The sequence below is a fragment of the Aplidium turbinatum genome, chromosome 1 (genome assembly GCF_918807975.1).
Source record: "Aplidium turbinatum chromosome 1, kaAplTurb1.1, whole genome shotgun sequence".
Classification (NCBI taxonomy): Eukaryota; Metazoa; Chordata; class Ascidiacea; order Aplousobranchia; family Polyclinidae; genus Aplidium; species Aplidium turbinatum.
This window is the reverse complement of record NC_137472.1, coordinates 50897981-51163846: the sequence shown is the minus strand read 5'-3', so window position 1 is coordinate 51163846 and position 265866 is coordinate 50897981. Positions and strand designations below refer to the sequence as shown.

Sequence of the window (265866 nt, the reverse complement as noted above, 5' to 3'; positions counted from 1 at the left end):
ATTGTGACCAGCTGCTTGCCCCTATTCTACTGACATAGCTAAAAAGATAATTTCAGTGGAGCAAAAGCACAACTGTTGAGGAGCAATCATTTTATTATTTGAAATAAAGTTTTTGTTTAAAAGTATAGCAATTGAATGCAGCCAAACACTCATGAAACGTTATTCAACGTGTAACACAATGTCATTAAAACTTTATAATAGTATTAAAAGCATACTTTTGGGGAGCACAAGCCACAATTTTAAGGGGTTAGTGCTCCTACAAGCCTCTCTGTGGTTACGTCCCAACCCTACTCAAAAAGGCTCTTCATTAACCTTTTAAATTTACAAAATGAAGTGTCCTTTTTAAATCATCTGCTAGGTGCCACTAAAGGGAAAGCTAATCTTATGATACATTCGGTAGCTCAAGCGCACCACTCGGCGTCGCAGCAGAGTTGCATAGTCTTGCAGTTTTTTTGTATATAAAGTCTGGCTCTTATCTAACTTAAAAAAGTAATGTAAGCCGCTACGTAAAAAATAGCGTGTAGATGCGAGGCTTTATAGCGGTTCAAACTATAAACATTTCAAAAATAAGAGGCTGCTTTCTAGGCTACTTGGAAATTTAAGTATAGCCTATTTGGCATCGATGCGAAATTCTTTTTTGTGTTGTTTTATTTTGACAACAGTAAACTCTTCTTCGTTGTAAATTCTAAACGAAGCAAAACTTTTGTCTATCATTCAGGCTTGTAAGTGTTCAGCAGGGAATTCAACAATGTACAGAGAAGCACAGCTTTCTCTATTCTCTGAGAGCAGGGTGCTTCATGTAAAACTGTTGCCAAATTTTCTGCACATTTCCACACAAAATTTTAATTACATAGCTCAAAACTCAGCCAATGCTTTCTAGTTAAGGCAAGATAAAAATTTGCAAGAAATAAAAATCACAAGTTAATCTAAAGTGATCTGTTGTCAACGCATCAGTCAGGAGTAGGTTAAGCCTATATGAAAAAAGTAGCTTATCCAAGATGGTAGGCTACTGCTATTTTGCATTCATCAAATGCTGGCATTTGCACAACAATCTAACCTCTTAGTGTAATTTATTAAGAATCGATTTCGCTATAGCAATAGCATCTTATCCAAGGAATGATGCTGATAAAAATGTTAATCAATTATTCTTGTCCAAATAACAACTTGAAAAGAAATCACTCACGTAATAAACATTACACTCACAACTTGACTTATCCAGTAATGTTACCCATAAACTGATGGTGTTACACAACCGTATCTTATTTGGAAAACATTTTTTTGCTTTGTTTTGAAAACGTTAAAATTCAAAACACTGATGTTGCACAGGTGAGTTGAAAAATTAAAGATGTAAGCGTTTTGGGAGTGTTTTTTTTTGCAAATTTTGGAACTAATTGAACAAGTATTGATTTAATTTTGAGCAAGTCAAGAGTGCGTTTGTGCTGAAAAATTACCTGGCAACTCTTATATTTAACTTATCTTAGTCACAAAGTAATTTTTCACCTCGTACTTCTAGAAATCCTTGGTGTTCAGTTCAAAACGATTTAGTAATAGTTTATTTTGTTGCGAAAAAAATTCTTTCAAACCGTGCTTTAGAGCATTTTAAAGTAGTATAACATCATAAAGGCTAATGTAGAAAACTATCTTGACACATCACATGCACCAAAAAATAAAGAAATAAAAAAAAACATTCTTGCGTGAAAAGGCAAGTTTTAAATGCGTCAAACGTAGTGTTGTTGTGATGACTCCTTCAATTAAAACACTTTTTAAAATATTGCCAGGAAAGAGCCTGCAAATCGTCTTCAATCGACGTTTAACTGACCCATGTTAATGAGTAACACAATTGGGAATAAGCTTCGGTGCAGCATCGTGTGTTGAAAATTTAATTTATAACAAACGTAAAGCATAAATAAAAGCAAGTAAGTGAATAAATGATGATTTGAGCTTTGACAATTCGATTTATTCCATGTTCGATGAATTTTACTAAGTGGCACAAAAGACCAATTCATAAATCGACCTTCATATTTTTTGAAAGGATCTTCTTTTTTCTGGTAAAAAGTGGATCATATGAAGCAGCTAGAAGCACTAACAAAATAAATGGAAAAGCTATTTTATTTTAGGAAAAATGATCGATTTGTGTTTTTTCTTGCATTTTAGTGATTTTATTTGTCACTTTTGTTACAAAGGCCGCTTAGGTTGCTGCAGAATAACAAAATATCTTTTCAATACCACATACGTTGACTGAGCAAAACCGAACACATATTTTGGCTCTTTTTTATTTAACTTCATCTGATATTGATGGTAGTTTTTGCTGGGAACAGTTTTTCCATTTATGATTTTCCTAATCTTAGTCATAAACTAGCGCATAAGCCACAACAGTACCATTTGAACCGGAAATTTACAGAACGTGTTAACTTTAATGCTTACTGCAGTAGCCAAAATCAAAACAAAAATGCTTGGAGGAAAATTTGGTTTCTTCTTACACAATATAGTTTTTCTATTGGACAGTTCGTGAGTGAATAGAGAAACAGACAAAATGTCATTGCGTAAAATGCGATTTTGATCAGAAATACAAAATAATTAATTGAAAAATATGCAAAAGCAATAAATCGGTAATACCTGAAAAGACATTAAACATTATAACCTTAATTTAATCTGCAAAAAAACCTCAGAATTACAAAGGGCTACCTCTATCGGATACCACAAAAGCCTCAATTAAGACGTTCAAATGGAAATCAGGCACATTTATAACAATATTTTTGACGCCACAGTGAAGCAAAATGCAATAAAATTAATGTTATCTATAGAAATCAAATTAAGTTTGTTATTGTAAAGTACTTGAGTTTAAATTTGTTGCAATCTTTTCATCGAGACAAAGGCTACAATTATTGCGGCCACCTCTACTGTAAGGCCAAGCATAACTATACAGCATATAAGCAAATACAGTATAACATAGCTGAACTTGTAGGTAAATGTCGTCATCGCAACAAATTTAAACTCAAGTGCTTCAAAATAACATAATTTTAATTTGATTTCTAAAGGTTACCTTAATTTTTCTTCACTATGACGTCACAAATATTGTCATTAACGTGCTTGGTATCCCTTTGGACGTCTCAATTGAAGCTTTTGTAGTGGGGGTAGCCCTTTGCAACTTTGATATTTTTTTAACAGATTCAATTAAGGTTTTTTATAATGTTAATATCTTTTCAGGTATTATCGATTTATCGTTTTTGTATATTTTTCAGGATTTTCTGATGATCCCCCTTTTAGGGTGAAACAGACTGTAGACTCTGTAGAGGTTTTAAAAAGTAATAATTATATTTGGTGTCACTTGCTCTGCTTGGCTTTTTGCTTGGCATTGAGCACTTTTTGTAGCATTAAGAGTATTTACAGTTTAATAAGTAAGTGAATATACTGTATGTGTTGCAGTAATAAGCTGTATAGGCACATGCAGAGTGTAGCTAACTGCTCTTGGCTGATGCTGAGCTGATGCTGATGGCACATGCAGAGTGCGCATTATATTGTCTTCAAACGCCGGAAGCATACGTGTGTAGCCTACGTTTTGTCTATGACTTACAGTGACGATCGGTGAGGGAAAGCAAGGAAAGCAGTGCTTACCTGAGCGAAAACTATGCAAAATATAATGACTGAATTCTAGGTTTAACTTATTATTTTTATCACGTCTATTTTAACTTGAAAATTACTGTATTCGTGACTAGAATTACTCGTAACGCTTGTGAGTAGTCTAAGTCCTCACCAAACCGCATGTCTTGCCTATAAATGCCAATTAACGCAAACGCTCCCGTCAGAAACAACCACTGAGGCTCCAGGGAAGCAACTATCAAAGTTGCTTTCCAGCTGCGTCACCAGCTGCTTAGCCAATCAGATGTGTTATGGTTATGGTATGGTTAGTCTTGCTTTCCCAGTGACGTCAATGCGTACATTCGCCAGACTAACTCGTCAGAATGATCTCTCGTCACGGTACACAGCACAGCATCATAATGCCGAAAAGATTGTTGCTGTTTTTTGATGTCTCCTCTCCATGTACTTTAGCCTACTAGCTTTCATAGTCATGCCCTTGCCCTTTTTACAGCGTTGATATAACGTTACTTCGCCAATGAACGTTCAGGTGCGGATGCAATATTTCGTTCGTTAAGCTTCTATACGCAGGAGGCAAACTTATCCAGCTTTTTGTACAAATTGCTTGCGGTTGTAATGTTTAGGCCTAAGTGTTAGTCTTTGTAGTGTAGGCCTAACTGCATATCTGAGCATGAACATTCATGACGAATTAAATATTTAGACAACTATTATTCCATGTCTAACACTGGATTTTGGTCCTGCAACGTTAAAATTAAGATTGTTCATGACTTCTAAACATTAAATGGATGTATGATCACGACATAGGCGAAGCAAAATTTGACAGATTTTTATTTTTGATTTGTTTTGGAAATGCTCTCAGAGCGGACCAAATTGGAAGTGTTTTTCAAAAATTTCTGCGGGAGGCCCCCCAGACCCCCCGCTGGAAGTGTTGCCTTCGGCAACACGCCTTCCGGCTTCGCCCGACGGTTACGCCCTTCGTGCCTACTACCTTGCTGCAGCATATTTCCAAGTTGCTTTCCCAACGGTTTAAGCTACTGAACGTCACTGATGACTTACTAACCTATCTTACAAACGGCTAAGTGTGTTTGCTTGGAGCTCGTTGTTGACTTACAGACCCACATATTATAAGTAGCCTATTTCAGCTGATGATGTCATGACACGAATTCAAAACTTTTGGTAAAATGTTACAAAACAGTTGTTTCCTTTGTTTGTGACGTCATCGTCAAGAAAAGATAGCTAGCTTTATACTGCATCAGTTTTTATCTACCCATTGAGTTTTTGCTTGGATCCACAATTAGCCTGTATTATTATTCAAGTGCATTGTTTTAAGAAAACAGTACATGTTTATTTGGCTTTATTAAAGTTCCTACTTCCTGATTAGCTTTCCAAAAAACAATAACTAGGGATGGTAAAACAATAAACCTAATTATGAGATTATGCGTTTTCAGTGAAAAATGTTTTAGTTGCATTCAATGCATCGATTCGACAGACCGATGTAAGGTGGAACAACAGAGTAGGAGTCAAACGCAAAATGTCTAGATTTTGTAACGCTCCAAAATGTTTTTTGATTTGCCTAGACTCAGTGAGATACTTAAAAGGATATTTTGGGCCCGGTACCATTGAGAATCTGGGACCCCAAGTTAAGACAGTACTGAGAAAAACGCGCTACTGTCTATCCAAATACTGAAAGGCGTGTTTTTTTAAGTTCTCAGGCTCCTTGGAAAATTTAGGGGTCCCCAAAATCATTTCGGGCCCAGGTCCAAAAGTATTTCTTAAACCCCTTGTCAAAGCTACTGTCTACTCTTAAAAATTGGTTTTATTGTTTTGGCTACGATTAACAGTATGTTTGTTGCATATTTGTCAGGCCTATAAAGCACAGAAAATAACCTAGCATGATTGATTTTTCATCTGAACAGTTGAACCTAATTGAAGACAACAAACTTAACTGTTTTGCGCCCAAAGATTTCCGGCTGTTTGATTAGCGGTTCCGCAAGGCTCGATTTCGAACACAAATTTATAGAACTTGAAAACTTCTATAATTCCAACTTTTTGTCTTCAACAACTTAGATATTTCTCATCTAAAAACATTTAAAGAAATCAATAAATTTGAAGATATTCTGCTGCAAGCAAAGTTTTTGACAAGCATAATTTTAAAATGATGCTGAGCGCAAAAAAGTTAAAAATGAGTGCAATATTAACCAGTTAAAAAAGATCATATTCGTCCAGACACGAAAATGTTTTAAGGCTTCTAGTGTCAAGAAATCATGTAGATACATGGCCTACTAGTTTTAGTAGGCCATGGTAGATACCAGAAAGCACTTTCTGGGTTATTCCAATATATTGTATGGCAAAGGCTTAGGAATACCAAACGGATTCTTCTCCACATGAATGAAGTTAGCAATATGACGTAACAGTGTCTGATCATGTGACCGAAAAAAAAGTCTTTAATTGTGAGTTGAGTCACTGCATATTTTTGAAAAACTTTTTTTCAAGATATTGCTGTAGCATGCAATCATCTTCTGTTTTTGACGTACAGGAAAGTTGATTGAAAATGTAACAAATCCATATATGATCAGTGAAGGATTGAAATGAAGTATTGGCATGGATTTTGAACTAATGTTGATTTCCATATAGCTTCGCCTGTTTTAGATACAGTGCATATAAATACACCAGATATTAAAAAAATAAATAATTTATTCATGAAATTTATTGAAACAAAGAAATACTTCCTGATTGAAAGTAAAACCACAGAGTGTTTCTTTTTTCTTTGTATGCAGTCCAGGGTTATACAAAATAAGAAAACATTTTGATGGTGTTATACAGTACAGGAAGAATAAAAGGATGACAATGTTCAAGTGCATGTCTAAGAATTTTATTCAAGGTTTTGTCAGGCGAAAACTGGGTGCATGTGCTATCGACAATTTTTTCTTGAGAAACACAATCTACACTACACCATAGTAGATCTCAAGCTTTATGTACTATTGCCCCTCGTACAGAAATTAATACATTATCAAAATATTTAAAGTTACAAACACATTTATTATAAATAGCCTACATTAAAAATGCAGATCAGGGGCGTCCAACTCGTGGCCACATGTGGCCCGCGAGAAGGTTCTGAGTGGCCCACGTGATATTTTTCGAAATGACATATATTATATAATCAACTCAATCGCCAACGTAATTTATGGCGAACTTACATTCCGATAAATTGGCATTTATTGTTTGCTTTCTTTCTCTATTACTCTATAATCCCTAGTGCATGGGGTGCGCAACTGTTCAAGTTAATTTTATTGTATCACAATGCACATTGTTACGCATCACATTTTCCACATTGTTACGTCCACCCATTTCCACACAATAGTACTGGTGCTTCAAGAGTCAGTCAATCAGCAATATTTCTTGCTTTTAGCGAGAGAAGTTCAAAACTTTCTATTGCTGGAATTTTACAAAAAAAATTGTTTCTTAAGAAAACGATCAGAGGATTCATGGATTGGCAGTTTTCGTGACATCATTATTCGGCAGCACTTACTTTTGCAAGCAAGTTTTTCGTGGATGAACCTAGGGAAAGCCGGACAATACATTACGGGATGCGCAACTCCGCTGTTCCGGTAACATCGGAAGGGTCAATTGCCAATTTGACATTTTTTACGCTTTGCTGCTGGCTTGCTTTCAACTAAAAACCTTAAACCACTTTTAAACCAACTTCACTCTTCTTATATAACCCATAAAATGTACAAAAACATTTCTAAGATTAGAATTTGGGTGTGATGGTTTTAATTAGAAATTATCAGACAGTCATTTTTAAGATTACAAATTAGCAGTCCTAAATACTCAAGTGGCCGCGCAACCATTCGTAAACTACATGTGGCCCTTTGGCCAAAAAGGTTGGACACCCCTGATGTAGACTAATCATAGTAATGGAGGTTTCTTGAATGAGATGGATAAGCTGGGTCATCTTCAAACAAGCTTTTTAATATTTGAAAACACTTTAGACAGGCACAATCGTAAATCTTTGCTTTATTTCCATTTTTTGTTTAAGCCTCTAGTCTAGACACCAATTTTATTAATAAAATAATTTTCCCTTAGATCCACCACAGTCTCTAGTATTATAGAAACTGTGGATCCACCTCAGGAGTTTTCACCCCCCCTCCACCCTTCTACTGTATTTATATTGCTCACTTTGAGAATCACTGATACACACGACACTTGGCTTGCATCCACAAAACAATTACTTTGCAAATCATCTGGCCTAACGATACCTGTGTCGCAAAGAAAGGCGTTTTAGTTGAAGAATATCAGTATCGTAGCTTACCTATTATGTCACAGTACATTACCCAACCACGTAATTTGGCTAGCTATAGATAATACTGAACCGACATGACAAAGAATTGTTGTTACCCTATATTGAAAGTTATGTATCGTAAAGACAGAAGTTTGGCAACGAATTAGACAAGGAAAAGAATTGGCTTGAGAGGTCTTGAAATTTCTGCAGTAATTTACTCACATAGGCTACACCTAGATTCTTTTCGTGTTGTCAAGATTTTGTAGTTATTTTAGTACCGGTGATTATCAATGTAAAATAACTTTTAAAACAAGAAGCTGTTGCGTTTTAGAAAAGCTGATATGAGAGCGTTGCTTATCAGCTTACTGACACTTTTGAGACGACAACAGGGTCTGTCGTTGACAGCCGTCCATAAATACCCCCAGATGCCAGTGATTATTGCGCATGTATAAATTAGAAAAACTGCTAGGTAAGCTTTAGTAGAGAAAAATCTTACTTAGGCTAACTAGTCTACAATTAAATTGACTTATTCTAATATTAATAGAAGTTGCCTATGAGGTATCATATGCCTGTCACACTGCATGGAAAAGTAGTGACATTTCAGACGGATGTGTGTACTGTAGTGTAGTCGATGATGTGTAGTCTCGTGACATCTCAGACAAAAGTCGTTAGACTACACAACAATATACAGGGTGGGCCAAAAGTAGGCTTACAGTTATAATGTCAAAAAAAGTTTAATAACTGTAAGCCTACTTTTGGCCCACCCTGTATAATACGTATAATCATTTGACAACAAATCCTTCTTTGATACTAAAAAATATTTTCATTTAACTTTAAGTTTAAGTCAAACCTCGCTTCTCAAACCTCTACAAGAATCTAGTTTTAATTTGATGAGTTTGGTCAAATATAAAGTATAGACTGCGTCTCGAACAAAAACCATTATTGAACCTAAAATACATAAAAAGAGATCAAAACAATGCAGGTTATGAAAATATTCTGGAGACCAGCCCCAGAGGTTCGCTATCAAACTATTTGCTTCTGCGTATCTCAACTTTTGCATTAACCTATTCATGTTTGCTTCGTCGAAACTTGGTGCTCCCCTAAACACGTTTATTGTAGATTTGCTACTGTAGGCTGTGTCTGTGTGATGATTAGCCAGTAACGAAACCAAAGCAATTTCGCTTTGTCATCAGCTTGATAAGAAAACGAAACCTTAAAATGTTTAGAAAGTAACTATAGCGTGAACATCACAGTTTAGCGCCTGAGCTCCGGACGGCTTCACAGACTGCTTCACCCTATCTTCACAGAGCTTTTTCTAGGCCTGTGGAATGTGGATGGTCTAGCGTCATTTTTGAATGTTTAGTAATCGCTAGAGCTTAAATGTCGAGGAAAAAATGTAAAAAAAAAACAATACAATTATTGTTTTGGTATGATTTTGGTTAGTTTTAAACTATTATTAAAAGAACTAAGTTTTGTATTGCTTAAAGAAAATAATTTTTTGAAACTTTTGCAGCCTATGGTAAGCTAACAACTTATAAGGGCAGAGTGAAAAGCAATAGCCCATTGAAATGTCAGAAGAAAAAAAAGCGGTCACTGATGCAAAACAATTCTGATTGTACATACAGTTAGCTTAGCGTAGGCTACTTAGAATATTTGTTTTGGGACCTCATTCGGTCTATTGTATCACCATCATAGCCAGTAGCTGATCCAGGAGACACTTGGTCACGTACCCCCCCGAAATTTTTTAAAAAAACAAGCAATTTTTTTCGTTTTTGAACAAATTTCTCGCTCACCTAAAAATATTTATCAACCAAACGCACGGTAGAGCAAGTACGTCTTCAGCAGTGCATGTAAGATATAGACATTTTTGTGGCCTTCCAAAAGCTACAATTTGGGTAGAGAGGTTGCTTATTTTAATCACAAACAAACATCCCTGAGCAACACCACAACGCATTGCGAACTGTAACTGGATGCCTGCGCCCAACTCCAACAGAGTATTTACCAATCCTCGCAGGCATCCAACCTGCTGAGCTTCGCCGAAAGGGAGCCCTTATACACCTGGCTCGCCGGGCGGGGGATCCTAACCACTTGCTTCATGCAAAACTCAACATCCCACCTCAGGAATCTCCCCGGCAATTAAAGTCAAGACACCCCTTTGTGCCAGCTGCTGTTGAATTACTACATCCATTCAGCGATCATGCCATCAGCGCAGCACACTTCATGGAAGACAATTGGAATACAGCGTGGTGTGCCACCGACACGAAACTACATCGTTTTATACCTCACCCGGTGGCGCGCCCCCCTGGTATGGAACTGCCTCGGCCGACTTGTGTCAAGCTCAACAGAATCCGAACCGGAGTCGGTCGCTTCCATTCCAACATGCACAAGTGGGGTTTGGCTCCCTCGCCGGCCTGCGAATGCGGCGCGGAGGAACAAACTGCTGACCATGTCGTTCTCGAATGTCCGATCTATAAGGCACCAAATGGAACGCATGGTATAGCAACGCTGGACGAAGCTACACTCACCTGGCTCTCCATCACCTGCCCTGAAATTTGATTTGATCTAGTCTCAAACGAAAGAAGAAGAAGACCACAGCGTTTAACATTACAACAAACAAAAATAAATTAAAATAGCAAACAGTTTCGACTACTTATATAATTCTTTTCAAGCATTTAATTAAAAAAAACATTTTACTCTGCTATTTAAAAACGCAATACTTTCTTTCGTATAACAGTTTCAATGAGAGAGTGCAGACTCGACAACCTTCTACGCCTTCAGGGCTACGGTCCTTCACCCTTTCTCATTGGATGCACACTGTACGTTTTGTTTTATGTACCTTCCAAAGAAAAAAGAAATGACCATGTAGGATTGTAGGCTATGAGAAATAATAGAGAAACATACAATCTATAACAACAACCAATATATGGTTTAATCCAGTGCTTCTCAACCGGGGGTCCGCGAAGCGATTTCAGGGGTCTGTGAAAGTCAGCGTATAGATTATTGGTATTTGATCCTGTGTTCCTGTGCTCATAACATAACTTCGTCAATGTTATCAATTGTCATAAGTGAGTCGCGAGTTCAACAAATTTTTCTAAGTGTGTCGCTTCGAAACTTATGAAACATTTGATTCCTTTGGGGGACGCGATATATCAAAATTTCAGATAAAATATTTTTAGGGATCCGCGTCCGCTTCGAAGGAAACAAAAACGATCCGCCATGACAAAAAGGTTGAAAACCACTGGTTTAATCTATGCATTGCGAAACTGCTATGATTACGCAGCACAAGGGGTCAAATATGTGATAGAGGAAAAATTAAGTTCAGAGGGGAAGTGTCCAAACAGATTGAAGCAAAACACGTGACAATTTAATCAAAGACCGTTAAGAGTTAGGAGGCTCTGCTGGCAAATAATTAAGCCTTGGGTTCATAGTCATCACCATGTGCAGGTCTCACAGCCGGCTGTCAATTGCTTCCATACGTCAAGTTTTTCTGTTAATGTTTTTTCTTCTCCGGTGCTTGACATGGTAACCCACTGTTTTATATCATCTTCCTATTTTCGTCTCCTTCCCCTGCACTTCTTTTCTTCCACCATACCTTCAATAACCAATTGGTGTAACTGTCCTGCCGATCCTTTCAAAATATGTTGGAAGTCCTGCTGGTTGGAAGATTTAATAATTAGTGAGGCGTGAATCTTGATGTCGAACTCTGTCTTTGATTAAACTGTCACGTGTTTTCCTTCATGTATTGTGCTTTGTTTTGTGCAATTATCTGGTGTTGTGCTTCCGTCCATCTTGCGCAATCTGTTTGGACACTTTCTGTCTGAACTTAATTTTTCCTCTGTCAAATGCTTGACCCGTTGTGCTGCGCAATCAGTTTGTATGTGAGGATAGCAGTTTCTCAATGCATAAATGAGACCATAGGCTATATTTGCTGTTGTTCTATTGTATGTTTTCCTCATATTTCTTGTACATGTGAAATTGTTTTTCTTTTAGAGCAGGGGTCACCAAACTTTTTTCTCTGAGGGCCGGATTGCTGCGAGATTAACAGCTGCGGGCCGGATGCAAATTGCGAAAAAATATACAACTATTTAGAATCTCCATTGACTTGAATTTAGCACAATAAATAACAACGTCAGCGGTGGAATAGTAAAGTTGTGATGAAAATCGACAGGTTGCTAGAAAAGTTATCCCCTGCTGTGATAAACTAGGCTACAGGCCATCTTGCTCTTGAAAAAACATTACATTTTTCCAAATTTGACCTAGGCTGTCCCCATTTGTGGTGGCCTAATGATAAAAACAGAAAAAAAATCATTAGAAGGTTGCATGTAGCTCAACAGCAACCACTCCTTTACAAAAAGTTTGGTAAATTTTTCCGTAACAATTGTAGTGCAGCTGTTATTTCCGCAACACGTGGCGGGCGGATGAAGTCAGTTCGCGGGCCGGTTACGGCCCGCGGGCGGTAGTTTGATGACCCCTGTTTTAGAGGTTTGAAAAGGACCATATAAATAGTCAAAAACGTTTGCTATTTTAATTTATTTTTGTTTGTTAAATGTTGTGGTGTTGCTCAGGTATGTTAGTTTATAGTTCCAAAAACTAAGAAGCTAATGACTTTCACTATCCCGAACTAAGCTACCACACACGTTGTCCAATCCACTAGGAGTAAGATAAAAATTAAATTAACTTATAATTCAGTGTTAATAGAGATCCGAGGTAAAATGTGTATACTATATAAAAGTCGGGGACACCTATGACAGATGTTCAAAATTGCAATAGGATACAAAACTATAGGCTACTAAGTTGCGTCTAAAAATAAATCAATAAAAACGCTTTGTGTTAATAAAAAAAATCGAAACTTCATTTTCTACAACTTTATCTTCTGCATAAATCTAATTTTAGATTCATAAAGCTGATCAAATACAAAGTGAAAAACACAGTATAGCCTATTGGGCCACAAAATATACAAAAGCGACCAAAACAAGGTAGATATTCCTGAGGGTAAGCCTTCCAAACTCCTACCAGATTATCTGTTTTTGCAGCTCGAAATTGTTTTACGGTGATCAATGGTCATATCACTTAAACTTTCTGGATCTGATACCGATCAAGATAATGGCAAAACAAACAGCGTGGTCGTGTCAGTGTCAACAGTGTAGCTGCAGCATTTCTTCAGATGGTCCAATTTCTACGTCATAAAGCATTGGACGTGCTCATTGTTTTTCTTTGTTGGTTTTAACGATTTTATTGAGTGTGCAATGGGATGATGCGTTGAAGTTGCCCAATTGCGGATAAAGTAAAGTTTCGTGCCGTGCATGGAGTAAAATAAGGCGTTGAGAGATAAAGATGTGCAGGCTAGCAAATTAAATTATTTTTTGTAGTTGAAAAAATTAACAGAAATGTCAAATTAGTTACTCAGATGCAAAAGTATGAGTTGAGATCCGGACAAATTGGGTGTGTGGAGTGTTTGAAATCAAAGATTTTTGACCGTTAGTGAAGTTGGAAGTCGATATAGACTAAAGTTTGGGAATTTTTTATCTAACTTTACAGACCTGTGTGTAGTTTCAAGCCTATAGGGTTAAAGTTGAAATGATTTTGGAGATTTTACAGTCCTGGTTGGGTTATAAAAAGGAACAAATGCTGGAGCTGAATATTTTTTCTTTAGATATCCCAACGAATCTCCAAACAAGCCTGAAATGTTTAATTTAAATGCTTCGCAGTATTGTCCGCAGTATTGTCTTTTCGGTTTTACATGTTTCTGTTGCAGTGAAGGACGCTTTTAAGAATAAATGCCATTGTATCCACGTCAATATTGGAAGAAGCAAATGCTGAATTCTTGTTTTTGACTTACAAGATGGTACAATAAGCTAACGTCACCCACTTTCCTTTACTCACAGCACGCCTTGAAAGACGCATTTCTTTCCGCTATCAGCGGGTTGGTAAATGACAACTTGTATGAACAAAGTTAATAAAACTACCCGGAAATATCGCGCAGTTTCTGTTGACTACAAGAATTTTTTCTGCTTTGTGCGAGATGTTGTAAATTGTAACCGCAGTTAGCAGAAATGCTTTTAAAAAATAAACTTAGTTAGATAATGTATCTACTGTTGGGCTTTAATGCTTTTTTAAGCAGCTTCAATCGAGTAATTTTAATTTTAGCATAAGACTTAATTACTATATTTGTATTAGAAATTTTACTAATATTTTGAACAAGGATTAAAGCAAAAAAAAATTTGAAAAAGTTTTCAGTTTTGAATGTATTTGCAGCCAAGTTTGAAAGGTGAAGATTTGAAATGGTTTTAAAGGTAATTTGATAATTTTTGAGCACTTCGACAAGATAGCTCAGCCCACAACTATCATAATATTATTGACGGACTTACATAAAACTGTTAAATATAATTAATAAACAAATTTTGACGAAGGCATACAAATCTTTAAACTAGATATTATCCTGGTTTATGTTTACAATTTCATCAAGAGAATGTATTTTGAGGTCAGACAAGCTGTAGCTTCAGTTTACAATCTTAGACATTCCAGTAAAAATAAACAATATCAATTTGTCATTTAAATCTTGAAAACTTTGAATTTTTTTTAAGTTGAGAAAATTTGAATTTTAAGAAGTTTAGAAATTTGAAAATTGCATTCTGCCTCTTATTTCTTGCATTTTGAATCCATTTTGACTGGCTGTTTTTGTCCTAGCCCAGTGGTTCCCAACCTGGGAGTAAATTACCCCCGGGAGGTAATTTGCCTGTTTTCGGGGGGTAACGAGACCCGATTTAAAAACAGCGAAGCAAGTGAAGGTAGTGATGTTTATAAAAGCGAAGGAATTGAACAACCGTCTTTTGAAGAAACTGTGCAAGAAGATTGGAGAAAGATACAAAGCATTACTGTACCACACAGAAGTACGATGGCTGTCTCGTGGCAAAGTGATAACCCGCCTGGTCAAACTTCGTGAGGCTGTCCATGTTTTTCTGATAGAAAAGAAGTCCGACTTGGCTGAATACTTCTCTAACCAACAGTGGATTTCTCAGCTGTGCTATCTGGCTGATATCTTTGGTGAATTGAACAAAGGCAATCTTTTAATTCAAGGCAAGAATATAAGAGAATATAAGTGTGATCGACACCAAAGTAGTTGTAGCAGCATTTATCGTAAAGGTTAAATTGTGGAACAAGCGAGTTGGAAGAGGCACAGTGGCGCAGTTTCAAACGCTTGACATGTACCTCGAAGTCAATGGACTTGAGTTGACAGCGGCGTTGAAGGAGGACATAGCTGACCACTTAGGCCAGCTAGCCAAGAAGATGGACAACTACTTTCCGAATTTGAACACGGCTAGTCTCCAATGGAGCACTAAGCCCTTCACATGTGATGACAGCCAGGTGGATGATGACGACTTTTTGACCAAAGAAGAATTTGGCACTCTCCGAATGAACGAAGTGTTGAAACTTGATTTCAAGGGGAAAGGTAGGAACCCTTCTGGTTTAGCAGACTCCAGGACGCACCAACATTAATTAGCAACACGTGCATTAAATATCCTGACATCTTTTTCAACCACGCATTGCTGTAAACAAGGATTTTCAACTGTCTCTTAGCAATAAAGACAAAGAAGCGCAATCGCCTGGATGTTAAAAGCGACACAAGAATCGCCCTCAGTTTCACAAAGCCCAGGATCACAAAGCTGGCGGCTGAAGTCCAGGCCCAACCTTCGCATTGAATGTTTACCACGCATTTTTATCTTGTATTCAATATTGTATTACATTTTGATTGTCATAGTTAGCCCTTTGAAATACATAGCAATAAACACTTTTGTTTTTGAAAATTGATCGTGGGGGTAATTCGCTCACTTCAGGGTGGAGATTAGGGTAACAGCCAAAAAAAGGTTGGGAACCACTGTCCTAGCCCATTGACAATTTTTTTCCTTTTATTCAGTTTTTTATTCTTAAGACATTTCAGTTATTTCTTAGCACAATTTTTTATAAAAATCTAACCTTTTTATTGGTGGGGTAATTACGTTTAGCTAGCATTTGAATGTTAAAATCAAACCTGTTCTCATTGTACTTTTCGATCATCCACAAAAACAACCATTTAATCTGAAGAATGAAACGTTGAAGCAATTCAACTTAATTATTTTTTTCTAAAATTTCACTGCACTAAATAGAGAATTAATTTTTAATCTGTTGGCCCATGTCCACTCTCCAGGAGCGCCTGAAGCAGGGGGGCGGATGCCCTCTTGCTCTCATTTTTTCTGCAGATGGAGGGGCAGGGGGGCAATGGTGCAATTTTAAAGTCATGTAAGCTACTGCACATTTTGCAATATAACAATTTCTGTTATTCGCTTTTAGCCTAATTATAATCTTTCATTTTTGCCTCAAAATAATATTTACGGCACAAAATTTTGCAACACAGTACAGGCCTTAAAACTAGTTTTTTTTCGGTTGCTATCGTGGCTTACCGGGAGCTCTTTTTCGGCGGCCGAATCTTCGTGCTTGGAGGCCAACATACAAAATGAAAATAACGATAGCACAAGTAAATAGAATTAAACTTGCAACAATGCTAAAGTGATCACTAAGCGTTGTTGAAGTCTGGGCCTGGGTGACGTCCTACAATAGAATCGTTGCACCACGCAATAACTGCTTTATCGGGATTGTAATCCAGTACTGCGGGACCATCTAACGACACTTGCACGAGTGTCTCTAATGTGGCTGATTTTAAAGAAGTTCGCCACTCCCCTAGAATTCTTTTTAGCAACGAAAAACAACGTTTGACATGACACGGTGACGGCAAGGTAATAAAATAAGTATTTCAATGATGTGAAGGACATTACTAAAAGAAGCATAATTTTTGCAAAACATGATCAAAAAATGTTTTCCCTTTGGGTGTCAATTAACCTAGTTCTCCTTTTTAACAACGATTCAATGTCCGACATCGAATCGACATAAAAACGACAATATTGCCAGCCGATGTAAATTAGCACTTCGGATTAACACATTGTTCAAATAAACGTCAGGAATTATACAGTAGTTGGTGATCGCAGCAAACAGTGGCGATTATGACGCGCTGACCTAATTTTGCGTCACTTTTTGATGCTACATATTTTCGACAGTTAATCCACGATCATTCTATTGCGAAATTAAATAATTGGCTAGAAGAGACCGGCGGCCAAACTTGGCCGATTGAAAAGGTAGCACCGGCGGTCATTCAAACACTACTTAGCGCCATGGCCGCAGGCTGCTTTAAGGCTTGACAGTAGGTTACATCATTATAACATAGCATGATGCCCTTCTTTGTATACCGGACACTTGTAGGCTATCATTACTCAATACATAGTGAGCTGATAGATTAGTATTATCGCTATATCTTATTTTAAAACTTGAAAAAAATTGGCCTTTTAGTAAACAAAAGTGCCTTTTTTTCGTAATCTTGCCCCCCCCCAGTCAAAAATCGTTCCGGCGCCCCTGCCCATGTCTACAGTGAATAATGCCTTTTTGGGCATATCACTACAGAGAAATCAATTCTTATAATATACACTAAGAGGTTAGATTGTTGTGCAAATGCCAGCACTTGATGAATGCAAAATAGCAGTACCAAAATATAAAAATAGTTATAAAGTCATGTGATTGTCACTGTTTGTGGAGGTAGATATGCTTGAGAAGTTGCTGAATTTTTATTTTCAAATGTTGACTTGTGTAAGTCAGTTTGTATCCTTTGTGGATTTTTTTCTTACATCATGGGCCTATCCGAGAGTTGTTTGCAAAAAAAAAAAAAAACCTTCAACAATTTAGAATCAGCACTGGATAATTTGTGTAAAAATATATGTTGTCAACATGATTTCTTTTTTTTTACAAGAAAGCACTATGCAAGAATCCTCATGCATAATTTCCTGAAAATGGAATATTTGGCTACAGCAGTAACTTTAAATACTGAAAAGTTTGGGTGTTCATCAAAACAATTATCGTTTCTAGCACTAGTTGCAACGTTCATCTGATGAAAGTGAAAGTAAAAGCAACAACAAACAGGTTGATTTGTTGTTTCACTGACGTTTCGCGCATCACGACAATGCGCATCCTCAGAGCGAATACCATACAAAATGAAATTTACAAAGATATATACTGCAGTGCGGTTATTATTTAGTCTGTTCATCAAAATTTCATCAAAACAATGTAATGTACTCAACCGGAACGATGGGAATCTATTACCGTAAGCTTATAAATCTTTATCGTCTTGATACGCAGACCTCATGCCTGTTTGAACACAGTTGGAAATGTTATTGTAGTTTAATTTCGTCTCAAATTTCTGTAGGTCGTCACTGCTTCGAATTCATATTTAATGCTGGAAGTTTTTATGTAATTTAACGTGGAAAGTAACCACTTACACATCATCGGCAAATCTTTAAAATAATGTGTGTTTCGTTTTTTCTTGCCTTCAACCGCACTGCAGTATATGACTTTACAAATTTTATTTTGTATGTTATTCGCTCAGAGGATGCGCATTGTCATGGTGCGCGAAACGTCAGTGAAGCAATACATCAACCTGTTTGTCGTTGCTTTTACTTCCACTTTCATGAGATGAACGTTGCAACTGGTGCAAAAACGTAGCAGTAACTTTAACAGTTGAAAGCTACTTTTTTTGTGTTTATGTATAGCTAGCACTTAAATTTTTGCAATGTCTATACAAATGTCAGTTATTATTTGGAAGTCCATTTAAACACTCGAATGTCAAAACGTGGCTGGAAAAAAAGTTGGCTGAAGTTATATAAAGATGTTTCATTTACTCGGTTGGCTGAAGTTTACAACAATGTGTCGCAAGAATCTCAGTTGAAAATCAGGTTATTTGCACAGAACACAATGTGTCATAATCATGTCTATGACAAATCGCTTGTCTCTAACACGCATTTACAGTACGTGGCACGCTGTGAAATGTCATTGGCTTGCAATCAAAATGGAGCATGTTTCATTCCCATTATGTTTAAAATTTACACCAAGTGTGTCCATAGTATGGTAGACATGGGCCATATTTTGCTATTTATCACTCAGCCAGTCAAGTTCGTAAATCGTGAGAAGCTAACCAGAAAATACTTTCAGTTATTCTCATTGAGTTTCGGCTAAAGCTATGCCATTGCAGTGTGAGTTAACCCATTAAAAAAGCTCGGATAGAAACAACAGACAGAATTTTTTGTCAATTTTTTTACCATTCAACTTATTTATAACAGTCACTAAGCTTAAGGAAGATAAAGTTTTCACACTAAGCCTTGGTACAAAAATGAGTGGGTAGCCAGTTCTTTTCTCTCCGCTCCTTTCCTCCAGCAACTACGCCCACACAATTTATTTTACCCTGGGCAGAGCGATGTGAGCGATGTTTGCAGTATGTGTTTAGAATCAGCTTAATATGAGTGTCCACCAGACTTGCATGATAGGAAAGTCAATACCTCATCAGCAGCTGCGCCACCTCACGGCTCCACACGTAGCAATCACATCTCATGTAATGAATGCAGCTGTAATTTTTATCTTACATTTTGATATATCGTTGTACACGTTTAGTGACTGACAAACATACGAAGTTTAGATAGAAAAAATGTTAATCAGTCAGCAGTGGCCGTGATTCTAAGCATGTAGGCTAGTTTCGTTATTTACGGCACATTATTTAAAATCGCTTGAGCCTAGGCTACAGGTTACATTTTTCTAGGTCTCGCATTTTAATCTCAAAAGCATGATAAAGCAGATAATAAGCGTATTTTTTTTAAAAACTTTATTCATTTTATTGCAGTTGAATTACCTTTTCTCAAAGATGTAAAAATGACAATAACCGAACTTATAAAACAGACAAAATTTTAGAAAGCCATTGTTCAAAAAGGATTTTAAATTTCATACTGTACGTCATTTCCAATTGTAAGAAATTTCTTTTTCCACTTTTCTTCCAAACGTGATACCACTCATGGCATGGCCGTGGCTGACATCCGCTTTATTAATTGGGCTTTACGCGACATGCCTACTGCGTAAAAGAAAGTGGGCATTATTGTTGCCTACGTAGCCTACTTTGTTTTGATTGCGCAAGGAAATTTTGTTTGGGTTGCACCGAATTTGTTGGAGGTAATGCATTGTGCGAACAAGTATAACCAATTACTACACAATTCAACGTTCAATTGCACAAATTATTAAAATTGCACAACGTCTACAGCAGACCTTAAATCAATGCAATACCGGTACGCGATTGGTTTGCTGTCTGGGGCCGTCTGAATGTCGCAGTAAAGTAATTAATCACAAACAACTCAAACTAGCAGTTTAGTCCAATAGGTAACAACTATTTCCAAGCGCAGTTTGCTACCAGAGACACTAAATTGGCTTTGCATTCTATGTAACAATATATGGTGCGTAAAACTGATGGCTCACATGGTGTCACTGTATCTGGGTGTTGAAAATCTTAGCTTTGCCTCTGACGAATGTGCGTTGCCAGTTCAATTCGGAGTTGCCAATTCATTCAAGAAAGGAAGTGCATTAGTTAGATGTGGTAAACTTCAGAAGCCGTGAATTTGCAAAATTTTTACAAAAACGAATTAAGAGCAAACGTGAGATTAGGCTCTTTAAAAAACAGAAATGGACTACGGGTATTTATAACCAAACTGCATAGCTATTTGCAGAGCTTTGTACTAATAGCCATGGAGTCACACTGGGATGGAATTTAAAATAGCCTACGTAGCTTATCCTTAGTCGAAAGTGTATGTTTAAAGCTTGGGGAATAAGAGATTAGGTCCACAACTAATTCTTATGGTTATACAATACAAAATAATTTGTTAAAATGAGCTTTTATAAACGTTAAAATATAATTTTACAAAACAATTGACACTAAAAGTAGACTAAATAAAATACTTTCTAGCTATAATACAAAATCAGTTTAGTAAAAATTACATAAAGGCTCATAAGTTATAAGTTACATAATATTCTTGCTTTTTCGATAGAAAGAGAAGTTTTATGAAATACTTTGCTTTTCGCCCTCGTATGTCTAAATTCTATGCAATCTGAGACAAGACCTCTAACACCAAATCCGCTTTTACTTAAATTCTATAAACAACATGAATTTGATCTGCTTTTGATCAATAATAACACAAACCCTGAGCTTCTGGTTGAAACTGAACAGATTTTAACCAAACTAAAAATGGAAAAAGAAAGTGACATTTAAGCTACAACCATGCAAATAGTGCAGTGTGAGCACCATCGTGCTCTCACATTTACAGGTGTGCCTGTATTTTTGTGACTGCTCCTAAAATGTTTTGCAAGTATATCAAACTATAGGCCTATTCATAAGTAGGGCGTGGAAGAATTAAGTTTGGACAGCAAATTTTTTCAGAGTAGCGGGGATCAAAAATTTTGATTCCATTATTTTAGCCAAAGTATGCTTTTTCCACAAGGAATAGGAAATATGACAAAAATACTGTAATTTGCGTTGGATTTTGCCAATCATAACCAACATTGTTTCCACAGTCTATTCGGGTACGATATCGCCTTAGACTTCATAACAATTCAAAGTCTATGGTATTTTACTAAAAAAATATAAGACCTACTTCGCACATGCCAAACCTTTTTCGGCTCAACGACCATACTTTACACTGGGCGTCCCACAACATACAGTAGTCTAACATTCAACACACACAATTATCGAGTTTTTATTTCCATCTATCAATGCTCAATGCGTGGTGGAAACATCGTGTGCTTGTTGCTTCGACGAAACGTTGAAGAAGGATGAGAATTTTTCGGTTGTGAACTCAAAGGTTAGAAAGGAGGAAGTGCCGTGTATAATTCAAACATAACTTTCTCATTATCTAAGCTTTTCTTGTAACTTTTCAACGTTCTTTCACCTTTCATAACGTTTTATATATTTACCAAAAGTGCATAAAATCAGCCATTAGAAGTTCTCTGTCAAACCGATAATACGCCTAATCAATACTGTTAGACTGACTAAAAATAGGTAGGCTCCTAGACGGTGGTGGGCCCCGGCCGGAGATTGGTTAACACGCCTTGTTGGATATCGAGCTTCTGTAGCAGTATTACTATTCTTTTTAAATAGCAAACATGCTCTGAGAAACCAAAAACTGAGTGGGCACTTGAAATAGTGTTGTTCGTTTCGGCCGGACAATACGATACCGTTAACAGTTAATACGGGAATGTATGCCCACAATGTTTCATAAAATTAAATATCTTGAAATAACTAGGCTATAACCTGAGTGGTGACTTAATAAAATTATTAAATTTTCTTTCCATTCAACTGTACCAATGTACCAATGCACAAAAGCCAACATGCAATGAAACCATTTTGTTTAACCTTTAATCGCTCGGCTCTTGCATGGTTACTTCACTTGAAATCGTTATATAGAATAAGATCTCTAGGTTATACGTACTGTTGCAGGTGAATCCTATCATGATTAAAATACATGAATGGTAGACTATGTTGCAAGCATACCAAACAATTGTTGTTGAAATTTAAGGAAGCGCTACTACAATATGTACAGCACAGCCTATATTCATGCCTCTGCTTTATGGAGATCACTTGCTGGGTAGATTGTAGACTCTGTTCACTTGTGTTTGTTAGAACTTTCAAAATATAATAGTTATGATTGAGGCAGATTATAAGGTTTTAACGTTTGAGTAGCTGAAACCAGAAAGAGAAAACTCAAAAAACTCAGCAACTTTATTAAGAAACGTTTTTTTTCTTTTTTTTCTAATTTAAGTTTCAATTCAACAAATAGAAAGATACTATAGCATTCGCTAAACACAGGTCTTAAAACAAGTAGAACAATAATATTAGCAACTTGTACCAAGATTGAAGACCAAAGAAAAACATTGTCGACAAAGAAAAACATACCTAAAGCAACTAAAACATTGACAAATTTAGACACACCACACTTTTGGTGGCAGGTTGAATAAAAACGACTGAAAAAGTTATTGTGTATTGACTTTTATGCTTCAATCAGGCAATTTGTCTTGGGAAAAATGAAACAAGATTGCCAGTTATCAAATCAGAAAAACCTTAATTTCATGCACTTTGTCAATTTTGTCTTTTGACTAACAGTGTTGCTTGCAATTATTACAGTAAGTACGCTAAGCTAAACCACACACAAATTTTCCACAAAAAGCTATTTGTTTAATAAAAGTTTTGTTAACTTCTTTCCATTGCAATAGAAAAGAAGCTACAGAAATGCCACATTAGAAGCCATGAGAAAAGTTAGAAACATCAAAAATTTACAAAAATATGTTTTATTACAATTGTTTTTAAAGAAAATGAGCTTTCAGTTAGCAGTAAATGGCTCACATTGTTAAGTCTGTAGGTTTAGTGCAATTACATGCCAAACCGGATATTACTTGCAAGTTTAAAAATGACGCAATTGTGGAAAAAAAATTTTGCCTCATGATAAAGTAGTACGGCTTCAATGAATTGAGAAATGCAAAACACCAAGCTTTCTCCACGACTTCTTTCACCGACACCACTTGCAACTTTTTATTATGCCATGATGATGAGTCAGGTAACGAAATCGAGCGGGCATTTTGGTCATTTCTTTGGTCATCCCTGTTCCCATCACACGGGCCAAACCTGCTGAATTGGATTTTTATAATTTTTTTTCTACTTGACATAATGTATTTTCAATAGAATTACCTGTTTGATATCACGAAATCTTGCTATACAGTTATTATTGGACAAAAACAAAGTACAGTAGATCTGATTTATCAAGGTTTGACTGTAGATTGTAAAAATCGTGTCAACAAGAAAAATTTCTTGTGCAACAAACATGATTACGTTGTAATATGCTGCAACAGAGTTTCTTAATCGAAGTTTTTTTAACTAATATTTTTAAAAAAATTATCAATTCTTTGATTTAACATCGCCTCGGACGAATTTGTTTTACACTTCCTCGTCCATTTACAAAAAAAAGAGAGATATTTAAGATTTAATACTAAGCAGTTGTACACAAAGGGAATAGGCTACATATACTTTTGAAAGTTTTTTGGAGAAAAATTTGCTACTTAAAACACTTAAAAAAGAACAAAAACCCTATTGCACCTACTGATTGAACTATGGATGGGAGTGGATCAGGATCACCTTTTGGTGGAGTTGATTTCGAATTCCCTGGTGAAGCTGGAAGCGGTGGAAAAGTCGGCGATGAAGAAGGTAAATTATGAACTATCATCAAAATTTATCAAAGAAAGTAATAAGTATTATTTTTTACCACAGTTGCAAGCACACAAGTCTATCTGTAGACTTGTTAAAGCTATTTTAAGAAGGCTTAATTAGTTATATTCTGTAGAACTAAGCTAATTTGTTTTCAGACAGTCACAGTTTTGTAGTTTGTTTATCGACTTTTAAGATCCACTGCTAGCTTTTACCAACGCTAAAGGAGGTTTTCCGGAAGGCAGTTGCAAAACAATGCATGTAAAGCAGCATATTCCTGTTTTGTAGCAACACTTTTTGATTAATTCAATTTCGGTTCAATTGAATTTACTTTTTCTTTGTGCTAAAGCAGAAACAACGACATTGTGGAAATAAAATACAGTAACAGAACTAACCAAAGGATAAAGTGGCAAAATGTTAATGGTTTAAGACGTGCCTGCAAAGATCTACTCTCATTCTTCGGTACGTGTATCGATGAATGAATATGAAAAGCACGGTCACTAAACCTAATTGGTTGTTTGTTCTTAATGTTCAGAAGGCTTATCGACAATTTCCATTGTTCAAATTGTGTTCTTTCTTCTGATTTGCATCTTTGGGTTGCTGGCTAATCTCGTGGTGATGTTCATAGTTCTGGTGCTGCAAGAATTCAAAAAATCTGTGACACACTGGTAAATATCAGAACCCTATTTACTGTGTTATGAACAGCAGGCTATAGGCTAATATCTACTTTTAGTATGCTTATAGTAGCCAATAAACTGAAGTAGCCTACACACATAATACAATATAATAGCCTACATGCTGATTTTGAAATCATCCTAAACAATTCAATTAAGTTCTTATCAGTCATATGTCTATGGTGTTCCAGAATAACTTCTCTCCCAAATAATAACAAATGCTGTACTTTATAACGTCTAGTAAAGTACAAAAACATTTCTCTGCTAACTTAACTGTTTGGGCATGGGCAATTAGGCCATGTTGATTTCTTTCTTATAGTGTTTTAACTGTTGTTTAAGCGTTGCTCGAACGGGCGTCGGTTCGCCACTACTCCAGAGCACGCGATATGTCTTGATCAGACACTTAATGGGATGCTGAAGTAATGGAATCAGCGCGCTCGATGACTATATGTCCCTTCTCTGGGTCATGTAGTTCTTGTGTTGCTTTGTAATCGCTGTGCACTACATTTTGTCGCAATGGACACAATTTAAACGTAGCTTGATTAATTATTATTGTTAGACTACTAGGCCTACATCGTTTTAAATATTTGTGTAGATGTGTTTTCATGTCTTTAACCCTTAGAAGGTTAGACTCCTGGAATCTTGCTCAGTTTGGGGGGGGGGGGGCTATCGATTCTTCTTATGCTTTAAGAGTGATATCTCTGTTATTTTTTAATGCACGGTTTCAACATTTGAGATTCACTTTGTAAAATTATTCACACTGAGCATATCCGAAAATTAAAACTATTTGAATTTTAGAACTGCTGTAGTTGAAATGTTGAGGTGACGTATGACGTTTGGATTATTTGGTATTTTTTGGTAGAGTAATGAAGAACATGCATTGCAATGTTGTAATTAAATTTTTTTTACATAATCTCAATTTGAATCATTTGATTAACGAGGCCAAATTAATTACTTTCATCCCGATGGTGGGAAAATTTTGAACAATAGAATATGAAATATTTCAGAGGATGTGCTGAGAAATGCCTTATATCTCTCAATTTATCATCTTTATTCGCTCAAATTTCAGCTCAATAGAGGTGAATAAAAGTTAGGAAAAGTCAAGAAATCTCGTAGTCGTAGCCTCAGTGGTTTTCGAGATACAACTGTTGATACAATAAAGTTGAATTGACAGCCCCCCTCCCCCCAACCTTCAAAGAGTTAACAACTGAAAATATCAGGCTCATGATTACAAGCAGAGACACATCAGATCTCATACGAAAGAAGAAAAGCTTTTAATATAAATAGTCCAACATATAGATAAGCACTTGCCATTGCAAAGAAAGAAACAAAACTGAAAACCAATGATAATTTCATTCCCAGCTAATATCAATTTCAGGAATGACTTTTAAGAATAGCTCACCGTTCATGCCCATCTTTAAATGCAACATTATAGCAACAAGAACAAGTTGAAACTTATTTTTCAATCTCAGTGATTTGGTCTGGGTTAGTGGCTCAAAACTTTTTTTTGTAGACAGCACAGACAGGATTAAGTTTCATCAGGCTTTATTAGTTTTATGTTAAAAATTACTGCAATATCACTATACTAGTATATTTTATCACATTCTTTGCAGAGTTTAGTGGGGCAATAGAACCTGCCTTAATCTAGCTTTTCTTAAATGCTATAAAAGCCGTAGTTCACTAATATTTGGGCCATGATGACATGGCAGCCTGTAGCCCAATGTTTACAGTACTTTTTGAAATATCATATTGTGAATTTATATTGTATCAAAAATCATATTACAAAATATCATATTGTAAATTGAAGGAACATAATGATGATGATGATTGTAAATTCAATTTGTTTTGCTGTCAAGGTATGTGTTGCAACTTGCGATAGCAGATTCTGTTTTCCTTCTTACACTTCCATTCCAAGTGTCTGAGGAATTAAATGATTCTTGGATATATCCAGTGTGGATGTGCAAAGCAAAAGATTCCATACTCTTCATCAACTACTATGCCTCGATTATGTTTCTTATGGTGGGTAATTGGAAAATTTAAAACTAATCTTTCAGGGCAAACTGGTTTAGCCGTACCGTACATAGAAGACTACTGCAGATTTACTTTCATTACATCCATGCAGTTTAAACAAAGGATAGCCTACAGATCTTGGAGATTGACATGCCCGTGTTAAACTTTTATTTGAAACCTCCACTTCTTTGCTCTTTTCTTTTCCCTTTCTTTTTTGAACATTAATTGACTTTTATTTATGTAAAATGTAAATTTTAGTTTTTTGGACTAATTGTGCTGATATTGATTGACTATAATTTTTTTGTTTCGATCCAGTTGTGCTGAAGAGTCCCATTGGACGAAAACCGGCTCCACAACATAAACTATAACTTTTATTGAAATACTGTTGTGAATGTTAGCCTAGACAAATGTTTTGAAGGTTTAGACTGCAGAAAAAAAACTATTAGTTTGTTTTTCTTGGTGATTGCTTTTGTATTAGGTAAATGGCTCATTCGAGGAAGTGTCTTAGTACCACATCGCATTTTCCAGTTAGTTTTTTTTCCACTTTTTAATCCTTGACAGTTTATCAAAAACAAAATCAGCTTTCCGTTCTTTTGTCTCATCATTTCCAATGATATACTATCACCGGATTTCTATGTGAATCACACATTCAAACTACTCCATGGGAAGAAGATTTCAAGTTACGTGTCATTTTTGGTGACTTTGTGAGTCTGAATTCATTTTATTTGCATTAAAAAACATCGGTTTGTTTTGATTTCAGGTCATGAGCATCGATCGCTACATTGCTGTTTGTCACAGCTTTTCGGACAGGTTGCAGAAACTGAGAAAGCAAAACAGTGCGTTTATCATCACAGTTTGTGTGTGGATTGTTGCCATTCTTCTTGCAATTCCTGTCATGATATACAGTTCAACCGTTGGAACAGATCCGAATTGTCGGTGTTCGTAAGTTAACTTTCAATTTTTCATGTTTTTTGTTTGGTTGAATTATATCGTGAAACACAAAGTCCCAGACGGTATCTATTCTGAGATGCGTTGCTCAAGCGCACACTTCGAGAGTCGAACCAGCGCGGCGTGATCTTGAGCCGGGCGCGTAACCACTGAGCTAACGGGGCGGATATAAGTTGTTTTTTGGGATAAACTAATAATGAAAAATCCAGCTGATTGTTTGACTGTTGCGACATTTGTAACAACGAAACTAAAAAATATGTTCTTTGCACTGTAATCAGATTGACTGCTATCAAAAGACTACGAGTAAAGAAACAAAATGGAAAAGTTGCAAAATAGGTCACAGCTGAAACATAGTAACATTTCTATAAAAAAAATTTGGGAAACCAGAATTTCAAAGAAGCAAAAATTTCAAACAAAATAAACAATGTAAATATTGAAATAAAACAAAATTAAAAGGTAACCAGTGGATGTCGGGAGCTTGCTCCCAGACATTTGGGCAACTTTTACTTTGTTCTGATTGCTTTTTGCGTATTTTGTGCTGTAATAGCCTATTCTGCCTTTTCGTTGAAGATTTCCACCTTTTGTTTGACTAAATCCATCCAATTAAAAACTAGATTTTTTGTAAAAGTTGAAGTCACAAGGTTCGGCTTAAAATCAAATTAGGTTTTAAATCTTTTTTTTTTTATTTCAAAAAAATTTTAATTTTATTTTTGACAAAGTTTTACCTTGTTTTATAATGTATTGTACAGCATCACACAGTTTTTCAGAAAAGTTTTAGCTTTAATTATCCGTCTGCTGTGTCCCCACCTTACTACATAATATGGGAAAGCGGGGCAAAACGGACCTCCCTTTTCGAAAATGAAAAATGATAGCACCACCAATCCACCATGCCTTTACTAAATCGTCATAAACGACAAGAAAATGTTTTTGTGAAAACACGAAACCGATTCCATTTTGAACAAAGCAATGAGGAAAGATAATGTATTTTAGAGGATGTTGATGTAAGAAAGCCTAGTGAAAGTCAGTGTTGCCTGCAAAAATTGAAATGAAAATTGAATTTTTTGTTTGCTAAATTAATTTTAGAAACATAATTCTTGATTAATCACAAACAGTTGGAGTTTTTTGGCTAAACAATTTTTTTCAAAAGTGTTTTATGCGAAGCATAGTGCAAGGGCAAAACAGACCCCCAAGTAGGGCAAAACATTTCTCTAAAAAAACAGACGAAAACGGAAGCATTCTTCTAAATTCTCTTCTACAAAAAAATAAGATAAAGCTTTGGTAAAGAGTTTGCTTTGTTGAACCGTGGAAAAATAAAAAAAAGTAACTTCAGCGGGTTTAACATGATGAATTACATACACAAACATAACATAATTAAAAATAAACTCTAACGTTTTCGACACGTACGTATGCCCTCATCAGGAATTGCATATCTGCAATAGACATAAAATGAAAATTTTAAGGTAAACTGTATACTGTAACTGTATACTAACGACACTCCAGACTGAAAAGCACAAACTGAACGAGTGACATAGGAATGATTACACGTAAATTAAATGGTGAAAAACAGATCACATGAGGTGTAAACTACAGGCATTTGACAAACAAATTAGAACACACACAAGATTAACGATGAGCCACAGACGAATAACTGCCGGTTAAGAGACGGATTATTACGTTTGATTCTTAAGGCTTCCATGATCTTAGTCTGAAATTCATATCTACCTCGAGAGATCATGTTAAACCCGCTGAAGTTACTTTGTTTTATTTCTCTATGGTTCAAAAAAAATAAGACTCGACTATAAAAAGTTTTGAAAAGCTTTCCAGTAAAATCTGTTGTTGAGAGATTAACAAAAAGGTTAAAACTTAAGAAATTTTGGAGGAAAGTTTTTTTTTTTCCGAAAAATCTAAAGCAGCTGTTGTTGGTAATTCTTCAACTAAGGGGTTTTGCTTACTTTGTGGAGATCTCTACCAAGATCACACTATAAAAAAAGAAGATTGGATTCAGTGCAACAAACGTAAAAACTGATTTCACTGGAAATTTTTTCTGACTGCGCTGGGCTTTTTCATACGACTTGTGTGTAGAGAGCAAGTTTGAACGAGACTTTGCGGTAATTATTTATGATTTATTTTCGTATGTGTTTGCCCCTTTTGCGGTCCGTTCTGCCCCATGCAAAAAATTATCATTTTTACGAAAAAAAATACTACTTTCGGCTGTGTTTTTTAGCACAAGCATAACCTATCAGCAGGCCTTTTAATTGCCAACTAGCCGATCAAAAAATGCTTTGCAACAATCAAGAAAAACGATTTCTCCCTTTAAGGGTCCGTTTTGCCCGCCTTCCCCAACGTACACAAAGCACATTTCACCTCAAACTTTTATTTATAGAGGAAAAAGTTAATTTCTCTGTTAACGAGTTAGGCGAGCAATGTGTTTCGTTTTATAACTTTGTATCAGAGTATTTTCATAGTTTTTAATGGGCACAAAAATGTACTGCTCCTTATGTAGGCTGGGCCTAGGCTACTGTTGAAAGCAAAGGATTCAGGGAGGCACGTGATCTCGTGCTCCTTTGCATTACATCACCTATTTCTGAAACATACATCATTGCAAAAAATGAATCAAAACCTTCCATCATACACAAAGTACAATATCACATAATTTACAATGTTGCTCGGTTAGACATGGGTTCTTTCTTCGGTTGTAGGTGAAATTGTTAAATTAACGAGGTTTTTGCGTGCTTTTTAAATCTAAACAAATGATCTTTTTGATTGTTCACTTGTGTGTTGCAATAAAAATAAAGAAAAGCGATTTTGCACTTTTTAACTGTAGGCTACTCTCCATTTAACGTTACTTTAAACTTACGGAAGTAAAATCTTCTATATTCCACAAAAGCAGAAACAGGGGAAAGCCGTGTATTATGAACCCCCTAACAATAAACGTTCCTAATTTCACAACTTCATTGAAAATATGGACAATATTTACAGAACAGCAAGCTAACATCCTTACCTATTCCCCATCAATACATTAGTATGTGATATTTTGCAATAAAAAAGTTATTTCAATTTTATTAATTTACCAAAAGAGTTCATATTACACAACCCTCTGTGTAATATGAACTCCTGTGATGTGTAATATGAACCACTTTGAATCTTTGCTGAATAGAGGTGGATTGACTACACAAAACTGCACTAAAGCAAGCCACATTACATGTGCAGCATAACAAAATTTATTACCATAAGGTTTTCAAATAATTTACACCAATTTTAGTAAACATGCACTACTTTTTTAATGTAAGCATTAAATTCACAAAAAGATAAGCAACATTTAATCGAATGACGTGCACTGCATTGAGAATGCTGGTAAAATTGAAGTCTGAACCCCAGTTTACAGAACCCACAACCACTCCAGTTTACAGAACCCCAGTTTACAAAGATTCATTACACCATCATAAAGCACTTAGTTATATGAACCTGGGTTCATATTACACATTCAGCTAGGGTTCATGTCACACACTTGTGGTGATTCCAGTTAAAATGCTGATAAACAACTAAATAATGCATTTTTTAAACAAAACTTGTTGTGATTTCCATCATCAAGTTTATTTGAGGGTATATTAATCAAAAAATTACAAGTCCATTGATACACTGATAAAAAAAACAACAATTTCTCCATCTGCAAAATAATATCACACAAGCTTTAAACCTTCATACCCCCAAAACTTCAGCAACACGCCAACTTTCAACAAGAACATTTCCGGTCGAATGACCAGCAAACTTACTTAATTCAAGCTGTTAAAAGTCAAACATTGTTATTGCCACGGTTTCTGAAAACAACAGGGGGTTCATAATACACAGCAGTTCATATTACACGGCTTTTCCCTAATTTCTTAGAAAAAATGGTATTTATTCCTTTCAAGTTACACTTACTGTATTTAAAACTACCTTGAAAAAATGAACAGAAACTCTGATCCAGGAAGGTACGGTTTAATGGGCATTTTAGGTAGCAAATATACTTAGATTGTTGTTCACTATTACGACTAGGAGTTGTTCTTAGAAACATAAAGTAAGAAAAGAAAGTGTAGAAGCAGAAAAGAGCGTTCTTCCTGGCTGTCAGCACAAGGCTGAGTACTCACTAATTTTGATTTTCAGGACCGTGTTTCCTGAAGTTCGAAATGTTACCGCAGAATGCATAGCAGAAGATCTTCGTCAAGATGAATGTGACGAAATTGATCCAACCATAACTTGCCAGTATGTGCAAAAAGTTTCTTTTGTGGTTTACTTTAATCTACGGGTTTTCTCAAACACTGTCTTATGAAAAATGATAGAGCTTCATTTTATCAAGCTGATATGGATTTTTGACTTCCATAGGCTACCGTTTATTCAATTTGACCAAGTGTTACTACTATTTGCATCTCATTAGTGTTACTACCATTACATTTTTATGACAACACTAATTTGTTTCCGGGTTGTGGTTATTTCATACGAAGACAACGATTTCAATACGAACAAAATAAAATTCTAAATGTGATCATAACGTACTGGCCAAATAGCCATTTTTTGAAAAAGATCATTTTTTATTTATATTTTTTAAACTAAAGTCTGCACAAACTGATAGTTATTAAATGCTCATGAAGTGATAACAGCTGTAATCATATCATGAGATATAAACAAAAAAGGAACAGAATAAACGAAAAAATGCTCTTTTCTCACAAATGGCTGATATTGGCCAGCAGTACTGCATATTATAGCCTACATTTAAAATATGCGCATTTACACAAATGTCATAAAATAGCATTATTGACTTGGGAAGCGGAGATGGCAGTGGGAGTGGTACTGGTGGAGGATTCGAGAATTATGATTTGGAGAACTTTCAAGAACTACTGGAACAAGAGCGAGCAAACCAAAATCTTACTGTGAATAGAGGGAATGCATCACTGGGAAATGAGTCATTCAATTTACAAGACACTCTAGCACCTGAATGTCATTACTTCAACCAACCTTATGGGTGGAAGGCCTTTCTAATTTTCAACTTTTGCGTGATGTTTCTTCTGCCATTTATTGTAAGTTCTATTATAATTAACTTTTCTTTTGTGAAAGAGCAAGCATTTGCATTCGATTGCATAGTTTATGGAGAAAAAATAACTTACCTAATTTAACATCTTAAATAAATGTAAATTCAAAGCATGTAATCTATAATGGTTGATTTTTTTTTACATTTATTTAAGATGTTTGTGTAATGTAAATGCAGGGACAAAATAAATTGCTAGTCTTTGCAATTCCTATCAAAATATGATTGCTTTATCTATAAATTTAATCTTTATCGAAAAAACAAACAATAGTGAAAATATCAAAAGCATGTATTGTACACAATGCTACACTCGTAGCAATACTGATGACTGCTGTATAAGAGAGCATCAAGAATACAATAGATATGTTTAGCTCAACAACGTAGAGTTCAAGTTAATCTTACTGCAATAAGTGTATTTCGGCAAGATATTTATTGATGTCTTCTGCAAGTCTTACACAAGTAGATAAACAATATCTGGTGAATAAAAAAATAATCAGCAACCCTAACAAGAAGTATAAAAAATGATATAAACGCAGTGTTGAACCACTAATCAACTTTAGTCTGCAAACATCCTAATGAAATACAATAAATTACATCTTGAACAATTAGGGCAGTGGTTCCTATAACGTGGTGCCGCGAACTATTCTTCACATTCATTTTTTATCTGTCTTCAATTTTTCCAAAACAAAAAGCAAACAAATTATTCCGCTGAGTACCCAGCACTTCGAATCTGTAGTAGAAAAAAAAAAATTAGAATCATTTTCTAACGTTGTGAACAAAAAATTATGCGTGGGTAAAAGATCCATTTTTTTCTTCGGACTCTCATCTGATTTTGAATCTTAACGAGGGAAGAAAATTGGCAGCAGTGGCCGAGTGGTTAGCGCGTTGGGCTCGCAGTCGAGAGCCTGCATGTTCTACTCCAGCCACCCGTACTTGCAGTTGTTTCTCTGGGCAAGAAACTTTACGATAATTGCCTCTACCCAGTGGAGTAATGGGTAGTACCAAATTTAAGTCATAAGTAGAGTAGACAATCGGAAACAGTCATTGCCGTCGGCTGCAGCGTGGGTCAGGTGTACGTCGGAAGGCGTACACCGATGCATAGCGCTCAAGTCTGCTTTCCCGCAATGCAGGGTAAAGATATGAAAAACAAACCACTTAATTAGGGTGATAATTGCTGTAATAAGGCAGGCCACAGACAGTAGTGCAGTCTGCAGATTGGTATTCACAGAATTATCTAAAATTGACTACCACAAACAAAAACTTTTCCAGGTGATGTGCGTGTGTTATGGCTTAATATTGAATCGACTTTCCGCTACTAAGATGAAGATGGCAAATCCAAATTCAGACAAAGCAAAAGCCCGCGCAGATATGGAACGCAGACGAATCACGATCATGTGCGCTGCCTTAGTGTTCACATTCGCTGCTTGTTGGTGCCCTTTCCATGCTATTCACCTTGCAAAGATTGATGGAATTACAACGGCAAATGTAAGTGAATGTTAGTTATAAATAAAACGCAAGAATCTTTGACATACAGCCGTTTCAAAGTGCAAGCTTTGGAATATAAGTCAATGTTCTATAAAAAGGTATACTGAATTTATTTTGTGGTGATATGACTCATAGTCAGTTTAGGTTTGGGATTTAAAGTTAACTTTTTTTAATTTTGTTATTTATTTTATTGTAATATCTTGCGATGTCCTAAAAACAAAATAACTATTTTTATTGCACTCAGATGAACAATATTGTATATATTTCAGAAATTTAGGCTTTTATTACTGCAGTTAAATTTCTTATTTAGGAAAATTGTAGTACAATTCACAAACATTAAAATTTTGAGCTGTAAAACTTAAATATTAGGCTATGTAATTGTAAATAACGAGAAATCAGATGATTCCTGTTCAGATTTTTGCTTTGAATAATTCAGTTAGGTTTAAAAATTCTGACTTTATAAGCATCGACCAGCAATCTTATATGAATAATATCTATCAATTTGTGTGATTTTTCAAATTCAGGTTAATAAGTTCCACCACAATAATTTGATATTTCACATGTCTCAGACCTGAAAATGCTTTCTAGTGCTACAACGTAATCTGTACAGATAGTAGCCTACCTGAAATACAAAATCTGTTTACATCTATCTATGTAGACAGATAATCGATAACAGCTTTATAAGACTGAATTGCATAATTCAAAAAATAATACATAAAATAAAATAGCTACATAACTTCAAACGTTTTCGGCAAAACTTTATGCCCTCGTCAGATGATCAGATGATGAGGTATTTTGTTTAGGAAAATTATGTTTCTTTATCACCTAAACCTAACCCTAACAATTTTGGGAGCCTAATGCTCTATTTTCATCAAGTCAAGGGTGAATTAGTTAAATAAGAATTTAAAATTGAGTACAATGATATCCAGCGTGCGACTGTAACTGTACAGTCGCACGTTTCGCTGCTCACGCCAAATCTAGTTTTGAAAGCTCTGACAAAAGCGGGCGCGGAATGCTGATCAGACCGCAATGGGCCAAATTTTATTGAAAATCGTTTTATGGTAGCAAGTTAAACACAAAGAACGTGTACAATCGCCAAGTCAGGTTTTTCCTTTACTGTCTCTTTAAGGTTTGTATTTTTCAATATTGAACTTTTTTATTTCGTTATTTATTTTATTGTGATATCCAGCGATGTCCTAAAAACACAATAACTATTTTTATTGCACTAAGATGTACAATATTGTATATATTTCAGAAATTTAGGCTTTTGATATTGTAGTTAAATTTCTTATTTAGGAAAATTGTAGTACAATTCACAAACATTGAAATTTTGAGCTGTAAAAGATAGATATTATGTAACTGTACATAACAAGAAATCAGATCAGTGCCGGTCTTTGGGGTGTGCAAACCGTGCGATCGCACAGGGCCCGCAAATTAGGGGCCCGCAATTTACTCAGATAATGCAGTAATTTTTGTCCTTTCTAATGGAAAAATTCAACAAAAGAATTAGCAACAAGAAAACATAGAGACACAACCTATTTCGTACCCTGAACATTTTGTACCCTGAAAAGATCGAGAGAAAAAAAACAACAGAGCAGAAGTCGCTGATCGGAGTTGCCGCAAACAATTCAAAATTTCTCTCGATCTTTTCAGGGGACGAAATAGGTTGAAATTCGATTTTATTGACAGCGGACAGCACCATTTTACAGTAATATTCATACCCAAATTTTTGTTAAACATACTCTCAGAATGCCCCAAATTCAAAGTAATTGTTCAAACTTTTCTGAGGGAGGTCCCCCCAGACCCCCCGCCGCTGCGTGTTGCCTTTGGCAAACACACCATCAGGCAACGCCCGCCGACCGTCAAACAACACCCTTCCCTTTCAAAATACCTAGCTACGCTATTGAATTGGATCATTGTCATTGGGGCCCGCAAAGCATATTCCGCACAGGGCTCGAAATACCCCAAGACCGGCACTGATCAGATGAGTTCTGTTCAGCTTTTTGCTTTGAATAATTCAATTAGGTTTAAAAATTCTGACTTTATATTAAAGTATCCACCAGCAAGCTTATCTGAGTAATATCTATAAATTTGTTTAATTTTTCAAATTCAGGTTAATAAGTTCCACCACAATAATTTGATATTTCACATGTCTCAGACCTGAAAATGCTTCCTAGTGCTACAACGTAATCTGTACAGATAGTAGCCTACATGAAATACAAAAGTTGTTTACATCTATTTTTGTAACTTATTTACAACACTCCTTTGTACTTCAGCTTATGATTCTTAAATTTCATGTTGAGTACAAATGTTAGTTTCGTTGGTTTTCCATTTTTATTCTCGGACTGACAAAAGCCTTTGATGCTGTAGGTTATTCCTGGTAGCTTTGCATACTGGTAGTGGTAGAGGCTTTTGGCGCAGGGCCAGTCACCGAGATTGGCGGAGTGAAGTTTCCAATGGTTGAAATGTTATTGCCGGAGAATCATGCCATCCACTAAGGGCCGCTGCATGGAAAGCTGAATGAAGGGCACACCACGAGAGCCGAAGCAGCGCCGCTTGATCTGGAGTCGAGCGCTTAATTACTAACGTGTTGGTAAGGCAGTGGTCATGAGCCGGAGAGAAGCACACTTTACAAATGACATTTGTAAAGTAATTTGAAAAGGCTTAAAAACAAAACGGTTGGAACATCTGGTCAATTCGAGTATTATTAACTAAAAAGTTCAAGAGAGGAAATTAAATACAAATTGAGCAAGCGTTTCAAAAACTAAACTTTTTACATTTTTGCATCATTTCATTTTATCTACATTGTTTTCATTTTTCATTTAACAGCGCTGAAATGTAATTTTTAAAACTTTGGTGAATGTGAGTTAAGAACTGCATTTCAGGCTCTTTAATCCTTGTTTTGATTAAATTGAAAGAACTTTTTTACACTATGCCAAAATCAAATGTACTTTTTATTGTAGCTACGTCACACTTTAAAAAAAGTCGAGGTTTTGCTGTCTTAGATCTTAATATGCTTTTTATAAATATTAGAATATACGCATAATTTTTTGCACATAACGGATGCAACAGGCACGAAGTATGACGCCATAACAAATAAAGTAAAAAGTTTAATTTATTCTGAATTAGTGCACGACTTAGTTTCCATAGTTTGTATAGACTTGTTTAATGGATCGGCTACTTTTGTAGGGCCAAGGAAATCCATGCCTAATTGCAACTGTTGTTGGGACTCTCTTGGCATATTTGAACTCAGCATTGAATCCTTACTTGTACACGTGCCTGGGGACAGGGTTTGGCCGAAGGTTAAAGTAAGTTATTTGCATTCAGGTGTAATGATGGATCCAAGGAAATGATTGAGGAGATATAATAAAATACGAAAGAGTAACTTTATTCACGGTGCATTTGCAAGTTCGGATTAATGCTGACCTACACATTATTCCGTGTTGTTGAAACCGCCCCTCTTAAAACGACTCGCTGAATCCACCCCTGTTAAAGTAGATGTCATTTTGATTGTGTGTGAAAGCTTTACTTGTATAGCTACTTAATTTATGATCGTAAACGTCAAGTTTGGGCTAGCAAACAGAAAGTGGAGTTAAATAGATCAGTCAGGGTAAAAACAGCGCTCATGAAGCACATGATCTTAAAAACTTGCACACGACAGTTGGCAAAAAGTACTATAATTAAACCACAGCATTACGATATTCCTGTGAAAACCTCAAAGTGACAATTCTAACATTAACATCTGTTTCCACTTTTTGTGCTCAAGTTAAAAAAAAAACAAAAAAAATACTTAAGCAAAACAAATTATTTTTCAGTCTATTGCAGAAGAAACGGTTTTAATATGAATAAATTCTTTTAACAACATTTTGACTTCAGGTCACTGAAGTCTGCTCCAGTCATGAAGCCCGTGATGGCAATGTCGATTATGAAAAAGAAAAGCAAAAAGCCAAAGACGACTGAAGAAAGAACCCATGATATCAAATCGTCAGAAGAAACTGGGAGATCATCTAACGACCATCAGCTTTCTAGCACACAAAATCAATCTACAATGGTCACAAAAGCAATTGTATCAAAAGTCAGCGAAAGTTCGTGATGAGTTTCAGCGTCTAACATGGAAGAGCCATTCAGCATCTAGCTGCTCCTTAGGAAATCACAGTATGAAAGAATTGTGGTCCGACATATTGTGAAATAAAATGTTTTATTATTCCAAAACATTAGCCACGTTTACAATAAACTGTATGTTTTTATGATAAGCTGCTGTTTAGAAGTTGAATAACGTAAAACTTAATGCCCTTGTTTATCATTTCTCAAAAACGTTATTTTGCTTAAGTGCTTGTAGGTTGGTCTAATGTTGCGTTTCCTCTTGATCATACAAATGAAACCTTGTTTCCTATCTTCTTCCATCTTTCTTTGTTGATGTACAAAAATTTATTTTCCTTATTTACTTTAAAAGAGTTTATCAATTTCACAGCCGTGCCACAAATTAGGAAAAACATTTTAAAAAAGAGTTTTGAAATTACAATTGCTTTGTGAAATTGCAATGAGGCCGCATTATGTTGCAATTATTTTGCGTTTTTTTAACAGTTGGTTTTTATCAAAAAGCTAAATGTCTACAGATGTTGGAACAATATACTTTACATAGCCTACATACGCATGCACTGAGAGAAGCTGTTTAAATATCATAGTGTTTCATTTTCTTGCTGTTTTCACCCTAACCTCCCATATCTGACACCCGATATATGACGTTTACCATCAATCGATTCAAACGCAACAGACTACGGCTGTCATAAATCCAGCCCAATCATATATCTGAACATCATCAAAGTCATATAACTTGGATATAGAACCCACCTCCAAGGTTACATCTGTAAATTCATCGTTGAGGTTCAGTTTTAAATCTACTCCTTACGGTTAGATGTTTTAAGTTGCATCCTGGAACAAATTTCATCATATCAAAAAGGTAAGCTCAATAAAGTTGAAAAGATAATGCAGCGGCGTTTATGATCATTCACTGACATTCTATCCCTGCCGTATTCATCAGGCAAAAGTTTTCATCCTCCTAACTGCTGGTGAGGCTAAATTTATCTAAAGGTTAAACGAGAGTGAAAAAATGTTGCAAATCAATGATATGGAGCAATACACTTCTATCAACAGTTGAACCTTTCTCGTTTGTCTGGTTTTTCCTTGAATTGTATCAGAAACTGTAAATATTGTGTTGTGCTGTACATAAATAAAAAAAATTGATGCTTTTCAACACCGAGTTTGACAGACTAAAGTTTCCGATTGTTGAAGTATTATTGTCTGTGGATTTTTCCATTCACTAAGTGTGCAGCTGAATGGAAGCATGCCCTTTATATGTTGCCCAAGTGCACACACGAGAATCGATCCAGCGGTGCTGGATCTTGAAGTCAGGCGCTCAACCAACTGAGCTATTGGAGCAAACGCTTGATTTATCCCATTTTGTCACTAATATAGTAAGTTGAGTTTGAGACAATACCCCTGCTGCACTCTGTGCAATCGAGGCAAAAATATTTGATACCGACTCCGTAAATATTTCCAATTTAATTTCGACTCAAACTGCACTACAGCGCTGCAGATGATCGTGATGTTGAACCAAAAATAACCACCTCTAAGTTTTTTGAAAACCTACTCAAACTCAAAAAACGCAAAAATATCTCTCGACTTTAACTTCACAGCTGTGATTTACACTGCGCTTATGCAAGATATTTTTGTTTTCATGTTCTCACAAGTGGGCATCAGTACTTTTAAAGTATTCGGCACTGGTACTCGGTACTTGCCTTCAAAGTCGATACCGGTAATCGTAACTTATTTTAAAATGTACTGAATTACTTTAGCGGTCGCTCAGCACCGGCAGAGGTAGCTCGGTACTCGTAATTTTGGAATTTTGGAAAAAGGAAAAATTTCAAGTGTTGCAAATAAGGAAATGTTTTTTTGCAGTTGATTACGATTAAACCACTGCAATGGCGATCGGACTCGTGTTAGTTGTACAGTACTTCACTCTCTCTCACTAGTTTCACGCGATCTCACTGTTTTGAAACACATGAATGCAACGTTTCGATTGTGTGAACTACTTGTTCAAATAGTACGCCCATTGTAAGAAGCTACATTTTGATTGATTAAATCTTTATCATCGGACTGGGAAAGCTTCTTGTAGAGCTTAATCCTGATAGTTTCGCATACTTGTAGAGGCTTTGAATCACTTACGCAGGCCCGGTCACCGAGATTGATAGAGTAAAGTTTCCGATTGTTGAAGTCTTGTTGCCGGGGAACTATTCCATCCATTATATGCCGCTGAATGGAGAGCAGTCCTTAACGTGCGTTGCTCAAGCGCACACACCGAGAGTCGAACCAGCGCGGTTTTGATCTTGAAGCTTCTTCACTTACGTAACCAAGTGAGCTGTCGGAGCAGTCCGGATTAAAATGGCTTTTTCAAGAGGATTAAAATGGCTTTTTTGAGGGGATTAAAATGGCTTTTTTGGGAGGATTAAAATGGCTTTTTCGAGAGGATTAAAATGGCTTTTTCGAGAGGATTAAAATGGCTTTTTCGAGAGGATTCAAACGGCTTTTTCGAGAGGATTAAAATGGCTTTTTCGAGAAGATTAAAATGGCTTGTTTTATGAGCAGATCACTGTATGTTGCTGCATGGGGCACAGCTGTACTTGAAATCACGTGTTATCTCAAAATGGAACCTGTGGTCTCGTGAAAACTTTGATTTCTTTTTGTTGTCTATTTGTAATTGTTTAGATTATGGATCATTAGCGGCACGTAGTGGATTGAACATCAGTTCAACAACAAGCGTAAACCACTTTCGATAACTGAGCCTGCCTCATTATTTTTGTTTGGATGCAAAACAAAACGTACATAAAACAGAAACGCACATTGTGCATCCAATGAAAGAGTGTGAAAGACCGTAGCCCTAAAAAGGCGTAGAGGTCGTCGAGTCTGCACTCTCTCATTCAAATCCTTCAAAACTTCATTTCTCAACTTCTCTTCATTTCACACATTTTATAACTTTGTTGATTCACTTCATTTCAGTGGCGGATCCGGTGGGGGCAAATGGAGCAAACCTTCCCTAAAACACTGCTTAGGCGCTGAGCTTATTAGTTATTTCCTTGTAAAAGCACAAGCATTTCAAAATGTTTGTTTGACAATCTGCTGCGTTTGAGATACATAATGTCCTTACCAAGTGAAGTGTTAGGAGGTAGGTTATTAGTTATCACTTATCAGTGGCTAGTTAATTTACGTTGCTTTTTTCTGACGCCGACCCGCCGTCTGTAATAGCTGGTGGGTCGTTTTTGACTTTTTTTCGAAATTCAAAAACGGCTAGTCATAAAAAGTGGCACATGCATAAAAAAGTTACGTTTGCAAAATTTCATCAGTTTGGGGGTGCATCTTCTGCCCCCGCAGGGGGGTCAAACTTTCAATTTTTCGATAAAAAGGGGAAATTTCACTTTCCGTTTTAACATAATTTTTTTATAATTTTTCTTCTGGCTAGTTATAAATTGTAAGTGGGTTGTACCCAGAACTTTCCTATGTAAAGGCATGTTCGAAGCTTAAGGTTTACTGCCCCCGCATCGACGACCAAAATGCTGAATTTTCACCAATTTGAGATGCAATTTTGTCATTGCTCAATAAACAAACTTGTTGCAAAAGGGCGAGATGGTGCTAACGCAGTACGCTCATTTATGTTCTGTCCACTAACTTTGCAGGATGATACGAATTGACAAACTATAAGGCGTAGTCTTGCTTAAATTAAAAGCAATAATACGCTTGATCAGTTACAGCTATAAAACTCAACCTATAATTTACTTCAGAATTAAATCAATATGATCTGCAGGTTCCGTCAATGGAATGTATTGTACAGTTTCGACGTGAATTGTTATCATGATTTTGTTTACACAAATTTATCATTGACAAAAAAAAAAAATTAAACATTCACTTGATAGGCTACTACAAGAACCACATACAGGAGTAAACTTGATTTCACAGCAATGTAACGATAAAAAAGAACTTGTGTTAACAAAAAAACGAAATCGTGTCAATATACAACAAACAACATGGGCTTTAACCAGTTCACCAGATTATTGTTCAAACTTAGTTCTGGTTTAAGTCTAATGAATCGTACAATCTTGTTTCGACTGGAAACGAGGATTTTTTTTCCTTGTAGGCTACCCATCTCTTTCAATGCTGTCCACCACATGTGATGAGGCATCTGTTACGAGTTTAATGGCTCTCTTAGCGGCTTGTGTGTGGCATGGAAACATAGGAAACAACTGTTGTGGAGGCATCTTAGTTTTGATGTGCTGTTCTATCACACTGCTTGTCAACACCACGCATCACTGGAGGTTCCGTAACTAGAATATTTTTCCAGTCTATCCTCTCAAAGTAGCGTTCGGAACTGAACTGCAATATTGGCAGGGTGAATTTTCGCTGACAAGTGCTGTGAGATGATAATATTCTTGAATTGAAAATTCTTCTCCATCCTCGTTCCCTTAGATACTCTTCGGTATCACATATCATTGCAATCAAAATGTTTTCAGGGTGGGCATAAAAAGCATTTCTCTGTAGTAGCCTACTTTGTTGACGATATTGTGAACTTTATTCGATAGCTTCTGAGCAGAGTGTAAAATTTTAAAGAAATGTTTTGGGCCATTAGTGAAATTGCTTTCGTTTTTAATGGCAAACCATACTGGAATGTAAACATTCATAATGTTGCCCACAAGTTCCACCAATACAACTGACGGTTCGTTAGATGCAACATATACATAAACGTAGAATTCTATTGGCTGTGGTCAACCATCTTGAGTGGTTCATCATACCTGGACTCCTGCAGTAGCCTACATACGAAATGAATTGATATTTCTCCACTTTTCACTGCTCTGTGCATGTACAGAAGATATTTTTGGTTAGTGCTGAGATCATTTTCATCAATTTAAATCTATGGTGCCGGAACTGCTTTATATTTTACAACATTTAATTGTGTGACAGTAGTTAGCTTCTTTCCAATGGGCCCAGTGAAGCTATCAGATCCGCTAGTAGCCTATTGCCACCCAGTTCTTTTATAAGATGCCTGAGAGGCAAATCGTTACCGTGGAGTAGGCATATTAACCATTGAAGTGGCTTTAGGGAATGATCTTCCAGGAGCTTTATCACGCCGCCTTTTTGACCTATATTTACTGCGGTTCCATCGCATCCAATTGCTATTACATTATAGTAGCTAATTTTATTGGATACAAGATATTCAAGAATCCCGGTAGCCATTGACACACTGGATCCGTTGGCTGCAGTAAAATGACCAATGAAATGAGATCTTGGCTCCTCAAGTAAAATAATGTGCTCTTCAACTGCGAAACGTTTTCGAAGTTGCCCAGCAATTTCATCTTGTTGGATGGCTTGATCTTTTCGGCAATCAAAATATATGCTTTGCAAATTTAGGCACATGATATTTTCCATTTGAACTTTAGGCTAAACCTCAGTTTTTTTCTCACTCGTCTCACTTTGCTTTTATCTATAACAGATTGAGATTCGCTATCCGTTACAACTCCTGCATTTTGTAGAAGTGATGAAACAATAAGTGCTGCAGACCTATCTGAAATACCACTACGAGGAAAATACTACTAAACTGGAAGTAGCTTTGCTTTTTCTGGAGTTTTTCGAGGCAAAACTGGGCTGATAATCATAATCTCCGCAGCGTTCGTTATTGGATGACAAAGTTTCTGAGCTTGAATAAGAAGTTAAAGGTGTCTTAACCAAAGCGCTACTTGTGTCTGCTCCTGGGTCTTCACGTAAAGAATGGAATCGTTCTGATCTTGCGACTCTCCTCTGAAAACGTTTTAAATTAGATTTTGTGGCCGATTTAACAAGTTTATCAATCACCATTATGCGGGTTGTTCTTTGATCAAGAAGGAACTGTTGTTCCGTTACAGGGACACGATTTTCCTGCGGGCAAGTAGATTGCTGAAAATTGGAACACATACAAGAACCGATATTAAATAATTTTTGCTTGCAGATTCTTTCATTTGCTCCAAATTTTGCTGAAATTTAGGGTCACCTCTAGACTTTGACTTCAAAAAGGTTATTCGTTTTTTATTTGTAACTCTTTATCACAAAACATATGGGCAGTGAAAGAGTTTGGACAGAACATAAATGAGCGTACTGCGTTAACACCATATCGCCCTTTTGCAACAAGTTTGTTTATTGAGCAATGACAAAATTGCATCTCAAATTGGTGAAAATTCAGCATTTTGGTCGTCGATGCGGGGGCAGTAAACCTTAAGCTTCGAACATGCCTTTACATAGGAAAGTTCTGGGTACAACCCACTTACAATTTATAACTAGCCAGAAGAAAAATTATAAAAAAATTATGTTAAAACGGAAAGTGAAATTTCCCCTTTTTATCGAAAAATTGAAAGTTTGACCCCTCTGCGGGGGCAGAAGATGCACCCCCAAACTGATGAAATTTTGCAAACGTAACTTTTTTATGCATGTGCCACTTTTTATGACTAGCCGTTTTTAAATTTCGAAAAAAAGTCAAAAACGACCCAGCCTAGTCTGTAACTGTAACAACATAAAAGACAAACTAGTAGCCGCTGGAAAACCTATTTCGAGCTTGGCTGCCCGCTACTACGCTATAGGGTAGCACATTGCTACCTAAAGGTAGTGGTCATGGGTAGCATTGTTGCTCATATGTTTTTTAACTAATTGTTGCGTATCCATCCATTGTTTTGCTTAATCGTTACGAAAGGATTGTTACGTTATGAAAAGTTACAAAAAATTTGCAGCAATATTGATAATCAAGATGCTAATTAAAAAGTGCCATCTTAGATTATATCGGAGAGCCAGATGAAACCATCAAAAAGCCATAACCTATATATGGCTTGCGAGCCATTGATATGACCTCTGGGATAGACTATCAACTGCAGCTGGCATAGACAAAGGTTCTTTATCGTTAGTGCGCCATTCTTGTGTATTCGACTTCTGACGAAATTGGTTTTTGAGACTGTTTCAATGTAGGAAAGACGATTTCGTCTTTTCTCGACTCAGATCAATCCAGGAGACGATAAACAAACTTGAAACTACATAATTGGATAGGTGAACAGCTGCCACAGAAAAAGATTGTTCATTGCTATCAGTCGGAAAGTCAAAACGTCAAACAAATTTAACTTTCATTGTGAAACTAGATTTTCCATGAAAATGAAAAATGACGCATAGCGCGTGACGCTTAAAATCGGCAAAAAAGTTGACGGCGCTATCACTTCCGTCAACTAATTTACTAAAAAATAAACTGAGGGGCTAGCCTCAGAGTTAAAAAAAAAATTGACGGCGTCAACGTACAACACTGCTTATGAGGAATGCAAGTAAGGGTGGAGCACGAATGTCTATTGCTTGGTGTGTTGGTGCAAACGATAATTTTGAAGATTATGATAGTTTCAAGCAGATATTAATTTGCTTCATCAATTATTTTCCTTAAGAATTTTTGCTACTAAACGTACAATTGAAGAAGGCGACCAATGCCATAGCGAGACCACCCTGTTATGACGGCCCTTTCAGTGCTGTTCAGAATATTTTTATATGGTGATACTGCACTTTGCATTGTGTTTCGAGACTTCTGTAACCTGACCACTCTTGTTTTCAGTCCGTGACCAATAAATATTGTGTCCAAAACTGCAAATATAACTCATGAAAGCGACTATTTTTGCTGAATAACTTACACGACTTTCTCATTAACATATTTGGCAATCCCACACACAAACGCACACACACACACACCCAAACAGGCGCGGATCTAGGAGTTTTTTTCGGGGGGGGGGGGGCAGAAAATTTAAAAATCAATCAAAACGAAAGAAAAAGATACAACAGATATGAACAATGATAGCCTACTACGACATATAGGCTACGATATGCTATAACATATACATTAAAGCAGCCATTTTCATCAATGGAGGGCCGGGCCCCCTGGCCCCCATAAATCTGCGCCTGCACGCACAATGAAGCACAAGACAGTGTAACCTTGCGCTTTTACCAAGAATTTGTGCTTGTTTTTTTTTTCTTTTTAGTCAACGTTGTTGGGCTTGTTTGTTTTTTTGGGTTTGCGTTGTTGATATTGTTTTCTTTCTTTTTTTACAACTCTAGCTTATTTATAATTTATGGTTTGTTTTTGAAACTAAAATTAAGATTTTGTTGTTGTGTTGAATATTTTTCCTTTTCCTTTTTTCTCGTTTCTAAGATATTAGTTGCGTGCCAGCACGTTACTGCACAAGCCTATGCCTCCACTGTTGCCAAGAAGAGAATTCTGTTGAAAAACTGAAGATTTTTGAGGTTAAAAGTCCTGGTTGATTTATTTTGACACAGTAAAGAACCCCTTATTTTTGGAAGTCACTTGTAACTTTGTAGAATTGTAAAGTTGAGTTGCATATTTTGGCTTGTTTTTTTTTTAGTCTTATTTACCTGTTTAGAAACATGACAATACTGGTACATAGCCTAACTTACAGTTTGCTTTTAAGGTGCATGTCCAACAGCTACATACATGATCTTCAGAAAATAAAATAGTCGAGATGTGAGGATTTGTAGGTCAATAGATCACAATCGAACGATAATGGAAGTCATCATACTTGAATTTCACCCTTGTTTGGAATCATCAGTGGTGCACACCTGTTTTGTCATAAGCAAAACTACAGCAGTTTTTTTTTTCTACTGTCATGCGGATATCAACATCCTTAAGTATGAAGCAGTTGTTGCAAGTAACCTTGTAACCAATCCTGAAGAGGTATCGCATCAATGTTATTACAAAACATTATCCGGCTCAGTTCTGTTAAAATATCATAAACATATCACAAACGTGATCAAGAAATGCCACTTTATTGACACACTCCTAGGAATAAAAAGTATTAAAAACTTCTGCAGCTTTACAAGCTATTTTCCCTTTGTTTTTGCAATGACAAAGCTTAAGTAGATTTTCTGACGCATATCAGTTTATGGAACGGGATGCCTAACATTGCGATAATTAAACGTTTTAGAGATCTTTGTGCGTAGCTTTATTATTAATAGCATGCGAGTGACAATGTTCATTGTTCAGGCTAAAGAATGGACTTTAAAACAAACTGTTGCCAGAAATTTTCCGAGAAAGGGAAAAGCATTTGAAGTCAACTGTCAGACAATTAAAAGCGAGGAAAAGCCACTTAGTTGCTCTGATGTTATATAACACAAAATTCTGCTTTTGTATGTAGCCTATCTTGATATGTTTGCAGTCTACATGAAAGACTGTTGCAAAAGTTTGGGTAGAAAATAACTGAATTATAAATTAAATTTTTTTCTTGTTAAAAGAAATGTTTTTACAAAATTGGATCAGCTTGAAAAAAGTTAGAGACTAAAATGTTTTTGTGTACAGTAATACAGAACAGACCATTTTACCCTAGCATTAAAACGAAAAAAAGAACATGACCTTATTTGTTCTGGAGCAGAGAGTCAAGTCAATTCATTTTGTTTAAATAACGACAAGAGGGCTTGGAGAACTACCCTATAACAATACTAAACCACATAGTAAGCACAACAACAAAACAGGGTTGGGCATTATAGGTTTATATATAACATAACATATTAACAAATAATTTTAACAATCGAACGTTTTCGGCCTAACCGAAGCCCTCGTCATAAATCTGAAAATATCTGTAACAAATGCAATAAATTTTAACTTTTTAAACGTAACCAGTTAGTTGACTAAACAACGAAAAATACGCAGTGATTGAATACCAGCACAGAAAGAAAAACAACAATTTAGAAAACAGAGCAACAAGCAAAAAAACAAATTAAACTACATTAGGGTACGCACATCACTGTGCACTTGAACCAGACGTGTACGCCCCACTCCGACTGAAATCTGCAACTCCAAATCCACTTCTGTTACAAAAATATTTTAGGAATATTGACTCCAAACTCCAATCCGAATGCAAACGCAAAATGTGAACCACAATCTAGATTTTTACGGGTTATTACGTATAGCCTTTATACCTTTTTTGCCCAATGTCATGAAAAAAGTATACTTTTGGATGAAAAATTACTGCTTAGAAAATAAACCACAGAAGTAGCCTATACAAAAATAGCAACTGCACCAAGTACGACCTAAATATTTGTAGGCCATATTAAAAGTATCTACTGGCAAAAAATCAGACTCCAGCTCCAACCGGTCTACTGTTTTAGCCAATAATTTCATACTTCGCTTTTAAATACTCCAAAACTCCGGCTCCTGTACACATCTGATTTGACCCACCGCACGGAATAGCATGATACATCTACTGTACTATACTGTAGATCAGGGTTACTCAACTGGCGGACCGCGGTCCGAATCCGGACCCTCTGGGTGTTGAAGGTGGACCTCGGGCTTCAGGAAGAATAACCTCATTGCCACATGTTAGGGCCTCTTTAAACAGATTTCCATTAAGGAAAAACAATTTTTTTTTATCCAAGGAGCTGAGGGCTTCGCCCCCAGACCTCCCAATGCTTTGCCGTCTTCTCTGATGTGCGATCCACACAGCTACACTACAAAGAAACACAATACATTTTTCCCTTTTTTATTTCTTTGTTTGTGTCAGACAAAAATCCAAGATGTGTTACATACTACCTGAAAAGTGTTTCGGTGCTAGTAGGCTACTGGTTGTTTAATTTTCGTGGTTGCATATGAAATATTCACCGGACCGCAAAAATATTCAAGTTGTCAAAATGGACCTGTGCTAACATTAGTTGAGTAGCTCTGCTGTAGATTCAAATGACGAGATTTTTAAATTGCCGGGGATTGAGCGCATGTGTTGACGATTTTCATCACTGTTTCATGACGTAGTCAAAATACAATATATTTGTAACAATTTGCTCTTTGTGGATTTTTCAGTAAATCAGAGAATCAGCCCAATTCGACTTTTCGTCCGCTTTTTTCTCAGTGTTTACGCACGGGTGTAGCCTACGTAGGATTTTGTTGCATGAGTGTGGTATTAGAGGATGTTCATAATATCTTTTTAAGTGATAATTTAAAAAAAGGTAAAAAGATAAATTTTTGTAAGTTATAGCCTATTTGCTAATTTTCACATTCCGGAGTCACCGTACTACGTGAAATGATTTAATGATCTGTTGTTTTGTATTGTATATACATTGCTTGCGTTTAATAATTGAACGTTTTGTTAAATTGAACAGTAATTGTTGAGATTTAATACTGTAATAAGATAAATAAACCAATACTTCAACTCTGTCGAATCAACTTTTTTAATTATGGATAATAATTTCGGTTCGGGATTCCGTTTTGATGAACTTAATGACTCTCACTTTGAAGAAGGTAAATCTATATCATTGAATGTTGTAAGTATGTATTGAACCAAAAAAGCCTAAACTAGATTTGTTAACTACATTTACAGCATTTACATGTGTAAACTTGTTCTACAGATATTAAAATATTAAATCATATATAGAACACTATTTCTACAGACTACAGATTTTGAGCACTACATAGGCATACGCCGTTACATGAGGCATAATTTGCGTATGCAGCTATTGAAAGCAATATCGCTATACATTGTTCAATGTAAACGCGTTGCTTATGAAAGCTGCCCTTCTGCTTAAGTAGCCCATATCTCCACCGGAAGTGGCTAAACCTCTTCAGAAGAAAAAGCATGCTTCAGTCTTGGTACAACCATAACACTACAATTATTAGGATTAAACTATACCTATATTAGTTCAAAAGAAAATTAGATTTTAAACGTAAACCAAAAAAAGACTTTAAACAGTTTTTCACTTTTGCTTGCCTTACAATTTGTGTAGAAAACAAGTTGCCGGTAAATTAATTTGTTTCGTCACGTTCGGTGTGCTTCCTCTTGGCTGTTCTACTTTTAAGCTACACTAACAACTTTTACCGAACGATAAAGAAGAGTTTACCGGACACATGAATAACCTGCTTTCGTTTATGGAATTATCTCCATGGCTAATCTGTCGAGAGATAATTTTTGAAAGAAACTGGATACATATAGGCTAGTCTACGTTATCACTCCAGTTTTTTCAAACAGGCTATGCAACTGAATGTTTGTGTTTAATCTTCAGAAGGCTTATCAACAATTTCTATTGTTCGGATTGTGTTTTTTCTTCTGATTTTGAGCTTTGGATTCCTAGCTAATCTTTTTGTAATTATTACTGTTCTGGTGCTGCAAGAGTTCAAAGAATCGGTGACTCATTGGTAAATATTGCTAGTGTATAGTGTGAAGTTGACTTATCATGGAAATTTAGTACGTTGATATAAATACCGAATAGTTTATGAAAACTCTAGCTTTTATTGTAGGAAATCTGGACAGATTCATAATAAAATAACAACGCAACCCCAAGCTCAACAAACAATTATTATTCTGTGGAGGGCATTTTTTCTCTTGAACTTATATTAAATTACTTTTGTTTCAGATTTTATAGTTGTTTCCTCAGATTTTCTTAATATTGTTACCGCACGCTATCTCGCAATCTTTCCTTGCGACTACAGTCTACACTCTACAGTACAGTAACTTTGTAACAGAATGTTATCACTTTTGGTATCTATTTCTTCAGTTTTTGTTTGTACTTAGCTTTATTGCATATTGTAGCCTAATTATTTCTCAGTCATTTATTATTATTATTATTCACAGTTATTAGTGTTTGTGTAGATGTATTTGGTTATTTCCTGGCGAGGTCAAAGAGTTTTGCAAAAAAAAACGTTTGGATTTAATCCTCTTCTTTTATTCTTCTTTTTCTTCTTCTTCTTTTTCTTTTTCTTTTTTGTGTACCATACCTGTTCCAGGCTTTAGGCGTTCATGTGTAGTTCTTTCCATTTGTCCCGATATTTTTTTCTGTATTTCTGTATTTTTTTCTGTATTATTTCTGTATTATTATTATTATTATTTCTATTATTATTATTATTATTATTATTATTATTATTATTATTATTATTATTATTATTATTATTATTATTATTATTATTATTATTATTATTATTATTATTATTATTATTATTATTATTATTATTATTATTATTATTATTATTATTATTATTATTATTATTATTATTATTATTTATTATTATTATTATTTCTTTTTTTCTGTATTATTTTATTTCTGATTTTTTTCTGTATTAAAATGTTTCGTGATTAAAACGTGACGATAATTCTTGAGGTTATTGAGGAAAGAAAGCTGTTTTCCACGAGCTGGTTTTCGTTTGATTTTTCCACTAAAGCAATGTGTTCTAAATTTCCTTCCTCATGACATGGCCAAAAAAGCTTGTCTGTTATGTTACTCTGCTATTAACCCGCTTAAGTTGTTTTCTGTCACCTGTCTATGGCATTCCAGAATTACTTCTCTGCCAAACAATGCTATTCTGTCTGCAACAAGAGAGAATTATTCATCAGTCAAAGCTAACAAAAAAATTAAAAACGTTGGAAAAAAGGTTACAAAATTATGTCTGGATGTTCGCTTTTTTGAATCTTGCGTTGAACTTGAAATCTGTCCAGATTTGCTTAAATTCAACCTCCAAGTTTAAGCGCCAACATGGAAGCCCTACCAGAGGTGATATTTACAGTTTGATCAACACGTTAAAAATGGAATTTAAAATAGGTTTGCATTGTCGGTATTCCTTCGTTTGCGCATTGAAAATCCTTCTGCTAGAATTTTTTTTAAGGTACGTATTGCAAGTTGCTATAGCTGATTCCCTGTTCATTCTTACACTTCCATTTGAAGTCACCGAAGAAATGAACGATGGTTGGATTTTTTCAATGGGAATGTGCAGAGCAAAAAATGTAATACTCTTTGTTAATTACAATGCCTCGATTTTGTTTCTTACGGTAAGTAGGCCACCGCCAAAGCAGGTCTGTAATAAGCTTTTCTGGTTAAATAACTTCTACATATCAGAACGTTTTTTTCAGAGTTGTTGTCCAACGTTTCTTTCGTAATGTATGGCGATAGATGAGCAAAATCATTGGTTTTAGTGCAAGATCAGATCAACCAAATAATGTGATCTTAAAGATCAAGATCGTAATCTTGAATATCAAGATCACTATCAAGATCACTTTTTGTGTTGGCTACTTCAAACAAAAAGCAGTTCTTGATCAATGAGGTTGCAAAAAATCATATTTTACTCATAAGCAACTTGGTTAAAGGTAGTTGCTATTGCTAACTTTTACTTTTAACTACTCGAGCGCTCGCCTAAGAATTGTAGTAAGTTAGTAACTGTTGCCATTACCAATTGTTGTCGTAGTTTGAGTGGGATTGCAACGCGAACACAACACCGCCGTATTATAAATAACCCAAGCCTCAAATTTCATGAACAAAAAAACAGCAAAAACAATAGTTAACAAGCAAGATAGCTAAGGGCCGTTAAGAAGATGAATTGAGCCGGTACCAATGAGATCCATTGGCCCGCAGGATCAATACACTGTGGTTTCTTAAAGTTTCCGGGCCCATGGAAAGGGGTGTCCGACAAATTGTTCGTAAGCAATTGTTCGTAAAGCAATTGTTCGTAAGCAATTGTTCGTAAAACAATTGTTCGTAAGCAATTGTTCGTAAGCAATTGTTCGTAAAACAATTGTTCGTAAAATTAATTCTTCGAAAACAATTTTTCCTCAAGCATTTTTTCGTGCATGCAGTTAAAATTTGATGTATACGAAGAAATGCTTTACGAAGAATTGTTTTACGGATTTCATTTTACGAAAAACAGTTTACGAACAATTGCTTTACGAACAATTGCTTACGAACAATTGCATACGAACAATTTGCCTATAACCATGGAAAGGTTACAGGCCCCTAATGTCATGCCGAGTCCAGAAGTACCCTTTGCACCTCATATTAAGGCTGTACACTGAGTGTAGGCTATAGCCCCTATTATTAACAATAATTTCAACCTGTCAAGGCCAATTAAAACAATCATTTTTAAAATTTGGTTCGGCCGTTTAGGCCGGCATCACTGCACCCTGTTTTTGCTAACCCCCTTCTGAGACCATGATGAGACCTGAAACGACCATGATGAGACCTGAAACTAAAGATCAAGCAATTATTTCTTTACTGTTGCAAATTAAGTAGGCCTATTAAAATAAAGCTAGCAAGGCTTTGTATGCAAATTGGTGTCGATGTAAGCTTACTGTAATGTAAAATACTGAAAAATCAAATGTTTTCAGTTAGTTTTAAGCTTTCCATTTTTTTAAAAACAACACTATTGAACACCATTTTCTACCAGATTTTTAAATGGTTCAGTTTCTAAGCTTTTATTCTTGTTACTAAGTAGTTTTAACTTTCATTAGTTTATGTCAAAATTTATTGCACCCTTTACCCATCTAGCAATCTTACTACCGCTGAGCGCAAAAAAATTTACATCTTATCCTAGACAATTACACTAATATTTAAAAATTGATTTGAGTGACCACTTATAGTCCGTTTTTGTTACTCCCATGTCACCAGCAACCTCCGATCCTTGTAGTGTAGTTGTGTCAAAGTGCACTTATAGTCTTGTTGAACTGCTAAAATTTACTTGATGGATGATCTGTCCATATATTTCTTGACTTTTGTACCAGTACATTGTTGGAAATCGTGGCAGAACATCAAGTTAAGATTTAATCTTACAGCTTTTGCTTTTAATATTATGTAACCATTCATTGAGAATAGAAATTTTATGCGTGTTGATATCGGAGTTAGCTTTATTTGTTCGTTTTAAGTATTTTTGAATTTTTCTTTCTTTTTCACATGTGTTAGCCGAAGGTGCTATACCATTATAGCGAAATTGACTCTAAATAAATTACGTTGTGAAGTTAGATTGTTGTACAAATGCCAGCATTTGATAAAAGCAAAATAGCAGTAGCCCACCACCTAAACAGCTCTTGGTCTGATTGATTTGCTGCAATAAGCCATTTTACATGACCAAAGTCGACTAGATTCCAGTTGTTTAACATTGCTACTATAAACCGTGGAAACATATATAGCATCTAAGATTAGGTGAAAGAAAGCAAATATGTTTTAGAATTTACAAAACAGAAAGTGAAAAAAATTGAATCACTTCCTAACACAGGCCTACGTCACCATAACTGTATACGTATAGTAACGTAGATTTATTTTTATTGATTACAATCTCTATTGCTAACATGGAAGGCCTTTTCAATTTTGAAATGTCAACACTGACCAAACTAGATTGAGACTTTAAATCAACTTTAGACACATATATCATGTAGCAGTGACTTGATGTTAGTAGTTGCGACTAATTAGACTATTTAGCAAAGTACGAGTTCTGAAAGAATGCCTCTATTTAGTAAGTTGATTTAAAATTCAAAGTAATCTTGAACTTGTTGATTTTCAAGATCAAAATCACACAAAAAAGTGGTTTTAGATCAAGATCTCCAAAATAAAACTGATCTTGGACATGAAGAATACGCTCATCTCTGTGTATGGTAAGAGGAAATGATAGATTGCGGTTATGGCGAAACCATATGTTGAGTTTGAGAGACAAAAGCCGTAAAATCTACCAATCACCAATTTTTTTATTCGAATGTTAGAGGCAGGGCTTCCCAAACTGGGGTCGCGACCCCCCAAAGGGTCACGTAACGAACTACAGGAGTCGCAGAAAGTAGGCTATACCTATTCGCACAAGGTACTGCATATTAACACTTCTGTGCGAGATGCTGTGACAGTTATTAACTTTATTAAGAGTCGCGCACTCAATAGGCTGCACGTATTTTTGAAAGTTCATGAGGTGAAATGGAATCGGAGTTAAAAACTCTTTTACTGCATCGTGAAGTGAGGTGGCTTTCAAAAATCAAAGCTTTAAATGGCTAGTCAATTCACGTTGAGAACTGAAATCGTGACTTTTTCAACAGAATAAAATTCAGTCTTGGTCCATCATTTTCGCATCTAGATTTTGGAATTATGCCAAATGTCAGATTTGCTTGAAAAACTAAACGAATTTAATTTGTTCCTCCCAAGAGAAAACACCAATATTTTGCATTGAAATCTAAAATTGATGCGTTCATCAAAAAATTGAACATCTGGAAACCAAAATTTCAAAATGATTTGTCTAAAATGTTCTCACTTCGCGTACCGTTCCAGCCTAAGCAACATCGAAACCTCCTTGAGACCTGCAATTGCTTTGTGGCAGAAAGCAGTCACACCCATCACACTGAATAAATGTGTTTGCTTTTTGTTTTGTTTCCAGTAGGTTACCCGTAAGCTTCGTTGTGATGGTCAGTAGTAAACAAAAAATAAAAACAAACCGAACTGAGTGCCGGTAAATTGTTTTTGGTTTTCGTTTGATCTAAGTTTTTCAATATATATCACAAACGTATATTTCGCATTGTTCATCATTTTAATAGGCTAGTAAGGGGTCGCAAAAATTTTTAGGAGATTAAAAGGGGTCACGAGCAAAAAAGTTTGGGAAGCCCTGTTGTAGCCTATTGCAAGCGGAGAGTCAGATTTGCGTATTTTGCTTCAGGCATGATTCCCAACTACACTAATAGGCATAGCGGATCTTTAAAAAAAAAACGAAACGTGGCAGCATAAGATTTTACAAATTAAAGTTCTAAGAGATTGGACAAGGTCTAAGTCGACATCCAAACAAGGAAATATTTCAAAAATGAGTCTGGAAAAAAACTGACAAACTTTTTTTTGTTGCATTTTGTGGCCCTATCATGCTTTTTTGTGACTTGCACACTTTCTATTTGGCCATAATCATTAAGTCGAAGTTGAATAATGAATATGTACAGACATTTGGATTAAGAATTCGGTTTGAACGTTAGTTGAAAACTATTTGATTGATTACGGTAGAACATTTTAATGAATATTTTTTGACAAAGTTCTGAGTAATTTTATGTTAATTCGGAAGCGTGGGCATAATTCAAATGAATTGAAACATGGCATGTCTGTTTATGTTTCTCGACAGCCGATTGTAGGAAGAATTTACAACGATAGACAACGTGTTTCGTTTATGAGGCTGGGCTATTTTTTTTTCCTTGATCAATCGGCTGCCGAGAAACATATAGTTGATTGGATGGTCTAGTTGGCTAACGTGGAAGCTACACCGTTATGGTTAGCGCATCGCAATTGCTCGCTGTACTAGTGAGTGCTCACTGCTCAGCCTTGTGCTGATAGCCAGGAAGATCGCTCTCTTCTTCACAATGCCTGTTCATTGTTGCATGTGTAATTTGTTTGGAAAACTTCAAATATTTCCGAGTGCTATTCTCCACTATGACTTTGCAACACAATGAGCACAAACATTTTGTCCGCGCTTTTCACAATATTTTCGTCGCGGTACAATCTTCCCTACTCGTGATACCCCTCCCCCCCCCCCCTTCCAATGTTGAAATACTGGAACACTGGAGTTTGCTATTTGATTGATGATAACAATGTAATTTTGATAATTTGATAATGATTATGACAATTTGACAATGATAATTTGATTGCTACAATGGAGTTTGTTAATTTGATTGACAAATAAATTTGTTAAGTGAACAACGCTATTACTTCAGAATATTGCATTTTTTCTCAGTAGTTTTTGAGAGGGGTAAGGCCAAGTTTTTTCTTTCATCTGATGCAAATTTAAAACATTTTTGCCATTATGACCCGAGTTAGGTTTAAAGTATTACCATACAACGAGCAAATCAAACGAGACATGCTTGCTAAAAAACTAAAATTGCATGTTTTTTCTTGACTTTTGTGGAAACACGTAACCAAGTGCACCCTGGAACAGCTCTTGTTCTTGGACCATTGCATTTGTTTAAAAAATATACAATAGCCCATGTCGGAATAAACGTTTTCTTGATGTCAAAATTCAAATATTGATTCCAAAATTTAAAATTCCAAAAGTTTTCTAATGTCATGAAAACCTTCCTTTTAGAAAGCTGTTTGTATGTTTAGGTTGGAATAATAGCACACACTGTGGTGTTTGCACACATATTTTGCTGTGCTTGTAAAGTTTAATAGCTAAACTAAACTACTATTAAATTAAAATTTGGTATATCGCTGAAAAGTATTTGTTTATGCCAGTTTGGACAAACAAACATTTATGTATTCCAGGTCATGAGCATCGATCGCTACATTGCTGTTTGTCACAGCTTTTCAGACAGGTTTCAAAAACTGAGAAAGCAAAACAGTGCGTTTATCATCACAGTTTGTGTGTGGATTTTTGGTACACTTATATCTATTCCTATCATGTTGTACACAGTAGTCATCGGGACTGAACCAAACTGCCTCTGTTCGTAAGTTCAAACTTTATTTTCAAAATTAAATACAATCGCAAATTAGGCCTACTTCGCAGTTTTAAATAGCTAGCTTTGATATTCGGTTTAGTCTTATTGCAAAAAACAAATCAGTTTTGCTTTTGCTGCTTCTGCTTCAGGCAAGTGAGTCTGATCGTGCTTTATTTTCCACCAAAATCCTTGCTTTTATTTACCTTTTTTTCATCAATCCAATTATATCACCTTCTCAAATGTATCTATGATATTTTTCATTAAACTTTGTACTCAACGAAAAATGCACATCTTTTAAAACAAGATTTTTGAGTGAAAACAATGCCCCATACGCAACCACGCAAATACAAATAGGTGTTTAAATTTCTTGCTTAGTTTACCACCAGTTTTTCTTTTTATGCTTTTGTCTCTTTGAAGCTCATCTTTGTAACGTTCATATTTTTCTTCGAATGTTTAGAGTCCAGAGGTGACGAACCTGCGGCCCGTCAAAGAATTTTGTACGGCCCGCAAAACAATTTGACAATCGCTCATGCATTAAAGACAAAATACATCTCAAAGCTGTTTCATGCCTTCACTGGTACCGTACACCTTTCCTTTGCTGTTACACCAGCTTTCATATCTGTTTGGTTGGTTTTGAATTTTTATTCTAGAACTGACAACGCCTTGATAGGTTCCTGGTGGTTTTGCATCAAACTTTGCTTTAGAAATAATGTTTTTGCTTGACTTGCAAGCAAACAAAGTTCGATGTTCAACAAACTGTTGCCTAGATATCATGTTAGGCTTCTCTGAATAAAAATTTGTTTCGATCAAGTTAGTCTAATGCAGTGGTTTCCAAAGTTGGGTCGCCTGATAATTTTTTTGGGTCGCTTGTTTTTCAGGCATATTGTATCTTGGGCGAAAAAATAACAATGAACAAATTTAAAACGTGAAGAGATCGATCACAAAACTGGAAAATATAAACACAAGTCATGATGCGTTTCATGTCGAGACATCGGAAAGCTTTGTAGCATGATCGTAGTGCAAGAAGTTTTAACAATTTTCGCTTTTATATTGTTATTATTAAATGTAAACCCAACAAAAAAATTTCTGTCTCAAACATAAATTAAAATTACGGGGTATATTGTAACGTGCATTATATGTCACGAACGCTATGTCGGACAAACTATGACAAAGTTTTCCATACGTTGAGCCACACATAGTCTGGTGTGGTAAAACGCATTAAAAACAAAGCCCCAAGTGCTGTATGGACTTACTGCTTTCTCCACAGAGAGGCCTTTGCTGCAAAAAAGCAGTATCAAGAGCTGCACGAAGTGTTGAAGGATGTGAAGTGTGTAAACTTCATCAAAACAAGTCCACTAAATCGGCATTTGTTTTCCTTCTTGTGAATTCTGATTATTAAGCATTGCTGTTCCACACAGAAGTGCGATAGTTGTCACGAGGTCGTGTCCTGAAGCGAGTTTGTAATTTGCGAGAGGAGATTGCTATCTTCCTGAGGCAACAGAACTGTGTGAGATTAGCCGAGAAGTTTTTGCAAGAAGATTTCAAGGCAAAAGTTGCTTACCTTGCCGATATATTTGACTCTCTGAATTCTCTAAATTTATATATGCAAGGCAACGGTTTTACGGTGATTGATCGCGCCCCAAAAGTTTCTGCTTAACACAAAAAACTCATTGTCACCAGAGATGAGTACGATATCGTTCCTTAGCTAACGCAATATATTTGTGGCAAGGAAGTTGATTTTAAGCAAACCATAATTGGACACCTGGAACAGTTTGCCAAAAAGTTTTTGCATTACTATGGAGAATCTCTAACACTTAATAACTAAAATGATTGAATAATTGATCCATTTGTTGGAAAAAATCTGCCTTAACTTTCCATCCATATTGCAGAACAATGTATGGACATAACGACAGATGTAGCAAACTGTATTTCTTTGCGTCCTACAAAGACAAATACCCCAAAGATTCTGCAAACATCCACTTTTGGGCTTCCCTGTACAAAGTGTATCCCACAGTTTCACAATTAGTGATTCAAAAACAGATTCCATTTGCAACAACTTGGCTTTGTGAGATTGGATTTCGCGCCATGTGCATATTGAAAACTGAACAGCGAAACCGGCTAGAAGTTAAAGCCGACATGTGCTATGCCTAAGCAAAATAACGCCTCGATTTCAACAACTCACTGACAGCAAGCCAGCACAGCTATCTCATTAGTGATTTGATAAACATATTATTTTCGGAAAAAGTTACTGCTTTTGTAGTGTTGTTTGTTTGCAACACATCTTGTATGGCTTTTAAAATATTACGACAATTTGCTTGGGTCGCAAGATTTTACCGAACTGAACTTTTTTTTTTAAATGGATCGATTTAAAAACGAGTTGGAAACCACTGGTCTATAGGTCACGATTAAAAAGTTGTGTGGCCCGATAACTCATGTGTAATTGACAAAGTGGCCCGCAACCGCAAAAAGGTTCGTCACCCCTGGGGCCTAAGCAATTCTTGATCTGGTTGATTTGCTGCATAAACTACTTTACATGACCAATGTCGGCTATAGACAATGCAGGGGTCCGCAAATACTTGTTGGCGCGACCCAAAAAACAATTGTTCGAAATCTTGGCGACCCAAACCTTTCAGAAGCATATAATTTTCCGCAAAATCTTTTGCAATTTAATATCAATTCCAATACGGTCGTCCCCGCTTATTAAACCCACATTGGGACCAAACAATTTTGGGCTTATTAAGCGGGGGACAATTTTCTACCACTCCTATACCTTCAGTAATTCCGAAATGAACCAAAATTGGGCTTAATAAGTGGGTGGACCTATTAACCGTGCGCTTCGTCGTCGTCGTCGTGTAAGCCTCTAAACAAGAGGGTCTATTCTTTTAGCACCCCAGTCTCACGATGTTATGGGACTACACTGGAAGGTTACTAGACAGCAGCCGCCAGCCAGCCTTTGATTTCATGATCTATGACGCGTAGACCTTCCACTCCGTTAAGTCGCTTGAAGATGATACTGTCATTGATGATGTGGTCTGCGGTTTGTTCCTCGGCACCAAATTTACAGGAGGAGGAGGCCATTCCCCATCGATGCATGGTTGAGCGGAAAAGTCCGACGCCCGTATGAAGGTTGAGGCGCACCCATGGCAGTTTTTGTAGTGTCTGGCCGGTGGGGTATGTGTCGGCGTCAGAGATGAACGAGTGGAGTCTGGTGGTACTTGACTTTCGTTCAGAATTCCATTTATAGTCCGCCCAAGTAGTTGCAGAGATGTCTTGTTCATCAGCTTCGTTGATCAGAAGTTGAGCGGCTGACACGAATGGGTGTCTTTATTTCAGTCGACGGGGGTGCTTGTTTAGGGGAGCAGAGATCTTGTAGTGGAGAAGATGGTTAGGCTCCAGTGCCCGTCGGCCGAGAGACAGAGTGGCTTTTTCGTGACGAAGCTCAGGAGGTTGGATGCCAGCAAGAATGAGAAAATTGTCCAATGGTGTGGGACGCAGGCATCCGGTCACTGTACGCAGGGCTCTGTTTATGGCAGTGTCGATGTTGTGGCAGTGAGCACTGCAGCACCAAACAGGTGCACTCTGCACAGTACTCTGCTGAAGAGTGGACAAGGGCTAAAGCTGCTATACCCATTACCCAGCGTCAGCTCTCGCCCTCCAGCTAGAGCCTGCCAGGCGCGTGAGTAGCGCAGCGCGGATGTCAGTTTCTTGCGCAGTGACACCAAATGGTGGTGGTATGTAAGCGATCTGTCTGGTGTCATCACAAGATATTTTGGTTCGGGCAGAAGGACAGAGGTTTTCCATTGTTCTGAACATGTAGCTCACGATCAGCTTCCCAATTGTGTAGGTGGAAAGCTGCTGCCACAGTTTTGGTTTCGCTGAGTTTCAGCCGCCTGCTCTGGAGATAAGCTGAGAGAGTTGTCATGTCCTGGCTCAAGGTGTCTTCTAGGCTTTATAACCGTGGGCTTAATAAGCAGGGACTACTGCAGCCTACTACAATCGAAAGTATAAATTTTCTTGTACAAAATTGTCCGAAACTCAGCACATCAAAGATTATATGATTGTATTTATTTTTGCCATATAAGTTATATTTATAGTAAGTTTAAACCGTTTTGCAACCCACAGTGGATGATCTCGCGACCCAGACCCACTATTTGCGGATCCCTGGACTATAGAGTCTAGTTTTTTTAGCACCGCCATTCTAAACATTTGAAACATCGAAAAACGGGTCAAAGAAAGTAAACATTGTTTTAGAATTCACAAAACAGAATTTTAAACAAAGTTGAATCATTTTTGATCATTCGTCAACATAAACTGTATAGGCTACCGAACTTGACTTTTTCATTATTATGACCAATACAGAAAACTTTTTTAATTTTAAAATGGCAACACTGACCAAATCAGATTGAAAGTTCAAATCGGCTTTTGTTGGAAACATATCATAGTAACAGTGGCTTAACGTTAATAGTTGCCACTAATTATTTTGTATAGTGCGAGTTCTAAAATAATGCCTCTATCTAGTACGTAAACCTCAATTTTAAAGTTATTGTGATGTTCTTGTTCTTCAAAATACTACTAAAAAAGTGATCTTAGATCAAAATCATCCAAATAAAAGTCATTTTCAAGATCAATATCACACCCACCTCTGATTGTACCATCACCTTTATATGCTTACATTTTGTAGCCCACCTCCACAGAGTAAAACTAGATCACCGCAGTTATAATTCACCGTAACTCTATTCAACATGATAAAATTTTGCAATATGTGACACAAGGTTTTGATTCCAAGTTATTAAACTTTGCCACCCTATTTGCTTTTTAGGGGTGTGTTTCCTCGAATACAGAACTTTACTACAGAATGCCTGGAACTTGAATTATCCCAAGAAGATTGTATTGAAATGTCAACTAAAACTTGCTTGTATGTGGCCTAGAGGAAATTTGTGTTTGTTTGCTTTCCAAATATACTTTTTGCTTGCTTGAAAAAATGATTTGATTTCTAATATGTTTTACCAAGATTAAATATAACTGAAAAATGAAGGTGAAATTCATATGACGTTTACTGAATTTTGTTCTAAAAAAAGACTTAAGAAATAAGTTTTAATCACTTTTTCTTTATGAGTAACCTATACTGTATATTTCTGAGAATCTAAACAGAAAGTCAACAAAAATGTAAAAAAAAATTGTAACACGCAAATATGAACAATTGTTATTAAAATGCGGTAGCTTGGAATTGCTACGCTGAATTTCGATAAGGACTGGTTTTATATCTTTTATTGTACACCTAGTCGCAGGGGCGTTGACAGGGGGGTCTAGGTGAAACTATTGGACCCGGGCCCGGAATATTTAAGGGGCCTGGATTAAAAAAAAACCCGCGACTTCAAATATTATCAAGATCTTAATATCAGAAGTTAAAACACCCATTTCAGCCGCCAGATGGCAAAGTACCGGGCCCATTTCAGCTTTCTGGTGGTAAAATAGCCACTTCAGCCGCCAAACAGTAAAATAAGAATTTAGTTTAGTCTAGTATAGTGATTTCCCTAACCACGAATATTACCCGAAACACGAATTTCAAAATAAACAGGCTAATATTTGTTCAAACTCAAAAACTGAAATGGCACAGGTAAGAAGATTGCTATCCCTATTTCTGCACAAAAAATTAGACTAAAACCGCTTTTCAGATTGCAACAATCAGCAAATGTTTGACCTAGGCCCAAACACCTTTACCAAATCAAATTGAAAACTTTCTTACTGTCTGCACTAACTTTGCTGTAAATTCTCTTCTGGTGAGCCTAGAATAACCAGTGAAACATCAATGGAATCGGAAACTAATACTCTAGCCATGGGACAAATGGGCCATGGGACATAGCGCCATGGGACAAATAAAAGTTCAAAAAAGCAACCGCTAGATAGAGATAGTAAGTTTTGCGGTGCAAGAAATTTTAAGATTGTGCAAGATTTGTTAAATGACCATGCTTAAACGACATCAATAAAAGTTTGTACACAACCTTTATATTCATAACATTGTCGATGAAGGGGGGTCCGAAAATAAATTGGTACCGGGCCCGAGAAATCCTGTCAACGGCCCTGCCTAGTCATGTGCTATGACTATAGGGAACTTTGTTCCGAAAGCTAGTGCAATTCACTATTATCACAGCGAACTCGCAGCATCAGGCTAAAACAAGTTGATAGTATCGACATTATGAAGTAAACAACGATCATACTGCTAAAATCGAAACTCAATCTATTGGATGTTGTTATAGTTGATGGGATGGTCTAATGGCTAGCGTGAAAGCTATACAGTTATGTTTAGCGAATCGCAATTGTTCTCTGTCCTGTAGGCTACTATAGCGAGTACTCAGCCTTGTGGTGATAGATATCATTTACTTTTTATTCAGATTGATCAAGTGTTTCAATAATTTTACTTACAAACGATCTTCTGTTACAAAAAAGTTTTTTCATGAATTTTCGATTATTATATTATCTCTTCAAAGCATGCTAAATTACAGCAACTTGAATGATTTTGGATCTGACTTTGGAAGTGGCATGGAAGGAAGCTGGGAAGAGTTAAACGTTACGGAACTTTTAAAGCAACTCGATAATGAAGTCCCAGCGAATCAAACCTTCACAATAAATGACAATGTTGAAACTTTATCCGAGGAAATCACTTTTATTGCACCTGAATGCCATTACTTCGACCGACCTTCTGGGTGGACAGCATTTCTGGTTTTCAATTTTTCCGCATTGTTTCTTCTGCCGTTCTTGGTAAGCTCAACTATATAGTTGCAATTATACTTCGTTGATATTTGTTCTTGAGCACGCAATTAACATTTGCGGTTTGTCGTTTTTACCGTCTTCTACTGTAGAATCTAGACCACCATCATGATATGGCTATGTCCAGTGGACACAATTATGTTTTACTTTGATGATTAGAAAGAAAACTGAAATACTGATATGGAAGTTTTGGTTTCACTTTTGATCCGAAACTTACCTTATTAGTTGGCAAGTAACTTGAAAAAGTAGTAGCCTAACCGTTGCAGCCTGGACTATACCATGTCATAAAAAAGTGATTTACTGTGCCTTTTCACAAACAAAAATTTCCAGGTGATGTGTGTGTGTTATGGACTGATCCTGGTTCGACTTTCCGCCACTAAGATGAAGCTGGCAAATCCAAACTCAGACAAAGCAAAAACTCGGGCAGATATGGAACGCAGACGCATCACGATCATGTGCGCTGCCTTAGTGTTCACCTTCGCTGCTTGTTGGTGCCCTTTCCATGCTGTTCACCTTGCGAAGATTGATGGGATTCCTACACAAAATGTAAGTGGATATAAATGACGAGATGCGGACTACATATAAAGCCAAGTCACGTTACTGGATTCAACATATTCAACTCAAAAATTATTTTCATACTTGTTGAAGTCTTTTTTTTCAGGAATGTTCGGAGTTAAGTGATAAATCCAGCAATGTTACTTCGATTTATATATTTATGGATTCAGAGCACTAATTTGATGTTGCGTTTTTGGTTTACTGTGGCACTTTCTTATTGCCTTTCTGCTGTATTATCTCTAAATAAACATAAAGTCAAAGTGTTTTTTAACAGGAAGAAAACGTGATGTTGTTGTAAATAAAATAAAAACGTTATTTTGTATTAATTCATGACGTAATATCTTAGAGTTGATATGAACTTGTTAAACACATAGGCTACTTTTTATTTTACACCAGGGAAATTCGTGCGTGACTGCTACTGTTGTTACCAACATCTTGATTTATCTAAACTCAGCTCTAAATCCTTATTTGTACACTTTCTTCGGAACAGGATTTTTGAGAAAGATGAAGTGAGTTTTTTTTAACTAAAGTTTTTGCTATTTTAACTGTGTACGAAATTTTTACGCCTTAAAATGCAAGCGTGACTTGCGAACAATCAGTTTAATATATAATTGTCATAACGTGAGAATGCTAAGAGAAGCGTTGTACAGGCCTTACACAAGGCCTGCACAACTGAAAAATGTCTTGGGACTCATCAACCACAAAGAAATTTCAGAGGGCAGCATGAGAAATATTTTCACTTAAAACTACCAGTTATAATGCAATTATTAGGTTACCGGTATGGATCGTTATATTTGCGTATTAACATTTTTAGCTCAGCAGAAGTGTATGAAAACTTAAACCATACGGTAATAGCCAATGTGACACATTGCATCGCCTTCCGGATACAATTGAGTGTGTTCTAATCTAGATATATATTGGAAGTGAATAATTTCATCCAACGAACAACGTTGTGTATTTTTGTTCATATTCATAATTTGATTGAAAATTTTTGGTAAATGATGTAAGTATTGCAGAAGATACTCGGACTTTTTTTTCAAAACTAAACGAGATTTTCAGGTGTTTATCGCTGTTCAAAACTGTTGTATAAGCTAGCGGGGTGATTAAAAAATTCCAAACAGTAGCATTATAAAATTCCTAAAAGCAGTTTCTAACATCTAACTGTATAAGTGTTGAATACGTTGAATTTGCCTGAAGATGCAAGCATCAATAGCTACCCTACTCATGAGAATTACACAAACAATGTGACCTCGAATACAGAAATGACTAGAATACTGACACGGAAAACTGCTCATAAAAGGCCATGGTTTCTGAAAAGAAAAAAAGGAGATCAATAAATTTAAAAATTACGATTTGGTTCCATAATCCTACCGTGTTTTTTTAACATCTACACTGAACTAACTATAATTAATACATAGCACGATATTTAATTTTTGAAACCAAAAATGGACAACTAACGTTTTTAACATTAACGTTTTTACATGAAAAACCCCTAGCCTATCTGTTATAGTCGTCATTTTATTTACGTTGAATATATGTAACTCGTGACCAGCGTCACTACATAATCACAGTTCAGCGTTTTCTGGTACAGACGTTGGAATTGATTACTACCGCACTGCGCGTGTAATCAATTAAGCGTTCTGTACCACGTTCCTCAGTTGATTGTTTTGCGTTTCTTTCTTACTATATATTGCGTTGATTTCATACACTGAATCAGTAAGTAACAAGAGGTAAATGGTTTTCTCACTTGGTTGGCTATCGCTACAATTATTATTGTTTATTTTATATTAAACGTCTGGAAATACAACAGACATTTAACTGGCGTCGCCGGCAGGATCTTTGCAGAATTTCTACAGGATTTTAGAAGCATGGAGAAACTGATCGAAGTCCTGCAACAACAAATTGCCAACCAAGAACGCCAGACAAGAAGAACGTCACCGAGAACAAGAACAACGTCACCAAGAACAAGAACAACGTCATCAAGATCAAATTGCCAACCAAGAAAAGCGCCACCTTGAACAACTACGAGAAATACGAGCCCAAACTTCAAGACCACAACCAACAACAATACAACAACAGGTATCTTTACCTAAGTTCGTAACGTTCGATGCCACCACTGAACTGTGGGCAGACTATTGGAAGAGGTTTAACACCTTTGTAGCAGCACATTCAGTCGCACAAGACAAAATGCCGCACGTTTTTCTCACCAATCAATCACCTACAATCTACAAAATGTTAACAAATTTGGCTGCGCAGGAAACAAACCCAAAAGAAGTCAACGATCTCACCATGACGGAAATTACAAATTACATGGCTCAACAATTCGACCCAAAACGCTTCATCGTGAGGGAGCGATTCCGTTTCTGGAGCGAAATGAAGCGCAAGCCCAGTGAAACAGCTCAAGAACTAGCCATCCGCATACGCCAGGCAGCTGCCACCTGTGACTTCTCGTCCATTTCAAATCCATTGGACGAAGCTTTACGTACTCGTTTTATTTGTTCAATAGGTAACGAGGCGGTGGAGGTTGCATCAGAAACCGAAGAGGCAGCCAAGGTGGCCAAAGAAACTGTTTACGGCACTCCACCAGTACCAGTTGCGAAAGTAAGGACCATCAGCAAACCTCCAAAAACTAGGCAACTTACAGGTACTTTCTTTTCTTCTAAAAATAAAGAATGCTATCGCTGTGGTAATTCCAACCACAACGCCAATGACTGTAGGTTTAAGAAAGCCACTTGCCATTTCTGCAATATTACGGGACACTTACAGAGTGTTTGTCGAAAGAAAGCTAGACAGTTCAAACCTTCTAAGGTAAATTGTATCGAGGAAATTAACATGCTTTCTAGTTCTTGCAGAAAACCTCGAAATTCAAAGTTGGAAGTACCAATCTCCATTAATTCGGTAACCACACACTTAGAACTGGACACTGCTACAAATGGGAATTTCCTTTCCAACGACGTCTGGACTCGGGTAGGCGCACCTCAATTGCAAGCACCAGTGTCGCAGTTCCAATCTGCTACCAAGCATCTAGTACCAATCACGGGTTCTTTCACGGCCCAGGTAACTTGTCCTTCCACGGGAAGGTCAGATAATATTCCTTTTGTAGTCACGACAGTCAAAGGACTGAACTTGCTAGGTCGTGATGCAATTTCGTCTTTAGGAATTTCTATCGATAAATTCCTTCTGTCTAACTATTCTACTTTACAGAGTATCCAGTCATACGACAAGCCTGATAAGAGTCTGGAGAAAGCATGCTCCCTCTTATGTGACGAGTTCAAAGATGTTTTTAAGCCTGAACTCGGGTGCTTACGATATTATGAACTAGACATAGATTTTAAGTCTGGTGCTAAACCTGTTTTTCTCAAACCTAGGCCTGTACCTTTCGCGCTAAAGGAGGACTTAGCACAAGCCTATAATTCGGGCATTGCACGTGGTGTATGGACACCAGTTCAGTTTTGCGATTGGGGCACACCGGTTGTTCCAGTCCGTAAGCCTTCAAACTCTTCAGAAGCGAAGGCCAAGTTACGCATATGTGGCGATTATTCAGTCACGGTGAACCCTTCCCTGGAGACCCATCGTCACCCGTTACCCTTACCAGAAGACTTAATGCAAAAGTTGGGTGGTGGGTACGGTTTCAGCAAGATAGACTTGGCTGATGCCTACAATCAGATTCGACTTGGTCCTGACAGTCGAAAACGACTCGCATTAAGCACTCACCGTGGCGTACTTTTACAAAATGTTTTACCTTTTGGCATATCTTCTGCTCCAGGTTATTTTCAGAAGATCATGGACGACCTTACAGCCGACCTTCCAGGGGTTGCAGTCTACCTAGACGACATTCTTGTCAGTGGCACTACTGCTGAGGAGCATCTCCAGAATCTTAGACGGCTCCTCGATCGACTTCATTCAAAAGGCCTGAGGTGTAGCATGGCCACCTGGAGATGCGGCCTGATTTGTCACATTTTGCAGATTTTGATTACAGCTACTGCTGGTGCTTGACTGACATGTTTTGAGATGTTCTTACTTTTTGCGGTTTCCTAATGACATAAAACTTTTTTGTTGCCTTGGGGGAAGCAGTAGCAAATGAGAAAAAGTAAGTTGAAAAAGGCAAAATCAGACTGTTATTGAAAATTAACAGTCTGACTAAAATCTTCAAATTCAATTTTTCTTTGTTTTTCAACATGTGAAGATGTTAAAACCTATTGTGTCATCTGGGGAAAAAAATAATAAAAGCTTAAAAATCTAATTTCTAGAAAAATTTATTTGAACGTTAGCCCAAAGTTAGAAAAACCTGGAAATTTCTGCAAAATGTGACAAATCAGGCCGTATCTTTAGGTGGCCATGGGTGTAGGAAAGACAAGTGTAAGTTTGCACAACCTCAGGTAGAGTATCTCGGACACATTTTGTCCAGGCAGGGCATCTCCAAAGGTCCCAAGGTAAACGCCGTACTGGAGATGTCTGCCCCCACTGACGTATCTTCTCTTCGTTCGTTTTTAGGTTCCTTACAATTTTATTCGAAGTTTCTACCGTTGAACGCTTCTACTGTAGCAGAACCCCTATACCATCTCACGAAAAAGGACATTCCTTGGAGATGGGGAAAGCAAGAGGAAAACTCTTTTGCTCAGCTGAAGCATCATCTATCTACTGATGAGGTTCTTACACATTTCAATGCGTCACTTCCGGTAGGTATCGCATGTGATGCTTCTAGTGTGGGCATTGGTGCTACTTTGTTTCACCGTTACCCAGATGGCACAGAACGGCCTATAGCAAACGTTTCAAAAGTATTAACAGCCTCTCAGAAAAACTATAGTCAAATTCAGAAAGAGGCTTTGTCGATAATTTTTGCGCTAAAGAAATTCTATCAATATCTTTTTGGTAGATCATTCATTTTGGTCACAGATCATAAACCATTGCTTAGTCTTTTTGGCCCGACCAAATCGACACCTTCTTTGGCAGCAAATCGTTTGGCTCGTTGGGCACTCTTTTTGTCGCAATTTACATACACTATTGAGTACAGGAAGACAAAGGATCATCAAAACGCTGATGCTTTGAGTCGCTTACCAGCAGGAAGGGATAAAGTCTTCGATGAAGAGGAAAGTGCGGATGACATTGATATCGTCTGCGCTATCGATGCTTTGGATTTGCAGGTCCAGACCCCAAATGCCGCCTCACTGCGTAAAGAATCTTCTAAAGATCCTATCATTTCCACGGTAATGCGTTTCATTCATGAAGGATGGCCGGCCAAGTCTTCTCCACAAGACCCGGTCGAACCGTTCCGTAAGTACGCAGACTCTCTTTCTACTTGTTACGGATGTCTACTTTACGGTTCCAGAGTGGTCATCCCTTCCAAACTTCGTCCTTCCGTCCTTCAGTTGCTTCATGAAGGACATTTCGGCATTGAGAAAATGAAGCAGTTGGCAAGGACGTCCGTCTACTGGCCAAACATCGATCGAGACATCGCGGAACTTTGTCACAAGTGCAGTACCTGTGGCGAATATCAACCGCAATCTAAAACCCAGGTCCAATCATGGACGGCTCCAGAAGCACCGTGGAGTCGCTTACACATAGATCATGCGGTAGAATTCATGGGTTACCATTGGTTACTCAGCATTGATGCTTTTTCTAAATACCCTTGTATTCATGCTACTACTTCCTTATCTTCAACAGCTACCATCAACCTGCTAGAAGAAGATTTTGCTCATTTCGGCTATCCCCATACTGTAGTTACCGATAATGCTACTACTTTTAAATCCACAGAATTCCAAACTTTCTGTAAGGAGAGGGGTATGGTACACATCACGGGTGCCCCTTACCATCCGGAAACCAATGGAGCGGCGGAGCGCCTCGTACGTACGTTCAAGCAAGCACTTCGCAAATCTTCCCTGCCCCCGAAACAAGCAGTCTTGGAATTCCTACAGCAGTATCGACGCACGCCCACTCCGAGTGGCTACTCTCCAAGCCAATTACTCAACAATCGTCAGATTCGAACCAAGATCGACACGCTTCTCCCCACACCGTCTCAAGTGGTACCCCGACAAAACCCTCACAACACGGACGCCTCTGAAGTTACAAAACGACATTTCAAACCGGGAGATCCCTGTTACGCGCTATCATTCACTCCACGACGGAGCCAGGATCCTCGTTGGGTTCCAGCCGAGGTGATTAAGCGACAGGGTAGCCGAATCTTCCTGGTACGTCTGCTGCCACATGGTCCGACGTGGAGGCGCCATATGGACCAACTGCAACCTCGCTATGCATCATCGGAGGACCAGGAGCCGGGAGAAACTCCTGCACCAACAGTCGACTCCTCCGCTGTCTCCACCTCAGCTCGAACGGATTCGGACGACACACCGACTGTACCGGAATTCGGGCCACACAACCCACGAAGGTCCAGCCGTCGCCGCAGACCTCCGGCCCGTTTCGAACTTTGAGAGTTATTGTTTAATTCGGTGTCTTGTTCATATTTTTCTTTGTGTATAAAAATTATCGGGGGAGGTGTTATAGTCGTCATTTTATTTACGTTGAATATATGTAACTCGTGACCAGCGTCACTACATAATCACAGTTCAGCGTTTTCTGGTACAGACGTTGGAATTGATTACTACCGCACTGCGCGTGTAATCAATTGAGCGTTCTGTACCACGTTCCTCAGTTGATTGCTTTGCGTTTCTTTCTTACTATATATTGCGTTGATTTCATACACTGAATCAGTAAGTAACAAGAGGTAAATGGTTTTCCCACTTGGTTGGCTATCGCTACAATTATTATTGTTTATTTTATATTAAACGTCTGGAAATACAACACTATCTATCAACAAAGATTTTAATATATATTTTTAAAATTTTAATGCAGATCACTGAAGACAGCTTTACTCATAAGGCCTCTAATGAGAATGTCCATCATAAAGAACAAAAAACAAAAACCAACACAAGAATCAGGTCAAGAAACCAAAGCTTCAAACGAAACTAAACGAATTTGTAAAGAGAATCAAATCACAACTCGACAAAATCAATCTGCAATGGTCACAACAGCAATTGTATCAAGAATTAACGAAAGCTCATAATGGGTTTCAGTGCTGAACATGGAAGAGCCATTCATCATCCAGCTGTGACTCAAGAAACCTCAACCTGAAAGAATTGTAGTCCAACATATTGTGAAAGAAAGTTTTATGATTCTAAAACTTCATGAATTTTTCATATTATCGATAAACTGCAATAGTTTGTGTTTTTTGAAATTAACACAATCTAAATCTACCGTAGATGAATAACACCATGTACTGTATGTACAAGTCAAATGCTTATTCGGTCTTTAAGGCGTAATATATTATTTTCAATGCTGGAACATAATCTTGCATTTTCACTAATTTAACAAAAAAAACTGCCGGTAGATGGCGTCGTGTCGATGTTTCTGCCGATGGATGTCGACATTGCTATGCAAAGTTGGGAGTAAAGCAGAGGAGATGTCTTGATTTCAACTCCACTAAAATGGTCCGGCTAAACAACACGTGGGGATTTTTTTATTTGCTAGCTTCGGATAAGCAACGTTGAATAAATGTCACATATCATGTCTTTTATCCTCTTGTCCCCTGCGTCTTACATCGTGATTCCATCGAGATAACCTCGTAATCCGTTTTTTTCTGGAGGACTGACTCCCCTGGGTGGTCAGGGACCCCGTTGATGCAAGAAAACTTTGGAACTAAAAAAAACACGAGGTTATATGGACAAGCCACAACACGCCGGAAAGTGGACGCAAAAGAATGGTTTGCTTGTTACTGTTTACTCAACCCAAATCTTTAACTACCGGGCATTCACCTAGGTATGGTACGACAAAAAATGATTTTGTTAAATTTCAATTTCATTCGTTTATAACTATTCAAACATCATCATTCTCCTTCTAACTTGACCTTGCAAACGTCATTCAGTTGAAACTGGCTGCATATTGTATGTGCAAACTTTAAAAACTACGTTTTGCTGCTGCCAACCACAACAAGATTGCATAACTGTCTGTTGAAAGTGTATCCCACAAATATCGAAAAAGAAACGTCAAAACAACATATAGCCAAGGCCACACAACAAGTTTCTATGTGCTGAATTTGTAAAAAAATATGTTGACTCTACACCAGTGCTGTATTCGAGAGTATACGGCGGTATACGCAGTATACTCTCTGCTTTTTCGAGCAACTATAGTATGTCCTCTGGTTTTCCAAAAATAAATAATTTTATACCTCTTGTCCAATTTTGATGTTGATAATTTTATGTTATGGTAGAATAAAGATATTTACGTGGGTTCTAGTTCGCTATCATCATCGTAATTTATGGTGGTCAGCATGTAAACTGTTGAAATTAAGGAGAAAAACAGAAATCGTCTTGAGACATACGTGAAGCGTTTCAAAGCAAGTAATCATAAAAAATAGGAGATGAGAGATAAGTTGTGCTAAATGTTAATTTAATAACATTGAATTGCATAATTCAAAATTAATACAGAAATGAAATAGATACATAATTTCGAACGTTTTCGAACATAATTTCGAACGTTATTTCATTTCTGTATTAATTTTGAATTATGCAATTCAATGTTATTAAGTTGTTATCGATTGTCTGTCTATGGTTTTTAAAAAGTACCTCTCTACCAAAGCTATACTAAATGTTAATTCTTAGCAATTTATTTTAAGCAATTCTCTTTTTGATGCTGTATAAACACATTTGCATCTCAGCTACTTGTTTCAGTGATCAACTATCACACTATGGACATATTTTGTAGCCTAAGGGTGGTTAGTCAATAGTTAGGTTAACACGAAACAAAGTGGCTACTAATATGATTTCGTAGTTGCTTTACTGGCAGAAGAAGTCGTTGTTTGGCAGGCCTACATAATTGTAAGCGCTACCAGCATGTTGCCTATTGCAACACTACAGAGTAGTTTCTTATAGCTCACACATCAGTGGAACAACAGAATGCAATACACAATATTGCCGCTACAGATGAAAATTAAGCTTGTAAATGGTTGTACAGCTAAAATGTTACTGTATTGTTAGCCTACTATTTTCTACGTTGTTGCTGCGTAAGTCTACTTGTGAAACACTTCTAGTCTATTTCTCTATTTGCACTTGGCCTAGTGAACTGCATTCTCACCAGTGAAGTTTTGAGAAAAGTACTTTTCAATTATATTGTTGTGCTCGCTTTGCCTGTGATTGATTGGACAATGCAAAATACGTTACCGATGGCAGTTCATTTTGACTACGTGAGAGAGTGAAAGCTTGTACATCATCTTTGCTATGATTTTTGCGTGCACGGACATTTTGCCGAAAGGACATTTTGCCGAAAGACATTTTGCCGATGGACAAATTGCCGAAAGGACTAAGGTTGTGAACGATAGACTAAAACACACTGTGGAGAATATCGATACATATAACACAAAAAGAAGTTTCGGCAAAATGTCCATTCAGCAAAATGTCTTTCGGCAAAATGTCCTTTCGGCAAAATGTCTTTCGGCAAAATGTCCGGGTACCGTAATGTCACTCTGTTCCGCGTCAAGCTGCCAATAGGCCCAATACTATGCTTCTATTTCAGCAGCATATTAAAAATTTGGAAGAAACATTCACCTTGTGAAGTGCCAAGTGCTAACTCAATATTCGAATCGTCTTTTTCTAACATAGTTTAGTTATGACTTGCATTTCCTGCAGCAACAGTAGGCCTATTAACCATTTTCCGAAGAGCTGTGTTTTTTTTTAAATTGAATTTGAATCTGACGTCATATACTACAGGAGTGCAATTAGGTAAACGATATAAAAATTTCCGAAAATACTTTTTCTGATTCGTCACTAGAAGAATATTAGCAGCTCAGTAGGCTAGTCCATTTCATACCAGTTGTCAACCTCAGTCAGACCATCAGTGCTCGTCACACTCAGCTACGTAATGAGAAGTATCGTGCAAACCTGCAAGTAGGTTTATTGGATTTCTTTCTAAACGTTTTTTTCACCGTAGGTTAAATATTGTTCATAGCCTGTTTACTACAGCTTTAAAAGCACAAAAAAATGAGAAAACGATAGCCAGTTATTTAGACCAAAAATACTGAAACTGATAAGTAAACTGAAAAGAAACATTTGGTGAGCAAAGTTATAGGCTATGCTACTACTACCAATCTACGATTAAAACTTAGCAGCTTGCCAAAGTGATTATATTGGGCATTGAAGAAAATTTAGGTCACCTTTTGATCTCATAAAAAAAAAAGAAGTCAAAGTGTTTATTTTAAATCCATCCAAAAATCGGTACCCGGACATTTTGCCGAAAGGACATTTTGCCGAAAGACATTTTGCCGAAAGGACATTTTGCCGAAAGACATTTTGCTGAATGGACATTTTGCCGAAACTCCTTTTTGTGTTATATGTATCGATATTCTCCACAGTGTGTTTTAGTCTATCGTTCACAACCTTAGTCCTTTCGGCAATTTGTCCATCGGCAAAATGTCTTTCGGCAAAATGTCCTTTCGGCAAAATGTCTTTCGGCAAAATGTCCTTTCTGCAAAATGTCCGTGCACGGACATTACAGAACTCCCATTACTTTACTGTTGGAAAGCGTTCACTACAGAACATCTTGAAAGTGCTTGAATGTGAATGTGCTTGCTGGTAGCCTTGAATGTGCTGGCGCCTTTTTGTTGATGAGTGATGACTTTATGCGTAAACACAGTACCATAGGTACATTGTACAACTACTGAACAGTCCACTGTTGAAAATTTGACAATTTTATCGCTTTTATGTAAGCTACCCTCAGGAAAGTTGCAGGAAACGTGATCTATGCCTTTACATGATCTTTGGACTGAAGTCAAGTAGAGCTTTGTCGATCAGTTAATTTTGAATTGTGGTATCACATGCGTATTTTTACGTGAGGTTAGGAACTTGGATAATAATTAGTCTGAAGTAAACACTTGAGATACCAAGTCTTTGTAGTTAGCATGAAAAATCTCGTTTCGCAGTCGTAGGCCAACTAGCAGTGTAGCATCAAAATATGTAAATCAAATTCTAATGTAAACATGTTGCCATTCAAGTACATTTCATCGGAAAAATATAAAGTTCATACCACCACAACCAAATAATACAATAAATTTTTATTTTATTTCACAGCAACGAAAGCAGTCAAAATTAAAACCATTTAGAGTTTGAGGTAGCAAAAAAAATTAGGCATTTTAGTGGTAAAAACTCAAAAGTTTAGTTTTGGGTTAGAGAGATAAATAAAACAATCAAGAAAATTTCAGGAGCAACGGGCTATTCTTAGCCAACAAATCAGTCCGCAGACATTGAATCATTGAAGAAAAGGAGAGATTTTCTAATTATTGTTAGTTGTTAATTTACAAAACAGAAGAATATGATATTCAAGCTGTTGTTGGTTTTGAAACATGAAAACTTTGTGAAAACAGCAACTTAGCTTTATCCAGACTCCAAAGGAATTTTACATCATAAGATTATTGAACGATATCGCTTTAACAATGGTTAGTAGCAAAAATTGGTTTTGATTTGCAACGTTCCAAAAATTGTGTTTCCCAGTATAGGTGAATCGAAATTCTTTACCAAGAAATTTCCATTTGAGATAAAACAAAACCAAAGTTACGGAACTTTGCATTTAAACGAAACGAAGTTTTATTTCAAACCGATTTTCAATTGTGTAATTAGTAGCTTTTTTTAACAAATACTGTACTGTAGGCTGCTTCAGTGTTTACGCTTTGACCGCAAAGATTGTCCATAAAAATAATTAAACCGAAGCAAAATCGATTTGATTCTTTGGTTTTGCTTTGTTTTGAACAAACTTTCTTGTTAAAGGCTACAACTGATCAAAACACAGACATTACAAAAATACTGGGTTTCAACGCAAAATTCTTTAGTTTGGCTTGGTTTCACGGTAAATGAAAGGCATTTTCGCTTTCTTGTGAATACAAACGAAATTAATGTCGTAGTCTACTGTACTATTCAGACTTACAAGTTTTTAGCACTAGAATGTATTTCAAAATAGTTTCTTTTTTTTCGACACTGACTTTTTGCCTTGATTTCGTTTTGAATTAAAGTCTTTGTGAAGAGTTTTGAAATATTTCAAGACAAAACTTGTGCTTTTTCGAGACCAAAAACTTTTCTCCGACCTCTTGATCCTGTTTTATTTTGTTTGACTTTAGTTTCTTAGTAAAGAATTAAGTTTTATTTTGAACCGTTTTTCATGAAGTAAAAATTTTGCTTCAGCCGAAAAGGTTCCATTTTGAAGATCTCTCAACACAACAAATTGAGCAAATAATCATGAAAAATGACTTAAAAAGATCAATTTTATTCACAGAACTTAATAGTTTCTGTTGGAATAACGTTTATTGGTTGAATGTTAATAAGTTTCCATTTCGATGAGTGAGGAACAACCAAGTTGGAAAACAACCAAAGCCAGCTTAGCAAAAAACAATGAATGAACGCGTCATTCAGAACAACTCTACTGTGACGTTTTCAACCTGGACACTGAAGTACAATGGGACAGCGAATTACCGTGACAAACCAAAAGTTAACTTGGAGTCTGCTCGTTACATTATAGCGACGTTATTAATCATTTCTTTCTATGTCTTATTTGCACTTGTGTACAATTTGGTCGTGGACAGACGAAATCGGAAGGTAACTTCAGCCAGCTTGTTGTGCCTGCTTTCAGCAGCCTGCTCACTTTTGCTGTGTTTTGACAGAGCAGCAGAACTTTGGCTCGGGGTTGTCAGTTGCACTGCTTATCACCAAATTGCCACTTCAGTGTATGCGATTGGTTTAGCTTTTGTTTACACAACGTTGTGGTTGCGTCAAAGAAAATTGTACTCTGATCAATTACTTATTCACACTGTCAGCAAGTTTTCTAGGCTTATCAGCGCTTCAGTAATAATCGGAATCTACTGTTTACTCATTTTCGTATTTGCTACGTTTGTCACTGTGCTAAAATTTGAAAGCGACAAACCACCTTGCCATATTGTGTGGTACCCGTTAAGTTCGCTTTTGCCGCTTGTAGTCTTTTTCATCGCAACTTGCTTCGTTTTGCAACTTATTTTATTTTTGTTGATAGTTAACCCTCTACTAAAAGGCCATAATTTTTGTGATTTTGTTACTCGCTCTCGAAATGACATTCATGCAATGCTCAAGAGGTTAGGCATCTGTGCTTGCGCGTGCGTGTTCGCAACTATTCTATTAAGTATTGCAATTCTTTTAGATGCAGTTCACATAATATGTGTTTACTGGGGTAATCTTGTAGCGTTAGATCTTTTAATTAACACAATAGCAACTGTGTGCACGTTTGTTGACTGGCAACGCAGGCTGTTTCCTATGATACCTTATAAGCAGAGATCAGGAACAAATCACATGCGCAATTCTGTTATAACAGAAGGTTCGCCTGGAAAATCTGGAAAAGTGGTCTTGGCTTCGGACGATTTTGCAGCTTCTAACATTTTGCTGCAAAGTTAAAGTTTCAGTTGTTCTGCATTTCTACTGAACGTGTTGCTTTCTGAGGCCCGTGGGAGGCTACCATGGAGGCTATCTATGTGCAATCTTGCAGAGTAGACTATCATTAAACTTTTTTGTTGTTTAAAAACGTTGAAAACGGTACTTGGCTTACTATAAAGCTTTGCCAAGTTTTTTTTAATTAACAATTTCAAACATTGCAAAATGTTTTAAAAAATCGTAACTTCAAGGTTTTCAATGTCAATCCTGCGGAAAGCTGTATCTTCAAATAACCTACAGTTTTACTTGCTTTATCTTTGACAAGCGATTTCGTCTTCATTAGTATGGCTATCATATTGTGTCACCAATTGCATCATTTCGTTTTTAGCCCGTGTTGTTTATATTCCACTATATCTTGAGCTGAGACAAAAATGCAAGATTTTTTATATAGATTGTTCATCTTTTCTTTGTCTGTTAGATTTGTTTACAGACGTTCGTTTACACTTTACAATAAACAATGGAAGAAGAGTATCTGGCTTCTTTACCTATCTGCGTACCAACAGGTAAACGGAGAATAGCATTTTCTTCATCCTGCTACTGTGGAGCTGAAGAATAGACCGGAGGCGTACGGATCTAAGACTAAGCGAAACACCTGCTGCTGTCCAGTAGCTTATAAATGCAGTCCGAGGAAACATCAACAACACAGGGTTGTAAAACGCAGACCTTGGTCTCTTAAAGGCTCATGCGAGGATGAGAGCAATAAGTTAGAAAATAATTTAGGTAAAAATCCATGCAAAAAAAAAACATACAAAAAATATCCATATAGAAAAAATCTATGCAAAAAAATATCCAAAAACCGGGAAGCCTGACAGAGAAATACAACACCTGGCGGGTTCTTGTTAGAATAACAAACGTCAGGTCTCACCTATTAAATAAGAGACAAATCGATGATGATGGCAGGTCCAAAACTTTGTTAGGTTGTTTAATGCGCTATATTTTTCTTAAATAAAAAAAAAATGTTTATGGATATCATTGATATGCAAAAGAATTTGGCAACACTGTTGTCTTGTACTCCAGGCTTCCAGGTTGTTGAATATCTCTTATATGGTTATTTTCCTTTCGAGATGTTTTCCGTATGAATATTTTCTGTATGGATTTTTACCAATTACCGTTAGATAAGGAAAATAACGCTGCCTTAGTTTATATCTTTAGAGTAATGTTATTGGCAACCTCCCTTAAAATGAGTCCTTTCCGGATTGATTTAACGTCTGTACAGCGTACTTTGAATCAATCTGAAATAGATTTGGTAACTGCTGGGGATGTGGCTTTTTGGTTTTTCAGCCATAAGTTTTATAACCCTGTTTTCATCAAACCACCTTGAAAGTCCAACGCAAGCATAGCCTATGCCTGGGGCCATGAAAATTGATCAATTATTACAAGAGTCAAAATTTTCACACAAACAAAAACATTTTTCTTCGATTTGTCATAGTTACAATTTTAAACTCTATTTTACCAAACAATTTATAGTAGGCCAGCTTTCTTGAGGTATTTTTGTCCGAAGTAATGATTCACGAATCACGATGTAAGGCACCGAAACAACTTTAACAGAAACTCTGCCTGCAAAGGTTGCTTTCTTAGATCGTTTAAACGTTGCCAGACGTTGAAGCGACACGAACGTGGCATCTTTTTTACCAACTGATATAGCTTGCTTGCAAATTGAGAATAAAAATTAATTCATATGGGCCTAACTATTATTTTGTTGCGAGGTATAACATCTTACTAATGCAATAAAAAAACATATTTCTCTGAACCTTCAGTCATCGCCATATTAAACACACTTTTGAAACAAGAAAACAGTTTTCATAAAATTATGCTTTACGTAAAGTTTAGAGCCATCTGCTTTGTTGGCATAGATATTCTCTGGTGAAAGCAAAGTTAATGAATTTGACTTTGTAAGTAAAAATTTTAACTTGCAATGTCACCATTTGGGTACAGGAAGTCACAGCAGAAGACAAAATCTTCCATTGGGAGAATAGAAGATATACTGTAGTAACAAGCATTGAAGAAATGAACCAGTGAAGGAACTGTGACGTCGTATCGCACGTTTCTTGAGTTGTAACGGACGCTGCAATTATAAGCTACCTCAACAATGGCACAACGTCGGGGCTAGACCTACCCTAGCCCACTTTGGTCAAGTTCAGTCAAATTTAGACAAAAATTGGTCGCTTTCATTCTAGTTTACATACGTGGGGTTTGGCTTCTTCAGGGGCCTAGAGATGCGACGTGAAGTGAAGGAACAAACTGCTGACCGTGACTCTTGAATGTCTCATTTACACAGTCCCAAGAAAATGCATAGCATAGCAGCACTGAACGAGCTACTCTGATTTGGCTTTCTACCACCTGACTTAAAGTTTGGACAATCTGTCTCACACGAAAGAAGATCGCTGTATTTTTGCGAGATGTGATTTTTGTTTGTTTGTCGTATCCAGGCTTACACCCGGTGGTTGAAGATTTAAAATAAGTGGACGGGAAGGCAAGGAAGCCAATCTTCGTGACCACCTTCAGGCATGCTTTTAAGTGTCCTGCCACAGACACAGCCGCATGCTCTTGAGCGGTGTCGATTGCCGTTCGCCCTTTCGATTGCCGTTCCAGTTTTCTCACCACTCGGCTATGCAGCCGACAATGCAGCCGGCTATGCAGCCGACAGCGAGATGTGATAATTTTCAGCCAAAAATATATCAAAATGCCAAGTTCAAGACAACCTGCCAAACGCATCAAAATACGCCAAATTGGTGATCCTCTTTAGGCCTCATGTTGGACGGTAGCGTTTGCCTTCCAGTCCAAATGCCATTATAGCGACGTCCACGGCCATAAATGTTTAGCTGCAACAACTAGAAACCTATTGTGTATCCTAATAAGAACATTTTGATTGGGTCGGTCGGGGAGTGACATTCTGAAATCTATCATTCTGCATAATATGTCTTATTGCAGAACAATGCATGGATATCAACGTTTGGGGAAGTTTCGTTTCTCAAGTTCGTTGCTTACTTGCGAGAATAACTAGGTAAGGAATAGTTGCTTTGATCTCACAAAACACGGTTTTGTAATTCGAATCAAAAACAAAACTGGACGACAGATCCCAAACAAAAGACTATCTGACTCAACTCGGTTTCGTGTGGTGTACAGCACTTCAAAGAAGTAAAAACTTTTTGCTAGAAAGGTCTTTCGTTTCAGAATAAACTTAAAGTGATGACTGCTCGCAGCTTACAAAATTTATTCCCATTCATTGAATAGTTTTGTCGTGTTTTTCATTCATCAGGTATGATGTTGACACTTAAGACCTACTCCCATTCTCAAAAACAACATTGCTTGTTTCACAAGCCTATGTAATGAGTGACATTATTACCAAAGCAATCAATTGTTTGAAACACAAACAGGGTGTCAAATTGCTATAACGTTTTAAACTGAAAATGTATTTTGCAGCTAGGTTACTCTAAGAAAAAAAAAACATTTGAAGAAACCTTTGCCATTCCTAACCTATACCAAGATTTAACAAAGTAGCGTCTAACCTTAGGTAGCAAATTTTTAGCAAAGCAAACGCTTTTAAGAAGTAGTGATATGGGGTAAGGTTTGATTAAAATCGTAATAACAACCATTTTTTTCAGATTGTCAGGGAGTGAAAACTAATAGAACATTGCAGCCTACTCTGTAGTCAATTTAAAAGTCGCATTGTTGTGAAAAATCTGTTGGTATTTAAAATGGAATAACAAAACAATTTCTCACGCTTTTGCTATTTACAGTGCCTCTAAAAATAGAAAGAAAAAACGAAAGAACAAAGCTAAAAAATGCAAGCAGAGTGGGTAGTCTAAAAGACCACTAGCCTATTGATTGTAGAAACGCTTGTTGCACATTGAGAGTCACAGAATGGTTACGTCAGTAACTTAAACGTTGTAGTTGCGATATAACCTGACAATAACAGCAAAAAGTTCATAGAAATCTTTGCACTGGTCTAAATTGGCAGTCATACAATGATTCGATATAAATTCTGATAGGCCTATAAATGTTCTTTCTGTAGAACTGTAGCAGATCACTATTCTAGCATTCCTTAACGGTTTTTATTACGCAAGTCCTTCAGTAGACTATTTTTTACTTAGAGAGAAAAAAATTCATGCACGTGAGCAGTGAAAAACTTGTGAAACTACCTTACAGAAATTCGGCGTTGTGCATGGTGCCAAATTAAATAGGCCTACATTTCTTGCAAGATACAACAGCTTGAATCATCACTATCCACGCGCTATAGCTTTTACAACAGAAATTGAAAATAAAGCACAAAATCCACAGCAGTCTCAAATAAGGATGTAGAGTTTGGAAAGTGAGCATACAAACTTCTCTTAAGTAGCTAGCCCTGGAACTAAAAGCTAGTACAGCAAACATGCTAAAAAGACATCATTGATCGCTAGTCATATTGCTCTATATTTATAACATAATGTGACCAGCTTTGTCGGCCCAGTTTTAACATGTTCTTGTCATGGAAAAGAGTTCTTTTTTTTTTTTTTACCGGAAACTACCCTGTTGGTAGCATTTTAGCTTTTTATGCTGACCGGAAAATGATGTTCACATGTTCGCTTGCCTTTCTTTGAAGTAAATTTATTTCGTTATTTTCTGGATAAAACGATCTTTGTTACAACATTCAGCACACAATATAGAAACCATGGCATTAACTTCAGCATGTGTTCTTTTAGACATTGGAAATAGTGTAAAAAGCAGCTTTTGCTGGATAAGAATGAAGTCTTTTATAAATTTGAAATGAAAAAAAAAATGAGACTTTGATCTGCTTTAGCCAACGAGAGCTTTCTAGAGTATAATAAATGAAGTGCTTATTAGTTTAAGATAAAAATCAACTACGAAGAAATAATGTACAGTAGTAGTATGACATCTTAAAACGTATAAATGTCTAATTAATTATTTATTTATATCTTTGAAATCATTTTGTCATTATGTTTTTCATAAAAAGAAATGCACTTATATTTATTATTTAATCTTTTAAATGTGTTTCGATCTTTTCATTTGTATTTATAAACATCTGTCCAAACAAAACAGCACCAATAAAAAAATTATGAACGCCACTGTAAGTTTGACCCCATGCTATAGTGGAGAATAAATAGACATAAACTGATCTTTCAATTTTTCTGCAATGGTATAACAGTTACACTATCTATGTGGAAAACCATACACAAGTCAAGAACTATGATAAAATTAACTATGAAGAACAATAATTATTGCGAATAAACGGAGGAAAAATGTTATGATTACATGTATCACAGAGCATACGATTTTTAAAAAGTTAATGTGTTTTTCGTTACCTGTTTTATAGTTTCTTGTAATAAACCGCTGCAAGGGAATCATTAAAATACTCCGATCAAAGAGCTGCGGAGAATCGTTTGTGTAGTCTACGTTTGTTGTTTGGTAATTGCGTTTGAGGTGAATTTATAGACGTTGTAAAAGACACAATAAACTAAGGTGTGACTCTACTTTTATTTCAAACCATTTTCAGTTTCAAAACCTTTTTCTGTATTGTGCATACATTGTAGATTAGACGGCATGTTAAATTATATCAATGTTGTTAACGAGTGTGGTGTTTTTCTGATGGTTCCCAGAGGCAGGACAACAAAAAGGTAGCTTTGATGAGACACAAACTGGTCAAGTTTTCTATACTCAGAGACAAGTAAAATATTTCGGTGCAGCTTGCCGGAGTAAAACAGTAATTAGCTGAAAGTCAGTGCTAAAAACATAAACCATGCGAACGTGCATGCCTGGAAAGATATACAAAGTAATGTGTTGGTTCTTGTTGGTTGCTATGTCCACAGGTTCCTATGCCAAAAGGCCAGCAGGTTAGCAATTATTTAAAAATATCTCTCAACATTGGCAATGCGGTCACTGCGTATGGATAGCAAGATACTTGAAAATTACTACAAAGATTTTATCAGAATAACTCGTAAATTATTTATGTGAAACTGAAATAATATTTAAATACATTAAACATTGTTTAATATTAATTAATGCAAAGAAACTGAAACTAAAGGAATTTCGCCTTGCATGTTTGAAACCTGCAAATACATTAGGCTTGTCAAATGTTTTAACTTTTTCTCTGTAGAGATCAATCTTTTGAAAGTATCGAAAACTCGTCTAAAAAGCAATGGAAAGGATCTTAGTGGTGTTTTTCATTCAACTCAGCTGTTGTCCATTATTGTTGACATTAAAGTCCAATCAAAAGAACCGATCTCGGTATTTGGAATCTATGAAGGAATTGAAAAGCCACAAACTAAATATTTTGACATATCCATCAATGGAGGTAAAGGCAAAGGTAGGTGGGATCAAAGATGATTTGTTTACCAATATAGAAATTTCAAACGTCTGTGTTAGGTTTATGTAACGCTTAGGTCGAATATGCACTGACAAGTTGGTGCAGCGTTTGGTAAGCAAAATATTAATAAAAGTGTAAACCCTGAAACCAAATTTTTTTACCACTGACCATGTTATAAACAATAATTGTAGGGTGCTTTGAACAGTCTAGTGACAGTATTTTCAAGCTGGTTAAGTAGTTATACCTAATTCTTGTGTTATGAAAGTGTTTTTGTTGATTTGGTATTAAATGCTATCCATTATGGAATAACCTACTACGTTCGCGTTTTTTGAAGTACGGTTCGTCAGACATTTCTCAGGCCAAAGTATGCATTTTAGCACCCTCTCACAACTTTATAGATTTCATTGCTTTAAGGTGAAGCCTAAATATATTTGCGGTCTATTATTGAAGTTATTTTAAAATGAATTTAATTTTTAATATTTGTTGCAAATAACCCCTTTAATGTAGCCATCCCTTTGGGTCAGTAAACTTAACACATTGCAGTAAAATTAAGTTACAAACCTTTACTGTAGATGAGATGATGGCATTGATATCAATGATGACATATTTTGTTTTGTTACAAATCATATTAAAGCTACCGTAGGCTACCTAATAAAATTTCGGCCGTGTTTGTGTTGACCACAAATACGCAAATTACACAAATTACGCATAAGCTGTGAAAAAAATAACTAGCTTAATCATTCAACAAGATCTTGTAGTAGCCTGGCCTGTAATCACCAGAAGAGTGCAAAAAGTCTTACAATCAAATGCCTTATAGTTCTTGGTGAGGTGATACGCATAACCGTTTTGTTTCATGATTGATCGAATTAATTCAAGCTGGAAATTTAGTTTGTATTTGCAACGGATGTTTTTTTATTGAAGCTTTTTCTCACCGGTGTTTTCACATCTGTAAACTAAAAGCCGACCTTCACCGCCCAATAATTAGATGCCAGATGACCAACTTTTCACCTTTTATCATTCTAAAATATGAAGGCTCATTAAAAGTGTTTTATACACAAGGGCCTTCTGCAGAACATGAATAATAAATGAGCTTTTACTGTTTTTGGCAAATAGTCATGTCAATGTCTTGTAGTTTCAGTATTCAATTAGATAGCTGACGTTTAATAAAAACAAATATCAGCTAGCGATATAAACCAGCTTAATCATTGTGGTTATTATTTTTTCATGGAAGATATGAAGAGAACATTTAAATGTAGCCAATTCTATAATATGGATTTTGATAGAGTACTCAAAATAAGATGAATAGACTATGACAATAATGAACCATAGAAATTGTTTCTGTTTAAATGTATTAAAGACTCTGCACCTAGTATGGTATAGGCCTACTAGGTTAGTATAATAAGAACCTTATCTTCTCATTCCACAATGTTTGGATTTAAGTATGGAACTCACCTTTTTTACCTAGTAAGGGGTCAAAAACTGATAATTTGTGCAGTGTTAACTTGAAACTTCTACATAATTTTTCAAATATAGGAATAAACTGCTGTCAGAATCATAACTTGCTTATAATATTTTAGCCTCGGTGAAGCACTTTTCTGGTGAAGGCAGTGATGATCAATCCTATGATGTCACAACTTTTCGAAATGTATGGATTGCGGATAACCTTTGGCATACCATGATTTTTCACTTTCGACTTGTCTCGTAAGTAGCCTAATAACTTATGTCAGTGACTTAGCTACAAAGATTTTTTGGGAGGAAGAGGGCAAAAGCGGTTTTTGGGAGAGGCAAACGTCATTCATCATGAATTATAATGGTATTAAAACGTTTTAATTGTATTAAAACATTTATTTTAAAAGGACAAGATAAAATTTTGGGTGTGATTACTTCCCCAAGTCTCTCCTTCAAAGCTACGTCTCTGACTTAGGCCTATGTTAAGTATATTAAAAAGCAAAAGAACTCATTTCATTTTCAGTTTGGGTAGGATTCAATTATTTATATCTACAGTACAAATGTTACTGCGATTCGTAATGAATTCAAAGCTTCACTGAAATAAGAGCAAAATTTTTTGATTAGGCTATATACAAGTTGTGCACCTTATACTACACAGGCAGCTTACACCAGTCCAAGATTTGTGTAATAGGATGTTTTGTGACTTTTTGTTTTCAGTCAATCACAAGATGTGACAAAAGCTTCTCTCGTTATCGATTGCTTGGACACGGGAAGACAGGACATGTCGTCATGGCTTTCCTCAGCAATCAACTTCAATTCGAATTCGTCAAAAAAAAGTTTTATCAAATTTGGACGAAAGCGGCACAGACACAATAAAGTAAACCTGCATGGAATGCATTCTTTTTCTTTTGCAATTGATGGAATTAAAAAATGTCTAAGTTTTAATGACAACTTGGAGATGCTTTCACGCTATCGTTTTGTCTAGTGTCATTGACTATGATACACACGAACAAATACAAATGTTACTCATTGAAAAACAGATTCCTGCAAGGTCACTTTTAGCATCATCATCAACTGGTCGTGCCACTGATGGCCAAGGCCCTCCACATTATATTTCCACACTTTTATATGTGATACCAATCTTTTCATCAACGTTATCTCATCATCTTTTCCGTCTCCCTTGTAAAGTAACTCATGTATCATTTTAGACGCAAATTCGTCGAGCTCTGTTGGTATCTGACGCAACATTACCTTACGTACAACGTAACTATATGACGCAATGTTCTCAAGGAGACGTGCCAGAAAGGAAAGGTTTTGAAAAATTTGGCGATTTTCATATGATCAACAAGTTTGAGCCGACGTCAGAGCTGATTGTGCAAGTATCAGGTAGATTGAGATTCTCACTAGGCTTGCCATACGTGGTCTGCGCTATATATAGGCTACTGCAGTTGCTTTCTTGACAATAAATGAATGCCAGGCTGAAGAGCTTTTGGCAGACAACAAAATGTTTCATTGCTGTGAGAATACTTTGTCTTCACTCATGAATCATCTTGGAACGGACTGTACTAGGTAAAGCATGTTGAGTAACATGAACATTTGATTGTAAAGTAAATTAATATGTAATAAGAACTTATTGTCTCCACTCGGTGTTACATCTTACCTACTATTCAGGGAAATAATTATCTCTCAATCATCAAATGATTTTAAAAGACAAAACCAAGCAATAAGTTCCGCACCTTCTTTTTGTTCTTCTTTTTCCGGCTTTATTCCCACTTCAAGTGGCGTTGTCGAAAAGTCTAATTAATAGCCGAATTATCACAGTTGTTTTTTTATCAGGTGTAGCTTATTCTGCTCTTATTTGAATTCTGCAGATTTAGCATTAACTTTGGAAGAAATGCACAATGACGTAAAGACTCATATATCAGAAGCTCGGGAGCTGAAAACGTTACTGCAGCAGTGTTCAATATGCGGTAAGATTTTAAAATATCTCAGCTAGAAAAATGTGCCTTTTTTACATTGATTCAGCATTTGTAGACCTTGAATCAACGTAGGAAGAATAGAATGTTCTATGTAGAATCTTACAACATCACACCAATTTCCTGTAGATGAACTTATTTTAACATAGCAAACCTAAGTTTTTAGTTCTTTTTAGTTTTTCATAATTTTTATTGCTTTTTATATCTTGTAAGTTTAATACCTTCATGATATGTAACTACCACAATTTAACAAGCTTTGACATGTGCAGACAAAGTTTCTAATATGAGCTTACTGTACATTGCATAATGCATATGGGAGCGGTTTAATCTTCTTCTTTCGTTTGAGACTAGATCAAATCAAATTTCAGGGCGGTTTAATGATTATGTAGTACAGTTCAACAGCACAACCCAAAGAAGCAAATACACTGTTGTGACGCAGAACCAGAAGCACAACGCAGCATGAGAGAAGAAATAAGAATGATCACTTGTGCTGACAAACCATGCACCAACGGGGCGCGCTGCACAGATAATCCAGAAAAAGGGCAATATGTCTGTGAATCTTGCCCTGCAGGGTACAAAGGTCTTGAAACTAAATTATTTATTAGTATTATAATTATATATAATTATGATAGACTGTGTTTGTACAATAAATATATTGTCATAACTTACTCTCATTATTCATTATAATTAACAGCAAATAAGGTTTATAGAAAAGTTTTAAAAATCGCCTTAAATCCGTTTTGAGACCAGAAGATAAACTGTTACACAGCACTTAAAAGTAACTTATGTGACAAGTTACAGCATGGTTACAACTTATAATGCTCTTCATTACTTTGAAATCTTTAAAAATTAGGAAATGGAACTTTTTGCAAAGATATCAATGAGTGTCAGCTTCCCGGCTCGTGCTCTCTTTTAACGTCATGCAAAAATACGATTGGGAGTTTTTATTGCACTGCTTGTCCTCCTGGGTATCAAGAGTCTTTTCATGAGGAAAAACAGGTTAAGCTACCAATCTTTAGTTGTACAACAAATACTCCATGTACACAACTTTTAAAGGATAATTTTAACTTCTATTAATTCTTTATAGAAATATATTACCTGATTGGTTTGTTCAGCATGTGATACCCTAAAGTTTTTGAAATTGTAAAATGAAGCTTTATCGATATTTTTTCCTGTAAAATTTAAAAATAAAGACTCAACTGTTCAATTTCAGATCTGTGAAGACGTTGATGAGTGTCTTATGAACAATGGTGGATGTGCGGAAAATTCCATTTGCGAAAATATTGAGGTACGATTTAGTTATGCGGAGTGCTTGTGACATTTTTTGTTAAACAGCCAGAAGAGAACATAAGCAGGCGTAACGATATAATCGTTTTTCAGATAAAGAAATTTCCCACCAACCATGATTAGTTGTTTACCATTTTTTTGCATTTACAAGAATGCTCGTGGACGTTTTTTTTTCCCCTTTTGAAACCGTTTCACATCGCTTTAGCTTTTAGCTTTATTGGATGGACTACTGTAGTTTACTTAGTGTGTGAATCCAAATTTTTTTAGCATTCCTTGATAGATCGACGAATCTGTATTGCAGGGTTCCCACCGATGTAGGATGTGTCTTGATGATTACGCTGGCAACAAATCATCCCAATGTCTTAAAGTCCGAACATGCAGTGACGGAGGTACCGGATCATTTGTAGATACCATTTAAGATACTTCTGATAAGAACGCATTGAGCTGCGACGTTTGCAGTCCGAAGATACTCTGTTGAAGCTTGGTTTCGTCTGTATTGGTAACCTCTGTACATTTTGGTGCTTGATATTGATTGCTGATAGCGCTCAAACAAAATATGTTTCACATCGGCTTCATTCAATAATCGTATACGAGCAACATCTATTTTGTATTGTAGCCTAATGACAACAAGTCTTGTGGTGGAGTGAAATTTCAGCTTTTGTCAAGTTTCAATGAACGATGATTGATGACATGATCGAAATTAATAGAAACCCATTAATGTGTTTCTACAACTAATTCTTTTTATCTCTGACAATAAGTAAAGATCAATGTACAGATTTAACGAGATTCATTAACAGCTTAATTAATGATTCACTGCTGTGTCTTTAAACAATTTTGTTTTCTGCAAACATTTATGCCAACGCTAGAAAAAAACAAAGTTTCGAAAATAGTTTGCAGTTTGATGGCGCAGTAGAGCCGTTAAAGAAATTGAAGGTTGAAAAGCATTTGCTGTCGAAACGTCACAAAACTAAATATTTTGCAATGCTTTGCCTTGGTCAAAACAAACTTTCGATAAGTTTTTGCTTTTTGCAACTACAGCACTTTAGATTTGTGATCCACTTTTACCTTGGTACATGTCAGCGAAGTTTAATTGTTTGGCAAAGGACAGTGGTTCAAAGCCTCTACAAGTAGGCTGTGCGAAACTGTCAGGAATAACCCACCAAAGAGTTTGTCAGTTTGAGAATAAAGCTTCATACCCAACAAGAAAAAAAGCCCAAAAAAACAAACATTGATAGTAATCAAGTTACTGTATTAAACTTCAAGTTGTGCTATTAAAGGTCTGCTAAACCTTGTGTCAAATTTAGAAGCTAATCCTTGCGACGCAAAAGCCGACTGTAAAGTAATTGAGCGGGGAAAGAAATACGATTGCACATGTCAGATTGGATATGCTGGAAACGGAATTTTATGCGGGAATGACACAGATCAAGATGGGTACCCGGATGAAAGTCTACCTTGTGGAACAAAAAAATGTCGCAAAGTACTTTTACGCATGCTTGTGTTTATTCTTTTCAAATGTGTAGCTATGATATAGTCGTCTGCATGGACAAGTGGTAAGCGAATCTGCGCGTCATTCGAAAGAACGTCGGTTTAACAACGCGTCAGAGGTCTTCAACGAGACACTTCATGACATGCCAAAATGGATGGAAGTGACTCGATAACCACATGTCCTTCCATCGCTACCAGCTGTTTGTTGTGTTGTATCTGCAATTCGCCATGATTTATGAACACAATGGTGCAAAATAAACATGATGATTATGATTATGAATAGTGTAATCCAATATTTATTGTTGTTTTTAGATTGTATAAAAATACAAGATTATTTTAATCCTTAATTTACTTAGTTTTTGTTTTTATTTCTTTTGTTTGAATAGTTTTTATGTTGATGGGTTGCAGGACAACTGCCCCCTGATTCCAAACAGTGGTCAGGAAGACTCAGATGAAGACGGGATCGGTGATGCCTGCGATAATGATGCAGATGACGACAATGTTCCAAACATCGAAGATAACTGCGTCTTTATTGCAAATCAGTACCAACAGGTAAAAATCTAGACTAGCAGTTACAACTCACGAGTGGCACATGTTACATGTTACCCCATGCCATTTGTTACCACAGCATGCTGCGCCAAATTTAATCAACTTAACAACAAGAAAAAAAAACACTTCAGCGTTTTTTCTTTTCCTTTTTAAACATAAAAAAAGAAGCAACTCGCTTATTGGATTTGGTTGCATTCAGAGCTTTTGCAATAAAAAAATAACTTTCTCAAAAGCTACATATTGAAATGCAATCTAAAGTATATTTACATTTTTAACCTACTGTGCTCTTATTATGATAACTGCTGTATATAAAATTTATCCCTTTTTTACTTTGAACTTTTGCGCTTAAGTGCGTCAGAAACATTGGATGTTCAATAATTTAAATTAAAACGTTTCACAAAAACACATTACAGAACTCAGATGCAGATTGGTTTGGCGATGCGTGTGATAATTGTCCCAATGTAAACAATCCTGAACAAAAAGACAGCGATGGAAACGGAATTGGCGACGCGTGCGACAATGACATTGATGGAGATGGTATAGTTTGCCTTGGAGTTATAATTGCGATAAAAAACAAGTCTATTTTTTTAACTTCTGTTTAGAAAGTAAACAGTTAAAACAAAAATAAAATCTGATTTGTTATGATTCACATTTTCTTTAAATTATATCTGTTGTAACAATAAACTTTTTACATTAATTCAACGCTTGCAGCCGTTGTAATATGATAGATATAAAGTACCTGCTGTAACTACTATATTAAAGCATGCACTATGTAATTATGGTTCATAAGGAAACATTTTATCGTATGATATCTTGTTTATAACCTTAGCAACTTTGATCTTAGTAGCCTTGGTTCTCGAGAACAGACGTTGAATCAATATCAAAAGACGTTTTTCTGTTCACTTGGCACTGCATTGCACAGGAATCTCAAACCATGCTGACAACTGTCCTCTTGTCCCAAATAGCCACCAAACTGATATAGACCACGATGGGGTGGGGGATGCCTGCGATAACTGCCCAACAGTCAGCAATGCATTGCAAGTATGCCTTAGCACTATATGCACACAACCACGTGTTTTAAAGCAATTATGAATTCTAATGAATTTTACGGGAAGTTCTTCATTCATGCATGACGAGTGCGATGAAACATGTGAACGTTTCAGTGTAAAATTCGAATATAAACTGCTATTTTCTAAAAGCAAGATACAACTAAATTATTTCTTTTCCTAGATTGATTTTGATTCCGATTTGGTTGGAGATATATGTGATGATGATGCTGATGTAGATGGAGATGGATTTCAAAACAACATCGACAATTGTCCTTACATCATCAATGGAGATCAACTAGACACAGTAACTCACCATTGTGATAACTTGTTGCATTGTACATCGAAAAACGTACAATACCATGCTTTTAAGTTTAAAAGACTTCATTATGTTTGCATGACTTGATTGTTTGTGGAAATCTTCATCCTCGGACTGAGAAAGCTTCTTTAAAAGCGCAATCCTGACAGTTTCACAAGGTTGAATATGCACTGTATATCTGACTTTGTACCGTACAGACGGTTTAAGCTTCTGACGCAAGCGCGGTAACAAAGATTGACAGAGTGGAGTTTCCGCTTGTTGCTAAATTGATGTTGCCTGATATATCATATCTTTCGGATGCCTGAATGGAAGAAAGCTTAAGCTGTCCTCATGAAATGCGTTGCTCAATTGCACACTACACACCGAGAAAGTTAAAATAATGTTATCGAAACTTGGCATTTGTTTGTTCGCAAAGTCAGTCGCTTAATTATTTAACTGAGCTAAAAAGATGGAGATTTAATTTTGACTTGCGCAGGACAACGATGGCTTGGGTAACGCGTGCGATGAAGACGACGACAATGACGGGGTGCCAGATCATGGAATCATGGCGATTCCTGACAACTGTCCCCTCATCTACAATCCAGATCAATTGGACAGAGACGGAGATGGAATTGGTGATGCTTGTGAAAGTGATTTGGTAAATAGTTTCAAAGATATTCTTCTGTTTGAAATCGAACATAAACGCTTTAAACCAAAAAAACTTTGATTGAGAGCATCATCAAAATAAGGTGCGATAAATGTAACAATCATTTTTAATGTCATTGTGGACCGAAACAAAAAAGTTGTTTTTTTCTTGTTTTTGTCATGCAGGAGATTTAGAAATTTCTATAATTAAGAACGCACAATAGCTAACAAAAAAGTGCACAAATCAATAAAAAATCAAATTAATACAATCAAAATAAGGTAATGACATCGCACATCTTATACAATAAAGGATGGCGATTCTGTGCACGATTGGAGAGATGCATGCCCAGAGAACGGAGACATAACCACCACAGATTTTCGAACGTATCAGAGCATCAACCTTGATCCTCGCGGTGATGCACAAGTAGATCCTCATTGGGTGGTGCTCAACAACGGCAAGGAGATCATGCAAACTCAGAATAGTGATCCTGGTTTGGCTGTAGGTGAGTTAATGTTTGGCGCCTTTGTTTTAATGATCGGTGTTGGCTTCATACCTTGAAGTTGAAGATTCTGATTCTTTTGGTCATATCATTTGCGAGTCAAAAAAGCTAAGTTTGACGTCTACTAACAAGCAGTTTATAAAGTAGACTACCCTGTCGAAACAATGTCACATTTGTTACGATGAGCGTGAAACCTTTTTGTAAAACAATGCATCAATGCAGATTTGGTCCAACTTCTTTTTTGTTAATGGCAACTTAGGCAAACTTTATAATCGACTTTATCTGTAGGGCTTTTGTCGGGAGAGAATGGATCTTAGTACGCTTTTTCCATAGCAGCGTTTCTTAAACTTTTCTTACCCTAGCGGCCTAACACATCTACAAAAAGATCTACTTAGAGTCCTGGACAGTCTAGCAGGCTACCTATCACTTTTCATGAACACACAAATAAGGTAGTGCATGTTGTTTTGATGTTGAATCATGATGGGCATTTGGCTATACTGCCATGTATTTCATGAATCCCTAAAGTCAATTGCAGCACGCCCGGTGGAAAAATGCTGCTCTTTGTAAGTTTTTCAGGTAAAGCACATTCAGTATAGCTTTGTATTTTCTGGGCTGGAATGTGCAGTTCAATTTTTTAACAACGTAGGCTCCTTTGGAGACTGTACCGTGTTATTCCTATTCAGGGGCGATCCAGCAAGTAGCTTTCGAGAGATAGGGGAGGTTTCAACTACATACAATGATATGTAGGCCTACATTAATCCGACCTTGCAAATACATCATGAATAAAGTTACCTTTTCTATGTTTCAAGGGGAGGCGATCACCCCCTGGATCCGCCACTGTTTCTGTTACATGAGTATTGTCTGTTCTATAGCTTTTAAAGCAAAGTTACCAGTTTTTAAATGTTTTCTCTCTGGGTTGTTATCTCCTGATAGACATATAACTTTACCTTTAAGAGATTATGGCAACTGCAACATCGTTTACAATTGTGTTTTTCTGACAAAATGCTATTTGATAGATGTAGATTTGATTCAATCCAAACAAATACAAAGTTAAAGAAGTCACCTATTTGCTTGTTTTCAAACAGCCTCGAAAGTGTTGTATTTCTTGTATAGGCTATGCATTCACATTTTTCTATCCATATTCTTGCTTTTTATGTTGTTTATTATTGCACATTATAGGTTATGACACTTTCGACGGAGTTGATTTTCACGGGACATTCTTCGTCAACACAATAGCGGATGATGATTACGCGGGATTCATATTCAGCTATCAGAGTAGTTCTCGGTTTTATGTTGTCACATGGAAGCAAACTCAGCAAACATACTGGCAACCTACTCCATTTCGTGCGGTGGCTAAACAAGGCCTCCAATTAAAGGTGAAATCTCAAATGGTTAACCCTCTGTCTACCGAAAAAAATATATGCAAGTTTTACCGTTGGGGTCCATCGGACCCCAAATTTCAAAGTACTTGTTTTGGATAAAAAAAAAACAGTTCCGATGATGAAATTAAAGCTCAATAGGAAAGGACGTATCATACTACAAAAATCATAACTTATAAACACTGTAGAAAAACTAAAAATACTCGAAACTTAACAAACAAGTCATACAGTAGCCCATGCACAAACCAAATTGATACGGAATTGGTCTATTCTTGAGCAATGGTCAAACTATTGAGAGATTTGTCTAAAAAAACGCATATTAGGCCTATACCCTACATATTAGTTCACAAAAAATATTTTGAGTTTATATATTATCGCATTCATTGCAAATGAATTGTGAATGTTCTTGGCAAACGTTGAGTTTGCAAGTAGTACAGAATTGTCTGCCTATTTGGTTTTTTGTATCTTTCGCAATTTCGCAAGTTTTGTGTCTTTCGCTTTCGGATTTAGATGTCTTGGTGATATTGAAGTCGAAGCTGGTAATCCAGCAACCTCTTTTCCTAGTTGGATCTAAAATTTTCTTCTCTTTCATGCATGCATGCTTCACAATGTTGTGCTGCTATTGTCGCCTTGCAATTGATGCCATATCACAAAAGCATTGACAGCAGTGACATCGATCATATTGTAAATTAGAGCTATCGGCTATCTTTTCGTCATCATTTGCATCTGCATTTCCTAAAAGTTCTGTCAATAATGTTGACTCCTCTTTTAGTGCTGTTGTAATACAAGATTACTTCAAATACAGCAGGCTTGGGTCCATTAGACCCCACGGTACAAGATGCTATTATTTTTTTCTATGCTACCTACTTTTGTTTGAGATCAATAATTATTATATTGTCCTAAAGATCAAGCAAAGCTGTAAACAGTCAAGGTATACCAATATCGCATTTGCTATATGTCCTGAGAAATCGCAGAGCGAAATTTGTTTTGGGGTCCATTGGACCCCACGGTAGACAGAGGGTTAAGCAAATATGTAAATGATTTTGCTCCTTCGCGTTTGAGAAAAGTTGGAGAAGGCAACACTGGTGTACAGGGCAAGACCTGGACAAGATTACTCTCTAAATAAACTTACTGTTCATAGATAAAAGTCAGCCACATTAAACTGTGGAAGTTTATTATCGAAATTGGCAAAAATGGCCATATTGGTGATGATGATTAAATAATTTCCTGCACGATCAGAAAAACTTTTTATCTCTGTTGTTTATTAAAACGTAAACTTTTTAGGTGGTTAACTCTGACAAAGGTCCAGGAGAGAGGATGCGAAACGCGCTCTGGCATTCCGAGGACACAGCTGGAGAGGTATCAGTTTTATGGAGCGATCCACTTAAACAACGATGGAAAGATAAAACTTCGTATCGTTGGGAGCTTCAACACAGACCTCACGTTAGTTATATCAGGTAATTCACTGAGTTGAACTACTATTAGGTAACTAAAATTTGGTAACGTTTGGGAGACATGACGGCAGTGATGTACGCGCATACAAAAAATATTGACGCCGTCAGCGTAAACCCAAACATTTGAAAAACCATACGTCGTATGCGTCAACGCAACTTGTAAAAAAAGTTGGCGGCGTCAGCGCATACACTAGCGTAAACTCATTTTGTTTGCTAGGTGCCAAACATTCACACGGTATAAACCACTTGAAACATACAAGTTTTATTTTGAATTTCCACAAAGAAACACAAGCATCTGAAAGTGTTCATCTGACATGTTGCTGCGTTTTGGTTTCAATATGTCTTTGCCCATTGAAAACCTTCTTTCAACTGCAGCGCTAGAAGGTATCGGCGTGTTGCAGCGAAAAAAATACATCTCGCAGTTTGATAAAAAAAATGCAAACAACGGCTAAGACATTAAAAAGTATACGTTGACGCTATATGCAAAAAAAATGCAACAACTTTACGGCGTAGCCTCAAGCGACAACTATCCAAAAAAATGTGGCCGTAAGCGTTAGCGTAAACAAAAAGTCTACGCCGCAAGTCTTAGGCGTAGAATTTGCGGCGTATGCGTACATCTCTGCATGACGGACAATATCAAACAGTTTACGTTACTATTTAAAGTTTTTTTCTGATTAGTCATTCACTGTACATAACCCATCGCAAGCTACTTATAAAACTTTCAGTTCTTTTTCATTTGCAAGGTTTACATTGGAAACACTTGAATAGAGTAAGCGATGGCCTAAAAGCATGTTGTATCTGTTTATTGTTTGTTATGTGATTTAGTGCACGGTATATGTGAAATGAGTCTTCCCTATGTACTGTACAAGTAGGCCAAAGCACTACGTCAAAAATAGTAAATTTTAGGTATTCGTTTAGGCTGTTATCAATTGCATCGTAAGTTTAATATAGGCTAATTCTTTATGGAGAACGGTATGATAATTAATTGTAGCTTGTAGTTATGATAATTAATTGTATCGTTTTTGAATTGTGATTGTTTAACGTTTGTCTCTTTCACACCATGTCGCCTTAACTGCTTTACGTACGGCATTTTCACTGTTTTTAAAGGATAAAGTTTTATGAAAAATCGGTTCTCATTGCTGACACTGGACCGATCATCGACAACACAATCCTTGGTGGAAGACTTGGAGTATTTTGCTTCAGTCAAGAGAATGTCATATGGTCTAATTTGGCTTATAAATGCAACGGTGATTTTTCGTAAACATTTTTCTACGAAATAACAACAAAAGTTTTTTTCTTATCATTTTTTAACTATTGAAGTAAAAAACAAAAATGTGAAAATGTTAAAATCTTATTGCGTATGCTTTGTCGTCCAGGAGAAACTTTATAATTGACTGCATCATTTTAGTGCTTTTATTGATGCAGTCAATTCTATGAAAATTTATTCTATGAAAAGTTACACACTAAAGCCAGGGATGATCAAACCAAATTAATAGATTCACACTTTAATAACCATTACTCACCAGCCATTATTAAACATATTTTCAGTTCGACTTGACTGATGTTGGAACTACCAAGTACATTGATGAAAGATAATAGTAAAATTTACACAGCCCAAACTTAATAAAAACTTCAATTATTGTTTCAGACACTCTTCCAAACCGAAACTGATTGCACAATTATCTGTAGAAACCTCAATGAAAAGAAAGAAAGAAAGAAGAATGTTTTTTATTTGTAATAAAGTGTGACAGAAAGTGGACGGTGGACGTAAATCCTTACTGTACTTTTAAAATCTTAAAATCCAACATTTTATATGTTTTTTTGAATGAATTTTTTCACTACGATTGTTAGTTCGTTAGCTTTGTGTTGCATGAAAGTAGATTATTCTTAGTAATTATATGTGTAGCCTAATTTGTTACAAAATTGAACTATTTATAAATCACTTTTTTGTCTACCTCTCTGTCTCATGTTGTTGTAATTACAATTGAACATATGCATACATAATGCATATTGTATTAATGTGAAAAGTGATTCTGCACTATCGCTTCTAAAAAACAACGATTATCACAAAAAGTATGTGTGGCGTTATCATTCAAGGATCAAACATGTCCTTGCAAGTTTACTGAAATCTGCAAAAAATCCTGTTTAGGTAAAGAGTTTCTTGTTAAGAAAGAATGATAACGCCAGATCTAGTGCTAGATCCTAGTCAAGGATTAGCCCTCAGTTGCAGCACACGACTAAGATCATAGGTGTCAATTCACAACAACGCCTTGCAAAATTTGACGTCACAATGAGAGGTTTCTTCCCATATTCTACATTGTACTGCACCAGCTCTTTCACTTTATTGTTGAATTTGCGTGTTATGAAGGAATGTGTCCTCTATGGAAGAGGTTAACACCAGCAACATATATCCACTTTGACTTAAAAAAAAGTTTCAGTTGAATTATGACCTATTGCAATGTCAGCAGTTTATAACTGCTTGCAAATAGCCTACTGCCCTACCTAAAATGCGTAAATTGGCCAGTTGGCTACCACCAGACAAGGACATCGGACAGTCTGACGCCTGAAGACAGAATTCAAACCCTTATCATAAACCAAAGGACCACCGTTCTCTATTTTCATAACTTAACAAGAGCTTCATCAGTGCGTGGACTTTGTAGACTGCAAGTTGATAGCATGGAGGGCGGTGAATTAAGCTCGTCCTTTCTTTTATGCCAACAAAAATGTTTTTCTTGCATTTATTGACAAATCAATGCGATGGTTGACCTTGTAGGTCTGCAGCTAACCGTGAAATTCGAGGTTGCGTGCTAGACAGAGCCAGTCTCATGTCGTCTTCCACATCCATTCTATTTCTTTCCTTTGTTTTCATATGCAGAAGAGCTGAAAAACCACTCTCACTTAGATACATCGTAGCGAAGGGCAGTAATACTTGAAAAGCCAGCTTAGAAATGTGTGGGTGTGAATCATACATTTCACACCAAAATTGAGAGAGTGACTTTTCATGGTAGAGAATGCGAGCAGATGAGTCATTCTCAAGATCAAAATATTGATCTTGTATTTCATCAAGAATGCCACTTGCATCCAGAGAAACGAAAAACGGATTTTGAACAAGTACAGCTTCTTGCGGTGTGTTTACCTCACCCGCAACCGCTTCAGTTCGGTTTCATTTCTGTTGAAACTACCGACATGAAATCCAGACCGCCACGAATCTCATTTCGGTCATCGCATGTAAACAGACTACGAGTCTGGCAGACTAACCGAAACGGAAAGTTTTCATTTCCGGCGCAATGAAACGTCATGTAAACGTAGCCAAAGGCACCTACTACTAGCGGACCGGTACCTCGTCCTACTTACATTCACTTTTGTTGTTGCATGAGCAACAGCTTTGCGACCCCCTTGGGGGTCGCGACCCCCAGGTTGGGAACCACTGAGCTAGACCGATGCCAATGCAAAACCAACTGCTCAACCCAGAGATGTTCGTGTCGAAGGAACAACTTGACCTGCACCGACTTGTGCCTGTGTGGGACAGACTGCGAAAATGACGTTGACTGTAATGCTGGAAATAAGACTCAGGACAGCTGTTGGAAAATTGAATTGTTTTTTGTTTGTCCAAAATATGACAGTGGCGTGCAGGCTTGCTTCTAATGAATTCCTTAGTCAACACAACTTAGCACTAGCATATTGAATGAAGTTTATATCTCAACTAGTAAGTAGTAATGTAACGAAATATAATTTCGGCGGCCATTTTGAAAACCAATATGGCAGATAATTGCAAAGTGGTTAACGCTAGGTATGCTTCTAATGGATTTCTTGACCCTTAAAACATAGAATTAGCATGTTTGATAAAGTTTCTAAGTTTATTAGGAGCCGAGATATATCAAAATATGTATTTTGCGGCGGCCATTTTGAAAATTCAAAATGGCGGCCATGCGGACATCTCTGCAAATGTAATCAACGTTTTTCGGATTCCTCATGATCTAAGCTTTCCGAAAATGTATAGGTTTGCTAATCTCCAAAAATTTTGAACGAAACTCTTTTTTTTGACATAGTGAACCTGACTACAACTTGGATTCGTTGCCGTTGCCGTTGTTTTAAACGCACGTATTCATAAATTTCTTACTTTCTAAAAAAATATCTGAAAGCAATGAAATGCTATAAAGATTAATTTACTTTCTGTCTGTTATTTCTTTATATGCGTGGTACAAATTTGTGGTTTCAAAACAACCAAGCCTGCCATTGTGGCCTCGGGCATTTGACGTGACTCTGACAGCGGTAAACTTCAAACTGGCAGTCAGCCTTGAGCTTGGGGCCAAGATGGTCTTGAAGAAAGAACACGTCGTTGAAGGCCAGAGTATGATACAATCATTGAGCAAAGTTGAGAGCAAACGCTTTATTGCACACGTTGTAGGACTTAGCTTGCAAGATATTTTTTTTAAATCAGTCAACTTAATTAACAGAGAAAACAAGAATATTGTTTTTGGTCTAAAGTTTTAAAATCAATTTCAGAAAAAAACTTTATTACAATAGTTCTTTTTGTTGACGTTATTGTTGATCACGTTCAAAATTGTACAAATTTGGGGGGTTTAACAGAGAGCGGCGGACGGTTGAGAAGGATTAGACGTTTATTTGAAGCCAGTGTCACAGGTAAACTGAATTGGTAGGTTGATGCAATATTCGTATAATATCGATTTATAATTATTGATTTTTAAACAACATTTTAATCCATCGTTTCTCGTTTTCACCCAGTATTCTAGGTCTAACCATGGTCTAGCATTTTATATTAATCACAACAACAATTTTTGCTGTAGCGCAAAATTTTAATAGTTTTATACGCTCACGTTGGGTCTCATGGATAATAGGTAATAACAGGCGTACGTTTTTAGATGACATTCCAATCCATATTTGTTTCTGATTTGTTTTCACAAGCGATATGCTGCAATTTGTCATAAAGAGATTAAACCAGCACTGTTACCCAATGAACAACAACTTTGTAGGATATACTTACAAATCATCAAAGAGCGTGAACAGGACTATTACATGTTTGATAAAAATCGATGATCAAAAAACTGCATACTTTGCTATTCTTTCCAATGGCGTATCTTAAGAGACAGCAAATTAGTCGCTTTTGCATTGATTCAACGTCTATTTTTTGTCTGAGTTTACTACTTGTCAGTGGTGTCACAAAGCTTTTGACCGTTTGGCGGTACCATCAAAGAACACGAATGTGCAACATCACTGCAAGGTCGCATTCCAGTAGTCTAGCGCTTCTGAGCAATACTCTACTTTTCGGATGAGATAACCTGTCGATCTCTATAATTTTATCCTGATTCAGCAACTCTTTGATATAAATATCAGCTTGTAATAGCATTGCAGGAACAGTTTTCTCTAAAATCTTGAAAAATATGCTGAATTGTTAAAATTAATGAAGATAGTCCAATGAGAATTGTGCAAAGCTACTAAAAGCAATTAAGCGCAGAAATAAGCAACTATAGGCAAAAATAGGCAACTAACTACAAACTATAGGCAACAAATATTTTCATATTTTTTGTATGTCAAATCCAATCACTTTTTACTTTGTTATGTTGAAAGTTGTCCGTTTAATTACATCCAACCTACCCATAGAAATAAGTGAACTTGGTATTTTTAGGGTAACAAAGAATACAGAATGAGTTGGGGATTCACGCACGGAATAGCAGCAGTCTTATTTCTTGTTATCAATTTGGCTTCAGCTGGTAAGATTTCAAGTTTCTATATTTTGCAGGTGTAAGCTACAGTTAAAAAAATGTAATTTTGCATAAATGAAAGTTACGCTGTTTAACGCATTGTGGTTGGACGTAGCGCTATTTTGTCTTTTCTCGTACCGTATTTAAAAGAAAAACAAGTTTTGATTTTTAGACATTCTCAACCTCTTTTAAAAATTTCACTCACAGCTTTACTAATTGTCCATGAGCAATGCAGTTTTCTTCTTTAGTTTAAGCAAACGCATTTCTTGCGGTGTCGTTTTTAAAAGTAGGTTAAAGCATAAGAATTGTACCAAAACATATGATGTTTTATGTATTTCTACTATCTCAGGCAAACATGCGTAAACCTAAAATCAAAAAATGCAAAACAAAAAATTTACAAAGTAACGTTTAACGAGTTTTTTGTTTATTTTATATGATTGATCAGATACTGCAAATGATGTCAGATAACAAATGAGCAAGTGTGGTTGCCACGCAAATCTACGTTTGCAGAAAAATGATCCCTAATCTTGTTTGGGGAAACAAATCTCGTTTCACTTTCTTTAGTGATGATTGACGAGTGAAAACGATAAAACAAATGTCAAAAAGTAGAAAAAGTTCTAATCGATAATGTAAATGGAGCTTGTCCCAGGGGCAGCATATCTAAATGAGCTTCGACTGGTTAGATTTTTCCATACAAATTTTACATTTCTGGTACAAAATATAAATTGATCCGAGGGCCGAGTTGCAAAACTTTGCTTGCCTCAGTGGCGTCTTTTCTTCTGCCTATCGCATGAATTATGCCTTTGATTAAACACACTTTTTCTTTAAGCTACAATTCGTCAAAAATTTTACATTTTACTGGTAACTTTTTCACACACAAAGTCATAAAATGCTTTAAATATTAACCAAAAAGATTATAAAATCGAATATTGTCAGACCCTAGCATTGTGATTATTTGATTTTTGAGTTTACTTGTTAGTATCTATTGTTGAAGTTCGCAATCCTTCAATACATAAAAACGTTGTGCAAGAATAGTTCAATCATAAAGCCATTCTTCAGCCAATTACATTCCAAGCGAACAAATCACAGTTGGGTATTTCGCTTTGCTCTGTAATTGTCATTTTCGATGATATTCTCCAAGTGAAACAACTATCTAATTATTAAGCTTCAGGTTTAATTATCCAATCAGCGAATATCTATTGTGGCAGTAGGCTACACGATAATAGGATGATAACAGTGCTACCTTTCCCTGAATTATACTAGTACCAGCCAAGCTTTTTGTTAATTTGACAAGGTAATTTCAACACTGCAGATTCATTGTCATCTTGCAAACGACCATTTGAACGACGCAGTTCTTTCCACTGATTCAACACAAAATAAAGGGAAAAATTGATTAGTAGTATGCATCACGTCGCTTGGACGTATCGTACCGTCAAGAAAATGTCCATTTTGACTTCGGTTGTTTTTCAAAATAACTTTAGGGGAATTCTCCTTGCCAAAAATACGCATTCTTGCGTCTGTGGTTGATTGCAGGTGATATGGCCTTCAACATTTCTACAGAAATGCTATCTCACATCAATGGACACATCTTCGTTTTGCTGCAGCTAAAATTGATCAATTTTTAACACGAACCAAATAGGCTACGATCATTTATTTTGTGTGATAATGCATTTGGTATTCTTTCGTTGTACGCTCTCACCTTAAAGGGCGGGGAAACCCAAATTAACTTTGCCAGTTTTTCGTTTCAGAGTGATGTCATTGTGTACAACATGCGTTTTAGCAATAAAAAAATCCAAATTTTGTTGCCCTCGTCTCGCTAAGGCCGCTTTTGTTTGATACCCGTTTGCGAGGTCTCGTTGCGCATCAAGCTGTGATGCTGTTCTCTGTGACGTCACAAGGTACATATAGTTGTTGCCAAAAGTTTAAGACCAGACTTGATTTATGACGATTTTTGCATTACTTCAAAATACTGCATTAGATATAAGATGATGCATAAAGATGATGCATAAAGATGATGCAACTGAAACAATATCTGATGCAGTATTTGAAGTAATGCAAAAATGGTCATAAATCAAGTCTGGTCTTAAAATTTTGGCCACAACTATATGTACCTTGTGACGTCACAGTGAACAGCATCACAGCTTGATGCGCGCGAGACCTCGCAAACGGGTATCAAACAAAAGCGGCCTTAGCGAGACGAGGGCAACAAAATTTGGATTTTTTTTTTTGCTAAAACGCATGTTGTACACAATGACATCACGCTGAAACAAAAAAACTCGCAAAAAGTTAATTTGGGTTTCCCCGCCCTTTAACATTGCTGTCGCTTTCCATAAACCGAAATTATTGTCAATTTGCTTCACTTTAAGATCGTAAAATAATCTTCTAATTTATTGGACGCCTTGAGCCTATAATCAGGTGCAGTGGCGTAGCCAAGGGGGGGGTTGGGGGTTATAACCCCCCCCCCCTTTTGGCACGCATATGACGTCACGATATTGAGAATGATGCTTTCAGTCTAAAAAAAAATTGCCTAATTTTAAACAAAATTGCATTAAAAGAGCGAGTTTTGCCAATACCAAACATCTCAGCCAGGAATTAGCAACAAGAAAACGTAGAGACTAAGCTTTATTTCCGAAAAATGCCGAAGAAAACATGACCTTATCCTTTTTGCTATGCTACCGGACAGCACCATTTTACAGGAATATTCGTACCCACATTTTTGTTGAAAATGCTCTCAGAATGCACCAAATTCAAAGTTATTTTTCAAAATTTTCTTGGGGAGGCCCCCCAGACCCCCCGCCGCTGGGTGGTCAAACCCCCCCCCCCCCCTTTCAAAATTCCTGGCTACGCTACTGATCAGGTGATCTTTTCATGCAGTTATAAAAGTTTTTATACAAGTTGTTTTGTGTGTAGGCCTGATTGTGTTTTAGTAAGGATAAAAGTTGTTGATGGAATATTAAATTTTGCTTAATTCTAAACAAGAACAAACATGTCCAATTGCACAAATAAACGCAAGACAATCGCAAACAACAATTTGTGGAGGACTATCGCTTTGAGTTGTCGCAATGCAACTGCTGAGAATTTTTAGGGACTGAAATATTATTTAATTTTGTGTTTACGGTGATTAGACTTTAATAATATTTGTTTACATTAATCTATTTTTGACGATTTGCAATTAAATGGTTAGTTTCTAACTTTCTATTGCTTGTAATGTAAGAATCATTGTGGTTTAGCTCACTCCATCAGAAAAAAAAAATCGAAATTGTAAAAATAATTGCTAATGCCAAAAACAGAGTAAAGTATCCCAGAAATATCTAAAGCAAATGAGTTTCTGTCACAAATCCTTTTAAACAAGTTAGAAGTTGTAGTTTTTCGTTAGCAAACAGAAGATTACACAAAACAAACTTTACAATTTTGGACAAAAATATAAGTCCTTTGCATCTTCTAACCGCCATTGCCTTGAGGGCAGTGGCGCCGGCAGGGGGGGGGGCAGGCGGGGCAGCTGCCCCCCCAATGTTTTGGGCATCATCTTTTTAATTTTTTTTTTTTTTATTAATACATATTAATATTTTTTTTTTAATATTTGGATCCCAACCTCAAGTAAGTCAACTCAAGTTGCAAGGGGGGGGGGGTAACAGCTCTCTCTTTAAAAAAAAGTATGGAAAACCTTGATGACTAAATTATACAGTAGATAAAAAGATTTTCTACAGAAGCAAAGATATAGACTTTTTAAAGTTTTAACTAAAGTCACATTGATGTAGAAAAATAACAACCTGTTAAATTTTTAATACCTCACATTCCCATGACTTCTTCCGCGCGCATTTTGGCATTAGTTGCTTGCAGTGGTTCTTTCACTTAAACAAAACGTTTTGTTTCAGCAGTTTTGAGTTGTTCGATTCTTAAGTTGTAAAGGAGACTCAATTTCTCCAATATTTATCATTTATGTTTCTTCTTTAATCTCAGCAGAGTATAAAACTTGTAAAAGTTTTTCATCCATACGACGTCATGAATGAAATTATATCTCAAATCGGCGTAATGACGTGACATCATCTAAACATTTTACCGAATAATAAATTAACAAATTCGATCGTCAAAAGTGGTTTGGTGGTGGTAAATATTACGTAATGAAAAAAAATGTGATAAGGTTGGAAGACATTACGTCATGTATATTCAATACAAATATAAAGTTTAAAATTTATTCTTTTGTTCATAGTCGTAATCCTCCTTCAAAGCGGTATTACAAAGAACAATTTTCGATAAGGGGGGCATCAAGAGTATGTCGACATGACTTTTAAGGTTTACGTCAGCTCCGGAGATCAGTAAAATATAAGGTTCTCATTATCGTGATTGTAAGCCGCGGGAAATTTTTTCTCTAAAAAACAGATTCCCGGAAAGCTAAACATTTTTTTCCAGCCCTGGTAGAAAACAAGAGAAAATAAATAATATACCACTGTCTTGCATGTCTTGCACCAGTGGCGTAGCCAAGGGAGGGGGGTTCGGGGGTTTCAACCTTTCAAATTGAATTTACGGATGTTAATACATTGTTTACAAGAAAAGTTTTAGCCTATGATGTAATTTCTCGTCAAACTGTGCAAGGATGCAAGCCATCTGCAACTGCTGAGATCGCTTGTTTGATCTAGATTAACATCTAAACAGCTATTCGTTATACAAAACTTGAATATATCAGAAATAGCCTAAAGTAACTTCATTGTCTCAAAGCTTTTTGTTCGACACTCATCAAGATGTATGACCTCTATGACGTTACATTTTCTAAACTTTGAGTTGACTTCAGAGCATAAAAGTTAGTGACTTACCGGAATAAGATTGTTTTTTGAATCAACCAAGGAGAAAATTGATAAATAATAAAACTGTAATAATCTCGCAAAAAAAAAGCAATCAACCTATGTCTCTAAAACTAGGTTTGCCTAATTTTAAACCAAACTGCATTAAAAAAGCGAGTTTTGCCAATACCAAACATTTAAATATCTCAGTCTGGAATTAGCAACAAGAAAACATAGAGACTTAGCTTTATTTCCGAAAAAATGCCGAAGAAAACATGATCTTATCCTTTTGCTATGCCACCGGACAGCACCATTTTAAAGAAATATTCATACCCACAATTTTGTTGAAAATGCTCTCAGAATGCACCAAATTCAAAGTAATTTTTCAAAATTTTCTGGGGGAGGCCCCCCAGACCCCCCGCCGCTAAGGGCCGCCTTCGGCGAACACGCCATCGGGCTTCGCCCGCCGGCTGTCAACACCCCCCTTTTCAAAATTTTTGACTATAGTACTGTCTTGCACTGTCAATATTTTGCCCCCCCAATGTTGAAGGTCTGGCGGCGCCACTGCTTGAGGGCAAAGTCAACAAGGTGCAGTTAGATCTTTAAACATAAGCAATAGACTGGTAGAAAACGGCCCAATACTACACACTACGCACAGCCAGTTAAAGTTTTGTTTTGTGTAATAAATCATAATTACTATAACGTGTGCTGTTGTAAATGGTAATTACAGCAAGATTACAATTTAAAAGTAATGCGACGAAATAAAGCTCATTATGTTATCTTACAAACAGAACAAAGAAAAGACTATTAAATGATACGAAGAAAGCGTTGCAACTGTGTTAATCTTTATAGGCTATACAATTTAACAAGTCATTTCGGCTTCGTGCACGCTTTAACGTTCACGTTTTGTCGCTTCTACTTTTTTCCAGACCCTTGCTCGGTTATGGAAGATATGTTTCACTTTAATGATTAGTGAAAAAATGAAATTGAACTCACGAATAACTTGCATCGTCAGAGATGAGTTGGAAAGCACTCAGAAGCACCCCTAACAAATAGAAGACCTAGTATGACCACGACTCGCGATTGTTGATGCTAGTGTGGTTTTCTTCACTAGGCATCCCATTTGTCACGATGAATTCTTTTTAGTTAGTAAATTTTTTTGAAAAATTCAATGTTTTGTCCCAACAACAGTTTGGTTTCAGAGGTGGACATTCAACCACATTAGCTGCTACGGATATCTATGAACAACTACTACAAAATTGTGATGATGGTTTTGTTACATGTAGTATCTTTATTGATCTTGCTAAAGCATTTGACACTGTTGACCATGAAATCCTTTTAAAGAAACTAGATCATTATGGCATCAGAGGAAATGCTTATAATTTATTAAAGTCTTACTTAAATCACCGTTACCAGTTTGTGCAGTTTGGTACTACAAATTCTAAATATGAAGAAATCAAATGTGGTGTACCCCAAGGCTCAGTTCTTGGTCCACTGTTGTTCATTATCTACATTAATGACCTTAATCACGCTTCTGAATTTGAGACTCGTTTGTTTGCTGATGATACACTACTATGTATTAAGGATAAAAGCCCTACTAGATTGCAAGAAAAAGTGAATTCTAACCTCCTAATGATTCAAAACTGGATGCATACAAACAAGTTAACAATTAATGTAAGCAAAACCAAATACATGTTGTTTGGGTCAAAGTTTGTCCGAGAAAATTCAAATCTAGAAATAACTTTTCAAAATACCAGATTGCAACGCACAAACACCTACAAATACTTAGGAATAACATTTGATGAGTCGTTATCATGGAAACAGCACATCAATATAATCTCAACAAAACTTTCTCAAAGCTGTGGTGCTCTATATCGATTAAGAAAGTACGTAAATTCCCAGACATTAAGAGCAGTTTACTATGCTCTAGTTCACTCCCATCTAATGTATGGTATTATCTGTTGGGGTCGTGCGTCTAAAACGGAACTGTATCCTTTAAATCTAGTACACAATCGCATCATTCGCTGTTTAAACTTTACCAAGATTAAGGACAGAATTCCCACCAAATCTCTTTTCAATAAAAGCAACTTGCTACAAATCGAAGACATGTTTTTAATAGAAGTATGCAAGTTTGTTTATAAAAGCAATAAAGGACATCTACCAGCAATTTTTTTTGAGTACTTTCGTCCTAGTAAGGAAACTCATAACTATAATACCAGAGGTGCTAAGAAAGATATGCTTTTTAAACCAAGAATGCGTACAAAGCTTGGTCAACGCTCAATTAAATTTCTTGGAACAAACACTTGGAACAAACTACCGGAACAGCTAAGAAAACTGCAAACAATTAGTAGGGGAGAACGGGGTAAGTTGAACCGTTTATCGCGATTATCGCCACAGATCGTAAAATACTGGCACTAAGAACCTGATACTTGGACACAAGTTTGTGACACCTATCATGCATGTTTACGAGTAGATTATTTGCAGTAGCAGCTTTTATTATGTACATAAATATAATCCTAAAATGATCAGTCTTGTGGTTCAACTTACCCTGCTCATGGGGTAAGTTGAACCGGACAATAGGGTTAGTTGAACCACTATCAATATACGCCTAATTGTATATACTGCAGCTGAAAACCATCATTGAGATGTTTTCAGGTAAATTGAGATTTAACACTGCCGAGATGATATACAACTTCTCCATTATCATAGATTAATGTGCTGATTTAAATGCTACCGGAACTTGACATTCAACATTTTCAGCTATCCTACAATATACAGTATTTAACGTAAATAGACACATTAGGCTACTACAGGGTATGACAAAAATTGTTTTTGCAAGATCAAGCAGAATAAAATGCAACAACTATTCAAGCAAATTCATCCAATTATTCAATTCTGCTGGGAAAACAAACTTGTTTTGCCTCTTTGTGGTTCCACTGATTTCAGGAAATGAAAGAGTCATGACAATGTCCTTTTTGGGAAAGGAGCATTCATCTCCATCTTTGAATGTGAATGCTGGTTGGTCAGTTGCTGGATCATTCCTTCCCTTCTTTAAAAAGTTGCCTTCACATTCTCCAGTTGTAGGCTATCATCTACACACTCGACAAGTCCTACGTAATGAAGAATTCTTTTTTTCCCTGTAAACCCCACCAGCACATAATCTCCTTCTGATGGTTCAACAATAGGCATATCATCATCACTGTTGTCATCACAGATAGCTTGTAGTTCAGTTGAATTATCGCTTTCAGTATCGGTTTCTTCGTCTAGAATTAGTCGTTTCTTTGGTGCTTTTTTGCTAATTTTGCTGCATGTAAAGATTCTAATATTTCTTTTTCTGGCGTGTCTGTAAGAATTCGAGTTTTAGATCTTTTACGACCTTTTCGTGTTTGTTTTCTTGGGCCTGCAATTGGCAGGGGAACGATCTGTGCGGGTGACACATAGTTTCCATTATTATGAAAGCTGCTTGTGGTCAAATGATCAAGATTATTGCTAGTTGTAGGCTAATACTCTCTGCTCCACTTAACTTTGTTGTACTTTCTTCATGGTCTGTATCATTGGTGCCATGCTCAGATGTCACATTTGGCCGGTAAGGTAAGTTGAACCATGGTTCAACTTACCTTTATCTGAATGGTTCAACTTTCCCCAAACCTGTGTTGCAACTTTAAAGTAAATTCTCATCGAAACAATAAAACCTAGGTGTACAAGCTTTAGGCAAAATATTACAGTGGTACCACCTCATATATTAGCTACAATATCATATAAATATACATTCAACATTAGAACTTATGAAACCGAAAATACTTTTTTGAATTTTTCACTTTTACCTCAACAAATTCAGTACTGCTCAGTCACTACCAAACCACTGCAGCTGTCTTCATGATTCCTAGAATAAAATGGCGTTCTGAACTGACTTAACCAGTAGGTGACGCACAAGAATTTCTTTACGAATTTATTTAGACAAAATAAGGGGTGGTTCAACTTACCCTCCGGTTCAACTTACCCCGTTCTCCCCCTTTTTTTTCTAAAAAATTAAAACTGCACTTAATGTCTGAGTATAAGTAACTGATAGCCTATAGTACCATCCAACTGCTTCTACTTATTCTCACCGTATCTCGCTAATTACTGGATATTTGCTTTTGTCTTACCAGTATGCTGTGTTGTATGTATATTGTATATGCCATTTTGTATTTTTGCATCATTTCTAGTAGTTCTGTTTTTTTTGTTTTTTTTGTATACTGCACTGTTAAATTTCGTATGTGTATTGTTTTTTTTATGTTGTATATAATATATATCTATCAATCAAATCAATCAATATATCAATCAATCAATATTTGCGTTCAACTTCGACACCGTTCCATTTTAAATAAGCCATGACACCACACGGGTGTGGCAGACTCGATGACCAGTTCGGTCCTTCTGTCACTCCCATCGTCATCAGCAAACAACCTAGCTCACATTGTAATCTTGTATTGTTTTGTTTTTTCGCATGTGCTGATGATGCAAAATAAAAGAACTTCTTCTTCTTCTTCTTCTTTTTGAAATCAAAAATTCTTTTTGAAATCGAAGGCGAAAAAAATCTTTTTCAGTGTAGACACGGCAATGACGAAACATTACACGATATTTCTCTTCAACACTTTTTTGCTTAGTAAAAATACTTTACTTAAATTCACTACAATCGTTTGCATTTTTCCTCATATCTGACTTGGAAATAGGGATGCCCAAAGTAGAATTTCAAATCCTTGAGATTCGAATCCATCCAGATTCGAATCTAAAAACCGCTTTTTTATCGGGTAATTGGATTCGAAAATAATACGGAGAAAGGAAAAAAATTATAATTTTTTTTTTTTTAAATACGCCTGGCTGCAAGTCTTGTAACAGAGCAAGTTCTTTGGAGCGATCGTTTTCAAGCTCTGGGCTGACTGTTGGAAAAGTCAGAACAAGGCTGACAGGGCAGCATCTGGAGGAGATAAACGTTCTACATTGCAATTCATCACTGTTGTGAACGATTGAGAACTTGTTAAAAAGATGGCTTTGTAAAGCTTCTTTTTCATGCCGTTATGTGTATTTTCTCAATAAAAAGAAAAGGTTAAAAATTTACGCCGAGGATTCTAGAATAGGATTCGAAATTCTAGATCCGAAAATAAATTCTAGAATAGGCAATTATTCTACTTTGGGCATCCCTACTTGGAAACACTTTAAATCTGATAAAAATCGAACGCATACAATCAAAACAAAATCGAACACCAAAAAGCCAATGTGTATTTGACATTTCATTCCAAGACCGAGTGTGAGTGACGCATCTCAAAACCAGAAAACGTAAAAAAGATTATCGTCACTTTCATGCAAAGCATCAGTTTCCACCTGACCGATTTATTTCCTTGCATTTTTGTAACGTTTTCGTGTAAGTTTCTGCTCCCGACAACAAACTTGTTTGGCAAGTTGAAAAAGAGCCCCATTTAGTTTTTGGATATAATCTGTTTCGAGATTGCGTGAATTTAGTTATAACCTTTCAGAAATTCTAGAATGTCCTCCAAAAGCGTTGTCTGTGGAACGGCAGCCGGCTGTGATTGCGGCTGCTTCATGGATCTCAAAAGTCTGAGACATAACAGTGAAATCGCATAGGTGATTTATGAAGTAATAATAAAAAAATAAGCAATAACAATAAAAATAATTATAAATATTATACATTCATTTATTAAAATCTTAGCCTATTATTCAAATAAAGATTTTTTTTATTGAATAGATATTTTGATAGCAAGACGTCTGGTGTTGAATCAATGCAAAAAGATTGATTTTCTGACTGGGTAAATGCACTTGCATACACCAGCAATAGCTGATGAGACTCTAAGGTTCATTAATCATTACAAAGCCATTTCTAACACTGTCGCGACGTTTGATATTTCGTGGTGCACTTCTATCCTACAGTGGTGTAATCTGCCATAGAAGTTCTGAAGCTAGGAAATTGTGCCAACGATGTTTTCACTTTTCGTTTTTTAAGACAACAATGAGTGATGAGAAATTACTGTACCGTACAGCAAACGGAGTTGTTCTGTCAAAATGTGCCCCATGTCAAAAGGCTCCTTTTTAAATTTAGGCACCACACTTTCAAAACGGTTGCACACGGACAACTTTATTCGGGCGTATATTTATGTTAACGTTATTTCTGGTTTCCAGTGATCATTGTCCCCGCACCTGCACTGAGCGTTGAGTCTGTAACTCCAACAACAATTACCCTGAACTGGACAACACCAGTCAATGAATTGTACGACAGCTTTACTGTTGAGGTGAGCAAAACAATCAGCGTTTAAGTTTGTGTTTTTCAAACCATGAATCGCAGCTGATGGAATTCGGCCTGCAAAGCATTGGAAAATGGGTAAACATTGATTTCGGTCATTCAGAAATAAAATCAACTTCCATTAGCTTTTCAGACGGAATGTAATCTACTGATGAATGACAACTGACTTCATTAACCCTGCGGTCTTCTGCCCCATCCTAGCACTAACATCATGCTTAGCAATATCAGCATATTATCATAATCTATGTTACACTGCACCCTAGCTTATGTACATCTGCTTTGTAGGCTTGCTTTAAGACCCTTTGTGATGGTGAAATACATTGAAAAATTAAGAGTTTGAATCTGTGATAGCCGCCGAAATAGTATAGGCTACATGGGATTGGGAAGTGAATGTTATTCGGGCTAAATAATAAATAAATCTTTGACTGCGGGAAAAATGATAAAATGGAGAAGCATAGTGGTCCGAGTTTTGTTAAAATCATCCAGCCGCGAAAGCCATATGAAAACCACGTTTATGTCTAAGCATGCAGTTTAATTACTAAGCAATAAATAATATTAATACTTCAAAAAGTGCTTAATGCCAAGCAAAAAAACAAGCAGAGCAAATTACATCAAATATAGTAATTACTATATTTACTATAATTTAATTACTATACGTTTAACATCACATTATCTTCATTTTGCCAAACAACTAATTAAATATCTAAATAAATTCTACTGTATGATAGCGGAAAGCGCTCGTGATGGCTTCATGGAGTTTTAAACAATTGTTTCTCACAGGTGTTCTCAACGGGAACAAGAATAAGAATGTTCAGCACAAATAGCACTCGAGTTGTTATCGAGAATCTAACTCCGGGTTTTTTCTACTCGTTTATCGTTAGAACCGTGAGAGGGGACCTTGAAAGCGACAACAGCAACGTGCTACAAGACACAGGCATGGATTCTAAGCATTTTTCTTTACTTCAATATTGATTGGCTTGTGTATTAGAAACGTTTATATCGTAACACATAAACCTTTGTGTTGCTTTAAAACCTAGTTCTTCGTCTTTTCATATAAATTTATGTTGAAATAATTGCTCTCTTGTTGGTGAGTCACTCAAAGTCTTCTTCTCTACGTAACCAGACCTTGAAGCGATATATAAAAAAAAAAGTAGCTTTGTAAGTTTGTTAGTAGTAATGAACTGCATGGTAAAGGCCTAAATATTATTCCTTGAAAGTTCCTTTTTTATTCTAGTTCCTCAACCTCCCACCAACTTAAGATTGGAAACTTTCGATCAACTTGTGATGACAATCAGTGGAGTATTCGGCGACGTCACCTTCACTTTGGACGTGCCAGGGATAAAAGCAAACTGGGAAGGGCCATCGCGAGGTGTGTGCGACTGCTATGACGTTTCGATCAATCCGAACGACGGGAGGATATCGCAGCCGACAGACAACGACAGAGTAAGTTGCATTGATGACGTCAGTGCTTAACAAATTGCTTTAACGAGTACACAGCATGGAACTTTAACGCATACTTTTAGCTGAAAGAAAAATCAGTTGTTTAGATTGCGTCAAAAGTCAACAACACAGAGATAATAGGAAACAGCTGATTTAACTAGATAATATTTTAGTCTTCTTCTTCTTGAAGAAGATATTTTAGTAACTGTTTATTGCTGGTATTTTGCAAAAGCAAATAGTGAAGTGATATAATTACTGTAGTAGGCCTACTGATGAAACTACTCAAAGCTGCACTGCCATAATCATTTTATTCGCAATTCGGCATTTGCATTTACTTACAAAACTCTTTTCTTCGTGAAAAGTACGGACATGGTGTTATTGTATTCACATCACTGCTTCTGGTAAATCTGATTTCGGTACCAGTTCAGGTCAAATCAAAGACTATAAAGCAAGCTGGTATCAATTGTGTCCTTTCTTGCATAAATCAGTGATCATTAAAATGATATTACTCTACTGTAAAGTGTCAGTTTTTTAATGATTGTTATGTGTAAATAATAATGTTCTTACATAAACATCATTAAAAAACTAACAATGGTTGAAAAGCCTTGGCTATTGTAGAGGGTCAATGAATGAAACCTAATATGGTTAAGTTTGTGCAGCATTATTGAAGCTAACAAAGTGATTCTGCGATCCCAAACAGCAAAATCCGTCATTTGTTTTACATTGTTTTTTTTGTTGTAAAAATGTGAACTTACAGTGAATCAATGTAAAAATGACGGATTTTGCTGTCTGGGCAACTACTACTTGAGCACTATTAACATATAACACAGGTACTGCCGAGATGTCACGAGATATATTGTAGCGAGCGCAGGACGCAAGAATTTTCTGAGAATGATCCAACTCTTCCACAAGCCAACCGACTAGTAAACATTTACGTTGTTAGAGCATGATAAAAGTATGCATGGGGCACAATATTGGTTGAGTTTCTACTTTCTAGATCACCTGCAGATCAGCATTCATCGTCGTCATGAATGCATGATGTTTAGCGCGTTCAAGTGTAACCAAAACATGCAGTGACCAAAACATTGTATCGTAATTTGGGCGTTGAAAGTGATGTTACGGCGTTTGTGAGCTTTTCCATTAGGCATTGAATCAAACGTGAACTATGCTTGTTCTCTTTTTTTTTCAATAGCTTTTACATTAAATTGAGATAGCGTCACAGCGACTCAGCCGTAGTATTTTAACAATAGACACAAAAAACGTAAAAAAATGCTCTTGACATGATCTCTATGTGATCTAATAAACAAAGAATCCACTAATCGGTTTGCCACAAACTTGTCTTTCGTTTAAAATTTGGTGTCAATAACATTTGTTGGCAATATGCAACGTTCATTTTGCTGCTGTGTGCAAGGCTAACTTCAGCTGGAAATACGTGAAAGAATCATTGAATTCTTCAAACATTTTCACCTAATGTAAAATAAATGATTTTGTGTTTCTTAATTTGTTTTACGATACGTTGACATTCATAATAGGTGTGTGTATTTTTTCCTAAAAATATACACAAACGTCACGCTTTGATAAGCACCGCAAAAATTGTAAAAAATTAGCCTACGTTTTTATCAAATTTCTATGGACGCGATTCGCTCCATGAAATCATGACAGTCACGAGCGATTTAACGATGAAGCAAAATCAAGCTATTCAACCTATAGCACGAAAGTAGCATTTAAATATTTTGTAACTACAAACCAGGGAGGTAGTAGCAACTTCATAGGTACCAAAGGTCCGGAGCCAAGAGCATTGACAAGGAGGTCTAGTTCTAGATGATACTTTTTGACTTGGGTCCGGGATGACTATTAAGGGTCTGCAATCTCTTAAGGGGCCCCGGAACTTGAATAAAACACCGCGTAGCTATTGTTTGGACAGGCCCGGATTTAGGGGGGGCAGAGGGTGCAGGTGCCTTCCTGCCCTCCTTAAAGTGCCCAAAGCTGCCCATCAGCTAAATCCGGCCCTGTGTTTGGATGTAGTGTATTTTTCGTGTAAATATTGTTGATTGTGGGCCGAGAATCTCATTGGCTCAGGCCCCAAATTGTCGTCGCAACGGCCTTAGAGCTCTGGTGGGTACTTTGGTTCTAACTTTCATAAAATGACAAAATTTGTCGCTAGCACCAAGGTTTTCAGGTTTTTATTAGATTTCCAGCGGAGAGATGGTAGAGCGGAGCTCCGACACGCTCCTGTAGCACCACACCATTGCTACAAAGTTATCTGCATGCCACGCTTGCTTAACAACGCTACTAACTAAAGTTTGCTTGCATGTCTGAACATTTTGCATTCAGTGGTGAAAGTCATGCACTGATACGCGTAGCAGTAGCAGATATATTTGGTTTCTACATTTTAACCTTTTCAGCAACATAGCCTACTTACATACTTGGCGTATGACAATTAGAAAAACAAATATCTCTCTGATGGCTGCCCGTCTAATTTAATACGTTGATCAGCCACTGTAAAATTAGATAAAAATGTTTTCAGTGATAGGCTGTAGGCTTAAAAACTGCAAAGAAAACGCTCCCGATTCGGAGTGTTCTAAAAACAGTTTGCAAAAATGTTAATGTCTGAACAAAACAAACAGAACTCAAAATGCAGGAACTTGGATTTGAAAACGTTTTGAAAACTGAACCTTTTTTAATCTGAAATAAAGCTATTTTCGAAACAGACGGTTCAATAAACATTAAACAATATATTTAATTTTCAAATAACCTACTTGTTTCACTTGAGTTTATTTTCTGTTTTTTTATTTTTGGGGATCTGAAGCTTACTTTTCATTCAAATTGACCAGGAGTTTCAGCCATTCCGTTTCTTTGCTAAAACTTTTTGGCAAAAGAATTTATGTAAATACAGTACAACCTTTACCAAAGTACAGTTTCTTCACTGGATAAAAAAACACGTTCGAAGTTTTGTGTCTGTGATTTTAACGTTTCACAATAGCGTGTTTAGGAGGTTCACACACAAAAGAAATTAGCTTTGTGCAAGCATTTAAATGGGCAGGGACATAACGCAGTAAGTCTTTGTTTATATTGTCGTAAACAAGTAACGTGGAGGCTCGTAAACTTAATGCTCAAGGGCCACGTTCAAGAAACCTAATTACGCGACTACTTTGACTGGGTGCTGAAAACAATTGAGTTGCCTATTTTAATTGGGTGAGCGTATTGTAACCAAGTCATTTAGCGAAGCCGTCATTCTTCCAGTAAAAAAATGATCACATTTTACATTGCGCCCACTGCAAAGAGATTTAGTATACTGCGATTACAAATGCAACACAACAGACAACTGGAAGCAGCTAAGGAACATGTGGGCAACGAGTTAACTGTTCCCATTATTTTGGCATGACAGTGTTTTGCCGAGACACAGCCTCGTGCTCCGGAACGGTGTCGAACCGACGTCCTTTGGAGCGTGGAGCAAACGTGCTAAAACAGCAATCTATTGTAAATGGTTAATAAATGTTTTTTTTATCTTTTAGATACAACTGCGTGTTATTGTAAGTTCATGCTCTATTTTTTGCGTATAGGGTAAGCTTCTATGCAAAACTTTACTAAATAACGAGGTCAAATAACATCTTGGTACCAAAGTTGTTGCGTGTTTCATTTTCGTGCAGTCTACACTGTAAGTTCCATGCCCTTGCCATGTGGAATTAAGTATTTGTAGAGAACGTTTGAACAAAGACAAGCAACAGCATTCTTCGTAGTCATTATCCGGGATTGTGTAATCTGTAACCCCAAGCACACCTTAACATCATGTCCTCAGTGACATTTCGTACTCGCTTTGTCGTGTGTCACATTACCTGCTGAACAAGTTTAAACTTCCAGCTTGTGTTCAGTGATTTGATGCAATACAAACATGGTATTCAACCACAATATTTTACTTTGTAACAGACGTTTCAGCAGTATTTGGACTTATTTTTCTTACAACCCAGCTTACAAATTATCAAATCATTTAAAGCCTTACATTTTATGCAGTACCGATGCGTAGCTTATCAAACAGTTTCTTGGGCAATGCGGTTATTTTCTCATATTACTGAAGTGCAGACAAATCTCTATTTAATGAGCGTACAAGCAATGCTAACAAGCTATGGAGATAATTTGTTCTTTGAACAATATCTTAATTTGTAGCTGCATTATTATATTTGCTGCTTTGCAAGTATTGCATGTTTCTTGGTCTTACTATAACAATACTAAAGCAGACACAACCAAATATGCTTTTCAAGACTTTACATACTCAAAGCCTACACATTTTCAGCCATAATTTATTAAAATTTAATTGTGTAAAAAATTGTTTTATTTTTAATTGTAAACTAAAGTAGGCAATTTATAAAAAAAAAACTTGAAATTGTTGATTTAGTCTCCAAAATCTTTTGTCTTTTGAAATGTTTTGGACAAGAAGTCTTTTATCCGTAGGCTACATTTTATTTAATAATATAAGAACTACAGCTCCTCTCCCCATAGAGTTTGAATTATAAACAAACTCACTGCTTCTTATGTTTTGTAGGATAGGTCATCGATACAGGAACGAGAGTTCATTGAGTTAAGTCCTGGTCAGACTTATACTGTCACTGTTCGATCAACCACCTGCAGTCACGGTTTCCTGGGGCCACTATTTAGCGCCCCAGTAAATGCCACAATTACTCTTCCACCCGGGGATCCCCCAATTGTGACAACGGTGGAAACGACAAACTCAACTGCTTATGTGTCTTGGACCGGTCTTATTCCTGGCATTTTCGATGGTTTTGAAGTAAGTTGTCAATTTAATTAATATGCGAGTAGCTATAGTTTCATACAGCCTAAATCATTTCACTAGCTCTTCGCAAATATTTAATTTTTTTAATTTTTTCGTCAAACAGTAGGCCCCTAGCCTATTTTTTTTGTTACCAACCTGACCCGGTGTGTGGGTAATCAAGCAACAAGCGTTAAAAGCTTAAAATTTGAAAGTTTTTCTCTGCTCGTTCTTTGTTTTTTATATTTATTGCTTGAAACAACAAATACTGAATAGACATGTGTGGTTTGCAACATAGAGTTATGAATGACCTGAGAAACCTGAACGATCTATGTACTATTTTAGGTATTGTACAATGGATGCCAATATCACTTAAGTATTTTGATAAAAGTTATTTCAAATACGCAACGAATTTAAACTACTCTTTGTAAAGAGGACAACTTTAAAAAATAGGCCACAGATTGCTTTGCCAGGCCAGCAGAACGTTTACAACCAATTGTAAACCATTAAGAATGAATAAAAATTGATGTAGTTTTCTTAATCTTGATTGTGGGTGGGTATTGAATGCCTCTGATGTAGCGATGATACGGGGAATCAAAAATTTATATCCTGGCTTTCAGATTTATACGACAAGCTTCAATGCTTCATAGACCCGATAACACTTAGTCTACTTCAAATATAATTCCGATGAATCAAACAAAATGCATTGTATTTTATTTTCAACCAAAGGCGATAAGATAATTGCGAATTATAGTCAATTTCATAGATACCGCTGAATGTTCATATTTCTTATATACTTTCGTTAAAAGGAACCGTCTTTACCAAAGTGACCACCATTACACCACATACCATTGCTTAATCATAAAGTGAAATTATTACAAAGAAGCAATTTTTTGACTTAATTTTGTTAAATGAAACAAAATGATTCATTTCAAACAATTTTCCGACAAAAAAAAATAATTTTCTTTACCACTTTTAAATATTGTCTAGCCATTTATTGAATCAAATAATGTTTCATTTGATACAATTTTAGACTTGGAAACAATTTTACCTGGTACTAAATATGTGCTTTGATTTTAAAACTGATTTGGCTACTCTTCTAAGAAATATCTTTGTAATGCCTTTAACTATCAAAACTAAATGCTACTGAACCACACAAAACGAATTTTTACCAAAGCGCAAACTCCAGCCATTCAGATCAAGTACAAAACCCTCCTGTTATTGGTTTCTCACACATCAACAATGCAAGTACGTCAGATAGCTGTGCTTGCATACAACATTGCTAGTATAGGGATGAGTTGAAGATTACTTAGCCAAAACTGCTTTTAATTAACGTTGAATAATGTTCGATAGATGTGAAAATAATGCTTTTAAAATGGGTAAGGTGCCATAAGGTCACAGCCTGGTCATGTGCATCAGAGAAACAAACGCTGTTTTCACGATTAGGATTTTTGCCTGTGGCGATACAAAGTACACAAGAGCAATACAGTTTAACAGTTTTTCGCTCATATCGAGATTGAGCACGACATATTGCTTTAACAAGTTCTATAATTAGAGTTTAATCAAAATCTCAAAGTTTGAAACCAAGAGCATTTATGTGATAGGCCTACAGCCCTACAAGTCATTATCTATAATGCTTCGTTGTATAGGCCTATACGGTAGACCTATTATTGTTTTTGTTGTTTTCTGCTGTGACACCCAGTAGGTCTATAATCTATATGGTTTGCTGATTGTATTTACTGTGAATGTAAAGAAAGTCCAAATACAGACCATTCAGTGCCACACTTCAAACAGATCTTATCTCTTAATAACATCCCAAAAGTGATGCTTGATGAACAAAGTTGTGCTTGATCTTTGCAGCTGACCCTCATCACGGAAACAAATGAGCAAATCATCATAGAAACCCCGATTGATCCCACAACTTCGGGCAGGAATTTGACTGGTTTGAGACCATGCACCACATATGGGTTTGAACTGTTTACTATAAACAAAGAAATGAGAAGCACGGGAAGTCAAAGCGTTGAGATCTCCACACGTGAGTAAAACTAATAAGTTTTAAAGGCAGTTTCGTGCTCTTGTCATCCCCTCTTTTTTGCATGCAAGTACAGTGCATACAATTTTACATACATTTTAACTTCAAAAAAAATATTATTGCTTCTAAAGAGAAATATATTACTTTAAAGAACTTTTTAAAGATCCCACCAGGGTGAAACAGGTTTATGTGTTTTGAAGAATAGCAATAATATGTGCTCTTCTAAATTCGCTCCACTTAAGATTTTATATCGTATAATTTCAAGTTATAAATATCTTTAAGCCAAACTTTTTTCTTTTTTTTCAGTAAATATAAAATTTTTCTTTTTGTTTAGAACCCACAACACCCACCAACCTTCAAGTCACAGATTTTACGGAGAGTACCATCTCAGTAAAATGGCGACATTCTGGAGGACAAACTACCGCAGGATTCGAAATTTCAGTAGAAAACGTGATGAATATTATGAGGCCAAGAACAAGTAAGAATTACTGCACTTGAAAATGTATTGATTTTTATAAACAGTTTGGTTTGGTTTAGAATCTTTATTCTGAGACTGACAAAGCCTTGATAGGTTATTCGTGGTAGTTTCGCATACTTGTAAAAGCTCTTGACGCAGGGCCGGTTACCGAGATTAACAGAGTGAAGTTCCCGATTGTCGAAGTGTCATTGCGGTGGAATTATTCCATCCACTAGATGCGGCTGAATGGAAAGCAGTCCTTAGAGTGCATTGCTCAAGCGCAGACTCCGAAAGTCGAACCTGCGCCGCTTGATCTTGAAGCTTCGTCGTTAACGAAGCCACGCGCAAACCAACTGAGCTAACGGGGCTGAATTGCTGAATTGTATCAAAATTTTGGAGGAATTTAGACTAATATGAATAAAAAGGTTAATAAATACTTTAGTCAAAAAGTGTTGGACTTTGTGAAAGAAAAAATAGCAAGATCAATAACAGTTCTACTCTAGAGATGTTTCCGTTATAAATTCAAAGAATCAATCTTATGTACGTCATGGTTGAAATCTTTCAATAAGAGTTTAAAGAGCCATCATGATCTCTTTCATGTAAAATGCGTAGAAAAAATTGCCTAAAGTAATTGCATGATTGCGAGGAATGATGGTTATTCCACTTTTAATCTTACTTTAAAATTACTTTTGATTTTTTGCATTATTTTTGGTGTCCTACTGGTACCAGAAATATCGACAGGCCCGGGACGCATGAAGAGGCATAACATATTAGCCTACCGAGTTACAGTATTGCTTTTTTTCTAAAAAAAAACTATAATGGTTAGAAACACTTCAACAATCAACGTGTTGGCTTACTTGCGGTTACTTTAAACATGGCGATTTAATTTATTGCACAAAGTTTGCACGTCTTGTAGGCCTCTACTTTGACATGTCGTAACAACATTCTTGAGAGCACCATACCACACTGAAATAAGCTGGATTGACAAAAAAAGGTGTTTAACAGTCCAAAATTAAAGAACGGTTGGCACAATTAAGCTTGCTATTAATTTGTATAAATTTATTGACTATCTTGATTGTGTTGGAAGCGAATCGCGTCATGATAGTGGCCGGCGTTGGCGTTAAGTTGGACACTTGTCTCAGCAGACAATTAACTCATAATTAAAGTTAACGAGTTGTGTCAATTGCAAACTCATGTAATATTTTCACATCACACAGATGCCTGTAAAAGTTATTACAACACTTTTATTTTACACCAATCAAAAGTGGAGAAACGCTTTCACCTAAACTTGGATGGAGTGAACACATTCCCTATACGGTTACATTCAGTTGTTGACTATACCTTCGTCATTATTATGTTTTAAAACATATACCAAAGTTATTTTAGCAGATACGTCTTACCAGTACCGTAAGCTTAACATACCAAAACAGGAGCTTTGACAACATCTACGTAGGTTGTATGCAAAGGTAGCATACTGTAGAGGCTAGGAATTTCTTTTCAAATATAACTCTCACTACCAGTATGCTAGTTTCAGAAAAAATAGCTTAGATTCAATTGACACTTTTCGTTTTGTTTCAGGCAGAAGTGCTACGTTGCCAGGTTTACAGCCGGGGACAATCTACACTCTCTCAGTCACTGCGCAGTGTTTGGGAGAAGACAGACTCGAAAGCATTCCCGCTCAAGTTGTTCAAGTTACAGGTAAATATCTGGGAGGGATAAAAAACACTCATACTTGGCAACACGGCTGACGTTAGCCAGAACAAGATAACGCAGCTTGAAACGATATTGTTTTTGATGGAAACAAATTCGATGCTATCCTACCCTGTAGGCCTACAGTTTTGTTGCTAACCTTCTTTTGTGCAATTGCAGTGCCACTACCGTCTAAAGAAGCATCGTCAAGTTGCACGATTTTGCTGGATGAAAAAAATCCTGATGCGTATTCCACCATATCATTGAATTGGGAGCCGCCTCAGCTTGGAAACTGGGATGGCTTTGTGCTGCACTACTCTCCGTTTGTATTCTATAACAACATATCCACTCCCCAGCCTCCGGTCACGTTGTCAAAGGATACATTCAACATTGACGTAAGATCCAAATGAATGTCTGCGAACCGTGTTTGATTATTGTCACAACGTAATTTAAAGTTGCCAACATCCACGTTTGTTTGCCAAGTTGTAAAAAGTTAAAGTTTTTAAACCTGTTCAATGTGAAAAGATTTATAGTTTGAGCAACATATAAGTACGTGCTTTTGATGTGTTGTAATTTTCCATACTTAGCCCGCTCAGAGTCGGTGTGGTGACTGAAATTTTTGGCAGAAAGATTAATTAATCCAGTAATAAATACAGAGTAGTTTTAAATATATTTTATCACGCTATGCATCCCATTGGATCATCAGTAAATCAGAAGAAAAATTTGATAAAAAGTTTAGTAACGAAGTTTTATTTTGAATAATAATTAGAGGCTTAAAATGTTTTACCAAATGGACAGAATCCTTTTATTTTTGAAGATATTTGACTATTGGGTTCAGTAGCGTAGCCAGGAATTTTGAAAGGGGGGGGGGGGTTGACGACCCAGCGGCGGGGGGTCTGGGGGGCTTCCCCCAGAAAATTTTGAAAAATTGCTTTGAATTTGGTGCATTCTGAGAGCATTTTCAACAAGAATGTAAGTATGAATATTCCTGTAAAATGGTGCTGTCCGGTGGCATAGCAAAAGGATAAGATCATGTTTTCTTAGGCATTTTTCGAAAATAAAGCCAAGTCTCTATGTTTTCTTGTTGCTAATTCCTGGCTGAGATGTTTGGTATTGGCAAAACTCGGTCTTTTAATGCAGTTTTGTTTAAAATTAAGCAATTTTTTTTTAGACTGAAAGCATCATTCTCAATATCGTGACGTCAGACGTGTGCCAAAGAGGGGGTTGTAACCCCCAAAACCAACTTTACAACTCAACAAAATATAGGCAATTAATTACTCTTGTGATTTCGAACAGTTAACATGTTAGCTTATACTCTTAGATTACAGTGCCAACAACTGGTCGAGTGTTCACAGGTCAGATAAGCGCTACCAAAGAAAACGTTCTGAGTACAGCTGAGACGATTGACATTATTTGCAGTAAGTATTCTAGTTGTGAAAAATTATTTTGTCGGCCTTTTTTAATTAAAGCGTTTGAAAAACCACCATTATTCCCAAAATTACAGATTAAATAATAAAATATAGTATCTTGCCTGCAATTTAGTTTAGCATTAAAAATACTCGTCAGCGCGTTACTAATTCAGATCAATAAACATGAAATGTAAAAATACTCGTCAGCACGTAACAAATTCAGACCAGTAAACATGAATTGTAAAAATATTCGTCAGCACGTAACAAATTCAGACCAGTAAACATGAATTGTAAAAATACTCGTCAGCACGTAACAAATTCAGACCAGTAAACATGAATTGTAAAAATATTCGTCAGCACGTAACAAGTTCAGATCAATAAACATTAATTGTAAAAATACTCGTCAGCATGTTACAAATTCAGATCAGTAAACATGAATTGAAAAAATAACGTAATTAACTCTGAAACATAACCGCTTGAAAACCTCATTGGATGCTAGATTACGTTATACTGTGGATTACTCAGTTTCAAGTAGGAATAGTTTTATCTTATCGGAAGAACGTATTGGTACTGTACAAGTGCAATATCCCATATATGAACTACTGTATTAGTTATGTACAAATTATTTTTGAAGAAAACAGAGACGGAGATTCTAGTCTTAGATGCGTTGTGCCGTCTGACAAGTGGACCATAACCATAACAAGAATAAACGCAACAGTCCTCTTTGTCGAAGTTACCGAACTGCCTTTGTAAGTTTGCGAATCTGAAGCAATGTTTGGGTGGCAGCTGACTTTGGTGACCTTTTGGTCTTTCGCTGCCATCCTTGTTGCGCGAATTATTTGTGTTTATTGTGTTTTTGCTTTTTGTGTCTTTCTTTTTCGCCAACAAAACAAAAAATAAACTGAACTGAACTGAACTGAAGCCTAAGTGTAGGCTAGAATGTATAAATATAGGCTATTGTCATCGTCGGTTTTATATGAAGCTCATCCTATTGTAAGAAATCATTTGTACTATTTTAACTACAACAACAAAAACCTGCTTAGGAGAATCTCTACTCGTTTGAAGCCACTGTTTTCTTTTTGCGACTTCAGCCTGTTTGACAAAACATGATTTTTTGGATATTGACTCTGCTGCATACCTTAAGTAGGCTACTTACCACAGAAAAAAACAAGCTAATACTTTGTCAATGAAAGGTCCCGAAATAAATTTTTGAAAACTTTTTGACTCTTTTACCAATGTAATGCAAAAGCAAAGTGCTTTGCAATAAACGGTCTTTAACTTAACAAGTTTTCCTTTTAAAGCTTGTAAGATAAAATGTTGATGGGTGGACATAAATTTATATAAAATACACTTTTAAAATTTGATTTGAGAATGTTTTTGATCGCAGGGAAAACATCACGGTGATTTTTTGCGATGGTTGTGACATAGGGCCATTTGTGACGACCTCTCACAAGTTTTACACACTCAATCCTTGTAGCCTCCCAGAAGAAAGTTTACCTGAATTACTGGTTACTGTCTACCCAACATGCAACGATGGTTTGCTTTGTCCTCCCATTAAAAGAAGACGATTTTGCCGTAAGTAGGCTATAGGCGCACTGTGAGAGACAAGTTTTGTAACCTACTAAATTGATTAGGTTTAGTACGAGATGAGAGAATTTTGGTAAAACAAGCAGACGAACATGTCAACTTGTTCCAGAAAGCTTAACAAATCACATAGCTTGTATTGTACTGGAAATACCAAAAAAACAGTATAATTTGGCTACCTTTGTTGTAGTACGGTAGCGTAAAGTTAATGTTATTTAAATTCACTTTAGTCGGTTAACTTAATAGCCTGCTGGATAAATATAATTGTACTTTGTTTTTATAGCCTACTGTATAACTCAGATTACATGTAAAAATTGTTTTCTTTAAAAAAAGCCTGACTTCAACATCAACAAATTACTGCATAACTAATTGGTACTTTTTTGAAAATCAGCAAAGCCTCCAGATGTACCCAATCGAGGTTCATCTTTCGAAGAGCCATCTGTTATTATTCCAACTATTCCCACAGCTCCCGATGCTTGCTGCAACGGAAGGTCATATCACAAAGAAGTGAGTTTTTCCACTGATTTTAAGAAGCTTAGATTACACTTACATTTTTTTAAATGGTGCTTTTTGTGGCAACCAACAAAAACAGGCTCCTTGCACATTTTTGATAACGGTTTGTTTGACCGTTGGAGCAGTATTTTTACACTATGTGATCTTATTTTTCGTCGTGTGAGCCTCTGGGTCCGGGGGTCTATTCTTTTACCACTTCAGATAAGCTATGCTCCAGGGATACACCGGAGGGCTACTAGAGAGCAGCCAGTCTTTGGTTTCATTATCCAAGACACGCAAATCTTTCACTCCATTAGGTGTGGAAAGTCTGCGTGTTTTGTATGATGAAACCAAAGACTAAGAAGGATGTAGGCTAAATGTATTGTAACGCTGTAGCCTACATAGGCTATCTTTCACTCTAACTTTCAAAAAACTTATAGGTTTCAATGTGCTGCCACAACAAACTGAAGAGTCTTGAAGAAACTAATTTTCTCTGCTGCTACACAAGATGGTACGACAGGACAACACATAAATGTTGTGGACAAACCTCGCAAGGAGGCTCTATCAGATCTTCTTCGGAAGAATGCATTTAATCCGTTTTTTTTACCAATCAATGAAAATCCAATTATTTCCAAATGGATTACTGGCTTGAAACTGTTCACAGTAATGCTGCATTACTGAGTTTTCAATTTAAAGTTGATGAAATGTTATGAGAAATTTATGAAAACATTTCAAAATTCAAACCAATAAACTAAATAATATTTCAAAAAATAGCCCCCTGGGAAACTTTCAAATAGGTTAGCTTATAAAATAATTTTGATCGATTTTGCTCGAGAAAATTTGCTTCCTCACAGAAAGTCTATAAAAGGCAAGCTTTTTTAGATTTTGCTCGGAACATGTTTGAAGTAGGCCAAACTTTAATTGTCTGAAGCTAAGTCAAGATATATCATAGTAGGCTATTTGTGGGCTGCAATACCAACCAGGCTCAGGCAAAAACGTAATGAGCCAAATTGCCTAAAACTTTGTTTATTGTAATAAGAAAATGGAGATTTTAGCCCTAATTCTTAATGTAATCTCTTTTTACTAAACACCAAGTGTCCATTCATCAATATAGGTCTGACGGTATGTTTGCCAGTCCCATAAAATTCAGTTTTTCAAACAGTTTTTTGCAGCTCTTTCTAGCAGTGTTTTCTTCGTCACCTTGGATACGGTCCACTATTTGATTGTGCTATAGCTTTTATTTTGCAGCACCTTTATGAACGTGTGTAAGAGTTGTTTTCCTTCAAATACAATAAATTTCACCAATCACCGTGCCCTACTTCTGACGAGGATTCAACAATGAAGACTTTTCACAAATATCTGACGGAGAATAGATAGCCTACACCACTTTTCAAATAGAAATTTTTAAAACTACAAACTTCTAAAACTTTCCGAATTAATTTCAGTGCAAATAGGGAAAATTAAGTTGAGATCATTGCTTTTAACTGAATTTTTGTAAAATTACAAGCTATTTTTGTTGGTATTTATTTGCAACAGAGACCTATGATATACTTTGCAAGCTGATTAATTTTATGTACAGTTGTAAACTGCAAAACGCTTGCTAACACTTTGCTTCTATTGTTTATGTTTGAATAAACCAGAAATTGCTTAAAAATGTACGGTAGGCTTTTGTGTCAAATACCACAAGCAACGGTAAGGTGTTGGGGTCGCATTAAGTATGCATTTCGCTTTCATCACGTTCTACCTTTGGCCTACGCCAGGCCGCCAGGGGTCACCAACGTTTTTTGCATGCGGGCCACTTTGGCACTAAGGAGAGCTGTGGCGGGCCGCACTAATAAAATGTTAGGTAGGTTGACTCTTATGCTAGAAAAGAACGCATTTCGTACCCATTATCCAGCGTTACATGTTGTTCATATTTATGTTAGAATACCGCAGCAACAAAATTAATCGAACAACGCTACTGCCAGGCCAAGCTTGTTTGTTTGTTTATCTTTATCCTGCATTGCGGGAAAGCGGACTTGAGCGCTATGCATCGGTGTACGCCTTCCGACATACACCTGACCCACGCTGCAGCCTACGGCAATGTCTGTTTCCGGTTGTCTACTCTACTTATGACTTAAATTTGGTAGGCTACTACCCATTACTCGAAATCGATCACTAGGTAGAGGCAATTATCGTTAAGTTTCTTGCCCAGAGAAACAACAGCAAGTGCGGGTGGCTGGAGTCGAACATGCAGGCTCTCGACTGCGAGCCCAACGCGCTAACCACTCGGCCACGGCTGCCGAGCTCCTTTTACAACACTTTTGACTTTTTTAACAATGCCTAATAAACGAGGCCACTTGTTTTGCGCACTCATGGCGAGGCGAGCGGTTTCATCAGAATATTCATCGCCAAGCAAGAGTGGTGTTGTCACTTCGCTTCACAAAAGATATCTTGCAATTAACAGTTTCAGTAAACAAGGAAATGTTTGACACATCGGAATATAGGCAACAATAGTGACCTGCAAACATATCAGCGAAAATAGGCTCCAATAACAGGGAGAAAGAAACCAAGCACCATGAAACAAACGTTTGCGGAAATCAACGAAAAAACGTTTCTATTCTAATCTGATTCAAATTCATGAACAGTCTTCTCTCTAAAAAAGCAATAAGTTGGTTTTTCATCTTTTTTGTGAGAGTCTATAAAACCGTCTTTCTTTGGTTATTAGACAACTGTCACTTGCAGTGCTTATCCGCATGGCAAGAATTGTTGATTAACAACATTTTGCAGTAGCCTGCTAAGCTAAATATTTTCATAATACAACCAGAAAAAGTCTTTCAAAAACTTGCATAAAGGAAACACTACTCGTGAAACACAATAACGGTGAAACGCGCACTAGTGTTTACATGACATTTACAAACTTAAAATAATCAACCCTATGCTCAGAGACAATTTCAAAATTCGAAAACAAACGTTTCAATCAACCACTGGGACAGTGTGGCTGAACATCGCATTGGAATAACTATAAGCGACCCCCACCTAAAACTACAATTTGATTGGTCGGTCGGTGGAATCGTATGCAAAGCAGAAATATGCTTCCCGAATGTTTTTTTGCCTTCATCCTCTTTAACTCCTCAAGAAAACTATTTTTGGTTATACTTGTACGCAGATACCTTCCGCGGGCCGCACATAACGGCGTGGCGGGCCGCATGCGGCCCGCCAGTTGGTGACCCCTGGCCTACGCAATTCAAAATGGTAGGCCTAGTTACCAAGGGTGCAACAAAATAATGTATTTTAGCGGGACGCATGCCAATGGGATTGTGACGTTTATATGACGTGACTCTCAAATACCCATCAGATATCACCCATCAGATATCATAGAAACAAAGTAAACCAACCGTCCTAAATAGTCTGGGAGCCTACGACAGAAGATTTCACCCCATAAGGTACAAAAGGTTTGACCCCTTGAAGTTACTGGGGTCAACCATGTCACTCACAAAAAGTATGGAAGATTGACCGCACCGGGTGGATCTGGACCCTAGAGCCCCCTAAAAAGCCCAAAAAGGGGGTTAATTTCACCCCATAAGGTACATGGACCAAACTTGGTGAAAACGAAGTTCTATGTCAGGACATCACAAAAATATCAAATCTAACAATATTTTCGAGTGGAAAGGTGATGTAAGACTCCCCTCAAAGTGACCCCCCAGGGGGTTAATTTCACCCCATAAGGTACATGGACCAAAGTTGGTCAAAATGAAGTCTTATGTCAGGACATCACAAAAATATCAAATCTAACAATATTTTCGGGTGGAAAGGTAATGTAAGATGCCTTCAAAGTGACTTCCCTTAATGTGACCCCCTCGGAAGGTTTATTCCACCCCATAAGGTACATGGACCAAACTTGGTCAAAATGAAGTCTTATGTCAGGACATCACAAAAATATCAAATCTAACAATATTTTCGGGTGGAAAGGTGGTGTAAGATGACTTCAAAGTGACTTTCCTTAATGTGACCTCCTCGGAAGGTGTATTTCACCCCATAAAGTACATGGACCAAACTTGGTCAAAACGAAGTCTTATGTCAGGACATCACAAAAATATCAAATCTAACAATATTTTCGGGTGGAAAGGTGATGTAAGATGTCATCAAAGTGACCCCCAGAGGGTTTATTTCACCATAGAGTACATGGACCAAACGTGGTCAAAACGAAGTCTTCTAGGGCACCACAAAATATCAAATCTAACAATACTCTCAGTTGGAAAGGTGATAAAAGACCTACCCAAAAGTGAATCTCCTCCTATAGTTTAATTTACTTCATCCCTTTCTCGAACCAACCTTGGTGTAACGAAAGTGCTATGCCAGGACAGTACGAATGGATTAAATTTAAAAATATTTTTATATAGGTTTTGATGAAATACATTCACAAGCTGTCCCATGATGCATGAAATGGAACTATAGCCTACTTTACAAAAAGTTTTTGTATAAATCATATTAAGTCAATCGAAAAAAGGCAACAGGACATGACAATACATGGCTTTGTAACACCAAAAACAGAAAGTACACAAGAAGCATATAGGCTACAGTAGCCAGAAAATTGATCCAAGATCTTGATACCACCACTAAATGTGGACTTAATCGAACAACTGACTATCCAAATCAAAACGTTTCGAAATGAATCATTTGGAACGTTAATTTAGGCAGTAATGAACATTTTCCAGCTGCTACAATAAATAACCTAATAAACCCAATGCAGTAAATTTTTATTTAATGCCATTTGCTTCATGTCTCCAATCAGTTATCGTAACTGTTCATTCATAAACAGAGATTGTTCGTGTAAATGTAAACGGTCGTTTCTTTATTCTTCATTGTCACTGCTGTCGCTTTCACTTTCTTCATCTTATTCTTCAGATTCATACAATTCTCCTGTTATATACAGAGATAAAGCAAGCTGTCTGCGATGTACCAGCCCCAAGCAATGTGGTTATCCGCACGTCTGACACTGACTGTCTTGTAATTGGCTTAGGTTGCTATGGAACTTTTGATCCTTCATTAAAGATATGGATAGAAGCTGGCTTGCAAAGCAATAACACGCAGCGGTACATCAACATCAACCAGCTGCATAGGCCTACCGCACTTGGAGTGACGATTTGCAAGTGTTTACCTGCATATCATGCCTTTACAGATTCTGATTACACCTCGTCATTTAGCAGGAAAGGGAAAGTGCGGCCGCTGAAATTACTCCAAGGAAACCACGAAGCGCAGGCAGCTTTTAGCCAACTCGGACACGACAAAGAAATTAGTGAAGACACTATCATCGCCATAGAGAACTTTGTGTGTAACATGTACAAAAACAAGAAAATTAATTATGTCAACGAAGTCCGTTTACAAATGTTTTTAGACGGCTACAAACCCAAAAAAGAAAATGAAAGGATATCATGCATACCAGAAGCTACTGTAGATAGTAGTACTCTACCACTTTGTTTACGAGTACTTCTCCAGAAGACAAGGCGCACACATCTCATCACAAGATGGTGGTTATCTTCAACTAGAAGTGAACAAGCAGCAACGTTGCTGCTAGAGTATGGCTGGAAAGAAGAAGGAGGTTCTTATAAAGTGGTGTGGTTTGAAGGTAAAGGTATAAAGCATCTTTAGATGTCTCTGCGTGGAATCTGATCTCATCCAGGAAAGTCAAGAAGAAGGTAAACAGCATTGGATGTCGCTTGGGTTACCCTTTATAAATATAAAACTTTCTCCTGGTCTATCAGTCGTTTACTTTCTTACTGTAAACATTAGCCAATAACTGGCTGTAAAGTTTCGTTTTAGGAACCTATAACCAATAGTTTCTGCAATCTTGAGAAAAATGCCTGGGTGCACTAAATAACAAATAAATGTTGAACTTTTTCCAGTTAATAGTAAGTTGCAATGTTGCATTATTCGAAGAAAAATAGACGTCTGTAAAAGATAATAAAATTACTATTGTATGTTACGCATATCTGTAGTGCATAATAGCAATTGTTTCGTACAGTCTTTATTTCTCTGTATATAACAGGAGAATTGTATGAATCTGAAGAATAAGACGAAGAAAGTAAAAGCGACACCAGTGATTGATTGATTGATTGAATCTTTATCCTCGGACTGGGAAAGCTTCTTGCAGAGCTTAATCCTGGCAGTTTCGCATACTTGTAGAGGCTTTGAATCACTGGCGCAGGCCCGGTCACCGAGATTGACAGAGTGAAGTTTCCGATTGTTGAAGGCTTGTTGTCGGGGAATTATTCCATCCATTAGATGCCGCTGAATGGAGAGCAGCCCTTAACGTGCGTTGCTCAAGCGCACACCCCGAGAGTCGAACCAGCGCCGCTATTGATCTTGAAGCTTCTTCGTTCCAGAAGTGACGCGCTAACCAATTGAGTTACCGTTTACATTTACACAAACAATCTCTGTTTATGAATGAACAGTTACAATAACTGATTGGAGACATGAAGCAAATGGCATTAAACAAAAATTTACTACATTGGGTTTATTGGGTTATTTATTGTAGCAGCTGGAAAATGTTCATTACTGCCTAAATTAACGTTCCAAATGATTCATTTCGAAACGTTTTGATTTGGATAGTCAGTTGTTCGATTAAGTCCACATTTAGTGGTGGTATCAAGATCTTGGATCAATTTTCTGGCTACTGTAGCCTATATGCTTCTTACGTACTTTCTGTTTTTGGTGTTACAAAGCCATGTATTGTCATGTCCTGTTGCCTTTTTTCGATTGACTTAATATGATTTATACAAAAACTTTTTGTAAAGTAGGCTATAGTTCCATTTCATGCATCATGGGACAGCTTGTGAATGTATTTCATCAAAACCTATATAAAAATATTTTTAAATTTAATCCATTCGTACTGTCCTGGCATAGCACTTTCGTTACACCAAGGTTGGTTCGAGAAAGGGATGAAGTAAATTAAACTATAGGAGGAGATTCACTTTTGGGTAGGTCTTTTATCACCTTTCCAACTGAGAGTATTGTTAGATTTGAAATTTTGTGGTGCCCTAGAAGACTTCGTTTTGACCACGTTTGGTCCATGTACTCTATGGTGAAATAAACCCTCTGGGGGTCAATTTGATGACATCTTACATCACCTTTCCACCCGAAAATATTGTTAGATTTGATATTTTTGTGATGTCCTGACATAAGACTTCGTTTTGACCAAGTTTGGTCCATGTACTTTATGGGGTGAAATACACCTTCCGAGGGGGTCACATTAAGGAAAGTCACTTTGAAGTCATCTTACACCACCTTTCCACCCGAAAATATTGTTAGATTTGATATTTTTGTGATGTCCTGACATAAGACTTCATTTTGACCAAGTTTGGTCCATGTACCTTATGGGGTGGAATAAACCTTCCGAGGGGGTCACATTAAGGGAAGTCACTTTGAAGGCATCTTACATCACCTTTCCACCCGAAAATATTGTTAGATTTGATATTTTTGTGATGTCCTGACATAAGACTTCATTTTGACCAAGTTTGGTCCATGTACCTTATGGGGTGGAATAAACCTTCCGAGGGGGTCACATTAAGGGAAGTCACTTTGAAGGCATCTTACATCACCTTTCCACCCGAAAATATTGTTAGATTTGATATTTTTGTGATGTCCTGACATAAGACTTCGTTTTGACCAACTTTGGTCCATGTACCTTATGGGGTGAAATTAACCCCCTGGGGGGTCACTTTGAGGGGAGTCTTACATCACCCTTCCACTCGAAAATATTGTTAGATTTGATATTTTTGTGATGTCCTGACATAGAACTTCGTTTTCACCAAGTTTGGTCCATGTACCTTATGGGGTGAAATTAACCCCCTTTTTGGGCTTTTTAGGGGGCTCTAGGGTCCAGATCCACCCGGTGCGGTCAATCTTCCATACTTTTTGTGAGTGACATGGTTGACCCCAGTAACTTCAAGGGCTCAAACCTTTTGTACCTTATGGGGTGAAATCTTCTGTCGTAGGCTCTCGGTCTAAAAAGGTAACCGTCGGTCGAAGGAGTGTGCCACAAGATCGCATTATTATTTACCTACGCGTCAATCACAGACTGCAAGGCAAAATATATCCTTAAGCTGGTTGTTCAAAAACACGTAGAAAGGTAGGCGGAGTTGCTAAAGGAAAAGCAGCCAAAAGAAAGAAACTGGCCATCCTCAGTATCGGAAACTCCCCCGATGCTTCTGTCAAGTATGGGAACTAATTCTTTTAGTCACTTTTATTGAAACAATATAGACTTTCTAAAAATAGAAGTGAAAAGATATATAGATCAAAAATATAGTTCTACTGTAAAAGAAAGATCTGCGCCGAAGGTTTTCGAAACACATCGGGCGTAACAAAAATACATAATCGCAAAAAAACAAATAAATAAAAACGAAAGTACAGGTTGGGCATAATTGGGTGTCCAAGAAAAGTTGATTCAACGAAACGTTTTTTTTTTTGATAGGTTTTGCTTTTAAAAAGCCAAACGTGGCCTCTACTATTTCATGATCACAAACTTATTAAAAAAAAAATAAAGTCAATCCCAGCAAGCTTGGTCGATGGTTCAGTCCAAATCCAGCGGTTTTGTTGACGAAATGTAATTAAGCACAACATGATTATATGAAATACGATGACAGTGTCGGTATTTTTCGTGAGGTTTGCTTTCAGATATTCTAGAATCACCCAGTCGAAGCAAAAGCAACAAAATCAAGCACAGTGACGTAGTAGTAGTGACGTCAACCGGGGATATGGCTTAACCATTACCGAAGAGACTGATTCATGCAAATATGAGCACAAACAAATTGTATAAACACAACTCCGGAATACATTATTTGTAAAATCTGCAACAATTAAATCTTAACGGAATCTATTACAAAAGACACACAGCATTTCAAACATATACAAAATTATCACACCAAGTGAAGGACAGTAGTACATCGCCAAATCTGCAATACAGTAGTAAATCCAATACAAGAAGTAATATTAACAGAATCAGAAAAATGCTATTAGCATAAAGCCTTTCTATTCACAGATTGGCAATAGTATGTACAACAGCGCTTGCCATCACCAAGCAAAAAGATCAACCAACTTACGATACAGACATACTTTTTTTAAGAGGGACATCACAAAAGTGATCAGACGATGCGAAATGCACTTGATAAGACAAAGAAAAACACCAAGAAAAGTGCGGTATATCACTTCTCAGGCAAATCGTCGGCTACAAATAGTGCAATTTCATCATCTGATGCCAAGTAACAAACGGACCAAACATCACAATCGATAGGCGTGGCAATGCACCGTATTTGGGAACCAGCAAGTATCAAGACAACGTACAACTTTGAAGAACATGATCGCAGCGCAAACTATCAATGCAGTGACGTCACGCATCAGTGACGTCACCGTGTTTTTTGTTCCACCCTTCGTAGATTTTCAATAATTCCAAGGATACACTTGGACGTATTTTTTTCAACGACTGCTCGAAATCTTGCATAGAAATGTTTCGCATCTGAAAAAGAGTTGCAATTGCCAGATTGTAGCTCATGTTAAACCCATGACAAAAAAAAATTTACTTCCCTTTTGTTTGCTAACAAATAATATCTAGATCAGATGTGTGAAACGGCCCGTCCCATAATTTCATGCCCTACATGACTCTCAGAATAAAACAAAAATACCAAAGAGGACTGTAATCTGCACCGTCGACCCCACTTGAAATAAAGACCTAAGAAAAAAATGTGTCGGTTGGTTGGTTTTGAATCTTTACCCTCGGACTGACAAAGCCTTGATAGGTTATTCCTGGTAGTTTCGCATACTTATGTAGACAGTAGAGGCTCTTGATGCAGGGCCGGTTACCGAGATTGGCAGAGTGAAGTTTTTCAATTGTTGAAGTCTTGTTGCCGGGGAATTATTCCATTCACCAGGCGCCGCTGAATGGAGAGCAGTCCTGAAATGCGTTGCTCAAGCGCACATCCCGAGAGCCGAACCAGCGCCGTGTGATCTTCAGCCGGGCGCGTAACCAATGAGCTAACGGAGCGGACAACTAAAGATAGAGTCGGTTAGGGAAGCGATCAATAACTTGCAAAGAATTTTAGATAGCTAACACAGTGGTAGATAAGTCTTTCAACGGTCCACATCAAGCGAATGTAAATTTTTCGCGTTCGGTGATATATTGCGCTCAATCCTGCGACATAAGAAAGTTTTTTCCTCAATTTTGCACCGATAGCAGCAGCTGTGTGAATTTACTTGAGGGGCAAAATAGATTGAGAGTTATCAATGCTAAATTCAGAAGTCCTCTTATTGATTGATCTGATTTCATTGATCGTTAGCTCTGTACACAAATTTTGTTTGTAAGTTGCAAGAGTAAAAGCAATTTCTCACCATATAAGAAAAAATACTAATTTGAACAGAAAATAACCTGAAGAAAATGTTATGATAGGTAAAAGCGTGTGTGACATGTAGAGCATTAAATTCTGTTTTGGACTGCAAGAATCAACTACCTTCATATGATAGTGACCCTGAGTTAGTTCTGAAAACAGTGATGCCAGCCGCATCCACATTTAATATTTTGCATTTGGTCCACCAGTAAAAAATATTGAACATGCCTGACCGAGATGAACAAAAGGATTATTATGAGAAAAGATCGAGGCTCAACTGCAGTGACACCTTGTCCATACCATTAGTTTAATTTGTGTACCAACCTTTTTTGCATCTATGGAAGCAAACAAGTTCTTTGGAATTTCTGAAAAAATAAATAATCAAAATTTTCAATCACAAACGAACAGCAAAGAACAACTCCCGCAACACAATATAAACGCAAAAGCACGACAATTTTGTAAAAAGCAGCTTAATACAGAAAGCAAAAATCTGCAGCACGGACAAGTGGCAATTCTTAGTTAGCATAACACCTACGGACAGCAAAATTTTAGACCTCAGAATTAATATGACTTATCGCATTATTCAACTGTACACAAAAATCAACAGAGTCACTAGGCATAAGGTACTGCAAGAAGTCAAGTCATATCAAGTCACCTCTGATTGGTCCCATCGCCGCGTCTTTGGTGAGGTCAGTCAAGTCACTGTAAGAGTAATTATCGCATTTATTCGACAATTTCTTTATTTCCAGCTGACTCAAAGGCTGGTCAAGTTTGGACAGTAGAAGATCGAACAAGCCCTCTCTCGTGCTAGTGTCGGGTAATCGAACATAGATTCTCTTTGGAAATCGCCTAAAAAGAAAAAAAATTCCCAAATCAATAATTAATTGTAGTATTTCGCTGAATAGAAGAGATAAAGCCCACGTACGAAAACGAGTTAAGGATTGCCTGCGTTAGAAACATATAGGACAGCCTCACGAAAGAGAAAGACAGAGCGACTGGAAATGAAAAACAAAATCAGCTTTTATTGTCCTATGTTAGGATTATGGTTTCACAAACGATGCTTTCTTTCGCGTTGTGAAACGTAGCCTACCAAAGCTCTATCTAGGTGCAGCAAATATTAATCGACAGGCTGAAGATACCGAAAAAGAAATTAATGAACCACGGTCACCACCTTCATAGCGATGATGACAATAAATATATTGAAATATTCCCACCTAAGGGCAGCGTCGTCTAGTTCGTGTGGTCGGTTGGTGGCGCCCATAATCAATATTCTGTCATTGGGATCTGAACCCACTCCATCAAACTGAAGGAAGAATTCATTTTGCAATCTCCTTGCCGAGTCGTTCTCTCCTTCCTGCCGGGTTCGTAAAAGGGAGTCAATTTCATCTGAAACATCACCATTACGTTAGTCATAGACATAGTCGGCTTAACGCAATTTAAATGCGGTACCAATCTTTACGAGTAAATTAGTAATTACTATGTTCTTCAAAGTAATCGGAAAAATTGTCTTTCAGATTCTTACAACAGAATAATTGTACTAACAACAGAATTACAGAAACATTTTTGTTAATCATTACGCTGAATTAACAGTTGCACGTTGTGCAATGCACTGTAAAGGATAGTGCTGAGTCTGCAACTGCGTCTAGAGCTAAAGAATTTAAGACTTACAGTTAAACCATTCTGCTTCATCAAAATGTACTTTCAAAAACTGCTGCTAACTGAGTGTTTAGCGAGTTTAGTACCTTTGCGGAATGGCCCGTTTCGGTGAGTCCGATTCGGTTAGTCCGATTCGGTGAGTCCGATCCCTTAACGGTTTTTTTTTTCAATTTTTTTTTTAAGTTATCGGGTACCGTAGTCTAATTATCATTGCCGTTTTAGGGTTAGGGGTTAAGGTTAGGGGTTAGAAGGTAGGAACTCACCGAATCGGACTCACCGAATAGTAGCAGACCCAGCGGGTTTAGTACCTTTGAGAGAAAATTTAATTAATCTTACAACACCGCAAACAGATACTGTGAGAATAGACAATGAATAAATGAGGTTGAATAAGTATAACACTATTCAAATAAGACGGAAAAAAATACAAGCATAGATTTTAAATTCAAACGTTTCCTGAAAAGCTTTATGCCATAAACAGAAAAATAATTTGGTACATAAAAAGCGCCTTTTATCTGTTTGTGATTATTGTGACCAATAACCTGAAAACTTATCCACTCACCAATGAACACGATACTTGGTTGCACTTCTCTTGCAACGGCAAATAAAGCTTTCACCATTTTCTCGCCTTCGCCAACCTGCAGCAACATTAGTTTGCATAACTATTCATTGAATTAAATATTTTAACAAACCTGTACAGTACATCGGCACCAACTGTGCCATCACTGCGATCCTGATTTACTGCACATCGACAAAAATCGTGTCATAAAAGTGCAATATAAAGTCTTACCCATTTAGATGTGAGAGTGGCCGCACTTATATTGAAGAAGACAGACTTTGCCTCACTTGCAACAGCCTTTGCAAGCATAGTCTTGCCGTTCCCCGGTGGACCAAACAACAGAAGACCTTTTGCTGGCGTTCTTAGACCTTTAAATAAAAATAGTGTCTTAATATGTTTTAAGATGATAAAAAATTCATGATTGACAAATGGGTATTAGTGACAAGTAAGAAATTGTGTTCCAAATATAAAAATAGTACCAAAAATTGCAGCAAAATAAGTGTTGAATAATCTCCATAACTCGGAACAGCGCATATATAATATCACGCATTACATTTTCTGATTTCTTAATCTGAAGTTGCGTGACAGGATCGACTAGAAATTCGGGCATATAGCTGATTGGGAAAGTCAATCGCAGCAACGTTTACGTCACAAAATATCAGATACATTGTCCACCGGAAAGTTCAGTTGGTTAGCGCGTGGCTTCGTAAACGAAGAAGCTTCACAATCAAGCGGCGCAGGTTCGACACTTAGACTGTGCGCTCGAGTAACGCGTTCTATTCTAAGGACTACTTTCCACCCAGCGCCACCTAATGGGTGGAATAATTCCCAGGCAACAACACTTCAACAATCGAAAAACTTCACTCTGTCAATCTCGGTAACCGGCCCTGCGTCAAAAGCCTCTACAAGTATGCGAAACTATCAGGAATAACCAATCAAGGCTTTGTCAGTCCGAGGATAAAGATGCAAAACCAAACCAAACATTAAGTAGTTTTGAATATGCTATTATCGTGAGCCGCACAAAAGCTGTAGGTTGTAGGTAGCACAAGGGCAGTAGGTTGCCCACTGCTACTTTAAATAGTAAAAATACACATTTCATCATAGATTTCCATACATTTATTCTATGTCACGTAGGCTACACCTGGGTGGATTACATATGATGGTAGACCTGACACTATAATATTAATAGCAACCATTGGAGTTTATCCATCATGGTGGTGCAATTTTAGCGCCACATCAAATGTCTTGCCATTACCTGAAAACAAATCGGGTCTTAGAGCGGGTAAAATGACAATTTCCTCCAACGCTTCTTTGGCTGACTGTTGTCCAGCTATGTCTGAAAACTTGACATTATTCTCCCTGCAAACCATTCCAATGAAATTAAGTCCGATGAAACGAAAGTATTTGCATAATTGCACTGACGAATCATTCCAATAAACCAAGGATTCATAGTATAGGGATCGCCAACTCGGCTGGATATCTGACAAGCGGAGTGTAAAAGTGTTGCCAGATACTTTTTAAATTTTTGAAAAAAACTATTTTTTTGGCATTTTTAAAAAGTAGTGGCTGCCCAAAGCTTGTCCATTTAAAACTAACCTGAAGTTTAAAGTTGCACAAGATTGAGAAAGTAGTTTGTAGTTGTTTTACTTTGCAATAAGAATGTGAATTTATGCATAAAATTTAAATAAAACTTTGAAAGAGAGGTTAAATTTGCAAAAAATGTAATAGTTTGATAAGTGAATAATAAAATTGCTTTAGATTAGTTTTAAAATAGTTATTTACGGGACAGTTTTGGGCGACTACCACTTTAAAAATGCCAAAATAATATTTTTTCTAAAAATTTAAAAAATATCTGGCAACACTTTTACACTCCACTTGTCAGATATCCAGCCGAGTTAGCGATCCCTATACTATGAATTCCTGCAATAAACAATAGTAAATGTTTGTAATATTATAACTAGATTCATAATCAAAAGGTTCTCAAATGATACGATACCTACATAATGTCAATAGTGGCAAACGAGGAAAACTCTACTACAACTGTGTTTCATTTGTCATGCAAACAAAACAACATGTAACTGACAACTACCATGCATAAAACAATATAGTGGTAAATACAAAATAGACAATAAAACATATTTAACATAGAAATTTTTATGTTCAATTTCTTTCTGAAAAAACTCCTGGTATCTATTAGATGTACCCTTGCTCTGCAGCTGTATCCAAAATTTTCATGGTGAGGTCGGTGGGGACAGACTTGAGCCTCTTCGATGTCAACTTTGATCCCACAAGATGTTTTTCATTTGTGGGAGGCTCCATACCATGAAACTAAAAAAATGGTAATCAATCATCTAGTAGCACTATAACCAAAAACTTCGTTACAGAGTATAATAATGTTTGTTTTTATATAGCGCTGTATACAATATCCATCGTAGAATGCGTTGCTCCTCAGCGCTTTACAAAGCAGACAGTGTCAATGCAGCCGTATAGAGGCGCAACTGAGTACATTATTGCCCGAATCCTTTCCATTGTTCAGTGCCAAGCAGGAATTAGATTCAGTACCATTTTTTAAAAGTCTTTGGTATGACCCGACGCCGACAGGGTATCGAACCCATGCTTACCGATTTAGAGGCGGTCTCACTAACCATCGAGCCGGCATAAGTATGAGTCAGATTAAAAAATTGGTTACACTTACAGTACATTTGTAAAACCAGAAACGATATGTTCAGTTAGTTATCGTCTAAAGTTAAACACCAACATCTAGTTATACCAAATAGAATAGATTACGAACCTTTTTGGCAGGAATGGCTAAAGGAGATTTATGTGGTGTAGAAGGTGCTGGAACTTTACTGGAAGTTTTTGGAGGGATTGAAATTTTAGTAGAAACTGTTTTGTCAACTAACTTAGATGGCATGGAAGAAGCTAAAAATATGATCACACATTATTAAAAAACAATACACAATAAGAAACGACTAAGAATTGTCAATAAAAGACAAAATAAGTTTTATTTGCATGCCAATGGGCATACTACATGTTAAAGCACAATTCAAAAAAAGGTACTGTATGATACAGAACATAAAAGCAAAAATGTTCAACTGAACCAATCTGACTGCAAAAGCTTCACTTGCTTTGAAGCAATCAATAATCAAGCAACATTGAATCTATCTCACATAGTAACAAGTAGCAACTCTAACATCATATATTCTAATCAGTCAGTGCATGCATTTTAATATTTGAAACAAGATCACCTGCAGAACCCGGACTTAACCTAGTTTCCGAATCTTCTTTTCTTCTGTTTACAGCTTCATCATCAGATTCTGAACAGCAAATTAATGTCTATAACTGCATTTGCTAAAATCCTACACAACGCAGAAATTTTATAATTTGTATATACATAAAGCAATGAGTAACCACTTTAAAGACTTTTTGTTTCTCATCACAACATAATTGAGTGGTTTCCACTAAACACAAGCGTTGCGTTGCCTAGCATGCCACCAACAAACAAAAGCCGTCACATACAACTTGCATTTGATGCAGCATTAATCAAATGAGCATTAGAACTGAGGAAATAGCCTTAACTTGCACCAACTATTTTTAGGTGAACAATCCAAACATCACAAACATATGAGTATTGAGTAACAGTATAATAATGAAATTTTACTAATTACTTAAATTCTTTTGTCGTTCTTTTGTCATTTCAAGATTTCTTAACATCTTTGTTTGAAGTCTTTGCATTTTTTCTTTATCTTCAGTTGACACACCCATTGTAGACACATTAATCCCTTTTTCCAAATGAGAAATACCTTTTGTGTACAGCCGTATTGCATTTACAGCTGTTTCTTCACCTAAAGCATGACAGAACACCATACATAAATTTTATTTATAAAATATTATTGATAACTACATTGAAAAAATTACCGTACTTCAAATATCTCATACCTGAATGAGAACCTTTTGAAAATCTTTATTTCAGAATAAAAAGACAGTTGAGGTTATTTTAACTCAGGCTATCTCATTTTTTGAAGTAGCTTAGCAGTGTGCTTAGTATTGAGCACTGTTTTTAACGGAATGGCCCGATTCGGTGAGTCCGATTCGGTGAGTCCGATTCGGTGAGTCCGATCCCTTAACGGGGGATTTTTTCAATTTTTTTTTTTAATTATCGGGTACCGTGGCCTAATTATCATTGCCGTTTTAGGGTTAGGGGTTAGGAGTTAGGGTTAGGGGTTAGAGGTTAGGAACTCACCGAATCAGACTCACCGAATCGGACTCACCGAATAGTAGCAGACCCGTTTTTAAGGTATCATACTGTTACCAACACCATACATTATATAAATGTAGATATGTCTTCACATTGCAAATAGGTATTACCTTGTTTGTTCTCTTCCAACTGTAGTGCTTTGGAAATATTCTCAAATGCTTCTTTATGGTATGCCTTCACTCGATCATATGGTGATGTGCAATTCATGATTGCAAATAACAGGAAAATTTAAAGTATATATGCTTTATTGCTTTCTAAAAAAATATATTTCAATTGTTGTTATGGTAAGATAAACTGGCACTGACAGGTTACATTAAATAAAAAGATATTGCTATTTATTTATTCTATGCACAGTAAAGTTCAAATACAGACATTGTCCTCAGGTTATCACCACCACTATCATGCTCGGGATGTTTCTGCATTAACTGCAGCTGTGGTTTGCAACCTATTTCGTCCCCAGATTTCATCCCCTGAAAAGACCGAGAAAAAAATACAACAGAACTGAAGTCGCTGATTGGAGTTGTCGTAAAGATAACAAAATTTTTCCCTTGAAAAGATCGAGGGAAAAATACAGAAGCGCGGAAGTCGCTGATCAGAGTTGCCATTGCTTGAGTTCCCAAAACAGTTGACCACACTAAGTAGGCTATCTTGAAATAATGTTATAATAGAACTTTGATAAAATGAACCTCACTTTCGGATTAGGGTTATCGAATTAAGATTGTAGCCTCTCCATTACAAATGATCACGAGCTGCCACACTCGAATGATCTATTCACTTCCAACTAACATTTCTAGACAAAATTACAAAGAAAAAGTCACACTTCTTTTGTGGTGGCCCATAAAAATTCAATAATTAATTCAAGGGAAAAGTTTTTGAAATGTTTGCAGAATTCCGATCAGCGACACCGGCTTTGTTTTATCTTTTCAGGGGACGAAATCGGGGGACGAAGTGTTCAGGGAACGAAATAGGTTTGTATCCGCAGCTGTGTATAGGCGGACTACTAGCAACTAGCAGGATAGGCAAAGGATAGGCAAATAGGCAAGACTACTAGCAGGACTACCAGTGGCGTAGCCAGGAATTTTGAAAGGGGAGGGTTTTGTCGGCCGACGGGCGCAGCCCGACGGCGTTTTTGCCAAAGATGTCACCCAGCGGCGGTGGGTCTGGGGGGCCTCCCACAGAAAATTTTGAAAAATTACTTTGAATTTGGGGCATTCTGAGAGCATTTTCAACAAAAATGTGGGTATAAATATTCCTGTAAAATGGTGCTGTCCGGTGGCATAGCAAAAGGATAAGATCATGTTTTCTTAGGCATTTTTTGGTAATAAAGTTCAGTCTCTATGTTATTTGTTGCTAATTCCTGGCTGAGTTTTATTTGAATGTTTGGTATTGGCAAACCTCGCTCTTTTAATGCAGTTATGTTTAAAATTAGGCAAACTTTGTTTTAGAGACATACGGTAGGGGAACGTTCAAATATTACGTAACGCCTTCGAGGGGGAGGGGGGGTTATGCAAAGCGTTACGTTAGCGTCACATCGGGGGGGAAGGGGTTCAAGCAAAACGTTACGTAACGCTTTCGAGTACGGAATGGTAGTTTTTGTGCTGAATTCGTAGTGAAAAAGCGTTACGTTGGCGTTACGTGGGGGAGGGGGGGGTCAAAAATTCGGAAAAAAAAGCGTTACGCAATATTTGAACGTTCCCTAGAGACTGAAAGCATCATTCTTAATATCGTGATGTCACACGCGTGCCAAAGGGGGGGATTGTAACCCCCAAACCTCCCCCCCCTGGCTACGCCGCTGCTAGCAACGGCGCCACTACAGTGTCAAGCGCATTATAACGTTCGTGATTCTACATTTTTCTAGACCTCTGCTATGTTTGGCATTTATTGTTTTTCATTGTAATGGTCAGAAATAAAAACAAACTGAAACGCTTGGGCAAAATACAAGTTTACAACACCTTGAAGCAGCCAAGTCAGATTATTCTACTTACTAGCCTACCGGTACGGTACCTCAACAACTTGAATTATACTTACAAAATACGAGAATGGCCCATATGAACACAAACGTTCTGAATTTGGCTGAATACATATCCAAATGTTTGCAATTCAATAGCGGTAATGTTCTTGTGATCAACTCACATGACAGCACTCGTGACCACCAAGCACTGTAAGCACTTAAAAGCAGTGCCTACCGGCTACTATTGAAATGTGGTGCAATATTTTACATAGTAACAATGATAACCTGCAACACCACCAGTGGTAAAGAACTTGTGAGTTCTGGTAACCTCGCAGATTGGCAACTGTCAAATCAAATACAGTATAACCAGAGAAACGATCAGAAAAAAAAGCAAGTGTGCAAAAAACAATAATATTAAATAAAAATCCAACTATAATATAACGAAACAGCGCAACCCAAAGCTACTTGATAACTCTCGGTGCAAACGACAAAACTGGAGTTCAAGTATCTTTTTATTAGGTGACCATGTTGATGTGGTGAATCAAAATTCAACTTTCTTTTGCAGGAATACTTTATGGTTTAATTATGAAGAAATTCATTTGATCTACTGGTGCACAATATGACAATGAAAATATTTCGAAGGTTTCTTTCTGTGATGGGTTTCACATTAACATTTTAGAAATTATTGAAACATAGAAACAACCGCAACCATTGCGGTGCTTTGTCTTTACAATTTTGTTAATTTAGGTTAAAATCAACAAAGTAGCGTAATTTCATCTTGCGAATTGTAACTTTCTTAGACATGGACCAAACTGTTGTAAGTATCATAATAACTTTTATGAAATGTGTCCCTTGAAAATTACAAATTATGCTACTAAATCCATGGATTTTTTTATTAATTAAAAAAGAGCCAAAATGGAAAAGTTCTGATAGTATTCATTCACAAACCATAAAAGGTTCCTTTTTCAATTTTATAATAATTTCTTGTTCGCGAAAAGTATTTTTATTGTTTGCATGAGTTCGTGTGAAAGCACTTTTATTAATATTCAACACAATGTTGCCAGATTAGATTTTTTAACAAATTTGAGAAATTTATTTGTAATTGGCGGTGAAGAGAAACCATAATCAGAAAATATTTTTTATAAAAGGACTATTTCATTCAAAACTACAACACGCAATTGATGTAAAAAAAATTAGGTTTTGCATGCCAGATAACTAAAAGTGTAATTTTGGAAAAATTAGACAACTTTTTCTGAGGAAATGCCTCAACAAGCATCTGGCAGAACTGTTTTCAGTAACCAAGGAAGCTGGAGAAAGCGCTGCAGCTCAGCTGCTTCTGGGACATGCTTTAGTTTGAAGGCCTAATTTTGTGCTTTTTTGGTTAAGTTACAAAGCGTGAATGTAAAGTTAGTATTTGATTTTGCCAATTTATTTTGTGTGAAAATCTGTTGTTAATGTTAATTAGTAAAATCAATGCTGGTGTTTTAGCCTTAGGCCTAACTAGTGGTACGGTACACTAGTATATTATTTAAAACTCTGGAGCAGGTCTTGGTTATCTTAAATTAAATAAGCATAAATGTATTTGTATATTTTTCATAATCCGTTAATAAAGACTACCTACCGTACTTCTAATATTTTACCTTTATTTTAACTGTGCAGTCCACCAAATAACAATTTTGGGAGCTGGTATACAAGTCCCCCCTTGGCAACTCATGACAAAGAGGAATTGACCAAAACATGTGGATTGAAGTGTGTGAACAGTAAAGCAAAGGTAAAGTAGTTTCACCCTATACGTTTGGTTGAGTCCTGTCTTTGCCATGAGTTATGTACCAATGGGGGGGGGGGGGACTTGTATACCAGCTCCCAATTTTGTTGTAATTTAAATTACCTATAAAGTTTGGAAGCTCGGATAGCTCAGTTGGTTAAGCCTGACTTTATGAACAAAGAAGCTTCAAAATCAGGTGGTGCTGTTTCGACTCTTGGGGTATGTGCTTGAACACCACATTCTAAGGACTGTTCTCCATTCAGCGGCACCTAATGGATGGAATAATTCCCTAACAACAACACTTCAACAATCAGAAACTTCATTCTGTCAATCTTGGTAACTGGAGCTGCGTTGGTGCTTTAAAGTCTCTACAAGTATGCGAAACTACAAGGATTAAGCTTTCAAGAAGATTTCCCAGTACAAAGATAAAAATTTTAATCAATCAGGTTATATTCACAATTTTAAGTACTATGTTTTTATTGCTTTTTTATCTTGGGACAGGGGAGAAAAGCTCTTTCTTTAATCCTGGCCATTTTGCACACTCATGGAGAAGTTGATCCACTATTAAAAATCCAGTCACTGAGATAGACAGAGAGAAGCTAAAGTGTCAATGTGTCGCAATTATTCTAGGTATTAGGTGTTGGGTCTGCTACTATTCGGTGAGTCCGATTTGGTGAGTCCGATTCGGTGAGTTCCTAACCTCTAACCCCTAACTCCTAACCCCTAACCCTAAAACGGCAATGATAATTAGGCCACGGTACCCGATAATTAAAAAAAAAAATTGAAAAAATCCCCCGTTAAGGGATCAAACTCACCGAATCGGACTCACCGAATCAGACTCACCGAATCGGGCCATTCCGTTAGGTGTTTATGAAATGGAAAGTATCCTTACAATGTATTTATTAAGTCCACACCACAAGAATTTAATTGGCTAAGCTCTGCTTGATCTTACCACAGCTTTGTTCACATAATCACTTAACCAACTGGGATATTGGGTCATGGTTGGAGAAATTGATTTGGATAAGTTAAAAGCAAATGAGCATAAGTGAAATGAAGAATGACTTAATGATAAAACCATATTTTGGTAAGGAGAATTTTGCCCGGTTGCTGGTAATTTGACACATGAGGAGCATCATTTGGCAGCAATTTTAGTATTGAGTACCTGTATTATTGACATGTTTTTTGCAAATTAAGAGAGCATGGAATGTGGTTACTTTATGCTCTGTGTTGTAGAGGTGTGCTGAGATTCTTTCCTTTACTACTAAAATAATGATTATCTAGCGTAGCAACTGACTAGTAAACCACATAGTGGTTTCATTATATGCACTGGCTGTATTTTCATGGTCTACAGAGCTTGCTTATTGTTTTGTTTTTTTTTCAACAACAAAGAAAAGCTGCCTTTAATAACCTCCCAACTCATTAGGCCTACTTTCTGTGTCAACTTGTATACTGTAGACCAGGGGTGGGCAACTTCTCCAGTCGACGAGCCTGTTATGGGAAAATAAAGTACTTGGTGGGCCGGATTCATGAATCGCTACATTAATCGCGTATTTATCTATCTAGACAAGGAATAAATCGTATTTGATGTAATGCAAACTTTCAGTTTAAAGCATACATAGAGACAAAAACAGTATTTAATGAATTTATTAACAATTAACGTATTAGCTGCTGAAGTTAATGAGACATCTGCGGTCGATAAAAGTTGTCAACAAGCTCTTTGAACTTTGGCTGCATGTCGGACGTAGAAACCCTCAGTAAAGACTGCACGTGAACATCAGTGAGATTGGATCGCAGCTTTGAGCATCCAATCTTTGTTAAATTCGCGACACTCCTTTTCAACTTTACATTTCTTGGCAAAATCCATGGGAAAATATTTATTGTAAATTCAAAATCTAATTTCAACTGAAAACAAAGAATCAAAAAACACAAAGAACTAAAGAATAACCAACAATTACTATTATTTGTATACGTTCCCGGTTTAATTATTACACTAATCAGCCTAATTTCACTTTAATCGATTTTTCCGTATTGAAGCAAGGCCTGAGACTAAAGGAGATTCTTATAAGAGACAAAGAAAAAGGATGAAAGGGTCCGTTTATGACGGAACATAACATGCTTGTCACTTGACTAAAAACTGAAAACAAAGAATCAAAGAACACAAAGAACTAAAGAATAACTAACAGTCACTATTATTTGACGTAGTAAGCAAGTAGTGGGGGATTGTGGCAAAGTGTGGACACAGGCCACATTATCATGTAAAGACCGGACACTGTCTGCGGGGCGCTCAAAATCCCGTCGCGGGCCGGGTCCAGCCCACGGGCTGCTCAAAATCCCATCGCGGGCCAGGTCCAGCCCACATGCCGTATGTTGCCCGCCCCTGCTGTAGACAGTAGCTCAACCATGGTGTCTGTGTGTGATCTTCCAAGGAACGTCTGTTTGACACAAAGCTTTTCCTGTTTTATTGGTTTCCTGTTTGGGGTCTGCTACTATTTGGCGAGTCCGATTCGGCTAATCCGATTTGGCGAGTTCCCTATTCGGCGAGAGCCTTTTTCAGCGAGTGCCCTATTCGGCGAGTTTTTGAAATTTTATTTTTGAAAGGGAATTATCGGGTACCGTAGCCTAATTATAATTGCCGTTTTTACATCGTTAAACGTTGTCATCGTTGTTTTTATTTTTGATCATCATATCAAAAACAATACACGTCAACATAGCAAAGGTAGAAGCGACAAAACGCGAACGTTAAAACGTGCTTGAATTCGTCATGTCATGTCAGTTGTTTTTATTTTTGATCATGATATCAAAAACAATTCACGTCAACACAGCAAAGGTGTAGAAAAAGGTAGAAGCGACAAAACGCGAACGTTAAAACGTGCTATAAAAAAAAAAAAAATGATTGGTTGTGACCGAAGTAAGTTATTGAGTTGAAAGAAATTTGGCACGGTCGCAACACCTTCAGAAAAATTTAAGAAATGAAGGGAAAATAAAAAAAAGAAAATGTTACAAAAAAAATCATGTTTAATGTCTATAAGTTAGTACTTTTGAATAGTTAAAATGATTAGTTTGGATCAACAAATGTGTGGCCTACAGCTTGGATTGAAAGGAAATTATTGGGTACCGTAGCCTAGTTATCCCAACCAGCAGAAATTGCCGTTTTTACATTGTTTTAACGTCGTTAAACGTTGAAATCGTGTAGAAAAGAGAACTTTGCTGACTAGGATACGTTGAAACTGGGAAACATTCACAGAAGCCCTTCGATTTGTTCCAAGAACCCATTTAGCCAAACAGTTCATTTGTACATTGATTCAACGTCTGAATACATTATCTTAAAAATGCATAATCTTAAAAATGCAACGTATCGAAGGGCTTCTGTGAATGCTTCTCAGTTTCAACGCAGGCCTTGAAACTCGTGTTTTTTTCCGGCAGCCATCGTGGCCTACTGAGAGCTCCTTCTCGGCGGCCAAATCTGCGTGCTTGGAGGCCAAAATACAATAACGATAGCACTAGTAAATAGCATTAAACTTGCAACAATGTTAAAATGATCACTTAGCGTTGTTGAAGTCTGGGCGACGTCCTGCAATAGAACCGTTGTACCACGCATTAAATGCTTTATCGGGATTGTAATCCGGTATTGCGGGACCATCTAACGACCCTAAATTGTTTTAACTGCTTGCAGCTCAGTAAATCGTTTCAACTGCATACCGCCTTTCATAAAACCTGACCATTTATTCCATTATGATGTCACCATTGAGGGTGTGAAGTCACTAACCCACAGCGTTCTCAACTATGAAGACACGTGTTTTACCCACGGATGTCAACTAACCTAGTTCTCCTTTTTAACAACGATTCACTGTCCGACAACATTGAATCGATATAAAAACGACAATATTGCCAGCCGATGTAAATTAGCACTTCGGATTAACACTTTGTTAAAATAAACATCGGGAATTGCAAACAAGACTTACAGCGCTGGTGATCGCAGCTGGATATATTCAATACAACAGTAATGATTATGATGAGCTGACCTAATTCTGCGTCTCTCTTTGATACTACATATTTTCGACATTTAATCCACGATCATTCTATTGCGAAATTAAATAATTGGCTAGAAGAAACCGGCGGCCAAACTTGGCCGACGGAGAAGGTAGCACAGGCGGTCATCCAAGCACTACTTAGCGCCCATGGCCGTCGGCTGCTTTAAGGCTTGCAACGTATCCTAGTCATCAAAGTTCTCTTTTCTACACGATTTCAACGTTTAGCGACGTTAAAAGTAACGATAGGCCACACATTTGGTTAGCCTTTTCATTCTGTTACTACAATGTAAAAATCAACTGTTAGGCTAACTGGGTTCTTGGAACAAATTTTTGCTGGTAGGGATAACTAGGCTACTGTACCCGATAATTTCCTTTCAATCCAAGCTGTAGGCCACACATTTGTTGCGCCAAACTAATCATTTTAACTATTCAAAAGTAGGCTACTAACTTATAGATATAAACATGATTTTTTTTTTTGTAACATTTTCTTTTTTTTATTTTCCCCTACACATCTTAAATTTTTCTGAAGGTGTTGCAACCGTGCCAAATTTCTTTCAACTAAATAACTAACTTCGGTCACAAGCACGTTTTAACGTTCGCGTTTTGTCGCTTCTACCTTAAAAACAACTGAACTGACATGACGAATTCAAGCACGTTTTAGCGTTTGCGTTTTGTCGCTTCTACATTTGCTATGTTGACGTGTATTGTTTTTGATATGATGGTCAGAAATAAAAACAACTGAACTGACATGACGAATTTTAATTTAATAGTTCAAACATTTTATTTTTATTCCTTTCTGCACGTTCAGCGACGTTAAAACAATGTGAAAATAGTTAGGCTACGGTACCCGATTATTCTCTTTCAAAAATAAAATTTCAAAAACTCGCCGAATAGGGCACTTGCCGAAAAAGGCTCTCGCCGAATAAGGAACTTGCCGAATCGGACTCGCCGAAACGGGCCATTCCGTCCTGTTTGTGGTGGATCTATGACCTTACATTTCACAAAAAAAAAGTTTGCTTGATCACAGGATTCCATGCTTGCATAACTTACGCTGCCTGGCAGCTCAGCCTCCGAGGCTATGGTTTTTGTATATATGGTATCTTTTGCATATGATATCGTTTTCAAAATAGAATGTGAATATTGTATTCTTTTATTCTATTTCACACTTGCTTCATTATTAGAAGCAGATGTTATTGTGTTTTACTGCTTTCCATCTGTTATGAAATCAATTTTTTATTGAGATGTGCTTTTCATTAGTTGTTGGCGATTTTTATCATTCATACTGGAGATGAAATAATCCTTCACTCTCTTGGTGATCTTGCCAAAAAATCCTTGCATCAGTTACCCCAGCTTGTGTAGTTGATCGTCATGTGAGAGTTCTGAATGTTGGTATCATGATTTTGAAGCAAATGGATGCTGTTGTTTGGTCAGATGCAACTTAGGTTTGCTGTAACAAATAGAATGTTGTGATATCTTGGCAATCCTATCATGAGTTATTATCCTTCAATTTGTCAAAGATTATAAAATTACATCCTTGATAGTTTGTTTGTAAGTGTAATGATTGAAACTATTAACATGACTAGGCTATTGATTTGAATCTTCAATCTTTTTCAAACGAAATGCAGTTAGAAATTTGCAGAGTACCATTAAAATACAATTTTGGTAAAGAGGTCACTTTTTTCAACCACAGACATATACAACCAAGCAACCACGGCATTTAACATAATCGATTAAACTTGAACAAGCAGTTATTTTTTGTTACTTGATAAGGGCTAACGTGTGTATGGCCGAAAACGTTTGTAGCTTATAGTTTTGTTCAATTTTAATCGATTATGTTAAATGCCGTGTGGTTGCTTGGTTGTATATACCATTAAAATAGTTTATGCACTAATATAAAGTAACATAACATGATTAAAATGAGGTTGGTTTGAGGTATTATAATACAGTATTAAGAAACTTGTATTGATGCCTCTTTTTTATTTAGTCATGCACAACAACAACATAACTTAAAATTGCTAAGAATAATATTATGCTTATTTGGAAATAACAGAAGAAAATAAATGGCCAAAGGTCGAAAAAGTTCTTCCAGAAAATCAATCGATTCCAAAGAAGGTATTAACAACTTCTACGGCAAAACATATTTTAGCATGTCTTTATAGGAATGTAGAATTGTAGATGATGTTAGGACATTAATCATTAAATAGTTCTCATCTGTCCTTAGCCGAGCTTAAATGAAGCAATTAAATACCATATGCTTGCATTCCAAGAAATAGTAAGATTTTACACTTGATGTAGCAGCTTAAAATATTTGTTAACTAATATAAATTTAAAGTATTACGTGCATATCAAATTGAATCACAAATTGTATTTGAAAAAAAAAAACTTTTTAAGATCCTACCAAGGGTGAAACAGGCTGCTAAGGTTTTTCTGACAATATCAACTTCAATTGGTTTAATTTTCATTGCTTGGCATTGAGTATTCTTTCTAGTGTTGATATTTTTTATTACGTTTTTCTTACATACTTTTCAAATTGTATATTTTCATTTAACCTGTTCTGTTTTTATTCAGAAGACAGTTCTGTACATGTAAGTAGAAACGCCGTGAATGACAATGAAACTAGTTTGAAAGGAACGCCTTCCAGTGAACACAACGTAGAGGTACTTGGCATATTGGCTTGTCTTTCCATGAACATGCATCACAAAACTTTAATACTACAAACAGATGATAGACAACACATTAGAGCGGTGCCACTATCTTTGGTATTGTAAAATTTCTTCTCCCCTAAAGTTGTACAAATTTTTAACTAACTATACTTTATAAAGGTTCAAGTTCAAACTTGCATAACCAAAATATTTTTATCCTGGCTTATTTTACTTAAAAAGTTACTGTACCAATGATTATTGTCTATCAGCTTTTTTGTTTATAAAATGTATGTTTATCAAGGTTAAAACAATGAAAACTATTAATACTACAAAAAGTGCTCAATGCCAAGCAAAAAAGGCAAAGCAGAGCGAATTAAATCAAATGTAGTTATTACTATCTGAAGCCTTTACAAATTGTTTCACCTAACGGATCATCAGAAGGTCTGTAAAAACATGTAAACAGTAAAGAATCGATAATTCTGAAAAGATATTAAATATTACAACTGTAATTTAATCTGCCAAAAAAAAAAATCTCTAAACCTGTACTTCCTGAGGAGATATTAAATATTACAACTGTAATTTAATCTGCAAAAAAAACCTCTAAACCTGAATTCCTGAAAAGATATTAAATATTATAACCGTAATCCAATCTGCAGAAAAAAACTCCAGAATTACTAAGGACAGCCTCCATCCGCCACGATAAAGTTTCAATCAATTTGTCCCAATGGAAACCAAGCAACATGATGGCAACATCTATGACATCACAAAGAAGCAAAATGCTTGTTATGATCGGCGCATCCTGTAGTAATCTGAACAGAATGAACAAAAATTGTTTTTAAACCTGTAAAAATTAAATGAGATTTACAACCTGTAAAAATGAAATGAAAATCAATTTTTTCAAAATTATAACCTGTAAAAATCCCAAGGAATTGTGATGATGTAACCTGTAGTGTCCTGAACAAATGAAATAAAATCTGTTTATAAACCTGTAAAAATTAAATGAGATTTATAGCCTGTAAAAATCAAATGAAATTTTAAAAACCTGTGAAAATCAAAAGGAATTTATTTTATTTTGAAGTACTTGAGTTTAAATTTGTTTCTATGACGACATTTGCCGACCAGTTCCGAACGCTTGTTCAAAAGGTGGCCACTATCAGCCTTCAGAATGGCCAGCTTTTCAGCCAAACATAGGCCACAATTGTTACGACCACCACCACTATAAGGCCGAGCACAGCTGTGGATGGACCAAGTTATTTGAGGATCAACACCCTTGTCCTTAAGGTCCCAAACTGCCTTAGATAGTTCGGTACTGTTTCGTTTGGCAGTTAAAGTTTTGGCATTAAAGTTAAAGTTAAAAAAGTTAAAGTTAAAAAAAAAAAGTTAAAAGTTAAAAAAAAAAAAGTTAAAGTTAAAGTTTGGCAGTTAAAGTAAAGTTAAAGTTAAAGTTTGGCAGTTAAGGCAGTTTGGGACCTTAAGGACAAGGGTGTTGATCCTCAAATAACTTGGTCCATCCACAGCTGTGCTCGGCCTTATAGTGGTGGTGGTCGTAACAATTGTGGCCTATGTTTGGCTGAAAAGCTGGCCATTCTGAAGGCTGATAGTGGCCACCTTTTGAACAAGCGTTCGGAACTGGTCGGCAAATGTCGTCATAGAAACAAATTTAAACTCAAGTACTTCAAAATAAAATAAATTCCTTTTGATTTTCACAGGTTTTTAAAATTTCATTTGATTTTTACAGGCTATAAATCTCATTTAATTTTTACAGGTTTATAAACAGATTTTATTTCATTTGTTCAGGACACTACAGGTTACATCATCACAATTCCTTGGGATTTTTACAGGTTATAATTTTGAAAAAATTGAATTTCATTTCATTTTTACAGGTTGTAAATCTCATTTAATTTTTACAGGTTTAAAAACAATTTTTGTTCATTCTGTTCAGATTACTACAGGATGCGCCGATCATAACAAGCATTTTGCTTCTTTGTGATGTCATAGATGTTGCCATCATGTTGCTTGGTTTCCATTGGGACAAATTGATTGAAACTTTATCGTGGCGGATGGAGGCTGTCCTTAGTAATTCTGGAGTTTTTTTCTGCAGATTGGATTACGGTTATAATATTTAATATCTTTTCAGGAATTCAGGTTTAGAGGTTTTTTTTGCAGATTAAATTACAGTTGTAATATTTAATATCTCCTCAGGAAGTACAGGTTTAGAGATTTTTTTTTTGGCAGATTAAATTACAGTTGTAATATTTAATATCTTTTCAGAATTATCGATTCTTTACTGTTTACATGTTTTTACAGACCTTCTGATGATCCGTTAGGTGAAACAATTTGTAAAGGCTTCAGATAGTAATAACTACATTTGTTTATCAAGGTTTATTCACAACTATTTGTTTCATATTACAAGCAATCCAATGAACAAGTTGTTTTACTTTCAATGGCAGCTTTTAAATACCTTTATTAAAGATAAAAACATAATCTTAATTCTTAATAGCTTGTAAATATTAGATTTCACTTTTAACAACCACCAAAAATATTTCTGGCTGCAAGAAAGCATGTTACAGAATATTTTGATATCTTGCACTGAATGATTTCTCTTCTATATTTAGGTACCAAGTGAAGTATTAGACGCACTTGAGACCAAATCGGTTGCTGAAAGTGACAGCGGTCGACTTTGCGGTGACTTGCTGTCAAACGTTGTTTCACCTAAAGGAAAGGAAAATGTATACAACGAACCCCCTTTGTCTGACATCATAGTGTCAAGATACGAAGGAGAAAAAACAAGAAGTGGTCAGTTCGAAGGTCATGGCCATGCTTGGTTTATTGGCGGGAACTCGTATGAGGTAGAAATGGTTTATTGTACAAATCAAAAGATTTTATTTCAACTTGTGCAACTGACGAGTTTAAGTAGTTTTCAAAGATGTAATTATTATGCTCACACGAAGTTTAAGGCGGTGAGTGTCACAGAAGCTACAACTTCCTATGTAACAACAAGGCATTTACATTTTTTGGTAGAATTTATCACACATTTATATATTTCTTTCATCATGTATTAATAAAACTTGTGTTTGGTATTTTGCTTAACAATTGTTTACTAATTCTTTACAATTGTTTATATTTTGCAGGGAAATTTCTTGGATGGCGTGATGCATGGTAAAGGAAAGTACATTTGGCAAGATGAGGTATACTATGAAGGAGATATGAACTACAACCAAATATCTGGATACGGACGGTACCAATGGCAAGATAAAAGGTACCTGCTGAGCAATGTAATGACAATCGTGAATAAATTATATCATCTTACACTTTAAAGAACTAAATAATTCATCTGTAAAACATGAACACTTCTTCAACTGACGATAGCAACTATCACTATTGGCACTCTACTTTAACTCAACAAGTTGGAAGTTGCAACTCAGCAATGGTGTACTCAAGCAAGAAAAGCGTAACCTTGCAATAAACCGACACCGCTACAGTCAACGTAAAGCTTTAAGATACAACAGAACTTCACAGTAATACGGCGTCGGGTATGCACTTTGACACAATGTAGGCTACGACTGTGACCACTTTTTACAAAAATACGGTAAACAAAAATAGCACCAATAACATAATGTTCCAATCATTTTGACAATAGTTTGTGTATTTGTTCACCAATCTTGCTTTGTTTTCAGTTATTATGAAGGAGAGGTCATAAACGGCTTGAGACACGGTGTTGGGGTTTTTAAATCACCTCAATTTAACGTTTCGTATTCTGGTCAATGGTATTTGGGAAAAAGACATGGTCGAGTGAGTTTTCGCGATATCTGTTTGTTTTAGTCATTGAATAAATTTTTCTTTTTGAAACGCACAGTGACTTTGACGTGTGTAAAAATATAAGTGAATTAATACGAAAGTAACTGCAATTCCTAGATAATACATCATCTTTTTAATACAGTACATAAAAATTAATCTGTGGCTTATGTAGGTCATTGGGAACAATACAACTGTTCTTCTCTATTTTTACGTGTAATCTTACGCGTTCAGTCAATTTTGATAGGTAATTATGTAAAAAATGCGTTTAAGCCAATATACTAAATAGTGTTTTCTACTTGCAGGGAATAATGCATTACAGCGAGCACTCCTGGTATGAGGGAGATTGGGTCAATAACACCAGACATGGATGGGGGGTGCGGAGGTACCACACTGGCAATGTGTATGAAGGCCAATGGGTGAACGATAAACGTCACGGAGAGGGAACAATGAGATGGCTCACAACCGATGAGTCATTCTCCGGAATGTGGGAGAATGGAGTCCAGGTAAAGTGCAATATGGAAAGCTACAGGCCTAACATTTTTATTCTTCAGTTTCCTTTAAAAAAATTTAAGGCCTGGAAACTCATGTCAGTTTTTTTTTTATTGTCATTGGATCTCTTCTCAATTAAATCTTGATTGACAATGGCTCCCTTAGGATATTGTGCCGTGATAATATCCAAAGCTTTATCAAGCTCCATTACTCAGGTAGTGCTTTCACTATTCTGCCCATTACCATTTGTGAGAATTCAATAGGCTATATATGACAATACGTTACTTTACTACTTATGACATAACTAAATGATGCCATTTAGTAGGATTACGATTTCTGAGATTACGCAATTACAAGAACATTTGACACCAGTACATCCGGGTTCTTACAGTTGAAAGTTTTTAGCTGGCTTTGAGAATTAAAAAGGGAAGAATCACATTGCAAACAAATTAAGTGCAAAAACGGCCAATGAGCCCGATAGCTCAGTTGTCCTCCCCAGTAGCTCAGTTGGTTAGATCGTGGCTTCGTGAACGAGAAAGCTTCAAGATCAAGCGGCGCTGGTGCTACTCTCAGACTGTGCGCTTGAGCAACACATTCTAAGGACTGTTCTCCATGTAGCGGCACCTACTGGATGGAATAATTCCCCGGTAACAACACTTCAACAATCGGAAAACTTCACTTTGCCAATCTCGGTAACCGGCCCTGTGTCAAGAGCCTCTACAAGTATGCGAAACTACCAGTAATATCCTATCAAGGCTTTGTTAGTCCGAGGATAAAGATTCAAAATCAAATCGAGAACGTGACTAATCCAGGTTAATAAAATACAAAATTTGTCTTTCCTTCCACTTTGATATGACACGACAGAACTTTTCTGGTTGTAGGGCTTCACTGTAGGCGAATGTTGTACGAAACATCCTAATAACGCGTGAATAAAAATAGTTGATAATAATCACTGGATTGAACAACGTTTTGCGTCAGACATTGGCCTGGCTTTGGACTGTTCTGCTTTTATCACCTGATTTATCGAAAACGAGTTTCTTTTTGTTAGTTCATTTATTTGTATTTATTAAAATTTGTCTGGACTTGTGTTTTTGAATAACCTCAGCATGGATGTGGAACTCACACGTGGTACCTGAATCGAGTACCTGGCTCCCAGTACCCGCTACGGAACGAATATGTGGGTGACTTCATCAACGGTCTTCGCCATGGTCATGGGAAGTTCTTTTTTGCCAGTGGAGCTGTGTACAATGGAGAATGGGAAAATAATAAAAAGCATGGCTGGGTGAGTACAGCAAAATACAATAGTTTAGTTCCAAAATACCCTAAAGTTGTTATGCGGTTGCTAAGATACAAATAAATTTAGTCTAAGACTAAGAGCAGTAATTTTTCTACAAATTATGAATGGAATTAAGTGATGCATTAAATACTTTAGAGGATTAAATATCCGAAATCGCAATCTGCAACATGATGATTTGGTATTTTGACCTATTTGTTTGTAACTGAGTAAATATCTTGTTGTTTAATTTGTAAATCATGTTTACACCCATTAAGTCCATTAAGGCTCTTTTCTTGATAAGAAAAACAAGCGAAACAGCATCAATATTTGCTACATGCTTTTGTTTCATGTGAAATAGATTTGTTCAAAATTCTAGACAGGCTAGAATGACAAACCAGCTTTGAGTAGTCTTGTCCTGTGTTGCTATACCGTACATCCCGTTTTGTGTCTTAAAATCGGTGAACTCAGGAATAAGGTAGTCAACATTTTGTTTCTCTCTGTCGTATTCGCATGTCGCTTTGCGAGCCTAACCGTAATTTTGCTTTTACCAAGAAATAAATCAAAAGATGTTAACTGTTATATTTTTGAAGATGTCGATACGTGCTATTGAAGCAAATTATAAAATTGTTCGTATTTTGCAACCCAGCAGATGTCCATTTCTATTGTCTGATATGAAACATTCTTGTTTTCTTTTGACTACTTACTTCACAATTGCTACAACTGGAGTTAGTTTGAAATCATAAACAAGTCTCAACAAAAGGTTTCACGTTTCCAAGTCTTTTGTTTTATCCTTATACCTTGAAAGACAAGACACACGATAGCTCGAACACTTATTCTTATAATTGTTTTTCTTTCCTCAAAGGTGGTATAGTGACAAGCCTTTGAGTTGTTTTGTGTTAAGTGCATTTTTAACTGTTGTATTTCCAGACGTTTAATATAAAATAAACAATAATAATTGTAGCGATAGCCAACCAAGTGAGAAAACCATTTACCTCTTGTTACTTACTGATTCAGTGTATGAAATCAACGCAATATATAGTAAGAAAGAAACGCAAAACAATCAACTAAGGAACGTGGTACAGAACGCTCAATTGATTACACGCGCAGTGCGGTGGTAATCAATTCCAACGTCTGTACCAGAAAACGCTGAACGGTGATTATGTAGTGACGCTGGTCACGAGTTACATATATTCAACGTAGATGACGACTATAACACCTCCCCGATAATTTTTATACACAAACATAAAAAATGAACAAGACACCGAATTAACAATAAAACTCAAAGTCCGAAACGAGCCGGAGGTCTGCGGCGACGGCTCGACCTTCGTGGGTTGTGTGGCCCGAATTCCGGTACAGTCGGTGTGTCGTCCGAATTCGTTCGGGCTGAGGTGGAGACAGCGGAAGAGTCGATTGTTGGTGCAGGAGTATCTCCCGGCTCCTGGTCCTCCGATGATGCATAGCGAGGTTGCAGTTGGTCCATATGGCGCCTCCACGTCGGACCATGTGGCAGCAGACGTACCAGGAAGATTCGGCTACCCTGTCGCTTGATCACCTCGGCTGGAACCCAATGAGGATCCTGGCTCCGTCGTGGAGTGAATGATAACGCGTAACAGGGATCTCCCGGTTTGAAATGTCGTTTGGTACCTTCGGAGGCGTCGGTGTTGTGAGGGTTTTGTCGGGGTACCACTTGAGACGGTGTAGGGAGAAGCGTGTCGATCTTGGTTCGAATCTGACGATTGTTGAGTAATTGGCTTGGAGAGTAGCCACTCGGAGTGGGCGTGCGTCGATATTGCTGTAGGAATTCCAAGACGGCCTGCTTCGGGGGTAGGGAAGATTTGCGAAGTGCTTGCTTGAACGTACGTACGAGGCGCTCCGCCGCTCCATTGGTTTCCGGATGGTAAGGTGCACCCGTGATGTGTACCATACCCCTCTCCTTACAGAAAGTTTGAAATTCTGTGGATTTAAAAGTAGTAGCATTATCGGTAACTATAGTATGGGGATAGCCGAAATGAGCAAAATCTTCTTCTAGCAGGTTGATAGTAGCTGTTGAAGATAAAGAAGTAGTAGCATGAATACATGGGTATTTAGAAAAAGCATCAATGCTGAGTAACCAATGGTAACCCATGAATTCTACCGCATGATCTATGTGCAAGCGACTCCACGGTGCTTCTGGAACCGTCCATGATTGGACCTGGGTTTTAGATTGCGGTTGATATTCGCCACAGGTACTGCACTTGTGACAAAGTTCCGCTATGTCTCGGTCAATGTTTGGCCAGTAGACGGACGTTCTTGCCAACTGCTTCATTCTCTCAATGCCGAAATGTCCTTCATGAAGCAATTGAAGGACGGAAGGACGAAGTTTGAACGGGATGACCACTCTGGAACCGTAAAGTAGACATCCGTAACAAGTAGAAAGAGAGTCTGCGTACTTACGAAACGGTTCGACCGGGTCTTGTGGAGAAGACTTGGCCGGCCATCCTTCATGAATGAAACGCATTACCGTGGAAATGGTAGGATCTTTAGAAGATTCTTTACGCAGTGAGGCAGCATTTGGGGTCTGGACCTGCAAATCCAAAGCATCGATAGCGCAGACGATATCAATGTCATCCGCACTTTCCTCTTCATCGAAGACTTTATCCCCTCCTGCTGGTAAGCGACTCAAAGCATCAGCGTTTTGATGATCCTTCGTCTTCCTGTACTCAATAGTGTATGTAAATTGCGACAAAAAGAGTGCCCAACGAGCCAAACGATTTGCTGCCAAAGAAGGTGTCGATTTGGTCGGGCCAAAAAGACTAAGCAATGGTTTATGATCTGTGACCAAAATGAATGATCTACCAAAAAGATATTGATAGAACTTCTTTAGCGCAAAAATTATCGACAAAGCCTCTTTCTGAATTTGACTATAGTTTCTCTGCGAAGCTGTTAATATCTTTGAAACGTTTGCTATAGGCCGTTCTGTGCCATCTGGGTAACGGTGAAACAAAGTAGCACCGATGCCCACACTAGAAGCATCACATGCGATACCTACCGGAAGTGACGCATTGAAATGTGTAAGAACCTCATCAGTAGATAGATGATGCTTCAGCTGAGCAAAAGAGTTTTCCTCTTGTTTTCCCCATCTCCAAGGAATGTCCTTTTTCGTGAGATGGTATAGTGGTTCTGCTACAGTAGAAGCGTTCAACGGTAGAAACTTCGAATAAAATTGTAAGGAACCTAAAAACGAACGAAGAGAAGATACGTCAGTGGGGGCAGACATCTCCAGTACGGCGTTTACCTTGGGACCTTTGGAGATGCCCTGCCTGGACAAAATGTGTCCGAGATACTCTACCTGAGGTTGTGCAAACTTACACTTGTCTTTCCTACACCTCAGGCCTTTTGAGTGAAGTCGATCGAGGAGCCGTCTAAGATTCTGGAGATGCTCCTCAGCAGTAGTGCCACTGACAAGAATGTCGTCTAGGTAGACTGCAACCCCTGGAAGGTCGGCTGTAAGGTCGTCCATGATCTTCTGAAAATAACCTGGAGCAGAAGATATGCCAAAAGGTAAAACATTTTGTAAAAGTACGCCACGGTGAGTGCTTAATGCGAGTCGTTTTCGACTGTCAGGACCAAGTCGAATCTGATTGTAGGCATCAGCCAAGTCTATCTTGCTGAAACCATACCCACCACCCAACTTTTGCATTAAGTCTTCTGGTAAGGGTAACGGGTGACGATGGGTCTCCAGGGAAGGGTTCACCGTGACTGAATAATCGCCACATATGCGTAACTTGGCCTTCGCTTCTGAAGAGTTTGAAGGCTTACGGACTGGAACAACCGGTGTGCCCCAATCGCAAAACTGAACTGGTGTCCATACACCACGTGCAATGCCCGAATCATAGGCTTGTGCTAAGTCCTCCTTTAGCGCGAAAGGTACAGGCCTAGGTTTGAGAAAAACAGGTTTAGCATCAGACTTAAAATCTATGTCTAGTTCATAATCTCGCAAGCACCCGAGTTCAGGCTTAAAAACATCTTTGAACTCGTCACATAAGAGGGAGCATGCCTTCTCCAGACTCTTATCAGGCTTGTCGCATGACTGGATGCTCTGTAAAGTAGAACAGTTAGACAGAAGGAATTTATCGATAGAAATTCCTAAAGACGAGATTGCATCACGACCTAGCAAGTTTAGTCCTTTGACTGTCGTGACTACAAAAGAAATATTATCTGACCTTCCCGTGGAAGGACAAGTTACCTGGGCCGTGAAAGAACCCGTGATTGGTAGTAGATGCTTGGTAGCAGATTGGAACTGCGACACTGGTGCTTGCAATTGAGGTGCGCCTACCCGAGTCCAGACGTCGCTGGAAAGGAAATTTCCATTTGTAGCAGTGTCCAGTTCTAAGTGTGTGGTTACCGAATTAATGGAGATCGGTACTTCCAACTTTGAATTTCGAGGTTTTCTGCAAGAACTAGAAAGCATGTTAATTTCCTCGATACAATTTACCTTAGAAGGTTTGAACTGTCTAGCTTTCTTTCGACAAACACTCTGTAAGTGTCCCGTAATATTGCAGAAATGGCAAGTGGCTTTCTTAAACCTACAGTCATTGGCGTTGTGGTTGGAATTACCACAGCGATAGCATTCTTTATTTTTAGAAGAAAAGAAAGTACCTGTAAGTTGCCTAGTTTTTGGAGGTTTGCTGATGGTCCTTACTTTCGCAACTGGTGCTGGTGGAGTGCCGTAAACAGTTTCTTTGGCCACCTTGGCTGCCTCTTCGGTTTCTGATGCAACCTCCACCGCACGTTTGAAAGTAAGTTCATCAGCTCTGATTTTGAATAACGCCTTAAGCACCGCCTCGTTACCTATTGAACAAATAAAACGAGTACGTAAAGCTTCGTCCAATGGATTTGAAATGGACGAGAAGTCACAGGTGGCAGCTGCCTGACGTATGCGGATGGCTAGTTCTTGAGCTGTTTCACCGGGCTTGCGCTTCATTTCGCTCCAGAAACGGAATCGCTCCCTCACGATGAAGCGTTTTGGGTCGAATTGTTGAGCCATGTAGTTTGTAATTTCCGTCATGGTGAGATCGTTGACTTCTTTTGGGTTTGTTTCCTGCGCAGCCAAATTTGTTAACATTTTGTAGATTGTAGGTGATTGATTGGTGAGAAAAACCTGCGGCATTTTGTCTTGTGCGACTGAATGTGCTGCTACAAAGGTGTTAAACCTCTTCCAATAGTCTGCCCACAGTTCAGTGGTGGCATCAAACGTTACAAACTTAGGTAAAGATACCTGTTGTTGTATTGTTGTTGGTTGTGGTCTTGAAGTTTGGGCTCGTATTTCTCGTAGTTGTTCAAGGTGGCGCTTTTCTTGGTTGGCAATTTGATCTTGATGACGTTGTTCTTGTTCTTGGTGACGTTGTACTTGTTCTTGGTGACGTTGTACTTGTTCTTGGTGACGTTCTTCTTGTCTGGCAATTTGCTCCTTCGTCTGGCGTTCTTGGTTGGCAATTTGTTGTTGCAGGACTTCGATCAGCTTCTCCATGTTTCTAAAATCCTGTAGAAATTCTGTAAAGATCCTGCCGACGACGCCAGTTAAATGTCTGTTGTATTTCCAGACGTTTAATATAAAATAAACAATAATAATTGTAGCGATAGCCAACCAAGTGAGAAAACCATTTACCTCTTGTTACTTACTGATTCAGTGTATGAAATCAACGCAATATATAGTAAGAAAGAAACGCAAAACAATCAACTAAGGAACGTGGTACAGAACGCTCAATTGATTACACGCGCAGTGCGGTGGTAATCAATTCCAACGTCTGTACCAGAAAACGCTGAACGGTGATTATGTAGTGACGCTGGTCACGAGTTACATATATTCAACGTAGATGACGACTATAACATTAACTCCAGTTTGTGTTCGTTCGTGTGTAATCTACATACCTAGGCAGCAAAATCCGTCATTTTTACATTGATTCAACGTCTGCAGACGTTGAATCAATGTAAAAATAACGAATTTTGCTGTCTGGGTAACTGGAGTAGATCGCTTGAGTTCGTTTCGTACAACTGCTTTCTTGTGATTATAGAGTTATGCCATGTCATTTGGTCTAATAGACGTTAAAACTTTAAATCAGAAATATAGATTTTGGAAACTTTGTCTTCATCGCAATCTGGTCGATGCGTAATTTATTTCGTTTCGTTTCAGGGAAAGTTCATTTTCAAAAACGGGAAAGTTTTTGAAGGTCAGTTTGAAAATGACCACATGGTGGAGCACCCTGAATTCCGCTTGGATGGAAATGAAAACTTGGATTCAAGCGAGATTCGAGTACGAACGCCATTCGACTGGAAAGAAGGTTTGTTTCTATATTTCAGCTGATAGTATTCTATATTACAAAATAATTTCCACACAAAAAGATCTTTTTTTTTATTTTTTTTGCAGTTTCTTGGAAGTTTCAAGTCAGTAAGTTAAGTCTTTACCAAAGCGCTTCCTCTGAAAAATTAGTTTTGTTTCAGCTCAAGAAGGCACCACAAAGGAAGGTGATCTGTTGGGTACTAGCTTTGCTTTGGATATCGACTCCATCTTAGATGATTTCAAGGAAAGCGAACGAGAAAAGGAATTAAAAGAAGTATTTTTGATAATAATTTTTCTGAGCAGTTATTTAATGATCGGCTAACATGAAAATAAAGTAAAAATGACAAACGTTTTCGACCATACTGAATTACTGATGTTAGCTCTTATCAAGTAACCAACTGACTGATGTTGCACATAAATTGAAATTACAACACTAATCTACATATACAAAATCGCAAAATAAAACGTATAAGAATGAAACGGCAAGGCAGAGGAGAAACAAAATCACATGACGCTTAATTGTGTAGAAGAAAAAACACAGTTATTTTGATCTTCATAAAACACTGCGCTATACCTTCTTGTTAAGAAGGAAATCCGGAAAACAAGTATTGCTATGTAAAAGTCTCTTGTATGGTGCAGGCATTGCACTTTGATTTTGCTGTTAGTGTGTTTAATAATAATCTAGCTCGCCAATGAACGTTAGTGAAAAAGTGTTGTAATGACTTTAAAGCGTAGGCTACATGAACAGTTACTTGGGTGTTGAAGTAGATGCATGATTTAAGTCAAAAATCTTGGCAAATAATTTTGCTACTTGTAACCAGGTCACGCTGTTGATGCTACGGAACCTGTCCATTCTACGACGAGTGTACAGTTTTTACAGTGCGCTAGGCCACGACCGATCTCCTGACAACACGTTTGTAATGACACGGTTTCAGTTCTGGAGGTTCTTGAAGGATTGCCGGATCCACCATCACAGCTACTCTTTGTCGGTCATGGACAGGGCTATTGGTAAGTTACTTATGTTTAATTGTAGAAGCAGAAATTTATCAGTTAACGCGAATGGTTGGTTGGTTTTGAATCTTTATCCTCGGACTGACAAAGCCTTGATAGGTTATTCCTGGTAGTTTCGCATAGCCTACTTGTAGAGGCTCTTGACGAAGGGCCGGTTACCGAGATTGGCAGAGTGAAGTTTTCCAATTGTTAGCTTAGCTAACCATCTACTTGCAAACCATTTCTCGATGAAAGAAGAAAATGTTTGCATGAGTTCATTGCTGGTAGTGTTTCTTGTGAGTGAATACTTGACAATTTCAAGCTGATACTTTTCGCCTAAAAGACGTACTGCAGAAAATAGCAGTTGTTTAGGTTCACGTACCACCCTTCTCACGGAAACCCATTGTTTTTCAGCGAAGTGCCATGCCGGTGATGACGTGCACAACCCGATGGAAAAGTTACTGCTGAGGGAGTTCCTCACCGCCTGTGTGGTGCTCAGCTACATGATTTACAAGAATGAAGCAACCAGGTAGCTAGCAGTCATCTTCTCAGATAGCAAATCAGTCGTTTTTCACAGACGTTGAATCAATGTAAAAAATGACTGATTTGCTGTTTGGGTTGTAGGCATCACATGTTACTATAATATCGTGATGATTTTTATGGCGTTTTGCATCGTCGAACCGAAGCAACATCTCCGCCAAGAATATTTTAGTCTACACCTGTAGCGGTTGGTTGTTCATACAGTAAAGCTTCTTTTTACATACAATTTTAACATGCAACAAAATTTCTGTTATTCTACTAACCAGAGAAATCTGGATTTCTTGCAGTGATTCAAACACGAAAAAAGCGGTTCTATCCGGTTGCTTGCTGCGGTTAATCGACAACCATATTCTGAGGTACTCTTGTCGAGTCGGCGGCCATTTCTTGTTCGAACCTCGTAGAGCAGTGAACGCTCTCGCCTACATGGACCGTTCCTGGCATATCTATCAACGCGTGTGCACCCCCGCAAAACAACCCCCTCACGAACCACGGCTCTGCATGAGGGCGTTTTTGTTTCTTTTGAAGGCAAGTTTGTTTTTTCATGTAACGCAATCCGGCATCGAAATCAACACATTCGTCTAACGCTCTAACTCCAATGGATCGGCATTGTTGAAATCTTTTTACTGTGTTATCATTGTAGGATTTGAAGGTGATCAGTCCTCAACTGAGCACAAAGGCGGTTCTTGATATTCTTTCTTCTGACGACCCCTCTGTCTTTGATGGGGAAACATGTAACATGGAGGTTGAGGTGAGAATGTTGCTTCTAAAGATTTTGTTTAGTTGTGAGATCGTTATCGTATTTTATTGTGTTGAGATCGCCAGAAGTAAATTTTGTAGCCTACAAGTTCGTTTCATCAACTAAGCAGTGAAGTTTTTAATTGCCACATTTCAAAAGTCGACCTTTTTGCTGATAGTAGAAAACCCTGTGTAGGTGGCTAGTAATAGGCTGCCTACCTCTGAATCAACGTGTGTGTGATATTTCCCTCATAATAGTCTTTATGAATGCTAATAAACTTCGTCCAGCTCAACCATAGACACCTTAAATCTGTAGTCTTGATAAAATGAATTTTGTATTGCAATATGTTCAGCCACGCTTATACACGGGTGCTCTGAAACTATCTGCCATGTATATCGGTGAGAGCAACGTACATACATTTGTTAGATGAAAATAAACACATAAAATCATAACTAACTCATTTTTCACAGATGACGTTTTTGGAATTTTTTGAAGCTTTGATAGGAATTGCTGTCAACTTTGTCAGTGATGACATGCTGCAGCCTTCACTTATTGATGAACAGCAGGGTGGAAGGTAACGAACTTTATCACAGTGAAAGCACTCTGCTATTTGTAGCCTACTGTCAGAAGTTTTCCAACATAAGTAAAAAGTCCTGCAACTCATTGTAGCCTACACCAGAAGTTTTGGTGATTCCTATCCAAATTTTTGACTTCACGTTACGACGTGAAAGTCCAACTTAAACGTTTAGTAGTAGCCTAATATAGAGAGACGACTTAAGTTATTTTAGTACAACTTTTGCACGCCACTTCCTGCTAATCTGTAAATACATATTGATTGTCGATGTTTCAACATGGCGGCGCGGAAAAACCATGCGGAATGACAAGTAAACAAAAGATAATAATGAAAATGTAGGCTACCGGTACAAACTAAACATTTTATTTTCTCGTCTAAAGCCAAGTTGTAAATTATACGATCCGCTGAATAGAATCTTGTTTTGGTATGACCCTATATTGATTTAAAAAATTTTAAACAAGGTTTTAGCAAATGTTTGATTGTTTCACTTCACGCTGATTTAAAATGTCCATGCTGCTACCATTGTTAAGTTACAAGCGCATCGTAAGGTTTTAAAACTTTTGCGAGCCCTCTTAGCCATGACGTAGGCTAATCTAAGGTTTAAAGCTCTCGTATAAATCAATGTGGCTATGTAGGGATAGATTATAACTATTAGCTGTAGTGTATATGCTATCGAACAAGAGATTACTGCATTTTTAGACTTAGCTATTTCTTGTTTGTCAGAATAACTCGGCCAGTGTCCTCTGTCTCGCAATCTGTTTCTGAGCAAGGCGCCACAAACCCAGCTATGTCCACAGACACCTTTTCGCAGGTAAGCTATGCTTCAATTCCCTGGTGTTGTTTGAAGATTAAAACTAGTTTTGCGTTTGATTACATCGATAACAAAAGTAAGTAATTTTGCTAACTCGGCGTCTAATATCCTTAGATGGACGATGAGCGTGTTGAAGGTGGACGACAACACACAAGCATGCAATCTGTCGTTTCAAATGCAGGTAGGCATGGGTTCGATGCAGGCCCGGATTTAGGGGGGGGCAGAGGGTGCAGGTGCCCCGGGCCCCCCGACTTCTGAAGGGCCCCCTACGTGGAAAAAATGTGATTTTGTGTTAACTTTTTTTCTTTCAGCCTTTGACGTTTCTGCAAATTGCTGTGTTGTGCTGGATTAATGCTACTGTAGACGTAAAGGTGGTTTTTCGCGCCGTAGGCTTGAAAAAAATTTTTGCACGGGGGCCCCCCGATCTAAAAGTGCCCCGAGGCCCCCATCAGCTAAATCCGGCCCTGGTTCGATGCCCTATCAGGTCGTAGCAAAGTCTTTTTAAAAGAGCTAGCCCACTGAATCTTGTTTCTGCTTGGTACTGAACAAAGCAATGGATTCAGGATAATAATGTGCTGCGCCTCTATTCGGCTGAACTGACGCTGTCTGCTTTGAAAAGCAATAAAAACAATACATAGGCAATATTCAACGGATACAGCGCTATATAAAAACACACGTTAGCCTGTTATTAACGTAATGGAAAGCTCATCTTGCTTAAAATTGTTCTGTACTGCGAGGAAAATCTTGAAATATAGCATAACATAGGAAAGTGCTTTTGAAAAAATCACAAACTTCGCTTTTAGTTTATACGATTAGATTTGAATAGCTTACACTCCCCTACAGCCTACAATAGAGTTTTTTTTTTGTATAAATTTCCTTACAGTGGCATTTTTCCTAGTCAATATATTGCAGTGGTAAAACAAAATTAAACAATAAATTTCCAAATAAGAGAATTTAAGCTTAATTGTATTAAAGATAACCAACTTTTTTCTGTGAGATAGTAACAACTAATAAAGGAAATGTAAATTGCATGATCCCCATTTCAATGAAAAGGAAATATGAATTAATCCATAATATTAATCGACACGAAAATTTTGGTATTCCATAGTGTTTACAATACAAGCAGCTCAATAAACCCCGGCCAGTTTTTCACGCACCGTTGAACAGTTTACCATCACAGCAAGGTTATGACTTGTGCTTTGTAGTAGCTACTTAGACATGCAGTGAGCCCATGTTTCGTGCAATTAATATCAGATTGAAACAATGCAGGAGCTGGTAGCACGGGAGCGTTCCTTCACACCCTCTCACAGATGAGCATGCAAGAAGACAAAACTCACATTGCTGATGACAATACGTCGATTGTACACGAAGAGCTTCATGCCGGCGAGAACTGCGGTAGGTTGTTGTTTGTGTTTATTTTTTTGGGACTGCTTTGTGCGAGTCCCAAGAAACTTGGAAGAGGTAGGAAACGTTGATTCACATGCATTGGGTTTGTTTTCTGAAAGCGTTTTGGTTTTCAATTAGACATTGTATTGTCCTATCTCTGTCATTAACAGAAAAGAAATCGGAGAAGTGTTCTAAGAATTTGCAGCATTGCAATGCTTGGTATCTTGTTGCTGTGCAGGCCTATACTAAAGGGTGCATCAGAAGCCTTCAACTTTAACAGGTTTTGCATTTATGTACAAAAAAATAAACCCTTGTGATTAGTAACAATATCTTTTTGTATCTTCAATGTGCATACGAGCATATTGTCCCTTTTCTAGTATTTTTTACCTGTTTCAGTGTCACTGGTGCGTTTAATGCAGGGGTTCTTAACTAGGGGTGCGAGACATGTGACTAGGTGGTGTGGGGATGCTGAATTATCAAGGTTTGTTATAATATGACGTAAGAAGCAAAGTTGTTTTACCAGGTTTCAACAAAAATTTCGACCGGTAGGCGACTATTACTTTTCAGCCAATCCTAGGAGGGGGTGCGAGAACTAGTTGGTAATTTTAAGGTGGTGCCGACAAGGCAAAAGGTTAAGAACAGCTGGTTTAATTGATAACTGGTATATGAGTTAGTGGAATAAGACACCAAAGTCATGTTTCTATTCTAAATAGTTACAAGGTTATGATCACTTTTCAAATTTAGGAGGTCCAGTAGTTGCGCCCTCAGAAGTTCATCCAGTACAGAGTGAGTTCACCATGTGGAGCAACAAACTCAACCAATTTTTCACACATTACTTCTTCCCTTCGTGGGATCACCTGGAAGCTTTAAAGAGTGAAGCATCCAGGATGAAAGCGGAAAGCGAAGAGGATGCTCGTTTAAAGATTGTGGAGCAGGAAGCACAAAGGTAAACTGTTCCAGACAGCAAAATCCGTCATTTTTACATTGATTCACCGTCTGCAGACAATCAATGTAAAAATGACAGATTGTGCTGTCTAGAATTGTTGAGCATAAGCTTTGTATAATGCAAGATGTTTAGTTTTTTTTAGTGTTTGTGCGTATTGAAGACACTGCGACCGTGCTAAAACATTTTCTTTGGTGCCTTCAAGTATCTAAGAGATTCAGATGCAACGGAAACCAAATAAATACGTTAACCAACGTAAACAATCCTATTTTAGTCTCTAGCACGTTTCTACGTTTGTATTTTGTCGCTTGTAGCCTACCTTTAAACTGGTGTGTTACGGCAAATTTAGTTTTTGTTTTGATAATTCGGTATGATTTCATATCTAACTAAGTTTGATAGAATACGTGAATTTGAAGTCCCGTTTTGTCAGAAATATGATTCACTAAAATTGAAATCAAGCACTTTGTGATCTTCATTGGAAAACATTAGCGGAGCTTTTGCGTTTTAATATACGGTAAGCGCTGTGATTCTGCACGAGCACGTTAAAGGACAAAATCTATCAAGCATTTGTAACATTTTTTCCGCTTTAAAAACAGGAGTTTGGTTTTCAAAAATTTCCCTGAATTTTGCTTGCTTACAACTTGGATAAAACTAATTACTGTACATGAACGAATATGTGCTAAGTCGCAATTAAATTTTTAACCGTTTAGCGTTTAATTGGACTTGTATAATAGACGCCGACAAATGGTTTCTGAAGAATCCATCGAGCCGCCCATCCCGGAGCCCGTAACCTCCATTCCCAACGCAATGGAATGTAGTTCGGCTGGAAATGGATATTTGGTTAGTACAACCACAAGAACCCTTTGAGGGCCATTAATTTTTCCGAGAAAATTTTTAGATGAAATTTGTCAACAGGCCTGCACAGTCACCAGATGCCTTTAAAAAGTTTATTTTGTTCAAATTTTAGCCTTACAACTTACATTGTTTCGCCTAAGTTTGTGTTGATTATGTTTTAATTGTCCGCATTCACATTTTCCATAATCAGCTATTAGCCCTATCCATATGCAAGACAGGTTGTCGAAAAATTATCACATTTTGTGACAGTTTAGCACGTTATGCATCGGAGGAATGCAGCCTATCATGTCTGTACAACAAACCCCAGCTTTTGCAAGCAGGATGTAGCGTACAATAGGCTACGCGCTTCACTGCCTGCCTGGTAATGGCAGGGATGGATAATTGACGCGAAAATTAACCTATTCAGTAAATTAAAATCTTTAACCACCCAGTTAAATCCGGACACGACAAAACATTATGTTTCGTCTGCTTCAGGCTGTCGAAGTTAGCGATACTGCTCCGATGACGTTATCAATGGCCAGTGTTCCAAGTTCAACAAAAAGTGGAAGATTTAAAAAGAAGAGATAAAACCGAAATAGCAACGAATTGTACAATGAAAACATGTTTGCAACGCCTTTGTGCGATGTAATTAACGCAAGATCTTTCACAGTAGTCAACATTTAGCTTCGTTGTGTATTTGTTCGATTGCACTGTGTTTTGTACCAAAATGAATGCATTTTTAAGACACTTTACTTGATCAGTATTTTAAGTCGCTTTGGCTATTATTTTACGTGTTTTAATGAGTAAAATCGTATAGTTTTTCTGTATGTGCCTTATGTATAAAACCCAAGCTGTTGACTGACAAGTAAGGGCAAGATTCAATAATCTTTGTACTTAAATAGTCTACTGTATAAGTAAGTAGTAATGAAATACCCGCTGATATCCCTCAACTTCTGTTCTGGTTCCTCGATGTTGATGAAAAGTTATGCAAGCATCTTTTATCTAATTATTTATGATATACTTCACAATAAGTAAACTGGTTTTGTTGATTTATTATGTTTAAATATTGTACTTCGCCCTTGCTCACATGACAGGAAGTGGGTTGTTTGGATGTATAAAGCAAACATTTTTGTATGATGGTTTATTTTTAAGCTTGTGCGCAAAATTACCCTGTTGATATAAGCCATAACAAAGCGAGCAATATCCATCTGAAACGTAAAATGGATTTTGAATTCAGTTTGATATTTGAGTGAGCGACCTGTTACACTATTCACATTGTTTGACGGCATTGAAATGAACTTATATGCACTAAGATATCTGTGAATGTTCGTCTATTTCACACCCCAGTGAAACAGAATTATCAGACGCATTCCATGCTCGCAAAGTCTGGATTAAACAACAGTCTTCCACTGATGCAACTTGTATAGTGTATACGGTAGGATATTACGCAGCCAGCAAATCAGTCATTTATTGCATTGATTCACGTCGGCAATGAAACAAGTCGACAACGGTGAAGCCGAATTCACGAACAGGGATAATACCACTGCTGCCTTGGGAAAAACATTTTCACTGCGGCCCCAGTCGAATGAAAATGGAAGACGCCATTCCCGAGTGTCACCCTCGTTTGGCATGATCGGTGGAGCATATCCATATTGTCTTGAGCGGTAATTGAACTCCTAAGGGAACGTTCAAATATTACGTAACGCTTTTTTTCCGAATTTTTGACCCCCCCCCCCTCCCCCATGTAACGCCAACGTAACGCTTTTTTCAATCCCCCCCCCCCCCCCCATGTAACGCTTTTTCACTACGAATTCAGCACAAAAAACTACCATTCCGTACTCGAAAGCGTTACGTAACGTTTTGCTTGAACCCCCTCCCCCCCCGATGTGACGCTAACGTAACGCTTTGCATAAACCCCCCCCCTCCCCCTCGAAGGCGTTACGTAATATTTGAACGTTCCCTAACTTGATGGGAGTTGTGGACTTATTGATCTCGACGGAAGTTCGATTCCAACTCAAGTCAAAGACGACCACAACTCTCATTAAATTAAAAGTGGAAGCATGAAGGGTTCGATGTACCTTATATCCGATGTACAAGATTTCCTTGCAAGGACTAACCGTTATGAGAAGTTTTATTCATTTCTAAAATTATTTATTCAAACAAAAGTTGGCTCAAAACAACAAATCAGGCACAAATAAAGACTAATGAATTTTCTCATCTATTCACTGGACCAAAAATCAGAACCAAACATGCCAACAAATAGCAGATAAAGGGATTAGTTTACATTTACATGACGAAATGCCATTCATTAGTGAAATGCATAGACGGAAACGCTTAAAAACCTATCACACCAAGTTGCCACGCAGCGTTACTGGAGAGAAGTATCAGTGCATCGTTTCAAATGAATGGTCATACCATATTTACACAGAGTACTAGTTCAACAGTGGCACAAGCAAATATCACGTCATGTATTGCTGACGTAAAATTAATCCGCCAATACCTTCGTGCGGTCTACAAAGTAGTTCACTTTGTAGGTCATGATGTGGCAAGGAAACAAAATCTAATGGAGTATCTTGGTGCCTGGCATGTGTCTACTAAGTAGAGTTTTATGCTTGAAAAATGAGAAATCGCCGAAGAACTAGTTCCTTTTGTTAAATTTCAACAAACAAAATGATTCACTAAGCAAATAGACAAAAAAAACATAAATAAGTGGCTGCTGGGTTTCATTTGAACACTCAAAGGTAAGCATACGGCAAACATTTTTTTTTTTGATACTTCAACAGCGCTCACCTGTGAAAAATAAAATGCAACTAACACATTAAACACATTTCACATATATTTTCTCTGGCATACAAAAGGAACCTCAAATTACATGAACTTTGAAAGGGTCATTAACCTAACCCTTACACTGACACAACAGCTCATTATTTATTAAACTTTGATATCAACCATCGAATAAAAATTGCTACAATAATAAAGTAATTTAGTGTTGACAGAAAGTATCATAGCTCTATAGTTGATTTCTTAGAAACAACGTGGAAAAACAGCAAACAACCTTAATTAAAGGCTAAATCAAACTAGAAGTTAACAAAATCAAAAAGTTCAAGAAATTAAAAACAATATAATATATTTGACTTCTAAACAGCTTTTCTGCACTGGCAAAGCTTAAACTTCCTAATTTTTTGTCAAATCATTTGAGAAATAGCTTTTAGATTTTTTCCAAGAAAAGCATTACGCAACAACAGCAGTTGATTCAATGAACTTTGTAGGCGTATTTTCATTCAACATATTGATAAAAATGTTCGCAAGCTCAAGTGAAAATACGCAACACGAATCCATCATTTCACCTTGATAAAAAAGATCATTATATTCAACGGTAAAAGTACATTGTTTAAAGCACGAACATAAACAATTATATTTATTTATAACAAGATGGTTTGTCTATACCAGAGGTGACGAACCTGCGGCCCGTCAAAGAATTTTGTGCGGCCCGCAAAACAATTTGACAATCGCTCATGCATTAAAGACAAAAGACATCTCAAAGCTGTTTTATGCCTTCACTGGTACACCTTTCCTTTGCTATTTAAGGTTTTTTATGCAGTTGAGAGTTGCTACATCGTCTGTTCGACCTAATATTGAACGCTTAGTCAAGCAAAAAACGTTCCAAAAATCCCACTAAGCAAAAAAATTCAATGATTCAATGTTATTTTTTAATATTTTATGCTTCAATGCTGCATTAGACAGCTTCAGCAGTATGATTCGCATGGGCTTTTGTTTGTTGTTTAAAAATGAAATTTCATTAACTGATTTGTTGTTTCGGAGCATAATGGTCGAAACATTTAGTCCACTTAAGCAAAAAGGATAGAGCCAAAAAAAAGAAGAAATCATTAAAATTAAACTGTCGTCATTATCAGTGCAAGTACCGTTGCTCTCCTTTTTGCTCTAGTTGTTTTGTTTTTATTTTTTGCTGTTGCATGTTTCGATTCTGCGTAAGATAATTTCAACTGTGTGGGTTTTATTACTTTCATCTGCCGTTTGTTACTTTTCGTGAATAATATCTTGAGTCGCTTCTAAAAGATTGCATAGTAGGTTACGATTAAAAAGTTGTGTGGCTCGATAACTCATGTGTAATTGACAAAGTGGCCCGCGACCGCAAAAAGGTTCGTCACCCCTGGTCTATACAGTGAAGGCTTACCTGCAGCCAAACAAACAATCGATTTACTGCCTCACACCTGCGATGCGTAGAAATACGAGATAGCCTACCCAACTACCTGCCAAGCGAGGTTGTGTGAAAGAAAAGTACCACCACGTATTTTTTTAATTTCAGCAAAAACAATATTTCCAATTTTTAAAGTAGTGGTCGCCCAAAGCTTGTCTGTTTAAAACTATCTTATTGTTTCAAGTTACACAAAATTTGTTAAAAACGATGTGTAATTATGTCACTTTACAATGAGATTGTAAATGTACTTACATTATTAAAACAAAAGAACATGCAGGTTGAGAACCCAAATTACTAAGCATTGACAAAAAAAACTTAAAGTAGCTCACATCGCAGGATGACAGAGCTTCATGTTTCAAGTGCTAAAGCCTGTAATTTCTTTTTGCGTTTCTTATCCGTTCTACGTGTTGGGCAGGTTAACTCTGCAAGGTCTAAGGTGATTTGATGAGAGATAACATAACCCTAGCTTTCCATAGCTAAGCTTGAGTCACCGCTACTGCAAATAACAATTTCGCTGATAAGTTTGAAAACACATCTGGCAACACTTTTGTTTAACGCCTACTTCGCTTGGCAATGTCACAACAAGGACATCGCGTACTTTTGTGAATCCCTGCCTCACACACAGGCATTATCATAGAAAAGATGGAAAGAAAGCGGCCAATTCTTGATACACTGCTGCTGAAGACAAATGCAAAATTATAAAATCAAGAATACTCAATCACGTCTGTTCAACCAAAGTCATAAGAACGTGTATGCCGGAACCCAACCTTATATGTTGTCGTCTGACATCATGCTTACCAGGGTAACAACAAAGGGGTTAATCCAAGTTGGAATAAGGTGCTAACGTTCTCCAGTAAGGTATGAAATTAGGCTGCAATACCTCATGGTAGGATTGCTGATACAATTTCCCATTTTCTTCGGATTGGTATTGGAATACTACACAGATTGTCAAATCTTTCTGTGCAAGCAAAGAATAATTTTAGTTAGAAAATGTAAATTACTTTGTACAATTTTTTAAGTAGATTTAGAACACAAGATTTCAGTACTAAAAATCAAAACAGTTTAGTTTACAAAATTTCCGCTGGACACTGAAATCAGTTTCTGTGTTTTGCGGATCTATTATTTTTAGTACAGTACAGTAAAACAACATAAAATTAAACACGCAAGCCAATAAAATCCTTGACCAGATTGTAAACAGACACTAATTGGAATATTTCCTGAGGTTTACGATCCATACAAGCGATTTTTAATATATTTTGGCATTTGCATTAATCTATATATTATACACTGTATGTTTAGGCGATGGCAACCTTTATACACACTACACAGGCCATGTCAACGTGCAACTTTAAATTTGACTGGAGGTCGATCTACCGGTATTAGTAACCAAAATTGTCAGTATAAGTTGACAGTTTGAGTAGTAGTCAATATAGATTTTCTGTATATTTTGTACGATTTTCAGCTACTTTTGTGCTTTTTTGTATATACCTTTTTTGCGGGAAGCAAGAAGTTGTGCCAAACCAATATGAAATTTCCAGAACTTTTTAACAGCAAACGAGTTATTAATTTACTGGGATATTTCAATAAAAAAACGTTAATATTCTTTATGTATTATACTGTATAACAATAATTTTCGTTGTTGTTAATAAAAAAATTCCTCTTACGTTTCTAACAGTGCCTGAGGCCTACTTAGCGTACCTAGACCAGCAGCGAGTGAGGTAAATGAGAGTTAAACTTACAGCGATGCATAGCTGCAGCTAAAGATTTTAAAATCAGCTTAATTGCACAATTTCAATGAACAAGCCGTCAGTGTACATAATTATTATTGCAAGCTATAACTCTGGTTCGGTTTGTGGGGATGAAATTTTTGCAAAGTAAAAAAGTGTAAACCGTTCTAAAGGTTGAAGAGCACTGCTTTAGAAAATTAGCTTTAAAAAAAAGGTGCTTTATAGCTGTTAATTCTCGCCACCAGAGAAATGTTCAAACCATTGCCGAAGAAGCCGAAAAAAAAAGAAACTTCTTGATTTATAACCAAGAAAACAAAAGACAAGAATCAGAACAGAGACGATTTTGGAGGAAACAAATACCAATTGGCGCCATGTTCCATTGGGGAATATAATTCAATTCAGTACCCATAAATAAACATAGTAACATCATGAAAACGATCTTCGTGACGTCGCATCGTTGCTTATTCATGAGTTATTTTCCATACACAGGAAATCTTGTAATTTTCCCCTTGCACAGCGTACTTATACATGACACAGTGGCCAACTCAGCCACACTGCAAATGGTATATACGTGACATGACACAGTTGTCTTTGTGGCAATGCAAATGACTGCCGCTGCAGTGCAGCAGCAAAAATTCTACGCTACACTTATTGCAAAGTAGAAAGACTTCCAGACATAATTACTGAAATATTGCTGAGTATACAGTATAAAGTATTGCTGAGTATAAAGTATACAGCTTGGCAAGACTGCGTATTTCGTGCTGCACGAAACTCAGCACTGCATCGATAAGTTTATTCATAAAATAAAACACATGACCAACTCAATTCTTCACTTAGGTTGACGAAATCGCTTTAAAGGTTGGCACTGTAGCAGTAAAACTCATACAACGTTTTGCAACTATCAAGCATGAGAACTTTTGCAGTGTAAAAAAATAGAATACAAGTAGGCTACATCAATATTAACACCATGTTATGCTTCACCTTCAGTCTTTGTAAATTTGATACTTCGAGAACATTCAAACTTCGAAACAAAGAGTTCGGGGGGACTTCCTGGCCCATTTTTGTGGATACCACTACGTCACCAAGACCCTGGAGAAATAACAAAGCATTCACATTGCTGAAGCAGTGTGGTTGATAGCAGAGTGGGATCAATTACAATTGAAGGTAATTAATTACACATTTTCATGTAATTGTAATCGACACTTTTAGTTGTGGTGTAATTGTAATTTAATTGTAATTGTGTAATTGTAATTTTAAAAAAAGGTCCGAATTACAATTATTTTTGGTAAGTTGCATGCATGATATCAGTACTTTTGTTGAGCTGCTAGCTGGGGTTCAAAACGGACTTCTACATTGCAATTTGATCTTTATCAAACACAATTCTACTTGTCTTTGATAAAATCAAACTCTCAAAAATTATCGATGATTTCATTTCTTACTTTGTCCTGCTTTGTCAACCCTAGAGACCTTCGCAACATTTTCATTTCTACCACTTGCATTTTCCCTTCAACTGTGTTTTCGTCAAGGCTACTGCCTGCATCCCACAAAACATTGCTGGTCTTAATATCATTTTATAAAGATTCCCCTTTAGCTTTTCTGGAACCTTTCTCTCACACATGACTCCTGTTATTTTCTTCCAAGCTCCCTATCATGCCTGGCATCTCTTTGTCGCTTGCTCCGCTCTCATGAACTGCCGAACAAAGATGTTTGAATTCTGATACTTGTTCATGTTCACTGTTTTTCCTTGCAGTTGTATTTTTGTCTCATTTTTCTTCGTCATTATCTTCTATTGACCTCTGGAGTTTGTGATATTCTGCTTTGCCTGCTTATTTTCATGACTCTATCTTCCATCGCTGTTCTCCAAGTCTCCAGCCTCTGTTACGCTTCTTCTCTCGTCTTTGCTCACAACACAACGCCGTCTGCAAACAGCATATCTCATGGTGCTTCTCTCTGGATGTTTCCTGTTAAGCAATCCATAATAACAGAAAAGAGGAACGGGCTGAGTGCAAATCCTTGATGCAACCTGACCGTTACTTCTAATTTCTGCGTGATTCTTGCCCTACACTTCACTCGCGTCCTACTTCTTTGGTACGTGTCTTGGATCAGACGGACACACTTCTCCACTTCTTTCATTCGAAGACAGTTCCAAATCTCCTGTGTTGGCACCCGATCATATGCCTTTTCTAGGTCGATAAACACGCAATGCAGATCTTCTTGTCCTTCTCTATATATCTCCATCAGCTGAGGCAACAGAAATATTGCCTCGGACGTGCTCCATCCCGGCATGATACCAAACAATGTAATTGCAGTGTAATTGTACTAAAACTATCTAACTGATCCCACTCTGGTTAATAGCACAAGGTTTAATTCAGATTTAGGATTCAAACAGCAGTTTTGTAGCTTTAGTCTTTAAAAAATACAAACAGACAAATATCACATCAAAAACACAAATCAATCAAAAACTAACCCGGTTAGCAAATCAACCCTGCTTTACGTGGGTTCAACGTCTGCAAAACAGAGGGTACTTACTTTAAAACAGCTAGGGTCAATGTAGGCTCCACATGTTAAACCATCCCTATGACTTGACAATCGAACAGCTATCTCAAATTTATTGGTCAGAAGTGACCTATAGCAGAATTCCACAATCGCTTTGCTTCCTATATGCGTGATTCGCGGTTTATTTTCCGTTTTCTCTAAAAAATTAAACAAATAAATGCACTTGATGAAAAGAACTCCATGGAGTTGACCCCAAGCCAAGATGTTCCCTACCTTTGTGTAGACACAGACCCTTTTCAGAGAGTCATCAGGCAAGTATATGGACCCCAAATATTTTTAAATAACTCTAAAATATAGGAATTTTGAAATTTAGATTTGACAACTTTTCTCCAACAATTGTGCATTCCTGGACCCCAAGTTAGAAACCACTGGTTTGGCTGGAATGTACTAAAGCAAAGATAGATTACAGTCCGGTATATTAATCAAATCCTATTTTACTTCATTGCTACAAAAAGCATACAACATTCATGATCAGTAATTGAATATTCTTGACTCGCTAGTGTGCACTATAAACAACAGCAAAATTTAGTCCAATGTTACCACAATAATGATTCACAAAACATAGTTGCTTAAGCTTGTCAGCCAAAGAAAAAGCATAAGGAAACAACTTTCACGTACCATGCCAGTGAAGCCATTTGCTTTGGGCATCGACAGAACCACTGCGAGGAACGATACGATCTGTAAGGCAACGATTCTCCGCTAACATGGTTTTGACTTCAGCAACCTGCAAACATCACCACCGTGCTGTTACGTCACAGTTTATGTCGCGTAAGAAAAAAATTAAGACTAAGCTGATAGATATTGGCTATTTTATCAAACTTGAGGTTGCAATAATTACCTTTTTTACACATCATTTAACGTGGCCAGATTGTTTTTATGCATTAATATCCTTAACGTAAAAAGGTGGTTATTGCTTTCAACATTTAATGGTAATCTAGCGTGCAGTCAGAAAAGGGCAAGAAATTGCATAAAATCATATGTAAGTCAACTAATCGGCTCTCTGACAAGCGATTAAACAAAGCAACTCTCCAACAGACAGAATATAACAGAGTCAGTGTTACTGGATACAAAAATCAACTTTTCAGTAAGAGCAAATCTCAAAACTTTTGATCAATTGAACAAAAGAAAAGATTTCATGGCAAAAGTAAGTTTGATTTCTTTCAGTTACTTCAAGTGAACACGTACGTACATGCCATACATTGTCATACCTGACGGCGGCTTTTCCCAACTTCATCTTGCATATGAGAAAGCATGTGGTTTACTCTCTCTGGCTTAGCCAGATGTTTGCGCAGTGATTCAACAAAGATGCCATACGTCAAGCCTGTCATCTCATATGCTTCCCGCGTGTCGGTCCTGCAAATATTCCAAAAAGTGACATCTGAAAACGTTGATTCAATGCAAAAAGGGCAGCTTATGCAAGTCGGTTCAGCTCAGTGAAAGCATGATTTCACATAACCTTGCCGTTTAAACTCATACAAAGATACAATGATTTGAAGAAAAAAATAACTGTACTTATACTTATAGATGTTAAAAACTTACGTGGCGTAGGCAAACACAACATTTTTAGGAAACGTGCTTATTGTCTGGGTGCTGGAATGGTCTTCGGGATTCCTGAACAATTAAAGTGTTACAACCTTGCGCCATCACAATCATCAACATTTTGTAAAGTTCTCTGCTCTTAGAGAAATCATGAAAAGCATTCACCAACGTTAAACTCAGTCAGAATTAGAAACCAATTCAGTAAATTTGCAACACGCTTTGCCCGTGAAAAGCTTGCCAGACATTAACTTGAAGTAATGACATTAAACATTTGCCAAGACTTGACTATTCTTTCTTTTTTTGTAAGACCGTACCTCGCTAAAACCGTATGGTAAAAGTTTGTTTAAATACAATGCCACAAAAAAAGAGGTAGCCAAAACAAATATAATAACGTTACGTAGGGGCAATGTATTCCTGCATACTAGAGTTGAGAGAGACACTCAATCAACATTACATAACCGTTTGTATGAATAGTTCCTCTTTGAGTTTTGTATGCCAACTTTCTAGCAGATGTTGGACTTAACGAAGTGGTAACTGGGGAAATCTGCGAGTCAGAAGTGTCAAAAGCTTCGTGAGCCTATTCAGGCTAAATTTAAGATTTCAAATTTGTCTGGAATTTCAAAATCATCTGCAATTACCAAAAAAAAAGGTTTTGTATGTGTCATGTTACACTATGAGGAAAGGGTTAACAAAAACATTATAATAGCAATATTACTTTGGGAAGAGAAGAAATAAAACCCAACAAATATGATCATACTTTGGAACGTGGTACTGGACTACGATACCTTAAAGTTCGTGGAAGTCGTCACCTACTGTAGTTCCTACACACTCTGACCTCAAATCAATGTACATGACCACTCAGTTTTCTCAAATTATTCAGAACAATTGACGCAACGTCATGTCGCAGTATGCTTACAACACTGTAGAAAACTAAAAAATGCTGGCACACAAGCCGAGTCTTGAAGAATACATTGCACACATAGAGATATTTGTTCAATCCGCCTTTTTGTATGCTACTTTTGTGTGTTAAATTCAATTATTCTGATCTCATTGGTTCCTTAAAAGGGGGATTGTGAACTCCGAATCTCAGCAGCTCAGCTTTCAGGAAAGCTGTGCTGTACTATTTAAGTGCATCTGCCCTGTCATCACGTCATCACTTTCGTTTGTTTATTTCGAAATATTTCGTTTCGACGCAAAACTATTCCTCTTCATATTGCTTCGAATTAAATTAGTTTTTAAACGATTTCGTTTTGACCAAAAACTTAGTTTCGAACATACAGTCTTAGTCTACACAAGTTGAATCAATGCCAAAATGATTTTGCTGGTTGGATGGAAATGCGAATAAGTTTCAACATCCTGAACACAAATATGGCGTTAAAAGTATCAACTGGCTCTATTTACAAACCTCTTTCGGCAAATATCTGATAGTATTAGCAATAAACTTGGCATGCTCCGTCGTTGGATATTTTCAAGCTCCCGAAACACATTGATGCAATCGCTATTTTTGAATGGAGATGGTGCATCAGTTGGGACGATGTGGCACATTCCGTCATTTTCAAAACCATGCCCACCAAAGTAAAACACACCTGTAGTAGTACAAAAGAATAACTGGTTAAGTCGCTCTATAAAAACGTTCAATCTTCCTTTTATACATGCCTAAAAAATCACCATCGCCATATTATAGTGAAAACGTTAAAGCAAGGGTTCTCAACCTTTTTCCCGTTTAGTGCCTCCAATCCTCTAGGCTAGGTTATAAATCAATCAGCCCGAACGCCCAGTAAGATGACACCAAATAAAATGGTAATATATCACCTAACTCGATAAGATGATACAAATGGTATTTACACATGATTAAAAAATTACTTCATATAGCAGGACCACAAATATAACCAACACTTTAGAACAGCATTTATTTCAGCAACACTGAACTTTAGTGTGAAGGCTGTGCCTATTAAGTCAATCCAGCTGCAGGAATGGTATTAGACAGACACACGAGTAAGACATGCTCCGCATCAAGTATCTCTGGGCTTCTTTCCGTGAACCCTTTGTGGGTTAACCCCGGGTTGAGAACCTATGCTTTAAAGGCTTAGAAAAGTTGCTATCCCACACAGCAAGTCAGTCCAATATCACGTTGATTCAACCACTGCAAACGTTGAATTTTGGAATAAGGTTTGTTTTGTTTGTCGTATCCAGGCTTACACCTGGTGGCTGAAGATTTTGATTAAGTGGACGGGAAGGCAAGGAAGCCAATCTTTGTGTCCACCTTCAGGCATGCCTTCAAGTGTCCTGCCACAGACACAGCCGCATGCTCTTGAGTAGTGTCGAACCGGCACCCTTTCGATTGCCGTTCCAGTGTTCTCACCACTCGGCTATGCAGCCGATAAGGTGATACGTGGTAACCGTGCAGAAGTCTCACGTGGTGCGTCAACAACAAAAAAGGATGAGAATCACTGATTTAAATGAAGGTGGCACTTGACTGATGCTTCAATCCTAGACGTTACTGAAAACTCAGTTTAAGAAACATACTTGAACTTAATTATTTTTAGTGCAACAACGCATGAAAAAATAAAATTTTAAAACTTGACCAATGACTATCCCTTTGATGAAAAGCATCACCGTTAAATGACACCTTGTTATGAACTCTAAGCATGCAAGCATTATATATATTTCTAGTTACAATATGACAGACAAAATGTGGAACACTACAACAAAGCACAAATTCAAGTTTAGTGATGTCTTACAGTAGCATCCTTCTGTGCACATTTCGCAAAGCCATTGAAGGGCCTTGTGTATTTCGCTAAAAGAAAGGTCGACAAATGATAACGTCTTGAAGTTGAGTTCGTTCTGCATAAGATTTAAACATATCAGTAAAACATCAAATCTTGTACACAGGAACAATCTTGACATCACGTTTTTTGTAAACCAATTTGTGAACCACCTCATCAAAAGGGTCTGCTACTATTCGGTGAGTCTGATTCGGTGAGTTCCTAACCTCTAACCCCTAACCCTAAAACGGCAATGATAATTAGGCTATGGTACCCAATAATTAAAAAAAAAATTGAAAAAATCCCCCGTTAAGGGATCGGACTCACCGAATCGGACTCACCGAAACGGGCCATTCCGTCATCAAAACCATCGAACTATAACTGCTTGAATGTTTATTTGAATTCTTCAGATAAATGTTGACAAAAATTATAGTTTCTTAACAGTGCAAAGTGAATTTGCAAAGATGGTTGACAACCAAAATTAAGGCCGAATAACATAATATTCAAACTACAACAAAACCAAAACAAATTCACACGTTTTTGTTGCAACTTTGCGTCCAGAGCTGTGGAGTCAGGTGAAAAATATACTTCGACTGGTTGATTTATAAGTGGCCGATTTAGTGGTGTCAGATTTTTTTAGGGCTGCCAGATGTTTTTTTACTTTTTGTCTTTTTTCATTATTTAATTTCAGAAAAGTTGTGATCGCAATTGAAACGGCGACTTTCACAAAAACTGTCAAGAACAAAAACTTCTTTTTTTTGGCAAACTGTTAGAGCGCAATTCAAAGAACAAGAAACAATATTTTAAAAAATGATGGCAAACAAAAATCTTATTGTTCATTGTTTTGCATCAAGCCGGAGTAGGCCTTTTAGTCGACGGCAACTCCGAACAGAAGCGAACACGCCAAAAGCCCTCTGACTCCACAGCCCTGCCTGCGCCCCCAGTCAAGAAAAACAATCACTATACTCATCTTACTGCCATATACTTGCAACTGAATCAGCCTGATATCGTTGCCAAGCTAGGTTAGGGTTTCATCGAAGCGTGATCTCTCATGGCGTGTTTAATGTTATTGTTACACAATTAAATACAGATATAAGTTAGTTAATCTTGTTTTTGACAGTAAACAATGCAGCGTGGAGAATGTTTCAAATTTTTGTTAATTTCATTATGCAATATGCATATTAGAGATTAAATAGCATTTACTGATAGGCTTTTCCAGGATAAGAAGTAACACTAACAGTATGTCAAGAAAATTCAAAGCAACGTAAAACGTTTGCAAACTTTACAGCTAAACTAACCTGAAGTATATCTGTCAACACTTGTGCATCTCGTGCAGTAGCAGGCAATCTTGTATGGTTTGCATAGCGTCCATTTGCAATCACAAGAGCAATTTTATCAGTGGCAAAATATTCAGAATCGTCAACACCTGCATGAAGATGAATTCACTCACAAGTGTGCATTGTGTGTGTGCATGAAGTGCATTCACTCAAATATACCAAGTTCTAAGATTTAAGAAAAGCTTGACACAGAAAATGAGGCAGTAAGCAGACAACTAAAAAAAATGACAGTCTTTCTTCATGGAACAATGTCAGTCTGATGATACAAGATGAACTTGCAAGAAATTGGAATGTACTACGGTAAGAAACCAATAAGCATATATCATATGCCGATGCACAATTTTCTACAAAAAGAGATATAGCTTTAAGTTCAGTAGCCTACGTACACTACCTAAAAAATAGCAGATAACTTATGTTTCATTAAAAATTTGAATACGTAAACAGTAAACACATATATATATTACTAAATTACCTATGCTGACAAAACTCCATTTGGACCTCACTACTACAGGGTGTGGTGTATTAGATTTAATTTGACAACAATAATATCCTTCATGATGGATTTTTGCATCTGGTATCATCAAAATTGGTGATTTTTCATTTGGCAGAGGAGCAAACATGTGGTACCATTGGTAGGACAATTCAAAAGAGGATTTACCACAACACCTTATCATAATATCATCCCCTTGTTTTAACTGGTAGATGTCATTAGGTTGTGTAGTGATGGTTATTGAAACCTAAAGCAAAACAAGAAAAACTATTGACAATTTGACATATATATATACTTTTCTATGTTAGTACAGAAGCATAATTAGCATATATATATACACTACAGTCAAACCTTTTCAAACGAGAAATCATGAAAATTCAAAGCATATGATTGAAACCCGATATGTTTGAACTTCAAGGTTTGTCTATTTGGGTTAGAATTTCTAGTTTGGTCTATTTGGGTTGAGATCAAGTCAAATAAATGTGCTTAAGCAGGTGTCATCAAATGAAAAAAAGAACTTGAAACTAATATTAATAAAAAAAGTTTTCATTAAAAAGGTGATCTGATAGTGAAGCATACACTGACAAAGCAAAGACTGAGCAGAAGTCCTGAGTTGATTTTTGTTAACTAAGGTATATAGTTCAAGAAAATAAAGCTGATTTACAACGATTGGCTCAAATGCAACCTATCAAATTACAGCAAACATGAAGAAAGTTAGCATGTTACTAAGTATGCTGCGCATTGTATCCAATCCTCAATACGAGGAAGGAACATAAATACATAATGATGATGATGAAGTATGCTGCATAAAAGACTGCAAATAAAAACAGACCGAACAAATAGATTAAACTAACAGCCGGGTGGTGGTTGTTGGTCATTTCTGGAATGGATGTTTGGTGAAAGTTATGATCATAATTATGAGCAGGAAAGGCAGGTAGAGAGAAGCCTGGCATCACTTGTTGACTTGATTCTGATTCGGGATGAAAAAATCTATCTGCAATTATCAATCAAAAATAAAATTGTGTCAATGTATTAAATTGCTCACCTATAATGTGTTGTGAGTTGTAAAATTAAAGCTGAAATCACAAAGTAATATCTGCAGGACAAACCCCAGCTTAGCATTCTACTACGGTATATTGTAAAAACGAGCAGATCTGCAGTTTTCCATGCCATATATGCCCTAACAATAAATTGTATACAATATAAATAGAAAAATTTTTGCAGTTATTTTGTCAGGTTGAAGTAGGCTTTGTAAAAATGTTAATTCAAACGCAGTTGCTGTTCTTACCATATATATTATGCAGTATGCACCTGTTCACTCAAGCATAATGTTTTTCTTTTCTCGCCTTCTCTTCTCTCAACAAAAAAATACGTTTACATTTACAACCGCTAAACCCTACTAAGTTTAGCTTGAATGCCTTTGGCTCGTAATGACTTCATCGGGTTAAGATTACAAAGGGCCTTCCCATCGGTTTGACACCGTCTAGGAGCATTTTTTTTTCATTTTATTAATAATAGTGCTTTTTTGCTACTTCCAGCTGTAACAGTATAAATAATCAGATTTAGTGGTTGGCATTTTTTTAATTTTGCTAAGTTGGAAATTTTGTCTTGATTAATTTTCGTTTGCCAAAAGAGGTTGATCACGCTTGCTGAACACACTTCCATGTGATCTTTACTGAACAACTGTTTGCTCCAGGTCACTGAGACAAATTTTTTATGTTATTTGCTAGCCAAGTTTACGAAAATGACTGATTTTATGCACTCTATTTTTATTATTAAAAATTAACAATAGCCTACTTATTTAAAGAAAATAGTTTTATCACATGTGTTATTTTCTGAATGCTGCCATCTTCATACGTTTATTAAAGCATGCGCAACTTTACGTTTTGCATTGGTGCGCACAAATATTAGGAGCATACGTAACAACACACCTGAGTGCATAATTAAAATTATCATCTTGCTTGAGTGAACAGGCGCAAATAGCCTCTGCCTCATGAAAAACCATATGATATTATTTAGACATTTCAATCATTGTTTATGCAACACTGAGATTTTTATTTTGGAGATACAAAAGTCATGTTACAATCTTTAATTTCACATCAAAAATGAAAAAATGAGATTTTAACGGATTGTTATAATAACATCTGTGAGAAAAATTTTGATACCGTACTGCTTTACAATTTTAAGAGCTGGTATACAAGTCCCCCCCCCCTCCTTGGTAACTCATGACAAATACAGGACTCGACCAAACATATAGGGTGAAACTACTTTACCTTTGCTTTACTGATCACACACTTCATTCTACAATTCCACATGTTTTGGTCAATTCCTCTTTGTCATGAGTTATCGGTACCAAGGGGGGGGGGACTTGTATACCAGCTCCCAATTTTATAAAAACTCACATTACATAAGCCCACACTGCTACAAACATTAACATACTTAAATGCTGGGTAAACATGTCCAAAGAGCAGGAGCATGGTAAAGTTTTCAAATACTGTAAAAGTATTCCAACGGTGACATTTTGTTGACACAAAAAATTCAAAAAAGGAATGGAATTGTCTTCAGGATGCTGTGCAAACTCGTTATAATCTTCTTGCCTTAAAAACAAACAAACCAACAAAACTAGTAAATTGCCGTAATAAATACTAATTTTAAATGATTTTTGTTATCCTGAACATTGCACAAATATTTTTGTCAAAAATACTTCAAAGTCAATAGCCTAACAAACACAAGATCATTACAAAAAGCATAAGATGTGTGGTATTTCATACCTAATTATATTAAACTCATTGTTGTCGTAAATATTAGATTGTAAGATTTTCCAATTACTTGGCCCAGGCTTGTTTAATGACTTTGCCAAGTCATGTATCACAATCTTCGGAAGAGTTTGAAGTAATACTCCATTAAAAAAACACTGTTTGTCAGAACTGGAAGTCATTAACAAATAGCCTATGTAAAGTGATATACTAAAACCAAACAAAACTGTCAGGCTATCTTATCAAAATAGATTATTTAATCACAGATAGTAAGTCATAATATTTATAACAGACAAGAGTAATTTATCACATGGTGACTAAACTGACTACTCCAGGATTTCAGGTTCTCTGGACATCAGGTTCTCTGGATTCCTGCTCCACTCCAACTCAAAGTCTGTGCCAAAGTCACACTCAGTGGCGTAGCCAGAAAAAAATTTTGGGGGGGGCCAATTATTTGATGAATTGAAGAGAACGACAAAATGTTTGATTTAAGACATCACCACCTGATGTGCAGTGGCGCATCCTGGTGGGTTAATCAAGGGAAGCAATAAAGCTGGCGGGGGGGTTAGAGTGTGCCGAAGGCACGCGTATTCTAGGGGGGTCCGGGGGCATGCTCCCCCGGAAAATTTTTGCAAAATTACACTTAAATAATGGATTATAACGCTTTCTGGAAACACTTTCAGGGTAATATTTGTATGAAACTTATTAGCAGATAAACAGCTATTAACTTATTAAAGGCAGCTCTTATCTACACACAAACGGGCAAAAACTGCGGCTAAAATTAGAGAACACAAAAAACTCAGCTACACAAAAACCCTACAGAGTAAGCGATTCTGAAATTGCTTCCACAGATTAGTTAAAAGAAGCGTAAATCGCGTAAACTTTGCGCGATTTACGATTTGCAAAATTTATTGGTGTCTTTTTGTGTGTCTAAAACAAGTCCTGGGGGGTGTTAATAGCCAGATGTCTTGGAAAACAATATAAATTTATACAAATTATATTATATTTTCAACAAAGGGTTCAACTTCGGAATCCAAACTTTGAAAATTTGGGGGGGGCCATGGCCCCGTTCGCCCCCCCCTGGCTACGCCTATGGTCACACTTATTGAAAAAAACGTAGTGGCTGCATTTATGGCGCCGTAAATACAGCTGTTCCATGCCTTTTTTTTAATCTTTACGTCGCTTTTACTGCGCATGCGCGCTGGTGGGTATTTTTTCTTCTTTCTCAAAATAACAAATGAAAAAAAGTGCATATATAACTTCTAAATTCAACTGCTTTTGCAAAGTGAATTCGTGGCGATCTTTGTCAGGCTCGTACTCCCAAGCACTGGCGCCGACTTACGGGTTACAGGGTAGCCACGCTAACCCGGTAAATAAAAAACAAGCCTAAAACAAGCAAATCAACACAAAAACAAGCACAATAAATGAATAATTTGCAACCAATTTGTCCGCCCTGATAGCTCAGTTGTTTAGCACGTGACTTCGTGACTGAAAAAGCTTCAAAATCAAGCGGCACTGGTTCGACTCTCGTGGTGTGTGCTTGAGCAACGCATTCTAAGGGCTGCTCTCCATTCAGCGGCCCATAGTGAATGGAATAATTCTCCGGCAATAACACTTCAACAATGGGAAACTTCACTCGGTCAAACTCAGTAACCAGCCTGGCGACAAAAGCCTCTACAAGTAGGCCAAGGTTACAAAACTACCAGGAATAACCTATCCAGGCTTTGTCAGTCTGATGATAAAAATTCAAAACCAATAACAATCAATATCAATCACACAATTTGACAGTAAAAAACTTTAAATACAACTTTTGTAGTCCATACATTACGTTTATTTCAAGAATGACACTTATTCACGCAATTCCCATGCCATAATTATATTGAAAAGAAAGGATGCAATGTTGAACACAATAAAAACTTCTAATGTCAATGTACCGAAAAAAAAACAAGTTATATTTGCACAAATTAAGTGGATTCTATGATTTCAGCATTCCGACGCGACGCCAGTGAAGCGAAGCGCGTGACGTCAAATGAAGCTCTCGGGCAACCTATACACACCCGCAAGAAGACAAACAGGGCCAACCGTTTGACTTCTGATTAGGATGTGAGAAAGGTAGCCTACTGAAGACACGCTATAACAACGACACAATAGTACAGAGGTGAAGGCGGTAGAGACGGTGAACAAAATTAATGGAACAGCAAAGCCGGATCTTTCCCACGCGAGCGCCAACAGTTTCTCTGTTCCTGGATTGAGCGGCTGGTCTGCTCTGACGATAGGGCGAGGCAGAGGGTCTCATGCAGCGGACATTCGGCCAGCAAAAGGCTATTCTGCTCAACAAAAATTATACGATTATTAGTGAGGGCGATGATAAACCTAAGCAGTAGCCTACGGTTATTTTCCATAGGCTACCTATGGGATTTTTGATTCGGACTTTGGTCTCACGTCGCGTCAAACATCCATAGGTGGGCAGTAGAGCGCTAATTTTGCAGAGCCGCCACTATAGCGCTACTAAATTTTTTGTTAGAGTAGCAGTTGTAGTGGGGTGCTATTTTAAGTTAATTTAGTATAAGTCAAGACAAAGTAGCGGGGAAAGCACGCTACTTTTATGGATTAGCAGCAGTGGCGCCGGCAGAGGGGGGGCAGGCGGGGCAGCTGCCCCCCCAATGTTTTGGGTACCATCTTTTTAATTTTTTTATATTATTACATATTGTTATTTTTTTAAATATTTGGATCCCAACCTAAAGTAAACTCAAGTCGCAAGGGGGGGGGGGGGGGGGTGGTAAATGCTATCTCTTTTATTTTAAACTTGCTCTTCTTGCTGCTGTTATTATTACGATTTTGTGATTCTATTCACGTACTTCGCCTGCTGCCTGTCACGCATTGTTACCGGCTGTTCAGTGTTCAGCAGATTGGCTCTTGCTTGGTTCTTGAGTGGTGGCAGTGCATACAGCAGTGGGTCATTCAATGTTTCAAGGATATAATATACATTTAACTCAACGAAGTCTACTAAAGTAATATAGTAGCCTAAGTAACCAGTGGTTTGATGACTATCTCTGGCTGGAGTATTCAGAAGCTAAGGATGCCACATTTTGCTTTCCCTGTCGAGTTTTCAACAACTTGGTGTGTTATAGCCCTGTTAATATTAGTTAAAGTTTATTCTATTAAACTGCAATTATGCTCCATCGGTGTTAAATGATTTTTTATTCTTAATGTTTCTTTATCCTATCCACGAAGATTTCATGCGTAATATAATGACGATAAAGTTTTAAACACAAAATGAGCGAACAATTACATTGTATACCTATTAAGATGCAAAAAATGCAGTATGACGAAATAATGCAACTAAAGTCAACATGTTCCTACGTTTATTGGACGTTAAAATACGTTTCACTTGTAGTAAAATTCTTTTCTCATTCTTTTATTTCTGAAGATATTGCGTTGCTTATTGCCTTTAAATTGGAACACTTGCATCCCCACGAGCAAGATTGTGCATTTTTTACATCGATTCAACGCCCTACAACGTTGAATCGATGTAAAATCAGCAGATTTAGCTGGCTGGGATTGGCGTTTTAATTGATTATTTTTACTTTCAGTGAAGCTTGTTTTTACGTCTAATAAATGTAGAAGCATGTTGACTTTAATTGTATTGTTCAGTCATACTGCATTTTTGGCATTTTAATAAGAAATGTAAAGATTGTTCTCTAATGCTGTATTTTAAACTTATCATTTGATATTGTGCATTTTCCTGATGAAATCTTCGTGGATAGGAAGAAGAAATATTAAGAATAAAAAATCATTTAACACCGGCTGAGTATTTATTGCAGTTGAACTATACGCCCGGTGGCCGTCACAGTAGCCTATATTTATTCCATTAACTTTTATTAGCCTCAATTCTCACAATGTCATTGGCCCCGCATGTGTGCACCTCTGCGTTTGATATATCTATACTATGTTTTGTCATCTGTATTTTCCAAGCATGGAAAAACGTTTTCACAGCGTTTCAGTGCAGTATTTGATAATTTCTCTGGCAACTAACAGACTAGTCAAAATCATGAGGCATATTTAACTAACAGACTGTTGGATATCAGAAAGTGCATTTGTAAAAAATGGTTTTTCAATCTGGAAAAAGCTACGCAGAATTTCGCTAGCCATGGCAGTTGCAAGTCCCATACGGAATCAAACTGTCATTTATTTTTAATTTTATTTTGTTTCATCAGATCAGACATGTCAAAAATGTGGGACCTTTGGTACGCTATATTGTAGTAGACAATAGCAAAAGAGAACAAAAGAAATTAAATAATATATCACTGTCTTGCACCAGTGGCGTAGCCAATGGAGGGGGGGGTTTCAACTTTTCAAATTGAATTCAAGGATGTTAATACATTGTCTCCAAGAAAAGCTATAGCCTATGATGTAATTTCACGTCAAACTGTGCAAGGATGCAAGCCATCTGTAACTGCTGAGATCGCTTGTTCGATCTAGTTTAACGTCTAAACAGCTATTCGTTATACAAAACTTGAATATATAAGAAATAAAGTAACTTCATTGTCTCAAAGCTTTTTGTTTGACACTCATCAAGATGTATGACGTCTATGACGTTACATTTTCTAAACTTTGGGTTGACTTTAAAGCATAAAAGTTAGTGACTTACCGGAATAAGATCGCTTTTTGGATCAACCAAGGAGAAAATTGATAAATACTAAAACTATAATAATCTCGCAAAAAAAAGCAATCAACCTAGGCTATGTCTCTAAAACAAAGTTTGCCTAATTTTAAACGAAACTGCATTAAAAGAGCGAGTTTTGCCAATACCAAACATTCAAATATCTCAGCCAAGAATTAGCAACAAGAAAACATAGAGACTCAGCTTTATTTCCGAAAAATGCCGAAGAAAACATGATCTTATCCTTTTGCTATGCCACCGGACAGCACCATTTTACAGGAATATTCATACCCACAATTTTGTTGAAAATGCTCTCAGAATGCACCAAACTAAAAGTAATTTTTTAAAATTTTCTGGGGGAGGTTTTCTTGTTTCATTAATACAGTAATACTGTACTCAACACCCACACCCCCTTTCAAAATTCCAAACTACGTTACTGTCTTGGTGTCTTGCACTGTCAATATTTTGCCCCCCCAATGTTGAAGGTCTGGCGGCGCCACTGATTAGCAGCTGTTAGTGATAGCGCATTACTTTAATTCAAGTAGCTGTAGCGGGTATAGAGCGCTAGGCTACTTGTAAAGTAGTAGATGCTTGCCTCTGCAAACAACCCAGTAGATGTGGATCAATTCAATTTTTATTTTTTGCTACTGGCGCAAACATGTACAGAACGACAAAGTAAACATACGAATTTGACACCAACAAAAGGAAAAGATGGCAAAACCAGTGCCCAATGGTTTGTCTCTTTTTACATTCATCCAACGTTAGCACACGTTGTGTCATTGTGAAAGAGTTTTGATAAGTCGTTTTAAAATTCTGCTTAGATATGTTTTTTGAAGATTTATTACTTTGTGGATTTTTTGGACTTGTGTAGTGAAAATCCTTAACTATCGTTTGGCAACGCTACAACAAATCACGTGACATGTTTTTCCCGCGAAACGGCATCACTACAGGTTTTCTTCCCCCATCCCCTTCCCCTCTATTCGGTGTCTGACTGTCTGTCCTGTTGGGAATTTACCAGTGACCAGTCCCAGATACTAAGTTTGTTTTCATTTTAGTTTTTGTAAACAGAGAAACAAAAAGCACATGTGGTGTGAAAATAATTCTTCTCATTCAAGATTCTACGTACGTTCTTGACATGTTCGCGCCAGCTATGAAAAATTGAATTCAATCATGTCTATAATGATGACCTGATTCTGTGTACTTTTGATTTTTTCTATACTATGAGGTCGATGTGCGTATTTGCAACCATCGAGGTTATTGCCTCCACTTTACAAATTTGTAAATATTTTGCAAGTAAGGTAAGCTTTTTTCAGAAATTCAAACCACGAGTCTGAAGTCACAAGATAGATCTGCAAATTCATTCTAAAATTCAATAGAAGTGTGCTCAGTACTTTGTTTTTGCATTGAAAATGTGTTTTGGATCTAATTTAATATGGAATTGTCCAGTTCTGAATGAGAAAACTTTTTACACTCTTTCAACAGATTTGACAAGTAGTCAATAGGGTAACTAGAGGCTTAATAGCCTAACGTTTGATTCCACATCATTGTTAGCATGGGCTCCGTTAGAGGGTGGGCCGCGGGGGTGATTACCCCCCACCAATTGGAGTGGGGGGGTAACTAATGCAAAATTACCCCCCCACTAATGTAGAGATAAAAATTCAATATTTATATTTTTTCTACTTTTATGGTTTATTTTTATTTTGTTGCACAACTTTTTAGTTGTGTGCTTGGAAACTCCGACTCGCAAGACAACGCAAATATGCAATAGAGACCTGCATAATGCTATGGGAATTGTTCAGGAGCTAAGTAGTTTGCAAAATCAGTCTGGCAAGTTCAAAATCGCCCTGCAGGAAGAATCCCACCATGGCTTGCACACTTTGTGCCCAACAAGATGGCTGACACGTGTAGGCTACCGGCCATTTCTTCAGTGTTGTCAAACTACGAGCCTTGCTAAACACACTTCAAAATTTCAACAATGTGAAATCATTAGGCCTTTATTCCCAATTATTGCAAGGCAACACATACTTTGCATTGCAGTTTTGCCAAGTTTTTTTCAAACCACTTGAAAAGATAACTGGCCTGTTGCAGATCAAGTCTTATACCATCAGCGACATGATGGAGCTGGTTGACAACGCAAAAGTTAATTACCAGAGTCTTAAAAATGAAAAACAATTTATGCAGTTATACAAGGAATCTCAGCAGCAAGTAGAAAGCTTAGGCTTAGCTAAAGTCCAAATTTCAAGAAAGCGCTGTGAGCAAAGTGCTTCCCATGACCTCGCTTTTCATTACAGAAGGCAGTTCTATGCATCTATTGACAGCATAGTGCAAGGCCTCACCCACCGCTTCAATGGCAAAGCAATTAAAACTCACCAAATGCTTGAAGTTTTAGTACTGTATCTGGCACAGTCAACGACAGTGCAGTTACAGCGTTGAAACGATATGGCTTGGACGTGAAAATTTTGGGCCAAGATTTAAGCCACTTCCATCAGAAATTTGGGCCGATCAAGTATGTGTGCGATGTTCAAAACAAGTTAATAGGACTTAGGCCTATTATTGTCAAAGAGTTTTATGCCAGTGTGGAAAAACTTGTAAAATTGCTATTGGTCAATGGCCCTTCTTCTGCAGAAGCTGAAAGCTTGTTTAGCTCGCTACGCCGCTTAAAACCATGGCTCCGAAGCACAATGACTGCTTCAAGACTCAATTTCATTGCCATGGGCCATGCCCATTAAGTGTATTTAGATGAACTAAGTGTAGATGAAATCTGCAAAGAATTTTTTTTTCAACAATGCACAAAGATTGAAAGTCTTTGGCGACTTCTGACAGTTCTGTTATTTCTTATACGGCGCAAATGGTAGGCCCTCCTGTAGTATCGATCAAGAGTCTCCTTATTTTCAGTTTTTGTAAACGTTAATGCATTTTAGCTTCTTCTTTTTTTCTGAGTTGAATGTAGGCCTAACCCTAGATGCTGAAACGTTTCATTTCACTGTGAATGATATGGCACAGGTTGTGGTGCTGTACTCATGTAATTGTAAATTAAGTTTTATAGATTCCAGCTTTGACCTCAACGCTTTTGGACTTTTAAATCTAACCTTTTACGGTAGCGACTGAAGTGCAAAATTTGGAGGACTTGAGCCAAGGAAGAATACAGAGAGGGATTTTGCGTTAGTCCCCTCTACCAGTTAAAATTGTCTCAAAACCTCAAAAAAATGTTAAAAAGCGTTTGTTCGTGATTTCAGATTCGTTAAAAGAATTTTTCTACTTTAACATGCTGAAAGGCAAAAATTTTGCGTCTTCGGCGCGAAACATGCGCCCTAAGACACTGTATAAGAAACTGAAGCTTTCAGTAATGCGAACGAGGTCTGGGGAGCGACCTTCCAGAAGTATATGTGATGCGATAATCCAATAAGCCCCTGTCGATGTCAAAACATTGTTCCCGCACCTGCTTAAATTACCCCCCCACTCTCAGGAAGTGTCCGGAGCCCCTGATTGTTAGCCAAAAACTCTTCAGTAAATGAGCACGTTTCAAATAAATCATTTTCAATCTTTTGTTTCCAGATAGGCTATTTAATGTTTTGATAAATGTGCTAATTTTAGATTTCAGTATAAAAATTTTAATATTTTTTTCTTTAAAGGACAACTTTAGTTCATTCAGTTTTTTAAGCAAACCTGACAAATAACATAATTTGAAAACCCTGATGCCTTTACAATAACGACAAACCAAGTCTTAACTTTTTTCCATTGGAAAAATCATGACTTTATTTTTTAACACTAATAGCTTTTTTAAAGCTTTGGCTTTAGTTTTGAAACCCACGTTTACAACATGCAGCAAAAGGGTTTTTAACTTTTAGGCCTGAACTCCCATTTCATTTCACTACATAAATTTTCAAAATACTGGTGTTGAGTGCGTGACTAATAAAATTGATAACTTTCACAGCATTTTGCACAGAAGTGTTAATAGCTTATGCCGTACTTTGTGTAAAATTTGTATACTATCTACGACCCCAAAAGTTTGTTATGTGACCTCTCAAGAGGCCGTGACCCCCAGTTTGGGAAACCCTGAACTAATACTTTCAACAAATAGATTCAAATTCTAGAAAAATGCATTAAATATGCTGGAACAACCTTGTTGAATAAGATCCCAAAGCACATGACAATATTATTGTTCTATTTATTCAAAAAAGCATAGGCTATAGAAAGCAACTCATATCAAACTATTAATGCTGATTTATGGCACTCTTTACTTTCTGAACTATATTTTATAGGCTGCTAGTAACTGAAATATTAAAGTTTTACTTTTTTTATTGCTTTAATTTTGTTGATAACTATTTTTGTCCCCTTTATTTCTTTTTTTTTGTTCATAACTGCTAATTCAATTAGTTATTATACATTCCCATGTGAGGCACCTTGACTTAGATAACTGCATAGTTTTTTTGGTGCTCTTGTGGTATAGCTTTCATATGATTAAAAGTAATATGTTGTATTATCTGCCTGTGAATGTATTGTAGAGCTATACCGCAAATAGATTTGATTGATTGATTTCCTGAGTAATGCCTTTGCTTAAATTATTCTGTTTTTATGTAAGAGTTTTCTCAACAACATATATACAAAATACTTGTTTACCAGTTAAAGTATTTTTGAAGTATGCCTAAAAACACATTGTTTAATTATTTCGGGAAATCACCATCTTCAACTAGCGTTAACAACGCAACCCATAAAAAGTCGACAAGTGATGTTGAAAACTCTCCACCAAAAGGAATTGCACAAAAAAAGTAAGCTTCAGTTGAAATATTATCTTCAACAAAATTTAACATAATATCACTGTATTTATCAAAAAAATATCCTATTACTGGGAGCAAGTGACCATATAGTAGAAATAGCCCATATACAAAGGAAGTGTGTTAGAAAATCCCATATATTTGTAGTTTTGTATAATCTCCGTGTTTTTTGATTGATTGCATTTATTTTATCAGTGCATTTCATAAGCAAGGTGATGTGGTTTGGGCCAAAGTTGATGGGCAATCTTGGCTTCCCGGTTTAGTGTGGTGCAGCTCTGAAACAACAAAGCTTTTAAATCATGATGGTTTGTGTAATGTTTGGTTCTTCAATAAAAATCTATGGGAACAGTGGATACCTTCAGACAAGATGCACAATTTTACTGGTAATTTGCTTCATTAGTTTTGTGCCTGTAACAACATTAATATTGATACAATAAATACTATTAATAGGCCTACTACAAAAAACAGTTTAATGCCAGCAAAAAAGCCAATCAGAGCGAATTGTATGAAATTCAGTTACTATTGACTAAACACCTTAACAGGCTGTTTCACTATTATCTAGATCAGGGGTGACGAACCTTTTTGCTGTCGCGGGCCACTTTGTCAATTACACATGAGTTATCGGGCCACACCACTTTTTAATTGTCAAAATTCCATGACGTCATAGATTGGTATCGACCAAAATTGGTGAATAGTGTTTTCACACCTTTACCTTATAGCTTTCCTATTTTCTAACTTTAAAACCTGAAAGTTAGTGTTTAGGGCAGTGGTTGCCAACCTTTGTTATCCGGTGGACCCTTTTAGTCGATATTCAAATCTAAATCCCCCCCCCTATTAATTTAGTTTGTTAAAAACTCGTTTACATTAATATTTTAATCTAAGTTTTGGAAGATAAACTAAACTTTCAGTAGTAATAAGCTTTTTAGCTGGTAATATTCTTTTTCAAACTAAAATAATTTAATTAAAGAAGAACATAGCTGAAAAGTATTTTATTCAAAGAATAGGCATTCAAAATTCTAAGAGTCAATGCATTTAACAGTCTGTGTGAATCTTGTGATTTTTTTTCGATAACTCATGAATGTCGTGGAAGAGTATTGGAAAGAGCACAACGATTGTCATTCTCCACGTCTAATCTGTTTCTTTGTTTTGTTTTCATTTGCAAGAGTTGAAAAACCTGATTCGCATAGATAAGTGGAAGCAAACGGAAAGATACTTCGAGTAGCTTTCTCTGCCACTTTGGGATAGGAATTACACATCAATGGCCAAAATCCAGTGATTGATATCTTTCTAAATAAGTCTCTTGCGCAAGAATCCGTTTTGAATTCTAAAAATTCATCCTGCAATTTATCGGGAAGTTTTTCCATCAACAATGTGAATGAACTTTGTATTAAATCAAGCTCATCGTCATAAATTTTAGGAAAATATCGAATGAATTCCAGTTCTAATTCTAATGCTGTGAGATGTTGCAAAATCAATTCTTTTTCCAACTCTGGAAGAACTTGTTCTTTGCCATCAACAACCAGCACCAATGATAATTCTTTCAACATGGAAACATGTTCAATTGTTCATTCTAACTTTTCTCTTTCAATTATTATCAAGCTTGCTGGTAAAAGCTTCCAAAAACAGTTTTAAGTGCTGAACGGTACTGGTATCTACTCCTGGAAGGGCCACCCAAACCAGGCTGGTCGAAATGTAGAGGCCAGACTAAACGAACTCCCCTCGCGAAGAAGACAGCAGAGCCTTCTACTAGCCTACCTTAAGACAATCTCCAAATGACGATGACATAAATCAATCACTCTCTTCTAACCTTCCTTGAACCATCATGGAAGCAGTAGCCCACAGTTTGTAAATTTCCATTGTATCAATATGTCAATGGCTCATCGATACAGATAACCCATGTTGATGAGCAATCTGCTTTAAACAGAGATGGCAATTAAATATATACCGTATATTGGTGTTTTTTCCTTGCATTTTCAGATTTAGTTTATTCAATGGACCAAACATATCAACCACATAAGCAAAGAATCTAATCCATCTGTCATCATTCAGCAATGAAACAAATTCCAATTTTATTTAAAAGTCAAAAAATAATTTAAGCTCGTCTATGAGCTCAAACACTCGTTTGGTTACGTTTCCTCTTAAAAGCCATCTAGTATTTGCATGAAACAGAAGTAGGCCTACTTGATGGATTGCATGATGGCTTACTTATTACGTAAGCCATGGATTGCATCCATGTCAGATTGTCAGTGCACAGTTGCTTAAATAATCGGGAGTTAATCTAATAATAATTTCCTCCTTAACGCTCTAATCAAGGCCAACTTACTAGGCTTGAAAGGTTTACAATCCTAAAACCAAACTCACCCTGAAAATTGCAAAATTCCGCCCTAGTGGGGAATTCTCTCCGGTTGGGAACCACTGGACTTTAGGGCAAGAAAATAGCAAAGGAAAGGTGTACCAGTGCAGGCATAAAACAGCTTTGAGATGTCTTTTGTCTTTAATGCATGAGCGATTGTCAAATTGTTTGCGGGCCGCACAAAATTCTTTGACGGGCCGCATGCGGCCCGCGGGCCGCAGGTTCGTCACCTCTGATCTAGATTATCAGAAGGTGCTTATTCAAATAAAATCTCTATGTACTTAATAGAATCTAATAGTTATTCTATTTGAAAAAGAACCTTCTGATGATCCCAATGAGGGTAAAACATCATGTGAAGGTTTTTAGTGAATATCATAGTAATTAAGTTAATCATTGATACCTATGGGACAGTCGTGACCCTTTATGTGGTGATTTCTAGGTTAACAAATATTTGCGTTTATTTAAAAGTTGAAACCATGATTATTTTCTAAAAATATTTTGATAGTTGTCTCATAATTAGATTTTTTCACTGTGTGCAACAAGTGTGGAAAAATCAAGGTATTCATCATAATAATAATAGTGTTAAATTTTATATAGCGCTGTATCCATCGCAGAATGCGTTGCTCCTCACTCCTCAGGGCTTTACAAAGCAGACAGTGTCAATGCAGCCGTATAGAGGCGCAACTGAGTACATTATTACCCGAATCCATTCCGTTGCTCAGTGCCAAGCAGAAATTAGATTCAGTACCATTTTTAAAAAGTCTTTGGTATGACCCGACAAGGTATCGAATCCATGCCTACCGCTTCAGAGGCGTGCGCATTAACCCATAGGCGCCTAACTATTTTTTTGGCCGTGGGGGCGAAAGCGTGTTTCATCAGCAGCAACGTAAATTCAGCGAAATGTCACGCAGATGGATGATGGATCACACTAGGATTGCTTTTATTGCCACACTCGGAGTTATCGCTACGTTCGACCTACCGTTAATTATTATAAACAAAACTCGACCAAAACACATGCTATGCGTTGGCTAGCGGTTGGTGGACTGCGACTCTGCTAAGCACAACATAAAGTTTAGCAACGAACTAGATTTAATTAAAGTAACGAACGAACCAGATTTAACGAACTAGATTTATTAGCAAGAAACAAGAGACGAAAAGGTTTACTAAAAGGTATACTGTAAATGGAATGAAAATACTAACTTGATCATACGCTTGAAAATATACCTGTTGAAAGCAAAATCATTCATGTTTACATCAATTCAACAGCACGTCACCTTTGAATAAATTTAAAAGTTGCTGACATCCGTAAACAGCCCTTGAAAAATAGTTACGGAGAGACGTTTGATTAAGTTTTCGACTTGGCATTGCTCCCTTTTCACTACAATATCGGAACTTATCGCTTACCTGCTTTCAAGTTTCAATTTGCTGTAATACGCCCATTTTCGTGTTGCAGATGAAACAAAAGATGCGCATATTCCCCGACTTTGATCGGGTTTTTATGGCAACGGTCGTGTGTGCGCCATGCAGTTCGCACGAGTCCGTTGTTGTGTTGATTATGCCACGTGTGCGCAATGCGGTTTGTACCAGCCCTTGTTACGTTGGTTAGTGGTTACCTCGGGCCGAGACTTCAAGTTCATTTTCACAGCAAGCGATTCGCTGCCGCGACAACTCTCTGCAGAGGTTTCGACTTTCGAAAGCGACATCGAGTCTGTTTGCAAGCGCATTAAGCTAAACGCACGCTGCGTCAATGTAGCAAATTATGTTGTTTTTGGGTGCATTCAACATCTGATGACATTGCATCGACGCAAAATGGTAGATTTTTGCTATTTCTTAGGCAGCAAAATCATAGCTGCCCAAGACGCAGACGTCTGCGTCTCCGTCTGCAGACGTTAAATCAATGTAAAAATGACAGATTTTTTTGTCTGGGGTGGGATTGTAGCATCGCTACTCGTTCTAGGGATTATTTATCGCGAACCTGTTGCGGTTCGCATTTAAAAATGTTTTTCTGCTGCCGATCGCTAGTTCATCCATGTTTTATGTATCAATGCAGCATAAAAAGTTGCTCCCACGCAGAAATATGCGTGGGGGACTGGCCCCCACGGCTTAGGCGCCTATGCATTAACCCCTAAGTAATTTTTCAGTAGCGTATTAGTTAAGCACACCTAAGTAGGGAAACTTTGCATCCTGATTGGTTTAATACCCTTGCAGGACCTTCACAAACAAAAGAAGGAAGTCAATTTCACACAACCGATTGTGGTATATTGAAAGCTGGTCAAATAGCATTCAAAGTCTTGGAAGGTATCAAATTCATATAGGACTATGTTTTAACTTGGCAGTTATTATGACCAATTGCACTGTCTTTGTAATTATAAATGCTATTGCAAATGTACCACACAAAAACTGCATTGCTGCAAGCAAAGTTACATGTGGGTTTTATGATTTGTTATTCAGTATTATTACAGTTAAACCATTTTCAAGAATTTTTGATTTTTTAGGTCGAATACTTTTTGACTGGCTTGGTTCAATGTGAAGTTAGTTTGGCCAATGAACTAAAAATCCCAGTTTATTTAACGTTTAAAAGTTTTGCCTGTGTGTACTGTCTATCAGTGATCAATAATGTGAGTGTGACATGAAAATATAACAAGTGAGCAGATAGAAACTGAATCCTATTATTCTTCGTTTAGGATTCGAATTGGTTCGGTATTCTAAGTTGCTCATTCCTACACAATACACATGGCTATGTCTGTGATACTTAATGACATGTCAAAATGAAAACACCTTGACCATTGACCATACGACTATATTCTTTTTTGGGTCTGCTACTATTCGGTGAGACTGATTCAGTGAGTTCCTAACCTCTAACCCCTAACCCTACAACATCAATCATAATTAGGCTACGGTATCCAATAATAATTTTAAAAAAATTTGAAAAAATCACCGAATAGGGATCGGACTCACCGAAACGGGCCATTCCGTTTTTTTTTTTGTTACATCCCAATGTATGTTACCTGCTACTGTGCAATGATCAGGGCTGTGGAGTTGGAGTCGTTAAAAAAAGGCCGACCTTGGGTTTATACAAAACAATAAAAACAAAATTTTTGTTTGTGATCTATTCAAAATATTGTTTCTTGTTCTCCCTGTTGCACTCTAAAACTTCATCAGAAAATAGAAGTGTTTGTTCTTGTCAGTTATTGTGAAAGTTTCAATTTCAATCACAACTTGCGTAAAATTAAATTTAAAAAAAATCTGGCAACACTGAAGTTGGAGTTGGCCAGTTATAAACCGAGGAATCAGAGTCATATATTTTTCGCCTGACTCCACAGCTCTAGTGCACTGTACGCTGTCATAACAGTTGAATTTTGTAAGATAACCAATATTCATACTTAGAACTCCCTTCCAAAAGAATGCAGCTTGTTGAAAGCTTGATAAAAGCAAATATTCAAAAAAAGGAAATTGACATGATGGAAATTGATACCAATGTAATGAAAGAGGAGGTAAAGTGTAATTTAAAAAAATGCTGTACAGTTTTACATAATATTAATATACATTTTATTGATGCATTTTGTTATGGTATGTACATGTTATAGATCCATTAAAAGTTGTTATTGGAGATTTATTGTAATCTCAGCTGTCTTGCTTGTGTGGTAATTTTTTTATGATGGCAGTTTGTGCCTATAATAAGCTCATGTTGAGTTGACGTATCCCATAATTACTGATAACTTTCTTATTTCAGAACATGGCAAACAATGTTGGTTTCGGGCTTAGACATAAGATTCAAAGCCAATTGTGTTAATGATTTTCTCATGTACAATGCATTGGAATGCCGTCATTTTATTTAACCAAAAATCTCCTGCTTTTTAAATCGTTTGTTTAGGCTGTGTATGCTTGTAATTGTATGTGACATATCCTCAGAAAGTAATGCCTTGCAAACATACCACTGAGAGCGGAGGAATTACACCACGACGAAACAGAAACGGTGTTCCTGTTAAGAAATGCCGTAGAATAATTGAATCCGATGATAGTATTTCTGGAGATGACGACAGTGATGAATACAAACCTGATAATGAAATAACCAAACACAAAGCTGCAAGAATTGTGAGCTCTGATGAGGTGTGTGTGTGTTTTTTGTTTTTTTCTTTTAAGTTTTTGCTGATTTTCGGTTCTCTGTAAAAACTACATTGCTTCATTAAAGGTGATATCTTTCCATCAAGACTTAGATTTTTTTTAAATGTTACAGGTTGTTTTGACATGAGATTTCGTTTCACTGTTTAAGTGAAACACTATCAAATATATCATAATTAAATTTTTTAAACTCACTATAATAAATTTCTTTGAAGACATGTGAAATTGACATGTAAAGTAGCAATTCAGGGAATGAAATTTTCACTCTTATAGAGCGAGGAGTATGCGTCATCAGAAGACGAACCGGTCAAAACAGGGAAGAAAAGAAAACGTTCGAGTCCTCCTGTGACGCCGGCCAAGCGCGCTGACACCACACAAGTTAAATCTAAACTGCTTTTGTATCAAGCAAGCAACTCACAGTTGTCCTCAGAGCTACAGAGCACGTACCTTCACGAAACTCTCGACTTCTTGAAGCCATCCAATATAAAAGATGCAAATGGAAAAAGACCAAATGATCTAGAATACGATGAAACAACATTAAAATTACCTTCAGGGTTTTTAACAAAGCAAACACCAGCGATGTATCAATGGTGGACAATTAAAGCGAAGAATTTCGATGTCATCCTGTTTTTTAAGGTTTGTGATTTTTTCATCTGATTTCTTGAATTGCAAAAAGGCTAAACCAGTGAGCACTCACAGAGTCACAGTGACTAGTAAACCCGTTACGTATTTCTTTCAGTTATTTTTGACTCAGACATAGTTTTATCAACTTTGTGCTTACCGTATTTATCCGTGTATAAGTTGCAAAATTTTGCACCAAATCTTGCCCAAAAAGGTTGAGGTGCGACTTATACATGAGGGTGCGACTTATACACAAGGTTCTGAACTTCTGACAAACGAATGCTACAGATCGCGCGTTAGCGCTGCTATTAAGCGTTTGTATTTTGCGTGCGGGGATTGCGAGCATCGCATTAACATGCTCACTGCACAGCATGCATGTGAATTTGGACGCGAACATCTCGCATGTGAGTTCAAAGGCTTCAAAACGAGTTTGAAGGCTTTTAAAATTTTGATTGTTTTTCAATAAAATTTGCTAAAAAAAAATTTGAACCAAACTTTGGGGTGCGACTTATACACGAATGCGGCTTATCACGGATAAATACGGTATGTACGCTCAGTCAGCAGTCTCTCATTACTATTTTGCTGTCTCATTGTTGGCAAAGTATTCCTTTTGCTTTGCAGCTAAAGCAATAGGTTTTGTACCCTACCCATATCCGTTTAATTAAAGTTTTTCTTGAAATCGTAACCTAATTATCTTAGAAAAAAAAATCGCTTACCAATCCTGATAAGATAATTTAGTATTGATCTAATGTTAATTTTAAAACAAGCTGTGAAATGAAAACCACGTCATAGTAGAAAATTTAGGTTTAAGTAGATGACAAGTTCACAAGAAAGCCAATCTTCATGGTCAAATAAACAGCTGCATGCTCCTGAGCCGTGTTAAACCCGTGCCTTGATGCCAGGGCTGTTGCCACTCGACTATGTAGCTGACAATTTTGTTAAAACGCAATATATGGGTTAACAATACAACGCAAGTATTTTTCTTTAAATTTTTGTTTTCGTTTTAGGTGGGAAAGTTTTATGAGTTGTATCACATGGACGCGGTGGTTGGGGTTAAGGAACTTGGCCTCACCTATATGAAGGGAGCGTTTGCCCATTCTGGTTTCCCTGAAATCGCTTTCGGCCGGTTTTCCGCTGCTTTGGTGCAGAAAGGCTATACTGTTGCTCGTGTGGAGCAAACTGAAACGCCAGAACAGAACTCCCGCCGAACTAAAGGGAAAGCGTTGGCCAAATACGAAAAAACGCTCCGAAGGGAAATATGTAGAATCACCTCAAAAGGTTTGTTGGTCTAGTGGTGCCAATAAACACCTTTTGCTTCTATTATAAGACGAGAAATACGTGAATTGTAACAGTAAAAAATATCAACCAAATTACCGATTGCAGATGGCGCTGACGCGGACAGCAAAATCCGTCATTTTCACTTTGATTAACGTCTGCAGACATTGAATCAATGCAAAAATGACTGAAAATGATATTTTGTTGTAATTTGTGAAGACTAATGCAAAATTCTTGTCTTCACAATTCACACAACTGTGCTGTTCAACAGCCAACACAATATTTACACAACTATGCTCTTTATGATTTACCACTCATGTGTGTATCACTTCGCAGGCACGCAAATGCTAAACATCTGGGATGAAAGCAGCTCACACAATCATGAAGACAACTTTTTACTTGCTGTTTGCGAGAGATTAATTGACAAAAATAGTGGACAAAAAGAATTGACCGCATGTCGAGAAGTCGGAGTATGTTTTGTTGACACCAGCGTGGGGACCTTCCATATCGGACAGTTCTTTGATGACGGATACTGCTCAAGGTTTCGAACAATGATATCTCATTACTTTCCATGTCAGGTTAGATTGCGCAAGCCTATTGAAGCAATAAGGAAAATGCTTTTCAATAAAATTTCAAAGTCAGATAGTTGTTGGTTGATTTTTGGCTAGCGCACGGTCCGTTGTGAAAAGTTGTGCACTAATACTATACTATACTGTGCACTATACTGCTTTTCAGAGTCATCTTAAATCAATTTTGATGAATCTTTAAACCAATAATAACGATATCAACACGTTTTTATTAGGATAGACCAATTGCGCTGATATTGATTATGTTAATGGATTATATCATCAAGGGAGTGGTGAAGTTTGATGGGAAACCAATTCAAAACTGAGTTATTTTTGCTGTGATGTAGCCACTCTTTTGTGTTCACTACAATATATAATGTACACGTTCAATGCAATTGTGTTTATGTGCATAACGAAGAGCTCGATCTTTTTAGGTTCTCTATGAACGTGGAAAGCTTTCCAATGAACTCAGCAAAATATTACACACAGGACTTGCTTCAGTTCTCCAATGCGGCTTGACAAGTGGAAGTCAATTTTGGGATGCTGCCAAGACTTTGAAAATATTTTCAAATGAAAGGTCAGTTTGCACTTTAGTTTGATTCGTGGATAGAGCTGTGTTCCTTGTCTTGTAATTGGTGAATTGGTTAGGCCTTTGTCGTCAATGGCTTCGCTTAGTATGATGTATGAAACAGTTCAAATTGAAACAGAGGCTATGCAGATGGACTTGACTATTTTATAGTTATCATTTGGTCATTTTGCATTTGCAATGGTTAAGAACCTTGCTATAACCTCTGAGATGAATATTATCCAAAAAGAAAAAAGAATCAGAGTTTATGAGCAACCATCGTCAAGTTGTTGGCGGTTTATGTCAATCTGGTTGTCACCGGAGGTCAGTTGGCCTACAGTAGTTTGAAACGACTGACGCAATCAATCTCACGCAGATACTTCACAAAGAAAGGTGATGGTGAGGGAGAGTGGCCTGAAGTATTGATGGAAATGAAGGCTGGCACCGACTCCCTTGGCTTAACAGCTAAAACAGAGTATGAGCTTGCGCTCAGCGCATTGGGCGCATGTACTTATTTTTTGAAAAAGTGTTTGATCGATTTTGAGGTACGTGCTAGCTTTGATTGCAGCAGCGCTTGTACAGGTATATGTTATTGTATGTAATTAGAAAAGGTCAATATCAAAATATGGTTCGTTTTACTGGTGAGCTGGACGTTACCGTTTTCACGTTGTTATGTCATACTTTTAAATGCCTTGCAAGCGAAATAGTTCCAATTCATTTGCACGCTGTGTACAAAATTCATATTTGCAAACCATGAAAAAACAATTTCAATCTGTGAAGACAATAAGCATCGTCTGTTTCCATCGACAAACTTGCAAGATACAATTTATCTAAAATTATCACATGTATATAAGTGCTTAATATAACGTGATGTTATATGTAAGTATACTATACAACTATGCGTTATGCAAGGTGTCGCTACCCTTCAGACTTGTTTAGCTTATTTTCCTATTTCAGTTCCAAGAACACTTTTAACGTTTACGTTCTGTCACTTCTTGCTTTTTCTCGACCCCTGTTATGTTGGCATGGATTGTTTTCGCTGTGATGGTCACATTGGTCAGGAGTTAAAACAAACTGAACAGAACACTTTTATTGTTTGTAGGTTGATAATAAGTATAAAAGTCTTTTAAATGTGAAAAGCTTCTCAACACATTACACAACTTTCACCATACCCGGTCTCTGACTTTTTAACACGTCATCTAACTCGGCTAGACCACATTTTTACACCGTTGACTTGTATTTGTTTGTTGCAGGTCATATCCATGCGTCAGTTTCAACTTTATGTTTGTGAAGAACAAGCTCAATCACAGAAAAGGTCAACAGAACCAGAGTTTCCTACCATTAACCAACGCATGATACTGGACAGCGCGACCTTAAATAACTTGGAACTAATTCGTAACAGCAAAGGGTCGAGGTAAATTAAAAAATTCTTGCCTTTTATTTATCTGTTCAACTTTATTAAATACTTAAAAGGACTTCATCTACGTCTTAAGCTGTTCCATTTAAGTTTGACTTTGATAAACATAATATATTTTTCCTTCTTGCTGCAGTGAAGGAAGTTTGTTAGACAAGCTAGACCAATGTAGGACGCCGTTTGGAAGACGCTTGTTGCGCCAGTGGGTTTGCTCTCCCCCTTGTCACCCGAACATCATTAATGCACGACTGGATGCTATTGGTGAGCTCAATAACTTACAGCTCCAATTATATAGCTGGTAACATATTTGACAGTGTTAAGCAGTAAGATATAGGATATATTTGTTTACTGTCAAACTACACGAGAACGATGCTATGTACAACAGGTAGTGCCAGCGGAATGCCACTTTTAGTATTGCATTATTTTCTTTTCTCACTGATTCATTTGCCAGAAAGGCCTTGGACATCATCTCGAGGCATCAAGATTTATAATATACACATTACACAGTGTACACAGTCTTTTTGCAGTAACGCTTCCATGTCTCTCTGTCATTTGCATCAGCAGTATTTAAGCCTCGTCTGGTCATATCGTCCTGCATTGTTTCATTCATTCAACGCGTCCTTTATCCATTTCTTCAAGGCGCTCCATCCGTCTTAGACGATGCCCTCTTAGATGTTTACTAACGTTCTCAAGGCCAGTCCCCTCTCTCAATCGTTCATTTTTGTTTTCTAAATATGGTAATGCAATTTGTAACCTCAAAACGATAATTTGTTATTATACTTTGCTTGTTGTTTTTCTTCATTTAATCCGACTTGTTTTGCGTTGTCTGTATAATGAGGTAATCAACTAATCATGAATATTTTATAGATGACCTTCTTACTAACCATGATGTTGCGGATTCTCTCACATCAACACTATCTAAGATGCCTGATCTGGAGCGCATGCTGGCGCAGATCCACACCATGTCGAAGGGGGCGCGGAAAGCTGACCACCCCGATTCAAGGTACGTAAATTCAATACTTTTTGAGCTCTGGTGTCTTACCCAGCTGGCAAAATTGGTCTTTTTTGCTTTGACTTAACGTCTGATTTTAAAGCCTACTCGCTTGTATTGTGATGCTGATATTGTTATGCTGTGATTATGATTATTCATAACCCTCTGACTATTTTAGGGCGATCATGTACGAAGAGAAAAAGTACAGCAAGAAAAAAATCAACGATTTTATGACAATTTTGGAACAGTATGATTCGCTTCATAAATGCCTCAAGAAACTACAGGTTGGTTTGACAACAATTGTAGAAAATAGTAAGTTCAATAATTATCCTTTACGAAATTGAATATAGTTAAGGTCTGTAGTGTTGTTTTTTTTAAAGATTTTGTTTTTTCTCTAGAAATCGATTGTTAAGCCTGGTCTACACTACAAAATATTTTGAGCTGAGCGTGGCTCATTCTTTGTTTATTTAACACAAAGCTTCTCTCGGCAACAGCGCCGCCGTCGGCCTGAAAATGTCTGGTCATCGCGAGCTTTTTTTAGGCTCTGGAGAGATTCGCTTGACCAAGGTTCTGGCGCAGAATTTAGTTTGAGCTCAGGTCTTGGCATTTTATGGAACTTTGGTGGAAAGGCAGTTTCACTTTTCTGGAAGGATGGTACTCTGTTTCAGTTAATAGGATAGTTGGTGTGTGTAGATAAAAATTAAAAGGTTAGGTTTAAAAAAGTCTTAATAGGCCTACTTAGCTGTTGGTTTGGTTAAGGTGGCACTTCATTAGGCTTTTGGTATGATTAAAGTTGGCCTTCCAGCTAGTATGGTAGCTCTACCTCTTAGACTGATTCAAACTATCTTTAGCTGTTGGTCAGGTTCAGGTAGCACTTCACCAGGCTTTTGGTCAAACTTGGGTTGGCCTACCTGCTAGCCTTGCATTGATTGCAGGGTTCAACTCTACAAGTTATAGGATAGCTCTAGGTCTACAATTCTATTCTGGATTATTTTCAGTTGACCTATTACGCTGTGTCAGTACAGTGATGGATGCGTTTAATTGATAAGTTTGAATCTGTTGAAAAGGAGCGATCTTCCTGGCGTCAGCACTACCTGACTACTCACTATAGAACAGCGAGCATTGTGTTTCGCTAACCATACCGGTGTAGCCTCCACACTAGCCATCAAGACTTTTCCAAAAACATGTGTTTCTCGGCAGTCGAGTGTAGCGGGAACTCAACGATAGAATTGAAGGCGAATTTCCAGCCAGATGCCGTAACCAAGCAGAAAGTGACGTTGTTAGCGCTTGAATGCACACGGTCGCAAGATCAAATTTGCCAGTGTAGACAGTTTTTAGTCAGTCGAGGCTGGACAATGCAGGCGTTTGCGCTTTTCGGGCTTGTAGTGTAGACCAGGCTTTAGAGTGCTACTTTTGACCTGGTTCCTTCCTCTGTATGCGCAATTGGAAATTTTTGGTAGAAAACGTGTTTCGAAAAATATCTGCATTACATCTCTGTGCTAACTCTTAACTTGTATGGAAGTTGTTCGAATTCAACTGTTCTTTACATCCAAGCGACGGTACTGTAAACCATTGAACGTGATTTTATTAATACGTTGGTGTCATTTGTTGCAGAGCCGTATCAGCGAATTCAAGTCAACTTTGCTCAAGAAGCTACTGGGGTTACAAAGCAACGACAGAATTTCCAATGGAGCTTTCCCTGACTTGGAAGCCACGCTTTTACAATGGAAGAAAGCCTTTGACCATAAAAAAGCAAGAGAAACAGGCACGAATAATTATTGACACACCTGATGAAAGTTTAATTCTTCCCGAATGACACGGTAGTGGAACTCATAAAGTTTGCGTTCAAATTTTCAAGCGCCTTTGACAACTAGCCGCTGCTTGTCATTGCAATGTTGTTTTTTTTTCTTGCGCCCCATGCCCGTGCGATTTTTTTTCTTTCTGTCAAGCGGGAGCTTGCTGGAGTGCACGTGTCTTATTTTATATAACACGGAACGTTCCAACAACGACGAAGATAACAGGGCACGTCGAAGCAAAATTGATTTAAACTGATGTTTTAATTCCTGAAATGATTTGCAGGGAAGATTGTACCGAACGTTGGCACTAACCCTGAGTACGATCAAGCCATGGAAGATATAAACTTAATCACTAAAAGAGCCGAGTCATATCTTCGTGAACAGAAAACGAAGTTTCACTGTTCGAAAATAAGCTTCAAGGGATGTGGGAACAAACGGTTTCAGTTGGAGATACCTGTCGATAGCTTATCAAAGTGAGTGTTGGTTCTACACTTAAGCTATGCTGTTGTGCTTTTAAGCCACTACATAGTCAGCTACATAGTCAGCGGAGATGTCTTGTCTGCTATCCTGTTTTGCATCGTAGCGGCTGCAATAATCTCAGAAACAGAAAATAAGTGTACAACTGGATTCACCATCGGCGGTCATGCAATATCCAACTTAAGCTACGCAGACGATATGGCCATTTTGAATAATTCTAAACTGAAAATGCAGGAATACCTAGATGCTCTGTCAAAAAATGCTGCTAAATTCGGCCTCCAAATAAATGTGTCCAAAACCAAATGTATGACAACCGACAAAACTAACAACACAATCAATCTCACTCTCTATGGAAAACAAATAGAACAAGTATCAGAATTCATATATCTTGGCCACCGACTATCCGCAACCAACGATGGAAAGACTGCAGTGCAACACCGAATTGGCTTAGGCTGGGCAGCATTTGAAAAGAACAAAAAGATTCTAACATCCAACAGACTCCCAATCAAACTGAAAGCAAAAATTTTCAACACCTACGTTTTACCAGTCGTGCTGTACGGTCTAGAATGCGTAAATTGGACATCATCAACAATGAAAAAACTCACTACCTTCCAAAATCACATCATGAGAAGCATGACCAACAAAAGGCTACTTGATCACACAAAAATAGAAGATCTTCTAACTATGACAAAACTACATCCAATTGCAGCAATAATAAAATCAAAAGTTTTAAAACTGTTCGGCCACACTAAAAGATCACAATTCGGAATCAGCAAAGTTTGCACAGAAGGCAAAGTAGAAGGAAAAAGAAAACGTGGCAGACAACCAAAACGATGGCAAGACAACATTCAATCATGGACCGGACTCCATTTGACGACACTGGGCGAGTTGGCTCAAAATCGCCACTCTTGGAAACAAATAAGCCATGTTGATGCGCAATCTGCCGCAGGCGGAGATAACGACTGATGATGATAGTCAGCTGCACAGCCGAGTGGTGAGAGCCATGGTTTGACGTTCGAAAGGGCGCCGGTTCGACACCGCTCAAGAGTGTGTAGCTGTGTCTTTGGCAAGACACTTACAGAGGTGCTTGAAGGTGGACAGTGGACACAAAGATTGGCTTCCTTGCTTTCCCGTCCACGTAATTTAAACCTTCAACTACTGGGTGTAAGCCTGGATACGACAAAAAAGACCACTACTTCTATTGATTACTACTCTTATAGCCTACATCGAAGCTTCTACATAATCTATACAGTACGGTTTTCTGATTTTGTTTTGGAATGAAAAGCCAACATTACTTTACGAAATTCGAAGTTTGATGCGGAGATAACAGGTTCATTCTCATAGTCCAAATATACCTGATATTGCCCGCATCGTACTTACTCTAGTCATGCAAATGCTTCCACAATGAATTGTAAAGATAACTATTTCTTTGACCGCTTTGTGGCATGTTGTTGAACCTTGTATCCTCACCAGACGTGTGCCCAATGAGTACGAGATCAGCGGACAGAGGAAAGGCTTCAAAAGCTTTCGAACTGACGTCACAAGCGGCTTGGTGAAAGACATCGAGGAAGCCGAAACACGACGAGACGCGGCTCAGGTTTGTTGTTGATGACGTAACTGAGCTTAGTTGAATACTTGCGTTCATTTTGAACCTTTTTGTTGGCAGCGATTTCTATAACCGGCCTTTATTTTTTTGCCTAGGCTGATTCCATGTCCATTATCTTTCGTGAGTTTTCAAAAGACTACTCGATGTGGCAAGCGGCTGTGCAATTTCTTGGCCAAGTCGACGTACTCATCAGTTTAACTCAATTCAGCAAAGGTATCCCGAGCTATGTTCCATCTCAATTTTATTCCAACTATTTCAACTCGCGACCAAGGAGTTGTAGTAATTCAAAATAACTGAAGTGATTTTAAAAAATTGCTTAAAAAAACTTAAAAAATAAAAGTACCGCGACAACTGCGACCGGCAACGAAATGGTAGAAACAATGCATGATGTTTGTGAACGCAATAAGCAAGATTGCTTTAAGCAAGCAACAAAACTGGGTGGTTTTGAAGCAAGAAAGAATTGTGTAAGAATACAATATTACTACTGTATGTTACTTCATACAACAGTAGCTACCGATTATTGCTGCATTTTCAACTAAAAAGATAATAACCATGTCTTTTGTTCCAGGTTCCGATGGCTTCATGTGCCGTCCTCAAGTTTTATTTCCATCCCAATATCATCAACCAATGCTGGACATAAGGGAGGGGAGGCACCCATGCGTGACGAAAACCATCTACAGTGACTCGTTCATTCCCAACGACACCTTATTAGGTCATTGTCCTGAGGATATTGAAAACAGTGACGAGTCAACTAAGCTCAACTGCTTGCTCTTAACCGGCCCTAACATGGGAGGGAAGTCGACTCTGATGAGACAGGTATACCGACTGTGATATCAATTTTTATCGCTCTTTACCTCGCTGTTTTTAAACACTTTCAATGAATGCTATTCGTAATAGGTTCATATTAAATTTATTTGCAATGACAGCTGTTGCTTTATCAATCTCTTAATAGTTTGTGATCCGGTCTGTAGACGTAACCCCAACTTGAACGAGTCAGTTGGGAAAAAGGTTCCTATTCCAGGTTTAATAAAACAATGTGCAAAAGCCGCTTATTTGAGGAGGTGGAAGAAATAGTAGATGGAACGCTTTGAACAGTTAAGCAGCTTTCGATACCTAGTCAGCTCTCAGTCTACAAGACAGATTCTGTTGACAGTATCGTTGATTTTTTTTTTTAATTAAAGTAATATTTCGACTATCTTCCACCAAGGCTTGTTTTATGGTTTTTCACAACTTGTCCCCAGGTCGGCCTGCTGGTTGTGCTTGCTCAAATCGGATGCTACGTTCCTGCTCGCAGTTGCCAACTAACCGCCTGTGATAGAATATTTACTCGTCTGGGAGCTTTTGACAGAATAATGGCTGGTGAGTTTTACTTGTGTAAGTTCTGTCTGGCCTTGGGTATCAGATTTATTTGATTGGAAGATATTGGCTTCACCTTCCAATTGCGCAATATCATCATGTGACGCCATTTGCAGGCGAGAGCACATTCTTCGTGGAGCTTGGCGAGACCTCCAGCATATTGAAACACGTCACCACAAATTCCTTGGTACTGTTGGACGAACTCGGTGAGATAGAAAAGTTTCTATTTCCATTACAGATTGCGGCAAAAAATATACTACTTTTATGCAAAATACTGGTCTAGCTGTAACATCCCAGACAGCAAATCAGTCGTTTTTTACATTGATTTAGGCTAACGTCTACAGACGTTGAACCAATGTAAAAAAAATTGACTGATTTGCTGTCTAGGAAGGAATTTGTTTGCAAGAAGGCTTGTACTTTCATTCAGGCCGGGGTACTTCCACTTACGATGGAACAGCTATCGCTTCTGCGGTCTTGCGGGACATTGCAGAGAACGTCGGTTGTCGGACAATATTTTCAACTCACTACCGCACCCTAGTGGATGATGCTCCGTTGTATTCTAACGTTCAGCTTGGCCACATGGTGAGAAAGAATTGTAACTAATGTTGGTAATGTTAACGATAATCGTATCTAGATGAATAATTAGCACAAAGCGTTAACGTATAATAAATAACGTTGACCGGAATCGTATCTAGTTTTGTGAGTATTCGCGTAAGAGTAGGGTAGGATACAGTATTGTTTTTAGGATTTGATCTGTTGCTTCGTATCACATCTTTTTCAAAGCGCGATATGTTAAACCTTTGGTAGAGAGTTCGCTTTGTTGAACCATAGACGGACAAAACAAAGTAACTTTAACAGGTTTAAAATAATGTATTAAACTCACAAAAAATAACATAATTAAAATCAAATAAACTGTAACGTTTTCGACACGTTTGTGTCCTCATTAGGAAATACCGATGTGCAATGTACATTAAATAGAAATTCTATGGTAAATCTGGCTATGCACTATAACCGTAACGACACTCCGGACCGAAAAGCACTTGTGTATTCATTATTTTAAACTAACATATCGTGCTTTGAAAAAGATGTGATTAATTATGTTAAACCCGTTAAACTTACATTGTTTTGTCTGTCTATATATAAATATTAGACATCCTAAACTGAGTCTTAGTGTACAAATAAAATTTTAGGTAATGTTTTTTAATGTTATAAACGATACGTTGATTTTCCACATCGCTCGAGTCAAAGTACTACTCGGACAATACGAGAAAAACTCCTCTTGATAGACCAACAATAATTAGGCCTCGGCCTTACCGTTTTATGCAATTGAAAAACAGTTTAGGTCATGCGCAGTTTCTCATTTCAACAGTTTACGTTAATTCTACTTGAAGAAGCATAATAATAATTATTATTGAGAAAGATTAAGAAGCATACAGAAATAAAAACGAAATTGCCATAATCCGGTATTAACTATTTGTTCTGTTGAGGCTTGTATGGTGGAAGATGGAGACACCGTTGTGGAGGAAGTGCTGACATTTTTGTACAAGCTTGCTGCGGGAGCTTGTCCTAAAAGCTACGGATTCCACGCTGCGCTATTGGCTGGCGTATCGGATGACGTCGTCAAGTTGGCACAAGAGAAAGCGCTTGAGCTCGAGAATAAGAAAAAAGACTTGGCTTTATTCAGGTACCAGTGAGCTTGTTTAATAGCTAACTAAGTGTAATGACAACATGGGTTGTAATTTTGTAAGAAAAAATTGAAAACTTCTAGCTCTCTATCGTACATGGTAGCCACTTTAACAAGTCGAAATTCTGCCACTGCGAATGACTACAATGCAACCGCCAACCAATCAGAACATGTTATAAGAGGCTACCGTCCAATTGTGACCCTTCTAGCACTCATCCAGAGAGTTAATGCTTGTTTTGAACTTTATTTGGTAATTACAGAAGAAAAAGAGCAGAAGCAGTGGTGGGAATCGAACCCGCGTCAATGAAATGAATACTTTCTAGCCCTAACCTTAACCCCTAAGCCAACCAGCTGACAAAAAATCCATCACTTAATTTGCTTTCTATCATCTTCTTTTCGCCATTTTTTACGTCACTTAAACCGTAGCTTATGATTGGTTGGCGGTTTCATTCTAGTCAAGTTTAGTGGCAGAATTTCGACTTGTTAAAGTGGCTACCATCGTACATAGGCTACTCTATTTCCCGATGGAAAGAAAATAAGTTGCAGGATGGGTTAACATCCTTGGTTTCCTGACATAGTGTAATAAAGTAAGTTAGTAATTACCGATACGACTATAATTTAATTGAAGCTGTTTTTTTTTTTTGCAGGAACATTTTTCGCGGAAAATGTGATCAATTTCTCAACTAGCGCAGGCGCTGTTTGCAAGCTTCAATCATAGCCTACTCTTGCTTTTTCTTTCTTTCTGCTAATAAACTGCCATCACTTGTATTTTCAAGTAAGATCCGAGGTACCGTACGAGGTTTTTATTACAAAAATATATCAGCTCAATGGAAAAGTATCGAGCGTTTAACAATAATAGAATATGTAATTGCAGATTTATAAAATAGGCCTGCTATCGAAATTAGCTTTCGCCTTGAGGCTTGGAAAGTTGATTTGCAAACGTTGATTCAACGTAACTAATGGATATCACAAAAAGCTATTCTCCGGAAGGGTGCCAAACATCATTGGCAAACCATGCTCAACCTTGAACGCGGCAGCCGGTGCAGAGACTGGATAGCAAATTGCGGATTGAAAATATTCGACAAAGCTACATCGACGTTTGATTACGTCAATTTTTAGTAACCAGGCTTCTACCGGACAAGATCTCCTTTTTTTCTGTCGTCGCAGTTCGTTTCTGCAAAAGCAAGACATAGTTTGAATAGTTGCGTCTAAGTTTAATTAATTATATTGAACTGTGGGCTACTCTTCATTATAAAAGGCTTGCAGATAAAATTTAGAAAGAGCAGGTTCTAATGAAACCTACAGCACGCTACCGTAAAACCTGACCCAACTAAAATGTTAACTCGCAGCGGTTGAATGCCACGCATGGGTCATCCCATCGCTGATAGTGGATTGAGGCCTACTCAGGTATGACTTAATTTGTAAAGTTACAAGGAACAGTGCAGCCTCATAGTTATATAATATGTCTACTATTTGATCTATAACTATGGTTTAAACCAGGGATGTCCAACCTGTTTCCCGCTAGTCATTTTCACTCCAAGTAATATTTTGTAACATAATTGAAAATTACCAACGTTTGAAAATAAGATATTTCACTTTATCTTATAAATTTTCTGAGATTTCAACAGCCTTCGTACACTTTCCAGTAGGCCTATACACCACCAGTGCGAGTGTGACACGGTTGCGCCAGACAAAAGCGAAAGTCGCTAATCAGTGGGTGTGTGCAGCTCTGTGGCTTCCATGTGTGTGTTATTTGTTCCTATTTTCAACGATAAAATTAATGATTTTTAATTGTTTTTTTTTACCCAGTAGGGGAGATGCAGGACCTATTATACAGCGCTGTATTTTCTGGTAGGCACTATTACCAGTGGTGCCGAAGTAGGGGGGGATGGGGGAGATATATCCCCCCCAATAATTCAGAAAAAATTAGTTGCTATGAAGTTGTAGGCCTACTTCGATTTAGTTGTTTGTAAGCATCTCGAATTGCTGTTGTTTTTCTTTTATTGATGTTTAATCACAGTTCTAAATTGTCTTGTATTTGACGCTAGACAATGAAGGACCTTCATTGAAGGTATTAAGGACGAGTTGGACCTGGCCACGGCACTACAGTAATGAAGAAACTGCAGAAACGTATTTGGGACTTGTGCTGATTTTGAAGCCTTTGACACTTATAGAGCAATTTAGTATCACGTTGCAAGGAGAAAAGCTTGACATTGACTCTTGTGAAGAGCTGTTTCAGACCTTGAAAATCACTCGAGAGATATATCGTGATTTGGAGTTTGACAACAATACTTACAAAAATGCAGTTTCACTTCCGGAAAAATTTGCTGCTAATTTTATCACGCCTTTGCAAGCACCACGGCAAAGAAGAGTCCCTGAAAGATTGGGTGGAGGCTCGATGGCAGCTACTGCAGACACTCAACTCCATTATAAAATACTTTACAATCAGTTCATGGACAGAGTTATGTCTGAACTAACCGAACGGTTTGAAAGTAGTCTGAATTCTGATTCGGCAAAGTATAAAGAACTTGCACGAATTTTCAAGGCCGGTTTAGTTCCTGAAATGTTCAAAAATTATCCAGAGCTGAATAGACAATCGATGAGTTATCAAATTATATTCATTTAGCAAGCCAACAGGACCAAAATTCCTGTACGATGCTAAAAGAGCTTACCAGGCATTGTCCGAGTTGGAAAAACCTCTCTATTCTCAAATAGGCTTCTCCAGCTGATTAAGAACCTCTTATTGCCCGGAAGCTCTGCTGCTTGTGAGAGGTCGTTTTCCAATCTTCGTAGATTGAAAACCTGACTGAGAAATACTTTGGGACAGGAAAGGTTAAATGCTAGCATTGTTTGCAACATTGACCAAAATATTCTTAATGATATCAGCATAAATTACAATGCTAATGTATTTTCAATGCGCACTACCGTAAGACGCAATATGTTCGGTTGTAACAAGTTCTTGTGATGTGTTTGAAAGTTAGCATTTTTGTCATAAATTTGCAGATGTTCTTCTGTAGCTTCGATTGTTTTCAGTCTCCTGACCAGTGACTTTGTCCTATAGCGCACTAAGTGTAGTGTTTCTAGTGAAGGAGAGGGCAAGAAAAAAAGTAGCCTATAACTTCTGTTGTTTTTTTGGAAAAACTAAGTATTCATTGGAAGGTCATAGGTTCGAATCCAGCTGGAGGTAGGCTACCAATTTTTCTTTGCTTGTTTCTTAATCTTGAAGCAGTCATTCACAAGAACACTGGTAGCGCTTTTATCTCCACGATTTATTGTTTGTAGGCTATATTATGCTGTTAGCAGCTAATTTACCGACTTCCGGTGATTGTTTAATAAACCTAATACCACAACCACTAAAATTGTGTATAAAAGTACGCATCCCCCCCAATGTTCAAAATTGTCTAAAATTTGATAAAATTTTGATTTATCCCCCCCAATCCTCAACTAACTTCGGCACCACTGACTATTACAAGCAGATTTCTAATAATCCACGAACCAATCAGAAGCTACGCTGTTCATGACGTCATCAAGGTTGCGTTTAGGAGGAATAAAGGAAAAACGCAAATTCTAGCTAAATTAAATCATCGTTTCGCCATCGGTTGACTTGGCGCATTGGGTTAGGGCGGTGGTAGTCATTGCATTGACGTGGGTTTGATTCCCACCTCTACTATAGCTCTTTTTTCTTCTGTAGCCTAATTACCAAACAAAGTTTAAAGTAATAATTAATTCTCTGGCTAAATGCTGGAATAGTCACAATTGGACAGATGACGTAGCATTTCATTGGTTCGTGGTTGGATTGGATACGTTCGTGGATTATTAGAAATCTGCTTGTTAAAGTGCCTACCGTATTTTCTTCACTTCAAAATGAATGTTTTCGGTTTTTATGGTTTTGGATCGAGATTTTAGTCCAACTAAGTTGTATGAAGTTTCGTGTGATAAAAGCTTTATCGGTTCAAGAGAAACACAGGCTTTTCCATTTTGGGGTCAAAATGTAAATTTTCGGAAGTTCAGCAATAAGGCGATAAATTTTGTTATTAAAGCTCTTTGCAATAGTTTGCATTTATTTACGGTTGTCTGGTGATTAATCTAGGTTGACACAAACTTTCAGAGTGATTGCTTGTGTAGATACTTTTGTATCAACTAAGAAATAAAAATGATTCCTTGAAGGACCTATTATACAGTAACGTCCAGGACCTATTATACAATGAGTTACGGCACTTGAAGAATTAACTTTTGTATGTTTTAAAATTAGGCCTTACTTTTCTAGCAACATTATATTACACGTAAGCTCCAAAAGTCATTTCAACAAAAATAGTGAATTTTGGCCGTGGCGGAAAAGAGTTTAACACCCCCCTTATGAAGACGCCCGCCTCTCCCCCAATTAAGAGCTATTGATGTAATGCTAATCAATCTTACTTTGGCAATTAAAGTGTTTATAAACACTAAGTATTATTATTTCACATTTTTATGTGCTTGTTTTTACTATGAAAGTGAAAAAACATGTTTTGTTTTCCAATGTTCGCTTGTGTATAATAGGTCCTTCAGGGGCAGGACCTATTATACACTCTTCAAAAAAAGTTTGTACAGTAGAATTCGCCTATAACGGCACCTCTTGGGGATTACAAAAACTGACGTTATAGCCGAATTGACGTTATAGACGAACTACCGCAAACTATTTCAAAACTGTCTTTTGATTAAAGAAAGAAGTGTATAACTGTATAATCCAGTCAGGTTTACTGTGTAGGCTACCACCAAACCGACAAAAGTCACGCAGAAAATACAGTAAACAAAGAAATTGTTAAAAAAATAACCTACAGCGAAAGTTACGGGAAATTTGCGCAATACAGCTCATTACATACAGTAGTAGAGAAGTTCATTGTTTATTAGCAAAAAAGGTATTGATCTTCAGCTGTTTCGGTTTTGACACGGATTTCTCTACCACATAGCGTTCAGCTTTTGCTAAATAATGTAGGATTTGCTCGCTATCGTCGTGACTTCGGAAGTATCGGTCTAGTTGTCTGATTGACTTCAGGGCTTCTACTGGGATACAAAGGTCAGCTGTAGAGCTGCTTTTTACATGTGATAGATTTTCACGCGGGAAAAAAGTTAATTCAGTTAAGTAAAGTCCCTGCTGCGAACGACATAGCAAAATAAAGGGAAGACATTTTGCAAGCAGGAGCGCTAACTGGATTGAAAGACTGACCATTCGTGCTGAAGGTGATGGCTTAAAGTGACGTTATAAACGAACAAAAGACGTCTGGGGACCAATAAAGGGTGCTGTTACATGCGAATTGACGTTATAGGCGATGCTGTTGTAGCCGAACTACAATGTACGTAAAAGATAGGAATTCTGCCGGGACCGAGCGAAATGTGACGTAATAGGCGAATTGACGTTATAAACGAAGCCGTTATAGGTGAATTCTACTGTATAAGCTCTAACTTCACAAAAATAAATTTGATAATCAAGATATTTATACAGTCAATAACCATTGACCTTGGCCGTATTCTGTAAAAAAATTGTCAAATTTTTATGTGAGCTGAAGAATTGAGAGCAAAAAAGAAAAAAATGTATAATAGGTCCTGCATCTCCCCCCATTTTTCTTGAAATTGAATAGGTTCCGTGCCCCATTGATTTACTTCAAGTGACAATGCGGCCCACTATAGTAAAAGGTTGGACATCTTTGGTTTAAACAAACTTATTGATGAATCCACTTTTTCTTCAAAGGTTGTTTCTAAAAGTGTGGTTCCATTTGTCAGAGATTCAGGTTTTGATTCTTCATGAAAAGTTGACTCTCCATCGGGGATTGTGTTTTGAAGTTTAGTCGGTCTACTAGATCTGATTGGACGAAAAACATCAGTCAGACATGTGCAACAGCTACCACATTGCTTCTCGTCATGGGATTAGTTTTGTTATAAAAAGTTATGATTTCTGCCACACGGGGTGAGAGGAAGGTAGTTGAAGCTGCCACATTGAGATATATAGGCGAAGTGGAGTGAAGACAAACAAAAAACGGCGTCATGTGTTGGTCCGTCATATATTATAAGTTACACTTGACAAAATTCTTATAATGGCATTCCATAAAATAGCCGACTGGGATGTATGTGAACTGAATCTAAAAACAGACTCATACCCATACCTCGAATTTTCTGATAATTTTTTCAACGCTGATCGACGATCGCCTACACGGGGAGCCACCGGTGGTCTGGGAGCTGGGGAAGCGCGACGAGTGTGTGTTGCTGTCGGACGATCAACTTTCCCACGCAAACCGCCCGAGGATTGGTGCGCGGTTTCAGGCGTCGTTCTTCCAGAGACATGGTGACGTTTGGAGTTGTTATTTTTGTTGTTCGATGTTGTGGGCTGCCCAGACATGTCATTGTGAGTGTGTGTACTTTAACACATAGCCTAAGTCTTATTGCAAAGAACAGTGTTATCGCATATGAATAAGACACGTGTATCAAAAAATGTTTCCCAGGCTACTTCAAACAAATTTTTCTATTCAAGAAACTTCTAAGTTAATGTATTCAAGCGTACGTATATGGTTTATTTGTTATTTCAGCACATAACTTAGTAATTTACATGAAAATGAAATACATTGCGAATACAAAGGCTGGCATTTTGCTTTAAATAAAATAAAAACAACTCGAAAATGACATGCAATCTGAACAAGTGAAAGCTACAAGAAAATTAATACCGTAAAAATCATTTTTTTTTAATTCTTTAGCCTACAGTGGAAAAAGTTAATTAATTTTTTGAATAGTCATCAACTTCAGTAGCTTTTATGGTCCGTACTTATTTTGTATCGTCATATAAGAATTGTCGTAAAATTAGAAATATGGTAGGTGTTTCCATTTCTAAAGAACTGACGGGGCTGAATAACATGTAGCTTACAATCGCTTAGCTTTTCTAAACTGCAGTGTTACTTTCTCTGTCGTTTGTATGCGTCCTTCCATTGCTTAGATGGAAGCTCTCCCATTTCAAACAAACTGTTTATTTCCTGCAATATGTTTTCATAGTACAATATATTTCTGGCTGTCTCCGCTTTCTTGCAGCGTTCTGCGACTGACTGAGACAGAGCGGCAGCATCTGAGGTTTGTTGCTGTCTCGACTTGATGAAAGTACTCGTGTTGTACGTCGGCTTCTTTAAATGTTGGCTAAGCGGTTTGATCTGAGCTAGTTTGTTCCTCTTGTCTGGTAGAACGCCACTCCTGTTGTAAGACTGGGGTACGCCGCTTCTATTAGCGGACACGACCTGTTTTAAGAAAATGTTGTTTCCGCTACACGCCTTCCTTTCGCTTGTGTGGCAGTTTATAAGCTTTTCTGTTCGTTCTAGCAAAAGCATCTCCTTGAGTTTAGTGTTATAACCGCTGTCTCTCTCAACTGAATCAATTGCTTGACTGAGACGGGCACCATTCACCGGGCAGTTGTAGCTATGGCTTGTTGAATAAGGGTGGCAACAATACATTCTACCAAGCTTTTCATTAGTATTTGAACTTGGAACCGAACCTATGACCTTGCTCATGTACTTTCCTGACTTCAAATCTGCCTGTTGTTTGTTGCGCCACACGTCCAGCATCTGTGGTAAAGAGAAACAGTAAAAGAATGACTCAAGCAATGACTGAATGTAAAATCACAATAATAATAATAATAATGTTATGGTTTTATTTATTGTCGCTCTACAACAGCTAAGGTCTTTTAGCGACAGGGCTCATTTTTAATTTATATCAGGTTTATGATGTTATCACATTATTACCCGACTCATTCTCACTGCGATTTGCAGGATAGAACACAATCGGTACCGTTTTTAAAGTCTTCGGTTTGACCCGACCTGGAATCGATCTCAGATCTACCAGCGCCAGAGCCGAAGGCGAAACCACTCGGCCACTTAGCTGGTCGTAAAATCACAAGAAACCATTTAAGTTTTGCGCGTTCTTAAATACATAACTCCTTCTAATTTTAAAGGCTGCTTGGGCCCTTGGTGCAAGTTGAAACCTACCAGTGCCGTGACTTTTCATCACAAATTTCGTCTTCTTTGCATCTAGTGCTAGAAACGATAATTATCCTGATGAACACCCAAGCTTTTCAGTACCGCCTTCTTCTTTGTAACGCAAAGCTAAAGCATCAAATTTAAAATAGAAATCAACACAAACCTTTTCATTAAATTTAGTAAACGACACACGAAGCAAAAAAGTAAAGCAAAATCGCGCCTGACCTGTGCTAGCATCGCTTGATGTTTCGCTTTACTTTGCTGCAGCAAAGTGTTACTCTGCTGAGATAGCATTTGAGTCGACCTTGAATGACTCGCATCTTGTAGGGTCGATACAAGGGGGAGGTCCTTTTGCTCGTGAGTCGTATCCATGGAGGCATTGTGAGATAACTTCTGCAACCCTAGAAATCCCACAATAATAACCAAAAGTGATTCTTTGCAGAAAATATGAACTTAAAAATCTCTCAATAAAAAATCAACCAGGTTTGGTAACTACAAAAATTTATTGGTAGAGCTTTCGCCGCCGTAAAGGCGGCTTCATCAGTACTCTTATTCAAATAGAATATTTCTATTTGAATTTTCTATTTGAATAAGAGTACTGATGAAGCCGCCTTTACGGCGGCGAAAGCTCTACCAATAAATCTTTGTAGTTACCAAACCTGGTTGATTTTTTATTGATTATTATACGTTTGGTTGAATCCTTTTACATGGATCCTACAATTATTTATGATTAGCAATTCCCAAAACACCGAGAAGCCAGAACTGAGGTTAAGAGTCTGCAAAAACCTTTTATTACTATTAAAAATCTCTATATGCGAACAATTGGAAAAGGCTTAAAAACAGATTTCACGAAAAAAGCCATAACGTACGCTATTCTTTAATAACAATAACGTTTTTATGCATAACGTCTCAGCTCTCTCACTTCACAACACAGGAAGGCTGCTCAAATATCACATGACGCCCTTGTTAGGTGTTAGAGTCGTCATATTGTGATATATAGGTTGATCAAACATGTCATATGATATTATATCCTACATTATATCAACCAGGGCCGTGTGAGCACCATCTTGTCTCCCCCCCCCCCCAAAGTTGGAAAAGACCAGAATTTTGACAAAGCAAAACTTATACGATAAATGGACAATTCAAAAAAGTAGTTCGACAACAGATGTGAGGGGCTTGCCTCTCTTAAAATTTTTCACAAATAGCCTATTATCTTATTTGGGTCACTTTTTAGGCATTATTGGCGGAATAATGTTTTGTTTTTTTTATCGATGCACACTTTGTGTGTAGTAACCATAAGTCGCTTTGTTTGCTTTAAAAAATTAAAAAACCCACCAAAAAAATTCGAAGCTTAAAAAACTTTTGTCTTGACAGCTTCTTATGCGATTTAGAGTCAAATTTGAATGAAGTAAATACTGATTGTGATGATGCAGACAACTTGATGCACTCTTTTATTATGCGATTTCAAGTAACACTAGATAAACATGCACCACTTAGAAACATGTCGAGAACTGAAATTAAGCTCTCTAACAAACCATGGATAACAAAAGGCATTCATAAATCTATTAAAACAAAAAACAGACTATTTAGATATTGGATAAAAAATAAAAATGAATCAGCAAAGAGGAAATACAAAGCATATTGCAATAAGCTGAATCATTTGAAACAATCACTGAAAAATCAACATTATAAAAAAAATTTGAAGAAACAAAAAGTGACTCCAAGAAAACATGGAAGATCATTCATGAGATGATAGAGGGGAAAAGAAATTCGAATAATAAAAAGCTTCCTTCAACTATGACTATAAATGATAGAAGCTATAAAACAGATTCTATTGAATTCATTAATTTAGTAAATAATTACTTCACAAATATTGGAACTTCAATGGCAGCTAAAATTCCAAATTCAAATGTAAATTTTGAATCATTCATGTTAAACAGAAAATGTTCTTCTTTTGGCTTTCCTGATATAAATGAGATAGAAGTATCTGATGCTATAAGGAGCCTCAAAGCAAATATAGCTTCAGGCATTTTTGAAATACCTTCTAAATTTATCAAAATGGCTAATGTAATTATATGCCCTTTTTTAACAAAAGTACTGAATAAATGTGTTTTGCAAGAAATCTTTCCTGATGTACTCAAAAAGAGTCTGATAATTCCTGTACCAAAAGTTAGTTCACCTTTACACTTTACAGATTTGCGACCAAATTTCTTTATTGCCAACTTTTGCCAAAATTTTCGAAAAAATTTTATATAAACGGATGATGAATTTTATTGACAAATATAATATTTTAACCCCAGCTCAACATGGTTTTCGTGAAAATGATTCAACAAGCTTAGCATTGACAAAAATGTATGATGATTTACTTTCTAACTTGAATGATCACAAATACACATGCTCGGTTTTTGTTGATTTAAGTAAAGCTTTCGATACAGTTGATCATGGCATACTTTTAAAAAAACTTCACCATTATGGCTTTCGTGGCAAGTTTTTAAACGTTTTAACATCTTATCTAACAAATAGAATGCAAAGTACAAAAATTAATGGTAAGAATTCTAATTTCAATGTTGTTAAATGTGGTGTCTCACAAGGGTCAATCCTTGGTCCCTTGCTTTTTCTTCTTTATGTGAATGATCTTCCAAATGCATCTTCTTTTTCAACTACACTTTTTGCTGATGACTCAAACTTTCATATGTCAGACAAATGCCTGACATCTCTCCAAAAAAATGTCAATAGAGAAATAGGAAAAATTGATGTGTGGATGAAATCCAATAAACTTTCATTAAATTATAGTAAAACTACTTATATGATCCTCTGCAAGAAAAAAAGTGCAGCAGAAAATTTTAGTCTGTCCATCAGTGGCCGATCCATCGAAAGGAAGAAATGTATAAACTATCTAGGTGTAACTTTGGATGAGCGATTGACATGGGATATTCATATTATTAATCTTAGAAAGCAGCTTGCAAAGGTCTGCGGCATAGCATTTAAGCTGAGATACATTGCCCCTTTAACAATATTACAAACTTTATATTATGCTTTGTTTCAATCCAAGATCCAATACTCGATTATAAATTGGGGAAGAGCAAACTCTACATTGCTTGCTCCACTACAAGTGTTACAAAACAAGTTCATTCGATCCTGCTTATTTTTGCCGAGGTCAACAAATACAACTGTTCTTTATCACCAATTTAATGTGCTCAGAATTGCCGATATTATTAAATTAGAAACTGCAAAATTTATGTACAAATATGTGCACAAAATGCTGCCCCGAGCCTTTGCTGGCTGCTTTATTTTTGTAAACGAAATTCACCATCATAAAACCCGTCAGAACCAAAAGAATGATTTATATTTGCCTTCTACAACGTCACACTCTGGTAAGAAGATGCTATGTTTTAATATGTTTTTAAATTTAAATATAAATGTTTATTAAAGAATTTGTAAATTTGTACAATGATCACTCCTGAAACGTATCATCCGCTTATTTTTCTACACAGTTTTTTTTATGTTGCCCTGTGTTATTCCATTGTTAATGTATTATGTAAAGTGCTGGTATTGTGCTATATATTATATATGTGTTAATGTTCTTAATTTTGTATCTTTTGTTTAAATGTTTCGGTGGTAGCTGACTTTGGTGACCGTTTGGTCTTTCGCTGCCATCCTTGTTGTGCGAATTATTTGTGTTTATTGTGTTTTTGCTTTTTGTGTCTTTCTTTTGCGCCAACGAAACAAAAAATAAACTGAACTGAAGTGCTTTGAACCAAATTCATCAAAATAAAACTGGATTTGGGTAGAAGGTTTCGTTTAAACTTTAAAATGTAGTTAGCCTACCATTTCAAAAAATCTTCATGTACAACCGGAGGAAGGATTTCAGTAATTTATTTCTTCAAAATTTGCATAGTGGGCTAGGGCCGTGGGCCTTCAGTGGGCTAGAAGTTTGAAAACCTATCAGAAGTATCCTCACCTTCGCTTCATCTATTATTCTTTTACGGCACATTTTACTCTATAGTCTATCTCCATTAACACTAAAGTTTAATAATTTAATTGTTAATTTACTGGGCTATTAGAGCGAGCAGTGTTTATTTCGGAATATTACATTATTTTGTTAGGTTTTTGTGGGACACAAAAAACTTTTACTTCCTTAATCCACTTCTGAAACCATGCAAGCCCAATACCGCCGGTTAGGTGAAAAAATAAAATGTGGTTGAGGGAGCAAAACGAGCGAGAAATTTTGCAAATATGGAAAAAACGAGCAAGCTGCAGAAAACGGCCTTGCATGATTTAAGGTATTGATTATTAAGCTTCTGCTGCAGTTTTTTTTAACATTTAAAAAACTAAAATATACTAAAATGAGTGGGCCCCTCCCCAGCTGTGCAATTATACCCACGGTGGAGGTAACACGGTCCTGATATCAGCCATTAAACACGAAGCTGAAAAAGCAGGAATATAGATTCACGTGACATTTAAACAGCCGAAGCAACTTTAAGCGTTCGCGCAGTCAACCACACACAAATTGCACATAAGACATTTTTTTGCTTTTCCAACCTGGATCCATCATGCTTTGTACAGAAGGATCTATGCTGGCAAGATCGGACAAACTCGATGTTCGTTGCGGGGAGTTCATGTGGTGAAGGTCGCTACTTCCTGAAAGCAACAAGCTTCATACAACATTGTTGTCTTAAAGCACGACGAAGGTTTCGCACAAAAACACTTTTAAATAAGCGAAAAAGTACAAAAATGTTCTTGGAAGATGTATAATTAGCCACAAGTTATTCTGAGATAAAATATAAAATTGAACAACTTTCAGCTTTAAAGTGGCTTTCTAATTTATCATAATATTAATAGCAAACATCCATCACACCGCAATGAATTATTTTGACCATTCTGCTACTTTAAAAATATGCTTGCTTTCCAATGCCTATATCTTTGTTTCCCCGCAATCCAGTGAAGCGAGACTTGACAGTGATACACACGTATTTCCCCCATGGTGCTAGACTTTTATTTATTATTTTAGTCTTTTTTTTAATGTCGCTCTACAACAGTTAAGGTCTTTCAGCGACAAGGCTCATTTTTATACCAGGTTTAACATGCTACCACGTTAGGGCTATTACCCGACTTATTCTCACTGCGTTATGAAAGAACATGATCAATACCGTTTTTAAAGTCTTCGGTTTGACCCGACCTGCAATCGATCTCAGATCTACCAGCACCAGAGCCGAAACCACTCGGCCACTTAGCCGTCAGTAAAGGTCCTACACGCAGTTATTGAGCTTGGGGAATGAGAAGATAAGGTTCTCGTTCTACTTAGCCTTCGGCACTAAGGAAAGTAGGGTGGCCAGTTCCTTTCTCTCGAGCGCCATTCCTTCAGCAACTATGCCCACCCAATTTATTACACCCTGGGTAGAGGTGAGCGGTGTTTTTCAACAATCAGCTTGAACCGGGAATCGAACCAGGTTAGCATAATTGGAAAGCCAACGCCTAATGATTTTTATTTGCGTGATAACGCACAAGGTAAATCCAATACTGGCAAAAAAATAAAACGAATAACTACTGTAATGTGAGAGCAGTATACACATAAAGATAATATTGGTTGGTTCATTTGCTCTGTCCCTAACTCGATCAACATATAAAGTAATTTGCGAAATTGCACTGAAAGGTACAACACTGAAAAGCGTTTTAAATTAAAAATTGGTGAGTGCTACACTTTGTTGGATGATAGAGTTTAATATAAAAACAAGTAGAATAATTACGAGGGTACAGTGCGTTACAGTAATTGTAGCTGTAAGTTGAGGTGATCCTCTAGTTAAGCTGTAATACAATTTACAATGACGTGGTGAGCGACCTACTAGAATGCCTACTAAATAAAAATTTTACAATCAGGCCTTCGGCTTGTATAGATAGGGTGTCCCACTTTTAGGCGACTTTTCAGGAAAATTAGGTTCGGGTCAAATTCTGACTGGATTTTCGTCACTGATTTCAAAAATGACATTATTTTTTCATTATGACGTTATCTTGATGTGCCAGCTAGCGGATATTTGCTATTTTGGGCTTATCACGAATATGGCAAGAGCTAGAGAGTTGGAACTTACGCTAAAATGACCGGAAGGGACGATTTCCTATTTGTCAATGCAATATGAAACGCTAACTGCAACAGAAAAGGAGTTATTTTGAAAAAAAACATGTTTTTGCTCATTTTTGGACAAAAAAAATGAGAAATACGGCAATTCTTACTCAGTGACGCTTTTATTTCGGTTGTTAAGTTGCTGTGCTGCGCCATATTGTTTAACAATTAAGTACAGTGGTAGTGGTCTAGCATATTGTATTTACAATTGATTATATACCTCAGCATTGATTTTTACATGCATGTTGTAATTACTAATACTAGCTAGCTTTAAACCCTTGATCATTTCGTTTAAAGATCTATCAAAAAAAAACACCATTCAAAAACACAACACAGTTCAATGGGATTATTTATCACACCATACTGTGCAAAGCAGCACAAATGCGCAAGTCTGTTTTGGCCAAATCATCTTGGTCATCTCGAATCAAGCCGTTCACAACGCGTTTCAGTCTTCCAATGAAGCGCTCTGTTCCTCGATTGTTGTTGTTGATCATACGCCAAAACACTGATGGAGATGAAAAACATGCAATGCATGGAGCCATCTTACTTTCTTCGGAGAAAAATCAAGTTGCCACGCTTCAAAAGCGTCTGCTCGATATCAACGTTTCTTGGAAAACTTTTCTGTCTTGCCGCATCAGCAGCAAAAGGCGGAGCTTCAGCGTGAGAACTTAGAGTTAAAGCAACGTTTTTAGGGCTCAACCATTGTGATGCATGCTTAACAATGTATCAGAACAGCGTTGAATACTGGTTCATCAACAGATTTACAGTATATGCAAGTAATAAATCTCTTGTAAACAGTACAATTGAGGGACCTTCAGCAGCGGAAGGTTTAAGATGGATGACTAAAATGCTGGCAAATAAACACAAACAATGATAGAAACCATACGTTGAAGTTTAGAGATATCCTGAGGCTTAACACAATACCCAAAAATCAGCATTCTGTAACCACTCGCTGTTGTTATCCAACGCGCATGGGACACGCTTTTTTGACGATAAAAAAGTAGGGGTTTCAAATTTCCTGGAACATCCATCACTAAATGAGCTGCCAGAGCAAGAAGACACATATAGTCGCTCCGAAAAGATGAATCTTTAACTTCTTTCTTGCGCTTAGAAAACTATAAGATCTTGGCTTTTAAATGGTTTGCGGCTATAGCTGTGATAGAAACTTTACAATCTTGTCAGATTTTCGGATGTTGGGGCTTAAGTTTTGATATTTTCTTAATTCTGTTCATCAAACCACCATCTTCGTATGCATTAGGGCCTTTCACTTTGCCTTCCAAAAAGCTTTTTGCATGTGTAAAACAAATCTCATTTACATGGAAGAGACATTCATTCAAGAGTGTGTACCACTACTACACTAGCTACTGCCACTGTACTTAATTGTTAAACAAGGTGACGCAGCTTAACAATGGAAATAAAAGCATCACTGTAGCAAAACCCAAGAAAAATTGCCGTGTTTCTCATTTTTTGTCTAAAAATTAGCAAACACATGTTTTTTCAAAATAACTCCTTTTCTGTTGCAGTTAGCGTTTCATATTGTATTGACAACAAATAGGAAATTGTCCCTTCCGGTCATTTTGGCGCAAGTTCCAACTCTCTAGCTCTTACCATATTCGTGATAAGGCCAAAATAGCAAATATCCGCTAGCTGGCACATCAAGATAACGTCATAATGAAAAAATAATGTCATTTTTGAATCAGTGACGAAAATCCAGTCAGAATTTGACCCGAACCTAATTTTCCTGAAAAGTCGCCTAAAAGTGGGACACCCTAAATTGTAGAATGCACTTTCACATGTTGGGAGGTGGCCTTATGTAGTATGTAGTGTAATATGGTGTTTTTGATTGAGCTGATTGTGTATGTCTGTGTTGTTGGCCAGTGATAGTGTATGACGTGCATGTATCGGATGACTTAATAGACTTCAGTATATGCTGTTGCTGGTGAATGTGTGGATTTTATATATTATTATATTGGGTGCCTTCCATATATGGTATTTTGTGGTGGTAATGAGGTATAGTACTTGATAGAGTTATGTGAGGTTGAAAATGTCATGATCGAAGTGGCGGTTGATTGGGGTCAAATTTCCGACGATGTTGAAGTCCAGTACCGCAGAGCGCTCGATCGCTGCTTTTGCCGGCAATTGAATTCTTACCGTTGTGGAAAGAAAATTATCAAACCAGCTGTCACCAAACATGTACGCTGTGTAGAAGAAGCGATCTACCTGGCGTCAAGATAAATTGCTCCTTCTACACAGACGATGCCTTTGCCATGAAAACGAATCAGCACCCTAACCATAACTCACCCATCTTGTGGAGATGGCCGGTACTTGCGTTCGATAAGTTGAGGTTTGATAGGTGGTTGCCCAATGCCGTCAGCTGGATAGGAGCTGAGTAATGCCTGGCCGCATGCCTTTCTGCGAGCTTTTGCAAGGCATCCGAGATCGCCTCCTGGTTCGCCGCTGTAGATGACAAGATGCCGGTTGAAAAAGGCGCAAAAAAACTTAAAGAAATAGAGTACCACAAAATGCAAACAGGCTCAAGCACATCAACAAGCGTCTGCTTTTTGGGTTTGCGAAATTAAACTAAGCCCATGATATGGGAAGAGATAAACGCGGATATAAGTAACCTGTGTGGTAATGGATGCTGCCTGCCACTGGACGAGTAGAAGTCGATCCTTGTCTTACAGAAGATTGACTTGCGCTGAACATGCCTGAAAATACTGTGTTATTATCGATATAGCCGCTTATCGAGAAGATAAAAAGTAAAACGATAAAATCTTACAGGTTTCCACTGGAAGCTCTTTGTCAGACGGGATTTAAAAATTATAATATTTTTTTCCATATAAGCTACAACAGTGGTTCTCAATCTTTTTGTCTTGGCGAACCCCTTTTGGTTCCTTCGAAGCGGTCGCGGACCCCTAACAAATTTTATCTTAATTTTTAGTGTAGGCTACGGTATCATGTCTCTTAATGGAAACAATTCCAAACAAATGTTTCATAAATTTCAAAGTGACACACTTCGAAGAATTTGCTGAACTCGCGACTCACTTATGACGATTGATGACATTGACGAAGTTATGCTATGTGCTATATGTTGGCACACAAGATTAAAAATCAGATTGAATGTTTTACATAAATTTTATCGAAAATTAATAGAAATTTTGCGACCTTTACAAAGAACTTCTAATTTTTTTTTCACTAGTAACTTCATCAATGTTTCGTTGTGATCACAATCATAGCAAAACTGTGAGTGGTGATAGACTGCTGACTAACGTTTGCATTTCTAAGTAAAGCATCGATCAACAACCTGCCGTCTCGAAAAATTAAGTTGAGCATACAGTAGGTCTTCGTAGCCTTATAAAAGATTTAACTCTTTTATATGATCTTTTTTTTAGTTGGAAAAAGGAACCTTTGTGCGATGTCTTTTGAAATTTCAAACAAGGGTGTTACGACGCACGGTTTGAGAATCTCTGTATCCTAATACACAAATAAAGCACAATCGATTTTTAAATGTCGCAATTTATCAATCATGCTGCTAACTCGGAAACTTTCACGGATCTCCAAAAAACGCTTCAATGACCCCCCGGTTGAGAACCACTGGGTCACAGGTTTATTTTCAAGGTGATCTTAACAAGCTCAGTAAGCGCAGCAAGAAAACTGCTGAAAATCATAATATTGAGAAAAGTCATCTGAACGTATACGCAACAACAAATTAAACCGCTTTTTCAGTAATAATCAAAAGACACTTTATTATATCTACTAGCTTTGTGTCTTAAATAACTCCTGACTAACATCGGCTGGACTGCAAAGTGACTTCATACGGACTCGAAGCTTATTGTAACAACACAGGTTACCTTTTTACAAGAACATCTAAAAGTAGGATATGATCAACTCAAGTGCTGCCAGATGTTGTTCAAAACTTCCGATAACAGTGTTATTTAGCAAGGGAGAATCTTAAATTAACCAACGTGATTTTTCACTAACTCATCAAAGCGTTATAATGTTTGAAATTTCATCCAAACACGACCCCTATCACCCGAACAGAAATTTTAAGATTTGTCACCACTTGACATACAATAAAGCAACCATTTTTTACATTGATTCAACGTCTGCAGAATTAAAAAACGATTGAATTGCTGTCTAGGTATGACGCTGCATTGCTGTAGCCTACTTTGATTATTTCTAAATATTTTTAGTACCATATGCTTGATAAAATATATTGTAAACCTTAAATTTCCTTTTATACAGTATTTTTAGTCTTGTAAGTGCATTAAAAATATCATTGCAAGACGAGTTGAATACAGAGATATTGGTTGAATACAAAATAAATTTTGTACAACCATCAAATTTTAAAATAGTTTTGAACGAACAAGCTTTGGGCGCCTACAACTTTGAAATAACATTCTCCTTGAAGTTTGAAAAACACTTGGCAACATTTTTTTTTATCAACGCATTACAACGATAAGTGACGTAGCTTAGTTAGAAGGGTAGCCACTTTAACAAGTCGAAATTCTGCCACTGAAATTGACTAGAATGAAACCGCCAACCAATCATAAGCTACGGTTTAAGTGACATAAAAAATGGCGAAAAGAAGATCATACAAAGCAAATTAAGTGATGGATTTTTTGTCAGCTGGTTGGCTTAGGGGTTAAGGTTAGGGCTAGAAAGTAGTCATTTCATTGACGCGTGTTCGATTCTCACCACTGCTATTGCTCTTTTTCTTCTGTAATTACCAAATAAAGTTCAAAACAAGCATTAACTCTCTGGATGAGTGCTAGAAGGGTCACAATTGGACGGTAGCCTCTTATAACACGTTCTGATTGGTTGGCGGTTGCATTGTAGTCAATTTCAGTGGCAGAATTTCGACTTGTTAAAGTGGCTACCAGTTAGAAGTCTCGTTCTTCTGAATTGCTTCTTTTCAAATATAAATATACTGAGAAATGCGCAAAATTACACGTCACCGGCGGAAGGCATGTATGGCTTAGAGCTTGATGTTCGCTGAGTGGAAGTGAGCTGCTTCATTCCAGATGGCTTCACGCTGTACAAGCTTGTAGCCTGTGGTAATGCCGTCATTCCGGAGTGATGGGCTTTATCTAAAGATTGAGCCAGAAATTGACCAAGGTTTAGTAATGACGTAAAGACAACCAGTGGTCTGCAACCGCGGCAAAGTGATTTAAGCAAGTTTTCCACAGCGCGAAGAAACATTAGTGTGCCATAAAGTAGTGTCACGTGACCTATAGCACGAGACGATTTCAAATACGAAACTCAGCAAGAAAGACAGCGTCTTGAATTCTTGTTCTATTACTTTTCAAACTGTTGGTTGGCAATACACCATGACGCTTTAATACAACAATGTGTCTTGACGTAAAAAAGGTAGCAAAACACTGCCATGTAGCCTACAATGAGGCACAAGCTACATTGAAGATAACAATTGTCGTCCAATCGCTACGCTGTTGACAACCTATCCATTGACGATTGCGCGGCACGTTACGGCAAACTAAGTGGATGTGGCCTGTCAGCAACGAGTCCACATTTGCTTTAATGTCTTGCATCTTTTAACTTTGCTGGTTTTCTCTCTTCAGAACGCAACAGACAAAAGAATTGTTGTGTCAATCCTACCTGTTAGTTCTTCGTTGAATAAATGATGTGTGGGTGCACCACCGGTTGGGGTTGAGGGGACACTGTATCCCCTGACAGGCTGCTGTCCCAACATGCTGGTGGTTGAACTTTCCGGCAACACGTTCCCACCGTCCTTTTCAAAGGGCCTTCGTGACAAAAAAGCATCATGTATTGTATTCTAATCCGGCAAAATGTGCGAAATTGCGAGATATGAAGTTGAGCTTGATAGCCTACAAGAAGTAATGTAACATATTGAAGCTTAGTTGTAAATTTCCAAAACTAGCTTTTTTCAAAAAGCTGAAAACGTTCCAAAGCGCAAGTGGAAGTGAAAGAAACTGAACTTACATCGAATTCTTTGATTTGGTGGCGCCGAGAAAGACAGAGGCCGACTTGTTTTTGTGCGTATAAGCTGTGAGGACCTCTTCAAGGGAAGATTCTGAGGCGTTTACGATGAAAGCGCGGAAGTCGTTATCGGATATCGACTGAGAGGAGAAACCAAGTCTCTGGTCTCCCTCTAACAGGCCTATGGGTTTCTCCAATCTAAAAGCAATGAAGATTTGAATGATAAGGTTTGAACAATGTGAAGCTGTTTAAAGAGGATGGCAACACTTATAGACTGAGCTTAAGTTGAAAAGTGGTATGATGATGATGATGTTCGCTGTAAAACGAGTAAAAAAACAAAAAAGTCTTGCAAATCTTGACTAGGGAAAGAAACTGGATACGACAAAGATAAAAAAATAAAAAAAAAAACGTAAGAAATGGACAGCGTCAATAAAACTCGGCACTTTCAAAAATTCGCAAGATTAACCAGGGAAATGCTTTTCATAATATTATAACTTGGTAAAAAAGAGGAAGTAAATAACTGGAATTGGTCAAAACTTGAGAACAATTTCTAAACTAACCCCAGATTGCGCTTGCGTTGTAAGGCTTCAGATTCTTTGTTGTAAATTCTCACGAACTCCGCCAATTGCTTTGATAGAATTCTCTTCCTGTCGATGATGGAGAGCCTACGACTTGGCACCACTACAGAGAGCGATTGGCAGAGATTCCCTGCTGCCCGTTTTAAAAACTTCAACACCAATTCCTAAAGACATAATCGCAAGTCTAGTAGAAAGTATTTTTTCGAAACTCAAAATTAACAAAGGAAAGATTAGTAAATTTTAGGGCACAGTAATCCATATGACGGATTTCACTTAATAAAAAAAATAATGTAGCTCTTTTCGTTTTGAACTAGCGAAGGTAGCCAAGAACTTGAGGGCATTTCGTCACGTTCACATTCAAGGAATCAACTGTTTCTCTGCTGTCGGGCATATGCGTTAGCCCAGGCACAGCCACGTGCTTTCATTGGGTGGCGAACCGAGGACCTTACTAATTTTTAAATAAGTGCAAGACGTTAGTAATCTAGTTCAACAAAAATATGGTTTTCCAAGTCTGATGTAGATCATCACATGTTGATTCAATGTTGAGAACACATCTTTCTGCGTAAAATTAACTGAATCAACTTAATGACAGGCATTCCTATTGTAAAGGTTTATTTCAAATAATAGCCTATTGTTGAAACCCGAAAGACGTAATTGGATTAAAATTCTAAATACCTTCCCACAAACGGAGATACATCCCAGACAACACAATCCGTCATTTCTGATGATGGATTTTGCTGCCTGGAGTGTTACGAAAAAAGTCAGTTGCCATCACCCAATCCGGCGCTTACCATTTGTTCTTCCTGCTTGTAAACGTCATCGACACAATCCTGGCCATGGCTTTCGGACTCAATGCGTAGTCGATGTTGCACGCGTGACAGATAGGCGGAAAATGCTTGGCGGGCTTGTAGCTTTCTAATGGTAAATATAGTTCATACCATACGTTGATAATAAGTATTCATTTCCACGAGTCAAAACATGACTGAGGTGATTTGCAGAAGTGTTTTCAGAAAGCTCTGAATCGTTGAATAACGGCTTATAAATCCTCAGTTTACCAAAATAGTAAAAACAAAATAGTAGAAATAATAAAAACTCTTACATGCTGGTGCAATACAAAAATGCTGTGAAATTATAAACGTCAATTGAAATTCGTTAGAAAAAACATGCGTTTGATCTACCGCTAACCGCAGACAATAACTACGACTGTATAGAGAATATTAATTTATCGCGGTATGTTCAAAATTGTCGTTAAAACCTAAACAGGAAACATGTTTAGTAAAGTATAGGCTGCCAGGAAATCTTACATCAACAAAAAATAGGCTCACCCAAGATTTCCTCCGGATCTCAAAACTGAAAGAACGTTGACAATTTTCTGATTTCGTGTCGTTCTGCCTAACACTTTATTCTGGTTGATCAATTCAAGTTTTCTGGCTATCTCTTGAGATAGACTCGGAGCAGGCGAATCTGCCGTGAGCTTCTGTATCATCGTCACCGATGAAGACAATTGATCGGTATCGGAGATCTCAGCATCAGGTTTTATATTTGGTTTAAGGATGTCCTGCTTTTCAAGTGACCCTGTCTCGCTTTCTACCGGGCTGTTAGACTTGTACATGTACACCCGTTGCACTGGGGATTTCAATGAAGATCCTGGAGATGATTTGGTTAGACTCGAGTTGCTACACTCAGCTACAGTAGTCTGGACAAGTTTGTCTGGAACCTCGTTTAGTGCATCGCTTAGAAGAGCTTTTTTTAAACCTTTGTTACCAGATAAAACCCTTGATTTTGAGATTTTTTCGATGGAAATCTTCGAGTCGTGCGTTGTCAGTTTTGACGGGGCGGCTGCATCGCCAGAGCTTAGCGATGGTTTCGCTTTCGCGGATTTGACGCGTTTAGATTGACAAGTGGTTTCACTTTCTTCTTCCTCTACGTCATCACTTTCTTCGTCACTGCTTGAATGACGCGCCCTCAAAATCTTTTTTCTGAATGTGTTATCAACTCCTAAAAAATTAACAGAGATATTTAAAAAGAGGATAATACTCTCATACTGTAATTTTTACGTTGCTTTTAACGTACAAACACGTCTAAAGGAAGGTCAGCACAACAGTATAAAACATGACTTTGTTTTGTCGAAAGTGATGATGGAGCGAGACGTACCAACAGGTGTCTCTCGAAACTTGGACTTTTTCTGAGTGGAAATCGCTCTTCTCTTTTTGTGAGCCTCCAAAGAAAAAAGCTTCCGTTCATACTGGAGAAACCTCTCCGAAATCACTTGGCGACGACTCGCCAGCATCTAAACAAAACCTTTCATCATCCACGAGGCCATTACGTAACGTAGCTCCCGGAACACGATTTAGTAACAACGATGAAAGAATAAGACAGAAACTATAAAAGGACAAAGCCTCTTCAAAATTGCCCATGCCATATTCACGCCTGTGCCTCAATTTGAATATGTAGAAAAAGTGTACTGGAAAAGTATGATGTTGTCGATTAATCTACGTGTCAGACTTGTTGAATTTAAAGTTATCATATAAAAGCACAGAAAAAAAGCTTACAATGCATTGTACGCTTTGTAATTTCAAGCGTTCTACAGTAAAGGGCAATGAAAAAAATCAAGTTGCTCTTTGAACCAAGTAAGAATGCGATATCAAGGAACAGCACTTACTAAAATTAAATAATTTAAGCGACAAACATTGATGAAATCTCTCTATTCTAAAGCGTCTACACGAGTGTCAGTATGTTATCTTCACTGAACATAATTTCTAATGCAGCAGCATAAACACAACATCACTGCATCATTCATAATTGATAAACTTTCAAAAGAAATATGCTGCAGCGACTTTGTGATCTTCCAATTAAATTCAACAAACAGATAAAGTTTTGTATCCCTGAGTCGCCATAGTTCTAAACTAGGCGTTGCGTCGTATGTCCACTTTGAGTCACATGTCAATCAACAAAAAGTGAAACAGACACAAGCACCAATCAATTCACACTTGATTTTCTCACTTGATTTGCGTTCACACTCCGACTTTTTGAGGATGGATATGATGAGTGCGTAGGCTTTGCCCTAAGCAATACAGTAGCAACAAAGCTGTTAGTAACAAATGAGTTATTGCACCAGTTTAATCACGATTTGGTACATCAATACAGAATTTCAAAGTGAATCTTTCGTAATTCGTCGTCGTATGTATCACAGTCGAGAAAAAAAAAAGAGATAAAGAAAGAGAGAGGGATTTTATTAACCTTTCCAATACGAGCAGAGAAAGAATGGAACACAAATACACAAAAATATAATGATAGAAATGACTGGCAGCACCGAAAAGCCGGACGGTTTTGCATCTTTCGCGTCAAGGTGCTGTCATTGATGAGCAAGAAGTACATACTGAGCCCGCAGATCTTTCCAGCGTTCCCAATGTATCACTGATTACTGCGTCCCACAGTGTTCTCGATAACTTAACTGCAAAAAAAATTGATAGAATTTTGGTGATTACCTATCGGGAAATAGCTTCTGTGCCAGCAGAAAATTCAAGTTGGACTTGTATTCCAAGAAAGAGCCATATAACTCCCACGTCTCAACTGTTGGAAATATCCGAACAAAACTTCCCCTGCGCTGATACTGTTCCTTCGCTATGGCAATTGCGCGACTTTCCTCCGTTGAGAGAGTGAGTTTCGATACACCGGTAAGAATCTCTTTATAACCAGCTGAAGATGGCCGTTTAACCTGCAATTGCTTAAGAAATTAATTCAAGAAGAAAACAATTATCAACTTTTACATACTGGCTTCCTGGCCCAGTGGTAAGAGGGTCTGTCTCATCTCAGTATCCACAGACAATAGTTCAATGCCCTGTCAGATCACATTAACGACCTCATAAAAATAGCACGTAATCTCGTTCTTGCTTAGCACTCAGAATTGGAGGAATGGATTTTGAGTAACGCTGTACACAGCTGCGTTGAACCTACCTGCTGCATTTCGCGTTGAGAGCATTGTATCTATGTAAGCAGCACTGTGTAAAACAAGCGGCGATATTAGTAGTCTAGAAGTACGCGTTGATTCATTTCCCCATCGTTGAAGATACATTGCACCTTCTTATAGAAGGTTATTTGAATTGAGATCAAGATAATCATGCGTTACTTTTAAATGAGAAGTAGTTAAGCGTTACAACAAAAACAGCACTTACCCCTCGGTTGGATGAGCCCCCTATAAAGGATGCACTTCGCTGGGCGGAGTATGGACGCTGTATGAAACAAAAGAGCTGCTTGACAGTGGTTACATACAACGACAAGTTTATTACACGATAATGTGTTTAACAAAAATGACGTTATAGATTGAGTTTCGCGTTTAGCAGCATGATCGTTGCTTGCTTCACAATGTAGGTATTAACGACCTGTTTTAGCCTGATGCTGCGAGTTCGCTGTGGTAATAGCGAATTGCACTAATACACTAGCTTTCGGAATACTGATTCCTAGTGATTCGCAGTGACGTTCGGTGGCTTAAACCATTGGGAAAGCAACTTGGAAATATGTTGCAGCAAGGTAGTAGGCACGAGGGGCGTAACCGTCGGGCCAAGCCCGAAGGCGTGTTGCCGAAGGCAACACTTCCAGCGGGGGGTCTGGGGGGCCTCCCCCAGAAAATTTTGAAAAACACTTCCAATTTGGTGCGCTCTGAGAGCATTTCCAAAACAAAATCTTCGGACTTTCCCAGCCCGAGGATAAAGATTCAATCAATCAATCAAACTGGGACTAGTCTAGAATGTTGGCTGCTTTTTTAGACTGAGCACAAAAACTTATTGTCAATGTCATCTGTAAGCATTTACAACATGCATTGGACTGGTGCACTAGTAAAGAGCAAATAATTAGCCTATAAATTAAGCTAGTCCATTCTTGAAGAACACAAGTATGTTTGCTCTGAACTTGTGATGTCAGTCTATTGACCCAAAGAATTTAAAAAACACTTGTGCTGTTTCAGTACTGGTTGGTTAATGTACCCTTTGGAATTGCATGTCTTATTGTATAATCTATGTTTTTTTTGGTAAGAGAACCAGCTTTATTTTCAGCGTACTCAGTAGCCTATAGTTACAAGCCCGAAAATCACTCATGCGTAGAGGCTGTATTCCTTTCGCCTGAAACCAAAAGCAACCGCTATGAGATACGCATTGACGTCACTGGGAAAGCAAGTTTAACCATAACACCAGATAACACATCTGATTGGCTAAGCAGCTGGTGTCGTTTTGCAAAACGATTGAGGATTGGATAAAACGAAGGCGTTTTTCAATGTAAGGTAAGCACTTTTGAAAGTTGATTTCCCTGGAGCTTCAGTGATGGTTTCTGACAAAAGCGTTTGCGTTAATTGGCATTTATAGGCAAGAAATGCGGTTTGGTGAGGACTTAGATACTCACAAGAGTTACGAGTAATTCTAGTCACGAACACAGTAATTTTCAAGTTAAAATAGACTTGATAAAAATAATAAGAAGTTAAACCTAGAATTCAGTCATTATATTTTGCATAGTTTTCGCTCAGGTAAGCACTGCTTTCCTTGCTTTCCCTCACCGATCGTCACTGGTGATTCGTCATAACACATGACTAGGGAACTGTGTTCCGAAAGCTAGTGCAATTCGCTAATACCACAGTGAACTCGCGGCATCAGGCTAAAACAGGTCAATATCTACATTGTGAAGTAAAGATGATGTTCCTGCCAGTTTAACCCTCTGGGGCCGAGGGACCGTCTTTTTACCACCCCAGGCCTAGAGAAATTTCCCCAACTATAATGAGACTAATGAAGGAAGAAAGGGCAAAAGAGAGTAAACAGTTCTTGATAATATGGTGCCATAATATGTCTCTCAGTACCAAACTCATAAAAAGAGGAAGATGCCATTCCTCATTGGGGAGTGGCATAAAATGCGTTGCTCATACATGCACACTGCTCACATCCCCAAGAGAAACCATTTTTCGAAAACATTAACTTCATGGTCAAAGTGATTTCTCGACTCTCCCTAATAATACGACACAGCTTCTACTGTACATAGATTACAAGTTCACGCACCTGAAACAAATCATATAAAGGCTTTTTGGCAGGACGCTTCGCCATGGGATCGACACAGCGAAAGCCTGAAACAAAAATGAGACAGACTGAAGCTAAACTAATGCCTTACTAGGGATTTTACACAAAAATGTAAGGAATAGAAGCAGGCGTAAAAAAATGCATCAAAAACAAACCCAAATTGCTAAATTGGTCGCTTTTACATTGATGTACATAGTACAATGTAAAAAAAAATCAATTTTGCCAGCCGGAAAAACATTCCTTGAAGTCTGCTGCAAATGAAACTATGACTGGAAATTATGAAAAGCAGTGTCCGATTCTAAAGTAAGAGTTGGAATCAGAGCTTCCCTCTGTGCTGTGCTTTACAAGAAAAAATTTATCAGAAATTGTCAATAATTAGACAGAAAAAAAAACTGTATTCATAAATTTTTTCAAGCAAAATTGGCAAAAATGTCTATCAAACTTCTGATAAGCTGTGATATCCCTTCTCCTGTCATGTGCGGCTGAGTCCCGGATTGGAATTTCTATACAGTGAGATCGAACCAGCAGTGATCGCATACTAATCATAAGCTATCAACAAACCTGCAATGCTGAAAAAGTCGGCAATCATGCTGGACTTAATCTTTAAGTCCAAAGGTGCATCACTGAAACAATATTTCCTTTGATTATAATTAAAATTGTATCAAGTAAACTGGTCAGAGAAACTCGACAGTACAATGACAAAACTTTTTCGTTATAAACGAAGCTTAGTTGTAGAAATTTAAATTTTGGAGATTCAAAAAGCTCACAGTGAAAAAGGCTGCATTTACTTTTGTCAATAGACTTTGGTGATGTCTAAGCGCCAGTTTTCACTTACCAAGCCAGCGAAGGCGATAAATTTCCTTCTAAAATCCATGGTTTCAAATTCTCGTCAACCAAAATATCAAATCCGTAAAGTTCTGTTGAAAATTGGTATGAGTTATGTAGAATGCAAACAATCCATGTCATACTCCGGCTTTTTGTAAGTGAAGTTGGTCATGCAAACAATGATTCTAGCATAATGTCATTCAAACAGTAAAACGAGAATGATTTTGGGCTATTTGAAACAAAGATATTTCAAACTATTTCTTTTCGACAAAAATTTAATGCTTCATGTTTGATATTAAACTTCTCAGTGAAGACTTTCTTTAGTATGGTTAGAAAATCAAAGCAATTAGGTTTCATATTGAACTCGAATCGCATAATGATCTCAAAACGGAGAAATTCCATAAAATTTAAAGTGACCTTGCGCCAAGTTGTTTGAATATTTACTAATTTTTTCTAGTTTACTATTTTTTTTTTAATGTTATACCTATTAAAATTGTCTAGAAATTCAAATTTGTTTGTTTTATTAAGGTTCTTAATGAAACAATTCGATTCAAACAGCCTGTCAATCAGGCCTAAGCACATTCGTTTTGACCAAAACAGATTCGTTTCGAACAACTTGATAAATTTTGCATCTTGCATAGGTTATATCTTTCTCATAAATATGCTATGCGTTGTTAGGGCATTTATTAAACGTATGAGTCAGATAACAAAACCAGATGAAGATGTGAATTTGATGACAACAAAGTGATAATAAATTAATTATTTAGTTGATAAAATTTGTGGCTGTGAAAAATACTGGTTAGAGCAAGGCGACATGCCGAAGTAATTGTAGGCAAGAACATTGGGTGAGATTACAAATAAAAAAAATAAAAAAACGGTTGAAAGGCTTTTGTAAAGAATTGATGAAAGGTGAGCCATGTGTGAACTTCAAAACATTCAGAGTTACTCGGAAAATGAGGAATTTGAACATTATGCCATAAATTAGGGTAGATATGACAATTTTTCACAAGTTGGGCATAATCATAAAACATACCAAGCTACAATTAAATACGTGAATTCAAAAAGGGCCAAATTTCCACAAAGGTCTTTTTCAGATAAACATGTTTTAATTATTTTGGTCATTTAGTTTTGTGGTGGACCTTCGATGATGATTGTATGCTTATTATATGCTTAGCATGATTGATAATGATTTTTTGCACCTAATGGATGAAATAATTACCCGGGCAATATATCTTCAACAATCGGAAAACTTCACTCTGTCAATCTCGGTAACTTCACTCTGTCAATCTGCTCATCTAACTTCACTCTGTCAATCTGCGTCAAGAGCCTCTACAAGTATGCGAAACTACCAGGAATAACCTATCAAAGCTTTGTCAGTGCGAGGATAAAGACTCAAAACCAACCAACTATACGCTGGAAAGAAATAATATGCCTAAAAATTTCACTCGGTGAAGATTTTGTGGAGAAACTATGAGGTGGGGAAGTTAATCTCCAAAATTTTGAGGTGGGTTATTCTTAAAATCAATGGAAATATTGAAGGGGTATTTTTCATGTTTAGGCTTGAAAATTTTGGCTATTTTTTTCAGATATCATTCAGAAGACATTGAAAGGAATCGGAAGAGCACAAAAAGGGAAATTTAAAAAACTTAAGAATTGGGCTTTTTATAAATTCACGTATTCAATTACAAAAATACTTTGCTTAGGAAAGCTCGTAATCACCAAGTCCAAAAGCTGTGATTAGTGATTGCAAAAAGTTATTGTGTTGCATTGAAATCATGCAATTAACACACCAATGCAATTTTCTTTGTGAGGGACAAACATTTTGCATGCGGTGGCAATAGGGAGGGTGGCGGCCAGAATGGATTTGATAATTACAGATTCAATTCGAGACATTAGCGTTGAAGTATCGATTCCCTCTTGTTTTAAGTAACGCAGCATGGCACTCATGCTCCATTTGTTCCCGTAATCCTCAACATCCGGATCCTCACATCTGGAAAATATGAAGTCGAAGGTAAAACATTTATTTGCGTGTGGTCGTTTACAGTCTTTGGTGGGTAAGAATTCGTCAAAGTCCACATTGGAAATCCAGGCTTTAATTTTTCACAAGCATTCAACGCCGACTGTGTGGTGAGTGCAATCCTTAAACGTGAGAAGGGGCGCCTGTTCGACACCCACCGCAGGCCCGCGACTTAGATCATGGCGAGACAAGCACATGCTTGAAAGTAGGCATGAAAGAGTGGCTTTCTTGCCAACTACTGAAGCTTCCACTGCTGGACTGGATGGGTATAGGATGATGATAACTACTTGGGTTAATTGTAAGCAGATATAAAAATAACAAAGGCGCAATTCCAAGATAAAACTTAAGAAAATACTTTCCCTGCAGAAGATGAGGCCAACCATGGCTACCTAACGATACGGCCTGATTTGTCACATTTTGCAGAAATTTCCAGATTATGCCAACTTTGGGCGACTGTTTAAATGAATTTTTCGAAAAATTATATTTTTTCGCCTTCTTTACTGTTTTCCCCAGACGACACAATAGGTTTTAACATTATGAGATGTTGAAAAACAAAGACAATTTGATTTCGAAGATTTTAGTCAGACTGTTAGTTTTTCAATAACAGTCTGATTGAGCGTTTTTAAACTTATTTTTTCTCATTTGCTACTGCTTCCCCAAGCCAACAAAAAGCTTTTATATCATTAAGAGACAACAAAAAGTAAAAAACCTCAGAAAATGTCAGCCAGACACTAGCAGTAGCGGTAATCGAACTCTGCAAAATGTGACAAATCAGGCCGCATCTCCAGGTGGCTATGGGCTAACATATATCAACTATAAGAGGACCACTTCGAAAAAAAGCTTATTGTTAAACAAAGAACAGTGCTCAGCATATTCAATTCTAGTGCTAAATATTTATATAACTATGTTTAGAGACCTGACATAGTCGTGACTCTTTTTGTTAATGGAGTAGTTGGTGAGATGCATCATCTGGTTCTTCAAGTGCTTGTGGGCTTTTTCGTATTTGACAGTTGCAAACCTAAACAAGTACAGACCTGACAGTTGCAAAATACATAATAAGTTCTTGCCTATATTTGCTTCTATACCAGGTACGTTAGCTTCTAGCACTTCCAGCTATGTATCAATTCCTTACAAAGAGACAAAAAAAAATACGTAATGATTATTTATTTGAACCCTTGACAGAAAACAACAAAATACAAGCTAAAATTCTTAAAATCTTAAAAAAACTTGTCAAAATGAAAACAAAACGCAAAATCAATTGACGCAACGAACCTGGTTAGACCTTCTTCAAAAAGATAAATCAGAAGAGGGTCGTAGGATGTGATGGCGACGTAGACCCTGACGTCAAACTTGAAGCCGTCAATGAGCAGCGGATTGTTTATGTATTTGCAAACCATAATGTTGTCTTCAAGCGGCACTTGATTGGGCTGATCAAATACAACCAAAGTATTGTTATTCTAAAAGCAAACAAAAGAAACTGAAGATGATACATGGTGAATGGGTGGTTGTCAGGGTGCGAAAATCACGACAACGGATATCTCGAGTCAATAGAAATACGCTTACGTTGTTGATGAGGTAAATACCCCTTCCTCTCGATGACGCGATAGGTTTGACAATCCAAGAACCTCTCTCTTTCATATGGGCAGCTGAATAAAAAAAAAAAGGTTCGTTTAGTTATTTTATAAAACACATTTAGGCTTACATTCAAACAAAAGCGTGGAACTTATCCAACGCATTTCCTGCACCACGTGTCGAAATCCAAACCCTAAAATAGTGAATCTATGCAAGTCTGTTTAGTTCATGACACTTAACCAATGCAGTCACACGACCGCCAGTCGCCACAATCTAAAAATCAAATGCACAACAAAATGTGACAAAGATATTTGCATGGATTAAATTCATTCCGGTGAATATGCAAGAAATAGACAAAATCATCACACATAACATCTTATCAAGATATTTCTGACATTCCAATACACCATATTCGACATCTTATTTATAAAACCTTTAAGAACAACTGCAATGTTTTTTAGAAGTTGTTGTAGGATTTTATTTTGGTATCCATATTGGTAGCGCATAAATGCAAAGTATCATAAAAATATAGACACATCGTTTTTATATCTCAGTTTTCGAAATGAAGGCTCAGTGATACAACAGTTCGAATAACTCATAGCAACTCACCGCAAAAATCTTGGTATTCGGTTGGCATCAGGTAACTTTTTGGAATGAAGTCGAAATGCTTTGTACCCTTGATGTGGGCCATTCGCTCGATATTTTTGTATAAACGGTCTTTCCTCGTTATTTCGTAAGACCTGTAAGGACAATCAACAACGTGAATGCAAATTAATTACAGTCCTACGGTATAACAAGACTTCGGCTTATTACTAGGCTCCAGCTAACTATACGAGATTATGATAAATTTCAAATCTTCGTTATGAAGTATTGCCATGTAAAGGGTAGGCTAAGCCTAAATTTTTTATTAAACTGCATTGCCGTAGTATAATGTGATTCATTTTTCGAAGGGGTTAGATTGTGCTAAAAACGCTACAAATATCGTTTGGGGTTAGGGTTAAGAGCAACTATCATCCAGTACAAAAAGGCTGAGTTGTATCACAAATACCTCATTCTGTTCGACCATAAAATCGCAAGAGTGTTAGGTTGTAACAATATATAGAAAAAATGAGCATTAAGATGTCACCCAGGAGCCACCACTCATACAGAGTGTCCGGTAAATAAACCAATGAGCGACATGTAACATCAGCCCTTCGAGAAATTTCGTAAACACCACATGCGCATTAAAAGTCAGAGCATACAGCATCGATACTGGACAGAGCGTCAGATCGATTTAACACCTTGGAAAATGGTTGACTTTTTGAAAGTCTTGCAAACTTCTTAAAGAAAAGGGCTTCAAGTGGGCTCCAGTCCACATTAAATTAAACTCAGCGCTGTTTTGATGGACCTGAAAGCAAATTGTACAGTAGATAGGCTACATAAAACAATGTACTTCAAAGATTTAGCAAAATGAAACACTAATAAAGTAGGCACCGATAGGAGACTAAACTTGATTGTAAAACCTGCTTCAATTCTTGATATTAAAATGGTAGGAAACTGACACTTACACGACAGTTTAGTTAAAATGTATTCTAGCACATTTTATTAAAATTTATTCTAGCACATTTTATTAACAGTTTATGCGAGATTTGTTGAAAGTTTATTTTAGTCTATTTAAAGTATAGACGACAGCAATTTTTTCAAAGTAATTTAAACTTGTGACAATATTTGCAATAATAAGAGGGGCATGTGCCAAAACCAAATAGGTTTGACCCCTTTTGTGAGATGCGGTACAGTGAAAATATCTGGGAAACTAATTAACAGCACAAAATCTACTGTATTATAATCAAAATAAACATAAAAAATGCAAACGAGACAAGTAGCATTTTTACCTCATGGAATCCGTATGCTGCTAATACTGATCGTACCAGTTTGCTTTCCGTCTTGACCATTTTATAAGCAAGATGGTATTGCTCTGGTATAAATTTTGACCAATCAGTAAACTGTTATCATCAAGTAAGTGTATCTCTTAGTTTGTGCAACTAAGAGGTCTTTATAAAAGGTTTGTGGCCTACCAAGAAAAGTCGCAACACCACCGTTTGGCAACAGACATTAATACAAAATAAAGACAATTAAGGTAAAAATAAGAGCAACTACTTTTAAATCAAAAACTATCAGAAAACTACAGCTTGTGCGAAATCAATAAACGATTTTAGTGTTTAATAAACTGAAGTTTAATAAACATTAAGTGCAAATTTTTACGGGTTACGCCATTGCAGTAAAGTCATCATTCAGTTGCCTTAAAAATTATAAAAAAATACATTTGTAAAATAATGGTTGCAACTTGTCAAGGACATTAAAGCTAGACTTCACCTTGTAAACCAAACAACGGTATCCTTTATCTTAATGTCAACTCAGTTTCAATAAATTTGTTAATCACGAAAGAGTTTTCTAATTGAACCGAGACAACTAATTGTCTATCCGTGGATAAAGTTTCTATTATGTGACTTTTAGCACGAACACTTCGGCACACAATCACTACCTCCAATAGACTTCAACTTTTTGTCCCTGGTAATTAGAGATTCTGGACGAAACATGATAAGAGGTGACTTTTTGGAACCAGAACTTGTCCATAGCAGTGCAGAATTCTCACTAAAATTTAACAAAATAGTTTTTATACTGGTATCCCACAAACACTTTTTGTAAAAAAAAAGAAATCTAAAGTCTGGCCTTGATCAACGACATGAAATTGTACAATTATGGTCTTTTGAATGTAGAAGACAATATTTGATAAAGCATAGTACACAAACCAGAAAAACACACAGACATAGCACATAGGGAAAAACTGATCATACAACAACTTGTGTGCAGGTAAGAAGGCATACATTCCTGTTAATGAGCACAGTTAATGAACATTAATCCACATGTCTGTATTCATTGCAACTAGCATTTTACATTCACCAATTTCACAAGGGTAGGCTGCAGCGTTGTAGCTTATTTGGACGAGCCACCACTGACTTCCATCATGACCACATATAAAAAATCAAACCTGACCTGAGTTCAAAATGTTTTGTTGACCAAATAGAACTGTGAAAATACTTATGTGTTGAATGTCAAGTTACAATGTAAATATTGATGTAGTACACAAGGAAGATTAAGGTTTTGTATTTTTACTCATTTTCGATTGTATTAAATCAACTAATTGTTACAATTTCTATCCTTTGACTGAAAAGCTTCTTTGGAAATATAATCTTGCCTGTTTTGAAGAAATATCTCTGATTTAACAACATTTCCTAAAGAAAAATAAAGATTTATTGCTTTGACAACAAAAATACATTTATAGAATAATTATGCAATAAATAGTATTAATGCCACAAAAGGGTGCTCAATGCCAAGTGCAATGATAAGCAGAGCCAATTCAAGTCAATGAGAGCTGTGTGGAATGCGTTAGTGGTGACCATTTAGTGTGTTCTGAAGGTTTTCATAAGGGCAGTCATGTTGATTCCTATCTAAGTTTGCTTATTACCGGTTTCTCCTTTTTGTATGTTTTTTAGGGGTCTGTTACTATTCGATGAGTCCGATTCGGTGAGTCCAATTCGGTGAGTCCGATTCGGTGAGTCCGATTCGGTGAGTCCGATTTGGTGAGTTCCTTATTTGGTGAGAGTCTTTTTCGGAGAGTTCCCTATTCAGTGATTGTTTGAATTTTTTTTTTGAAAATTATCGGGTACGTAGCCTAGTTATCATTGCCACTTTAACATCGTTTTAACGTTGCTAAACGTTGAAATAAGACCCTAACCTTAACCCTAAAACGGCAATGATAATTAAGCTACGTACCCGATAATTTAAAAAAAATTTTTAAAAATTACCGAATAGGGAACTCTCCAAAAAAGGCTCTCACCGAATAGGGAACTCACCAAATCGGACTCACCGAAACGGGCCATTCCGGTTTTCGAGAACCTTTTCATCATCCATAGAGGGTGAAACAGGCTGCTTAGGTTACTTTGAGAATACTGACTTTATTCATTTAAAGAATAATTATGCAGAAAAAATACAAATGCAGAATAGTACATTTGCAGAATAACAACATATGTATTATGTAGGCTATGCTATAACTAAAAACAACACTTCAACAATCGGAAACTTCACTCTGTCAATTTTGGTAACCGGGCCTGCGTCAGTGGTTCAATGCCTCTACAAGTATGCGAAACTGCCAGGATTAAGCTCTCAACGAAGCTTTTCCAGTCCAAGGATAAATATTCAATCAACAGTTTAACACATGTATCATGACATAATTTAAAAGAACAAGTTGAGCATCTTTGATAATGAAACTTAGGGTTTATGTTTGTGATGCACAAAGAAATTGACTCTTCACCATGGTTAATATCACAAACAAAATTTTCCAGCAAATCTGCTTTTAAGCACTTAAATCACAAAGGCAAAGCAATAGCCTACTTAAAATGTACAAAAAAATCACAATAAATGGTTTTGTAATAGTTTGATAAGTAGGCATATAAAACAAAGTTTTGAAATATAACAATTTTTGAATAAATCATATAGCCTACTAGTCACAGCAATATTTTCAAAGTTAAACACTCATCTACCTCTTTATGGCTAAACTGTCTTCTTTTTCTTCATCTTCAGAGCTTGTAGAAGTCAAAGAACCAGAATAATCAGAAGTCACTTCTGATGTACCAGGCATTATTATTTGTCACAGAAACTGCTAATTCTCTGCATTCTGGTAAATTTATATAGGTAAAAAAAAACTACAATAAAATTAGTTTTTAGTTCATAGCATTTATTGTTTAGGTAAAAAACTAAATGTTTATATCCCCTTCCCCCTTAAGTACAATATATATACAACAACGTCAATTTTTGTTTCTTTCTACCTCTACACGATTTAACGATAGATTAGTAAAATTCAATTTTAATTTGGCAGATTTTCATACAAGTAGTTGTTATTCATTTAAACTTATTTATTAAAAGGAAGCTTAATTGATGAAACAAAAATGAAGAAAAAAGATTTAAGATTGGTCATGTTTCCAAGTAGATTTCTCAAAATATTTTTCTTCAATTTTAACGTTTTAACGTTTTATTTTTCTCTTGTAAGCTTAGTTTAAATGGCAAAATCGTCATTTCCGTAGGGTGGCAATTGACTTGTAGACCGTATGGTCGTTTCGTTGTCTCCCTGTCGGTATGGGAACTTGTGTAACTTTGCATTGTGTACATTAATTGCATATTTCAAACATGTACCTATGTTCCTGTTACTGACAAATAAAACATTGATTGATTGATTGAATTTAATTTATCTTCTATAATAACACATTTTGGAAAAAATGAATATTTTCAGAAATGTTTAGCTGCATTTTGTAAACAAATTAGTTTGAATGCAAAACATTCGCAAATTTGAAATCTTGCTTTATCCAATTTGCCTAGTTTTACAAAAACTAACCAAAATTAACTGTTTTCAGCTATAGCATTTATGATTCTATAAATAGAACATGTACAGGACAACGTGCAACACTAGAAAGTAGAAACATTTAACAGTTCAACTTAAGTAATGTCAAACTGATGACAAAGTGACACCCCTTGCTGGTATTTACAAGATGATATTGATTACAGTAGTTAAAAGGCGACTTTTAAAAGATTAAAAATTGATAATAGGCTAATTGATTTTTAAAAGCAAATTATAAATAGCAATGAAATTGTAAGATTAACAAAATCTCAAGGATTTCAAAATTTGTGGGAATCAAACCTCAAGTTAAAGATATCCACGATTTTAATCAAGTTGAACATCTGATTGACAAACTGGATATGCACCACTGATGATCCCAAACAAGAGTGAAATTTGAGCATAGCATATTCTGTATTTGTTTGATCGTGACCTTAATTACTTCTAGAAATTTCCACAACTAATTACGGCAACTAATAGATATTAGCTTATAACTAAAGTGACAGTAAAATGAATACCCATTCTATTAGTCAATTATTATTAGACCTATCGGTATTTTGAAATTATTATAAGCTTACCAGAATATAAAATGCTACTTGAATAGAGCTTTCTAGGGTCAGTTTAAGAAAAAATAGCACATAGACCTGTAGAAGTAGTGCATGCTACGGTACTTTTTGTCTGAGTAGCGGTAACGCGTTACATTTCAAGTGACTGGTAGTGAGTAACAGTAGTGCAACTCCTTGGCATATTGTAGTAGTAGCCTAGTGATAGTTCAGTTTAGTTGTTTTTTATTTCTGAACATCATATCAAAAACAATACACGTCAACATAGCAAAAGTCGAGAAAAAGGTAGAACCATAAATTTGCAAAAGAGTGGATGCCCACTTCAGCCTAGTAAGCTCTGTTCAAGGAATATTTTTAACCATGCGTCAAACAACAACAACACACATTCACATTGATTTATCAAAAGAGAAAAAAAGGAAGGCAAAATAAACGATAAATCCATGTTAGTTGGAAATACAGTAGTAGACCTATCCTACAACCTTAACATTGACAGTAAATGGAAAAAAACACACAAAGCCACAAAAAGTTATGTTCCGTCGAACACGTTTGAACTACAACAAAAGACCTGTTTATTGCAGAATGAAATCGTAATACGCGCCAATAAATGCTGGATGAAACAATACCCCATGCGCTCAAGCCTAGCAAATACAATAGTGCTTCTGTAGCAACCTCAGCTATCAACGTAGTAACCAGCTCATGTTTCCAACTATCTTTTTTTATTATACAATATAATATTATTAACTGACAACCACGGGACAAGAATAGTGTTCAATCTCAGGCAATTAGCTGATTAGAGAGAATTAAACTATATTTCTACAGTCAAAAAAAACAAATTGCTACTCTCCATAGAACCAACAGTCTGTCACAAATTAGGTGGAAATGAAAAAACATGTTTCTTATCGTGAAAGCTAATTTCTGCATGCGATGTATCCTAATTTTCTACGAGACACAGTGTAAATGAGCTCGCAACCAGCGATTAAAACACTGTTCTTTTTAACAGGTTGATTCATCAAACACTCTTAAAGAGTTTCAAGTGGAGCCTATCATGCATCGGCGTTTTTTGAAATTAAGCCAAAATTACACAAAAATCTTGATTTACAATTAGCCTACTGTAGTTTAGGCAGAGCCACTATATACATAGTCTGGAAAGTCATGTTTTGAGGTTGTTGTTTACAGCGCCACCTAGGAGAGCTATGGTTAAATCACAGAATCTGCTTGGAAGGTATGCAAATACAGGCATATTGTCTACTATCAACAGTGAAACTGTTGATGATATTGTGGTTGCAGACTTGTTTTAAACTATTGTAGAATGTTTAGGATGTTAGTTACAGTTATTATCCAGAAAAATTCGTTTGGTCTACTTTTCTGAGGCTTAGTTTAGCATGACTACAAGTAGTTAAAAGATGATGTGACTTCAAATTACTAAGGAATTGATTAGTTTATAGTTTGAAGTAGTGGTCTTTAAAGTTCATAAGTTTCAATGTATCAAGTGTATACAGCAGCTTACTAATGGAAGGGTTTAATTAGTAAATATTTGTGGAAGCTTTAAGTTGAAGTAGGCTTGAAATTTGTACCGTAATTGGCAGATGCTACTTAGCCAGCATCATTTTCAAAAACATTGATTGATCAACTAATTCAGTTGACAGTTATTTAAAAAAAGTGTATAAAGATACAACAAAAGTTGATAGGTTTCAATCTGTGGCACTCAAAATAGCCACTCCCAAAAATAATTTGTAAACAAAGAGCATTAGCAAGACAATTTTGAGTAGGCTACTGTACCGGTAAGTATGCAGGTTCAGTAATTTAAAGCAACAATGTCACAAAGGTTACAAGTCCTGAGATTTAACTTAAAACTAGTTAGGCTGAGGGAAGATACAGCAGAATCAGAAAGGCTACCGTAACGTGTTCCGTATTTGAAGAACCTGGTTTGCGACATATATAGCATCTTAATTGATTACGTACAGACTGGAAATTTGATTGAATAGACCAGTTAAGGCAGTTATGCTGACAAAGGTTATGTTTTGTTTATTTCCTTTGTGTTGTAATTTCCTGTTATCTTAAGCATGCCGTTCTTTGAAGATCAATTAGTCTACTTTGAGACTACTAGCAGACACTAATGCATTAACCGGTTAACCACTACCTTTGTTAGCAATTATCTTTTGTTGTTATTAGCATTACAGTTCATAATCAAATGCTGTACTCTATGTAGGGTTGTGAATTATCTTAGTTATGATTATTTAGTTTGATAATGTCCCAAGTTAAGCGTAAATGGGGTGGAATGAACTGCTGTTTACCACAATGTAACAACACTACAAATATGGGATTTTGTTACTTGTACAAAGTTCCAAGTGATGAAAAGAAAAGGTTTTCTGTTTCAACAGCACAGTGGGAAAAACAGTTTCATCAGGTAAGATCAACACAATAAAATAGTATAATTTTATGCTGTATGTCATGATGGTTGACATTAGTAAAAATTAAGAGCTTATGCCTAGTGAATCACATAATGTGTCACACATATTATGTTTTTTTTTAAATTTAAGCAATAAGCATATGGTGCTCACTGCTACTTTACTCGTATATTGAGAAGATTCACTAATCTAGCATCCCTGTGTAGTGTGTTTGTTTGTTTGTTTATCTTTATCCTGCATTGCGGGAAAGCGGACTTGAGCGCTATGCATCGGTGTACGCTTTTCGACGTACACCTGACCCACGCTGCAGCCGACTGCAATGTCTGTTTCCGGTTGTCTACTCTACTTATGACTTAAATTTGGTACTACCCATTACTCGAAATCGATCACTAGGTAGAGGCAATTATCGTAAAGTTTCTTGCCCAGAGAAACAACAGTAAGTGCGGGTGGCTGAAGTCGAACATGCAAGCTCTCGACTGCGAGCCCAACGCGCTAACCACTCGGCCCCAATGCGCTAACACTAGTTGATTAGTAATGAACACGTGTGCTAATTGTAACATACATTGCTAAATGTTATTTATGATAGGTCATTGATTTTCAGATTTAGTTGGGGATGTCAATAGAGAGAATATGCTACTAAGTAAGGCTTCAGATGCTCTTCTCGTATCGTCCTTACCAGCAATAATTCGAGAAACGTCTGCTATTGGCGCAGATTATGTACCATACTTGCAAGAATAAAGCAGAATCCTCTTGAACATTACTTCGGTCGACAGCATCAAAGAGTTGCTTGTGATACTGCGTCTACAGTTCGAATGTTTAGCAGTACCGCCAAAAGTTTAGATATTGTGAAGCACTCTGCAGTGAAGAGATCTAATGTTGAGAGTGAACATTAGACTAACCACTCTGGCATACTGCGCTTTACTCAAAACTGCATAAAACAGTGATTGAAATTGGCACTTTGAGAATCCGTACCTGCATTGAAGGAACTCCGTATCTACAATGCATACTGTATATTCTGGTACAGTAAACCTCACATATAACATACAGTATGGGTATATAAACGAGAATTTTAATCCGCATGGTTTCTTATACTTTTTAGTTCATTCGAATGAATGGGGATTATAAAAGTGGTTTACTGTACTTTCACTGCAACTACATCATTGCCGCATTGGCACCCTTCAGTGTACTTTTTACAGTATTTAAGTTACGGTATAATAGAAAGCCTATTTTATTCTTTATTAAAGTAATGTGCTGTGAAATCAGCTTGAAAAGCATGCTACGATGTTTATTGTACAAATCAAAAACGGATAACAAAATACAACAGGAATCCCCCTTCAATGTTTGCTTTTAGAATTGTTTATACTTTGTTTATACTTTTCGGAGTGCTAGGCCTACGAAGTGCACTGTTCGGCTTATGCAATTGTTTAGCTGTTTTGTTTCTACCATGTAAGAAGTCTTGCAGTGGTAAGTAAAAATATGACTCCTCATACGCATACAGCACTTTTTTTTATAAGTTCAGTTTTTTTTTTTATTTCTGACCATCACAGCGAAAACAATACATGTCAACATAGCAAGGGTCTAGAAAAGTTCTTCAAAAGCGCCATCGTAGAGGTTCCAGTTAATGGATTGCTGTATACCTTCCACAGTCCAAGTCCGGCAATAAGCTGTCTTTACATTTAGTTTACAATACTCATGATATGCATTAGGCAGATTAAGGTTGTTGATTTCATTGAGCAATATGTCAGTGTAATTCCCCACTTTTCGAAGAAAATTCCCCATTCATAGGCGAATTTCCACCATCCAAATCTTCATTCAACTGTAAAATACAAATAAATTCAGTAGCCTAATGCACCATCTTCATCAAGTGCCATTAATATCTCCGAACTAAGGTGACCATGTGATGCCATTGTTCTTTAGCATACCAGTAATGTAAAATAAGTCACGTTCAATTGCTATATATAGTATGCAAAAAAATGGCATCCAAAGAAGAACGTTCATTACTGGTATCTCAAAATTATTGAATTAATGCACTTCTAAAGTAGCACCAGCATAATCGTGTATATTGCATAATATGCTTTTGAAAGCTAACTTTTTCAACCTGAAGGCCCTGAAGCAGTTAAGTATTTCATTGGTTAGATTTCCAAATTTCATATTGATAATATTATTATTACAATTTATTTGCATCACACCAATAAGTCCATATTAATTACCATACATGCAAAAAGACAAAAAAAAATACAAGAATAATCACAATATAATAACCCGGTTAACAGATAATGCTGTTGCGGAGAATTGTTAACCAGTAAGCTTTAGGTTTAGATAGTAATAACTATATTTGGTTGAATAGTATTTTGCATGTAAAGAAGTCAAGCTCAACATACCTTATCGAAAAATATAAGATGTTCTTCACTCATGTCTTGAAGAGCTTCCAAGCATTGTGACAACATTTTAATGACTTTTAAGAATTGTATAATTGTAAACCTTTTTGTACACTTATTGCTGCATTGTAAGAAATATATATATATTATATACTGTATTTATGAACATTCTCTATTTGTATTAAGCATATAAATTGTTTTCAAAATCAGGAATGACAGGCCCACAAGTAACATGCTAAAATGTAACATATCTGAAATATTCAAATTGTCAAAATCAACAACTTGGCAGTTCATTTTAAATATGTGAATTAGTTAAGAAACTGGGATGCAACCTAATGCCAAGTTGTTGATTTTGACACGTTATGATAGCCTATAGGTATTTTGTAACATGTCAAGCAGATCACAAGCAATTAGTAACGGTAGCCACTTCAACAAGAAAAACTTCAGCCATGCCACTGAAACCTCAAGCAGTCATAAGCTAGCCTATGTTTTCTGTGATGTGAAAAAGGGCGAAAAGAAGATGATACAAAGCAAAGTAGTGGTTAACCGGTTACTGCATTAAACCAGTGTTTGCTAGTAGTCTCAAAGTAGACTGATGACCTACAAAAAAATGGCATGCTAATAAAAAATTACAACACAAAGGAAATAAACAAAACATAACCTTTGTCAGCATAACTGCCTTAACTGGTCCATTCAATCAAATTTCCAGTCTGTAGCCTACATAACCAATTATGCTATGTCGCAAACCAGGTTCCCCAAATATGGAACAAGTTACGGTAGGTACCGTATCTGATTCTGCTGTATCTTCCTTCAGCCTAACTAGTTTTAAGTTAAATCTCAGGACTTTTAATATTTATGACATTGTTGCTTTAAATTACTGAACCTACATACTTACCGGTACTCAAATTTGTCTTGCTAATGCTCTTTGTTTATACATTATTTTTGGGAGCGGCTATTTTGAGTATCACAGATTGAAACCTATCACCGTTTTGTTGTATCACATAATAAAACAACTTTATAGACCTTTTTAAAATAACTGTCAACTGAATTAATCGATCAAACAATGTTTTTGGAAATGATGCTGGCTAAGTAGCATCTGCCAATTACGGTACTAATTTCAAGCCTACTTCAGCTTAAAGCTTTCACAAATATTTAGTAATTAATCCCTTCAATTAGTAAGCTGATGTATATACTTGGTACATTGAAACTTATGAACTTTAAAGACCACTACTTCAAACTATAAACTAATCAATTCCTTAGTAATTTGAAAACTCACATCATCTTTTAACTACTTGTAGTCATGCTAAACTAAGCCTCAGAAAAGTAGACCAAACGAATTTTTCTGGATAATAACTGTAACTAACATCCTAAACATTCTACAATAGTTTAAAACAAGTCTGCAACCACAATATCATGCACAGTTTCGCCGTTGATAGTAGACAATATGCCTGTATTTGCATACCTTCCAAGCAGATTCTGTGATTTAACCAGAGTCACTATATACATAGTCTGGAAAGTCAATGGCAAATCTGCCTGAGGTTGTTGTTTACAGCGCCACCTAGGAGAGCTATGGTTAAATCACAGAATCTGCTTGGAAGGTATGCAAATACAGGCATATTGTCTACTATCAACGGTGAAACTGTGCATGATATTGTGGTTGCAGACTTGTTTTAACTATTGCAGAATGTTTAGGATGTTAGTTACAGTTATTATCTAGAAAAATTCGTTTGGTCTACTTTTCTGAGGCTTAGGTTAGCATGACTACAAGTAGTTAAAAGATGATGTGACTTTTCAAATTACTAAGGAATTGATTAGTTTATAGTTTGAAGTAGTGGTCTTTAAAGTTAATAAGTTTCAATGTACAAAGTATATACATCAGCTTACTAATTGAAGGGATTAATTACTAAATATTTGTGGAAGCTTTAAGCTAAAGTAGGCTTGAAATTAGTACCGTAATTGGCAGATGCTACTTAGCCAGCATCATTTCCAAAAATATTGATTGATCGATTAATTCAGTTGACAGTTATTTTAAAAAGGTCTATAAAGTTGTTTTATTTAGTGATACAACAAAACGGTGATAGGTTTCAATCTGTGATACTCAAAATAGCCACTCCCAAAAATAATTTATAAACAAAGAGCATTAGCAAGACAAATTTGAGTACCGGTAAGTATGTAGGTTCAGTAATTTAATGCAACAATGTCACAAATATTAAAAGTCCTGAGATTTAACTTAAAACTAGTTAGGCTGAAGGAAGATACAGCAGAATCAGATACTTACCGTAACTTGTTCCATATTTGGGGAACCTGGTTTGCGACATATATAGCATCTTAAATTAATTGGTTATGTACAGACTGGAAATTTGATTGAATGGACCAGTTAAGGCAGTTATGCTGACAAAGGTTATGTTTTGTTTATTTCCTTTGTGTTGTAATTTCCTATTTTTTATTAGCATGCCGTTTTTTTGTAGGTCATCAGTCTACTTTGAGACTACTAGCAAACACTGGTTTAATGCAGTAACCGGTTAACCACTACTTTGCTTTGTATCATCTTCTTTTCGCCCTTTTTCACATCACAGAAAACATAGCTTATGACTGCTTGAGGTTTCAGTGGCATGGCTGAAGTTTTTCTTGTTGAAGTGGCTACCATTACTAATTGCTTGTGATCTGCTTGACATATGTTACAAAATACCTATAGGCTATCATAACGTGTCAAAATCAACAACTTGGCATGAGGTTGCATCCCAATTTCTTAACTAATTCACATATTTAAAATGAACTGCCAAGTTGTTGATTTTGACAATTTGAATATTTCGGATATGTTACATTTTAGCATGTTACTTGTGGGCCTGTCATTCCTGATTTTGAAAACAATTTATGCTTATGAAAACAATTATATGCTTAATACAAATAGAGAATGTTCATAAATACAGTATATAATATATATATTATATATTTCTTACAATGCAGCAATAAGTGTACAAAAAGGTTTACAATTATACAATTCTTAAAAGTCATTAAAATGTTGTCACAATGCTTGGAAGCTCTTCAAGACATGAGTGAAGAACATCTTATATTTTTCGATGAGGTATGTTGAGCTTGACTTGTTTACATGCAAAATACTATTCAATCAAATATAGTTATTACTATCTAAACCTAAAGCTTACTGGTTAACAATTCTCCGCAACAGCATTGTCTGTTAACCGGGCTATTATATTGTGATTATTCTTGTATTTTTTTTTTGTCTTTTTGCATGTATGGTAATTAATATGGACTTATTGGTGTGGTGCAAATAATTTGTAATAATAACATTATCAATATGAAATTTGGAAATCTAACCAATGAAATACTTAACTGCTTCAGGGCCTTCAGGTCGAAAAAGTTAGCTTTCAAAAGCATAATATGCAATATACACGATTATACTGGTGCTACTTTAGAAGTGCATTAATTCAATAATTCCGAGCTATATTTACATTTTGAGGTACCAGTAATGAACGTTCTTCTTTGGTGCCATTTTTTTGCATACTATATATAGCAATTGAACGTGACTTACTTTACATTACTGGTATGCTAAAGAACAATGGCATCACATGGTCACCTTAGTTCGGAGAGATTAATGGCACTTGATGAAGATGGTGCATTACTGAATTTATTTGTATTTTACAGTTGAATGAAGATTTGGATGGTGGAAATTCGCCTATGAAAGGGGAATTTTCTTCGAAAAGTGGCGTATTACACTGACATATTGCTCAATGAAATCAACAACCTTAATCTGCCTAATGCATATCATGAGTATTGTAAAGAAAGCTTATTGCCGGACTTGGACTGTGGAAGGTATACAGCAATCCATTAACTGGAACCTCTACGATGGCGCTTTTGAAGAACTTTTCTAGACCCTTGCTATGTTGACATGTATTGTTTTCACTGTGATGGTCAGAAATAAAAAAAAAACTAAACTTATAAAAAAAAGTGCTGTATGCGTATGAGGAGTCATATTTTTACTTACCACTACAAGACTTCTTACATGGTAGAAACAAAACAGCTAAACAATCGCATAAGCCGAACAGTGCACTTCGTAGGCCTAGCACTCCGAAAAGTATAAACAATTCTAAAAGCAAACATTGAAGGGGGATTCCTGTTGTATTTTGTTATCCGTTTTTGATTTGTACAATAAACATCGTAGCATGCTTTTCAAGCTGATTTCACAGCACATTCCTTTAATAAAGAATAAAATAGGCTTTCTATTAATACCGTAACTTAAATACTGTAAAAAGTACACAGAAGGGTGCCAATGCGGCAATGATGTAGTTGCAGTGAAAGTACAGTAAACCACTTTTATAATCCCCATTCATTCGAATGAACTAAAAAGTATAAGAAACCATGCGGATTAAAATTCTCGTTTATATACCCATACTGTATGTTATAACTTATGTGAGGTTTACTGTACCGGAATATACAGCATGCATTGTAGATACGGAGTTCCTTCAATGTAGGTACAGATTCTCAAAGTGCCAATTTCAATCACTGTTTTATGCAGTCTCGAGTAAAGCGCAGTATGCCGGGGTGGTTAGTCTAATGTTCACTCTAGACATTAGATCCCTTCACTGCAGAGTGCTTTACAATATCTAAAGTTTTGGCGGTACTGCTAAACATTCGAACTGCAGGCGCGGTATCACATGCAACTCTTTGATGCTGTCGACCGAAGTAGTGTTCAAGAGGATCCTGCTTTATTCTTGCAAGTATGGTACCGTACATAATCTGCGCCAGTAGCAGACGTTTCTCGAATTATTGCTGGTAAGGACGATACAAGAAGAGCATCTGAAGCTTTACTTAGTAGCATATTCTCTCTATTGACATCCCCAACTAAATCTGAAAATCAATGACCTATCATAAATAACATTTAGCAATGTATGTTACAATTAGCACACGTGTTCATCACTAATCAACTATACACACTACACAGGGATGCTAGATTAGTGAATCTTCTCAATATACGAGTAAAGTAGCAGTGAGCACCATATGCTTATTGCTTAAATTTAAAAAAAAACATAATATATATATATGTGATTCACTAGGCATAAGCTCTTAATTTTTACTAATGTCAACCATCATGACATACAGCATAAAATTATACT

At 36.9% G+C, this 265866-nt stretch overlaps 12 protein-coding genes across 13 annotated transcripts; 8 read left to right on the top strand and 4 right to left on the bottom strand.

The window, feature by feature from the left end:
* The first annotated feature begins 23888 nt into the window (after positions 1-23888).
* LOC145771307 (neuropeptides B/W receptor type 1-like) lies at positions 23889-39459 on the top strand. Its single transcript, XM_082583052.1, has 9 exons — positions 23889-24020; positions 24556-24688; positions 26551-26713; positions 27465-27646; positions 31796-31894; positions 32439-32706; positions 33984-34199; positions 37389-37507; positions 38076-39459. Exons 1-9 carry the CDS (start codon positions 23927-23929, stop codon positions 38290-38292), a joined length of 1491 nt encoding a protein of 496 aa, XP_082439178.1. The 5' UTR covers positions 23889-23926; the 3' UTR covers positions 38293-39459.
* A 10016-nt stretch (positions 39460-49475) lies between these two features.
* Positions 49476-71884, top strand: LOC145766851 (uncharacterized). Its single transcript, XM_082578555.1, has 10 exons — positions 49476-49539; positions 50298-50430; positions 51892-52054; positions 57261-57442; positions 63937-64192; positions 64532-64747; positions 65153-65265; positions 69807-70030; positions 70511-71141; positions 71827-71884. The coding sequence occupies exons 1-10, from the start codon at positions 49476-49478 to the stop codon at positions 71882-71884; spliced, it is 2040 nt and encodes a 679-aa protein (XP_082434681.1).
* Positions 71885-77073: 5189 nt separating this feature from the next.
* Positions 77074-78689, top strand: LOC145779400 (uncharacterized). Its single transcript, XM_082590982.1, has one exon. It carries the CDS (start codon positions 77182-77184, stop codon positions 78208-78210), a length of 1029 nt encoding a protein of 342 aa, XP_082447108.1. The 5' UTR covers positions 77074-77181; the 3' UTR covers positions 78211-78689.
* Positions 78690-83983: 5294 nt separating this feature from the next.
* LOC145766841 (uncharacterized) lies at positions 83984-88438 on the top strand. The gene is made up of 7 exons (XM_082578545.1): positions 83984-84077; positions 84341-84550; positions 86128-86251; positions 86717-86876; positions 87208-87385; positions 87871-87969; positions 88344-88438. The coding sequence occupies exons 1-7, from the start codon at positions 83984-83986 to the stop codon at positions 88436-88438; spliced, it is 960 nt and encodes a 319-aa protein (XP_082434671.1).
* Positions 88439-88446: 8 nt separating this feature from the next.
* On the top strand, positions 88447-98680 carry LOC145771297 (thrombospondin-3-like). The gene is made up of 15 exons (XM_082583041.1): positions 88447-88555; positions 88829-88974; positions 89189-89263; positions 89564-89651; positions 90567-90739; positions 91156-91299; positions 91710-91833; positions 92219-92337; positions 92527-92649; positions 93137-93298; positions 93596-93788; positions 94965-95161; positions 96449-96621; positions 97726-97865; positions 98267-98680. The coding sequence occupies exons 1-15, from the start codon at positions 88453-88455 to the stop codon at positions 98287-98289; spliced, it is 1983 nt and encodes a 660-aa protein (XP_082439167.1). The 5' UTR covers positions 88447-88452; the 3' UTR covers positions 98290-98680.
* Positions 98681-101144: 2464 nt separating this feature from the next.
* Positions 101145-128587, top strand: LOC145774457 (uncharacterized). Its single transcript, XM_082585715.1, has 16 exons — positions 101145-101262; positions 102266-102350; positions 113294-113403; positions 114195-114348; positions 114649-114857; positions 115685-115777; positions 119395-119637; positions 121480-121654; positions 121986-122129; positions 123687-123806; positions 123978-124192; positions 125119-125215; positions 125841-125955; positions 126594-126781; positions 127182-127297; positions 127723-128587. Exons 2-16 carry the CDS (start codon positions 102284-102286, stop codon positions 127873-127875), a joined length of 2199 nt encoding a protein of 732 aa, XP_082441841.1. The 5' UTR covers positions 101145-101262; positions 102266-102283; the 3' UTR covers positions 127876-128587.
* A 6699-nt stretch (positions 128588-135286) lies between these two features.
* On the bottom strand, positions 135287-144317 carry LOC145771277 (spastin-like). Its single transcript, XM_082583020.1, has 12 exons — positions 144221-144317; positions 143521-143697; positions 143101-143169; positions 142644-142774; positions 142056-142180; positions 141108-141211; positions 140084-140220; positions 139856-139931; positions 138855-139026; positions 138296-138489; positions 137965-138005; positions 135287-136775 (listed from the first exon to the last, which is right to left on the bottom strand). Exons 1-12 carry the CDS (start codon positions 144315-144317, stop codon positions 136650-136652), a joined length of 1449 nt encoding a protein of 482 aa, XP_082439146.1. The 3' UTR covers positions 135287-136649.
* Positions 144318-153839: 9522 nt separating this feature from the next.
* Positions 153840-174608, top strand: LOC145782507 (radial spoke head 10 homolog B-like). Its single transcript, XM_082594312.1, has 20 exons — positions 153840-153969; positions 154426-154514; positions 157115-157348; positions 157631-157758; positions 158177-158291; positions 158600-158800; positions 159892-160068; positions 166235-166382; positions 166543-166655; positions 167203-167389; positions 167786-167900; positions 168199-168436; positions 168552-168659; positions 169118-169221; positions 169945-170032; positions 170147-170213; positions 171302-171427; positions 172163-172364; positions 173096-173201; positions 173691-174608. Exons 1-20 carry the CDS (start codon positions 153918-153920, stop codon positions 173781-173783), a joined length of 2691 nt encoding a protein of 896 aa, XP_082450438.1. The 5' UTR covers positions 153840-153917; the 3' UTR covers positions 173784-174608.
* LOC145767221 (uncharacterized) lies at positions 164622-165766 on the bottom strand. The gene is made up of 2 exons (XM_082579009.1): positions 165320-165766; positions 164622-164892 (listed from the first exon to the last, which is right to left on the bottom strand). Exons 1-2 carry the CDS (start codon positions 165569-165571, stop codon positions 164740-164742), a joined length of 405 nt encoding a protein of 134 aa, XP_082435135.1. The 5' UTR covers positions 165572-165766; the 3' UTR covers positions 164622-164739.
* Positions 174609-175330: 722 nt separating the features above from the next.
* Positions 175331-195486, bottom strand: LOC145782498 (mucosa-associated lymphoid tissue lymphoma translocation protein 1-like). The gene is made up of 13 exons (XM_082594299.1): positions 195236-195486; positions 190268-192911; positions 188683-188822; positions 187811-188075; positions 187300-187427; positions 185978-186080; positions 184642-184822; positions 183237-183308; positions 182906-183050; positions 182316-182421; positions 181671-181834; positions 180123-180230; positions 175331-178372 (listed from the first exon to the last, which is right to left on the bottom strand). The coding sequence occupies exons 2-13, from the start codon at positions 190284-190286 to the stop codon at positions 178232-178234; spliced, it is 1572 nt and encodes a 523-aa protein (XP_082450425.1). The 5' UTR covers positions 190287-192911; positions 195236-195486; the 3' UTR covers positions 175331-178231.
* A 4352-nt stretch (positions 195487-199838) lies between these two features.
* LOC145782488 (DNA mismatch repair protein Msh6-like) lies at positions 199839-219616 on the top strand. The gene is made up of 24 exons (XM_082594290.1): positions 199839-200016; positions 200218-200405; positions 204584-204673; positions 205763-205869; positions 206288-206485; positions 206771-207133; positions 208126-208396; positions 208730-208971; positions 209394-209536; positions 209901-210069; positions 210778-210938; positions 211075-211199; positions 211806-211941; positions 212108-212213; positions 213544-213694; positions 214009-214198; positions 215676-215799; positions 215904-216021; positions 216377-216624; positions 217050-217167; positions 217281-217370; positions 217592-217746; positions 218652-218848; positions 219496-219616. The coding sequence occupies exons 1-24, from the start codon at positions 199889-199891 to the stop codon at positions 219533-219535; spliced, it is 3858 nt and encodes a 1285-aa protein (XP_082450416.1). The 5' UTR covers positions 199839-199888; the 3' UTR covers positions 219536-219616.
* A 20-nt stretch (positions 219617-219636) lies between these two features.
* On the bottom strand, positions 219637-254673 carry LOC145782473 (tubulin polyglutamylase TTLL5-like). Of its 2 annotated transcripts, XM_082594279.1 has the most exons (29): positions 254538-254673; positions 252479-252588; positions 251829-251911; positions 251238-251344; positions 250567-250697; positions 249949-250031; positions 249658-249812; positions 249302-249403; positions 248159-248358; positions 246379-246460; positions 246105-246166; positions 245526-245590; positions 243663-243719; positions 242976-243205; positions 242491-242551; positions 241642-241777; positions 240813-241485; positions 240279-240402; positions 239470-239651; positions 238913-239107; positions 238568-238713; positions 237910-238041; positions 235576-235659; positions 235253-235408; positions 231376-231474; positions 227059-227234; positions 224986-225206; positions 224545-224684; positions 219637-220022 (listed from the first exon to the last, which is right to left on the bottom strand). In XM_082594279.1, the coding sequence occupies exons 1-29, from the start codon at positions 254633-254635 to the stop codon at positions 219979-219981; spliced, it is 4134 nt and encodes a 1377-aa protein (XP_082450405.1). In that variant the 5' UTR covers positions 254636-254673; the 3' UTR covers positions 219637-219978. The 2 variants fall into 2 exon arrangements, with proteins under 2 accessions (XP_082450405.1, XP_082450399.1); XM_082594273.1 differs by lacking the exons at positions 219637-220022; positions 224545-224684; positions 224986-225206 and adding an exon at positions 225374-226422.
* Between the last annotated feature and the right edge of the window lie 11193 nt (positions 254674-265866).

Bases quoted from the DNA above. Each gene is read 5' to 3' on its own strand.
- LOC145779400 (XM_082590982.1), top strand. From the start codon at position 77,182: ATGAATGAACGCGTCATTCAGAACAACTCTACTGTGACGTTTTCAACC.
- LOC145771307 (XM_082583052.1), top strand. From the start codon at position 23,927: ATGGATGGGAGTGGATCAGGATCACCTTTTGGTGGAGTTGATTTCGAA. The intron at 26,714-27,464 runs GTGGGTAATTGG...TTTTGATTTCAG, and splicing joins CCTCGATTATGTTTCTTATG to GTCATGAGCATCGATCGCTA. The intron at 32,707-33,983 runs GTAAGTTCTATT...AAACTTTTCCAG, and splicing joins TGTTTCTTCTGCCATTTATT to GTGATGTGCGTGTGTTATGG.
- LOC145782488 (XM_082594290.1), top strand. From the start codon at position 199,889: ATGCCTAAAAACACATTGTTTAATTATTTCGGGAAATCACCATCTTCA. The intron at 209,537-209,900 runs GTCAGTTTGCAC...AATCTCACGCAG, and splicing joins AAAATATTTTCAAATGAAAG to ATACTTCACAAAGAAAGGTG. The intron at 216,022-216,376 runs GTATCCCGAGCT...CTTTTGTTCCAG, and splicing joins TTTAACTCAATTCAGCAAAG to GTTCCGATGGCTTCATGTGC.
- LOC145782498 (XM_082594299.1), bottom strand. The intron at 182,422-182,905 runs GTATGACAATGT...TGATGTTTGCAG, and splicing joins TTGGGAAAAGCCGCCGTCAG to GTTGCTGAAGTCAAAACCAT. The intron at 178,373-180,122 runs GTGAAGCATAAC...TTGCTTGCACAG, and splicing joins CAAATTTACAAAGACTGAAG to AAAGATTTGACAATCTGTGT.
- LOC145782507 (XM_082594312.1), top strand. From the start codon at position 153,918: ATGGCCAAAGGTCGAAAAAGTTCTTCCAGAAAATCAATCGATTCCAAA. The intron at 158,801-159,891 runs GTAAAGTGCAAT...GAATAACCTCAG, and splicing joins TGTGGGAGAATGGAGTCCAG to CATGGATGTGGAACTCACAC. The intron at 170,033-170,146 runs GTAAGCTATGCT...TAATATCCTTAG, and splicing joins CCACAGACACCTTTTCGCAG to ATGGACGATGAGCGTGTTGA.
- LOC145766851 (XM_082578555.1), top strand. From the start codon at position 49,476: ATGGATAATAATTTCGGTTCGGGATTCCGTTTTGATGAACTTAATGAC. The intron at 64,748-65,152 runs GTAAGTGGATAT...ATTTTACACCAG, and splicing joins ATGGGATTCCTACACAAAAT to GGAAATTCGTGCGTGACTGC. The intron at 65,266-69,806 runs GTGAGTTTTTTT...TGATGCTTTGAG, and splicing joins GGATTTTTGAGAAAGATGAA to TCGCTTACCAGCAGGAAGGG.
- LOC145766841 (XM_082578545.1), top strand. From the start codon at position 83,984: ATGCGAACGTGCATGCCTGGAAAGATATACAAAGTAATGTGTTGGTTC. The intron at 87,386-87,870 runs GTAGATTGAGAT...TGAATTCTGCAG, and splicing joins GCTGATTGTGCAAGTATCAG to ATTTAGCATTAACTTTGGAA. The intron at 87,970-88,343 runs GTAAGATTTTAA...ATCAAATTTCAG, and splicing joins GCAGCAGTGTTCAATATGCG to GGCGGTTTAATGATTATGTA.
- LOC145771277 (XM_082583020.1), bottom strand. From the start codon at position 144,317: ATGAATTGCACATCACCATATGATCGAGTGAAGGCATACCATAAAGAA. The intron at 142,775-143,100 runs GTGATCTTGTTT...TCATATTTTTAG, and splicing joins GTTAAGTCCGGGTTCTGCAG to CTTCTTCCATGCCATCTAAG. The intron at 138,490-138,854 runs GTGGGAATATTT...TTTTCTTTTTAG, and splicing joins CTAGACGACGCTGCCCTTAG to GCGATTTCCAAAGAGAATCT.
- LOC145774457 (XM_082585715.1), top strand. From the start codon at position 102,284: ATGAGTTGGGGATTCACGCACGGAATAGCAGCAGTCTTATTTCTTGTT. The intron at 114,858-115,684 runs GTAAGTTGCATT...CATATAACACAG, and splicing joins AGCCGACAGACAACGACAGA to GTACTGCCGAGATGTCACGA. The intron at 125,956-126,593 runs GTAAGTTTGCGA...TTTTGATCGCAG, and splicing joins GAAGTTACCGAACTGCCTTT to GGAAAACATCACGGTGATTT.
- LOC145782473 (XM_082594273.1), bottom strand. From the start codon at position 254,635: ATGCCTGGTACATCAGAAGTGACTTCTGATTATTCTGGTTCTTTGACT. The intron at 251,912-252,478 runs GTAGTGATTGTG...AATTTATACCAG, and splicing joins AAAGTTGAAGTCTATTGGAG to AGCAATACCATCTTGCTTAT. The intron at 249,813-249,948 runs GTAAGCGTATTT...GTATTTGATCAG, and splicing joins GTATTTACCTCATCAACAAC to CCCAATCAAGTGCCGCTTGA.
- LOC145767221 (XM_082579009.1), bottom strand. From the start codon at position 165,571: ATGGAGAAGCTGATCGAAGTCCTGCAACAACAAATTGCCAACCAAGAA. The intron at 164,893-165,319 runs GTATCTTTACCT...TTTGTTCAATAG, and splicing joins CAACAACAATACAACAACAG to GTAACGAGGCGGTGCTTAAG.
- LOC145771297 (XM_082583041.1), top strand. From the start codon at position 88,453: ATGATCACTTGTGCTGACAAACCATGCACCAACGGGGCGCGCTGCACA. The intron at 88,556-88,828 runs GTCTTGAAACTA...TTTAAAAATTAG, and splicing joins TTGCCCTGCAGGGTACAAAG to GAAATGGAACTTTTTGCAAA. The intron at 97,866-98,266 runs GTGATTTTTCGT...TTATTGTTTCAG, and splicing joins TTTGGCTTATAAATGCAACG to ACACTCTTCCAAACCGAAAC.